Below are 288,358 nucleotides of genomic sequence, written 5' to 3'. Positions count from 1 at the left end.
TACTAATACTCCTACTTTTACTACTACTACTACTACTTTTAATACTACTACTGCTATTAATATTGCTACTACTAATACTACTACTTCTACTGCTGCTGCTACTACAACTACAAATTGTATTACTACTACTACTGTTGCTACTACTACTACTACATCAACTACTACTGTACTACTTTTACAAATACTACTGCTGCTGCTACTACTACTACCACCACTACTACTGTTGCTACTACTACTGCATCAACTACTTCTACTACTACTACTACTACTACTACTACTTATACTGCTATTACTGCTGCTACTACTACTACTGCCACCACTACTACTCCTACAGCAACTACTACTACTACTACTTTTACAACTACTACTGCTGCTGCTGCTACTACTACTACTACTACTACTAATACATCAACTTCTACTACTACTACTTTTACAACTACTACTACTGCTACTGCTACTACTACTGCCACCACTACTACTCCTACTAACTCCAGTCAGTCTACGCATCAGCCTACGCTTTGTGAAGATAAACGTTTCGATCGATCCAAAATAACTCTGACTTTTTAAGACTGTGATCTTATTAAGTAAACAGTCTCTGGGTTAAAAAAAAAGCTGTTCTAATTTTGCAGATGCGAAAAAAACGAGCTCGCAACAATTGTCTGTTAACCTTACTGGATCGTAGTGACTTCCATCCTGGCGAATATTTTCAGCTAGGGGAAAATTGAAAACATCGACTATTTACCTTTAGAGGTCCAAATTGAGACCGATTTACATGTCATGCATTGCCATGCAGTGCAATATTGCCATGACCATGTCATTTATAGAAATCAAATAAGTCCACCTCTTTGATGCGCTGACGCTATTACGAAGGCACAAGACCAGCAGCATACGATAGAAAGAATTATGTAATCATAGCGTGTAACTGCATTTATGTCATATTTCAACAGAAAATTGGGTGTTTGGAATGAAAATATGAACAGGTTTTCCAACCACAAGAGCTGCGCGTCCAGACCAAGAAGTCAGACTGAGGAGAAATAATTGATGCGATTCATATCGATCCGATATATCATCTATTAAAAGATCACTCGGATCTGTTGCGCAAACGTGTGTTTTTTTCTTAAAACACTAACTCTTTACATCAGTACAAAAAAGTTTAAACATTTATTTAAATTCTCATGTCTACAACCAACACGGTCGTGATCTCCGAATTACCTAAGACATAAACATGCCTAAACGATTGTCTAGGTTTTAAATCAATACGCCCTTCGTATACTACTTTTTCTCCGTACTAACAATATCGCCTGTCTCCTTTATCAACAATACCGCTTGAAATACACTTTATTGAACAACAGTACACACGCTGGTAGTGGTGGGCCTGCGTTTGGAACAGCCCTCAATTCGGATAACCGCCAGTCATATGCGAGCTCCACCAGAGATTTAGCCCTACCTCCGCCTATCTTCCAGCCTTCTAGTCTCTTGTCAGATCGATGTGAGCGGTGATGTTCGGAGCTCGACTCGTACTTACACTAGATTGATACAACTTTTCTACCTGTGTAATCTCCTTGCCACGACATGGATATATTTCTTCCTATCAGTTTGACCTAACGGGTCCTTATTTCAACACGTATTATTTTTGATAATAAATGATATTCGGGATGGCAACGCTGGGATGGGAGAGAGAAACTTGTGAAGGATAAGCAGCTGTGTCTAAGTCGGCGGTTGATAGGTGTTTCACCGTTGTGTCAACATTCAAAGGGATTTCACCATCGTGGGTGGTAAGTACATCTCTTTTAACAATCTCCTCATCATTTGGAAATTATAAATGTATCAATTTTTGCCACACAAATGTCAGAGTATATGGATAATACACAATGCCCTACACACACCTGGAAATTGGTTTGACTTCCCGTCATATACCTACATGTCTTTAGTGATGTGACGAGCCTCAATACGGTTTATCGAGGTCATCTTCGTTATCAAAACTATTATTATATCAACGGTTGTAGTCGTGGGGATGTTATCAACTTGTTATATACCTGTTATCTGCTACGTCCCCTCTATGTTGGCTCCATGTGTCGGCTCTGTGTGTCGGCTCTAAGTGTCGGCTGTGTATATCTATGTAGCGACTCTTTTTCTCCCGATTCACCATGCATAATTATATATGATTATTAAACGTTTTAGCGACATTAATCGGGAACGCGCTATGTGATCTACTATTGTCCATCTTTGTATATAGTCAAGTGTAGCCATGGCGCGCATTAACATTTAACAGATATATACTGGTATCATATTAATGATATCAGCTATGCGGCTATTAAAAACAAAATGACTATTTGTGTTTGAGTCGACTATATCATATAAGACATCAGTATCGTTTTACTTAACAATTTTCTAAATTATCATGATCGAAAACTAACGCCGAGAACAGGTAAAATGAAACTGCTTCCTTTATAAAAGCGCCTTTGTTCTTGCCATAATTAATAGAAACGACAATACATGTAAAAGCAGCCGCTGTGATTATTTCCCTGTATGTGCTCTTTGTCAATCTGTGAGACACAGAGCTGTTTCTCGCTGTCAATACTACTCCTATTGCTTCGTGTACCTGAATTGTCTCAGGTGTCACAGCTGTTTAGAAGCGTCATATACAATACAAGGACGTGAGCAAAGACGACATCGTGCATTGCGTGCACTGACATGTGCAGGCCCCAGCTTCTGTAAGTGATTCGTGCACCTGTACATCTCTGCCTCACGTGTGTCGTGAAGAAACGAGCAATGGATCCTGGAACACGTACGATGACACAATACCGGCCTTTAAATTGTTTATTTAAATCATATTCGTGCAGGACGCGAGAATACATTGTTTGTGTTACCGGTCTTTGACGACTTTCTTGTATTTCTGACGAATACCTTTGTATTTTGAAGACATGTATATGTTTTTTTTAAAATTGTTGTTGGGCGAAAGAACACCTGCGTTTATCGAGTACCGGTAAAGGATGGTATTACACATTCGTTTTTTGAGTAAGTTTAAATGTTGTTATATTGGAAACCAAACTCCTACGATCTCGTTCACATATATAACACCAAATGCATTTATACCGCAACCCTATAACGGTATTACTTATATGTATATGTCAAAATGCTTTGTACGATTAACATATATATTTGTAGTCATATTTCTCTTAAACGTCAAAATGATTGTATAACAATTACAAGTACCGCAGTAAACTTGTATTGTACAACGTATGTACGTACAGTATTATGGTATTGACAAAAAGCAGGAATAACTGAACATTGAATTTAAGTCCAGGTATACATGTTTGCACGGAAACCCGGAAACCCTATACAAGGTCCACAAGTACAGTATTCGCCGAAATAATTGTACGAGTACAACGCATACATGTACAATATTAGTTTCTGCATACCGCCGGAATACTTGTGCAACGAATACAAATACAATATGTATGTAGGCAGTATGCCTGAATAATTGTACAACGCAAACAGGTACTGTATTCATGTTTCAACGTACAGCAAATGTACAACGTCTACAAGTACAGAATTCAGGTACGACAGAACACCTGTACACATGTACAGACACAGTGAAAGTGCCTCCATGTTTGCACAACGCCAGAATACCTTTACCTTGAATGTACAGCTCGTTATCTGATGAATAAATAATATCCGTCAGTTAACGGCCAGTAGAGATTGCCGTAACTTGAGACGCTATCCATCTTGGGGCTAACTTCTCGAAGCTTCTATAACATTTGATTAAGAAATCTGATGAGGCTATAACCTAGTTTCTATAGTATTTATATGGCATACGAATCCCAAATATACAACTTTGCAGCTGACTTTCCAGCATGAATCACGTATGTTTCCATTAAGCTGTGAAAATATCATCAGCAAAATCTTTTTCATCTAAGAGGGTGCATGTTTGGGTAATTAATCTTACTATAAAATACAACGGCTTCTGCTACACGCATGTGATTAAGCATGAATGGTTATGGAACTAAAGAATTGTGGTTTGTGTGGAAACGTGTGACTGTTTGTTCTGTAATGTTTGGAGTAAACAGCGTCCTACAATATAATTGATTTATCCGACAGCTGGGCCAGTTAAATCACTGTCCAGTGTGTCGATGTGGACTTGGTTCAGAGCTTGCCTGGCACCAGCTCGGGAGACAATTGTCATCAATGGGGTAGAGGTAGACCTGCTTGCGGTCATTCACAGATTATCGCCAAGCGGGTCTTGATATTGGCCATTGTTGGAGATTTGTCATCGTAAGACGTATTTGATAACTGTTTGAAAAGACGATGGTTCAGAGACTGTTGTGCACGTGAAACAAAACAAACATGCAACTCCTGAAGGTGTTGTGGTGTGTGGAGGATGTGAGGTATGGTGTAATGGTGTGGTGTGGATTTTGTGTGGCGTTGTGTGTGGTGTTTGTTGTGTGGTGTAGTGTGTTGTGTGTTGTGGTGTTGTGTGGCGTTGTGTGGCGTTGTGTGTTGTGTTGTGTTGTGGTGTGGTTTGGTGTAATGTTTTGTGTGTTGTGGTGTTGTGTGGTGTTTTGTTGTGTGGTGTAGTGTGTTGTGTGTTGTGATGTTGTGTGGCGTTGTGTGTTGTGTTGTGGTTAGGTGTGGTGTGATGTTTTGTGTGTTGTGTTGTGTGTTGTGGTGTTGTGTGGCGTTGTGTTGTGTTGTAGAGTGGGGTTGTAGGGTGGTGTGGTTAGGTGTGGTGGCATACATATATACATATTGATTCAAACACAAAAGAGTGAGTGAGTCGGGCCCAACGTCGCCTCTAACATTATTCCAGTTATATCACGGCGTGTCAGCTTAATATGGGAGGAAAGCCCGAAGTGATGCAGGTCTCAGACGTTTACCACTTCGGTGGAACCCACGAGCATGGGTATGGTGCTGACAAACCTAGAAACATAATCGGGGCTAACCGGGACTCGAACCCACAATCATAGGTTTCTGGCGTGCCAAAGGGACGCAACTCTGCACAGCGAATCGCGGCGCCTTAGACGACTGGGCCACCGTGACCCCAAATACAAAAGAGCATACATACACGTACATAAACACATACCCATCCCGACACAATTGTACACAGACGCATACATACACACATCCATACACACACATATACACACATACATGTATACTCAAATATACAGACACGTCATCATTCATGTACACAGACACACAAATACACAGACAGACAGATAGACACAGAGACACAGGGGAATGCACATATATACATGGAGACAATGCATACAAACATATGCATGGAGACACAGAGAGACAGACAAATGAGGCAATTTTGCATCATATAACAAGGACAACGACAAAGACCAGTGAAGCCCCTTCCAGCTTGCTTAAGAAGCTTAACCACTCACTCCTTATTGACCTGGAACTGCCGCTCTATAAATATTTTATTTAAAACAGAATTTAAACACCTTCATTTGAGACGCAGAAACAAGTTAGGATTCTTTTCTATTTGTGTCAGTTCCTGACTCCCACTTAATAAAATGTTTCTATAATCACACGGCGTTGTGAACTCTCCCCCAGAACCTGTGAGTAACCTCTGTTAATTGCTTTCATGACAGACTCCTAATCAAGTTTACTCCGAGTCAAAGGTTCTCACTATTTAATAAGTTATTTCTTCCTAATCGTATTGCATGTAACATTCTTAAGCATCACTACTATCATCTCTGACCTTTCGTTGTAATCTAATCTACGTTGGCTTAACGTAGAGTTGATGACGTAGAGGCAATGTTTCAGCGGTTTCAAAAAATTACTTCTGTGTAACCTTACGTCCAATTTACTGACTAAAAAAACCTACAAAAAACAAAACAAAACAAAAAACTAAAGTTAACCGGAAGCAGCCAACACAGGATTACTTATGTTTATGTTGATATATACTCACCACCTAGACTAACATCTAGTCTCTGAAATGAACATATCGTACAGAAGAAAAACAGTTGTTAAATCATCTTAATAACATATTATAAAAAGGAGCCCAGAGACTCTCTTCAGTTTCTGATACTGCAGTAATCTAGACTTGTCAAACATTATAGACTTGCATGGGATTGTTTTGATATATTTGTATCAGGGTCTGTAAGACAAACTATAGAAACATGGATAAGTATGTAAATTAAGAAATGCTTCCAAAGTGTATTAATTAATGACAAAAATAAATATAGGTCAAATGTTACCACAAAATGTCTTTTCTCTTATCACTATATGTTGCACGTGATTTCCAAACTTTACACGTAAATCCTGCACGAGACAAATGGTGCATCTCGTGTCATGGTTTTATGACGTCACATGTGACGCGTTCATGAGCGTCGGTTCACACTATATACCAGTATGTTCGTTTGCGCATCGAACCAATCTAATATCTCTTGAATATAAGAAATTCTTCATTTATCAACCAGCATGTATAACATTCGCGATTCTTTTGTCCGTGAGTATATATATTGCCACATACAGCGCTGATAAAACAGGATAGTGTGAACCAGGTCTTGTTGTAAAGTCCTGCTTGATGCTTCGGCTGTTCATAATACACGTGATTATATAATGAGAATAAGGGATGTCCTGTCAATCATTGATGGTCAAACAGTAAAGTTCGTGCTCTGTCAATCATTGATGTTCATGCCCTGTCAAACAGTAAAGTTCATGCTCTGTCAAACAGTGAAGTTCATGCTCTGTCAAACAGTAAAGTTCATGCTCTGTCAAACAGTGAAGTTCATGCTCTGACAAACAGTAAAGTTCATGCCTGGCATTCATTGATGTTCATTCCCTGTCAAACAGTGAAGTTCATGCTCTGTCAAACAGTGAAGTTCATGCCTGGCATTCATTGATGTTCATTCCCTGTCAAACAGTAAAGTTCATGCCTAGCTTTCATTGATGTTCATTCCCTGTCAAACAGTAAAGTTCATGCTCAGTCAAACAGTGAAGTTCATGCTCTGGCAAACAGTAAAGTTCATGCCTGGCATTCATTGATGGTCATTCCCTGTCAAACAGTAAAGTTCATGCTCTGTCAAACAGTGAAGTTCATGCTCTGTTAAACAGTGAAGGTTATGCCTGGCATTCATTGATGTTCATGCCCTGTCAAACAGTAAAGTTCATGCTCTGTCAAACAGTAAAGTTCATGCTCTGTCAAACAGTGAAGTTCATGCTCTGTCAAACAGTGAAGTTCATGCTCTGACAAACAGTAAAGTTCCTGCCTGGCATTCCCTGATGGTCATGCCCTGTCAAACAGTGAAGTTCATGCCCTGTCAAACAGTGAAGTTCATGCCTGGCATTCACTGATGTTCATGCCCTGTCAAACAATAAAGTTCATGCCTGGCATTCCCTGATGGTCTTGCCCTGTCAAACAGTGAAGTTCATGCCTGGCATTCATTGATGGTCATGCCCTGTCAAACAGTAAAGTTCATGTCTAGCTTTCATTGATGTTCATTCCCTGTCAAACAGTAAAGTTCATGCTCAGTCAAACAGTGAAGTTCATGCTCTGGCAAACAGTAAAGTTCATGCCTGGCATTCATTGATGGTCATTCCCTGTCAAACAGTAAAGTTCATGCTCTGTCAAACAGTGAAGTTCATGCTCTGTTAAACAGTGAAGGTTATGCCTGGCATTCATTGATGTTCATGCCCTGTCAAACAGTAAAGTTCATGCTCTGTCAAACAGTAAAGTTCATGCTCTGTCAAACAGTGAAGTTCATGCTCTGTCAAACAGTGAAGTTCATGCTCTGACAAACAGTAAAGTTCCTGCCTGGCATTCCCTGATGGTCATGCCCTGTCAAACAGTGAAGTTCATGCCCTGTCAAACAGTAAAGTTCATGCCTGGCATTCATTGATGGTCATTCCCTGTCAAACAGTAAAGTTCATGCTCTGTCAAACAGTGAAGTTCATGCTCTGTTAAACAGTGAAGGTTATGCCTGGCATTCATTGATGTTCATGCCCTGTCAAACAGTAAAGTTCATGCTCTGTCAAACAGTAAAGTTCATGCTCTGTCAAACAGTGAAGTTCATGCTCTGTCAAACAGTGAAGTTCATGCTCTGACAAACAGTAAAGTTCCTGCCTGGCATTCCCTGATGGTCATGCCCTGTCAAACAGTGAAGTTCATGCCCTGTCAAACAGTGAAGTTCATGCCTGGCATTCACTGATGTTCATGCCCTGTCAAACAATAAAGTTCATGCCTGGCATTCCCTGATGGTCTTGCCCTGTCAAACAGTGAAGTTCATGCCTGGCATTCATTGATGGTCATGCCCTGTCAAACAATGAAGTTCATGCCTGGCATTCCCTGATGGTCATGCCCCGTCAAACAGTGAAGTTCATGCCCTGTCAAACAGTGAAGTTTATGCCTGTCTATCATTGATGTTCATGTCCTGTGAAGGACCTTAATTCTGATGTTCGCACTCAAACATTTCCCATACACATGTCTGTAATAAGCCTCTCAACTGAAGTATCTAACCAGACTAACTATGGAGCGGGAACCGTTTGATTCTATTTTGAACACTCCGCGTGCTGAAGTGTCAAAATAAGCATTTATTCGTGGGTAGGCCACAAGAGGCTAGCTTGGTCGATCGGAATGAGGTTAGGTGTATGTTAACGGAAAAGAATGAGAAAGAGATTAAAAACTTTCAAATTAGAAGCATAACACTAAAATATGCACTTGCTTGGAAGAGTACTTCACACAGGGTAACTTCGTTCATATGGATTAAAAACCATTACAGTGTGTCGGAAGAATTCATTGATTATAAAATTACAGCTTTTAAGTTTCCGGAAATAATGGAAGTCTGAGTTGTTTTAGCAGCATCAACATTCCTCTGATGTTTAGCTGCAATGTCTAGTTTAACAACCTGTACCTGTGTCTTGGTTGTATTGAATGTCAGTTAACAGAACTGCTCAGTCGGCTCCTCACGGTGAAAGTAGTGACTTGGTCTCACCCGTCCACCTTCAAATATGTATCTCGTCTTCCTAACCTAACTGACGTAATGTCAACGCGATCAAAACGATTTTAATCACCCTAACTACCCAATTCAACTATTTTCTCACCATCCTCTACTTCCACATAAACGATATTTTTCCCCACCCAAACTCCCAAACTCAACGATATTCTCACAACCCTCACCTCTCGGCCCAACGATATTCTCCCCAACTACCAGGTAGTATCTTCCCGCCAACCTGACCCTAAATACCAGGAAAATTCTCCCTCAAACCCTCAACCTGAATACCAAGTAATGTTCCCCTCCTACCTTCACACTGAATACCAAGCAATGTATACCTCCCACCTTGACACTGAATACCAAGCAATGTCTCCCTCCAACCTTCACACTCAATACCAAGTAATGTCTCCCTCCCACCTTCACCCTGAATACCAAGTAATGTCTCCCTCCCACCTTCACCCTGAATACCAAGCAATGTCTCCCTCCCACCTTCACACTCAATACCAAGTAATGTCTCCCTCCCACCTTCACACTCAATACCAAGCAATGTCTCCCTCCCACCTTCACACTGAATACCAAGTAATGTCTCCCTCCCACCTTCACACTCAATACCAAGCAATGTCTCCCTCCCACCTTGACACTGAATACCAAGCAATGTCTCTCTCCCACCTCCACACTGAATACCAAGCAATGTCTCCCTCCCATCTTGACACTGAATACCAAGCAATGTCTCCCTCCCACCTTGACACTGAATACCAAGTAATGTCTCCCTCCCATCTTGACACTGAATACCAAGCAATGTCTCCCTCCCATCTTGACACTGAATACCAAGCAATGTCTCCCTCCCACCTTCACACTCAATACCAAGCAATGTCTCCCTCCCACCTTGACACTGAATACCAAGCAATGTCTCCCTCCGATCTTGACACTGAATACCAAGCAATGTCTCCCTCCCATCTTGACACTGAATACCAAGTAATGTCTCCCACCCACCTTCACACTGAATACCAAGCAATGTCTCCCTCCCACCTTCACACTGAATACCAAGTAATGTCTCCCTCCCACCTTGACACTGAATACCAAGTAATGTCTCCCTCCCATCTTGACACTGAATACCAAGTAATGTCTCCCTCCCACCTTCACACTGAATACCAAGCAATGTCTCCCTCCAAACTTGACACTGAATACCAAGTAATGTCTCCCTCAACCCTCAACCTGAATACCAAGTAATGTCTCCCTCCCACCTTGACACTGAATACCAAGTAATGTCTCCCTCCCATCTTGACACTGAATACCAAGCAATGTCTCCCTCCCACCTTGACACTGAATACCAAGTAATGTCTCCCTCCCACCTTGACACTGAATACCAAGCAATGTCTCCCTCCCACCTTGACACTGAATACCAAGCAATGTCTCCCTCCAACCTTGACACTGAATACCAAGCAATGTCTCCCTCCCACCTTGACACTGAATACCAAGCAATGTCTCCCTCCCATCTTGACACTGAATACCAAGTAATGTCTCCCTCCAACCTTCACCCTGAACACCAAGTAATGTCTCCCTCCCACCTTCACACTGAATACCAAGTAATGTCTCCCTCCCACCTTGACACTGAATACCAAGTAATGTCTCCCTCCCACCTTCACACTGAATACCAAGCAATGTCTCCCTCCCATCTTGACACTGAATACCAAGTAATGTCTCCCTCCCACCTTGACACTGAATACCAAGTAATGTCTCCCTCCAACCTTGACACTGAATACCAAGCAATGTCTCCCTCCCACCTTCACCCTGAATACCAAGCAATGTCTCCCTCCCACCTTGACACTCAATACCAAGCAATGTCTCCCTCCCACCTTGACACTGAATACCAAGCAATGTCTCCCTCCCACCTTGACACTGAATACCAAGTAATGTCTCCCTCCAACCTTGACACTGAATACCAAGTAATGTCTCCCTCCCACCTTGACACTGAATACCAAGCAATGTCTCCCTCCCACCTTCACACTCAATACCAAGCAATGTCTCCCTCCCACCTTGACACTGAATACCAAGCAATGACTCTCTCCCACCTTCACACTGAATACCAAGCAATGTCTCTCTCCCACCTTCACACTGAATACCAAGCAATGTCTCCCTCCCACCTTCACACTGAATACCAGGCAATGTCTCCCTCCAAACTTGACACTGAATACCAAGTAATGTCTCCCTCAACCCTCAACCTGAATACCAAGTAATGTCTCCCTCCCACCTTGACACTGAATACCAAGTAATGTCTCCCTCCCATCTTGACACTGAATACCAAGCAATGTCTCCCTCCCACCTTGACACTGAATACCAAGTAATGTCTCCCTCCCACCTTGACACTGAATACCAAGCAATGTCTCCCTCCCACCTTGACACTGAATACCAAGCAATGTCTCCCTCCAACCTTGACACTGAATACCAAGCAATGTCTCCCTCCCACCTTGACACTGAATACCAAGCAGTGTCTCCCTCCCATCTTGACACTGAATACCAAGTAATGTCTCCCTCCAACCTTCACCCTGAACACCAAGTAATGTCTCCCTCCCACCTTCACACTGAATACCAAGTAATGTCTCCCTCCCACCTTGACACTGAATACCAAGTAATGTCTCCCTCCCACCTTCACACTGAATACCAAGCAATGTCTCCCTCCAACATTGACACTGAATACCAAGCAATGTCTCCCTCCCATCTTGACACTGAATACCAAGTAATGTCTCCCTCCCACCTTGACACTGAATACCAAGTAATGTCTCCCTCCAACCTTGACACTGAATACCAAGCAATGTCTCCCTCCCACCTTCACCCTGAATACCAAGCAATGTCTCCCTCCCACCTTGACACTGAATACCAAGCAATGTCTCCCTCCCACCTTGACACTGAATACCAAGCAATGTCTCCCTCCCACCTTGACACTGAATACCAAGTAATGTCTCCCTCCAACCTTGACACTGAATACCAAGTAATGTCTCCCTCCCACCTTGACACTGAATACCAAGCAATGTCTCCCTCCCACCTTCACACTCAATACCAAGCAATGTCTCCCTCCCACCTTGACACTGAATACCAAGCAATGACTCTCTCCCACCTTCACACTGAATACCAAGCAATGTCTCTCTCCCACCTTCACACTGAATACCAAGCAATGTCTCCCTCCCACCTTCACACTGAATACCAGGCAATGTCTCTCTCCCACCTTCACACTGAATACAAAGCATTGTCTCCCTCCTACCTTCACACTGAATACCAGGCAATGTCTTCCTCCCGTCTTCACACTGATTACCCAGTCTTGTCTAACGTGTCTAATGTTAACTGTGCTCTTCGTGTGTGTGTGGCAGATTTATTTCTGGATGTTGGTGTTACGGCTTGTTGGCAAACGCTAGTGCGTACGAACGACCATTCAGTTTTCTCAATACTAGGGGACTGGTAATATTGATGGTTACATGAGTTACTAGCGGGGTGTTCGGGAGAGCGCTAGTGACACAGGAGCACACGACTCACACGTTAAGATATGAGACAAGCACGCTGGGTCAAGATATGAGGTGAACACGTTGGTCAGCACGTTGAGTCGGGGTATGCGACAAGCACGATATGTTAAGATATGAGTTAAGGACGTCAGGTCGGAATATGAGAAAAGAACGTGAGATGAAAATACGAGAAAAATTGAGATACGACTGTCACATCCGGATATGAGATATGGATTTGAGATAAGGACGTCGGGTCAGAATATGACCTCAGGACGTTATATGAGGACATTATCTGGGACGATGGCAGAGATAAATTGTTTGTTTGTTGTGTAACGCCGCACTCAGCAATATTCCAGCTATATGAAGGTGGTCTGTAATTAATCGTGTCTGGACCAGACAATACAGTGATCGACATTATGAGCATCGACCCACGCAACTGGGATACGATGACATGCATCAACCAAGTCAGCGAGCCTCAACTCCCGATCCCGTTAGTCGCCTCTTACGACAAGCATGGATTGCTGAAGACCTATTCTACCCCGGATCTTTGTGGGTCGTCTTAATGTTAATCTCATCTGGAAAGGTTAATCGTTTATTTTATTTTCGAGACACATATTTAAATAAGTCATTATGACTACTAGAAAATAGTACTAATGGCCATTTCCTGCAACGTCTAATGGATACGAACGTTATTTGAGCTAACAGCCACAGGTAATGTTTTATATATGAAGTATACATATTCTAAAATATTAATGATCATGACACTGTCGCATATTTCGATAACGACTTTTCCAGTCCTAAACATTTTTTTAAGTCTGGCCATGAAGTGATAAGTTCAATAGTTCGCATCATACTGCGTAGATCAGGAAAATAGAGTACAACCCTTGACGATGACCTTGACACATAACGGTTCTTGCTGCAAGATCTTCCATTTCAGGAAAACATGATGTCGTGTATGTTGTTGTTTGTTTGTTGTTTAACGCCGTACTCATCAATAATCGAGCTGTGTGGCGGCGGTCTGTTACAAATCGAGACAACCCAGTGGTTGACATCATGAGCATCGATCTACGCAATTGGGTATTTGAAGTGTGTCAGGCACCAGGATGACTTCTCAGTTTAAATATATACAGATATGACCATCTGTGATATGTTGGCGTTACAACTAATAACCCTGCCTGATGTATATTAATCTTGATCTCGATGATACAACCTATTTCAAATTACCCCACCTCACCAACCAAGAACCCCCCCCACACACCCCACCCCCCACCGCCCACCCCGAAATTTATCTATCCTCAGAGCGTCGTTAACCCCTCCCGCCAAAATAGGGAATAAGTAATCAACATGTATGAATATTTTTAAAAACATCTACAGTAAAGTACGTTTATAACGAACACGCTTATAACGAACTGACGGATGTAACGTTTTTCTTTTTGTCCCGACTATTTGCTATAGTTATGCTGTATACATTTTTATAACGAACTTCGGTTATAGCAAATTAAAGTTAGTGGTCCCTTTGAGTTTGTTATAACCGTAGTTTACTATATATACGTCTAATAATGAATCATTACATCTCCGGACATACTGATGTGTCTGAGTGACATACATGTTTAAAACATCGACCACTTTGAATTAAGTCGGACAGGTTTAAAGTTGTTGGAAAAAAGGGCGGATTCTGTGCAACTTCGGACTTTCTGATTGGTCAGTCTTTCTGCTTGATTGACAGGTAGCGAGAGCTTAATTCATGTAGCGTCCGTCGTAATATAATTTATGTCCTTCCTGGGTCACAATAACACCAGCGTGATCATCAATTCTGATTCCATGTCATTAGATATGGAAGGCACATTCAGTATATTCGTATATTAGATAAAGTATTCAACAACAATGATAGGATGTCCACGGTAGCGACGACGTTACGTCTGATTGATAGACGCGCGGACCGTTATACAAAAAGGGAGGTAACTGATGATAACTGATGACAAAGTAAAGTGGCGTGTATTCCTCCTTAAGATATAACAGACGCTGTAGTCTAATTATCACATAGTCATGTGTTCTGATATAGTGACGAGTTGTGTACTTATTGAGGCTCCGTCAACAAGTTATGATTGCCCATTGTTATGATAAAAAATGGTGGGTGAGTTGGGTTTAACACCGCTCTGATAATATTCCAGTCATATCACGGCGTGTCAGCTTGAATTTGGAGGAAAGCCCGAAGTAATGCAGGTCTCAGACGTTTACCAGTTTGGTGAAACCCCGAAACACGGGTATGGTGCTGAAAAACCTAGAAACATGATCAGGGCGAACCGGGATTCGAACCGAGGATCATTTGTTTCTCGAAAATTGCGGCGCCTTAGACGACCGGGCCACCCGTAGCCCATTTTGCCTGTAGGGTCCTGTTACAATTAATGTACCCTCAAATCATCATTTCGCCATTGTTCTTCCTAAAACATAAGCAAAATGTTTTATCATGATAAATATCCTTTTAGATAACCTGTATGTCAAAGTGTTTGCTCGCCACCTCGAAAACACGAGTTTGATTCCAAAACGGCTACAGTAGCTGATGCCCCCTCTTGATTAAAGCGAATTACAGCCACATCCATAAAATGATTTCCGCAATGATGCTTTTTTAAGGATAATCTGAACGCAGACTCTGCTTCGAAAGAAACGAAGTACATTTTATATGTTCCGATGGTAAATATGTCCAATGTAATATTTTAACGCATTTGAAAAATTGTGACATAATATTTGTCATCATAATGCTATTGATTTGTGGCTATGTGACACGTTAAGATCCTTGTATTACAAAATTGAAAGGGTATTTCAACGACACAACTTTGAAGTACAAACATTCTTTAGCACATGCCGCATGTCGACAGCTGGACAAACTAAAACAGCATTGAAGCTTCTTCAAAATCTCAGCACGTTCCAATGTCAAACGGATGCCGCCAAAAGGTGGTGTTTAACGCGAGATCCTCCCTCAGCTTCAAATTAAAGCCATGAACGGAAGGAACAGCATTCTGATCCTGTAGGAGGATAAAAGCGCCCATTGATATCACTGAGTGCACTCAAAAGGTACTCGGGTGGCTTGGAATTACGACCTGTGTGCGAATTCGTCTCAAATATAAAGAAATAACACAAATCGTGGAAAATATGTGATTATTGGGATTTACAAAATGAAACTCATCATACACAAACGTTTTTACATGATAAAAACACCATGGAACTCGATGCCTATTTTGAAGAAATATTTATGAATTTTGTCTTCTGGGGTAAATGGGATTCTGGGTCGAATTGTTAAAATTGAATTTAATTACTTATACAGGAGTGTGTTGTTGGTGTTGGTCATGTGACACTGTGGTAACTCTATCCAAACGTTTTCTCCGCGTTCCCGTAGTATCATTAACAATATTGACGAAAGAAAGCACTCCTTGTAAACGCCGCTCATCGTATTACAACAGGTACTTGATAGCAACTGCCTAGATCTGTTGAGATATCAGATTTCTGTTGAGATACAGTTTCATTGTCAGAGATGTCGTTAAATCTTCTTGCCATTGTTGATGACCTAGCATTAGCATCTGTACGAAAACATCGATTTGACTCTCACGCCAGTGATGAAATGCAACATTTGCTACATCTGGTGATGTGTTCTTCTCTGAGCCTGTACCAATTTGTACCATTCCCAACAAACTGCTATAATACGAAACAAGCGACCTAGTACTGCACATGGGCATCCTAGCCACTGGAGTCAGTGCATATTCATCCGGGCAGCGCATCTTCATCCGGGCAGTGCATCTTCATCCGGGCAGTGCATCTTCATCCAGGCAGTGCATCTTCATCCGGGCAGTGCATCTTCATCCGGGCAGTGCATCTTCATCCAGGCAGTGCATCTTCATCCAGGCAGTGCATCTTCATCCGGGCAGTGCATCTTCATCCGGGCAGTGCATCTTCATCCAGGCAGTGCATCTTCATCCAGGCAGTGCATCTTCATCCGGGCAGTGCATCTTCATCCGGGCAGTGCATCTTCATCCGGGCAGTGCATCTTCATCCGCGCAGCAAGTGCAGAGACATGAGGTCCCCGCACCCTATTAGCCAGCCCAGGATTTAGAGTCCAGCTCAAGCTAAGTCCGCCTACCAAACACTGGTGACTCGTCGGCTGATGACATGGACTTCCAGCGTGCATTACAGAAAGGAGTACACGGCGAATATGGCTGATGGTTGACTACAGTTTGGTTTGTCTCTTGTTCAACGTCGCACTCGGCAATATTCAAGCTATATGAAGGCGGCCTCAATAATTTGAGCCAGACAATCCTGTGATTGGCATCATGAGCATCATCTTCAGAGCATGTCGGCTAATGATAAAAGGAAAATGAAGAAGATCGCTTCCATATACAGATGCAGTTAAACCTACGATCGTGGGTATTCCGCTGACAAACCAAAATTTCAAATCAGGGCGAATCTGGAACTTTGCAACCACGTGCCCTAACAAATTGTGCTGAAAAATGCAAATTTCTTGATTTTCGAAGACAAAAAATGATAAAAAGGTTTTAAATCAAAATATATTTTAAAATATTCAGGCATGTAGAAGTGTTCTTTTTAGTGTTCACTAATCGCCAGTACAGTTATTTTTGTTAATATAATATTTGAAAAGCAAACATATGATAAAATCAACTGAAAAGTATAGTTTCTTCTGCCCCTAAGTTCATCTCAGTAAACCGCACCTGTTGGGCAATCATCCCACTGATTTCATCATGCAAGAATATGAAGATACGCCATGCCAATGACCAAACCCTGTTTAGTTTAATCTGTAAGATTAACAATTTCCATTCAACTCACTGTGTGCAACATTCGTGATCTCGGGGAATGTCCGGGGAGCCCAAATGTGCTATCTTATTGCTTGCCTGAAAATATCTCCCGAGCACACGCGAGACAAGACGAGGCGTCGCACGACAGATTCCGTTGGATTCAGAATGTCCGATACGTCCGATGTCTTCAATATCTTTGTCGTGAGGAAATAATTTTATCTTACAGACGCAAACTTGAGTACATCTGATTCCGGGATGAAGAGAAATCGTTATTCCATGGGAAATATACGAGTCGGGCTGGCAATATACACGTTTCTATTGATCTTGAATTGAAGACCGGGGACACTGAGCCCAATTTCGTCGCGTATTTATCTCTCATTAGAGAGTGTTATGAGTGAATACATATTTTATTTAGGAGAAAATATAATTCCAATTCATGACTGCATGCCGTCATTTTTGCTGTGGTACATCTATGCAGGTTTGACAATGAGTACACTCTGTTCCTTATTGGGCTTGATTATTGACAGATCAATCTCTGTTTTCTTAAAGCTACACTCAGCATCATTCGAGCTGCATGTGGTGGCCTGTACGTCATCGAGTCTGGACCAGACAAACGAATGATTGACACGATGAACATGCAATTGGGTTACGATGATTTATCATCCAAAACTGGCTCCCACAGGAGATATCATAAACACATGCTCATGATATAGACGGAATCATACAGTCAACTCTGCTTTATGCAGATATTTCTGTTGGATATGGAAAGGGTTTTGTCGCTTTATTTAGCGTTTAACATGTAGTCACATGTACATGCACATATGCTGAGAATTAACAACGCCATTTTGAGAACGCCTTTTCGGTGAAGATTACTGATCGATGATCAGCTTTTTCGTAAATATGGCTGATATATTGGTTCGATTAGAAAGTCGCCCTGTTGCAGACATTGCAAATACCCCTGTTCAAATACACAGCGCTTTCTGTTTCCCGAGCGACACTCTGGCAGAATCATCATTGACAAAGGCCTAACAACGTTACTACTTCTTCCTCGTATACGTCCACGACTCACACACTTAAACTCCATAATTCCTTCATTTATTGATTTTTTCATTTAATTCAAATATTCAATAGGATTCTTGAATTTCTTACTCGAAAGGTGACACATTACGTCATGGCTACACACACACTTTCTAATTGCTGTCAAAATGGACTTACATCCTCCGAGAATGAACATCAGGTTAACTGGTCAAGCTAATTGGGCCATCGTGTCGGGCAGAACCACAGCTCTTACCTACTACCACTGCTTCCCACTGAAATCTAATTTCTTTATTAGATCAATCTATTAAATAAGGCATTATTAAGTAATGTCGGCCTACATCAATGCCTTACGCACGGTCTGTATCTATGATAATGCCTTAAGAATCTCCACGTTGGAGTCGCAAATATATTAATAAACTATCCCTGATTAGACCTAATGTATATTTATCCTTACTTTCTAAAATAACACGTCGAAGCTTTTTCCATTTTAATCAGGATCTGGAATAGGTCTACAATTACATCCACGTCGTTTTTATGAAACCACTCAGTCAGAAATTAGAACCACAATGAGATTTGTCGGATCTCGTTTCACTAAAATTGAGATTCATTCTTTTGGTAGACAGCCTTGTCTCAGTTTGAGCCGGGTGTTATTTACCTGAAGTGGAGGCATTTCACGGCGTCGTCTTTCGAGATGAGTCTCCTTCAAATTTACAATTATTTTTTTGAATTAAATTCGTTTTGAAAATTGTTATAAATTGTGGATAAAATCAGACGTATATCGACGCAGGTCAAATAAGTGGTAATTTTCCAGATTTTGGGTTCTTGATTATTTTGGTAATTATTTGACTATTTAACGTGCTTTTTATAGAACACCAATTTTACTAAAACATGGAGCATGAGGTGTAATCTTGAGTGTGTCAATCAAGGAATTAGCTCTGCCCTGCTCCACTACATCGTCAACACTCAGAATACCGGGCCCGAGGCAAGTTAACTGTCTAAAAAAAGTCCAGTTTCCACCCTTGCCGAACTAGGCTGGTATTATGGAGTTACATTTTGGCTGGACTAACGAGTCTATGCATAGTCCAATCAAAATCGTGCATCGAAATCGAAATCCGGTTCGTAAAGTGTCATGCAGATTTCGGTCGATTGCAGGTTTTGCAAAGCATGTGCACCGCTAACTCGTTGTCAACAAATATTTTCCAAATCTTTTCATGTTTTTAATCAAGGTGCTCGCGCATTGCGCGATGTAAGACCCGTTTTATCAAAACATAAACCTTGATTATCGATCAGATCGTCTTGCCTGGGCGCCACTGTTTTGTTTCAAGCAAATGCAAGTGATACGAGAGGTGGAATCTGATTGGTCTAAAGGAGAGGCTCAGAAGGGACATAACTCGTAATAGCCACTGGTGGCGCTACGATAGAGCCTAGGAATTCCAGCCTAGTTCGGCAAGGGTGGAAACTTGACTTTTAAGGGGTAAGAAATTCCGCAGTGATGCCGATCTTCGACGGTCATGGCCGTTTGTCATGGTGACCAGGGGCGGTCGGGTAGCCTAGTGGTTAAAGCGTTCGCTCGTCACGCCGAAGACCCGGGTTCGATTCCCGACATGGGTACAATGTGTGAAGCCCATTTCTGGTGTCCTCCGCCGTGATATTGCTGGAATATTGCTAAAAGCGGCGTAAAACCATACTCACTCACTGTTATGGTAACCATTTGGCCATGCTGTCTACCATTGGCTTAGCTGGCCCCGACACGATCAGTAACACGACGATCCGATATTGTGAAATTACGTTGTCTTTGCCATAAAACAACATTCACTATCTATGACGGCCGTAGGCGATGGGGTAGCCTACTGGTTATAGCGTTAGCTCGTCACGCCGAAAGATCGGGTTCGATTCCCCATGTGAAGCCCATTTCTGGCGACCCTGCTGGAATATTTGTAAACGCGGCGTAAAACAATCCCCCCCTCCCCCCTCCCCCCCCTCCCCACCTACGGTACTGCTGCTCGCCGAGACTGTTGGTACCAAGCGTCCAGTAAAATTCACTTAAATTACAATCCATGTCTAACTAGTCGAAGGTTATTAAATCACCACGAAGCTTAAGGCCGTGACACATGTTATTAGTTGCTTGACAAAACATAGATGATATACTACCTCTATTAAGATGTATAGCTGTTGAGAATATATGGGACAAATTTACCTCGAATCTATATAGACCAGGGCGGGTCTAAACATTTCTTAGAAAGAGTTCACGTCACAGAAACATCACATTGGACCGCCTTCGTGGTCTAGCGGTGGAGCGTCCGCCCGGAGAGCGGAAGGTCCGGGGTTCGATCCCCGGTCGCGTCATACCAAAAGACGTTAAAAGATGGTACTTGTTGTTACCCCTGTCTGGCGCTCGGCATTAAGGGGCTAAAACAAGGGATGCTCAGCTCGGAGTCAGTATACTGTGTCTGACTGGGGTATTCATGTTAAACTGCGGCTAATATCTCAGTGAGCTAGCACTATAAATCGGCATCAGTCCGGACTAGTACAAGCAGCCACACAAACACACGTACATGCACGTCGCTATATAAGTGCAATAATCTTGGACGCGACGTTAAACCTCATTTCACCTCACCTCACCTGAATTCATTAAAACAAACATGCAAGTACCACCCAGATGAGCCGACGCCATTTTGGTCCTCAGAGGCGCCCCCTAGTGAGCACGTGTTTCCCAAAACATCCAGGTTATCGGTCGACAGGAGTAGCGTGACTCCCGGACAACCACACAGTTAGCCGTCAAAAACACACCAATACGAGAGGAAACATCCGGTATAGGGCAGTGAGGACTGGAAGGGGGTGGAGGGTGTGAACGCAGATTCCAGCTGGGAGAGAAGCTTGTGTCATCTATCACCTCGAATACTCAGATAAACCAGTACTCATTATGGAGGACTGTGCGTTCAGCGACCACCTGTGTCCTGTCGGCTTCAGAATTATGTCACATAAATCATTCTCCTTCCCGGCCGAGTAACAAGGGAATTTTGATGTGCACGTATATGGCCGTTAACCGTTATTTTCCCCAGGGTACTGTTCGTTCGAAATGTTTTAATCCATGGCTAAGGGGCATCCAGAGAGGTGGCAGGGCGGGGTCCCCTCCCCCTTTTGAAAACCAATTGCAGTTGCTGTAGCCACACCCACCCCCACCTCCACCCCACCCCCATCCCCACCTCCTCCCTCCAAACACACTCTGAAAGAGGGACCCCTACCTTTTAAAATGGTTCTAAAGGGAGAACAGTAAATATATGTGACCTGACGGGGGAAAGGAAAGTATACATTTGACCAACACATTACAACCGTTGTCAAAACGCCACAGTTGCCGAAACACCGCAAACTAAATGGCTAAACACTACTGCGATACCTGTATTAAATACATCACCATCATATAACTATTTTTTGTTTGTTTCATTAAAACCACTATGGGTGTGAACATTCTTTTCCCGGAAGTTTATTTTAACATATACTGTCGAATACTTTAATATTCAATTTAAACCCAGACTTGTCAATCTTTAAAAACTTTACTATTCACGGGAACAAAGTCTTTGTCCTGTGGGGAAATGAGGGTAAGTTTTTGTCATTGATACAAGCGCCAGACAAATGCAATGATTCCGCGAAGCAATTTGCGTTCAGTTGACGTATTACTTGCTCAGAACACCCCCACGCTGTAAGGGAGTCCGTGTTAGTTCCAAATGTCGCAAGAGTGAGAACTATTTTTATTGTCTCAAAGGTCAGAAATATTTTGAATGTCGCAAGGGTCACAACTATTTTTATTGTCGCAAGGGTCAGAACTATCTTTCTTGTCGCAAGGGTCAGAACTATTTTTATTGTCGCAAGGGTAAAAGATATTTTGGGTGTCGCAAGGGTCAGAACTATTTTTATTGTCGCAAGGGTCAGAACTATTCTTATTGTCGCAAGGGTTAGAACTATTCTTATTGTCGCAAGGGCCAGAACTATTTTTATTGTCGCAAGGGTCAGAACTATTTGTATTGTCGCAATGGTCAGAACTCTTTTTATTGTCACAAGGGTGAGACCTATTTGTATTGTCGAAAGGGCCAGAACTATTTTTATTGTCGAAAGGGTCAGAACTTTTTTTATTGTCGCAAGGGTCAGAACCATTTCAGCTGTGGGTTGGACACTCCACGTCCTGTGTGTGTTGCGGGTACTGGGCAGTGTCCTACGAGAGTATCCCCGCCACGAGGCCACGTTTTCATACAGCCATTCACTTTGAATGTTGGCTCCACGACTCCCAGGAATGGGAATCAAAAACAGTACGAGATTGCCCCATCGTTCCATTGGGACTTTATGAACGCTGTTAGAAAACTATTCCTATTTTATATTCAATCTAAAACCGACGAAGAGTTTTTAATTCTACATTTGAAACGTCTGGTATTCATAAATTTTAACCTTCATATATTCAGAATCAATATTCTAGACATTTCCTATAATTAGCCGTGCATCAAGTGATGTATTTCATGCTACCAACCACACACGGCTGCAGCAAGCATCTGTCTCGTCGAGTCTGACTCACTGAGCCAAGCTCCTCCCAATAACTTCCCCCTTTCCTCCCTTCTTCCTCGTTCCTTTACGTCCCCTCATTTCATATCTTCTCATCATTTCCTCTTCCCCCCCCCCCCCCCCGTTCCTTCTCCTCCCAAACCTTCTTCATCCCCCACCGTGCCATCTCCAAATACCAACGTTTCTTTTCTCCTTTCTCCTTCCTTGCTTCCTCCGCTTGTCTGCCACTCTCCCTCGTGTCTTCCTTCCGTCCTGGTATTAGGTCACACACACACACACACACACACACACACACACACACACACACACACACACACACACACACACACACCATACTGTATTTCCTTCATATTGAACTCCATCCATTTATCCACCCTCTCCTTCTTCCTCCGTCTCCTCCTATTGTGGAGGGGGCACGGGTGGCCCAGTCGTCTAAGGCGCCGCGATTCGCTGTGCAGAGTTGCGTCCCTTGGGCACGCCAGAAACCTATGATTGTGGGTTCGAATCCCGGTTCGCCCCGATTATGTTTCTAGGTTTGTCAGCACCATACCCGTGCTCGTGGGTTTCACCGAAGTGGTAAACGTCAGAGACCTGCATCACCTCGGGCTTTCCTCCCACATTAAGCTGACACGCCGTGATATAACTGGAATACTGTTAAAAGCGGCGTTAAGCCCAACTCACTCACTCACTCACTCCTATTGTGGAAACTTACTTCTCCTAATATGACACGACCACCACCCCACCCCGGACACTTCTCTACCTCCCCCTCCACCCGCCTTCTTCCTCCCACCTGGTCACTACTCTACCTACCCCTCCCCCCCCCCCCCCCCGCCTTCTTCCCCCCACCCGGACACTTCTCCACCTCCGTCCACCCTCCTCGACTCTTCGCAACCTCTGCCCCCTCCTCCCAAAAGATAGCTCCTCCTTCACCTAACCTTCTTCAATCCCCCCCCCCCCCCCCCCCCCCCCCCTCGTCCCGTGTCACGGAACGTATGTCCTAAATACAAACGGAAAGAGTGAGTGAGTTGGGTTTAACCCTGCTCTTAACAGTATTCCAGATATATCACGGCGTGTCACCTTAATAGGGGAGGAAAGCCGAAAGTGATGCAGGTCAAACATCAGAGTCCCTTGGGCATGCCAGAAACCTATGATTGTGGGTTCGAATCCCCGTCCTCCCCGAATATGTTTCTTTGTTTATCAGCACCATACCCGTGCTCGTGGGTTTCACCGAAGTGGTAAACGTCTGAGACCTGCATCACTTCGGACTTTCCTACCACATTAAGCTGACACGCCCCGATATAACTGGAATACTGTTTAAAGCGGCGTTAAACCCAACTCACTCACTCACTCACTCTTTCCTCCCATATCACACTGTGAAGAAACTGGAATGCCTTTCAAAGCGGCGTTTAACCCAACTAACTCACTTATTCACATGACAACGGTTAAACAACAACAGTTAAGCCACTACACATGGAAGGGTATCTGTACAAAAATACATTAAACTACATGCTGTTTCATAACACAATATTGCATTTTTCCTGATGCGAAAAACCGTTATGCAATATTACATATTTCATTTCCCATCATGAGAAAAGCATCCGTTTTCTTGACAAATTCGGTTATGTCTCGTGCAAAATGACATTACTGTTATTCTTGCTGAAACTCTACTTCAATTCTAGTATGAATAATGCAAAATATTTTTTCGTACTCTTGTATGCGCCATACTGCCATACAGTCCTTCTGATGTATTAATAATTAAACATTCACTTCGTCTACATGCGTGTTTATCACGGAAGAGAAGTACATGTAAAACCGAATTATGAAAGTTCTACAGATCTGCTTGTTGCCACAAGGATGGCGAGGGAAGAAATCTACTTGTCCAACGGAAGATAAATGCGAGTGATATAATATTGTGAACCATTGTAATAAGTCTGTCTCTTAATGAACATTACATTAACGTCACATTAGGCCCTCCATGTTGTGTATGTGTTTCTCATCTCCAGTCTCAACCAGGGAGGGCAAAATATCTAGAAATAAAATAAATTGAAATATTTTTGTTTTTCACAAATCATGCAACTCTTTTAGGATATTTTTTATTGTTTAGAACTCTTTGTAACCGCTCTTAAATCGATCGCACTTTACTTTGGAAACGAAGTTTTAATAAATTTAGCCCAGGAAAGATCAACCTGACCTGGGTTTCTTATGTGCAACTGTTGGAGTATATTTTTTATCACACCTCGGCCCTTAGGACGACTTTCGTCACCCATGCGACACAACCATCCCCCCCCCCCTCCCCCCCCTCACCATAACATCCCCCCCCCAATGCCTTAACCACCGAAACTTGACACAATTACAACGTAGCTTGTGAGTGAGTTTGGTTTAACGCCGATTTGAACAGTGTGCTAGGTACATAACAATGGGTCAGCTTTATGTGATATGTGATGCAGGTCTTAGACGTTAATCACTTACGGTATGGTGATGGTAAGCCAAGAAACACAATCAGGGCAAACGTGACGAAGTGTGAATATGTTATGTGGTAGAGTCACATACCACAGTCTCCTCACCGTAAGGTAGTTCCTGATTATTATGTAAACCACTCGCAGATGTTGCTTGGCATTTGTGGTAGCTGATACACTGTGGGAAATAGAGGAGGGTTAAAACAGGATGAATAGGAAAACTCTGTATTACGCCTAGCAACGAGAAACCAGGGGTTGATACTATGAACAACGGCCCATGCTATCTGGGTACTACGTCACTCTTAGGATCTCTGGCTGTTAGTAATCGAATATGGATAGACAGACCAGTGATTGATAGCATGAACAACGTCCCACGATAATCGGGAATTATGACACACTGTTGATCGATTAGTTAATAAACGATTATGGCTAGTCAAACCAGTGATTGATAGCATGAACAACGACCGATGCTACCTGGGTACTATGTCACTATGTTGAACTATGGCTGTTTATAATCGAGTATGACCAGACAAACCAGTGATTGATAGCATGAACAACGATCCGAGCTCTCTAGTTTCTATGACACTCTATTGAACTGTGTTAAAAATCGAGTATGGATAGACAATCCAGTGATTGATAGCATGAACAACGATCCACGCTCTCTAGTTGCTATGACTCTGTAAAACTATGACAGTTAGTAATCGATATGGATAGACAAACCAGGGGTTGATAGGATGAACAACGACCCATGCTATCTGGATACTATGTCACTCTGTAGAACTATGTCAGTGAATAGTTGAGTATAGCCAGAAAAAACAGTGATTGATACCATGAACAACGATCAACGCTCTGTAGATACTATGTCACTCTGTTGAACTGTGGCTGTTAGTAATCGATATGGATAGACAAACCAGTGATTGGTACCATGAACAACGATCAACGCTCTGTAGATACTATGACACTATGTAGATCTATTCCTGTTATAATCGAGTATTGCCAGACAAACCAGTGACTGATAGCATGAACAAAGATCCGGTCTCTCTGGTTACTTTGACACTCACTAGAAATGTGGCTGTTAGTAATCTAGTGTAGCTAGACGAACCAGGGGCTGATAGCATGAACAACGACCCATGCTGTCTTGGCACTATGTCACTCTGTAGAACTATGTCAGTTAATAGTCGAGTATGGCCCGAAAAACCAGTGACTGATACCATGAACAAACATTCGCTCTCTCTGGTTACTTTGACACTCGGTTGAACTGTGTCTGTTAGTAATCGAGTCAAGCTAGAGTAACTAGTGGCTGATAGCATGAACAACGATCAACGCTCTGTAGATACTATGACACTGTGAAGATCTATTGCTGTTTATAATCGAGTATGGCCAGACAAACCAGTGATTAATAGAATGAACAGAAATCCGCGCTCCCTAGTTACTATGACTCTCTCTTGATTTGTGGCTGTTAGTAATCGAGTCTAGCTGGACAAACTAGTGGCTGATAGCATGAACACCGACCCACCCTATACTGGTACAATGTCACCGTGTAGAACTGTTGCTGTTAATAATCGAGTATGGATGGACAAACCAGTGATTGATAAAATGATCACCATTCCGCGTCCTCCAGGTACGATGCCACACAAGCAGCCCGCTCCTACGCGCACTGTGACCTCCCGATCTCCAGTAATCTGTTCTTACAAACATAAGGTACCGTGGACTTATTCTGGTACTTATCCCACGGATGCAGAACCGTTTCAAGGGGAAGAAACATCAGCTTTACCCACCGCACTCTCCGTAATCTCCATCTTCATCGCTGCTGCTGAATCATCTATGACGTCATTCGTCCGTGACCTTTATTATTGTCGTGGTTTGTTATATTTACCTGACATTTTACAGGTGATATATGTAAAACACTGTCTGTGATTGTAGCCGGCGTGTCTGCCGATACTAACGTAAATGGTATTTGTACGGAGAGACTGGTTGTTTATTAAGAAAACCAAGAATAGCTCAGATATGTTGATTTCAACTTCTTGTAACCGATGCTTTATATAATCCCATCTCTTTCAAGAGATGCTGTACGTTAGTATCATCACCAAACAAGAGCTTTTAACAGATACTGGAACTATAATTAGTACTGTTAATCATTTTGTACCTTGAATATACTACGTATATCGCCCTCCTTAAAGGTTATACTAACACCACGTGGGCCACGAACGTGATTCGATGCAAACCCGAGTCTCGAAAATAAATAAATAAATAAATAAATAAATAAATAAATAAACAAATAAATAAATGATGATGATAATAATAATAACAACAACATCAACAACAACAATAATGATGATGATGATGATGATGATGATGATGATAATACTAATGATGATGATGATGATAATAATAATAATAATGATAATAATAATAATAATAATAATAATAATAATAATAATAATAATAATAATAATAATAATAATAATAATAAAGCAATGGACATATCGCACCTTATAGGTAAAAAAATGAAGACAAAGTTCCCTCTCCACATTTATCGGATTATTTCTGTACCAAGTCGTAGTTAATTCTCTTTTATTACCCACGTGCTTCTCGCTTATACTTACGAATATAGTGTTTCAGCCCTCTATAACGGATGTACGTGTTTCACGCAGCAAAACTTCTATTTTTTCAATTTACCCGATTTCATTTAAGACTTACAGAACAAAGGTCTACATCACTTTAAAACAAGTTTGATTCAAATCAGAGCATAGTACAAAACAAGTCCTTTGCTTGAATACACCGAAGCATTCAGAAAAAAACGTTATTACTTTTTTTAATTTATTTATGTTATGAGGAGTAGGGCACACTTCCTGCAGTATCACGGGGGGTGGGGGTGAGGGGGTGCGGGTGACACCAGGAATGCGAACCCGAATCTCCGCCGTGGCGAGCGTCGACGCCTTATAATTAACCACTAGCTGTCCTCTAGCTATCTTAGGGCCGTTTATTATGGCCAACATACCCCAGTCTCTATTCTAGTCTTGGAAAATCAATGTAGCGTCCCTCAGTCTGAATGAAATACGATTCGGTCGATCAAATACAACTTTTGCATCTGGTAAAAAATCCCCATGCACCGACTTTCATCAACGTGGAAGAACAGATATTTAATCTAAACGCGATGTTTCGTCAAGCCTACATCGCAATGAACATCGAGGATGGACCCCGCTTGTCTATTTTCATTGCATGGGGAATTCTAAGATCTCTAGCTATGCACGGGAAGCAGCGGGTTTCCAAATAAAATCGAATGTTTGGAAGATTGAGATCGGCATTCGTTCATCTCATGTACAATATATATTTTTGTAATATTCATGTTATATATAATTTATGTTGAAATTAACAATGACATGAACATTTGTATTTACAAAGTGGAAATTAGGTCACATTTATTCACAATGATAATGTTTTCACATGTTGTGTTTTAATTAATTTGATATGTTTACAAATATGTAGGTTTATCTTCTAATCCGACTTCTTATTGCAAAGCTTAACCTATTATTTGCTTTTTAGCACAGGAAATTAAAGGTCTTTGTAAACCGACTCTCGAAATCTCACCCTTAAACCTAGGATTTGACGATTACCACAGAGTGCGAGATAGTTCAAAATAAACATTCATCACTGACGAAAACATCACAATAATTACTTCAGAATCTTCATCTTTTGATAACTCATCTGTTCATGATTTTGCAGTAATCAAGGTATTTCTGTTTTGTCTGTGAATATAAGTCCTGCTTGGTATTGATGGAACGCTCGGCTCAGCAATAATACCCGTATAATCTATTAATAGCCGGGATGCTATATTCATTAACGCATTACAATAAATATATGGATTACGAAGCACGACTTCAAAATACCACAATACTTGAACTGTGTAAATGCATCTTAATTTGCTCATCGCAGGGGCGGGGTGGGGAGGGGGGGGGGGGGGGGGTGTAACGGGTGGCCCGGTCGTTTAAGGCGCTGCGATTCGCTGTGTAGAGTTGCGTCCCTTGGGCATGACGGAAAGTTATGATTGTGGGTTCGGATCCCGGTTCGCCGTTTCTAGGTTTGTCAGCACCGTGTTTTTCAGTAAAGATCGCCTCCGTGGCCTAGTGGTAGAGCGTCGGGGTTCGTTGCCCGGCAGCGTCATACCAAAAGATGATACTTGTTGTTACCTTGTCTGGCGCTCGGCATTAAGGGGCTAAAACAAGGACTGGTCGCTATATATAAACGTGCAATAATCTTGGACACGTTAAGCCCCATTAACGTGTTTAACCTTCTTCAGTGAAACAGCATACTTAGTGATTTGGTTCTTTGAAGCCAAGGTCTAAGCAGGCCGCGGATTTACATGTGCTTGTAGTATGACGTGTGTATGAAGTAATAATGCTAGCAATAATTGGTATAAGCAAATTCAGCAATAATAATGATGAAGATGGTGATGATGGAGATGGTGACAAAGATGATGTTGATGATGAAGATGTGATGAAGGCGATGATGATGATGATGATGATGATGAAGATGGTTATGATGGCGATGATGACAAAGATGATGATGATGTGATGGCAATGATGATGATGATGTGATGGTGACGATGATGACGATGATGATGACGACGACGACGATGATATCCTTGGTAAAAAAACAAACAAACAACAAATTAATGCAAAAATCAAAACTGGTTGATTTATGAAAAAATGACTTCTGGCCCTTCGGAGGCGCTGGTAGATAATCGATTATCTGTTGACATAATTTCTTTTTAAGACGTACACATGTCATACTTCTAGGGAAACAGTGTACCGATGACATACAAGCAGAGTCTATGAAAACCATTAATACCGAGTATTTAAAATAGTCGCGTACAGTTGCTCTATATAAGTAAAGTGAGTATGTTTGAGTACGAATGCTGTGTTTGTAAAGGACACGACGTATATGTGCCAGGATGTTGTCAAGTGGTCAGTCTCGAAGACAGAATCACGTATGTCGTTAATGTCGGTAACTTGAGCATTATTAGAACAGTTCCCGAATGAACGTCTAGACTGTCCACGACTCATTTACACGAAAGTCCCAATTTGGAAGACCATTGTTCCTCGATTTCTGCCATGTTGTATATCTTGTTGTATGTCTTAAGCCTAAAGTGGCCTACGTCAATCCAATCATTCATGTGGGGCAGTGTTAGGTGAGGTGAGATGGTGTTTAACGTCGCGTCCAAGATCATAGCTCTTACATAGCAGTGTGCGTGTGTGTGTGCATGCGTGCGTGCGTGTGTGTGTGTGTGTGTGTGTGTGCGTGCGTGCGTGCGTGCGTGCGTGTGTGTGTGTGTGTGTGTGGCTGCTTGTACTAGTCCGGACTGATGCCGGTTTTATAGTGCTGGCTCACTGAGATACCATGCCGCAGTTTAACATGAACACCCAACTCAGACACAGTATACTGACTCGCGCCGACCAGTCCTTGTTTTAGGTCCTCAATGCCTTGCGCCATGCAGGGTAACAACGAGTACCATCTTTTAACGTTTTTGGTATCCTTTTCATTGATTCGTTCATTTAATTACTATCACTATTTAGCCTTGTTCTCCCAGTGGAATCTGTTTCGGAAGATTATCGATTATATTAATTTCCAGCATTGACGTTTTGCATTGTTATAAATAAACACGGTAAATATACCTAATTATGATTCCTATCAACTATAAAAAGATGTTTTCCCAACATCTACCATCATGGGGTACGAACTACAAATGGAGAAATCGATCGATATGCGGTTTACAGTGAAATACAATACTACGTCATTGCTGCCCGAGTTATAATGTAGGTTACGGAATTAGCCGAGTTGTTCCGAATGAAACTTACAGATAATTTAAACAGTGATACCTTTGACACAGACCTACCAAGAACGGATAATTGAATTCAATCTCACAATGCCTGAAGTGTTATATATTTAAATTACCAACAAAAATGCAAATATATGTATTTTAAATAACACCAGCGATTACGTAATACAGAGCTTGATGCTAGATCTGGTTCTGGAGACAGTCATACTGGACTACGTCTCGCTCTCAACACCTGAGCTTTGCCACTGTTATGAACATTTTATCGATGAGTTTGTCGCTCTCCGTTTTTGTCTTCGTGTGTGTTTTATAAGACAAGACATGCGATTATCAATATTACAAATGCGTTGGCGTTTAAATACCAGTTTACAAACATTTCCCGGCGGCTTTCATTTACTCTGTGGTGGATCTTAAAGCAATCAAGATAATAAGTCCCGTTAGACCTACAGTGAGTTGTTTTCAACAAAAGTTTTTTGACTTTGTGTTTGAGATAAGAAGAACATATTGTATGAACCACGACGTTGGACACACATCCACAAACAAACAAACAAAATCGTTAATTATTGCATTCACTATCGGGGTACGATTGTTTTCTTTTCCCTTATTTTGACATCAATTACTGTCTTTCAACACCAGTCTATTGCATTTCAAAGGATTCTATTCCTATCATCGAAGATAGAGTTGAGTAGGATTTCTACATCTTTATTGTTTCAATGCGATCGGTAAAACTCTGGTACCGTTAGAAAGCAAGTAATAACATTGCATCTGTCATCTGTCATCAATCTTCTCGGCTGCTGACCGCCTCCGTGGTCTAATGGTAGAGCGTCCGCCCGGAGAGCGGAAGGCCCTGGGTTCGATCCCCGGCCGCGAAACCAAAAGACGTTAAAAGATGGTATTTGCTGTTACCCTGTCTGGTGCTCGGCATTAAGGGGCTAAAACAAAGACTGGTCGGCTCGGAGTCAGTATACTGTGTCTGAGTTGGGTATTCATGTTAAACTGCGGCATGGTGTCTCAGTGAGCTGGTACTATAAATCGGCATCAGCCCGGACTAGTACAAGCAGCCACACACACAAACACACGTACATGCACGTCGCTATATAAGTGCAATAATCTTTGGGGGTCTTTAACCCCACTTGACTTCACCTCATCTCTTCTGCTTACCCTATTTATATTACGGAATTGAAAGCAATTTCACAACATTTACATAATATGTCTCTCTTTCCGTAACCTTGTCAAACAACGCGCACCTGTCCATGACGTTAAGGTGGTACGTAGATATCCTTTTCGTTTTACTTGTTTTAAAACAAATGTGGCTTCATATTTGTCAGTGGAAAGGGTGCACAGGAGTAAGCAGTCTTCCTGACTGGATTTACTGTTAAGACGCGGCAAAAAATCGTGTGATGGGAGATGTTAGTTTTCAAAATGTATTTTTCATTTTATCCGTTCCGTGATTGTGTAGTATTTCACTCCTTTGGGTAGCAACATAGCTTGTATGTTTATATCGTTTGGGAAGTAAGTCTGTGAATTAATTCTATTTGCAGCAGCCATTTAAATACGCGTTAACGTCTTGTTTGCAACGGAGCTTTTCAACAGAGACGTATATACCGCCAGTCGAGTGATATAATGTCCAGATTACTGGCCTTAGCGTAATCAATATCAGTCTGGGCCAAAATATATGTAGGTATAGGCAGAATATTGGCTGTGTAATTTGGCTCAGGGTCATGATGAAGGTGAAACAGCACGTAGAGGGCGAGTGACGTTTTCTATCATTCATCCATGAAGTCATCTTGTTGAAGAAATACTTATAGGACCGGCCAGTGAGCAATGTGTCCAGAACACTCTGACACGTATATACAGTTATCTTTTTATCCAACACACAAGCACGTCTCAAGCACATACCATTCATCCTATCCTTAAGCACATTTCATGTATACATACCATTCATCCCACACATAAGCACATCTCATGTGTACATGCAGTTCATCTTTAGGATAACAAGCACATACCATCTGTTCATACCATTCATCCATGTATACATACCATTCATTCCTCGTACCTCAAACGTAAGTCCACGTCATTCACAGTATATTTATTACTGCCACGTTTTTAATCGCAGAATATATGTTCTTTTAATACGGCTAAATTGACAATAATCGCCAACCACTGAAGGGATGGTGTAAATCCTGCTGGGGTCCATGCAGGTAGCAAAAGTACTGAAGGTCCCCAATGACCCTAGCGTGGTGATCTACCTTCAGTTGTTGGCGATCTCTAGACTGTTTTTATATTGTGTTGCAAAATGAAATAATATTTTTACATGCTCTCTAACTAGTTTTATGTAATTCTGTGATGTTCTAGTTATTATACTGCCCTTCGTCGGCAGAATTTTATACAGTTTAAAATATATTGTTGATGTCAATTTTTGTTTCGTCACGATATGGCTGAAGTATTGCCGATGGGACGTTAAACTTTAACTCACTCACTCACTCACTCACTCACTCGTACCACAAACACATCTCATATGTACATACCATTCATCCTACGTAAGGCGAGGTATTACGTCGCGTTCATGATTATTGCACTAATATAGCAACGTGCATGCACGTGTGTGTGTGTGTGTGTGTGAGAGAGTGAGTGAGTGTGTGTGTGTGTGTGTGTGTGTGTGTGTGTGTGTGTGTGTGTGTGTGTGTGTGTGCTTGTACTAGTCGTACTAATGCCGGTTTATAGTGCTAGCCCACTAAGATACCATATTGCAGTTTAACATAAATACCTCACTCAGGCACAGTATACTAACTCCGAGCCGTCCAATCTTTGTTTTAGCCCCTTAATGCCGAGCGCCAGACAGGGTAACAACAAGTACCATCTTTTAACGTCTTTTCTTATGACGCGGCCGGGGATCGAACTCTCGACCGTCCGCTCTCCGGGCGGACGCTCTACCTCTAGACTCGTTGTCTTATACTACGTACGACAAGCACATCGCATGTGTACATACTATTTATCTTTGGTACGAAGTGACTGATGGTTCAGGACAATGGTCCGATGTGGAACATTTCTAGTCACTCTGCGTGTCCAGTCTCCCACTATGTTTACCGTAAAGGGCGACTATGCTTGTCGTAAAAGGCGACTATGCTTGTCGTAAAAGGCGACTATGCTTGTCGTAAATGGCGATTATGCTTGCCGTAAAAGTCGACTATGCTTGCCGTAAAAGGCGACTATGCTTGTCGTAAGAGGCGACTAGCGGGATCGGGTGGTCAGGCTCTCTGACTTGGTTGATGCATGTCATTGTATCCCAATTGCGTGGATCGATGCTCATGATGTCACGCACTGGATTGTCTGGTCCAGACTCCATTATTTACAGACCGCCGTCGCATAGCTGGAATATTGCTGAGTGCGGCGTTAAACAGCAAACAAACTTGTACTCATACTAACTCCGATCTCTGGTTCAGATAATCATTCCATTCACTTAATCATTCACACATCATTTGTGCTAAATATGTAACAAAATGCACATGTTTATCTGATCAGTTACTAATCAGCTGGTGTAGTCCCACTCTCCCAGATGGATGCATGGTTCATGCATGCTGATATAGGGGGAACGGGTGGCCCAGTCGTCTAAGGCGCCGCAATTCGCTGTGCAGAAAAGTTGTCCTTGTACCAACTGTGCATAGTTGTGTCCCTTTGGCTCGCCAGAAACCTATGATTGTGGGTTCGAATTCCGGATCGCCCCGATTATGTTTCTAGGTTTGTCAGCACCATACCCGTGCTCGTGGGTTTCACGGAAGTGGTAAACGTCTGAGACCTGCATCACTTCGGGCTTTCCTCTCACATTAAGCTGACACGCCGTGATATGACTGGAATACTGTTAAAAGCGGCGTTAAACCAAACTGACTCACTCACCCATGCTGATATAGAGCAGTTCAACTATAACTAAACACTCACTTCACGTCCATAATGCCTGAATGTACCAATCAGTTACGTCCCAGTACATTAATCATCATGACTTCATGGTGTAGAAACTCTCGCCTATGCCCCAACGCTCGGAATAAGAAGAAACTAGATATTCATTGCAAATTATGAGGTCGAGCTGGATATCGACTAGTCAGCTGATAACCTTTTAGGTTTCATGAAATACAAACTAATCCACTACATCCTGGCATTAGAAGCCCTGTCAAGCTACAAAACAAATCGGTTTGTCTTTTGTCAACTTTTATCAAGTACTACGTCTAAATGAAGTTCTCGACACATGGAACTAAGGTCTATTTCAGCTATACGTGTTCGGGGTAAAGGATTTGGTGGTGCTTGTAACACACGCATTGAGACAGAACCATCAATTGAACACGCTTATTTGGGCTTACTTAAGCAATGTCCGCGAGGTTCTAAGAGCGATAATACTTTTTCCTTCATTCAACATTACCCTGCCCACAACTACTGGTGCATATGACACAATATAAACACAATATAAACACAATATAAACACAGTATAAACACAATATAAACACAATATAAACACAATTTAAACACTCAACACAGACTGATTACATATACATAAGCGCATAGCTGCATTATGTATACATCAACGACCTATTTATTATTTTATTAAACTTTTATGTATTAGAAGTAGTAAGTACGTAATTGATTTCTTTGTTACTGGTTTAAATGTTTTATATGCTCAGTCGAGCATGTGTTATTTTTTTGTAATCCTTTCAAGTTACAATTGTTTTCAAAGTATAAATCATATATATGTACAGTATCATGAAATGCATCCGTACTTGGAAAATGATCTTTGTTTCAAACCTTTACAAACGTTATTTATAGCAATAATAGTATATATTACACTGTTTCCAAATTTCTAATTTTCATAAACTGAGACCCCCTCCGTGGTCTAGAGGTAGAGCGTCCGCCCGGAGAGTGGAAGGTCCGGGGTTCGATCCCCGGCCGCGTCATACCAAAAGACGTTAAAAGATGGTACTTGTTGTTATCCTGTCTGGCGCTCGGCATAAAGGGGCTAACACAAGGACTGGTCGTCTCGGAGTCAGTATGAAGTTAGACAAGTTCTATGAATGAACAACTTCTTTAATTACAAGTATACTGTGTCTGAGTGGGGTATTCATGTTAAACTGCGGCATGGTATCTCAGTGGGCTAGCACTATAAATCGGCATCAGTCCGGACTAGTACAAAGAGCCACACACACGTGCATGTACGTCGCTAAAAAGTGCTACATAAGTGCAATGATCTTGGATCCCATTTCACATCAACACCACAATAAACTGCCGGACAAAAGAAAGCATACATCTGAAAATGGAATGTGACCAACAGATGACAAACGTGTTGAAAACATTACAAGAGTGAAGAGAGTCGCTGAAACACTGCAAACTTAAGGTCCAAAACACAACTATGATACCTGTACCAAATACATCTCCATCAATTAACCATTTCTTTCTGTTACATTTTAGCCACAATCAAATATGGGCGTATACTTCCGTTTGCCCGGAAGTTAAGTACAATATCCCCAGCAAGCCAGAGCAGTCCACATCTTGAAATGTTCTAAGAAAACGTAGAAAGAACTTATTCGGCTCGTGGATTATTTCAAACTCGTAACGCTCCACATTAAAAGTTTGGATTGAACGTTCATTCCATGTTTTATTCAAGCTAGGAAAAAGAGTTTATGAGAACGTTTTTATATTTAACTATAATTATATTTTTACATTACGAATCTCAAATATTTGTCAATATCACCGTATTGAACCACTTCAATTTTTTTATCAAGAGTAATTTTTTCAAAAGTCTTAACTTTGCTATCCTACTTTGTTTCCTCCTTCCTTATCTCGGCATCTCCTACTGAATTAGTAATTAAAATGAATGTATACGAGCACGTCAATTCGAAAATAGAAGTTGGAGTATTGATCAGTTGCTAATAGATTTATTCACGTTCTTGCATCACGTTATTCAGTAATTGACAGCTTCATCACAGCGGAAGAATTTAATGCCAGCGATACCCTTGGGTGGTAAACCAAATATTCTTTTGTTTTAACACTTCATAGAATACAGCACAACAGTGCAATAAACGTATGATTTAATATCCCAAATGCACTCCTTCAACAGATGAAGAATCTTTAAGATTAGCGCATTGTGTCATTTTGATCGACACGATCTCTCGTTATTGTTTCATATGGGGATAGGGTGCACGGACACAGTCGTCTAAGAGCGTCAGAGTTACGTCCCTTGGGCCTGCCAGGAGCCTATGGTCGTGGGTTCGAATCCCGGTCCGCCTCGATTATGTTTATGGGTTTGGCAGGACCATACCCGTGCTCGTAGGTTTCACCGAAGTGGTAAACACATGAGACCTGCATCACTTCGGGTTTTCCTCCCACATTAAGCTGACACTTCATGATAAAACTGGGATACTGTTTAAAGCGGCATTAAACCAAATTGACCAAATATTAAACATTAATTTAGGAGCTGTGCCCTCATATAATCTGTAGTTGTTCAATATCTGTTACTTTTGACATATTTTCATTATGTTTTATTCTTTTCTTTTGGTGAGTGAGAGAGTAAGTGAGTGAGTATGGTTTAACGCCGCTTTTAGCAATATTCCAGCAATATCACGGCGGGGGACACCAGAAATGGGCTTCACACATTGTACCCATGTCGGGAATCGAACCCGGGTCTTCGGCGTGACGAGCGAACGCTTTAACCACTAGGCTACCCGACCGCTCCGTTCCCCGTGTAGGTTGTAGATGCAAGGGAAATCGATGTGGAATGTTATGTCTTATGAGTTAAATTAACTCCATTTCTGTTAGGTTTGGTAGTCTGTTATTTAACGCCGCACTCAGCACAATTACGTGAAATGCGTGTCATCGTATCCCAATTGCGTGGATCGATGCTCATAATGTCAATCACTGGATTGTCTAGTCCAGACTCGTGTTTCGTGTTAACGCCGTACACAGCAATCTCTTCCAGCTGTATGACACCGGCTTGTAAATAATGTAGACAAGAAAAACCAGTGGGTGATATCATGAGCAACGATCAACACCGTCGGGTCACGATGCCATGTAAACAACCGAGTCATGGAGCCCGACCTCCCGATTCATTTAGTCAACTCTTACGTCCAGCATAGGTTGCTCTGGACCTATTGTAACCCTGCATCCTCGGCATCTGGGCATGGGAGATGTCATCCGAACACATGGCAGCAATCACGCCGGATTTGTCAGCACCATCTCCGTACTTATGGGTTTCAGCAAAATGGTAAACATCTGAGGCCTGCACACTTTTGGGCTTATACATATGTGTGTGTGTGTGTGTGTGTGTGTGTGTGTGTGTGTGTGTGTGTGTGTGTGTGTGTGTGTGTGTGTGTGTATGCATATATATATATATATATATATATATATATATATATATATATATATATATATATAGTGAAAACTAGTAAAATTGTTACGGAACAATGCGATAACGCGACATTGTGGCCATTTGTCGCATTGTCACGCTTTGACTAATCCTATTTTACAAAATGGAGACAATGCGACAAAGCGACATTTTTAAGGTCTAAATATGTCGCGTTGTCGCATTGTCGCCCCATCAAAATGTGTTAAAAAAGGCGTAATAAATGCGCGTCAACGCAGCATTGTCGCATTGTCGGACTGTCACGCTTTGGTTACTTTTGACACTTGTTTTTGTGACGGCGACACCGCGACAATGTCCCTTCCAGGATTCCATAATTTTGTTCCTGGAAGGGTGCAGACCCATGGATAATTTGGCATGTGCCATTTTCCGTTTTGTTCACTGGTATGGGTTGATGCAGGGATATCCGTGAACGGGCACGCAAGTTAAACTCTCGGATGTATGTTTAAAAGCTATAGTTCAAGATAAAAGGGTCTAAATGATCAGAATCAACGCTTCTGTACTTATTCGTGCTTCGGAATTGCTACGAAATTCTCCCAGAAATGTGGAAGTAGTCCGTCAGTGTTTATGTCATTTCACGAATAGTCCCGTGAAAAACGTATGAACGTAAAAATGTGTCGTTCATACACTCACGAACTACAGTTTCGCGGTCATATGACCGACCTCTCGTCCAACACAAAAGTCGTATATCGTAGTAAACTTCACATTAAAAATCCATACAGGTTTATCTTCAGTCACAGGAAAGGAGAAGAAGAAGTAGAAGAAGACAAAGAAAGAAAAGAAAAAGAAGAAGACAAAGAAGAAAGAGAAAAACACGAAGAAGAAAGAGAAGATAAAGAAGGGGAAGAAGCAGTAGAAGAAGGTAAAGAAGACGAAGGAGACGAACAAAAAAGTAGACGTCGAAGAAGGAGAAGTCAAGAAGGAGAAGCAGTAGGAGAAGAAAGTGAAGAAGGATGAGGAGGAGACGAAAATCAAAAACAAAAGAAGTCGAAGAAGAAAAAGGAGGCGAAGGAGGAGGAGAACAAGGAGAAGAAAGAAAAGGAGAAGAAGACGAATGATGAGAAGAAGAAGACAAAGAAGAAGGAAAAGAAGAAGAAACTATCAATCTTAACATTTAAAGATCACGGACTGGTCGCGGGATTAAACATTTTCGAAATCAATGTATATTCCAATTGAATTTGTATAGCATTGGGATTCTTTTCTCACTCCCATACCCCTCACTCCCTAGCTCAGCCAACCCATCCACCCATCCATACCCTCACTCCCTAGCTCAGCCAACCCATCCACCCATCCATACCCTCACTCCCTAGCTCAGCCAACCCATCCACCCATCCATACCCTCACTCCCTAGCTCAGCCAACCCATCCACCCATCCATACCCTCACTCCCTAGCTCAGCCAACCCATCCACCCATCCATACCCTCAATCCCTAGCTCAGCCAACCCATCCAGCCATCCATACCCTCACTCCCTAGCTCAGCCAACCCATCCACCCATCCATACCCTCACTCCCTAGCTCAGCCAACCCATCCACCCATCCATACCCTCACTCCCTAGCTCAGCCAACCCATCCACCCATCCATACCCTCACTCCCTAGCTCAGCCAACCCATCCACCCATCCATCCCCTCACTCCCTAGCTCAGCCAACCCATCCAGCCATCCATACCCTCACTCCCTAGCTCAGCCAACCCATCCACTCATCCATACCCTCACTCCCTAGCTCAGCCAACCCATCCACCCATCCATCCCCTCACTCCCTGGCTCAGCCAACCCATCCACCCATCCATACCCTCACTCCCTGACTCAGCCAACCCCTCCACCCATCCATACCCTCACTCCCTGGCTCAGCCATCCCCTCCACCCATCCATACCCTCACTCCCTGGCTCAGCCATCCCATCCACCCATTCATCCCCTCACTCCCTAGCTCAGCCAACCCATCCACCCATCCATACCCTCACTCCCTGGCTCAGCCAACCCATCCACCCATCCATACCCTCACTCCCTGGCTCAGCCAACCCATCCACCCATCCATACCCTCACTCCCTGGCTCAGCCATCCCATCCACCCATTCATCCCCTCACTCCCTGGCTCAGCCATCCCATCCACCCATCCATACCCTCACTCCCTGGCTCAGCCATCCCATCCACCCATTCATCCCCTCACTCCCTGGCTCAGCCATCCCATCCACCCATCCATACCCTCACTCCCTAGCTCAGCCATCCCATCCACCCATCCATACCCTCACTCCCTGGCTCAGCCAACCCATCCACCCATCCATACCCTCACTCCCTGGCTCAGCCAACCCATCCACCCATCCATACCCTCACTCCCTGGCTCAGCCAACCCATCCATACCCTCACTCCCTGGCTCAGCCATCCCCTCCACCCATCCATACCCTCACTCCCTGGCTCAGCCAACCCCTCCACCCATCCATACCCTCACTCCCTGGCTCAGCCATCCCCTCCACCCATCCATACCCTCACTCCCTAGCTTAGCCAACCCATCCACCCATCCATACCCTCACTCCCTGGCTCAGCCATCCCATCCACCCATCCATACCCTCACTCCCTGGCTCAGCCATCCCCTCCACCCATCCATACCCTCACTCCCTGGCTCAGCCATCCCATCCACCCATTCATCCCCTCACTCCCTAGCTCAGCCAACCCATCCACCCATCCATACCCTCACTCCCTGGCTCAGCCAACCCATCCACCCATCCATACCCTCACTCCCTGGCTCAGCCAACCCATCCACCCATCCATACCCTCACTCCCTGGCTCAGCCATCCCCTCCACCCATCCATACCCTCACTCCCTAGCTCAGCCAACTCATCCACCCATCCATACCCTCACTCCCTGGCTCAGCCAACCCATCCACCCATCCATACCCTTGTTCACTCACTCACCCTAACGCAACTACCCACTCACTCACCAAAACCCCACTCACCCAACCACCTACACACCCAAACCCACTTCTCCCCACCAACTCAGACACACATGATGTTCTGTCGCTGAATAACTCAAACGTTCGATGAAGGAAATCATCAACTGTATGACCCTATGCTCAGACTTCTCATAGAATAAGGCGCTGTACGTAATGAGAGTACAGTATATTGAATACTTCCTTCTCGAAGCAGCTACACCGACATGGAAACATGTATATGCCTCTCTTTACCCTCGCGGACGCCTACATCGCCAAATTACTGCCACAGTATAGTGAGATGCAGCACGAGATGACCACGAGATGCAGCAAAGATGTCAGTTCCGAAACTCCCTTTATCAAGTTGTATTTTTACTGATCATTTCGACGGAAAGAAGGAGACGCGGACAACGATTAAGCCATGTAATTTCTGAGATTCAAACGCTTGGCGCGGCAGGAGAACGCTGCTTAAAGCATCAAATTTCAATATTAGCTGTTTGAATGGCGAAACTGCAGTCAGCCAAGTGGAATTGTCCCTGGAGAGGTTGAGACGTCCCGTGAAGTGGGAAGCAGTCAATGGCGACCAGAAACCGTCAGCTTCTGCAATCAGAGGAATCGGAAGCCCACGCGACGCGGGACAACACCGACAACCATGTTGTTACCGCTAGTTTTGTTCAGAACTTGCATTCGTTTTTTCTGACCATTCACGGGAGAATTAATCCTTTTTAATCACGGCTGAAAATGGATTTAGTTTTTCTGTACTTTCCTTGAATTTTAGTGTTTATTTAAGCGTATCAATTTATTTGAAGGGGTCTTGCTTGGGGTGTTATGTTCCTCGTTTCAAACCACGAATCTGCTTTTCCTGCGTCATTGAAATGGATCCTGATTTTTATTGAGGGTTTAAGATTTAAATGTCTCAGCTTTGTAACGGGAAATCTTTCGACGTTTCGAGAGACATCAATGTTACACAACCAACATATCATTGCTAACCCAGGTCCCGGCACATGTGTGGCTGTTCCAAATTCAACCAAATTCATTGCCAATGCTTTGAGAACCATGTTTTTTTCGAAACTTGGAGAACTTCCATTTATTAATCAGGCGTTTTATCGGTTAAAGAATATGTTTTCGGTCACTGTTACAAGATATGCATTTGTTTCTCTGCAAGGAAACACTGAACCCGCATTTTGAATAAGTCCAGTCTTGCGTGCATTTGTTTCTTAAAATACTTTACATGTACTTTCTGGGAAAAATTATACGGATTTAAAAAATACCCCATTACTAAAAGTGACCATTGTCCAAGGTTTTATCTTACTTGATTTAAATATTTTTTTTCAAAATGTGCACCTATTAGCATAGGGATCATAGTTAGGTTCTGAGAACCAAGTACAGTGAAATCCCATTTATCTCGACTGTCCGGATTAACAAATTGTCTTGATTAACATATTGCCCGATTAACGAATAGCGGGTATGGAGGAATGTAACTTTGTGAATATGTATATAGAAGCGTCGGTAGTCTGAAAAGTTGCGGTTCACACATTACCCTTCTTACATCCCTTTCTTATCCTGATGCTGAGTGAGTGAGTGAGTGAGTGAGTGAGTGAGTGAGTGGGGTTTAAATCATACAAAACAATAGGGGCCTAAATCTACTCAGATAACGACTTCCAAGTACCTACCGATACAAGCGTGATGTTCTGGGAACATTCGGTTCCTATTTTACGCGCTCAGTCGTTCAAATATCGTGTAAGGGTTATGACATCGTATTAAGCTCTCTATGATTTTGTTCTAAAACATATTCAACATCAATCGAATAATATTACTCGATCTGTTAGAAATTGGAAATTAATCGTTCAACATTCAAATGCAATGTAGTCCGTCATCATTTGTAATTTTCTTCTCTGCAACCGGTTGTCTAATGGAAAATCGCAGACTGGCTTATAGACAGCAAATATAATGTTAGCAGAACTGCTCTTCCTAAAGCTACACAGAATGATATATTCAACCATGTCAAGCCAGAGTAATATAAATGCAAACTGTTATCATTGTCTCCATCAAATGCCATTTTGTTCGAAATAATTCATTCAGTTACAAATATTTATTTAGCAAATGAGTCTACCAAGTAAAGAGCACCAGCAAAATGCTCCTGTGCACGTTTCTTACAACATATGCTCAAGTGCTCTTCTAGCCAGTTTTGTCTGTCTTCCTATTCTAACCACCATATTGATACAGTGTACTTTACTAATGTACTTGTCCAAACCTGGGATGGAATCCCTCCATCGTCGTCGGCAAACGTGTCTCAATGTGGAAGGGGGTTATGTCGAAAAATACATAATTTTATTGTCATGAGGTCAAGTCCTTCTATGTCAGGTTCAAAACTCATATATCAACCCTCGTATATTTATGGACCCGTGAAGATCTGTATAGAGAACAGATCTTCAGGAACCTATGGTTGTCGTAAGAGGCGTCTAATGGGATCGTGTGGTCAGACTCTTTGACTTGGTTGATGCATGTCACCGTATCATAAATGCGTAGATCGATGCTCATGAAGTCAATCACTGGACATATAGCTGGAATATTGCTGAGTGCGGCGTTAAACAACAAACAAATTGTTTATTCAAATACTTAAATCGACACACACACACACACACACACACACACACACACACACATACACACATATATGATGATATAACACTAGCACCTGAATGAGCCGAACGTTATAAGCAGTTATACCATCAACAGATCCCGGAAATAGACCGTATAGAACCATACGTATGTGTCTGCGATGTGTCGATCAATGATCCTTTGGAAATATAACTAGTGAGGCCTTTGTCCATACATTCTACTTTCCAAAGTAAACACATTGTAATAAATAACAACCCCTGTATCATATAGATGCTTAAGTCGCTGTCAAGCAAGGGAAACGGTATAGGGATCGTTACCGAAACGTCGCTATCATAGGTAAGGTGCTGACCATTTTATATTCTGGGAGGGGTAGGTGGGGACTGGAATTTTATCGAAAAAATATATTGTCTCAGAAAATTCTTGACAAAAATAATTATGCCTCATATTGTTGGAGGAAAAAGAAAATGAAATGTTGAAATGTTCTTTTTATCTGGTTTTGTATCTGCAGCTAAAACAATATCTGGTCTCAATACAGAATCACAGGTATTCCCACAGAACATCAAATGACTGGTCCCTTATAAAGAAGTAGTTGTTATCCATACACTGTTGTCGACTTGGACATGTGTTAACTTCAAAGAAATGCCCATTAAACCAAACACCCCAATGGGTTTAATATGCGGAGTTGATCGTGACACTCGTATGTCTGACATGATGAACTATCACGAACGTTGGTACATGTATGTCAAGGTGGAAGCAAGCAACCTATTCTGAGATCAGCTTCTCTCATCCCGACCAAAAAGTAGGATGAGACGTTCTCATGAAATGTAGTGTAGGTTTAAAGAAGAAATCAATCAGCCCTCCGAAATGACTTAAAAAACCTATGACATTAAGCGTAGGGTTACATAAGTAGGTAGTTTATACTGGCTGAAGTCATCGATTTGTGCAAAAGGACATTTTGCTAAAATGATCAGTAGATCTTCCAGAAGACATCACATTGACACGATTGTATCAGCTTCACGTGGCGTCCATCGTTTCTCATTTCCCATTTGACAGTATGTAAATGTGATGAAATACACACAGAAGGCACAATTAGACAAATGAGTCACTATATCTAGAGGCAAGTATATGTTCTCATGGAATATATGACAGTGAACGTTATGAATCTAGACAAGCAATTGTCCAGAGGTTACTGGACCTCACACAACCTAAACTCTCCCTCTGTCTGTTTAACCAGATATCCCTTACCCTTAACCCTAACCCTGACCCTGACTCTAACCCTAACCCTAACCCTTACCTTCACCCAACCCTCAACCTCAACCTTGCCTTGAGACCAGCTTACATGTCACACTACATAAACTCTCGTTCTTTCTGACTGTTTAATCTGATATCCCCTTTTCTAACCTTCGCCCTAACCCTAACCATAACCCTGAAACCAACCTAAAAGTCAAACTATATGAGAATCTTTTCTCACAGAATGTTAAATCCCGTTCCCTACCCTTAACCCTAACACTAACACTAACACTTACCTCACCTCACCTCACCTCACCTCACCTCACCTCACCTCACCTCACCTCACCTAGACCTGACCTGACCTGACCTGACCTGACCTGACCTGACCTGACCTGACCTGACCAACCCTTCCAAGCCCAGGATTTACAGCTGTTTGAGCATCACTATTACATATTCTGCCAAGATGACCTACAGGTTATTGCCAAGTGCAGTAGTGGCATGTGTGGTGTATTGCAATGCATCTGTGTGTCTTGTGTGGTTGTAATGATGTTAGCACACAACCGGGGTGAATGATGAACCTTTATCACTTTATCCACCATCACAATATCACATCAGACTGGTGTTTATTAATATTAATTACGTTCTGCAGTGGGTTGTGTGACAGGCGTGTTTACAAATGGCCTTTGAACAGAGGTAAAGATACGAGTCTCTGTCAAAGCTAACATTGTTGTTTATACAAACTGTCAATTACCTTCCCCAACATTAAGATAAAGTATGCATCTACATAACATATTTGTCAGTGACTTTACCCCTCTCTAGACCACGGTGTCCATGGACGTGACACATATTGCAACATATAGGCATACATGCTTGGCATTTTCACAAATGACGTCAATTATTACTTGATGTTGTCTTGATGAAATGATAAACAATTAAGTAATTGAAGGTTAACATGCTTTGTCAGTTGCATGATTATCACTTGAATGCACTTTGATATTTGGTTTCCGCAGTGAGTGAGCACAAGCTTCATAGATATTGACAAGAACGCTTGCTAATGGACGAACCAAAACGGACAAAATGGATAAGATTGTTACACAGATGTCCTCGTTGTACACTGAGCAGCATTGAAGGCCTCAGTAAAGCTTTGAAAACGTTTTGTGGCAGACATCTGGAGGACATATCCAAAGTGACCATACTCATATCCGATGCAATTCCCAAATGTGACATGTGGTAATTCATGGGAAGCACTTGATTTGCCTTTGCGTGTGTTTGCGATGAATGCCAGTATCTTCACCTTTGACGCTTATGTACGATAATAACATTTATAAGGTCATAAGAAAACCTTGAAGTGATTCAGGTTTTTGTCAACATTACTAGTATTCGAAAGACAGTTTTTATCTATTGACCCATTGTTGAACATCCTTCCTAAAGGAGTTGACATATCATCAGATAGGGTGTGCTATCACGCGTTCATGCGTACTGAAATATCACATGGGCAATACCACACGTTCTAGTTTTCAGAAATAAGCTTTCACTGTTGTTTTAAATTAGCCTACATTGGAACCATCTTTGTGTGTTCTGTCCTTACATCGATAGAGTATTTCGTTGATTGATTTCAATACGTATCCGTAAAGACATGGTTCAATTTATCTCCTATTTAAGATAATACTCTGCTTTCTTAAGAAATGTGTTTGTTTGTTGTTTAACGCCGCACTCAACAATATTACAGCTATATGACGACGGTCTGTAAATAATCGAGTCTTGACCAGACAATCCAGTGATTGATATCATGAGCATCGATCCACGCAATTTGGATCGATGACGTGCTTCAAACAAGTCAGCGAGCCTGACCACCCGATCCCGTTAGTCGCCTCTCACGACAAGCATAGTCGCCTTTTGCGGCAAGCATGGGTTGCTGAAGACCTATTCTACGCCGAATCTCCACGGGTCTTCTTAAGACGTAGAGGGGCTGTCGGGTAGCCTAGTGGTTAAAGCATTCGCTCGTCACGCCGAAGACCCGGGTTCGATTCCCGACATTGGTACAATGTGTGAAGCCCATTTCTGGTGTCCCACGCCGTGATATTGCTGGAATATTGCTAAAAGCGGCGTAAAACCATACTCACTCACTCACTTAAGGCGTAGACTCTAACAATGCCATGTAGTAGTTCAGATCCTTCAGTTTGTTTGTTTATTTGTTGTTTAACGCCGTACTATGCGCAGTATGAAGGCGATCTTTAAATAATCGAATCTGGACCAGGCAATCCAGTGATTGATATTGTGAGCAACGATCCACACCGTCGGGATAAGATGACTTTGACCAAGCATTCGAGCTTGACCACCCTTACCATTTGGCCCCCTCTTACGACCAGCATACGTCGCCGGGGATCTATTCTCACCCGAAATACCAAAGGGGTAGTTCCTTTTGAATTTTCAGTACCTAATACCGTAGTATGTCAGCTGAATAGTGATGGACTGCCCAAAATGACGGTTACCACTTTGTTGCAATCCGGGTGCATTCAATTTAGCATGGGGCAAACAACCAAGAATAACAACCATGGTGATTCTGAGATCCGTACCGCCTCCCTGATCTTGTGGTAGAGCGTCAGCCCGGAGAGCGGAAGGTCCAGGGTTCGATCCCCGGCCGCGTCATACCAAAAGACGTTAATAGATAGTACATTTTTGTTACCCTGTCTGGCGCTCGGCATTACGGGGCTAAAACAAGGACTGGTCGGCTCGGATTCAGTATACTGTGTCTGAGTGGGATATTCATGTTAAACTGCAGCATGGTATCTCAGTGAGCTAGCACTATAAATCTGCATCAGTCCGGACTAGTACAAGCAGCCACACACACACGTGCATGCACGTCGCTATATAAGTGCAATAATCTTGGACGCGACATTAAACCCAATTTCAACTCACTTGAGATTCGTACATGTATACTTGTTACTTAAAGGGGTCCTTCCGGGTGGAAAAACCGAAGTAGAATTGATCAACCTTTTGGCCGTCCAAATATAGCTGGAGACACAACCGATAATAAAATTGAAATATTTTTTCTACAAACATATTTAAAACACACACTTGTACATATATTATTTAATTTAATATTTCTATGTACAACGTAAAAGTCAGGTTTATGTGTGTCATTATACATGACGTTGTCTCAGTCTGCTACTCAAAGACCTTCTTTAACAGTAAATCGTAAACCTGTCATAACATCTGTGCAAATGAATATCGATTGACATTCAAACCCAGTTTAGTGATATGGTTGTAGTTGTAGTAGCGTGTGTGTTGAAAAACACTTCTGATTGCTGTTAAATTACACGCATTGTTTAATCGCTCGGATGCTGTTAATGGTGGAGGATGAGGATTGCCTTCCCATGTGCTCTGAAGGATGATTCACTATCAAATAATTTACCCAATGCTTGGCACCACACAGAGAATGTGAGTAGCAAAATACAGCCTACTTTTATTAGGAGAGCAAATTGGATTTGCCCTCGATCTATAGCAATACTTATGTTAGTAACGGTATCGAATACATTTTTATGGTAATTTATTATACATCAGAGGTCGTTCAGATGTTTCGTTTCAGCTAAGCAAGTACAGGGTAATTATATAGTACACTTGGGTGTTAGCGTAAATTCTATAGCAAAAGAAAGTATGCATCCATTCTTGATGGTGGATAAAAATGATGTTAACAAGAAATTGTTGTTAGATGGTGATGTATTTGACGGGTGTCATGGTTGTATTTTGCACCTTATATTTGCAGTATTTCGGCGACTGTCTTCAACAATGTAATGTTTCAATAACGTTTGTAATAAATTAATTTTTTATCACATTCAGTTTTCAAATGTATACCTACCTCTACCCGGCAAGATATTAATACTATAAATAACGTTTGTAAAGGTTTAATACAAAGTTTATTTTAAAAATACCAATGCATTTCATGATACTTTACGTCATATATATATAGTTGTAACTTGAAAGTTTGCAATGTTTTTGCAAATGATTTCAGCCTATTAAATTTTTAATAACGTTTATATTTTTCAATTTTCAAGTGTATGCTTTTCTATTATCCAGCAGTTTGTGAGAATCGGAATTTGTTTACTTTGTAATAAATGTTATTTATTTCTAATTACGTTTTTAAAGGTTTGTTCCTATCTGTAACATTAAGTTCAGTAAATGTCACGGCGACAGGCAGGATTGCACTGTATGCTAACCTCACAAGGAACGTTTATGGGTATGACATGTGGCAACATTAGGACCGAATGTTCATTAAAAAATGCAGGCATAAAATAGTCAATTGCTTCCCGGTCGATATCGAAGGGACATCTGTTTTGAACAGTAACGTAACTGGTGTAGTGATCGTGATTACCGTGCACAATCATCATTTTCTGGTTCACTGATTTAAAGTATGATCCTTATGGTTCTGGAGTCAAGAGCATGCAATAGACCATGCTACCTGCGTCACTAACGGTACATCTTTTAGGTGGTATTTGGGTACTCGAACTCGAACCTAACCTGAACGGTACTTTACACCTCCAAACAGTTTATCTGATCAGCCTGGCTTCCTGAAAATGCCGTTAAACAGCCATAGAATGATTCTTTACCAGATGGGATCTCGCATGGTTTACAGAACAATATTACTTATGAGGACATCCGCATTCTTTTGTATTCTGACAAGACTCAAATGAACAATGTCATCTTACACTTTGCAAGTTTTAGCCATTTTTATGAAGGTTTAGGGAAAAAATCCTTTTGGCAGATGCTTATGTCCAGCGAAAATTGTGTTTACAGAAACTACGGTTATAACGAACACCCTTATAACGAACTGGCGGATATAACGAACTTACATTTTAGTCCCGACTATTTGCTTTAGTTATGCTGTATATATGCTTATAACGAACTACGGTTATAACGAACTGAAAATAGTAGTCCCTTTGAGTTCGTTATAACCGTAGTTTGCTGTATTAGTAGGCACATTATGTTTTAATAGACAACAAGAAGCGTTCCACAAGGATATTACATGTCGATTCCTTGACACCTCTTTGTGGACCATGCACATACCATTAAAGACTAGTACTCTACCGTAATCTTTGTTATTAACTGGGATTGTGACAGGCCATGATCTCACTTCAATACTGTCCAAAGAGGAATACCGTCACGAACGAAGTATTATATTGCTCTAATAAACATAACAAAACAATTACAACGTTTACAATGTCGGTCTTACTATTGTCTTGCCATACTGAATATAACATTATCGTTGCCTAGTTTACAATGTCTCTCTTACGGTTATATTGCTCCAACGAAAATAACACTATAATTGCCACGTCGGTCTTACTATTATTTTGACTTTTTGAAAATAACGACCGCCTCCGTGGTCTAGTGGTAGAGCGTCCGCCCGGAGAGCGGAAGGTCTGGGGTTCGATCCCCGGCCGCGTCATACCAAAATACGTTAATAGATAGTACTTGTTGTTACCCTGTCTGGCGCTTGGCATTAGGGGGATAAAACAAGGACTGGTCGGCTCGGAGTCAGTATACTGTGTCTGAGTGGGATATTCATGTTAAACTGCGGCATGGTATCTCAGTGAGCTAGCACTGCCACACAAACACACACACGTACATGCACGTCGCTATATAAGTGCAATAATCTTAGACGCGACGTCAAACCCCATTTCACCTCACCTCACCTTTGAAAATGACATTATTATTGCCACGTGTACAATGTCGGTCTTACTATTATTTTGACCTTTTGAAAACAACATTATTATTGCCACATTTACAATGTCGGTCCATTCTATTAGATTGCCGTACTGGAAATAACACTTAGGTCATTACCACCATCATCACCACATTGATGATGTCAATCGGTCTGATATCTATTGCCCTACTGAAAAGATCACTATCATTGCCACCTTAACATGTTGATCGGTCCTACTGTTAAATTGCCCTCTGGAACATTATATAAAATTGACTAAACCAGCAGCATCTGTTGAGGGGGGCACTGGTAGCCCAGTCGCCTATGACGCCGCGATTCGCTGTGCAGAGTTGCGTCCCTTGGACACGCCAGAAATATATGATTGTGGGTTCGAATCCCGGTTCGCCCCGATTATGTTTCTCGTTTTTTGTCAGCACCATGCCCGTGATCGTGGGTTTCACCGAAGTGGTAAACGTCTGAGACCTGCATCATTTTGGGCTTTCCTCACATTAAGCTGACACGCAGTGATATAACTGGAATACCGTAAAAAAACGGCGTTAACCTACTCACCCACTCAGTCTGCTGACATTTGCGTCCATTGTACTTCCGACTATTTATCACGAGCATGTGTTCATGAACAACCGCTGTAGAACAGTGATATTGATGATACCAGGTGTCATCGGACATCATTTGGTCAAATTTGGAATGTCCTCCGCATGTCTACCATGACCCTATTTGAAAACTTTAGTTCATTTGTTTGTTTGTTGTTTAACGCCGCACTCAGCAATATTCCAGCTATATGACGGCGGTGTGTAAATAATCGAGTAAGGACCAGACAATTCAGTGTTTGACATCATGAACATCGCTCCACGCAATTGGGATACGATGACATGCATCAACCAAGTCAGCGAGCCTGACCACTCGATTCCGTTAGTCGCCTCTTGTCATACAGTCACACAGTCTTGTGGATGGTCTTCTTGTGACTCTGAATCTTTGTGAACAGATCTAAATATGAAACAGATAATGCGGTCTCACCGGTCACTTACATTTCTGGTTGGGGTGGTTAAAACAGTGGAAGGGAATTGGTTATTTGACCATCATTTAGCGATATCAGACCACGACACGCCTGGAGCCTATTTTTTTTTGTGCCAAATTCCCTTGTTTTGACATTGCAAATCCGAGAAGAAAATCCGATTCATGTGCATACATACACAGGTCAAAGAGGCCGGTACTGTGAGTTCTCATGGGGATGCTTACTTCTTGCCTCAGGGGCGGTCGGGTAGCCTAGTGCTTAAAGCGTTCGCTCGTCACGCCGAAGACCCGGGTTCGATTCCCGACATTGGTACAATGTGTGAAGCCCATTTCTGGTGTCCCCCGCAGTGATATTGCTGGGATATTGCTAAAAGCGGCGTTAAGCCATACTCACTCACTCCTTCTTGCCTCAATGTCCCAGTCACAAAATAACATATAAGTTATCTATGAGGAAACGCAGCATTGCGGGTATTGTTTTTTTTAAAAACTTCAGGTGACATTTGCTTTCTTTAAGTACAAATTGCCCTGTACCTTTGAAGATGGAGATGTAAGTTCGATGTTCTGTGACGTCATGCCACGTGTGATACAGTCTTGTGGATGGTGTTTTTCACTCTGAATCTTTATGTGCAGATCTAAACACAGATGACGCGGGTTGTACCCACGTTGACAATGTCGTTCCTTATTATCATACTGCCGTACTTGATGTAACCTTATCATAACGAACACGCTTGCAATATCAGCCCTTATTGCCATATTTTCGTACAACGGCCATGTCTACAGTGTCAGGTATTGCTGATCCCCCTCCGTGGTCTAGTGGTAGAGCGTCCAACCGGAGAGCGGAAGGTCCGGAGTTCTATCCCCAAAAGACGTCATACCAAAAGACGTTAAAATGTGTTACTTGTTGTTACCCTGTCTGGAACCCGGCATTTAGAGCGTCCAACCGGAGAGCGGAAGGTCCGGGGTTCGATCCCCGGCCGCGTCATACCAAAAGACGTTAAAATGTGGTACTTGTTGTTACCCTGTCTGGCACCCGGCAAGGCGCTAAAACAAGGACTGGTCGGCTCGGAGTCAGTATACTGTGTCTGAGTGGGGTATTCATGTTAAACTGCGCATGGTATCTCAGTGAGCTAGCACTATAAATCGGCATTAGTCCGGACTAGTACAAGCAGCCACACCCACACATACACACATGTGCATGCACTTAGCTATATAAGTGCATGCGACGTTTAACCCCATTTCACATCTCCTATTATATTTCTGTACCTGCATTAACCTCATCACAACGCACAGGTTTCAAATGGAAACCGTTAGAATCACAGTACCTCAAGCACCAGAGTCATTCATACCGATGCCACAACATATTATTGCTTGTTCTTCAGATGAACTCTTTGGACGATGATTTGAAATGAAATCCACTCCATCTGACGACCTCTTGACAGTACACACGATATGCACAAAATGTTTGAATGACAATGATTAGACGTCAAGGATCAACAAGATTCCTTAAAGGGAGACTGGGTTCTCATGAACTGGCGGCCCACGCAATGTTGGTTCAGTTTGTTGCATCATGTGTTTAAGATGTAGTTCAATCCAGCAGTGACCAGTATCTCATGCAACAGGGCTCCTCATTATGTTTGTTTGTTTGTTTGTTTGTTTGTTGTTGTTTAACGCCGCACAATATTCCAGCTATATGGCTGTGGTCTGTGAATAATCGAGTATGGACCAGACAATCCAGTGATTGACATCATGAACAGAGATCCACGAAATTGGGATCCGATGTCATGCATTAACCAAGTCAACGAGCCTGTTCAACCGTTAGTCGTGTCTTACGACAAGCATAGTCGCCTTTTACGGCAAGCATGGGTTGCTGAAGACCTCTTCTACCCCGGATCTTCACGGGTCAGCCCCCCCATTTAGGCAGGGTCACTTCTTTATACAGCGAGTGTAGAAAAGTAAAATTTAATATATTCCTGACAGTAGAAATAGTAGTATGTTTTACAAGAACCACTGTAAAAATGAAACTTAAAAATTAAGCGCTTTAATTTGTAAAACAAAGAATTTAGCTGAACGAAAGAAGTCTCTTGATGCGACAATACATTTCCTCCTGGGTATCCACACTTGGGAGGTATTCAGTCTTCGTGTGGATGGAGCGATGTTGACATGAATATACAGGTCGTTAAGCTGTGGTTCATACATTTCTTTGATTTGTTGTTTAACGCCGCACTCACCAATATCCTATGTATATTACAGCGGTCTGTAAATAATCAAACCTGGATCGGACAATCCAGTGATTGATTGACGTCGTAAACATCGATCGACACAATTGGGATACGATGACACGCAGTTAACCAGGTCGCCGAGCCTGACAGGTCCATGTAGTCGCCTCTTGCGACAAGCAGAGACTGTCGGGGAGCTACATTCTTACCGGTTTTACTCCCACCCTAAGCTGCAACGCCAAGATATGACTGGAATATTGTTCAAAGCGGCGTTGACACTAACCAACCTACTCACTCACTCCTCCCGGAATCTCCACGGGTGATGGGTAGATAAAAGAGCAGAGAGATGAGAGCAGTTTGTTGGGGAGGGTGGATGTGAAAACGCTTGTGGATTTTCTATCCTGGACAAAAAAATTCAAAACAACCTAACGGTGGTTAAGTTAACTACAAATTGACCTTTAAGCAAAGATCTGACTATTTTTGATTGGCTGTGGTCGTCGAGAAACACAATTAGACACTGCCTGTTTCTTCCCTACACAAGTCAACGCGATGAGACGACGTTGAGAAATGATGGTTGTACTTGCTTAATGGACACCTTAATGAAGATGTACACAGTCTAATAGTCGTTCTGGCTTAAAGAAACATTTTCTTTGTCCTGTCATGTGTCAGTCAACGGATGTCTAGTAGGTCAGCTTTTATGTTACCATAATAAGCAATACCGTTGAGTCAATTTGTGTTTATCAAAAACAAAGAACATATTAACTTCTTTATAACTGTAATAGCGACATCAGTTAAGGAGCTATACAGAAACGCAATCACAGTAATATAAAAGTGTCATTATGTCAATTTTGTCCTTCCACCTTCTCAGAAATGCCTACAATCAATATATTCTCACCATCCAGAGCTTATACTTTCTCAGTGACACTAAGTGTCCATAAATGCCACGGATGTTGCTTTTCAGTGATCCATTCATATATTTATCACCACTTTGTTTGCCTTCATGTTGGCATTCTCTTTCGAATGGATAATCGAGACTGTTTGTTTTCTTGTGTTGACGTTTTAAGTTTATTATCTGTACACCCTTGTTAAAAATGTATACAATCTTACAGTCTCTTTGGTTTAAAAAATATTTAACTATTGTCAGGAAAGAGGTCAGTTATTAGCAGGAGCAGGCACAATAACAATTTGAGATTATGAAAAAACAAAGACGTTTTGGATGTAATAACGACACAATATTGTCCCAATCCATATCTTATAGATTCTCCATGGCAGTAATTTGGTGCCTAAAAGCCACCACTGCGATGTCGCCTGTACAAGCATATTGAACAAGATCAAGCGTGTTCGCAACTGCAAATAAACGGTTGTTCACACATTACTTCCTATTTTGAACTCGGATAAACGTAATGCTGTGTCACTTCAAGCATTGACGGCCTGGAGTCAGCGGAGACGAGGCCACCATCACTGCCACAGTTGATGCTTGATCGATGTCACCAACGGGGAATCCACTGAAATAGCAGGGAGGGACTCGCAATGTGTGATAGGCCTTGTAATGGGAATATGTGGGTAGTGTTTGGGGACCTGATATGGGGACAGGGGTTGGTTACAGAAGGTGTTAATGGACAAGAAAAGACTGGCTACTTTTAGGTCTGGAGTATCTCTTTGAGGAGCATCTGTTTCAGGAGTGTGAGGCGGAATTTGGGAATTGGAGCGTGGCTTTTTGGGTTAGGTTGAGAAGTGAGAGTCGAGCACAGTGGAGGTGTTTAATTGTCTTCGGTTGGAGTGAGAGAGAGTTGGGATTAACGCCCCCTTGAGCAGTATATGAGTGAGTGAGTGATTTGTGTTGAACGTCGCTTTTAACAGTATTCCAGTTATATCACGGCGTGTCAACTTAATTTGGGAGGAAAGCCCGAAGGGATGCAGGTCTTAGACGTTTACCACTTGAAACCCAAGAGTACGGGTATGGTGCTGACAAACCTAGAAACATAATCGGGGCGAACCGGGAATCGAACCCACAATCATAGGTTTCTGGCGTGCCTAAGGGAATTGCGGCGCCTTAGACTGGGTCACCCGTGCCCCCAGCAGTATATGACGTCTCGTAGAACATAGACCTGTGAGTGATGCAGGTACTAGGATCGCAGGATCCTGGCATGGCTATGAGTGTGAGTATGGTGTTACGCCGCTTTTAGTAATATTCCAGTAATATCACGGCGGGGGACACCAGAAATGGGCTTCACACATGTGGGGTATCGAACCCGGGTATTCGACGTGACGAGGGAACGCTTTAACCACCAGCTAGGCTACCCCCATCGCCCTGGCAATACTGTGAATGGCGATGCTTTAGTCTACTTGGCCTGCAATGCATGACCTTATGGGAGAGGACTTGGAGCGAGTAAGTGAGTGAATGAGTGAGGTTTTACGTCGCTTTTAGCAATATTCCAGCAATATCACGGCGGAGGACACCAGAAATGGGCTTCACACATTGTACCAATGTCGGGAATCGAACCCGGGTCTTCGGCGTGACGAGCACTAGGCTACCCGACCGCCCCGAGAGGACTTAGATAATGTATTGACACATACTTGATGATGGTGTCAGGCTGCATTAACGATAACCATTAGCAGCTGGTGAAATTGGGCTCAATTGTGTGTGTGTGTGTGTGTGTGTGTGTGTGTGTGTGTGTGTGTGTGTGTGTGTGTGTGTGTGTGTCTGCTTGAATTAATCAGGACTAATGCCGGTTTTATAGCGCTAGCCCACTGAGATACCATGTCGCAGTTTAACAAAGATACCCCACTCAGACACAGAATTCTGTCTCCGATCCGACCAGTCCTTGTTTTATCCCCCTTATGTTGGGCGCCAGACAGAGTAACAACAAGTACCATCTCTCCACGTCTAATGGTATGACTCGGCCGGGGATCGAACCCCCTACCTTCCACTTTCACGGCAGACGATCTACCCCTAGACCAGGGAGGCGGTAATACATTCTCAGATTATCACTAGGATCATAAAGGCGCCGCAATTCGCTGTGCAGAGTTATGTCCCTTGGGCACGCCAGAAACCTATGATTGTGGGTTCGAATCCTGGTTCGCCCCGATTATGTTTCTTGTTTTGTCAGCACCATACCCGTGCTCGTGTAGTAAACGTCTGAGACCTGCATCACTTCGGGCTTTCCTCCCACATTAAGCTGACGCGCCGCGATATAACTGGGATACTGTTAAACCCAACTCACTCATAACATATCGGTTTCTTAACCACAGAAATAACATTTCAAACACATCTATTGATGAAGTCAAAACAAAGACTGAATTTAACAGCGGCCGTCTTTCAAGAAGATGTATCTGTAGGGAAATCTATTATTGGATAATTTACTACTAGAAAATGGGAAATATAAGTCAATCATGTGTCAATCTGTCTTGTTAAGATCAATCAGAGCCACGATGTTCGCCTTCAGTTTCCTCAAACATCGACTCAAAATGTAAAATATATTTTATATTTTCGATACTGAATGGCTAGACTGCAATTCTAGATTGATATATGGTGCGTTTGATTATATGCTGAATATACTCTTAGTTTTGCTGCACATATAAATGTAAAACACAAATATGATAAATCTTTACACAAATATTATAAATCTTTACATTTTACAGTACCATATTTAGTGACATGGATGCTTGGTGTGTGAGTGGGTGATCGAGTGAATGGGTAGGTTTCTTTTGTTTGATTGTTTTTGTGTGTTTTGATTTGTTTTGTTTTGTTGTTGTTTGTTTGTTTGTTTTTGTCACTAATACCACGTCTTCATTGTAGTCATGACTGTTTGAACGTGTGAGTGAATACGAGTTAGGCCGCTTTGAACAGTCAATAGTGAGGTTTTAATTTGGATTTCGCGACGATCCAATTCCCTCCATAGTAGACGAATAGAAATAACAAATACGAAATAAAACCTCAAAGCATAATTCTCTCATATCAAAAAGTACAAAAAAAGAATTGCTGAAGTTAGTATTGATTGACGCTGCTGCTGTTCGCAATATTCCAGCTACATGACATGTTGTACCCATGTGGGAAATCGAACCCGGGCTCTCAGCGTGACGAGCGAACACTTTAACCATTAGGCTAACCCGCCGCCTCGAAATAGCCACCAATACCAGTATGTGTTTCCACGTGTGTGTGTTTAGCTGCTTGTACTATGCCGGTTTTATAGTGCTATCCCACTGAGATACATGTACCATGCCGCAGTTCATCATAGATACACCACTCAGACACACTATGCTGACTCCGCGCCGAGTAGTCCCTGTTTAGCCCCTTAATAGCGAGCGCCAGGCAGGGTAACAACAAGCACCATCTTTTATCGTCTTGACATCGAACTACCGACCATCCGGGCAGAATCTGTATCCACCAGAAACACGTGCTGACTTAACAATATCTCAACAAACACCTTAACAATGTTTTATGCACCATAAACCGGATTTCATAATCGTTCCCTTGTTGAAAACCCGGGAACCGCTTCACAAAGCGACCGACGGGTAACTCCATACTTTAACATAGACGAAAGACAGTCTTACTCTGGCCTAGCCATATATAAACACAGTGGTATCATTTGCCACCTAGTCAATGTATCGTTTGTTCCTTACATACATCTGCTAATCGATATATCGTTCGTCCCTCTATACAGCTACTAATCGATATATCGTTCGTTTGTTTTTCTATACTTGGGCTAATCGATACAGCGTGTGTTTTTCTATACGGCTACTAGTCGATATTTGAGCCAGTATTTGTATGGCACGTGCCACTTTAATCCTTGACAATTGCTGCTCTAAATGGTCAATTATCAGTCAATTGATGGGGCTCCTAATATGTGACAAATTATCCCTCAATTTGGGTAGCTAGTAGCTCACTTGTACTGCTTACGCTTGTGATCAGCGTTGTGTATTAGCGGGGGATTAGCATTATACTGATAGAAAGATACAGCCTCGATCTCACATCCCCACAGTATTGCCGCATCCTTTGTTATTTTTGATGCAAGTCCCAAAGAAAAGGTCATCCATCTCATATTTTTATATTTCTTAGAGACAGATGTAAGTTAATTTTAACCTTTGTCATTGGTCAGCATAAGATTTCCAGAAATTGCAAATATTGATCGAAAGAATTGCGTACGTGTTGAAATTGAGTTGAATTTGAAATTCAGGAAAATAATAGAAGTAGCACCATGATCAATTGTTTTTGATATTTTAAATTCAAAGGCTATTATATCTTTCTGCCATGCTTTTGAAGAATATTCAATTCTGATTGCTCAAAGGTTTGAAAACGGAATTACCTAATTTGAAAAACACTCTCATTCTTATCAGCATATCTTCGTTGGGCGCATTGACTGTTGGGTGGCCGAGTAGTTAAGGCGTTCACCCGTCACGCCGAAGTCCTAGATTCGAGTTGTGGGTACTGATGGTGTTGACTGTTGCTCATGTGTTCAGATACTGGATATCCTTACACGTGCAGGGAGTTGTGACCTAGTTATCTTATTGGCGTAAGCGACAACACCCTTTCCACAATCATAATAGAGTGAGTGAGTGAGTGAGTTTGGTTTCACGCCGCTTTTAACAGTATTCCAGTTATATCACGGCGTGTCAGCTTAATGTGGGAGGAAAGCCCGAAGGGATGCAGGTCTCAGACGTTTACCACTTCGGTGAAACCCACGAGCACGGGTATGGTGCTGACAAACCTAGAAACATAATCAGGGCGAACCGGGACTCGAACCCACAATCATAGGTTTCTGGCGTGCCCAAGGGACGCAACTCTGCACAGCGAATCTCGGCGCCTTAGACGACTGGGCCACCCCAATCATAATATAAATTTCCACGCCAGGGAATATCCAGTCTCTATTTCCATTGAAACAAATTCACTTTGGCCACTGTATGATTCCGACATATAATTTACCTATATTTATGGATTTCTATCAATACAAGTGGCACCAATCACAAACACATGCAAAGCCAGGTCAAGTGTTCACTTAAACAGACGAGGGAACATATGGTACAAGTCAAAAATGGGAACTGCATTACGCCGCGTTTAGCAATATGCCAGCAATATCACGGCGGGGGACACCAGAAATGGGCTTCACACATTGTACCCATATCGGGAATCGAACCCGGGACTTCGGCGTGACGAGCGAACGCTTTAACCACTAGGCTACCCGACCGCCTCCTTCCATAAACATAACATATTGATGATACCAAGTGTTAAGTGTCCCAGCATGCACCACTGGTGGTACCCATCATAAACACATGCAAAGGGAAATCTGGCGTCACCCATGAAAAACCACGGTGACAAATGGTACAAGTCAAAATTGAGAATTGCATGGGATATGATTTTGGTCACTTTTGCATCAAATTCAGAAATGTTCTCCACGTCTTCCTTAAACCATTTTGAAACTTTACTGGTTCCTTGAATGTTGTAACCTTAATAAAACAATTTTTGTGCAAGGGTCGTATGATGCTCTTTGAAGACTTCGTGGTAAAGAGCATGCTCGATTTTATCCAAAAAAGTGTGAAATTTAGACACCGGATCTGCTGGAATATTGTTCGAAAGCAACGTTGGCTATTGGAAAGTTTAAGTCATCCCCCTTCCCATACAGTTTTGTGATTGCTTTTAGCCAATTTGAATATTTATGAATAGATCAAAATACGAAACAGTTGAGGCGGTTTCACTGGTCTCTTTTATTTCTAGTTCTGGTGGGTGGCCCAGTCGTCTAAGGCGCCGCGATTCGCTGTGCAGAGTTACGGCTCACCAGAAACCTAGGATTGTGGGTTCGAATCCCGGTTCGCCCTGATTATGTTTCTAGGTTTGTCAGCACCATACCCGTGCTCGTGGGTTTCACCGAAGTGGTAAACGTCTGAGACCTGCATCACTTCGGACTTTCCTCCCACATTAAGCTGACACGCCGCGATATAACTGGAATACCGTTAAAAGCGGCGTTAAAACCAACTCACTCAATCACCAGTTCTGGAGGGTAAATCAGTGGATGGGCTATTTGACCATTATTTAACGATCTCGATATAAGCGATGCTGAAGTTAACCTTCTTGGTCAAATTCCCTTATTTCAATTTTGACAATGCGAGCAGAAATTCAACAGGATTAGTAACCCACACACATGTGGAGTGAAAGTTGAATACTACAGAACGCGACGCTTATCGCAAACACAGTCGTGATTTACCGCTATGCCACATACCAAGGCTAACATACCCGTTGTTAGGTTGAGTACTTCCGGCAGCGGAAACGCCTAACACCTCAGATATGAGGGTCATACTGAGGAGTGCAGGTCAGTACACCCAACCGCTCGCGTTGCGTCATTCTGTTCCGGCGTTGAGACTAGCTACCACCTTTGTATGTTTTCAAACGACGCTAAATGGCATGCGTGGATGGTAGAGAAGTTTGCAGCCTCGTGGTTAAAGCGGTCGCTCTTCACGTTACAGACCCGGGTTCGATATCTTCACATGTGTACAATGTGTGAAGACCATATCTGGTGCCCCCGCCGTGTTATTCAGGGAATATTGCTAAAAGCGGCATAAAACTATACTCACTCCCTCAATAGTGGGAAAGTACGTTTTTACGAAGTGATATTAAAAAACGATTTCAGTTCAAGAAGCTATAATATGAAACACTGCATTGTGTCAGTCATGTTTGGCAAGTGTTATCATACACTACCTTGCAAATAAAAGTATACACTTCAAATCTGGAGGGGGCACGGTTAGCCTAGTCGTCTAAGGCGCTGCAATTCGCTGTGCAGAGTTGCGTCCCTTGGGCACGCCAGAAATCTATGATTGTGGGTTCGAATCCCGGTTCACCCCAATTATGTTTCTAGGTTTGTCAGCACCATACCCGTGCTCGTGGGTTTCACTGAAGTGGTAAATGCTGAGCCTTGCATCACATCGGGCTTTGCTCCCACATAAAGCTGACACGCCGCGATATAACTGGAATACTGTTAAAAGCGGCGTTAAACACAACTCACTCACTCACTCAAACTTGGACTTGACCAAAAGGATTCAAACGTTATCGAAACGTTTCTAGTCTGGGAACAATCGCCGAAACACTATTAAAAGTAAAAAAACACAGCTAAGACACCCGTATCAATTCACCACCATGGAATAACCATTTCTTCGTTTCATTTCAGCCATCACAAATCATGGCGTTTACTTTCTTTTGCCCAGTGACTTCATCAAATTCACAATCACTGGCATATTCGGCATTAAAAATTGTATTCTGATTAAAAAAAGACAGATTTATGTATTTTTTTAACATTCAGTGAATAGATGAGCCTTACACAGTTCCGGCGAAGGCGTCACGACGTTGTGATGCCAACACCTTAATGCAGAGTAATCCTTGGTTTCCGCTTTCGTAGGAGGACTAAATCTCTACTACTTCCCTGATTGTCTTAATGCAAACAGAATTTGTGGCGAAGTGATCCTATAAGTACACTGCTGAGATCCAATAAATCACGATTTATCAACAATCTTGGAACCATAAAACAAGCACTAGACCATTTAATGTGTTTCAAGGAAATTAGTTTTAATGGTTTTTAAAATGAATATTTTTATAATTCATGAAGTCATCGAAGGAAATAAAAGATTTACGTATGTAACGAGATTTAGCAAAGACATACATTCGTACGCTGTCAGATGCGTCGAGGAAAGGCATATACTGAACACTTTTAAAACCGCAACATTTACCATAGCACTCCTATTGTATATAGCTACTTTTTTTTCACACATTGAAGTAGATTAAATATACACATTGTTAAACCCCGAGGTAGTCTTCCAAAAAGATCATCCGAATTAAAAGTTTAACCGATTTAAATGATTAACTTATCATGTTGTTCTTGGTGGTGGTTTGTTGTTTAACACCGCACTCAGAAATATCCCAGCTAATTGACGGCGGTCTGTAAATAATCGAGTCTGGACCAGACAATCTAGTGATTGAACATCGATCCACGCAATTGGGATCGATGACATGTATCAACCAAGTCAGCGAGCCTGACCACTCGATCCCTTTAGTCGCCTCTTACAAGCATAGTCGCCTTTACGGCAAGCATGGGTTGCTGAAGACAACTAATTTTGATCACGGAGAGATGCCCATTTATATTTACAGTGAAACCTCGTTAGACTGGACACCGTTGATCCAGAAAGCCCTCCTTCAAGACAACCTTTCCCTGAAAGGAATATATATTTATAAAGGGACATTACTCTAAACAGTGATGAATAGATCCGTAAATTTGATTATCGGTCCGGAGTAACGGGATTTTACAATAATCGCTATGAGCCACCCACTCATCACTGAAGCAAACATCGTCTATTCCGTTGAGAGTTCTACACTGGATGTACTGAAACATCTCTTATAAACAATGACCGACGTCAAAGAGGAGAAAATATTAAGCATCACTGAATCAAAACCCTGTCACTATAGAAACTATATAAACTGAAGTGCAAAAGAAAGCATACGCTTGAAAATTAGATTTGACCAAATAATTACAAACGTTCTCAAAACATTACTAAGACCTGTGAAGATCCGGGGAAGAATAGGTCTTCAGCTACCCATGCTTGCCTTAAAAGGCTACTATGCTTGTCGTAAGAGGCGACGAACGGGATCGGTTGGTCAGGCTCGCTGACTTGGTTGATGCTTGTCATCGTATCCCAATTGCGTGAATCGATGTTCGTGATGTCAATCCCAGGATTTGTCTGGTCCAGACTCGATTATTTACAGACCGTCGTCAAATAGCTGGGATATTGTGCGGCGTTAAACAACAGACAAACAAACAAAACTGGCAGAAAACAGTCACCGAAACACCGCAAACATAAGGGGCGTGGGGGGGATACGATTGAGGTGAAATGGGGTTAACGTCGCGTCCAAGATTATTGCACTTATATAGCGACGTGCATGATGTGTGTGTGTGTGTGTGTCTGCTTGTACTAGACCGGAATAATGCCGATTTATAGTGCTAACTAACTGAGATACCATGCCACAGTTCAACATGAATACACCACTCAGACACAGTATACTGACTCAGAGACGACCAGTCCTTGTTTTAGCCCCTTAATGCCGAGCGCCAGACAGGGTAACAACAAGTACAATCTTTTAACGTCTTTTGGTATGACGCGGCCGGGGATCGAACCCCAGACCTTTGCTCTCCAGGCGGACGCTCTACCATTAGACCACGGAGGCTGTCCTTTGATTGTTGACATATAGAGGGCATTTCCAAATTTGACGCATTAGTGAAAATGATGCCCGATGCAATTCCCTATTTGACTTGTACCATATGTTCCCGTGTGGTTTCAGGTGAACAATTGACTTGCCTTTGCATGTGTTTGTATGATGATTTCGTCAGAAAATATGTATGATAACACTTTACGTTTTTACTGATCGACGGAGTTAGTGATACCTGTGCATATTCTCGGATAATCTGAATCAAGTTTCTCAAGACAAACGTCTTCCTACACAATTCGACTCAATGTTCTGAAACTTAATCCTCTGTTTGAGAGTGCGCTTTCTCTATGTTGACATTTATGTATCTGGAGGAATACCAATGACGTTGAAAAGGCATGGATATTATTTCATCTACGTCATTGCACTTGAAGAAAGCAATCACAAAAACGTATTTTTGTGTTATGTACTATATATAACGAGACATTAAAAAATATTGTTGCGTAAATATTTCACAATTCCTCGAGTCACGTTGTGACTTGACTTGCCAGGGAATTGCATGGCGGTACAACCGACGTGGTTATCCATAGGGAAACACTAGACGACTTTGTTTGTTTGTTTGTTCAACGCCGCACTGAGTAATATCTCAGCTATCTGACGAAGGTCTGTAAATACTCGAGCCTTGATCAGACAATCCAGTGATTGGCATCATGAGCATCGTTTTCACGCAGTTGGGAACGATGACATGTATCAACCAAGTCAGCGAGTCTGTCTACCCGATCCCGTTAGTCGCCCCTTATGACACCAAATGTCTTCAGCTGTCATTTGATCTGTTCTGTTACAGTGTGACCACATGAACACTGCATGATGCATTGCAATAAATCTACAGTGACGGAGTATACGTGATACTAGAGAGACGATCCATATTTACACCTACGCAAATTCACAGCCGTTGTGACAACGGGGATGAATCATAAGTTGGTTGATTGGTTTGTTGTTTAACGCCGCACTCAGCAATATTCCAGCTATATGACGGCGGTCTGTAAATAATCGAGTCAGGACCAGACAGTTCAGTGATTGACATCATGAGCATCGATCCGCGCAAATGGGATCGTTGACATGCATCAACCAAGTCAGCGAGCCTGACCACCCGATCCCGTTAGTCGCCTCTTACGACAAGCACAGTCACATTTTACGGCAGTTATTAAACTGCGTTTAAAAAAAACAGTCATCAGGCGATGTATATGCATCTTAATCATCAAATGAATTTATACAGACAACTCAAATTGTAACATTTATAACTGAAAGTATGCCTGCTGTTGAAAACAAATCTATAGTTATCCAATATAAAATTATTCAACTTTCTCCGATAGTGTGAAGGACGACTTGAATGCAATAGTGGTTGTGAGTGATTATAGTTTTACGCCGCTTTTAGCAATATTCCCCCAATGTCACGGCGGGGGACACCAGAATTTTGGCTTCACACATTGTGGGGAATCGAACCCTGGTGTTCGACGTGACAAGCGAACGCTTTAACCACTGGGCTTCTACAGCCCAAATCACTGCGCAGTATGTACTGCGTGACCACGGTGATGTCACGTACAAATCACGTGCTATGTGACACTGTCAATCACGCCCAGTAAGGTATTGATGAAAAGTCACAGATGGGTGTAACGGATATTTAAACTACTAACATCGACGTCACAAGGCATGTATGAGTCGGACAGTGGGTCCCTGGAGTGTTCTGTCTTCGTGCAATCCCTGCTTGAAACAGATATATATGTCAAATTACATTAATTTGTAATTCAACATTGATTGCCTCCGTGGCCTAGTGGATAGAGGGTATGTCATGAGAGCAGAAAGTCCCTGGCTCATACTAAAATATGTTAATAGATGGTACTTGTGCTTACTCTGCTGGCGTTCGGCATTGGGGCGATAAAATACGTACTGGTCGGCTCGGAGTCAGTATACTGTGTGTGTGTGTGGGGCGGTCGGGTAGCCTAGTGGTTAAAGCGTTCGCTCGTCACGCCGAAGTCCCGGGTTCGATTCCCGACATGGGTACAATGTGTGAAGTCCATTTCTGGTGTCCCCCGCCGTGATATTGCTGGAATATTGCTTAAAGCGGTGTAAAACCATACTCACTCACTCACTCAGTATACTGTGTAGTAGGCTTGCACAATAAGACCGGACTAGTTCAAGAAGACACATACACACACGCACGCACACGCACGCACGCACGCACGCACGCACACACACACGCACACACACACGCACACGCACGCACGCACGCACGCACACACACACATACACAATTGCATGACGTGAAACAGGTGAGGGGAGATATTGATGCGCAGGTATGCCGACATGTGTTGCTATGGACATACATGTCACAGCTGCGACTATCCTGTCTGTAACATTTACCTCATCAGGAGCGGACGTAAAACCCATAAATGACTGAATGTCACTATCTGTTTGTTTTTGTCTTTCGGTGGTTCTTCGTCTGTCAATCTTTTAGTCCACGTATCATCTATGCTCGATTATTTACTTCAATGTTTGTTATATGCTATGTATGAGCCATAGCTATAAGTATGTCGCCTTTTACCACCTTCGTTTTGTTCATATTTCTGTTTGTCTCTCACTCACCGCCTCTCTCTCTCTTTCTCTCCCTCTTTCTCTCTCTCGCTGTCTTTTTCTCTCTCTCTCTTTCTCTCCTCTCTCCCTCGCTCTTTCTCTCTCTTCTTCTCTCGCTCTCTCTCTTTCTCTCTCTCTCTCTCTCTCTCTCTCTCTCTCTCTCTCTCTCTCTCTCTCTTCCCCCTATTGGGGGCACGGGTGGCCCAGTCGTCTAAGGCGCCGCGATTCGCTGTGCAGAGTTGCGTCCCCTGGACACGCCAGAAACCTATGATTGTGGGTTCGAATCCCGGTTCGCCCTAATTATGTTTCTAGGTTTGTCAACACCATACCCGTGCTCGTGGGTTTCACCGAAGTGGTAACAGTCTGAGACCTGCATCACTTCGGGCTTTCCTCCCACATTAAGCTGACACGGCGTGATATAACTGGAATACTGTTAAAAGCGGCGTTAAACCCAACTCACTCACTCACTCACTTCCCCCTATTGAACTCAATTTCTTTCTTCTTGTCTTCAGCCCCCGTTTCCCATCTGGACCCTTAACATCACCTTTCTTCTCCTAATTTAAACCATCTTCCCTACCCCAAACTTCCCCAACCTTCTTCTTCTATTCCATCCTCCACCCAGAGTCCCCTTCCTCTCCATCTTCCGTGTACATGTACCTCTTCACAAACCCAACTTGCCATGTATCTAACCATATATTAAATTCACTTACTCTCCACATGCTGTCAAGGCGGTGGGGTAGCTTAGTGGTTAAAGCGTTCGCTCATCACGCCGAGGCCCATGTCTGGTGTGCCCCGCCGTGATTTTGCTGGGATATTCCTTGAAGCGATGTAAAACCATACTCACTCACTCACTTCAAATGTTATACCCATCCAAACACGTCCCAACGCCACAGACCGCCTCCGTGGTCTTGTTGTAGAGCGTCCGCCCGGAGAGCGGAAGGTCCGGAGTTCGATCCCCAGCCGTGTCATGCCAAAAGACGTTAAAAGATGGTACTTGTTGTTACCCTGTCTGCGCTCGGCATTAAGGGGCTAAAACAAGGATTGGTCGGCTCGGAGTCAGTATACTGTGTCTGAGTGGGGTATTCATGTTAACTGCGGCATGGTATCTCAGTGGGCTAGCACTTCAAATCGGCATCGGTCCGGACTAGTACAAGCAGCCACACACACAGACATACACGTGCATGCACGTCGCTATATAAGTGCAATAATCTTGGACGCGACGTTAAACCCAATTTCACCTCACCTAACCCCAATGCCACAGACCTCCATCCATATGACCCACCAGCCCGTCCGAGCTCTTTAATTAGTTCTCTTAAACTACTCAATGGTAAGATTAGATCATGATCTCTTCACACCCAATCATTTGTCTATCATCTATCCATCTATCTTTCTATCCATCCAGCTCTAGTCATCAACCCGCGACATGAACAACGCGTATTAGCAGGTGCAAGAAAGGCATGCGGTAGATAAATCCAAAATTGATTTAAATCCCTACAAATAAAACTCATCGTTGTCAAGACCTCTTGACTGTTTGTGGAGCTGTTTGTATATTTGTCAGAAGTAATCAAAGCTAAGTGGGTCATATATCAGCGACAACCCCTTGACCCAGAGCGCGGTACTGAAGGGGGGTCACAAAACAATCCTACACTGTCAGGAGTTCCCAAGTCCGCTGTAAGGAGAATGCAGATACGCAGGGTGAGTTACGCTTCGTCTTGTCATCAAACCGATCAAACCCTGAGATCGAATTAGTGTTAATTCTGGCACTAGATAAACACTCACTCGTGTTGTCAGATCGAACTCAAGATCGATTTCAAGTTGCCACAGTTGGCTTTCGTCAATTGTGGACGCGGTCAAAATTGGAAACGATTGTCCATGTCCAGTCCCGCCTGACTGGGCAACCATACAACATGTCCAAGACACATACTCGATGTCCGGCATGCGTTTGATTGCCAATACCTTGACCACTCGTGTCCTCATTCCAGTCTACGGCCACCACAACAGGGAACTTCATTCTTATTCAGCCGGACGGTATTGTGATGAACTTTCATTGTTGGAACGAGTACTTTCTTGTTTATGTCTACACATTACCGCTAAGGGGTTCTATGTGTATTCAAGGAGAAACGTTTTGAGTCAATTGTTAAATCGTATATATAGCCACCCCATTCAAAATCGACCGTCTATTTTCATGATTGATTAATTTGAACTTGTCCACACATGTGAATATGAGCTATCAGTTAACAGATCTTAATAGTCATATTAAATTGCATAACCATCAATATTGACGAATTGTCGATTTAACAATATTAATAATTTATAATAAGTGTAATGAATTTAGATGCTTATCTTCAGGTCGCATAAGGATTTGGACAAAGTCGTTCTTTTCCGCGCTGTTTATCGTGACAGGGATATGCTCGGGGCTACTGCTTTTCAAAGTCAATCGGGTTCTTGTCGATCGATGGCACAGTAATATTAATTTCGTTTCATCATATGCCACCTATTTTGGTATATAATTCAATAATTGTGTGATATATGTACGTGTATATGACACAAGTATAAGGTCAGTTGCCTGATTATGCAAATACCCACAAGAAGTCAACAATATAAGGTTAAAACGTTTGACCTTAAACATCCCTGCCAACTTAAAATCGAGCTTATGCAGAACATAACGTCTTTGCATTCGTGATCATTTTCTCATTTCCAGAAACCTTGTTATTACCATCGATTACTTTGAGCTCCATCGTCTACTGAATGCTAAACTGGAAAGAAGGACAAGCACAACCTAAAAGATATATATTATTACATTTTGTTACAGACAATTTCGTCTGAAAACATTACCCATCCTAATGTAATTGTCTCAAAGTGTTTCCGCGGTGTGGGCGTTAATACTTTACAGAAGAAAGGAAACGTGATACAGTTTAATATGATTCCGCCCAAACATTTAGAAGTTGAAACAAGCACGATCCCGAATGCAAATTTACTGCTGAGTGAGTCAAACTCGTCGTATCTTATTTTCAGCTGAATGGAAATTATGTTCTTGAAGAGAAAAATAGACGCCAGTCAAATCACTTACTGATAATGCTTTCATGATAGATCACAAATTAGTACACTCGTGCCTAAATAATTGATTTAGTTTGATTGTCGCTACATATATACTTTGATGAAACATTAACTAATACACTCTTCAAAAAAAGAAACGCACCGGTAGATTTTAGTAAATTTATTGTACCTAATAAAGTCGATATATTTAATTTGATATGATCATAGATACAAATATGAAATTTTGGAGCTCGATAGTCACATGTTGTCGTTATACAAAGGCATTGAAAACTGTTCATTGTCATGTCACATAAGGCCACAAGGTTGCGCTGAACTCAGTATCTCGTGTGACTGCCCCAGGCAGCAATCACGGCTCTGCATCTCCTCGGCACTGACTGGATAAGTGTACGAAGTCTGTCCTGCGGAATTCTGCGCCATTCTGCTTGTAACGCGTTGGCCAGTTGTGTGAGTGTCTGCGGCTTGTTCTGACGTTGACGTACACGTCGATCGATTTCATCTAAAAGATGTTTGATTGTGTTGCGATCTGGAGATCTCGATGGCCAGGGCATGACGTTGATGTCGGCATTATGCAGGTAGTCTACCAAGACACGAGCTGTGTGCGGTGGAGCGTTGACATCTCCCTCTGGCGGTCAATGATTGGAAGAAGGTGAGAGTGACGAAGTTGATTCATGTAGCGATTTGCTGTCAAATATCCCTGAACCACAACCAAGTCAGATCTCGTGGTGTAGGATATGGCCCCGCACACCATGACACTACCGACACCGAAATTGTCGAATTCACGTCCACAATATGGGGCAAAACGCTCATTCAACGACGCTTTGTCTTACATCTCGCCGGTAAAGAAGATATCATGATTCATCGCTACACAACACTCGTTTCCAGTTTCTCAAATTCCAAGGCTGTAAGGTATGGCACCAACGCAACCGTCGCTGTCGATGGATCTGTTGCAAAACAGGGACGATAACTTGTCTTCTGGGTCGGTGACAGTGGTCCGAAATCCTCTTCAAACCAGGGATGCATCCTACCGTCTCTGTAGCTGTGGCATTGCGATGACGTCGATGGAACAGTCGAATGTAGCGATCCTCTTGGTCGGCCGGTTCTCGAAAGGTCTGCAGTAGAACTGAACCGTGTGCATCGGTCACAAAGGCGGCAAATGGTGCTGTGGTGGACGTTGAAGTGGCGTGCAACAGAAGACTTATGCTTGCCTTTTTATAGACACTAACACGAGTTACGAATGCCATAACTTGCACGTGCATTTTTCTTTACATTTTTCCTCCATGACATTTTTTAACAAGTGTGAAAACAATGGCGTTTAAGACGCACCGTTTGTCGAATATCACCAACATTTTCCAATAACATATATCCAAATTATATACCGGATTTTTTGTGTAGTCAGGTTCAATGAACTACATACTACCTGTGCGTTTCTTTTTTTGAAGAGTGTATGTGTGTATGGATGCAATGAGGAGTAATAATGACAAATGCTGATAAAAAGAAATGGGTGGCCCAGTCGTATAAGGCGCCGCGATTCGCTTTGCAGAGTTGCGTCCCTTGGGCACGCCAGAAATCTATGATTGTGGGTTCGAATCCCGGTTCGCCCCGATTATGTTTCTAGGTTTGTCAGCACCATACCTGTGCTCGTGGGTTTCACCGAAGTTGTAAACGTCCGAGGCCTACAACACTTCGGGCTTTTCTCCCACATTAAGCTAACTGGAATACTGTTAAAGCGGCGTTAAACCCAACTCATTCTCTCACTCACTCACTCACTCATTCATAATCATGAAGGTATTTCGTTGACAAATCTAAATTATAGCCGTATACTGTGTTAATGTAAGCTTGCAGCCTGCCAAACCCCACTTAAGTACATTGTGTGTCTGGTAATTTTTATTGATATCTCTGTCCTCCTCTGTATTAATAAAATAAAAATAAATATACTTCATATATTTGTAAGTAAAAACGTTTAAGACATTAACGCTCACTGAAGCTGCGTGTCAGTATGTGTCAATTATTTTTACTATATAACGATCCCACGTCACGTGACTGTGGGATGCCAACGTGCAGGTCCGTGGAGATTTTAAGGCTGCATCGTTGGGATTGGCTAACGTCTGTGCCTGCTCGCCGTCGCTGCTCGTGTCCTTTATTCCGTCGTGCAGACAACGTTACAAGCTTCGTGTTGTCACATCTATCACAAAATGAGTTAACGTGCCATGTTTTTTAACGTTTTTTTTCTTGTTACAAAGTCATGTTGAACATTCTGGGATCTAATCATGCTTGTCTTCATAGGTCCAATCTGATTAAATCCGTCTCCGTGGTCTTGTGGGGCGGTCGGGTAGCCTAGTGGTTAAAGCGTTCGCTCGTCACGCCGAACACCCGGGTTCGAATCCCGACATGGGTACAATGTTTGAACCCTTTTTCTGGTGTCCACCGCCGTGATATTACTGGAATATTGCTAAAAGCGGCGTAAAACCAAACTCACTCACTCAGTCACCGTGGTCTAGTGGATTTAGCGTCTGCCCGGAGAGCGGAAGGTCGCGGTTCGATCCCCGGACATGTTATACCAAACATCATACGTTAAAATGTGTTTCCCTGCCTGGCGATCGGCACTAAGTGGATAATAAAACATGAACTGGGCGGCCAGGAGTCAGAGAACTGTGTCTGAGTGGGTATCTATGTTGAACAACGTCATTGTATCTTTATGTGCCATAGTACAAGCACACGCACGTGCACGTTCATGTATGCTGCATGTAGGCCGCTGCATGAATACAATAAGTACAATATGATAAATACCATAAGTGATCCGGGGTAGAATAGGTCTTCAGCAACTTCAGGCGACTATGCTTGTCGTTAGAGGCGACGAACAGGATCAGTTAGTCAGGCTCGCTGACTTGGTTGAAGCATGTCATCGTATCTCCAACTGCGTGGATCGATGCTCATGATGTCAATCACTGGATTGTCTGGTGCAGACTTGATTATTTACAGACCGCCGTCATATAGCTTCAATATTGCTGGGAGCTTCGTTTAGCAACAAACAAACAAAGCATAACGTCACATCGTGCCGCGATTTTACAAGACGTGTCAGAAATGAAAATGAAAACCTGCATTCCAGTGAAAACCTGCAATTTAACTCACTGGTAGTTTACAATGCGAATGTCCATTTCATGGACGTGGGTGAAAGCGAGTGAGTGAGTAGTGTTTAACGCCGCTTTTAACAGTGTTCCAGTTATATCACAGCGTGTCAGCTTAATGTGGGAGGAAAGCCCGAAGCGATGCAGGTCTCAGACGTTTACCACTTCGGTGAAACCCACGAGTATGGTGCTGACAAACCTAGAAACATAATCAGGGCGAACCGGGATTCGAACCCACAAACATAGGTTTCTGGTTCGCCCAAGGGACGCAACTCTGCACACTGAATCGCGGCGCCTTAGATGACTGGGCCACCCGTGCCCCCTGGAGGCCAGTGAGGAGTACGTGTATTGGACATGTAGCTGTAATTAAAAGGCGAGCAAAATCAAATATACATCCATGTTTTACCCTGGCTAAAATGAGCCATACAAAAAATGGGTATTCGATGGTGATCTATTTGATACGTGTGTGATGGGCGATATTACAATATTTATCGTATCATTTAATATCTTACCTTTGTAATTTTTTAATTAAATCCAACTTGGATCAACTTGGTTCTTTCTTTTGTCCGGCAGTGTATTTTCCCGTACTATCGCGAACCCATCGCTAAGACATGCGTCAAGTTAATTACAGATTATAAATTGATTACAATTATAACGAGATTGAATTTCACAACAGTTTTACGACGTTCCTTTCAGTTCTTCTATCCTTGCCTTCAATGCAATATCGGACATACCTCTATCTTCTCCAGATACGAAACACTTTAGCATTACAAAGATCAAATACCCCCAAGATTAGCGGGTTAACACATCAGAGGCTCTCGGCTGTCATACAGTCATAAACGCGTATGATCAAATCTAATTGTAGTCCCTGTGAGCTGTGAGCTGGTGTGAGATCAATACTCCACCTGTCTCAGCCACTCGGGGGTATATCACTGTGTGGCGGCTGGAACAGGCATTTTAACTTCATCTTTATATCATGCCTTCATATACATCATGCTGCATATATATCATACCTTCAGATGTATCATGCTGCATATATACCATGCCTAAATATATATCATGCCTTCATATATATAATGCTGCATATATATCATGCTACATATATATCATGCCTTCATATACATCATGCTGCATATATATCATGCCTTCAGATGTATCATGCTGCATATATATCATGCTACATATATATCATGCCTTCATATATATAATGCAGCATATATATCATGCTACATATATACTAGTATCATGCTGCTATGCCTACAAATATATCATGCTGCATATATATCATGCCTTCATATATATCATTATGCATATATATCATGCTGCTTATATATCATGCCTTCACATATATCATGCTTTCATATATATCATGCTGCATATATATCATGCCTTCACATATATCATGCTGCATATATACTAGTATCATACCTTCATATATATCATTCTGCATATATATCATGCCTTCACATATATAATGCCTTCATATATATCATGCCTTCATGCATATCATGCTGCATATAAATCATGCCTTCATATATATCATGCTGCATATATACTAGTATCATGCCTTCATATATATCATGCTGCATATATATCATGCCTTCATACATATCATTCTGCATATATACCATGCCTTCATATATATATCATGCTGCATATATATCATGCCTTCATATATATATCATGCTGCATATATATCATGCTGCATATATATCATGCTGCATATATATCATGCCTTCATGTACATCATGCTGCATATATATCATGTCATATATATCATGCTGCATATATATAATGCTTCTTCTATATCATGCCTTCATATATATCGTGTTGCATATTATCATGCCTTAATATATACCATGCTGCATATATATCATGCCTTCACATATATCATGCCTTCATATATATCATGCTGCATATATATCACACGCCGTATGCCTTCATATATATCATGCAGCATATATATCACACGCCTCATGCCTTCATAACAAGCGGGTGCACACCATTGTGAAGGAGACCCGCCGACATCTCATCTGATATATCTGTCCTGCATTCCTTGGGCGGTCGTTCAGCTCGCAAACATAGCGCTGTATATCCCTGTCTGAAGCCCCATCAAACATTTCAGCATCATATATGTCATGTGTCGTGCATTCCTTGGGCGGTCGTTTAGCCCCGACACAGGTAGGTGTATACTACTGTATGACCGCCCAACCAACCTCACACCTAATAGCTCGGTGACCTGGTTGATGCATGACATCGTATCCCACTGTGTTGATCGATGCTCATGATATCAATAGCTGGATTGTCTGGTCCAGATTCGTTAATTTATAGACCGCCGTTGACCACCTCCGTGGTCCAGTGGATAGAGCGTCTGCCAGGTAGGGTGGAAGGTCGGTAGTTCGATACCCGACTGCGTCACCAAAATACGTTAAAAGATGGTACTTGTTGTTTCCATTCCTGGTGCAAGATAAAACCTTAAAACCCTATTTCATCACAGCTTACCTGGTTCAAACTGACAATGACAAAGACGACCCGATATGGAGAGGATGTCGTTGCTGTTGCTGTTGCTGTTGCTGTCGCTGTATGTCTCGGTTACATCTCAATTACAGCTTCACGTGTGATAATGACATAATTAAATAATTCCTCGGCGATATGTTATCAGACCTTGCTTTTGTATTTGCTGCGGTGACGCTGTATCGTGTTCCCCAGTTCCATTAAAATAGTAATTTATGTTCAGACCATTTATGACAATTCATGATAATCAGGAGAACACGATCTCTATGTGTCAAGGAATTATGTTCCTTTAATCAATCACGTAATCGTATCAGACACAAATCTGATCTGTTTGTAGAGCATTAACCTTACGCTACATTAAAGATAGTCATCAACTCATACTAACAGGCTGGAAGACCTAATGTAACACGTGGCCTATACTCCCCACAGCGAAATTCTACATATTGATTAAACTATTAGTAAGAAACAAATCGCTCGTCACGCCGAAGATCCGGGCTCGATTTTCCACATGGGAACAATGTGGGAAACGCATTTTCGGTGTCCCCCGCCGGGATAATTGCTGGAATATTGCTAAAAGCGGCGTAAAACCATACTCACTCACTTGTTACACAAGACGACGCTTGTCGTCCGTTTGTGAAATGTATTTATGCTGGAGGAAAGCCCGAGGTGATGCAGGTCTCAGACGTTTACCACTTCGGTGAAACCCACGAGAGCACGGGTATGGTGCTGATAAACCTAGGAATATAATCGGGGCGAACCTGGATTCGAACCCCCAATCATAGGTTTCTGGCGTGCCCAAGGGACGCAACTCTGCAAAGCGAATCGCGGCGCCTTAGACGACAGGACTACCTGTGCCCCCTTGCAATATGATCAAGTCTTGGATCATAGCTTATTGTGTATGATAAATTCAGTACAAATTAATTGTTTTTTTACTCATTGTTGCATGTTATAGAATGATTATTCCAGAAGATCGAAACAGGTATTTTGAAAACGAAAAACGTTAGTTATCAAGTATAGGAACGTGTCTGATAAGTAGTTTAGTGGTTACCGTTTGAATTTTACAGTGGCCAAAAAATAGAAACACTACAGCATATTGTCACGTGCACCTATGTTCTGTTACTTACGTATTCAATCAACTATCGTTGTGTCGAATTTGAAGGGACCTACGTAAATACTTCGAGTTATCCGAGGTTCGGCACAACCGACTATGATGAAGAAAGAACGAATCCGCTGGGATCAAAATTTTACTTGGAAACAACCGTAAGTTCGACACAAAGGTGTTCGACTTATATACTGGTAGTTCCAGTTTGTGGTAACTCTCTGATCTGTGTCACAAAACCACAGAGATCGCCAGTGATATTTATAAGTGAAAAGTCAGGGATTCACATGATGCAGAATCCTGCATCCTATAATTATTATGTATAAAAATTGAAAATGGCCGCAAAAGAAATACAGAGCGCATCCTCTGGGACACAGGAACTCCGTTTAGGGAAACATGTTTATGGTTGAATGCTGCAATTTCATAATTTGCTGCCACTTGATAAACATTCCGTACGTAATTATTTAAAAAATAAACAAATGCTTTGTCTAAACGCTTCACTTGTTTCAGCTGGGAAATTACGTACCTGTGTGTAACTAACGGCCTATGGACACACCGGTATGTCCCGTGCGACAGAGTACTGTCTCCGTATTGATTGGAGTGAAATGTGTGCTTTAAAGAATGGCAAAACAACAAGATTTGCGAATATTTTTCAGCGTAGAAAGTTCCAGTGCGCCTTAACGTGGACACAGAGATGACTAAAAACTATAGAATATTATATATTAAATAAGATAGCGTATTCGACGTAATAAGCGCCCCGCTCTAATAATTATAAGCGCCCACGGCGATATTTACTAATATATTGGCAAGTGAACAATCCCAATTAGCACCCCTTCCGATTGATCAATGTACACAAGACTTATTTATTCGTGTATAATACGCACTCGTGTGTTATATTCACCCTTAATTATGGGCAATTAAATTCTGAAAAATATATCTGTCGTATATAAACAGTTCAAACCGTCAGCATAAACCACGAAATTTATCTTTCAACTGTTTTTTCCACCAAAATAATATTCTAACAAAAGCCCCCTATTTCTAATTTTGAGAGCGCCCTGGGCGCTTATTACGTCGAATACGGTAATACCCAAAAAAGGAAATTTAACTTTATTTGAATACACATTATGTTCAATAAATGACGTTTCTCTGGGAGCCACATTTTAAAACCTGGGGCTCATATCATAAACAGTTGTGAGTCCCCTGAACACCCAAAATTAATAACCCAGGTGAATCCCAAGATACGCATTGTGGTAAGATGCGTTAAACCAGTTCCTTCACTCATTACATCAAGGGCAATGTGACTTCACAGTCCGCCACGACTAACTAATTACACATGCATCAAAATCTCCGATCAAGTTAATATTTCATTGTTTCGAATTTTGTAACATAGAAGCAAGCTAAATTATATCTACTTCACTGACCAGATAGAAATCTCTCTTTTAAGACTTTTAAGAAGAAAACCTCCAAAAATTCCATAAAACTGCATCGTCTTAAACCCGATCTCGAGTTAATGCGTTTCTAGTGTTTGAAGTGTTACTGTAATATTATATCAGCGCCTATTTCCATACTTTCTTCAGTAGCATCTACCATCAAAATCGCCATACAGGGATGCGATTTCATGGATTGCTTTTTAAATGTAGCATTCACAAAAGGCATGACTCATAGACGTGTTAGAACTAAACTAAACTACCGGACAAAAGAACGTTTACACCGTGTTGGATGTAAGGTAAAAATCAAACAACAAAAAATGGTTATTCGATGCTGATGTATTTGATACGGTTATCATAGTTTTCTTTCGACCTTGAGTTTGCAGTGTTTCGGCGGCTGTTTTCGGCCTTTTTTGGCCACATGTTTTATAAGTGTATATTTTCTTTTGCCCAGCAGTTTAGCTGTACCGTCTTAAATGGCTAGCGTCAGCTGTACACAACATTTATTGTCGAGACCTATTCTAAGAGCAGCTGGTTTGATTGTTCCTATGAGATATACACCGGTTTAGAAATATCGACTTTCTCTCATTCTTGCATATATTAAATTAAAATCTCTTAATGACGCGTTATTAAAAATCGATAGACATTGTAGTTTGCGACGTGCTGGCGGCAGTACTTTTTACGCTGTGGGTGAAAGCATTTTTTATGAAAGAGGGAAAGCATTGTGAAACCGTTTAAGCAAATTAATTACTCAGCTAAAAAACTCAATGAAAGAAATCCTAGAAAAAAAGTTGGAAGGCAGATTAAAAGTTATCCATTTTATTCCCGAATGATTGTAAATGATTGATACATTCATGAATATGGTTGAAATATGCTCGTGCTCTGATATGCAAAGACATGTATGCATGTATGATATGGTAAATTATTATAAACAGCGTTTTCTTCAAAAACCCTAAATATTTAATTAATTTTAAGAAATTGATTTTTTAAAACATTTTTTCACTTGGGAGTAAGGGCTGGTCGATGGTGAGCAATTAATTGTGTGCAGAGTTGTGTCCCTTAGCTGTTTCTCCTTATCTTGACCCCAACACCCCCATCCCCCAACACCCCCCCCCCCCCCCCCAACCCTCCCTCACGCTGAATGGCTGTATCATAATCGCAAGTGTTATGTAACTGTTGATGTAGATCTTTATGTTAACCATTTTGATGAAACGAACGAACATAGATATAGAGCTGACAAACCTAGAAACATAATTAGGCTGAACTGGGATTCGAACCCCCTCTCATAGGTTTGTGCCACGCATAAGGGACGCAACTCTGCCCAGCAACTGGGCCCTCTCATACCTTTATAGAAGAAAATAATAACTATTGGCATATGTTTGCGCACGGCATGTGTGTAATATTGACAGTTGGAATACAATAACGGTCTGAGGCTAGAGAAAGTGTGACCCCTGAGTTATTTCAACCCTCGGAATTAATATTTCAAGCATGATCTTATGGCCTAATCTTGAAAAAAATATAATTTCATCATCATCAATGGAGGAATGACTCGGTGGCGGTGCTATTCCCGAAGACCGGCATCTATTAGATAAAGTGATCCATTACTTTAATGGGATTCTCCGAGTGAACTTTTCACCATGCTTGTACGTCAGCAGGAGAGCGTGTTGCAATACCACAGACACTCTCCTTGTACAATACGACATTATTACTTTGCCCAGTGCCACTTGTACATGATAGTTATAGGGCCTATTTGGTAAAGGGTTTGCTCGACAAGACCGGGTTCGATTCCTCTCATGGTTGCAATGTTTGCCAAGTGTTCCCTACAAACATGATTTCCTGTCATAGTTGAGTAGCCTAGTTGCTAAAGGGTTTGCTCGACAAGACCGGGTTCGATTCCTCTCATGGTTGCTATGTTTGCCAAGTGTTCCCTACAAACATGATTTCCTGTCATAGTTGAGTAGCCCAGATGGTTAACCGTTGGCTCGACAAGACCGGGTTCTATTCCTCTCATGGCTGCAATGTTTGCCAAGTTTTTCCCAAATACATGATTTCCTGTCATAGTTGAGTAGCCTAGTTGGTTAAGCGTTTGCTCGACAAGACCGGGTTCGATTCCTCTCATGGCTGCAATGTTTGCCAAGTGTTTCCCAAATACATGATTTCCTGTCATAGTTGAGTAGCCTAGTTGGGAAAGCATTGGCTCGACAAGACCGTGTTCGATTCCTCTCATGGTTGCAATGTTTTCTCAGTGTTTCCCAAATACATGATTTCCTGTCATAGTGGAGTAGCCTAGTTGGGAAACCGTTGGCTCAACGAGACCGGGTTCTATTCCTCTCATGGTTGCAATGTTTGCCAAGTGTTTCCCAAATACATGATTTCCTGTCATAGTTGACTAGCCTAGTTGGTTAAGCGTTGGCTCAACAAGACCGTGTTCGATTCCTCTCATGGTTGCAATGTTTTCTTAGTGTTTCCCTACAAACATGATTTCCTGTCATAGTTGAGTAGCCTAGTTGGGAAACCGTTGGCTCAACGAGACCGGGTTCTATTCCTCTCATGGTTGCAATGTTTGCCAAGTGTTTCCAACATACATGATTTCCTGTCATAGTTGAGTAGCCCAGATGGTTAAGCGTTCGCTCGACAAGACCGGGTTCGATTCTCATGCCTACAACATAATGTTCTTGGTGTTCCTGAAAAGAAACTGTGTCTAGTTTGATGGCTTAATGGAGAACTTAATAGTAATCACTTGGTTACAATGTTAAACCAGAATTCCTTGAGTACATAATTTGAGTATAATATAACGGATAGCCTAGTTGGTAAAGGGTTCGCCCGATACGCCAAGGGTTTGATTCCCCACATCCTCACAATATGTGTCCAGTATTCTTTAACTGCATAGTTTCCTCTTAAGATTGTGATTTCACAAAGGTGTAGCTTCTATATCCGATATTTCTGTTGAGTAGCCCTGTGGGTAAAGCGACTTTCGTTTCGCTGAAATCCCGGGTTCGATTCTATACAAGAGTGTGTATTTCACGTTTTCCTAACTTCATAATTTCATCGTTGATGTCACTATGTGATTGCCCAGAGAGTAAAGCGCTCGATCATCATGTTGATGACCTTGGTTCGATTCCCCATATGTGGAGTGAGTGAGTGAGTATGGTTTTACGCAGCTTTTAGCAATATTCCAGCAATACCACGGCGGGGGACACCAGAAATGGGCTTCACACATTGTACCCATGTCGGGAATCGAACCCGGGTCTTAGGCGTGACGAGCTAACGCTTTAACCACTAGGCTACCCTACCGACCCCCCCCCCCCCCCCCCCCTCCACACACACACACACATACACACCCACCCCACCCCCCACACCCCACCCACCCCTATATGTGGATACAACAGGGATGGCAGCGTCCACGTCATGGTTATATTCATAAAGTTATAATATATAATAATAATATAATACATTATTTTTTATCGTTTTCATGAATGTGCTCAAATGCCTCCTTAAGATACATTCATTATCATCATCAGCATCATCATAATAATCCGTCATTAGCCGTATCAATTAGTCCCAAAGTAGGGTTTTACTCCTCGTTTAGCAATAATTAAAAAAAAAAACCATGTGAGTTACACGAACAAAGGGCTTAATATATCTGTAGACGTTCAGAATCGAACCCGGAACTTTGGCGTGACGAGCACACGCTCTAATGCTACTATCATTGAAACATGCCACTTATCATTGAAACATGCCACTTTTTCCGTCATAAATTCCTAGTTATGGAACATATGTTTTGTGTTATTAGCTCTAATTTGCCCTCTCGTCCCAGCTCCAGTATCTGCAATCGATGATAGCGTGTCAGCATCCGCTAGAAGCACGTACCGTTATTGTACGTGTGGTACGCTTTATTAACCAACGCCGATACTACAAGCCTGTACAATCAGCCCCCTGCTGGGCTCGCGACGCTAGTTGACTGTATAACGTTGTTAGAAGCTGCGTCGACACCGAGGGAGCTTGTGTCGTCCATTGCAGCCCCATCCAGTACCCTTGATAGCACATATATTTGTATTTCCGGATGGGTTGCGTCTTGAACATTTCCTTTACATTACATTGACATCGGTACAGTCGACAGCAGGGTCACTTAGATTCCAGTGTGATCGTACTGGAAGGATCGTCTAGTGGTTAGTGGGCGGGGGATTGTGTTGGGAATGGGAGTTGGGGTGTGGCAATATTATTCAAGTGGGTGGGAGTTGGTTAACGAGAGAGGCGGTGTGGAAAGGCGGTTTTGAAGACGGCCTGCGATTTTCTTTCTTTAAGTTAACTAATATCAACTTCATCCTTTTCTCCCTTAAAGGGACCGCCTCCGTGGTCTAGTGGTAGAGCGTCCGCCCGGAGAGCTGGAGGTCCGGAGTTCGATCACCGGCCGCGTCATACCAAAATACGTTAAAGATGGTACTTGTTGTTACCCTGTCTGGCGCTCGGCATTAAGAGGCTAAAAAAAGGACTGGTCGGCTCGGAGTCAGTATACTGTGTCTGAGTGGGGTATACATGTTAAAGTGCATGCACGTTGTTATATAAGTGCAATAATCTTGGACGCGATGTTAAACCCCATTTCACCTCACCTCACCTCTTCCTTAATGAGGGCGGAAGCTCATCACGCTGTAAGCCCGGGTTTCGATTCCCCCAAATGTGTACCACGTATGAAGCCTATTTCTGATGTCCCCCGTCGTGATATTGCTGGGAAAAACTAGACTCAATCACAATCAAAATCTTCCTAAATGGCATTGCCGATGTGACGTTAAATCACTCGCTCACTCACTCACTCACTCACTCACTCACTCACTCTTCCTTCATGGGGTGCCGGCGATAAATATCCTTTTCATATTTACTACTCACACCCGATTTTTGTATATGGCTATTTACTGTCATGGCCGTTGGGTATTGCAACACGCAACCTTCCAACTATGGGTGTGCTTTAACTTATTTTGAGTAGTATAGTTTGGGTAGATGCTCTGTTGGATGTTGGAATGAAACGATACCTGCTGTTAGGATGGCTGAGGCCGGATTGGTTTTTAAGGTGTGCGGCTTTTTGGCCCTAAACTTCAGGTCGGTAAGTGGAAAAAACAAAAATAAGAACTAAAGATGGTTTTAATACCTCAAAAAGTTAAGTAGGTAGGAAAAAAGTAGGATGTGAGGAATATGGATTCGTCATATTCAGTTTTGTTTTGAACTTATTAAGATAGTTTTTTTACAGGTTTTTATTACAGCGTTTTATAACATCGTTATTGATAGCGACAGTGAGTGGGGTTTTGTTTAATATTTTGCTATATTTCTGTCAACAAAATGGAAAAAAACACAGTTTTAGTTGTTGTTTTTATTTTTAAAATATCAGGAGTAGGCGGATTTGTTAACCAAGATTAAAAATAGTCTGGCTAAACTTTTATGTATACTTTCCGTCACATGCTGTCTGTGACATACCCTCGCTCTGTCATAAAGGCTGTCACATACAATCTGTCACATTCGTTTTATCAGGAACCCATCACTACATTTGCCTCATCGCCCACGCCTCATCACAAGTGGTAGAGCGTACAAGCAGCCACACATACACGTGCATGAACGTCGCTGTATTAGACTAACATCTAGTCTCTGAAATGAACATATCGTACAGAAAAAAACAGTTGTTGAGTTATCTTAATAAAAATATAGTCAAAAAGAGCCCAGTGACTCTCTTCTTTTTCAGATACTGCAGTGATCTAGACTTGCCAAACATTATAGACTTGCATGGGCTGTATTTGCTATATATTTGTATCAGGGTCTGTAAGACAGACTAGTCGCTATATAAGTGCAATAATCTTGGACGCGACGTTAAACCCAATTTCACCTCACCTCACCTTCATCACAAACGCTCCAGCATGTACACTCCGTCACACGCGCACCGACACAATCACTCCCACGAATGGGCTTCATGTTTATTTATGTCACGCACGCCGTTTCTCATGCGCTGCAACATACGCTGTGTCACATGAGCACCGTACCAATGACCCTATAGCTATATCACACATACCACAGTTCATTCACAGTCCGCCATCTTCGGTCACTCTAACCGTATTATACGAAAACCACACATTATCGAACTTACTGAAAAGAGTTTACTATTTCACACAACAAATATTTGCTCGGAATGGAAGTGCGTGTATCTATTTTCTCGACAGTTGTGCCAACAGTGAAAGGTGGGATTGATCCAAGAGACGGGGTTTCAAGCTTGTCAGATACACGGCATCGATCCTAGAACCAACAGGGGACTGGATCTACTGGCCGTCTTGATTGTAAAAAATAGGGTTGTGCTTACTAATTCCATCAGTGAAACCCTAGAGACATGTAATTAATAATCAGGTATTTTCTTTGCAGGCTATTGATTTGTGTGTGACTTACACGTAGTTGTGAGTAATTGTCAAGCTAAATATGATAGCCATTGACAATATTTGCTTTTGACGATGAAGACAGTTGGTTAAACAAAGACTTTATCGGGCCTCTCTGTGGTTCTTAACGCACTCTAATTAGATTACGTGGAGGACAAGATAGGTGGTGGATTGACATATGGTTAAATGTATATCTCGGTCAGTAGGTAAAACGGTTTAAATACCTCGATGGGATTATATGCGTGTATGGATGTATGGATAAGCAGATAGATGGATGATGACATACAGTTTAAACAACTGGATGGATTTATGGATAAGTAAGAATGGGTAGATGGATGGACGAATAAAGAGGTAGGAATGTAAGCAATTTGAACCACTGGAGCAATAGAGGAGATTGGATGAGGGAGGAGCTAATAGAAGTGTGGATGAGGGAGGAGCTTGAACATGGAGGGTTTGGGGAGGAACTTGTAGATGGATAGATGAGGGAGGAGCTTGAAGACGGATGGTTAAGGGAGGAGCTTGTAGATTGGTGGATGAGGCTGGGGTTTGTGCATGTGTTGATGAGGGAGGAGCTTGTAGATGGATGGATGAGGGGGAAGCTGGTAGATGGATGGATGAGGGAGGAGTTTGTAGATGGATGGATGAGGCTGGGGTTTGTGCATGTGTTGATGATGGAGGAGCTTGTAGATGGATGGATGAGGGGGAAGCTTGTAAATGGATGGATTAGGGATGAGCTTGAAGATGGATGGTTAAGGGAGGAGCTTGTAGATTGGTTGATGAGGGAGGAGCTTGTAGATGGGTGGATGAGGGAGGAGCTTGTAGATTTGTGGATAAGGGAGGAGCTTGTAGATTGTGGATGAGGGAGGAGCTTGAAGATGGATGAGGGAGGAGCTTGTAGATGGGTGGATGAGGGAGGAGCTTGTAGATGGGCGAAAGAGGAGATTGTAGATGGGTGGATGAGGGAGGAGCTTGTATATGTGTGGATGAGGGAGGAGCTTGTAGATGGGTGGATAAGGGAGGAGCTTGTAGATGTGTGGATGAGGGAGGAGCTTGTAGATGTGTGGATGAGGGAGGAGCTTGTAGATGTGTGGATAAGGGAGGAGCTTGTTGATGGGTGGATGAGGGAGGAGCTTGTAGATGTGTGGATGAGGGAGGAGCTTGTAAATGTGTGGATTAGGGAGGAGTCTGTAGATGGATGGATGAGGGAGGAGTCTGTAAAAGAGGGGGATGATGGAGGAGCTTGTAGATGGGTGGATGAGGGAGGAGCCTGTAGATGGGTGGATGAGGGAGGAGCTTGTAGATGGGTGGATGAGGGAGGAGTCTGTAGATGGGTGGATGAGGGATGAGCTTGTAGATGGGTGGATGAGGGATGAGCTTGTAGATGGGTGGATGAGGGAGGAGTCTGTAGATGGGTGGATGAGGGATGAGCATGTAGATGGGTGGATGAGGGAGGAGCCTGTAGATGGGTGGATGAGGGATGAGCTTGTAGATGGGTGGATGAGGGATGAGCTTGTAGATGGGTGGATGAGGGAGGAGCCTGTAGATGGGTGGATGAGGGAGGAGCCTGTAGATGGGTGGATGAGGAATGAGTTTGAAGATGTGTGGGTGAGGGAGGAGCTTGTAGATGGATGGATGAGGGATGAGCCTGTAGATGTGTGGATGAGGGATGAGCTTGTAGATGTGTGGATGAGGGAGGAGCCTGGAAGCGGATTAGCCTTTTGGAAGATGTTCGATTCGCCATATTTGATGTCAATTTCTTATAGCACATAATCTGCTGAAATATTGCAGTGTAAAACCATACCCTCTTCATGTACACCTCAATCTGTGAAGCCGGATCCGGAGTGTGAACCACTCTCCTCTCAGTCCACAATTGATTTAAAGACGTAGATTGTTTTTGCTATTTTGAGGAAATGCTAGATATCTTTAAATCGAGCACCAGAAATAACTGGCGATTACTCTCGATATGGGTGCGAATGCAACCCATCAGCTGACACTCGGGCTGGCATGTCTGAATGAAAGTCAGGCAATCACAGCTCAATAATAACCAATCTGTTTCCCTCCCTGCACTCGACCAGATAAAACAGTTTGGCCTCTTTGTCAGTGTGAATGGCTGGAGAATGCGGTGTAATGGCGTCTAAGCGATGGAACTATATCCTTTGGATGTTTGTGCCTATGATGGTCTATAGATCTGTGGTGAGCTTGTCTTCTTTATGGCGGACACACAGAAATCATGGCTCCCCTCGAATCTCTCCTTGTTAAGTGGTAAAGCAAACTAATTGACGTCCCCCGTCTAGCGGCCCACCATGTGTGTGCTTCAATTAAACTGGTTTTACCATGATGTTGCTCTTGGTCTAACGCGTGTTACCAATTTACAGGGAAAACAAATAGGTTTCATGTCCAGAACTTTTGATATTCCTGTTCTAGAGGGCTGGTAAATCCACACACAAAGCTGTGGGTTGGACTGCTAGATGTCCTTAAACAAATTATAGCACTTTTTCTGCTTCTTTTCAAATAGAAAGGGGCAAGGGGGTCGAGTTGTCTAACACGCCACAATTCTGGCACACCAGAAACCTTTGATCGTGGGTTCGAATCCCGGGTCTTTTGTTTCTAGTTGTGTGTTGCAATACCCATCAGCCATGAGATATTTACTCAGTTCAAGGGGCCACGGGTGGCCCAGTCGTCTAAGGTGCCGCGATTCGCTGTGCAGAGTTGCGTCCCTTGGACACGCCAGAAACCTATGATTGTGGGTTCGAATCCCGGTTCGCCCCGATTATGTTTCTAGGTTTGTCAGCACCATACCCGTGCTCGTGGGTTTCACTGTAGTGGTAAACGTCTGAGACCTGGATCACTTCGGGCTTTCTTCCCACATTAAGCTGACACGCCGTGATATAACTGGAATACTGTTAAAAGCGGCGTTCAACCCAACTCACTCACTCCAATGTCAACATGTAATGTAGGTCATCGGCCCATAATTTCAATAATGGTTCCACTTGAGGAGTAAGAATAATAAATGTACATCGACAAGTTCTGTACATTAATAAAACGTTAGTGAGACCTACATCTGGATCGAGATAAGGAAAATCCAAACTTGATAATTGTTATACTACTTAAATATAATTCACGTCCAAATGAGGTTTACATAATGAATGTCAGTTTGTTTTGAACCTTTCATACGAAAAAATGTTTAGTAATTATTATATAAAAGAAACCAGGTGAGTATTTATGTGTGTGTGTGCGTGCGTGCGTGCGTGCGTGCGTGCGTGCGTGCGTGCGTGCGTGCGTGCGTGTGTGTGAGATGTTCTTGCAGCCATGTAACCTGTGCGTTATTGTCTAAATATAGTCTTGGTAAGCCCTTTTAAGATGACAAGTCAAAACAATCGCGGCGCCTTAGATGGTGTGTGTGTGTGCGTGCGTGCGTGCGTGCGTGCGTGCGTGCGTGCGTGCGTGCGTGTCTGTGTGAGGTGTTCTTGCAGCCATTAACCTGTGCGTTATTGTCTAAATATAGTCTTGGTAAGCCCTTTTAAGATGACATGTCAAATCAACCGCGGCGCCTTAGATGACTGGGCCACCCGCGTCCCCTTGAATTGAGTGAATCTGTCATGGCTGATGCGTTGCAATACACAACTTTATGATTGTGGGTGTTCTTTAACTTTTTTTGAGTCGCATATCTGAATGTGCACTTTAGATAATTGGTTGGGACACTGGTAGCACCAAGAAAAGAACGCATTCTGTTGCTAAAAACTCCAATGTCCCCGACACCCCGGACAACCTCGGTCCCTCAGTGCTACATATTCGTTAGCCCCGTCTAGTCTTTTTTCGTTATGTTTGCCTCATTGAGAAGTTAATTCTAAAAATAGAATGACAGACTTGCTCGCAGGGAAGCATTCAATGACGGAGAAAGTAACGAACACATTGACCTGGGGGCTTGTCGACATGTCGTCTTTTAAACTGCCTGGCAAAGGAAAGTATACACTTGAAAATTGATTGGACCAAACAATTACAGGGGTTATCTAAACGTTACCAAGCCTAAAAGACCGGGGTAGAATAGGTCTTCAGCAACCCATGCTTGCCGTAAAAGGCGACTAACGGGATCGGGTGGTCAGGCTCGTTGATTTGGTTGATGCATGTCATCATATCCCAATTGCGTGGATCGATGCTCATGATGTCAATCACTGGATTGTCTGGTCCAGATTCGATTATTTACAGACCGCTGATAAGGTGCAAAACACAACTATGATACCCGAATCAAATACATCACCATCGAGTAACCATTTCTTGTTTCGTTTCATTTTAGCCACCATCAAACGTGGATGTATACTTTTGCCCGGCTGTATATTTGTTTGTTTGGTCTTCCATCATTTAGAAGTTAATTGTAAACATAGAATGACAGAATTGCTCCCAGGGAAGCCATCACAGAGGAGAAAGTAACGAACACGTTTACTAGAGAGCGTTTCTACATGTCGTTAATTAGAAGCCGTGTTCACAGTTGGTGGTTAAATCCTTCGCTCGTCACGCCGAAGACCCGGGTTTTCAGCATGGTTTGAAGCCGATTGCTGGCGTTCCTCGCCGTGATATTGCCGAAATATAGCCAAATCCGTCGCCAAACCCAACCCACCCACCCACCCAAAGACTGCAGATAATCAAACTGACGTTTCGACACACTATAATGAAAATGGGCCCATTCGTCTTAGACATTTCCAAACATGAGTGGTTTGCTCCCTGTTCAAATTATAGAGCATGTATTTGATACCTCGCCGTAATGCGCAATCCTTCCCAGTAAACACCACGTAATACAAAGACAGGCGTAGCTAATTGCCTCAATATTGATTCGCGGCATCAATTAATCGCATGAAAGCGATCTCCAAACAATCAAATTAACACTCCAAACGAATCATAAAATCCAGATGAAACTGCACAGCACGTATTAATTATTATATGGAAATGCTATCAGCGGGAAGGAAGCCGACAAACACGACCGCTGTATTGGTCTGCTATTCGCGGTACCTCAACAGAAGACACTTTATCATTCTGCCTACGCTGTCGTGCGATACAGACCGCCATAAATGGCCTCGGGGTGTTGATTCTAATATCATCGGCTGGCAGACTCAAGTACCAAGCCATATTTTATGAGAGTTGGCCAGCCCCTTTGACCACCGCTCAAATCTTACAACCATTCATATCATTTTATGACCTTTAATTGTCAATTACAACAAGACGTCGTCACATTGGTTGTAAGGCTCGCGGCGCCTCACGCCGACAACAGCACATAAAGTATTGATGAAGCATGTGAGTACTGTCTGAAGCAAAAAAAAAAGACCCAACAGTCCGACTTGCTACTCGTGGAATGCCGAATTCAGTGACACCTTGTGACCTCAAAGTCATTTGGTTCATCGGGTTATCCTCAGTTCGAGAGTAGTTGAGTGTTTATATTTGATCATCGAACCGATAGGAATTCAAATACGACTAAAAGCGCAATACAAATGGATTATTATTATTATTATTATTAGTAGTAGTAGTAGTAGTAGTAGTAGTAGTAGTAGTATTTATTATTAATATTATTACTATCGCAAACACCTGGTGTCAACACTAATTTTCAACGATCAATTCAAATAATTGTCACCCCTATTTTGCCGTTTACGCCCAATACAATCTGTTTTGGAGGATCATCGAGACTGGTTAACCTCTGGCTTTGACGCTCAACAATTAAAGAAGGCATCGGGAGATGCCCAAAGGCTGGAAGTTCTAAAGTAACACGTGACCTAAATATATCACAATGAAACTTTTTCACACTATACTAGCGTTATAAGTACCACAACAACATCTCGAATCAACGGTTCTTTCAAACAAAGGAATTATGAGTTGAATAAACCCATGATGCTGATAATAGTACAATAATGTAAGCCTCGTTTGGGAATTAAGCAGCGCTTGGCACTAACACTCGATGTCTACCTTTAAGTATCGAGTTAAGGACTGGTTACTGTACTTGAGGCGAATGACACACGCCGTCAATGTGAGGTACAAGAATTGCTTTCATTACTAGCATTGGTAAACGGTAAAACCCTAGTTTTCATAATCAAAAGAAATATCTGCTAAAAGCAGAGTAAATTGTACGTTTCCGGCCATATCATAAGCATGTGGTTATGAATCGCCATCAAATGATACCAGGTTCTCACGAGAAGGCGATTGCCAATCACAAACACATGCGAAGTCAAGTCAATTGTTCGCTTAAAAAGAACACGGGAACATATGGTACAAGTCGAAATAGTAATATCCATCAGACATCATTTTTGTCACTAATGCTTCATATTTCATCCTCCATATTTCTACCATTATACTTTTCAAAGGCATTACTTAAGCTTTGAGGGGGCACGGATGGCCCAGTCATCTAAGGCGCCGCGATTCGCTGAACAGAGATGCGTCCCTTGGACACGCCAGAAACCTATGATTGTGGGTTCGAATCCCAGTTCGCCCCGATCATGTTTCTAGGTTTGTCAGCACCATACCCGTGCTCGTATGTTTCGCCGAAGTGGTAAACGTCTGAGACCTGCATCACTTCGGGCTTTCCTCCCACATTAAGCTGACACGCCGCGATATAACTGGAATACTGTTAAAAGCGGCGTTAAACCCAACTCACTCACTCACTTAAGCTTGGAACAAATGAAATATACATTTTTTTATATGTTGCCATATAGTGGCTTGTAGGCCTTTAATATGTACTGTATTATGTTGACGTAATAGCTGCAAAAGCAAAATCATATTATAAAGAAACATATTATAATTAATTAAAGCGAACATTTGTCAGATGAAGTCATATCGATGTTTTCTTCATAACGCAACAGTTGCTCTACTGAAGTTTAAAATACTAACGGGATCGGGTGGCCGAGTCACTTATGCAAAGTCGCATCCCTTGTGTACCAGGTTCTTATGATCCCATGAACATTGGTTCGATTCAAAGATTCGCTCTGATTATATTTCCGTAGTTTGTTTCCCACTTTTGTGGGTTGAACAGGACATGCTTACCCTTTTCGCGAACACCTGGTGTCATAACTGATTTTTAGTGATCCATTCATATACAGTAAACAACGGTTATAACGAACTCAAGTGACCACTAATTTTAGTTCGTTATAACCATAGTTTGTTATAAGCATATATACAGCATAACTACAGCAAATAGTCGGGACAAAAAAGTAAGTTCGTTATATCCGTCAGTTCGTTTTAAGCGTGTTCGTTATGAACGTAGTCTACTGTACCTTGAACCCCCTAGGGTATTTTACGTATTGTATTTTACGCTCAATGGACTCGGATAATCGAGACTGACTATTCTCTGGCGTTGACGTGATATATGTCCACAAAATCGTAAATGTCTGAAACCTGTTTCACATGAACCAGTCAGGACGGCACACAACAGAAATAGTGTCTAGAGCGACGCTAATCTCAACTCTCAAACAAGTTGGTTATTTTCGCATTTTCGGAGCAATTTACTCTAACATTCACAAACAAATACAGAATAAAAGTTGAAAGAAAAATACTCCACGATTTGAAATATTGCACTGTCGTAAATGTTAATGCGCAATGTAATTACATTGTCACGTTCCGAATAAATCAAGCGGTGTTCAAAGAGTACCGCTTGCGTTGATTACCTGAGCTTGCATCGTACGTGGATGAACCCACGCCCTTGATATATGCATACATGTCACAATACCTTTGATCGGATGGTGATACTGAAACAGAAAAAACCTCATGCAGCATCTCGCCACATACGTTAGCCCGCGGACCAATTTACAAGAACGTGCTAGGGTCGAGGACGCTGCCTCGTTGTGACGCGACATCCAATCAAAGAGGTAGTTTTTAGTCAATTACCGAGAGGTATTTTTTGAGTGTAATCAGTCATAGAGACATCACCAGCACCTGTAGTTAGGCATCTCTATCATCCGACGTTGCCTCGGGGTAGTGACGTCACAGATCACGTGGTCAGTGACTATCCAGATGTACGCGATAGACAAGGGCGTGTAGCACAAAGAAGACACGTTATCTGTGAACCTATCGAACAATGGTGATAATTTGAGTAACTTTGAACATTAGCTTCAAATCTCGTAAGACATCATCTAAGCTCATGGAACACGCATGTTATCTACAAGAATTTACAAATTCTACTTATGGCGAAGAGGTTTTCCAATCTTATGAATTCCGTGATAATTACATCTTCCTGAGGCAAGGGCGTTAACTGACTATAAATTACCAGTTTCCACCCTTGGCGAACTAGAGGGGCGGTGGGGTAGCCTAGTGGTTAAAGCGTTGGCTCGTCACGCCAAAGACCCGCGTTCGATTCCCAACATGGTTACAATGTGTGAAGCCTTTTTTCCGGTGTCCCCCGCCGTGATATTGCTGAAATATTGCTAAAAGCGGCCTTAAACCATACTCACTCGCTCACTTACCGAAATAGGCCAGATTTTGGCAGGACGAACGAGTCTATGCATAGTGCAATCCAAATCGCATAACGAACAGCATAGATTTCAATATGCAGATTTCGGTCGACTGCAGGATTTGCAAAACATGTGTACCGTACACTGGGCGTAGACAGCAAATCTTTTCAATTTTTTAACCAAAGTGAACAAGTGATTTTATGCCATTTTGTGGGTTAAGACCCGTTTTATCACAATGTAGATCTTGATTATCGACCAGATCGGCTTGACTGGGCGCCGTCATTTTGTTTGAATTAAATGCAAGTGATATGAGAGAGTGAATCTGATTGGTCAATAGTGGCGGCATAGAAGGGACATAACTCGTAATGGCGACTAGTAACGCTACGATCGAGCCTGGGAATTCCAGCCTAGCTCGGCAAGGGTGGAAACTGGACTTTTGTATCCAGTTAACGCCCTTGCCTCGGGAAGATGTGTTAATTATAACGTCTGTGAGTTAATATTATTTGATGTGCTTTAGTCAGCAATATTAGAGCTGTATCATCGCCGCCAGGATATAATCAAACTTGAGTGAGTGAGTGAGTTGGGTTTAACGCCGCTTTGAACAGTATTCTAGTTATATCACGGCGTGTCAGCTTAATGTGGGAAGAAAACCCGAAGTGATGCAGGTCTAAGACGTTTACCACTTCGGCGAAACCCACGAGCAGGGGTATGGTGCTGACAAACCTAGAAACATAATCGGGGCGAACCGGGATTCGAGCCCACGACCATAGGTTTCTGGCGTGCCCAAGGGACGCAAAGCGAACTCTGCACATACAAGAACCTCGAGCTCTGACCTTTTGGAAGACCCGGTTTAGAACTGGTTACAACACATGCTTTCCGTAAGAGGCGACTAACAGGAACCTGATTTAATTTATGCAACAAAAATCAAATATGCCCCTGCTTTTTGAGAACGGAACGTTCCACGTTATCAGGACCACTGACACAAAGCTGATCAGATGTCGTGATTCGGTGTGGATACAATATTCATTGTGCCTTTAGGATTGTCTACAAAACGTTTGACGGATCAATAAACGAGTGAGTTTGTGTGAGTATGGTTTTACGCCGCTTTTAGCAATATTTCAGCAATATCACGGCGGGGGACACCAGAAATGGGCTTCGCACATTGTACCCATGTCGAGAATCGAGCCCGTGTCTTTGGCGTGAAGAGCGAATGCTTTAACCACTAGGCTACCCGACCGCCCCTCAATAAATGAAGTCGCCCCTCATGTGGCAGATTTTTCTTTAATGCCCAACAATCCATATATAGGTATAGCTGCGGTGCTACATAACGCCATATTGTGAGATGTATCGGGGGCAGAGGTAGACCTGCAGTTCACTTTGCAGAGCTGTGCCCCTTGGCTGCCAGGATTCGGTGATTGTGGGTTTCAATCCTAGAATAGCCCCTATATTGATCCTAGTAATGTCAAAGCCATATCATCCATGCGGGTTTGATCAGGGGACAACATTCAAAGCCTTAGTGAATTTTTTTAAAAGTTTTATGGCAGATATCGAGCAAAAGCAAAAGTTTCAAAGACAAATAGAAACACGTGACACTAACACGTCACAGTGGAAAATGGCTTGAGTCAGGCTACAAACATATCAGAAGTTTAATATGTAAAGGAAGCCATTGAGCGATACCCTTAGGCTGGAAGATCTGAATTAGCATGTGACCTAAGAACGCCAGAGCGTAGGTCCTTTCCGCACAAGACACCAGTGTTATAACTATCAGGTATATGTAAAATCCAGTGAAGCTTAAATAGGTGATAACACAAGCCTCTTTTTAAGCAGATTAAGCAGCGCTTGGAATGACCGTTCGATGACTACCTCTATCTTGTTATAGAGTAATATAGTAATATTACCATTATTCAAACCGCTGGGATCAATAACAGTCTGTGTGCACACAGCTGTGTAGAGCTGTAAGTTAATACCGCGGTATCATACCAGCACACGCAATGACCTTTGTAGAAACACACATGTAACCCTAAATTTACCACAAGCAAACACTGTCAAGTACTTGTCTCATATGAATCAAAGTATAAACTCTCCTAATTTGACAATGAAGGAAGTGGTAATTGATGTAAGCTTTTTTATCCACCGGAGTATATTTGTATAGTGTGTTTGAACCTTCAAAAAAATAATAAATGCATGTATGCATACATCGAACCTTGTACCTGTTTGACTTTATAACGACCTGTCTCAAATCTATATGCCATATGTGTTGTCCATTTCCCCACAGCAATCCCACCCAAATACAGAACCCAGCCTCTCACAGCCTGTCTGGTGGGACTTATTTGTAGGCAGGCGATGTTCCACCGTCCACTCGTCAACTATCCCCACCCAGAGTCAACACCCCTTTAATGCTGTAGGCGATAAACAAGGCCGCACGTGATGTAATCCTCCCGACGTCTTGCGCCAGTAAATCCAGGTCTTCATAACGGCAGAAATGGCATTATCAGATGCTCATGATGAGGATCCTTCGAGCTTTGACCGTATAATACACGCCGATATTCATTAATGGAATAAAAATGATTTTTATTCTGCAAGCTTGATCAATGGCCGCTTCATTACGCACACATAACGTGCGCTGAATGTGACTAGCGCGAGGCTAAGTAAGAGGGCCAATTGGCCATCCCAAGGGGCAATGAGGGGGATTGTCATCACTCAGAATGGGTTTAACAGGAGCGCAGCATCTTACTCCCAACTCCGGCTGATTAATAATTTCTGTCATAAACATATACCACCACTTGTAAAACATTGCACGCAAAGGATATGGGATTTGAACCCGTTCTCGCGATGCGCTGGAGGTCAAGCACTACAGGGGCCTGTCCCCTTAGACTGTCACTTCAAAGACTCTTCGCAATCATGAACCGCTGGAATAGGCTTACATCTCTTAGACGCTTTTGTAACTTTAGATTTCTTTTGAAAATTGAATTTACCCCTGATGCAATGAACTGCTGTCATACGTATTAATCTTATTGAATAACGTGTAGCCTTCTAACGAACTGAGATGGACATCGAAAGCCTGTCTTTTTACGTCAGGTTCTGATTAGATTAATATTCTCTCTCCCTTAATATTCGTATTATGGCGTGTAGTTTTATATGTACATGTAGTGTACGTATATGAAGCATGGAACCAAAGAATACAATATCTTCTAAGACTTAAGTTTTTGTAAACTTTGACAGTCGTCGCATTACACCTGAATCATTAAACAAATCTCTCAAAAACAGGTAGGGATCATCCGATTCTGGCAATATGAGACAATCGGATGATCCTTAAATTCTTTTGAGTAGCACATATATATATGTATATATAGAGAGTATTCTCTCTCTCTCTCTCTCTCTCTCTCTCTCTCTCTCTCTCTCTCTCTCTCTCCCTATAATATATATATATATGTGCTACTCAAAAGAATTTAAGGAGAGAAAGAGAGAGAGAGAGAGAGAGAGAGAGAGAGAATACTCTCTATATATACATATATATATGTGCTACTCAAAAGAATTTAAGGATCATCCGATTGTCTCATATTGCCAGAATCGGATGATCCCTACCTGTTTTTGAGTAGTATAAATATATGATTCGTCATCAATTGATATAAGCTCTTTTATTGATGCTGCATTTCGACGTATGAAATACAATTTATGAAAGATGAGTTTATATTGCTCATAAACGTCACAGTTTGTCATTTCATTATTCATATGAAATCCTAGTACGTGAAACATTTTTTCACCGTTTAAAACAATTACCTATTAATACATTCCTATTATCTAGTGGACGTATATATTCTGGCGATATTCTGCATGATCATCTATGAGTGTACTGTTGGACATATCCGAAGTATCAGCTTCAGTGTGAGGAGCGGTTGCCAATAATAGATTACAGCCAACTGCTAGTGACACTTCTACGTATGTGGAAAGTGACATGTTAAACTAGACATGCTAGATATATCGACCCACTGTTGTTAAATCTCCGTTCAAGAACATAGGACTTTGAGAAATACAAGCTCATTTAGTGCACCCTCTGTGCGAGTACTCACGGTCCAGTGGTAGAGCGTCCGCCCGGAGAGCGGAAGGTCCGGGGTTCCATCCCCGGCTGCGTCATACCAAAGACGTTCAAAGATGGTACTTGTTGTTACCCTGTCTGGCGCTCGGCATTAAGGGGCTAAAACAAGGACTGGTCGGCTCGCACACACACACACACACACACGCACACGCACACGCACACGCACACGCACGCACGTCGTGTAACAATCGTGAACGCGACGTTAAAGTCCATTTCAAATCATCTCACCCGTACAAGAATGCGCGTATATAGAAATATATCTAGTGTTATTTACACCTCTCTACAGGAACACATGTAGATATCACAAATACAGCCCTCGGGCTAACGGAAACATTGCATTACACCCCGTGTATGGGCGATCACCTTCATTAATAACAGGATGCGTTGTGAGGGAACACCGCCCGACCGCTACATTGCTGTGTTCATGAAAACAGTAAGTACGTACTTTAGAAGTATCGATATTTCTTTATTTAGTTTGGGAGGGAGTGGTGTGTGTGATTGTGTGTGTGTGCGTGCGTGCGTGCGTGCGTGCGTGCGTGCGTGTGGAGGTGTGTGTGTGGAGGTGTGGAGGTGTGGAGGTGTGTGTGTGTGTGGAGGTGTGTGTTTGTGGAGTGTGGAGGTGTGTGTGTGTGTGTGTGTGTGTGTGTGTGTGTGTGTGTGTGTGTGTGTGTGTGTGTGTGTGTGTGTGTGTGTGGAGGTGTGTGTGGAGGTGTGTGTGGAGGTGTGTGTGGAGGTGTGTGCGTGTGTGCGGCGGTGAGTGTGTGAAGTGTGTGTGTGGGGGGGGGGGGGGCGGAGGAGGGTCGATGAGCTGTGGATTAGCAAGACATTCAAGACATCAAATTACGTTGTCTCAAAGGAGGATACAAACATTTTTAAGGTAACCAGTGATCAGTTGTAGTGTTTTTGTAAATTAACCAACTCGATCTACCATAGATGATTGCATTGTTTTTCTTCTGGTCAGACGTAGATAATGAAGCAAGGATGGCCTACTTGATAAGCACAGGTGTACAATTACCGCTTGTATCTAACGTATGTTCTACAACTTTTCATCTTATATTTTCTTATGAATATTTTTATAACCTTATGTTCACAAATCGATAACGATAGATAAGTCTACTAGAAGTGTGTGTGTGTGTGTGTGTGTGTGTGTGTGTGTGTGTGTGTGTGTGTGTGTGTGTGTGTGTGTGTGTGTGTGTGTGTGTGTGTGTGTGTGTGTGTGTGTGTGTGTGTGTGTGTGTATATACTACCCACAAAAGATAAGGAAACTGATGGAATGATATTGAAAGTGTAATGACGCTATAATAATTTCGGGCGTGTAGATCAATATCATGAAAGAAACCCCGGCCGCGTCATACCAATAGACGTTAAAGATGGTACTTGTTGTTACCCTGTCTGCGCTCGGCATTAAGAGGCTAAAACAGGGACTGGTCGGCTCGGAAACAATATACTGTGTCTGAGTTGGGTATTCATGTCAAACTGCGGTATGGTATCTCAGTGGACGAGCACTATAAATCGGCATCAGTCCGGACTAGTACAAGCAGACACATAAACACACACACGTACATGCACGTCGCTATTTAGTTGCAATAATCTTGGACGCGACGTTAAACCCAATTTCACCTCACCGCCTAATAAAAGAAACACATTCAACACAAATGGAAGCCAAAACAAAAAGACCGTGTATGTTCTCATGGCTAACGTCTGAGCACAAACTAACTGTTTGATGTCAGGTAATTTTTAAGGTAGCATATGCGGCTTATTAACAGGGGATTCCACTTGGCTTAATCAGATGCTAAAACAATTACATTCACACCTCACTGAAGAAATAGACACGTACCTCCTAAATTGTTAATCAATGGATTCTCACCTTGACGTTTTTGTTCGCATTTCTCAGCTGGACAACATTATGGAGAATAAATCATGCATTTGAATCTAGAATATTATCCAGATATTCTCTCTGCTCAAATGAGCTGAAGTGTCATAACACCTTAGCGTATGTGAGAGAAATGATAGAATGAATATTTATATTTTCTTGCACTCTTATGGCTTAGAAACCCACTTGAAATAACTGGTTTCAAACATATGTGTGAAATCAAAATCCGGGTCAATGATTGGCTGCTTCATGGTGATGACCTAAGGTCAGATTAGGATGGACTACTTTCCTGAGTGTCATTGATAAGTAGTCGTGCTACAGTCGGATTCACCTACGTCTGTGTCGAAACGCCATGGTTTTATAGTGTAAATAAATGTTCTTTGACCTTGTCTCGTTCGCAGTATCAACATCGCCTTCTTAATCCAGAGATATGATGGAAACTATTTATGGAAGGTCACACTAGGTATGTGTCGTAAGCAGTAAGCCGGATGACGTCACTCATGACTGTTGAATTATACATTAATGCGCCACTGCGATCATGAGAATAGAAAAATGTATTGATTCGATGCTAAATTCGATTGATTTTAGGGTGTGTAAGGAACAGATTACTGCACTCGCTTGTCACATACCATTTACCTCAAACCTGGTTGTTTCATAACGACATACTCGTTAATCCGACACAATCATGTGCAACCAACGATGTCGGATTAACGAGATTGACTGTATCTAACTCACTTTCACTCGTCAGGGACGTTTTGATACGACTCATATTACAATAAATGGTATCTGAAAGCCACTCGTGTATTAATCCCGAGGCATGATGCTCCAATAGCAGAAAACACTCGTTACCTGGGATCTTCAGTAAAGAACGTTTATAACGAACACGCTTATAACAAACACGCTTATAACGAACTGACGGATATAACGAACTCATTTGTGTCACGACTATTTGCTATAGTTATGCTGTATATATGTTTATAACGAACTACGGTTATAACAAACTAAAATTAGTGGTCCCTTTGAGTTCGTTATAACCGTAGTTTACTGTACTATTATAAACAGAGTTGATCTTCTGTTTATTACATTTTGTTTACGATATTACATGTAAAGAAGTGTTTTCATATTTAGAATTTACATTTAAATACTGCAATGTCGAATTACCTTGAAGTTTAGAAGCATTTTGTAGTAAGTTACTATGACGATAATATGTATACATACTGCACTGGCATAAATTCAGAGAGTAGGGGAGAGAGACTTCAGTGCAATCGACATGGTTCTTATGGTGTGAGTGAGTTTGGTGTAACGCCGCTTTTAACAGTATTCTAGTTATATCGCAGCGTGTCAGCTTAACGTGGAAGGAAAGCCCGAAGTGATGCAGGTCTCGGACGTTTACCACTTCGGGGAAACCCATGAGCACGGGTATGGTGCTGACAAACCGAGAAACATAATCGGGGCGAACCGGGATTCGAACCCACAATCATAGGTTTCTGGCGTGCCCAAGGGACGCAACTATGCATAGCGTATCGCCACCCGTGCCCCCTCTTATGATGTAGATAGGCTCCTTCCCGTGTATATTCAGGTGAACAATTGACTTGTCATTGCATGTGTTTTGACGCGCGCCACTGGTGGGGCAGGATACGCTAAACTTTTCGCAATAACTTGGTGTCATCGCTATTTGATAGTGATTCATAAACACATACTTATGATACAGTGGGAATCGTACAATGGTTTTTAGCAGATATTTCTTCTGATTATGGAAACAGTTTTGTCGCTTGTATTAATATGCACAATGTCAAATCGCGGTAGTCAGTTCATAGAACTCTACAACCTGTATCCTCTACGAGACGTAATGTAGGTCGTATCCAGGCAATAATGTAGTCGTATTGAACCACAAACAGCGGATCCTGGCTGCAAAGGGACATAATCCTGGACATCGATGTCTTTTGGTTTAAAGCACTTTGACTGGGCCATATATACTCATGTCATGTAGAAACTAACACAAATGCCATAGACACGCGGAATCGCTTCGCTGCGTCGGAACCAGTCCGATAAAAAGGTCGCGTACAAATACAAATGCCAATGCACACTGCAGTGACAGAGGCGATTTTACTCGACTTGAGCGGTTTTACCGGCGGGCAGAAGGGCATCGAAGAAAAACAATATCCACGTACGGCTTGAGTGCATTATCGTGACGCTTGACATTTATACTAAAACAATTACATTTCTTCTTCCCTCAAGATTAAAAAAACTTGCTCGTACACTGTATGTACCTGTTGCTTCGTGAGAACCATATTGGTTCTACTACACCAAATCAGTACCAGCCTTCAGTACAGGTCGAGAGATATCTGCAGGCTGTGATTGGAGGATATTCTGTAAGATTTTTATGTCTTTCAAATATACATCCATCCAGTTAGTAAAACTGACCATGTTTTTCTATATTTAGTACTGTCTTTTTCAACATGATGACTTATGCTGAATGTGACCACAGCTATTTTCAAGTAGGTGACATTTGGTGCGAAACTGGGGGTGTTGTGTTTAGCTTCCGGTACTCGGAAAAAGAGCTGACTAAGCTAGTCATTTTTTATTTTTTTATTGCTGCTCTAAGGCCAAACTGTGCACACACGTACAGGTAATAGCTGTTGAATGCTTAGTTATTTTTAAAAAAAAATATAACGTTACTATAGAAGTCTATGGGAAAACATTTGGTTGTGTGTAACCTGTAGGAAGATGGGTGTATCTGATAATCCTGAATGATCGTAATACTATCATTATCAACATGTATTCTAAGTCAAGTATTCTGCATTTATTTCCACGATCATCTATGAGTGTACTGTTTGACATATCCGATGTATCAGCTTCAGTGTGAGGTACGGTTGCCAATAATAGATTACAGCCAACTGCTAGTGACACTTCTACGTATGTGGAAAAGTGACATGTTAAACTAGACATGCTAGATATATCGACCCACTGTTGTTAAATCTCCGTTCAAGAACATAGGACTTTGAGAAATACAAGCTCATTTAGTGCACCCTCTGTGCGAGTACACACGGTCCAGTGGTAGAGCGTCCGCCCGGAGAGCGGAAGGTCCGGAGTTCCATCCCCGGCTGCGTCATACCAAAAGACGTTCAAAGATGGTACTGGTTGTTACCCTGTCTGGCGCTCGGCATTAAGGGGCTAAAACAAGGACTGGTCGGCTCGGTGTCTGTATACTGTGTCTGAGTGGGGTATTCATGTTAAACTGCGACATGGTATCTCAGTGGGCTAGCGCTGTAAATCGGCATCAGTCCGGACTAGTACAAGCAGCCACACACACGCACGTGCATGCACGTCGCTATATAAGTGCACTAATTTTGGAAGCGACGTTAAACCCCATTTCACCCCCAACTCACCTAAATCATGCACATGTACTATGGGGCTGTCTGCAGTGTATTGAACGTTTGTAATTTTTTAGTGAATTGAAATCTTCAAGTGAATACTTTACTCTTTTCGTAACAGTTTTTTTCAGCATTGTTATCTCCATGCTCGTTGAAATACTTAATAATATTTCCTCAATATCATTTTATCGTTGATTCGTTTGAAAATGTTTAAATATAACTATGTCAATACTGCGACCGACTGATATTTAAAAAGACAGAATCATGCCATCAAATCATGTTTTGGACTATCGATAACACACTTTAATCAGTTTCAACATAAAATCTCAAACATGCCATATGATACTATAATCTATGTTTTCACTATACATTATTATATATTTATGTATTTGTATCACTTAATAGCATTGTTGCCTTCGAAATAATTAAATATACAAGATAGAACGCTAAGTGTGTCACAGCGTGTAGAACAAACGATTGGAATATCTTAACCGTGTTTTTATCACTCAATAGCTTTGGTTCCACGGACGGGATGAAGTACCAGACAGGTGAGACTGTTTTGTTCCGATACCATCTCCAGTGTGTGCCTTTCCGTTGTTCTCCTCATCAGCGAGAACCACGTGCACGTAGTTTACAGATGGAACGAGAACAGCGAGCTCGAGATCTCACAACGAGATTTCACCAGGAAACGATCTGTAATGTCTTCCTTACGCCTACCTTCAGCATGTATGAAAATATCGACTTATAAACGATTTGAAATTAATTGTGCTTTATCAAAAGAAATAAGACTAAAGCATTATAAGTTTTTAATCTATATTAAGATATTAATATTCGGAATAGCTGATTATGATTATGAATATGGAACTGTTGATGACCCTCATTCACAATGAATGTACGTGCGGTGGGCCCAGTTGTGTGAGTGTTCATTCTACAAACGAATATGGTAATATGTTATTATTTATGCATCGTATTTCATATAGCGCGTGATTGAGTATCGCCCGATCATTGAACGTTGACTCACTTAGCGAGTAGTTTTCAAAATCAGCGGAAATCAGTAATGTTCCGGCTATATCGTGGCGTCCTGTAAATAATGGTGCCTGAAACTCAACGGAAACAGGCATTATAGGTACTGTGAACATATTCTGTCCCGGAATCCCTACGGAAACAAGCATTAGGTGCTGTGGACATATTCTGTCCCGGAATCCCCAAGGAAACAAGCATTAGGTGCTGGAGACATATTCCGCCCCGGAATCCCCACGGAAACAAGCATTAGGTGCTATGGACATATTCTGCCCCGGGATCCTAACGGAAACAAGCATTAAGTACTGGAGACATATTCTGTCCCGGGTTCCTCACGGAAACAAGCACTAGCTATAGGTACTGTGGACAAATTCCGCCCCTGAATTGCCACGGAAACAAGCATTAGGTGCTGTGGACATATTCTGTCCCGGAATCCCCACGGAAACAAGCAGTAGTTGCTAGAGACATATTGTGTCCCGGAATCACCAAGGAAACAAGCGTTAGGTGCTGTGGACATATTCCGCCCCGGAATCCCCACGGAAACAAGCATTAGTTGCTGGAGACATATTCCGCCCCGGAATCCCCACGGAAACAAGCATTAGTTGCTGGAGACATATTCCGCCCCGGAATCCCCACGGAAACAAGCATTAGTTGCTGGAGACATATTCCGCCCCGGAATCCCCACGGAAACAAGCATTAGTTGCTGGAGACATATTCTGTCCCGGAATCCCCAAGGAAACAAGCATTAGGTGCTGTGGACATATTCTGTCCCGGAATCCCCACGGAAACAAGCATTAGTTGCTGTGGACATATTCCGCCCCGGAATCCCCACGGAAACAAGCAGTAGTTGCTGGAGACATATTCTGTCCCGGAATCCCCAAGGAAACAAGCATTAGTTGTTGGAGACATATTCCGCCCCGGAATCCCCACGGAAACAAGCATTAGTTGCTGGAGACATATTCTGTCCCGGAATCCCCAAGGAAACAAGCATTAGTTGCTGGAGACATATTCCGCCCCGGAATCCCCATGGAAACAAGCATTAGTTGCTGGAGACATATTCCGCCCAGGAATCCTCAAGGAAACAAGCATTAGGTGCTGTGGACATATTGTGTCCCGGAATCCCCACGGAAACAAGCATTAGTTGCTGGAGACAAATTCCGCCCCGGAATCCCCAAGGAAACAAGCATTAAGTACTGGAGACAGATTGTGTCCCGGAATCCCCACGGAAAAAAAAGCAATAGGTACTGGAGACATATTCTGTCCCTGAAATTCTCACGGAAACAAGCCTTAGGTACTGGAGACATATTTTGTCCCGGAATCTCCACGGAAACAAGCATTAGGTGCTGTGGTCATATTCCGCTCCGGAATCCTAACGGAAACAAGCATTAGGTGCTGTGGACATATTCTGTCCCGGGATCCTCACGGAAACAAGCATTAAGTACTGGAGATATATTCTGTCCCGGGTTCCTCACGGAAACAAGCACTAGCTATAGGTACTGTGGACAAATTCCGCCCCGGAATCGCCACGGAAACAAGCATTAGGTGCTGTGGACATATTCTGTCCCGGAATCCCCACGGAAACAAGCAGTAGTTGCTGTGGACATATTCTGTCCCGGAATCCCCAAGGAAACAAGCATTAGTTGCTGGAGACATATTCCGCCCCGGAATCCCCACGGAAACAAGCATTAGTTGCTGGAGACATATTCTGTCCCGGAATCCCCAAGGAAACAAGCATTAAGTACTGGAGACATATTGTGTCCCCACGGAAAAAAAAGCAGTAGGTACTGGAGACATATTCTGTCCCTGAAATTCTCACGGAAACAAGCCTTAGGTACTGGAGACATATTTTGTCCCGGAATCTCCACGGAAACAAGCATTAGGTGCTGTGGTCATATTCCGCCCCGGAATCCCTACGGAAACAAGCATTAAGTGCTGTGGACATATTCCCCCCCGGAATCCCCAAGGAAACAAGCATTAGGTACTGGAGACATATTCTGTCCCGGAATCCCCACGAAAAAAGGATAAGGTACTGGGGACATATTCTGTCCCAGAATCCCCACGGAAACAATCAGTAAATACCGGGGACATATTCTGCCACGGAATGCTAACTGGGTGACACGGGATGGTTCAACCCTCCTCCCACACCGTCCATGTAAACTTTAACCCTACAGGCAAATGAGGTAGCACCTGTCTGACTGGTCGCATATTACCATGTTTACTGTTCGCTGTCGGAGTATATTTTCGTCTGCCTTTGTGTATGCATATTGTAAATATATCAATGCAAGACTGTTTACGTTTCGTAGTAGTACTTCATTATTGTTTCTCAAGTAAGATAAACAACATGGTCTTTCCCGCCCCGGAAAGTAATGATTTTAAGGAATCAACATTTTATGTGTTTTAACGCCAAATAAACTAACACGGCTGAGGAGGCAACGATGACGGATGCGAAAGACTCGTAACGCTCGTCAGATGTGGCAGCCTCCCACGCGCTCACAGCAATGTCAGCAACGTCACGAACTTTGTCGGTAACAATGACACAAGAGTATACATGCTTCGATTCAGTCAGTCTCGAAAATCCGAGGTACGTGCGTGCCTTGGCAAGATCAGATTGAATAAAAGCGTACAACCGTTTAAAGCAAGTGATTAGCTTAGGATATTTTCGCGCTTATATAGTTATGCCATAATTAGTTTTAAAAAACTATGGAAGCGTGGAAGGGACATTGTCGCATTGTCGCGCTGTGGTTAATTTTGACAATTTCTGCTTGTCTTTGTATGGGCGACAAAGCTACAATGCGACAACGCGACAATGTCCCGTCTAAGATTCCTTAAAAAATAGTTACTCCATTTTTTTTATTAACCGAATGGCGATGTCTTCCAGTTCGCGTCGTACTTGAATGTCGCGTTGGTGATGATGCACTGACATGATTTTCTGCATTGCGATTGTATGAATCAGATCCTAGTCTGGGGTTATAATATAACCTCCATTGTTCAGCTTTACATATATACCGGAACTGTAAGCCGACATTCCCCCCACCCCTCCCGTGTTTACGTAGAAGGCCGTGTTCCGATTAATGTCATATCACTGATGCCGGAAAGAGAACCTGACAGCAAAATTAAACACACAATTTAATTATTAATGTTATTCTGAGTAATTTAACTTTATACCCTATATCTAATGTATACCTTTCACTGTAGACAGGATCCAATGCATTGAAATAATTAAAATTAAAAAAAAAATATTGCACGCGATGTAGGGAATATATTTACAGCGAAACCTTATTAATAACAAAAAATCCGGTGAGCTCGATATTATTAACATATTTCAGGATCCACGAATCAGGGGTGTAGTTTTGTTTATTTAAATATATATATATATATATATATATATATATATATATATATATATATATATATATATATATATATATATATATATATATATATATATATATATATATGTATATATATATATATATATATATATTATTTATATATATATATATATAGAGAGAGAGAGAGAGAGAGAGAGCGAGAGAGAGAGAGAGAGAATGAGGGGACGAGAGAGAGAAAGCGGGAGAGAGAGAAATAAGGAGAGAAAAAAAAGAGCAAAAGAGAGAGTAAGAGGGAGAGAAAGAGAGAGAGCGAGGAAGAGAGAGAGAAAGAGGAGCAGAGAGAGAGAGAGAGAGAGAGAGAGAGAGAGAGAGAGAGAGGTACATATAACGTATTGTCCGTCATGCGGGTGTTCTGTTTAACGAAGTCTGGAGTGACGGGTTTTAACTGATGTACGCATTCCCCAATGTACGTACGTTGGCATGGCATTCATGCGATTGTCGTCGGTTATGACTGCTCGGGGCTGCTCTCGAACTCACTTGTATAGCGATTCATGTTTAATCCTTATAATGCAACCAACGCCTACACCTAATGCGCATGTACATATCTGTCGCTTGGGTCACGTAGTGATTTGTACTGCACACACGCTCTTATAGGTTCTCTCTGTTGGTTTACGGGTTTTTGGCCCAAAAGTTTAGGTCGGTAGGTCGAAAAAAAGGAATAGTTTCATATTAAATATTTTCATCAAAATGTTAGGAAGGTAAGATATTAAAAATAGAGATTTGTCACAATTAGTTGTGTTAAAGATTCCTACATGTTTTAATCATAGTATTTTAAATCATTTATTTTTATTGACAGCGAGAGTAAATAATTATTTAATAAAAATAATATATGTATTTTTGTTCACATTCAATTTGTTAGAGTCGGCCGATTCGTGAAAGAAGTATTTAAAAATTCCGGCTTTATGCGCGAAATGCCCAGTAAACAGATATAGTTTCAATACATTATGATTATGGTTGAAAAGTACAAAGAAATTTTAGAAATTACGTAATACATCCACATACTACTATCATCATTAAGAACGAAATTAAAATGAATGAATGAATGAATGAATGAACAAATGAATGAATGAATGAATGAATGAATATGTATACTGTTAAAAAGAGAAAACAATATTCTGTTCTCTAGATATAAAGATCATTGACTATTTGAACGTGATATCTTATGCTTCTTAATAAATAAAAACAGTTTGTGCTATGTATTTCCTTCAAGTTGAACTCAAGTTGATATACATTGATTTTTGGCGTTGTCTAAATCACCCCAGACGTGCCCAGAATTACAAATTCCCCGACCCAGAACCAGACCAACCGGCTCTACTTGAACACTGGTTGATCACGTACACTATTACCGTTTTTCACATTAATCAAATTCCCTTATTGAAAAAGTCAAAACAAGAAACTGAGCTGAATTCCAACCGCAAACTCTAAACATCTATTTCGGGACGACGTTCGTGCTACTGTGCAAGCGACTGTTCCCACGTGTTTCACCTGAGATTACAGGTAATTCCAGTATATACGTACCTGCAGATAACATCTATCTATGTGTTACATAGAGGCATAGCTCGTTAAACGTGGTAGAAGTGTTCTGTGTTGTAAACTAGTACTGCTAGATATTACGTATGAATGTCTTAATACGAATATTCCAATGCAGTATTTCAAGACTACGGATATTTGTACTCACAGAGTGTTTATTCCAAAAATGTGTTTTGTTTGTTTGTTGTTTAACGCCACACTCAGCAAAATTACAGCTTTTTGACAGCGGTTTGTAACTAGTAGTGTTTGGACCAGATAATCCAGTGATTGATTTCATGGGAAACGATCTACGCAATTGGGATACGATGGCATGCATCGGCCACTTCAGCGAGCCTGACAACCCGATGCCATTAATCGCCTCTTAGACTAATTCTAACCCGGATCTTCACAGGATTTTCTCAGGACGTTCTCTTCTCAAGTGGGAATAATATACGATAAGCATTATTGCTGGAATGTGTTAGGACTCTGTGTAGCCGTGATTTATGATGACAGACATGTTATGCCATATACTCCTACATATTTCGAAAGAAGAGAGCTGAAAGAAACGGTAAACATGATTGCAGGGATTGCGACATAGAGGTACAATGTCATGTATGTTTGTCGATTGTGAAACTTCACAGCATCACAATTTACTTCAGCTTTCCTGCACCGGGCATATTGAGTGAGTGAGTGAGTTGGGTTTAACGCCGCTTTTAACAGTATTCCAGTTATATCGCGGCGTGTCAGCTTAATGTGGGAGGAAAGCCCGAAGTGATGCTGGTCTTAGACGTTTACCACTTCGTTGAAACCCACGAGCACGGGTATGGTGCTGACAAACCTAGAAACATAATCGGGGCGAACCGGGATTCGAACCCACAATCATAGGTTTCTGGCGTGCCCAAGGGACGCAACTCTGCACAGCGAATCGCGGCGCCCTAGACGACTGGGCCACCCGTGCCCCCCGGGCATATTGAGACCACAGAGCAGGAGAGATTATTCCTTTTCTGTATAAACACAATGATTTTTATGCGATATATTCACAGGATGACTGATTGTTATTAAATTCGATTTTTTAATATTTTTTTTAATCTCCAATGCCTTTTAAGATGTGTGGGTGTGTGAATGTAATATATTTCATGGTTGGAATATTAATAAACAATATTGATATTTGCAGATGGTTGATGATTCAACATAATTAAAATTAATGATTTGGCTATTTGGCTTAGATGTTTTTTACACTTTGGATCCCTTTTAATATTAATTTATATATTTACATTTCATAAGAAACTTTAGATATTGTTATGATGAAAGCATATCCTTTTGAGATTTAAATGGTTTTTTTAGAATATCAGATACTGGTGTCAGTTTCTGTGTTATTCAAATATCTCCAAATGTGACGGATATCTTCATTTATTTTGGATGGGTGCATATCTGTGAACTACGCACACAATTATGTATAGAGAATGTCACTCGTTTCAAATATGTGATATAATAAGACACGATAAGATTCTATATATCCCTTTCCTAACCTTCTCAGTTTGTAAAGAGTAATACCCAGTGTCTTTACTGTAAAGAGTGAAGCTTACCAGCGTCAGTGGCAGAGAGATTAGGACTGTCATTCAGTTGTGACGCCATAGAAACCGATGACGTCACAATGGCCTGCAAGGCATTGTGATGCATTTTCATTGAAGCATGTCTCCTTGGAGACATGGCTTGATCTCACCCAAGCGATATGTCCAATGGATAGCTTGGGCTGACAAGCGATATTATATGGATATTTGTAAAAGAATTTCGGATAAATAATTGAGACATTTTCGAATATTCTTTATTAATGATGTATACGCATCCTTCATACCAAACATTTATGCCAAATTCGTCATTCCTTGCGTACGACCAAACACATTAAGTCCACATGTCACAAGATGCCATTTCTTCTGAGGGCATCTTGGAATCCATCACATCTTCGAAGCTGACAATGAACATAAGAACAATAACACAATAGAATTTGTCCCAAATGATAAATAAATTTTTTTAAATTCACTAATTCAAATGCAATTTATCATGAAATATCGATATTTTGTCGACTGAATTTATTAAACGATGATTTTTAACTGCTTTATCAATGTTAAAACCACTTGGGGAATGACACAGATGGCATTTTTGAAACTCGATATGCCATCCGCATTTATTGTTTCACGAGTGGTATTATTATTTATAGTCAAACTTCCAAGAACAGCTCCACCGATAACCGCAAACATATTTGTCTTAAAGTTATTCCACAATTTGTATATATTTCATCAAATTGATATCATGTACCACGTGATGTTAGGGATTGAGAGAAAATGACTCGTTGCATATATCTGATGTAATTATGTAGGAATGTATAAATCTTTTGAACTATGCCATGCTTTGTTTGTTGTTTAACGCCGCACTCAGCAATATTCCAGCTATATGACGGCGGTGTGTAAATAATCGAGTCTGGACCAGACAATCCAGTGACTGACATCATGAGCAATTGAGATCGATGACATGCATCAACCAAGTCAGCGAGCCTGACCACCCGATCCCGTTAGTCGCATTTTACGACAAGCATAGTCGCCTTTTTAAGGCAAGCATGGGTTGCTGAAGAAGTATTCTACATCTGCCTTACTACGCTCTGACATTCACTATGTAGGTACAATCCATCCCTTCTCTTATAAGCGTAGTTCTGTTTCAGAATCTCAGGGTCTTCAGAAAGCTCTCTATCCGGGACTACCTACATCTTCATCATGGGCCGCATGTGTATATTCAACTCAGGTGGTTGTAGCAACGTCGTGGACGATGCGGTATCCACCTTCATCAACATCATCGACCTCGCTGTGCATTAACACGCCCCCTACTCAACACTGGTGAAGTTAAACATTCACAATGTTGTCAAGAAAACTTACATCACGTGAGAGATTGCGCCCCGTGGGAAAGTTTTAACAATTAGTTGTTCTAGTCAAGCAGACCGGGCCAATTGGCAGGGAGATTGCGCTGCGATAGCGGATTATACAAAAGCTCTATACGCCAGTACAGCATGTAGCGGACACACTCAGTAGTAAGGTAGGTGCTCGATTTGATTTTATATTTTCGTCTATGTTTTTTCTCTCGTTTTTCTTTCTTTTACAGTTTCTTGTATTATCACCTTGTAAACGAAATATATGGCTCCATGGCTCCATGGCTCCATGACATGACAATGGAGTAAAAATACGTGTTGCTGGAGTAGGGATTCGATACATTTTGCCACTGATGTTTTTGTCAATCAAGTTTAAATATTTATATATACGATTTCAATATTCTTTTTAAGTCCTCCTGGTGTTTATGACTGGCTTTCACTCAGGTTATTATTAGCTGGCTTTTATAACTGTGAGTGTCTAATTATTCTTCCTCATGTCCGATGTCCTCACAGTGCGTATATCTTTAGGGCATGATGTTGGGTACACACTGTAACCAGTCCCTGATATACAGAATTCTCAGTCAGTAAATTACTCGGAAGGAGAATATGGTGTCCGTTAACCTTCCAGCGCATCACGAATTGCTTTGGTTGTATACTTCCCAGGGAGCAGAGAATGAAACGCGAGTGCACACTGACGGGTGTAAAAAACTACGGTCTATCAAGCTTTGAACATATTTGATCAGTTATGAGTTGGAAATGGGCTATATAAATAAATAAATAACTAAATAAATAAATAAATAAATAAATAAAACAATATGGTGATGATGATGATGATGATGATGATGATGATGATGATGATGATACCTTCCTCAGACTATACCCTACTCTGGGTTCGAATCCCAGATTCAGCCCGATTATGATCCGCGGTATGTCATCTCCTACTGAGTTACCGTTTGGGAAGCACCTGGTGTCATCACTGATTTATCCATTCATATCACTGTCATCGTTATTTTGCTCTGTAAGCCCTATGGTATATGTTTCGGCATATATTCGAGATATTCGACGTAGCTTTATCCTAACTCATTCATTCATCCAAACTTGATATAATCGTTTATATCACTCTGTAACATCAAAGAACAATATCTTATATGACTTGTAAAACTGGTAACAAAATATACTACACAGAAGAAGTTAAATAACACCCGATTTTTTCATATGCCTATAGTTAATCTGCCATGTCATTTGAAAAAATCGAGTATGCTTTAACTTTTTTTGAGTAGTATATATGCATAGAAGAACAAGACTTAATCCATCAGACGTAATTCGACGACTTTGCGAGAAGATACTGTAATATTTTTATCACATGGCCATTGAGTAGTATACTCACTTTAATGTTGTAGAACATTTAAAGGGGTGCTCGGCTTGAATAATTCCCAGTCCCAGCAAATTGGATTCAAGCTATTTAAACCTACATTTCGTTTCACTCAACTGTATAACGTATATCAATTTAGCACGTGTGATTAACATAATAACAGAGGGACAATGTGACGTCACAGTTGCGCACAGGACACTGATTACGTCATTAAGTAAAGTCTCTCCCTAATGTAGAAACAGGCTCACAAAACACGAGCAGATACCTTTAATCAGAATTCCTCTACCCATAGCGTTAACAAAATCATACCAGTAGAGTTCCCGCTATGTATTTTAAAACATTATTTTGTAAAACTTGTATTACGATTTTTTAATACGAATCCAAAATATTGAAATTTGAAAAAAAAATGAAAAACTTCTTTTTCTTTGCCAACCAGAAATAAGTAAAATGGAAAAGGAACAACCTCATTTACTGTCGCTATCAATTTAAATGAATATTTTAAAATACCATAATTAAAATCTGTTAAAATGTATCTTAACACTAAAAACTTATATTGAAATTGGATGTGTAAATATTTTTTCGACCTACCTGCCTGTATACTAGTACTTGGGCCACAAATTTGTAAACCAAAAAAATAGATAAGTAAAGTCTGGCTTGACAAGAACAATTTGACACAAACCGCCCACTCTTGAGAGGAGCGCCGTGGGTAATTCGTCATCGCCCCAGTGCGCAGGGAACACTCATTGTAGGACACGTGTTGACTATTGAATTAAACACAGGTTGCTTTATTGTTAATAAGGGGCGGTAATGAAACAACTTGTGATAATTACTGTTACCTCCTGGGACAGCCTGACCGACACAATTACACCGGCGCCGGCACCTCAGTCGATGTTGAGTCTCCTTGCAATGTAACGCCAGTAGCGTCAGAGGCCAGGGAGTTACAATATACAGAGAACCATGCAGGGATAATCCGACAGATTGTCTTGAAGGGATACAATGTTTAGAAGTCACTGCAGGAATAATACAATAGATTATGTTTCGCGGAAAGCGTACACGGAGCACACTGCAGGGATAATACAATAGATTGTCTTGATGGAATACAATACTTAGAGAACACTGCAGGGATAATACAATAGATTATCTTTAGGGGAAACCTTACAAGGAGCACACTGCAGGTTTAATACAATAGATTATTTATCGGGGAAACCATACACGGAGCACACTGCAGAGATAATACAATAGATTATCTATCGGGGAAACCATACACGGAGCACACTGCAGGGATAATACAGTAGATTATCTATCGGGGAAACCATACACGGAGCACACTGCGGGGATAATACAATAGATTGTCTTGATGGAATACAATACTTAGAGTACACTGCAAGGATAATACAATAGATTATCTTTAGGGGAACCCATAGACGGAGCACACTGCAGGGATAATACAATAGATTATCTTTAGGGGAAACCATAGACGGAGCACACTGCAGGGTTAATACAGTAGATTATCTATCGGGGAAACCATAGACGGAGCACACTGCAGGGTTAATACAATAGATTGTCTATCGGGGAAACCATACACGGAGCACACTGCAGGGATAATACAATAGATTGACTTGATGGAATACAATACTTAGAGTACACTGCAGGGATAATACAATAGATTATCTTTAGGGGAAACCTTACAAGGAGCACACTGCAGGGATAATACAATAGATTATCTATCGGGGAAACCATACACGGAGCACACTGCAGGGATAATACAGTAGATTATCTATCGGGGAAACCATACAAGGAGCACACTGCAGAGATAATACAATAGATTATCTTTCGGGGAAACCATACACGGAGCACACTGCAGGGATAATACAATAGATTATCTATCGGGGAAACCATAGACGGGGCACACTGCAGGGGATAATACAATAGATTGTCTTGATGGAATACAATACTTAGAGAACACTGCAGGGATAATACAATAGATTATCTTTAGGGGAAACCATAGACGGAGCACACTGCAGGGTTAATACAATAGATTATCTATCGTGGAAACCATAGACGGTGCACACTGCAGGGACAATACAATGGATTATCTATCGGGGAAACCATAGACGGAGCACACTGCAGGGATAATACAATAGATTGTCTTGATGGAATACAATATTTAGAGTGCACTGCAGGGATAATACAATAGATTATCTTTAGAGGAAACCTTACACGGAGCACACTGCAGGGATAATACAATAGATTATCTTTCGTGGAAACCAAACATGGATCACACTGCAGGGATAATACAATAGATTATCTTTCGTGGAAAGCAAACATGGATCACACTGCAGGGATAATACAGTAGATTATCTTTCGGGGAAACCATACACGGAGCACACTGCAGAGATAATACAATGGATTATCTATCGGGGAAACCATACAAGGAGCACAATGCAGGGATAATACAATAGATTATCTACCGGGGAAACCATAGACAGAGCACACTGCTAGGATAATACAGTAGATTATCTATCGGGGAAACCATAGACGGAGCACACTGCAGGGATAATACAATAGATTGTCTTGATGGAATACAATACTTAGAGTACACTGAAGGGATAATACAATAGATTATCTATCGGGGAAACCTTACAAGGAGCACACTGCAGGTTTAATACAATAGATTATCTATCGGGGAAACCATACACGGAGCACACTGCAGGAATAATACAGTAGATTATCTTTAGGGGAAACCATAGACGGATCACACTGCAGGGTTAATACAATAGATTATCTATCGGGGAAACCATAGACGGTGCACACTGCAGGGCTAATACAATAGATTATCTATCGGGGAAACCATAGACGGAGCACACTGCAGGGATAATACAATCGATTGTCTTGTTGGAATACAATACTTAGAATACACTGCAGGGATAATACAATAGATTATCTTTAGAGGAAACCTTACAAGGAGCACACTGCAGGGATAATACAATAGATTATCTATCGGGGAAACCATACACGGAGCACACTGCAGAGATAATACAATAGATTATCTATCGGGGAAACCATACACGGAGCACACTGCAGGGATAATACAATAGATTATCTATCGGGGAAACCATAGACGGAGCACACTGCAGGGATAATACAATAGATTATCTATCGGGGAAACCATAAACGGAGCACACTGCTAGGATAATACAGTAGATTATCTATCGGGGAAACCATAGACGGAGCACACTGCAGGGATAATACAATAGATTATCTATCGGGGAAACCATACACGGAGCACACTGCAGGGATAATACAATAGATTATCTATCGGGGAAACCATAGACGGAGCACACTGCAGGGACAATACAGTAGATTATCTATCGGGGAAACCATAGACGGTGCACACTGCTAGGATAATACAATAGATTATCTATCGGGGAAACCATAGACGGAGCACACTGCAGGGATAATACAATAGATTATCTATAGGGGAAACCATACACGGAGCACACTGCAGGGATAATACAATAGATTATCTATCGGGGAAACCATAGACGGAGCACACTGCAGGGGATAATACAGTAGATTATCTATCGGGGAAACCATAGACGGAGCACACTGCAGGGATAATGCAGTAGATTATCTATCGGGGAAACCATAGACGGAGCACACTGCAGGGATAATACAATAGATTATCTATCGGGGAAACCATAGACGGAGCACACTGCAGGGATAATACAGTAGATTATCTATCGGGGAAACCATAGACGGAGCACACTGCAGGGATAATACAATAGATTATCTATCGGGGAAACCATAGACGGAGCACTCTGCTAGGATAATACAGTAGATTATCTATCGGGGAAACCATAGACGGAGCACACTGCAGGGCTAATACAATAGATTATCTATCGGGGAAACCATAGACGGAGCACACTGCAGGGGATAATACAATAGATTATCTATCGGGGAAACCATAGACGGAGCACACTGCAGGGATAATACAATAGATTATATTTCGGGGAAGCCAAACACGGAGCACACTGCAGGGATAATACAATAGATTATCTATCGGGGAAACCATACACGGAGCACACTGCAGGGATAATACAATCCAGGAATACAATACTTAGAAGACACTACAGGGATAATACGATGATTGTCTTGCAAGAATACAATACTTAAAGAACTCTGCAGGGATAATACAAAAGATTGTCCTCCAGGAATACAATACTTAGAAAACTCTTCAGGGATAATACAAAGATTGTCCTCCAGGAATGCAATACTTAGAGAACTCTGCATTCAATACTTGTTGGTATATTGGTATGACGGAACTTGGGATCGAACCACCGACCTCCCGCCCTCCAGGCAGACGCTCCTGGACAATGAAGGCTGTCATGACAGGGGAAGCTACACCAAGCTTAATATAATGGATGGGGCATTATTGACCTGATCATCACATCATGCGACTCTAGTTATGTTGGATACTGATCTCTGACTATCACTGCTATCACTACCAGCAGCTAAATAAGTAATTGTACTTGTCCCGTGGGTTATAAATATACCATGGAACGCACTGGCGTGAATGTCCGAGTACGGCCAAACATGCTCAGCTGATCATTCTGATACAAGACCTCATTTGATTTGTTGGTTTGGTAAGCTGACTGATTTGGTTGGTTGATTAGCCAATGTGCCTGTTATGATGTCTGGTTAGCTTAATTGCCTGTTATGATGTCTGGTTAGCTAATTTGCCTGTTATGAACGATTAGATAGCTAATGTGGCGGTTTTGATTGGTTGGTTTCAATTTCGGCTGTTTTCATTGGTTGATTTAATAGTAAGATGACGTTCAGAATGGACAGTTATATTTAATATGTGTGTGTGTGTATATCTATACTCGTTAACAAAGCCATAAGCTTTGGTATTTCAGCTATAATTTTGAGGGGCAGCGGGTAAGCTGCCGGGCCGGGTTTGTTTCCCTACATGGTACAATATGCCTATTTCTGGTGCCTGGTATGATATTGCTGGAACATTGCTTAACGGGGAACCCAGTTCTCTCACTCAATAATTTTGAAGGATTTGCTATTTTGAATTATTCTTAATTGTGGAATTACGACATGATACGCGTGCGATTTGCAATGAAACTATCATAAAACTATCATGAAACTCTCATGAAACTATTATCGAAGAAAACCGCTCTGATATTTTTTTTTGTTTTTGTTGAATTCACAATTTTGACGTGTACCAAATGTTCCCTTCTTTTTGTAGGTGAACATGAACAATTGACTTGCCTTTGCATGTGTTTGTGAGGTGTGCCATCGTTCGGGCAGGGTACGCTCACCTTTCCGCGAACACTAACTAATACCATCACTATATATTTGATAGTGATTCCTAAACACATGCTCATGGTATAGTTGGAATCGTACAGACGACTGTGCTTTTAGCAGATATTTCTGAGGCAAGAAACATACACTTACTTTTATGCAAATTGTGTGAGTGGCGGGTGCTACCGGAAGAGCAGGACATGTTTATTCTTTTCGCGAACACCTGGTGTCATCACTGATTTTCAAAGAACTATTCCTATCATTTTTATCACAATTTTGCCTTTTATCCACAATGGAATCTGTTTCGGCAGTCAATTGAGGATGGTTATTTTCTGGCGTTGTCGTTTTATATCTATGATTATGGAAAGAATTTGTCGCTATTATTATCATGCACACCTTGTAGGACAAATCAGTTCTAATGGTGTAGGCGTTGTTATTCCTTCAGCCTTTGTTAACGTTAAAGTTAGGTTTTACTAAATTCAATTAAGTTAAGTGCACATGCTATTTGTAATAAAGCAGATGGCTCGTAACATCATCTTCTAAACCGTATGGCTGTGGCAAGAAGAATGAAAAAATAGAAATCGTTCGAATCACATTATTGTTCCCAGACCTTTATACCTATGACAAAAAATAATTGTAAGCTCCTAAAATTTTGTCCCTTCTTCCAAAACGACGTGATGTTTGAACAAGAGGAAGGCGAAAGGGTATTATTACATAGCTCTGAAGGTCGTCTCATGAACACTGAAGAACTCCCTTCTTCTAGAAAGACTTTTGTATTCATACGAATCCCAGATAATCATAGAGAGTGCTTAGTCACTGTTATTATAAGCTGTCGGCTGAATGTTTGTATACACCCATGTTTGATGGTGGCTATAATGTAACAAACAAGAAATGGTTATTCGATGGGGATGTATTTGATACGGATGTCATGGTTGTGTTTCGGACCTTGTGTTTGCTGTGTTTCGTAGGCTGTGTTCAGACTGGTAACGTTTTGATAAAGTTTATCTTTTTGTGATCAAATCCATTTTTTCAGTTTCGTTATGTCCGGCAGTTTTGTTCATTTGTTCAAATAAAACGGAAGCAACACATTCAACAAACTGCACTGACGAATCGCTGTGATACTTACGCCATGACGCCCGGACGCCATGACGCCATGACGCCCGGACGCCTGGTACTCGTGTCAACGATGATCAGTTCCATGTGGAATTATTTCCATACAGAACAGATATTGCAAATGTAAATATATCTTGAAAACGTTGTCCTGGTACGAACTGTGCATTGTTGTGTCCCTTTGGCACGCAAGAAACCTATGATTGTGGGTTCGAAACCCGGTTCGCCCCAATTATGTTTCTAGGTTTGTCAGCACCATACCCGTGCTCGTGGGTTTCATCGAACTGGTAAACGTCTGAGACCTGCATCACTTCGGGCTTTCCTCCCACATTAAGCTGACACGCCGTGATGTAACTGGAATACTGTTAAAAGTGGCGTTAAACCCAACTCACTCATTCCATGGGCATAATCACCCTCGAGACAATAGGACAAAGGAACATTTTCACCACAAGAACAGATACACTTTAACATTTGCAGGCCATGCCCCGACCTGACCTTAAGGTCAAGGTCACACTAACCGCTAGTTTATTGCGACTTGAGTGAGCATGTGAATGTTGTTTAACGCCGCAGTCAGCAGTATTCCTGTATTGCCACGTGGGCCTGTATATTATCAAACCTGGGCCGGAGAGACGAGCAGGAGCAACGATCCACGCCATCAAGGCATCTGCAGGGATATTTAAAAGTGATATTGGACAGTACAGAATACTTTAAACAACAAACCAACCAAAATCTCATCATAGAAGGGGTAGCCTTGTTGTTCACCATTCACTCGCCACGCAGATGACCGTGTTTCGATTCCCAACATGGGCGTATTGTGAGATATCCATTTCTGGTGTCCCCCGTCGTGGTGTTGCTGGAATATTGCTAAAAGAGGCACAAAACCATACTCACTGCCTCACTCACATGACAAGTATTTTATGCTGAAACAAAATAACTACTAAACTAATTGATACTCGACGAGGATTAGGTAACTCGTTAACAAGGAGAATATGTTATTTACGGGACGACTGCAATAGTAGCGAGTGTAAATTGGGTTTAAGGTCACGTCCAAGATCATTGCACTTTTATAGCAATAGTAGTTTGTTGGTTGTTTGTTTGTTGTTTAACGTCGCACTCAGCAATATTCCAGCTATATGACGGCGGTCTGTAAATAATCGTGTCTGGACCAGACAATCCAGTGATTGACATCATGAGCATCGATCTACGCAATTTGGATACGATGCATGCATCAACCAAGTCAGCGAGCCTGACCACCCAGTCTCGTTAGTCGCCTCTTACGACAAGCACAGTCGCCTTTAACAAGCATGGGTTGCTGAAGACCTATTCTACCTCTCATCTTCAGCAATAGTAGTACGAGAATGGCACTTATATAGCAACGGGCTCAAATTCGCTGCCTCGATGACGTTATTATACATTTACTCACAGGCTTAAACAAAGATGCCAGTTGATACATGATCAGCAGGTAGTGTTTCGATACCAGGCAATACAGTGAACACTTGAGTCTGTATGTTACAAAGTAAAGATGCCGGTCACGAACCGTCTCTGTGTTTACCTTCTTCTTTCGACCAGCTTACCAATCAATACAACGAAAAGTCAAATTAATGTTTCACTGTCTATTCCTGGCAGAGACATTAACTGGCAAATGCTGATTATTCTCAGGACAGAACTGTAATCCAATCATGGTTACAAGCAGATCCTTCGGGAGAAAGGCAGACACACCTCCCTTCTCGCTTGTCAGTAATGAAATGTGTGTCATCGTCGATGAAGGTGTTGACAGTTCCGTGCGATGCAGCCATCACAACCGCAGCGTTAATATTTCAGTGTTGAGGGATTACGTGTATGAGTCCAGATCTCAGTCTCACTGCGCGCGCGACTTCCGCCGGAAGCGGAACTCGACACTTCATTCATTCTCCGGAAATCAGGTGGGGTTAATAAATTACATGGTTGATAATTAACGTGAAACATTTATCAGAGTTTAAGTAAAATTGTGCAATTTCTTTTATGGAGCTATGAGTGTTTGTCAGGGTAAGCACATGTTGACATGTTTTCGAGCATCATTGTGAAATAGTCAGGAAAGCCTGTTTACTTACTTTTTAAATATTAGTGACTTGGACCTTATGACATATGAAGAAGGTTACAAATATCTGGCGCTTGTCACAAGATGGCAGCTGATTTAGTAGAAGTAGTATTAATGGTCGTAGTAGTAGTTGTAGTAGAAGTAGAAGTAGTCGTAGTAGTAGCAGTGGTAGTAGTGGCAGTAGTAGTAGCATTAGTGGTATAAACAGTAGCATTAGTGGTATTAACAATAGCAGTAGCAGTAGTAACAGTTTTAACAGTTGTTGTAGTAACAATGGTGGTAGTAACAGTAGTGGTGGTAGTAGCAGCAGTAGTAGTAACAATTGTAGTTACAGTAGTAGTAATAGTAGTAGCCGTATCAGTTGTAGTAGTAGTAGAAGTAGTAGCAGCAGCAGTGTCCGTGTCGGTAACAGTACTATTAGTAGTTGTTGTAGTAGCAGTAGTAGAAGTAATAGCAGCAGTAGTAGTAGTATTTGTAGTAGTAGCAGTTGTAATAGAAGTAGTCGTAGTTGTAGTTGTAGTAGCTGTAGCAGCAGCAGTAGCAGTTGCTGTAATTGTGGTCGTAGTTGTAGTAGTAGCAGTAGCAGTAGTTTATGTAACTCCATTTTGAACAGTATTTCAAGTAGGAGGATAGCCAAAAATAATACAGGTCTTCGACATTTACAAAAACCCACAAGTACAGGTTGATGCTGACAAACAAAAGTTCATAAAGAGAACATACGTGAATTGAACCCACGATCAAAAGCATCACTAAGGGACGCAACTCTGCACATGGAATTACGGCCACCCATGTCTCCATAAAGTCTTTTCACACGGATATCGGGACGTGCACTGTCATTTAAATTCGAATACCAGAAACCACAAGCGGAAAGGGTGGCGTAAGACAGAACCCAGTTTGAAATACTTCGACCTACATTCACAAACCTAATTTGAGCCTATTACTCCTTCAGTGGAAGGTGTGGAAGCAATAAATAACTTGAAGATGAAGGATTGAGAAAATGTAAGTTTAGTTCACGAGAGTGAACAACAGACAGTTGTCGGCTGCACCTGTGATAGGGGCCTGTGGTAGTACTACCGAGGTAATCACGTTCCAGCCACCGCTATAGATCTCCCCAACGCCGACACATCTTTTGTTTGTCACTTCTGGGTATTAGCCTGTCAGTGAGAGCACATTTCTCTTAGTTTTAAGTCTAAAGGAACCTACATCTTTAAAGCAAGAGAAATAAATCAGAGAGGGAAATAAACGTTGGTAGTTTCTGCAGAGTTGGTAAACAGAGGCCATCGAAGCGTGTGAAGGAGTATTTCATTAATATTGCAGCGCGTGTGGACTCAAGGTAATTAGCCCTGGCTGTATCGTGTGTGTGTGTGTGTATGTGTTTCTGACCGATCACTGCCAGTTTCACGTGCAACGGAACAAGTCAATACTGACTGCATGACGAAGCCATTATAAGGTCAAGGCGTCAAGTCCATCAGCCCTACATCGGAGTCATTTTTCTCGGATGGGTGTGGGTGTGGGTGTGGGGATGGGGGTGGGGGTGGGGGGAGGGGGGGGGGGGGGGGGGGGGCCTAGTGGTTAAAGCGTTCACGCCGAAGACCCGGGTTTGATTCCTGACATTGGTACAATATGTGAAGCCCATTTCTGGTGTCCCCCGCCGTGATACCATACTGACTCACTCACTCATTTTTTCTTGGAGCATGACCTCTTCAATCATAGAGAGGTTTATATGTACTCCAAACACTCTATGTGTAATACCATGCGTCCTATCGTTATAATGGCTCTGGGGGAAGTTAGATACGAAGGTACTATAATTCTAGTATTTACAAATATTTACAGTAAGTTATTATTTCCCTTCTGCAATAAGATAAAGAGGGTCTACTGTAAACCTGAACATTCCCTTCCAAAAAGAGATAAAGGATGTCTGTTGTACCCTCCACGGATTCCAATCTAAAATAAGTAGATGTGTAGATGGATGTCTATTGTATAGCCCAAAAGATGTCTAGTGTGTACCCCAAATATGTGTTAGTACAATTAGATAAGGGCGTCTACTGTAAACCTAAACATTAAATTCCAAAGAGAGATAAAGGGTACCTTCCAAATATTCCCTTCTACAATGAGATAAAGAATGTCTAGTGTGTAATACAAATATTCCCTTCAACAATGAGATAAAGAATGTCTAGTGTCTACCCCAAATATTCCCTTCTAAAATGAGATAACGAATGTCTAGTGTGTAATACAAATATTCCCTTCTACAATGAGATAAAGGATGTCTAGAGTGTACCCCACATATTCCCTACAATGAGATAAAGAATGTCTAGTGTGTACCCGAAATATTTCCTTCTACAATGAGATAAAGAATGTCTAGTGTGTAATACAAATATTCCCTTCTACAATGAGATAAAAGATGTCTAGTGTGTAATACAAATATTCCCTTCTACAATGAGATAAAGAATGTCTAGTGTGTAATACAAATATTTCCTTCTACAATGAGATAAAGGATGTCTAGTGTGTACAACAAATATTCCCTTCTAAAATGAGATAAAGAATGTCTAGTGTGTAATACAAATATTCCCTTCTACAATGAGATAAAGGATGTCTAGAGTGTACCCCAAATATTCCCTTCTACAATGAGATAAAAGATGTCTAGAGTGTACCCCAAATATTCCCTTCTACAATGAGATAAAGGATGTCTAGTGTGTAGCCCAAATATTCCCTTCTACAATGAGATAAAGGATGTATAATGTGTACAACAAATATCCCCTTCTGTAATGAGCTAAAGGATGTCTAGTGTGTAGCCCAAATATTCCCTTCTACAATGAGCTAAAGGATGTATAATGTGTACAACAAATGTTCCCTTCTAAAATAAAATAAAGGATGCCTAGCGTGTAATACAAATATTCCCTTCTACAATGAGATAAAGGATGTCTAGAGTGTACCCCAAATATTCCCTTCTACAATGAGATAAAGGATGTCTAGTGTGTACAACAAATATTACCTTCTAAAATGAGATAAAGGATGCCTAGTGTGTACAACAAATATTCCCTTCTACAATGAGATAAAGAATGTCTAGTGTGTACAAGAAATATACCCTTCTACAATGAGATAAAGAATGTTTAGTGTGTACAAGAAATATTCCCTTCTACAATGAGATAAAGAATGTCTAGTGTGTAATACAAATATTCCCTTCTACAATGAGATAAAGAATGTCTAATGTGTAATACAAATATTCCCTTCTACAATGAGATAAAGGATGTCTAGAGTGTACCCCAAATATTCCCTACAATGAGATAAAGGATGCCTAGTGTGTACCCCAAATATTCCCTTCTACAATGAGATAAAGAATGTCTAGTGTGTAATACAAATATTTCCTTCTACAATGAGATAAAGGATGTCTAGAGTGTACCCCAAATATTCCCTTCTACAATGAGATAAAGGATGCCTAGTGTGTACCCCACATATTCCCTTCTACAATGAGATAAAGAAAGTCTAGTGTGTACAACAAATATTCCCTTCTACAATGAGATAAAGGATGCCTAGTGTGTACCCCACATATTCCCTTCTACAATGAGATAAAGAAAGTCTAGTGTGTACAACAAATATTCCCTTCTACAATGAGATAAAGGATGTCTAGTGTGTACCCCAAATATTCCCCTCTACAATTAGATAAAGAATGCCTAGTGTGTACCCCAAATATTCCCTTCTACAATGAGATAAAGAATGCCTAGTGTGTACCCAAATATTCCCTTCTACAATGAGATAAAGAAAGTCTAGTGTGTACAACAAATATTCCCTTCTTCAATGAGATAAAGGATGTCTAGTGTGTAGCCCAAATATTCCCTTCTACAATGAGATAAAGGATGTATAATGTGTACAACAAATATCCCCTTCTGTAATGAGCTAAAGGATGTCTAGTGTGTAGCACAAATTTTCCCTTCTACAATGAGCTAAAGGATGTATAATGTGTACAACAAATGTTCCCTTCTAAAATAAAATAAAGGATGCCTAGTGTGTAATACAAATATTCCCTTCTACAATGAGATAAAGGATGTCTAGAGTGTACCCCAAATATTCCCTTCTACAATGAGATAAAGGATGTCTAGTGTGTACAACAAATATTACCTTCTAAAATGAGATAAAGGATGCCTAGTGTGTACAACAAATATTCCCTTCTACAATGAGATAAAGAATGTCTAGTGTGTACAAGAAATATACCCTTCTACAATGAGATAAAGAATGTTTAGTGTGTACAAGAAATATTCCCTTCTACAATGAGATAAAGAATGTCTAGTGTGTAATACAAATATTCCCTTCTACAATGAGATAAAGAATGTCTAATGTGTAATACAAATATTCCCTTCTACAATGAGATAAAGGATGTCTAGAGTGTACCCCAAATATTCCCTACAATGAGATAAAGGATGCCTAGTGTGTACCCCAAATATTCCCTTCTACAATGAGATAAAGAATGTCTAGTGTGTAATACAAATATTTCCTTCTACAATGAGATAAAGGATGTCTAGAGTGTACCCCAAATATTCCCTTCTACAATGAGATAAAGGATGCCTAGTGTGTACCCCACATATTCCCTTCTACAATGAGATAAAGAAAGTCTAGTGTGTACAACAAATATTCCCTTCTACAATGAGATAAAGGATGCCTAGTGTGTACCCCACATATTCCCTTCTACAATGAGATAAAGAAAGTCTAGTGTGTACAACAAATATTCCCTTCTACAATGAGATAAAGGATGCCTAGTGTGTACCCCACATATTCCCTTCTACAATGAGATAAAGAAAGTCTAGTGTGTACAACAAATATTCCCTTCTACAATTAGATAAAGAATGCCTAGTGTGTACCCCAAATATTCCCTTCTACAATGAGATAAAGAATGCCTAGTGTGTACCCAAATATTCCCTTCTACAATGAGATAAAGAAAGTCTAGTGTGTACAACAAATATTCCCTTCTTCAATGAGATAAAGAATGCCTAGTGTGTACCCCAAATATTCCCTTCTACAATGAGATAAAGAATGTCTAATGTGTACAACAAATATTCCCTTCTTCAATGAGATAAAGAATGCCTAGTGTGTACCCAAATATTCCCTTCTACAATGAGATAAAGAAAGTCTAGTGTGTACAAGAAATATACCCTTCTACAATGAGATAAAGAATGTCTAGTGTGTACAAAAAATATTCCCTTCTACAATGAGATAAAGGATGCCTAATGTGTACAAGAAATATTCCCTTCCACAATGAGATAAAGAATGTCTAGTGTGTACAACAAATATTCCCTTCTACAATGAGATAAAGAATGTCTGATGTGCAATACAAATATTCCCTTCTACAATGAGATAAAGGATGTCAAGAGTGTACCCCAAATATTCCCTTCTACAATGAGATAAAGGATGCCTAGTGTGTACAAGAAATATTCCCTTCCACAATGAGATAAAGAATGTCTAGTGTGTACAACAAATATTCCCTTCTACAATGAGATAAAGAATGTCTGATGTGTAATACAAATATTCCCTTCTACAATGAGATAAAGGATGTCTAGAGTGTACCCCAAATATTCCCTACAATGAGATAAAGGATGCCTAGTGTGTACCCAAAATATTCCCTTCTACAATGAGATAAAGAATGTCTAGTGTGTAATACAAATATTTCCTTCTACAATGAGATAAAGGATGTCTAGTGTGTACCCCACATATTCCCTTCTACAATGAGATAAAGAAAGTCTAGTGTGTACAACAAATATTCCCTTCTACAATGAGATAAAGGATGCCTAGTGTGTACCCCAAATATTCCCTTCCACAATGAGATAAAGAATGTCTAGTGTGTACAAGAAATATTCCCTTCTACAATGAGATAAAGGATGCCTAGTGTGTACCCCACATATTCCCTTCTACAATGAGATAAAGAAAGCCTAGTGTGTACAACAAATATTCCCTTCTACAATGAGATAAAGGATGCCTAGTGTGTACCCCAAATATTCCCTTCCACAATGAGATAAAGAATGTCTAGTGTGTACAACAAATATTCCCTTCTACAATGAGATAAAGGATGTATAATGTGTACAACAAATATTCCCTTCTTCAATGAGATAAAGAATGTCTAGTGTGTACAACAAATATTCCCTTCTACAATGACATAAAGGATGTCTAGTGTGTACAACAAATATTCCCTTCTACAATGAGATAAAGGATGTCTAGTGTTGACAACAAATATTCCCTTCTACAATGAGATAAAGAATGTCTAATGTGTACAACAAATATTCCCTTCTACAATGAGATAAAGAATGTCTAGTGTGTACAAGAAATATTCCCTTCTACAATGAGATAAAGGATGTCTAGAGTGTACCCCAAATATTCCCTTCTACAATGAGATAAAGGATGTCTAGTGTGTACCCGAAATATTCCCTTCTACAATGAGATAAAGAATGTCTAGTGTGTACAACAAATATTCCCTTCTACAATGAGATAAAGGATGTCTAGTGTGTACCCTAAATATTCCCTTCTACAGTGAGATAAGGGTGTCTACTCTATACCCCAAGAATTTCTTGCCCATTGTGTAAGGTTTATATTGTATACTTCATTCGCTTCAACTGCGACATAAATTGTATCTCTTTAACCTAAAAGATTTTCTTCCTCTATGAGATGACAGGGTTACCTTGTGCACCCAAAATGCTTTCTAATATGAATTATCGAGAGTCTATGATAAACCAAACCCTAACCTTCTTATTATAATACATATTGATTGAATTTGAATACCTCTTGAAGTACAACAATATATCAATAGCACAGCCTTCGCATTGTGTGTAGTTCCAGGGACTATCGCATTGGCAGTAATGGAATATAATTCACAGATAATTCAATCAAGGGTTTTTTTTTTCATTTCGTTTGCAGCACAAGGTACCACACTTTATTGTGTTCATAAAAACGTCACTCCCTTTTTCTCTGATCAGGTTGATTCCTTCTCCTGCAGCCAAATAGAATGCAGGGAATTAATTGTTCCTTTCAACAGGCTATATACTCGAGGAATTTACAACTCTTCTCCATCCTCCGTTTCACTCACTGTTCCATCCGCAGATGAGATAAGATTCACTACGACAGCCTGTTAGGGCCATAATGTGTCATCAAAGTACTTCGAGCCGGCAGCAATGTGACAGAACGACGTCCCATACACTGTCATAAAACTCCGGGACTACCATCTAGGGATTGTGCTCTGTTTTCTGACAATGCGGTTCTAAAAAGTCTAGCTCATGTTATAGAGTGTTCTATTTTACAGCCGTAGAATTGCGTGAAACATTTTACAGTAATTGTAACTGAAAAAAGGTCTTCAAATAAGTTGGAAAAGAATTCATGAAATGTAAAAGCTCCTTGAGACAGAACTTCTCACCAGGATCAGAATACAATGGGTTCAAGCCAACTGAACTTCCTATTTCGGGCGTGTCTAAGACGTGATTTTCTTTCTGATACAAGCTCTGTTATTACACATCATTGCCGTTTATCAATAAACTTAATCCACACCCTTTGATGTTTATTGAAGGTTCCGAAACACAAGCGGAGAAACGTTCAGCTTCAAGTTGGGCAAAATGCATCCGCTTTTGGGCGACGATTTCCATTTTCCCTGAACCGACGAATACGACGACCCTCGTAGGGGTTCTGGCTTTGACGTGGTACCCAGCAATCCATACTTGTCGCCATTCAACTATGGTTATAACGAACTAGAAAGGGACCACCAATTTTATTTCGTTATAACCGTACTTCGTTACAGCACATATACAGCCTATATACAGCAAATAGACGGGACCCGAAAACAGTTTGTTATATCCGTCAGTTCGGTATAAGCGTGTTCATTATAAACGTAGTTTACTGTAATGTGGGCTGCAGATAGTCTGGTCAGAAAAAGTCTGCCAATATGCGCTATTGGATTTACATCTTACTTCCGCTTCTCACTTTTAAAACACTTTCCAACTGACTGCAAAACATAATTTCTGAATCAACGTACCAATCTCCTCTTCAATCACTTTCCTCTCCATACGTATACTTTATTTCTTCGGATGTGAACGCTGAATAAGACTTCCAGATCAAAATCATAACACGCTAATGTTTTCGTGTGGGCCGCCATCATGTTTACAAAAACCCGGCCATTTCTCGATCTGGAATCCTTATTCAGAGTTCTCTTCGAAGAAATAAAGCACACGTTGACTCCAGTAGAAAAAATGATTTGAATGGATGAGGGTTACCATCACCACAGTAGACACGGAGTGTTCACGACAAACCATCTCTCGCAGACAAGATCTATACTCACAACGTTGAGTGGACGAGTGCTGATGGTAGACGGGATGAGGACGATGGCTTTCTCCCATTGTCATCATTTTCCCATCAGAAATCCAGAATTCGTATGCTTACTCTTGTGCACTAGTATATTCTGAAGAATAGATAGATTTGTGTTTCAATTGAAGCCGCAAATCAATTTGACATGCCGGGGCATGTAATTCCAGCGTCCCACTTAACACCTATAGGATTGTACGAGTCTCCGTTCAGCGCATTCATCGCAGTGATCGAGTCATGCTGAATGTAATATCTGACGAGGACGTTCTCGATCGCAAGGATAAACATACTTTAATGGACATTGAAGAAAATTAATTATGGAAAGATACTACTTTGATCAACTTCAGCCTGGCCGAGAGACCGGTTGGTTTGATCACTTCGATGTTCCCACGTTTGTTAATAATCCAGAATTGCCCCTGTCAAATAACAGTGACACATGTAAAGTCTACATGGTGACAGTATGTACATTGATCGCATCCGTCACAGCAAGAGAGGATATTCTGCATCCTACCGTTTAGAGTTATTCTGTCCATTTTGATGACAGCTTTCTTCTTTCCCGAGAGGACGCTGGTGGTTGCATGGTTGAAGGTCCTGGGAATCGGCGTACCAGGATCCGATGATCCACGGTTTGTCAGCACCATACCTGCGCTCGTGGTTTCACCAGAGTTGTATACATCTGAGACCTGCATCACTTCGGGCTTTCCTCCCACATCAAGCTGACACGCCAGAGGAGGCGTTAAACCCAACTCACTCACTCACATCTTTACATTGATCATAATAATAATCCACCCGTGAACATCCAGGGTAGAATAGGTCTTCAGCAACCCATACTTGCCGTAAAAGGCGACTATGTTTGTCGTATGAGGCGACTAACGGGATCGGGTGGTCAGGCTCGCTGAATTGGTTGATGCATGTCATCGATGCCAATTGCGTGGATCGATGTTCATGATGTAAATCACTGGATTGTCTAGTCCAGACTCGATTATTTACAGACCGCCGTAATATAGCTGGAATATTGCTGAGTGCGGCGTAAAACAACAAACCAAACCAAACCATAATGATAATCAATGACGACATAGACCAGAATGCTCGTTATCGATCAGTTTTGATGCAATAATCACAAACGTAAATAGTTCAACGGAACCCGAGACAAGAGACAAGCGGACTCTCTGATAACATGTATGTTTCAGTGACGACCAATGGGGCTGATTGAATGTAAACATTACGGGCCGTTTGATGTCTAGTAGACAGGAAATCGCAGTTTGATACTACCAGCTGTCTATTACAGGACTAGACAATTAATAGGCAATTATTCGTACCCACAAATCAAATGTCAGATATATATGTATATCGCATAAACACAAGCTAAATAAATAAGAAGTCTATTAATATGAAACTATTTCGGTCGGACTTGAATAATTTCAGTCTTGTGGTACGGCCAATTGGATGCGCAACGTCGATGGACACTGGTCATAGCATCCCGGGACATTTTATTTTAGCACATGGGACATGTCGTTATTCGTGTACACACATTCCATTGATCATCATAAACATATCGTGGATATTAGTGTGCGTGAGTATGGTTTTACACCGCGTTAAGCAATATTCCAGCAATATCACGGCGGGGGACACCAGAAATGGGCTTCACACTTTGTACCCATGTCGGGAATCGAACCCGGGTCTTCGGCGTGACGAGCGAACGCTTAAACCACTGGGCTACCCGACCGCCCCTCGTGGATATTAGGTGTCTAGCTGAAGTTTTATTTCATTATCAGTTTGGTGATGTATTTGACGTACCGTTAATAGCATGCAGGGAACGGACTTTAAACCCCATAATTAATTATATAATAGTAAGTGGCAATATTTAGGCTCAAAGCATATAGAAATCGTGCCAAAGAATGAGTGAGTGAGTTGGGTTTTATACCTGAAACATAGAATCACAAATTGTAATATACTACTCCATTTTAGATAGGGACATTTGTATCTTTCCATGATACACAAAGTTGATTCTCATAATATGTATACTAATAAATAAATATGAATAGAATGGCATTTTCATTATCCCTATGAAAAGTTGAGTAGTATATTTTCCGTGAAAGCGACAAAGAGACTCAGTGTGTGTGTGTCTGTGTGTTAGGGGAGGGGGGGGGGGTTATTACGGATGAATACGTTTGGTGTCAGCAGTATTTTTTGTCAAGGAGCATATATGCATAATTATCCGAATATAAACATTTCCATAATCTAGCATGTGAATATGTATCACAAACAAATAGTGATGTTACAAGGTGTTCGCGGAACGGTGAGCGTATCCCGTCACAAACACATGCAAAGGCAAGTCAAATTTACATTAAATCGAAATTTATGAAAGATTGGGGAGATTCGAAAGAGTAAGTACTATGTGTGTTGCCTGACCAATAGAGGCTTAATGTATCCTACGTAACGATTTCTTTTAAATCTCTGGGGTTCGTGTTTGACACAGATGAAGCAATTCATTCAAGGCATGAACCTTTCGTCTTGAATAACAGTTTCTTTATTGTTCGTATGTATGTATGTATGTATGTATGTATGTATGTATGTATGTATGTATGTATGTATGTATGTATGTATGTATGTATGTATGTATGTATGTATGCATGCACGCATGCATCTATCTATCTATCTATCTATCTATCTATCTATCTATGTAACAAACAAACAATTCGCTTTGAAGATTTGCGTTTCTTTTTTAGCGATAGTCACTCGTTCGAATCCATTGTACTTTCCAGTTATAATTTGTGTTCAGGTGTGGTCAACGAGCAAACGACTACGACTTGCATCATTTTAGGCCTTCCTCGCACACTGAAACACATCGAAACCGGACAAGTCGAACTATTAACTGATCTGGTCTTAAGAAGTACTGGAACTCGACCGTGCTGTTCTAAGCCACGGTAAACGCAATACACGGATGTTTAACTTTATGAAATGTCTTAATGACCTAGTGTGAGTTTTAACCCCATTACACACATCGTAACCCACTAATCCGCAATTAAATTCCAATTTACGAGATGTATATATATCACAACTGGGGCTGACCCGGACTCCAACAAGCAGATCCGAGTCTGACCTGAAAACACCATCGGGACACCAGCTTCTATTGTCGATGTGCACTCTCGTGTTTGCGTAAGCCAGTTTCAAGTATGAAGGCATAGAACAGGGTCGATATGTCTAAGAGAACATATTATACATGAAACCTCCCTTTGTCCTCTTCAGCTACGGGTCACTTGCACTCATTGTTGGCTTGCCTTCTCTCGAGACAACCTTTCGCGGGCGTAACGTGCTCGTCCAACGCTGTCCGCACCGTCAAGAGGCCCGTGACGTCATCAAAGCTTTTATCATGTGTGGTTTAGCAAGTGTTGAGAATAGAGGTGTGTTTATCGGCATATAATAGCCGGCGCCTTCAATACAAGCAGTCATGTCGTGCACGACGTCCCAGGCAACGTCGCCCCACACCGCCGCAATCAATTAGCTTCATTCCATAATCGGTTCTTTTCGCGTTTGTACAACCACGACAATTATTAATTTCCATTACTCCTAAATTTCTTCAGCAAATATTTGCAACTGTAGCAGGTAAACTGCCACCACAAAGCCAACGCAGAGGGCTCTGATTCTCCCTTAGTTCCCATGATGATTGATTTTACCCACACGCCACGACCACGGCCAAAACGTCGTCGTGCCATGCAACGACCACCGCTACGTTCATGATCTCCCGGTTCTATTTTGAATTTTGATAGAGGGTCTGTCATGCATTCCGAATTTTCAACATTCTAATAAAATCTTTCTGTGCCTTTTTGCTGTACCCCTGGGACGTCGTTTCTGTTGGAAACGTTCAATTAACGTCGTGAATTCTCCACCTGCTGAACACCGCTACAATGTATAATATATTGACACTCCTAGCACGCGGTGGTCTTTTCTTCATTTTCAGAGGTCCATTGGGCTTTCTGTTTCGTGTAGGAATTTCCCCAGGACCATGTTTTTCGTAGACGTTAAACAGCAAGTCCCATCCTAAGTATGACGGCCAAGACGTAAGCGTTAAGCGTCTCGTTCTCCGGTTTACCTATTTAGCGCTGACTGTATGCAGATGTGGGAACTAACTTAAGTTATAGACTAATTATATTTGAAACGTGTTTCAAAAACATCATCGATTTGTAGGTTAAAAAACGTGTTTTAAAAACATGAACAAAAAGTGACACGCCTTCCATTCTGGCACACGTGGTGTTTACGTCTGAATGTTTTAAACGGGGGACAAATGCGATTCAACGATGTTTTGCACGTTTTGCACGATCAGTTTCACTTTGATTTCAACAGGAGACGCGTCCGTGACAATGTTGTTGTTGTTGTTGTTGTTTCACTCAACCGTAACTTGCCTCTGTGTCATATCTGAGAAACATGTGTCATTTCCATTTTATTTTCATACTGTTTTATTTGTTTCCACTTACATACACCATATACAAATATATAGCAGTATGTGGTGGGTAATAGTGCATCCTCGGAGAATGCCAAGATACAGCGTGTATTCAAAAGTTATATCACACACACACACATACACATACAGAGAGAGAGAGAGAGAGAGAGAGAGAGAGAGACAGACAGACAGACACAGACACACACACACACACATACACACAAACACACACACACAAACACACAGAGAGAGACACAGACACACATACAGACAGACACACACAGACACACACACCATAGACAGACACAGACACAGAAACACACACGGAGACACACATACACCGCACAGACAGACACACACACACACACTATTTCTGCAATAATCATATTTTTTTTTTCCAAGATTTTTCAGGGACAATTTATTTTTTTCGATACAACCCAATAAACTATTACGAACTGTAACTGTCCGGTACAATACTCTCTGTTGACAACATATACGTGATTGGACATCACAATCAGTGACAAAGATGTTGTTTATCAACAGGGGCGGTCGGGTAGCCTCGTGGTTAAAGCGTCCGCTCGTCACGACGAAGGCCTGGGTTCGATTCCCCACATGAATACAATGTGTGAAGCCCATTTCTGGTGTTCCCCGCCGTGATATTGCTGGAATATTGCTAAAAGCGGCGTAAAACCATACTCACTCACTGTTTAACAACAGTGCATATTACCATGCTATTGTGTAGGTATGATCCAAGTTCTACTCAAGTCATGACTCATTCTCTCCTTGTACGAGTACTAAAATATACGAAAAATGGTGAACATTTTGTCTTATGCTTGATCATATAAGCATTTGCTATAAACTGTTCCACTTTATATGGATATCTTAACATTTGGAGAATCATTCAATTGGCCATCCTGTCCTTAATTTTACATATAAGGATGCATCTGTAACAAGCTGGAATTGAGTGGTTAAGTAGTGGATTACCGGGGTCGTATCCAAATGCTACTGACTATTTTGTTAAACATATTGAAAATGACGTGATTCTTTAGGATGTTCCGGGTCACTCCACATATTTGATCGATATATTCTTTTGTTCCTCTTCATAGAATGTACATTTTCATTATCAACTAATTGCAGTTTAAGCAATTCATTTTTTTGTGCAAACTATTTCATATAAGAACCTAAACTGGAAGACTAGTAGCTTTTCATCTTTAGTACTTGTTCTTTATTGAGTGAACCTCCTTCTATAAGAAGACTTCCCTGTCCAACATTGCTGAACGTGTCTTTCATAACAAACAAATGGCGGTTTACTGATAAAATAAGTTAACAAATAATATTCATCCAAATCATGTTCTGGATCCTTTTGTCGGCTTCAACTACTTTGGAATGTTAAGAATTATTTTTTTAACTGTGTATAGTCCTTTTTTATGTTATATTTATTCCTGAGGTTCTTAGGTATCGTGTATGGTATAAGTGGTCCTTTTTGCTAATTTAATGATAAATAGTGAGTTTTTAAATTAGTGATTTAACTATAGGAGTTGCAATAAAATCGCAACAATATTGTCCAAGTTGTCTCACATGTCTTTAACGTATCTTTCCAGTAAGGGTTATGTACATCGTAAACTTTGTCCATGTTAGCCCCTAGTCTACCTATATCTCTTATTTCTATGTTTGAAGGTTTATTGTATTGGGGCCTTATACCCATAACTCTTTAAACCTTGCATTCTAAATAATATATTTAATACATTTATAGCAGTTTTCTTCTGTTTCGTAAAAGAATAGCTCCTTATCGTCTGCACAATGTCCAAGCTTGTATTTGGCATCATGTAGATAAATTACCTTAATGCTACTATTTTTCCTAATAACGCAACCAAGGATATCAGCTGCTATAAGAAACATATATGGCAATAGGGGATATCCTTGTCTACAACCTCGTTCATTATTAAAGAATGAAGTAAGTGATCGTTTTGGTGTACGCGGGAAGTGGTATTTTGTGTTAACATACATATCCATTTAATCTCATTTGGCCCGAAGCCATGCGTGTACAGAACTTTAAAATAAACAGTAATAAAATCTTTAGACACGGAGTCAAATTTCTTCTTCATAGGTACTTCAGGTATATTTCTCATGATATCGTACACTAATCTTGTATGCGAATCTAGTCTTTCACTGGTACTTCCTCTTGGGATAAACCCGGATTGATATTCATGAATGGGGTGGGGGTGGTGGTGGGGGTGGTTATGGGTGTGGGGGGTGTCTAAAGGTAAAAGCGTAGGTTCGTCACGCCGAAGACCCGGGTTCGATTCCCCACATCGGTACAATGTGTGAGGCCCATTTTCCGGTGTCCCTCGCCGCGATATTGCTGAAATATTGCTAAAAGCGGCGTAAAACCATACTCACTCACTCACTCACTTTGACTATCCAAAGTCATTTTAACCCGGTTAGCTGTACAAGTACTGCTTATTTTGTACAAAGTATTTTATAAACAGATTGGTCTCCATTTTATAGGCATCTTCTATCTCTTTTATGATTTGCTGAATATGTAATTAATCCTCTTGACATTGATAATGTCATGTCATTTTTTGTGAATATTACCTTGGTTGTCATTTCAGTATAACTTTATCCCCAGAAGTATGGCCTGATGTTAAGATGGCAATGTATTGATCTTCGATCACATGACAAAAAAACCCGGAACGACGTATATTGATTCCAAGACGCAGTTCAATGTTGTATTCATAGCTCTAGGATTCCCGTGGAGAGTCACCCGCCTTGTAATCTTAATCGTTCACCTTGAGTACAACAGACAGGATCTAGACATGAACTATAATGGCAGCCATTGAACATCTTCGCAGCAAATCCTTACTCGTTTCCGGAATCCGCGTTCCACTTTTATATCTCAAGATGGCGTCCAAGCGCTACAATAATGACATTAACATGGTGATATATCGGCGCAGCAAGCGTTTGGAACTCTAAACAAGTTGTAACCGCTAATCGCTGGCAAAATGAGTTTTCTTTTGAGAGTCTCCCTGATCCTTTTCGTTGATATGTTTACCTAAAGACCGAATTTTCAGATTAATTTGGATACAATGCTAATCACCAACACTTGTATTTCTTCACGCAGAGTCTAGGTGTGCCATGGGAATGACTTGTTTGACTGTTTGACTTGTATTGAACATTCCAATCACGTCTTCTCTGAATGATCATCCCCCTGTCTCCACCATTGACTTAGCGGAGAACGATTATGTTGAAGCATACATCAGTGGTAACTTTCTCCTTTATAGCACCTCCTTATCCGCTTGTTTGGCCGGTTCAAGTTTTAACGCTCTCCCCTCTTATCACATCTTTTATCCGTAATTGAAACGTGTTCGGATTAAAGAAGGAAATATGGTTTTGTAAAGTTATCCGCGTACAAATACAACCACCACGCTGACAAAACATGTATTTAAAAAGATTTATAATCGAAGATTTGTTCACGTAAAGATGTTATCGAGAGGAATTCGTTAAGTGGAAACAGGTTCAGACAGTTTAATTTAGAGTCAGATTTATCGGAAAAGGTGGTTTCATTCCCTGTTCCCGTGAAAGAGACATTCCATTGACAATACATGCCATCTTGAGTGACACATTAACAATTTTTGTGACTATTTAGTTTTTTTATCTCTTAAGTTGATGACAAAATAATTACCGGTAGTGGTCTCAAGTAAATTATGTGATAAGTGCCCAGCGTACTTCCGAGACCTTGGATCGCCTCCTTTTAAACGGCACCAGAAACGTATCCATAGAACGACTGGCGGACTCTATGAATGGACCGGTTCAGAGAGTGTTTATGTGAAAGGGGGCATATTAACCACGTCGAGGTATGTATAATAAATACCTGAGCTAACGACCCAACCTTCAAAAACGTGTTTCTCTCCTCTGTACAATGACTTGACGAGAGGTGAAATGAAATTGGGTTTAACGTCGCGTCCAAGATTATTTCACTGATGCAGCTACGTGCTTGCACGTATGCGTGAGGCTGTTGGTATTATTTCGGACTTCGGTTTCGTAGTTCTAGCCCACTGAATTACAATACAATGTTTGTCATTGTAAACCCCTTCAGACACAGAAAATGACTCCGAGATAACAAGTCCTTCTTTTATCCCCTTAATGCCGAGAGCCAGGCAGGGTAACAACAAGTACCATCTTCAATGCGGTCGCTTTGAATAGTCGTGATGGAATGTTGTCTTTGCGTATTGAAATTATTCCTCGTTTATTCATTTTTTATTATGCCGTATTTAACAGTATTCCTCTTTTTTGACAGCGGCTGTAAATAATCAAATCAGGGCAAGTCAACCCAGTGGTCGATGTCATGAGCAACAAACGATGAAAAGTGTTGCAGCGCTGAAATGAAATATTCTCCCTCAAACAATATCCACCGCTCCTAATACACAAGGCTAATTCTTTTGTCCCCGAAGGGTGATTGTCAAGGCTTAATTGTCCTGTTGTAGATCTCCTACCTACCTTTGCTGCCATGAGTATTGTTGATTGAGTTTTTTCATACATTAACCTCTGACTTCCGGCCCGTGAATAGGAGTGAATTACACGCTAATCACTTTGATGTGGAGATGGAAATCTACCCCACAGATGAGTAATTTCATTTCACATGCATACCAAACACGACAAGTATGTTGCTGCATAATTGAGGCCGAGCATCCAGCATGGCAAGAGAAGCATTGCCGTTTCAATTAGCGAAGGCCTAATTTAGCCGACCGAAGCTCATTGGTACATTGTTCTCCCTATTGTCGAAAAGTTGCTGTTCAATCCTGTCTGCCCCGCAAGTGTTTTATTGGAAACTCACTGCACAGTCTGGCTGTTACGTTATGAAGCCAAGCTTTGTCCAAGTTTCTTCTCGCTGACAATGTAGCGTTCTTTATATGGGATCAATCTTCACTTGTCTAGCGTTTTCCTTCGCCACTCCTTCCCTCTCACCGTGACTTGTTAGATCGGGGCTCTTTGTTGAAGACATCGTACGTTCTCTGGCAGTAAAGACAAAACTCCCAAGGGCATATTTAGCTCGTGCACTTAAAGAATTCGGCAAAATCACTATCCGGATCTGCCAACTGTTTTATGTTAGGGGTCACCAATAAACAGTATTTTACTTTTCTACCGTGCACAAAACAGCTCTTCCCTATTTGCTCAAAGCCTGTTTTTAGTCCTCTGTCTCAATGCAATGATTCTCGGGTCTCGTTGCGGGAACCCGAGATGAGCTTCACCGACCGGCGATATTGAATGAACAGAGAAAATGCAGTTTATTAGAAACGTTTTCAATGTCTCCGTGCCCTTTTGACAAGCGGAAACGCGTGTCGAGTTATTTAGAGGCCGTAACTTGTATATAATTCGCGCATTTACTCCCTTTAATTCACCAGAGCTACGGAAATAGAACGGAAGTGCCGTTGTTAAAATTGCCGCTATGCATACAGAGAACAAAGCGTATATCGCTCCGTTTTTTAACATCCTCGTTCACGGGAACATTCCTTGTGTTATAAGGTCTGCAATACAACGAATACACCTGTACACTGCAGTATAGTTCTGCGTCAGTGGAGTGAGTGAATTAAGTTTTAAGCCGTTTAGTGATATTCTTACCACGTAATATTTGGCCGACACAGAAAATAGGTTTTAAATGTGCTAAGGTTTGTTTCACAGGAAAAAGGACCTGCACCTGAGCCTGCGCAGTATGCGTTGGTTTGTTATTCATTGCCGCACACAATATTCCAGCTATACGAAGGATATAAAATATCGAGCCTGGACCAGTCAATCCAGTGATTGACATTATGAGGTTGAATGTACAATTGGGATACGATGACACGCAATCAACCAAGTCACCAAGCCTGACCACCCGATCTATCTAATGGCCTCTTGCATGCATTCTTACCCGAAAACCCATGGGTTGTAATGGGATCAATCCACATGTGAATATATAAGATATATCATTTTGTGTTTTCATACGGACATCACTTCGAACTACACAAATGGTTCGAGTGCGCCATATTTGAACTTTACCATCAATTGAGACATGCTCCGTTTTGGAAGATGGACTATGGCTCCACGCGTCAACTATTTATTTGTTTGTTGTTTAACGCCGCGCTCAGCACTATTCCAGCTATATTACGACGGCCTGTAAGTAATCGAGTCTGGACCAGATAATCCAGTGATTGACAACATGAGCATCGATCCACGCAATAGGGATCGATGACATGCATCAACGAAGTCAGCGAGCCTGACCACCCGATCCCGTTAATCGCCTCTTACGATAAGCGTAGTCACCTTTTACGGCAAGCATGGGTTGCTGAAGACCAATTTTACACCGGATCATACTGGTCAGTATTAGTATTAATAGTAGTTGTGGTGGTAGTCGTAGTGCAGATAGTAGTAGTAGTAGTAGTAGTAGTAGTAGTAGTAGTAGTAGTAGTTGCACTGGTTGTCCACAGGTTCGTTTCTTCATCCGTTGTTGAAATATATCGACTGCAGCATATGCAACCAGTCACACACGGAATGAACTTCCATAAGTCCTTATCTACTTGTTGATCACTGACTGTTTCGAGGTTTTCAGGCAGTTATGATGTATGGTATTGATAACGCTGTTTGCGCAATGAGTTTGCACACTTTACACATTAGTTTGGCAAACCTGATTGAGTGTCATGAACAAGCCTATATGGACATAGGGCATACTGATTGCAGGCAGATATTGGACGATATTATTACTCTAGTCAAACACAAATACAGGACTAATACATCACAGTCTTGGGAACAGCCGTAGCTCCGCGCTTACGTTGCTGTGCCAGAAGGTTCAATCGGTTTGACAAACTTGTTTCTAAAATGTTGAGAAACAGAGGGATGTCAAAGACGAAGACCTGATCACTGGAGACGTGACTTTTTAAGTGAGCACTGTGTCATTACTATTCGACCACTGTATAACCACTGTGTGATAACGGGCGACCACTAAGTGACCAACGTGTGACCACTGAATGACCACTGTATGACCACTGTATGACAACTGAGGAACAACTGCGGTCACTATATGACCACTGAATGACCACTGTATGACCACTGTATGACCGCTGTGTGATAACTGACCACTGTATGACCACTGTGTGATAACTGGCGACCAGTAAGTGACCATTTTGGGACCAATGAATGACCACTGTATGACCACTGTATGACCACTGTATGACCGCTGTGTGATAACTGGCGACCAGTAACTGACCACTGTGGGACCACTGAATGACCACTGTATGACCACTGTATGACCGCTGTTTGATAACTGACCACTGTATGACCACTGTGTGATAACTGGCGACCAGTAAGTGACCATTTTGGGACCAGTGAATGACCACTATATGACCACTGTATGACCGCTCTGTGATAACTGGCAACCACTAAGTGACCACTGTGGGACCACTGAATGACAACTGCATGACCACTGTATGACCGCTGTGTGATAACTGACCACTGTATGACCACTGTGTGATAACTGGCGACCAGTAAATGACCACTGTGGGACCACTGAATGACCACTGTATGACCACTGTGTGATAACTGGCGACCACTAAGTGACCACTGTGGGACCACTGAATGACTACTGTATGATCACTGTATGAAAACTGAGGAACAACTGCGGTCACTGTATGACCACTGAATGACCACTGTATGACCACTGTATGACCACTGTGTGATAACTGGCGACCACTAAGTGACCACTGTGGGACCACTGAATGACTACTGTATGACCACTGTATGACAACTGTGTGATAACTGGCGACCAGTAAGTGACCTCTGTGGGACCAATGAATGACCACTGTATGACCACGGTATGACCACTGTGTGATAACTGGCGACGAGTAAGTGACCACTGAATGACCACTGAATGACCTCTGTATGACCGCTGTGTGATAACTGGCGACCACTAAGTGACCACTGTGGGACAACTGAATGACTACTGTATGACCACTGTATGACAACTGAGGAACAACTGCGGTCACTGTATGACCACTGAATGACCACTGTATGACCGCTGTGTGATAACTGGCGACCACTAAGTGACCACTGTGGGACAACTGAATGACTACTGTATGACCACTGTATGACAACTGAGGAACAACTGCAGTCACTGTATGACCACTGAATGACCACTGTATGACCACTGTATGGCCGCTGTATGATAACTGGCGACCAGTAAGTGACCTCTGTAGGACCAATGAATGACCACTGTATGACCATTGTATGACCACTGTGTGATAACTGGCGACGAGTAAGTGACCACTGTGGGACCACTGAATGACCACTGTATGACCGCTGTGTGATAACTGGCGACCACTAAGTGACTACTGTATGACCACTGTATGACAACTGAGGAACAACTGCGGTCACTGTATGACCACTGTATGAACGCTGTGTGATAACTGGCGACCACTAATTATAAGTGACCACTGTGGGACCACTGAATGACTACTGTATGACCACTGTATGACAACTGAGGAACAACTGCAGTCACTGTATGACCACTGAATGACCACTGAATGACCACTGTGTGATAACTGGCGACCACTAAGTGACCACTGTGGGACCACTGAATCACAACTGTATGACCACTGTATGACAACTGAGGAACAACTGCAGTCACTGTATGACCACTGAATGTCCACTGTATGACCGCTGTGGGATAACTGGCGACAGCTAAGTGACCACTGTGGGACAACTAAATGACTACTGTATGACCACTGTATGACAACTGAGGAACAACTTCGGTCACTGTATGACCACTGAATGACCACTGTATGACCGCTGTGTGATAACTGGCGACCACTAAGTGACCACTGTATGACCACTGTATGACCGATGAATGACCACTGTACGACCACTGTATGACCGCTGTATGACCATTGTATGACCATAGTATGAACACTGTATGATCACTATATGACAACTCTATGACCACTCTATGACAACTGTTTGACCATTATGTGACCACTGTATGATCACTATATGACCACTCTATGACCACTTTATGACCACTGTGTAACCACTGTATGACCATTATGTGATCACTGTATGATCACTCTATGACCACCCTATGACCACTGTATGATCACTATATGACCCCTCTATGATCACTGTATGATCACTGTATGACCACTGTATGATCACTGTATGACAACTGAGGAACAACTGCGGTCACTGTATGACCACTGAATGACCACTGAATGACCACTGTGTGATAACTGGCGACCACTAAATGACCACTGTGGGACCACTGAATCACAACTGTATGACCACTGTATGACAACTGAGGAACAACTGCAGTCACTGTATGACCGCTGAATGTCCACTGTATGACTAAGTGACCACTGTATGACCGATGAATGACCACTGTACGACCACTGTATGACCGCTGTATGACCATTGTATGACCATATTATGAACACTGTATGATCACTATATGACAACTCTATGACCACTCTATGACCACTGTATGACCACTGTGTAACCACTGTATGACCATTATGTGATCACTGTATGATCACTCTATGACCCCTCTATGATCACTGTATGATCACCATTTGACCACTGTGTGACCACTGTATGATATGACCACTGTATGATCACCATTTGACCACTGTGTGACCACTGTATGACCACTGTATGATCACTATACGATCACTCTATGACCAATGTATGACTTCTGTATGACCACTCTACGATCACTATATGACCACTGTATGACCACTGTATGACCACTATGTGACGATTGTATGACCACTGTATGACCATTATGTGACCACTGTATGACTTTTGTATGAAGATGTATGACCATTATATGACCACCATATGACCATTATAAGACCACTGTATGACCACTGTATGACAACTTTGTGACAACTATAAGAACACTTATGACCACAGTATGACCATTATATGATCACTGTATGATCATTATTTGACACCTGTGGGACCATTATACCACCACTGTGTGACCATTATGTGACCCTATGTGGCTAATAAATTATGTGCCCCCCATGTGAGCACTGTGGCATTACTATTCGACCACTGTATGACCACTGTGTGTCCACTGAATGACCACTGAATGACCACTGTGGGACCACTGAATGACCACTGAATGACCACTGTATGACAACTGAGGAACAACTGCGGTCACTGTATGACCACTGAATGATCACTGTACGACCAATGTATGACTATTATATATCCACTCTATGACTGTATGACCACTGTGTGACCGCTGTATGACCATTGTATGACAACTGTATGATCACAATATGACCACTCTATGACCATTGTATGATCATTGTATGACCACTGTATGATCACCATATGACCACTGTGTGACCACTGTATGACCATTATGTGACCACTCTATGATCACTCTATGACCACTCTATGACCACTCTATGATCACTCTATGATCACTCTATGACCACTGTATGATCACTGTATGACCACTGTGTGACCACTGTATGACCATTGTATGACCACTGCATGATCACTATATGAACACTGTGGGACCACTGTAGGAGCACTGTAAGAGCACTGTAGGAACACTGTAGGACCATTGTAGGACCACTTTAGGAGCACTGTGTGACTAAATATAAAAGTATGGCTCAAATCTGTGAACACGCCAGGCAGCACTTTTCTTCTTTTTGAACATGAACATGACCCAAGTATCCTTGGAGATAAAGATAATAACAGTAAACAGTACTGATTTTCTTAGAGAAAAATCGTCTTTTTCATTCATTTCAACCATACTTATATCATTCAAGAAATCCCAACTTGGGAGTGTGAAAAAGCAAAATATCAGTTTTCAGTTATCTGAACATGTGTGATGATTTTTCATAACTTTCAAATTTGACATTACCATTGGACCGAACAAGAGCCTTCATACACTTCCTCGCCTTGTTTATAAGATCATAATCCACGTCAGTCCACATTGTGTCGACGACCGCCTCCGTGATCTAGTGGTAGAGCGTCCGCCCGGAGAGCGGAAGGTCCGGGGTTCGATCCCCGGCCACGTCATACCAAAAGACGTTAAAAGATGGTACTTGTTGTTACCCTGTCTGGCGCTCGGCATTGAGGGGCTAAAACAAGGACTGGTCGGCTCGGAGTCAGTATACTGTGTCTGAGTGGGGTATTCATGTTAAACTGCGGCATGGCATCTCAGTGAGCTAGCACTATAAATCGGCATCAGTCCGGACTAGTACAAGCAGCCACACAAACACACACACGTACATGCACGTCGCTATAAAAGTGCAATAATCTTGGACGCGACGTTAAACCCCTTTCACCTCACCTCACATTGTGTCGACGCTAAAGTTTATAGTAAGCAGCGTCCCATGTTACAAACTACAACATCGGGATTACTTGGGAAGATTTACACGGAGTGTTGGCAGCGCGAGACAGTGCCAAGACATACTCATCGTGTGCCAGGCTCTCGTCATTATGTAAATGAATCATCCCTCTGATGACTCCACTGACTGATTTCCCACAGGAATCTAGATCAGTCGAGATTGTCTCACAGGCTTTCCCCGTTCCTGATCCATTCAATACAAGACATAATGTGCCAGGCCAGTTGTAGAAACTCAACCTTCCTATTTTTTGGTCACAGGCCACGTGGAGTTGTCTTGTAATTGGCTGTCCCATCCGATATAATCCTACAGTCTCATTTCCGTTCTGATCCCGTAAATAGCACTTGACCGCTTTGTTGGATCAGATGATAAAAGTCATTATCGAGTACTTATCATATAAAAACAGTTTTCTTGAATTTGATTAAATAACGTTTATGCGAACAGAGGCCCATTCTGCTCAACCATAGTCATGAACGTTACCAAACATTACCGTTTACACACACGCACGCACGCACGCACGCACGCACGCACGCACACTCACACACACATACATACATACATTCATACATACATACATACATACATACATACATACATACATACATACATACGTTGCAATACTTAATAATCGTTAGCAATGAGATAGAAGTGATATTCAGCTCCTATAAAGGCAGTGTACAAATGCGACATAACCTCTCATTTCTAAATTCTCCAATATGCTGCCAGTCTCATCTGACCTACAGGTAACAGATCACCCAGATGCATTATAGTGAATATATCCTTTACATAATCGTAAGAAATATCCGAATAAAGCAGATTCGATTGTTCGATTCTGTCTGTGTGATGGGCATGTGTTTATGAATCACTATCAAATAGTGGTGATACCAGTATTTGCGACACGGTGAACGTATCCTGCACCACCGGTGGCATTCGTCACAAACACACGCAGAGCCAAGGCAATTGTTTACCTGAAAAAAACCATAACATTTTATATACTCAGAATATTAAACATGGGTGATGAGCCTTAGACAGAAACTGAAAGCCCCTGGGTACGGTATCTCAAACGAACTTACACAGAAACAAAGAGAAATTATATAGAAACTGGAAGTGAAAATATAACTATAAGAACGGCAAGCTTATCGTCAAGACGATATATGTCGTAAACCTTTGCCACTTTTATGAACCTATGAACACGGAATGGTTCTGGGGAATCAAAGATCATAATCGTGGCAAATCCTGGATTCGAACCCAAACTCAGCGCCTCCTTACATAAAAGGGACACTACCCCGCAAAGTGAAATATGCTACCCTTGGCAATTACATAACACGGTCCTGATAATCTTAACATTGGGGTAGCCTAGTGGCTAAAGCGTCCGCCCGCCACGCCGAAGGCTTGGTTCGACGCCCCATATGGATACATCGTGTGAATCCAATTTCTGGTGTCCCTCACCGTGCCACTACTGGAATATTGCTAAATGCGGCGGAAACCCATACTCACTCACTGAACATTATTGGAACACGTACGGTACGTATCGTGGGGGGTATAAACCAAGCGTCTCATCTTTCTGAACATCCTCATCAGGACGATTACTTGCCTAAATTAACGGTTCTGTGAAGTAATCACACAATTTCTGTATCATCTCCGGCGCCTTGATTCCCAGATTCTGATCTCTCCGGTGTATTGCATTGCTTTCTAGATTTGAAAGAAACGTAATATTATGACGAATTACCATCTGTTCGACGAGAACCAACTGTGTGTGTTCAATAGCAGACAGAACGATAGACAGGCAAACACTCATTATATCAATAAACAACATGAACCACAAGCATATCAGCTCTGTCGACCACGAATATGATATGTTGGATATAGTGATAATCGCGGAAATACATTAAGGCTCCCACGTAAGCCAGCTTTCCAAATGATGGTGCCATATCAACCCTGGTCCTAACAACAATAAATTCTTTGTTTAAATATAAGTCGGCTGGTTAGTAGGAAGCGTTTACCTTTCAGCACGTTCGGGCTTAATTGAGTTTTTAATTGACCATAATGTTGTCATCAGAGTAGGAATTTGCCTATGAAGGCAGGATGTGTACCCGATCACTACCGCGTGAGTATGTAGACTCGATGGGACAGTCATTCAGGTAGCTCTTATGTCCTTCTTTAACGTATTATGTGTGTATAGGCTTATGCTTAAGATCGTTGATAGTAATGGTGTATTGTTGAGTCAATGTTTATTAAAACCCTATATAAATCTACCTCTTATGCTATCGTTATGACGAGTTATGTCCCACAGTTGTCAAAATCAAAGAGTTGGGTATAAATCCAATATTACCATGAATTTGGAAAAAAATCGATTCTGATTGGTCAATCACAGGTTTCAAATTACAATAAACATCCCTGATTGAAACAGCAGAAATTATAAGACCGCACACCGCGGTAGCTGATATTTGTTGAAAGGAACTCAAATTATGATGTGTTCATTTATAGGTTACAAAATGCGGAGTATTGATTACTTCACTATTTGAAGTATGTGTGAGAAAATATGTTGGAAAGAAGACACGATATGAATGACTGAGAAAGTGTATTGAAAAGGCATTATTGTTATATTATTTACATATTCCAAGAAATAAATGCAGCAGTGTTTGGGTGATCCTGGCACAGTCAGGCTGGTTAGGCTCATCATCAGTTCATGGCCCTTGCCCCCTCTACACGCAGCCCAGACAGAGAATGGGACTTCTCCTAGGTACGCTGCCAAGTCAAACCCACCCTGAACTTTTCGGTGATTATGAAGAATCCCCAACACAGCCTTCTGCATTACCCAGATTGTCAGAAGGGCTGTATTCCTGGCAGCAAACCTGGGTACTCTCCCAATGTCAGTCAACAGATTGGGAGGTACCAAACCTAAGGCACTGAGAACAATTGGTAGTCGGACAACATGGTACTCGGGATGCAAACATGATATTTCTAAAGCGAGGTCCGCATATTTGCCAGGTTTTTTCCTCAATCTTATCAATCACAAAAGGGACAGGAAATTCAATGATATAAATAATTTCATTGGATTTAAAAGGACAAGATCAGAAGCTGCATTCGGACCTATTCCAAAGAATTTTGTATTTATCATTTTCCATGACGCCCTGGACATATTCTGGACCGTACTTTGGATAGACCTTCGTGTCAAAACCACAATTTGGCGAAGACGGTTATAAAATGATCGAGCCACTCCATCCTGTCGCTTAAGAGACTGTGTTTGTGCCAAAGCTGGACATCCACGGACAATGTGTCATAAAATTCATTGCATATTCTACATTTCATATTTACATTTTAATGCAAAATAACACATTGGCGGTTTCGAGTGGGAAGTGACTGGTCCTGAGCAGCAAGCAGAAAGCCTTCTGTTTGACTTTTCAGTCCAGCTGACTTCATCCAAGCAAAGGACTCTGCAGGATTGCTCATCTTCTCAACACACTTCGCGTCAACGCGATGCAGTGGTCGTTCAGATAGCCTCTCCTTGAAAAACTGAGTCTGGGCCGATTTGATATGCCACTTCGCATGGTTGACACTCATTTCAGCAGTAGAGAACCATCAACAAAAACAACACTGACGCTGATTGTATGTCCCATGTCCCGATTAAGAAAACTGGGGAATACCTCGTTTTCATCATGAATCTTGACATGCTTCACAAGACGATCATCAGACAAAAAATGTGTGCAAAACTGCATAAAACATTTCTATCACAAAGAGCCTCCACGTTAAGCAAACCACACCCTCCGATTATAATTGCTAAATATAAATTGTTTGATAGGCATTACTCAGAAGTTGACGGATGACAAGACAGACACAATTTTATGGATAACAACTTTTTTAATATTACTGTGAAAAGCGACGTTTCGGTATAGATCCTTATACTGTTGCTTGTCTTGCTTACTAGATATAAGCTATTGAGGAATGGGCGAAGGTGGTGGGATCTATTGTCTAACATGATTCTTCGTGTTAGGGTGTCAATACTTTGATTTTCTTGTTTCGTTCAATCAACAACACCAACGGAGTATGAAAGGACGGGTACATCATAAGTATTTGTGGCTTTGACTTTATTGCGAGCATTCAGCTCTGAACTGAATTTCTTAAGTCTACATTTGTACTCTGCCCGAAGTTTTTCCTTAATATGGACATTCTGGAGTTTGTCTCTAACCTGCATCCCTAAGTATGTATAGGTCTGACCTTCCACGAGATGGTCAATAACTCCTACCCCACGTAAACTGACTGATCCCCCCTCTTCTTACATTCAGATGAAGAATGTTGCATTTGTCGAGTCCAAAGGACTTGCTGATACCATTAGAAAAGGAATCTGCTTTTTAGAGTGGATCCCCCATTAGCAATAACTTCAAGGACATCCATGTAAAGGAGGTGAGTAAGGGGAGTTGGAGATCTGTGCTGAGGACATCCAGGATGATAACCTTTCTCTTTGCTGAGCAAAAGGTTTCAAGGATTTAGTGACAAACAGAAAAGGAAAGGACTAAAAGAATCGCCCTGAAATATTCCTCTTCTAGTGTGTGAGTGAGGTGAGGTGAGGTGAAATGAAATGGGGTTTAACGTCGCGTCCAAGATTATTGCACTTATATAGCGACGTGCAGTGTGTGTGTGTGTGTGTGTGTGTGGCTGCTTGTACTAGTCCGGACTGATGCCGATTTATAGTGCTAGCTCACTGAGATACCATGCCGCAGTTTAACATGAATACCCCCCTCAGACACAGTATACTGACTCCGAGCCGAACACTCCTTGTTTTAGCCCTTAATGCCGAGCGCCAGGCAGGGTAACAACAAGTACCATCTTTTAACGTCTTTTGGTTTGACACAGCCGGGAATCGAACCCCGAACCTTCCGCTCTCCGGGCGGACGCTACTACCACTAGACCACGGAGGCGGTCTAGTGAGTGAGTAAGTGAGTGAGTTGGTTTTAACGCTGTTTTTAACAGTATTCCAGTTATATCGCGGCATGTCAGCTTAATGTGGGAGGAAAGTGATGCAGGGCTCAGACGTTTACCACCTCGGTGAAACCACGAGCACGGGTATGCTGCTGACAAACCTAGAAACATAATCGGGGCGAACCGGGATTCGAACCCACAATCATAGGTTTCTGGTGTGCCAAAGGGACGCAACTCTGCACAGCGAATCGCGGCGCCTTAGACGACTTGGCCACCTGTGCCCCCTATTCCTCTTCTAATAATAAATGGGTTCCGAAGTCACCACCTGCTCATGCGAGTTCATCTCAAGTTGAGTTGACCAGCAATTCATTAAAGGCTTGAGTAAAACAAGAAGTCGCTCGGGGAGGTTCAAACATTCCAGTGACTTCAAAGTTCATTCGTGAGGTACAGAATCATAAGCTTTTCTGTTATTATATCCTGTTGTAAGATGATAATGATGATGATGATGAATATATGATGATGATGATGATGATGATGATTATTATTATTATTATTATAACTAGCATTTACTAGTCAAGTGCGTAGAAACCATCTACAGGTTGTATTAGCCTAGATTTACAGAGGAGCCGTATGGCCTAATAGAGCAAGCTGCAGCAACACTCTCCCATGTGTTAGAATGGACCCATTACCAGTAGGAAATATCACAAGACTCGATAAAAAAAGATCCGATGAAAAAATGATTTCTAAACTTACCTGTATTGAGGATATAATTAAAAGCTATGGTCCCGTAGTCAAAGAATACGACTGCGCAATCACGACAAGCCAGCCTGATACGTTTCTCTGTGTCATATCAATAACGTACAATGAATGATATTGAATGTGTTACCACCAACTGCATGTGTTCAAAACCTGAACCTTCTACAGTTCGAACATGTCTTTCTTTCAACCCCAGAGGAATACCCAAACTACAACTTCATCCAATCTGGGTAATATTTCACAAATCAATGGCTGCGAGGAGATACGATATCCTACTGTTTACACGCATTTCCTCGTAAAGCTTACCATGAGGTGCCAGTTTCCTCACAACTGTTTGAGTTAAAGTCAGTGACGTGCGTTCTTTAGTCGATTAACAACTCTCATAACACGATAAATATTGCCAAATAATTGTTTTATTACCATGCATTATTAATATCTCAGTAAACTAAACCTTATGTTGCTACAGTGTGGTGTTTTCTGTTGAAACGGCGTGTTGCAGAAGCACGCCTGACGTACCTTTGTTAAGGGTTACAATACTGGTAATAACGATTGACGGATGTTTGCCGACGGCAAGTGTGTAACTCTGGTGTTTCAAATGAAGTGAAGGTTTGAAGGAAACTCAAAGCAGCCGCCTTTTCATAATCAAGTTTCCTATTAATTAAGGCTTGATGTACAAATGTAACGATGTGTGGTACAGTCGACTAATACCCACGGTCACACTAGTGCTGGACATGTCCTGAATACAGCGGAGCCGTGAAGATTCCGGAGTAGAATAGGTCTTCAGCAACCCATGCTTGTCTCCGTGAAGATCTGGGGTAGAATAGGTCTTCAGCAACCCATGCTTGCCTTAAAAGGTAACTATGCTTGTCGTGAAAGGCGACTAACGGGATCGGGTGGTCAGGCTCGCTGACTTGGTTGATGCATGTCATCGATCCCAATTGCGTGGATCGATGCTCATGATATTAATCACTGGATTGTCGGGTCTAGACTCGATTATTTACAGGGCGCCGTCATATAGCTGGAATATTGCTGAGTGCGGCGTTAAACAACCAACTGAATGCAGCTTGCAGCTTCACTAAGTGACTCCAGGATTCAGGGCGTTTACCTCTGTGTGATATTCTCTGTATTCCCCTGCATTATATTCACCGCAGTATCTAATGTCTATACCCCAGGATTCCAGTTGTTTTCCTCTATTTTTATCTTCTGTATTATCTAATGTCCTCACGCAAGGATTCCAGTTGTTTTCCTCAAGATTATATTGATTTCTCTGAAGCATCAAATGTCCACACGCCAGGATTACAGTCATATTCCTCCATTTAAATCTTCTGTATTATCCAATGTCCTCACGCCAGGATTCCAGCTGCTTTCCTCTATATTATATTCTCTGAAGCATCAAATGTCCCCACGCCAGTATTACAGTTATATTTCTCCATTTATTTCTTCTGTATTATCTAATGTCCACATGCAAGGATTCCAGCTGTTTTCCTCTATGTTATATTCTCTGAAGCATCAAATGTTCACACGTCAGGATTCCAGTTATATTTCTCTGAAGCATCAAATGTTCACACGTCAGGATTCCAGTTATATTTCTCTGTTTATATCTTCTGTATTATCCAATGTCCTCATGCAAGGATTCCAGTTGTTTTCCTCTATATTATACTCTCTGAAGCATCAAATGTTCACACGCCAGGATTACAGTTATATTTCTCTATCTATTTCTTCAGTATATCTAATGTTTATACTCCAGGACTCCAGTTGTATTACTCAAAATCATATGTTCTGTAGTATCTAATAATCAAACGCCAGGATTCCAGTTGTTTTCGTCTATTGATATTCTCTGGAGCATCATGTTCACACTTCAAGATGAACCAGTATTCCTATGGTATCAGACGAAGGGAAGACAATCGTCTAGAACAGTTCATTGTTAAACAGATCAAGGTATACAGAATATTCATAATGTTTTTCGATTTGCTGAAATGTTGTTCAAGTAACACATGATTTAGAATATGTATTACTCAAATTATATTATATATTTCTGTACTGCTTAACGTCACACTCAATAATAGTACATCTAAACTGAGGAGCAAAATAATAATCCACCGAGTTTGATTTTTTATGTAATAGAGAATTGAAAGAACTGTTGTTAAATTTAATCATGTCTATTGAACCATCACTTATTTCAGCAAAGAGTTTTTAAAGCAATCTGTGCCTGGGTAATTTTGATACTAAATCGGTTCAATGAAGCCTGGGATAAGAAATGAATTATTCACTGTTATTCCTCTAACGAAAATAAATCAGCACGTAATTTCCTTAAAAAATGTGAACCTTTGGGAGTTGTCGACCGCAGGCATCGTCACCGCTCGTGCCTTTCCGTATACTTTCGTCTTGTTCCGGGATAACACGAGCAAACACGAATGAATAAGTCATCACAACCAGTCCATCATAATCTGAGCTCACAATGCTGTAAGCTTGATAAATGAAACAGCCAATCCGCAAGGCTGTTACGGTAATCTTGATTGGAATAGCTGCATTAGTGTTGGTATCATACACTTTTATTAGACATTGACAGACAGCTTTGGACCTGCCTTCGAGCATATGTAGCTCCCAGCCTGTGTAATAATATCAACCACAGCATCAATCTCCGAGCGAATGACATCCGCATATAAGACATGTGATATACCGTTATCTACTCATCTGAGCGCTGTTCATCTCTCATTATCTTTCCTAATCTATTCTGTTCAGTCTGGGCACCCTCTTGTCGTTGGGAATAATCCTTCTGAATCAGCCCCTAACGCCAAACCTCCATCACCCACTTGGTCTTCACCTGCATGGATCTCTGTTCAGTTGCCTTCATAAACATCGGTGTCCACCCCACTGAAACTTCCTGCCTTCGTTCCTCCAACCTTCCTCCAGCCCGTACAATACCACCCTCCTTCTTAACCGAAACATTCTCCTCTCGCTTCATCCAATCTTCTCCCAACCGTACAATCCCGCCCGCCTTCACCGACACATTCTCTTCATGCTTCGCCCATCCTTATCCCAACCGTACAATCCCACCCGCCTTCACCGACACATTATCTTCATGCTTCGCCCATCCTTCTCCCAACCGTACAATCCCGCCCTCCTTCACCGAAACATTCTCTTCATGCTTCGCCCATCCATCTCCCAACCGTACAATCCCGCCCTCCTTCACCGAAACATTCTCTTCATGCTTCGCCCATCCTTCTCCCAACTGTACAATCCCGCCCTCCTTCACCGAAACATTGTCTTCATGCTTCGTCCATCCTTTTCCTACCCGTACCATCCAACCCTCCTTCAACGAAACATTCTCCCCTCGCTTCCTCCACTCTTCTTCCACCCCGTACCATCCCACTCTCCTTCATCTAAACATTCTCCCCTCGCTTCCTCCACCATTTCCCCAACCGTACCATCTCTACCTCTTTCACCGAAACATTCTCCTCGCGCTTCCTCCATCCTTCTCCCCTGTCCGGACCACCCCACCCTCCTTCACTGAAACATTCTTCTCTCGCTTTCCTCCATCCTTCTCTCACCCCGTACCATCCTACCTCCTTCACTGAAAGATTCCCTTCTTGCTTCCTCCACTCTTCTCCCACCCCGTACCACCCAACCCTCCTTCACTGAAACATTTCCCTTTCGTTTCCTCAATTAATCCTTCTCCCATCCCGTACCATCCGACCCTCCTTTAACGGAACATTCTCCCCATCGCTATCTCCATCCTTCTCCCATCCCGTACAATCCCACCCCCTTCACCGAAACATTCTCCTCTCGCTTTCTCCACCCTTCTCCCATCCCGTTCCATACCACCCTACTTCAACGAAACATTCTCCCCATCGCTTTCTCCATCCTTCTCCCATCCCGTACCATCCCACCCTCCTTCAATGAAACATTCTCCCCTCTCGCTTTTTCCACCCTTCTCCCATCCCGTACCATCCCACCTTCCTTCAATAAACATTCTCCCCATCGCTATCTCCATCCTTCTCCCATCCCGTACCATCCCACCTCCTTCACCGAAACATTCCCCTCTCGCTTCCTCCACTCTTCTCCCACCCCGTACCACCCAACCCTCCTTCACTGAAACATTTCCCTTTCGTTTCCTCAATTAATCCTTCTCCCATCCCGTACCATCCGACCCTCCTTTAACGGAACATTCTCCCCATCGCTATCTCCATCCTTCTCCCATCCCGTACAATCCCACCCCCTTCACCGAAACATTCTCCTCTCGCTTTCTCCACCCTTCTCCCATCCCGTTCCATACCACCCTACTTCAACGAAACGTTCTCCCCATCGCTTTCTCCATCCTTCACCCATCCCGTACCATCCCACCCTTCTTTATCGAGGCATTCTCCTCTCGCTTCCTCTACCCTTCTACCACCCCGTACCCTCCAACCCTCCTTCACTGAAACATTCTCCTCACTCTTCCTCCACTCTTCTCTCACCTCGTACCATCCCACCCTCCTTCAACGAAACATTCCCTTCTCGCTTTCTCCATCCTTCTCCCACCTCGTACCATCCCACCTCCTTCACCGAAACATTCTCCTCTCGCCTCTTCCACCCTTTTCCCACCCCATACCATCCCCTCAACCTTCACCAAAACATTCTCCTCTCGTTTCCTCCACTCTTTTACCACCCCGTACCATCCTACCCTCCTTTAGAGAAACATTCTTCTCTCGCTACCTCCACCCTTCTCCCACCCTGCACCATTCAACCATCCTTCCCCGAATAAACCTCATATCATCCCTCCCTCCTTCTGCCTGTTAAACCCCTACCACTTTTCCCTCCCACCCAAACCCACTTAACGGCTCATCCTCATCCCTGCCTACATCCTACCCCACCCTCCTCACTACCCATCCATCCCCTCTCCAACCGACCTCCATCTCTCACTGCTCGTTCGTCCACATCATCTGTCTATACCGGAGAGTCCGAAGGATCAATGGCGATGCTTAACTCCCTTTATTGTTCTGCTATCAACTCGTATCGATCCCCGGCGACTAATTGAATGATAGCCGGCAGATAAAGTATGGTAGTGGCTAGCATGCGTCCTCGCAGGTTGGTGCCTCGGCTTCAAGGGGCGGCACAGAGGGACGTCACAAGGACTGCGGCCGGCCGTCTCGGGACAGTAGACATAATACCCCTGCATCCTCCAGTCGCGCCAAACTTAGTGCATAGCTTGTAGTTCGCAAGACCATTCATACAGTCAACAGATCCTTCTTGCTGAAATGGATTCCTGATGTGCTTCTTGTAAACTTTATGTCTTACCTGTGAGTCCAGTTATACACTGTCCAGAAGAGCTATAGCCCCAAGTCGTGCCGCCATGGATATATCTACACAAGCGTCTCGAGACTGTGTTAACCAAAGGAACAATTACTTTTAAAGTAAGTACTACTAAACCAGATCAAGCGTACAAAAGAAACTTCCTAAATTGAGTTTTACTTCATTGAATTTTTTCTCCTTCTGAGCAGCGAACTGGAGTGTTTTTTTCACAGCATTAACTGATTAAATTATTGAATTAGTTTTTGTAGCAGTAGCACTGGCACCGTATCACATAGTTTGACGTCCAGATCCATGACTGTGGACAGGCGGTTTTAGGATGGAGAAATTTGTTTGCGAACTAACAATTATATCTTTACAAGAAAACACTCCACTTGACCACTGTCCACCACTTGTCCAGCAATGAGGTTTACGGACATGAAGTTCCTACACTGTCATATATTTTATATAATATTATAATCTTTTGCGTATATAAGGCGAAAAGTTATTTTCACAAACGACAAACAGGTTCATCATTGGAGCTTTTCCTCAGGAAGTTTCTAGTTACAAAGAACAGATCTGATTTATGTTTTCTAAATACAAAACGTATATACGCACATCGCCAAAATAATTAAGTGCGTTTACCTTCCTGTGTTGTGAGAGAGGTCTGTAGGCTTCGCCAAACAATGCCTATCTTTCATCGAGGGGTTTTCAGCTCTGTTGATGACGTCACAATATTAACGAGAGCGTGTTTCCTATTTGTGTTTTGGCTTTTTCGTATCGTACGTGTGAGGGAATACAGATATGGGAAACAAGATGTGGGGAAATTGACCATGGTGTAACCCTGCTTAAATACTGTAAAAATATCGTTTTTACTTCTAAGAACTTTGCGTTTTGTAACAGCAAATCTGAGATTCGTATAGGAATCCCGATGTGGTCGCAATAAATCAATTTATTTAAAGATGCTAGTTGAAACTATCAGCTATCAACAGATAATTATCTGTGTTACGTAGAATAAGTTTGATGGCGTGTTAAGGCTTTTGCTCAAACGTTGTTTGATCAGGGTTTCAACATTGAAGGGCTTTCAGAACGTTTAATGATAGATATGTGGAGGACATTTCAAAATTCGAGGGATCAGTGACAAACCCATGTCTGATATAATTCCCTATGTAGACTTGTACTTAATGTTCCCGTGATTTTTGGGTGACGAATTGACTTGCCTTTGCATGTGTTTGTAACAGATGCCACTTATTCGAGAAAACCTGATGTCATCACTATTGATAGTGATGCAGAAATACATACTCACAAGGTCCGAATCATAAAACTTGGTATTTAGCAGAGAATCCTTATGATCATGGAAAGGGTTTCGTCGCTTTTATCAATTAATATCACAACATTGAGGTGTAACTGGAGGAAAGCCAGTTTAAAAATATTTTAATCTAATTTACTATACATAGTCCGTTTTAGGTGTTTAATCTAATCTAGATTGCGATATATGGAGTTGAAGCGAAATAAGCATCCATCTGAAGGAGAGCCCCTGTATAACGGAACCAAACAACTTTCTAGAATACAAACCCCGTTAATCCGACATTTTTTCCCAAAAAAGATCGACTGATCGTTAGAAGATGTATATGTTCCTAACAGTACTCTTAAAAACGAAATTTTACCGTTAACGGTTTGATGACTACGTGATACTTATCATCGACCAATTCTCATCAACACGTTCTTCCGCATCAGTACCGCTCCCACTCACTTGAACCAGGCCACCATGTTCCAATACGGGCTTCATAATTTACTCAAAACGGATGTAATTTTTTTTAATATAAAAAAAGACCTTCAATATTAATGTATTTCAACGGGCTGAGGTACTACTTTTCATCAAAATACAACGCCTGCTATTTTGATCAAGTTGTACTACTTTCCCTACGACTGAAGACGTTTTTTAATCTAATTCATAAAAACATTTCTTGCTTTGTGTAAAACATGTAAGTCGTCTTATAGTGCGTCTTTTTCAGGGTAAACATAAATATTTATATAAGCATGATAGAGCTCATACAAATGGAGGTTTACAGTTACACAAAAAATAGAACAAACTTCCATATTCACCAAGAAACCGCATTAAGGGCAATAATGGAAGCATTAACCCCATTACATGTTGGTATAGTATTCCCCTACTACATATGTTCATAAAAAGTGAATGAAAATATATCGGGGCTTTTAGTGTATTTTTAAATCTAAACAGTTAACCTTCCCATTGACTTTACAGTGGGTCACAGGGGTGGGGTTGAGCCGCGACGGCCAACAAAGGTGCTGTCTTGGTACAGTGCTAATTGGTAGCAATCACAAATTGGGGCCTCAGTTGACTGAAGTCGCGCAGACCTCGCAGGAGAATTCACAAGAGGACAATTTCTGAGATAAAGTCAGACGTTTCTTCCCATCGGAGACACCAGATGCCGCTTTCTGGCCACACAGACAGAGAGGGTCAGATGGCGCCAACCGGATACCGGAAACAGACATAAAGAATCAAAATTTGTTTTGATTTTTGAATGAAATATTTGATGGATTCCTTAGGGAGGTGGGCAGTTATGTTACATACACATGTCTGTGATGTTCAATTGAGAAAACCGCTTTAGGTAACCACTTCCAACGCACTTGTTACAATTTATCAAAGTGTACAATATAGACAAGGCTTTGGATAGTACTCAGACGTACCGACTCCGAGCGCATCAAAGTGACGTAATATTTTCTGGCAGAGAACCGATGGCAATGGCCCGCTAAGCTGGCATGGTAATTGCTCCCATGCTATAATAACCACTTCCGAAAACCACAGATCATTATCGCCTCATTATATCAATTGAAGTCATTAGCTATTCAAAACAATGTAGTATGGATTTCACTATCAAGTATTATGAAACATGCTTTTCATCTAAAGGTAGTGGGGGCGGCCGGGTAGCCTAGTGGTTAAAGCGTTAGCTCGTCACGTTAAAGACCCAGGCTTGATTCCCAACATGGGTACAGTGTGTGAAGCCCTTTTATGGTTTCCCCCGTCGTGATACTGCTGGAATAGTGCTTAAAGTGGGGTTAAACAATACTCACTCACTCTACAGGTAGTCGCCTATGTCCATAAGCGAAGGAAGGTTCATTCACAATACACCCACTCACTCACTCACTCACTCACTCACTCACTCACTCACTCACTCACCAACCCACCCACTCACTCACTCACTCACTGCATCCCATTTGCTAGTTGTGACATACAAGTCAATAGTTTCATAACACACACAAGCAAATTATCAGGCAGTTAGTGGCCAAAGGCTCATGTCACCGGTTATTCACCGCCAGGTCAACTATTATCGCTCGCTGCTTCTGCCAGGTAACGCTACCTTTATTATTCACACCTTTAACTATGTAAAACTCACACAGGTAGACCCTCAAGACTGTAACAGCTCTCCACCACACTGACAAGATCAATGATCTGAGTGGGACTGACTGTTGTCGTGCCACAGCGCCCAACAGCGATGACGCTCAAATCCGGATACGTTTGTAGAGTCTACATAGATACGTTCTTTGCGAAGACACTCGGGTAAGTCCTACAGAGTTTAAGGACTCTCGTGGCTACCCAGGGTCTTCAGTGTAGGGGAATTAAGTAGACAGCATCCACAGGAGAGTCATGGATGCTGAATGGAATAGGGATGAGGAGTTGTGTCACCAGTTGGAAAGGATATCCTGTACGGGTTTTGATTGACTCTCAAGGCTGGATATCCTGGGGCATGTGTCATTAAACATGGTACATGTACGAGGTTTGATTGACTCTCCAGCCGAGATATCCTGGGGCCTGTATCATTAAACATGGTACATATTCGAGATTTGATTGACGCTCCAACCCAGATATCCTTGGGGCATGTGCGATTAAACATAGCATATGTACGAAATTTGATTGACTCTCCAACCCAGATATCCTTGGGGCATGTGTCATTAAACATGGTACATGTACGAGATTTGATTGACTCTCCAACCCAGATATCCTTGGGGCTTGTATCATTAAACATGGTACATGTACGAGATTTGATTGACTCTCCAACCCAGATATCCTTGGGGGCATGTGTCATTAAACATGGTACATGTACGAGATTTGATTGACTCTCCAACCCAGATATCCTTGGGGGCATGTGTCATTAAACATGGTACATGTACGAGATTTGATTGACTCTCCAACCCAGATATCCTGGGACTTGTGTCATTAAACATGGTATATCTACGAGATTTGATTGACTCTCCAACCCAGATATCCTTGGGGCTTGTGTCATTAAACATGGTACATGTACGAGATTTGATTGACTCTCCAACCCAGATATCCTTGGGGCATGTGTCATTAAACATTGTACATGTACGAGATTTGATTGACTCTCCAACCCAGATATCCTTGGGGCATGTGTCATTAAACATGGTACATGTACGAGATTTGATTGACTCTCCAACCCAGATATCCTTGGGGCATGTGTCATTAAACATGGTACATGTACGAGATTTGATTGACTCTCCAACCCAGATATCCTTGGGGCATGTGTCATTAAACATGGTACTTGTACGAGATTTGATTGACTCTCCAACCCAGATATCCTTGGGGGCATGTGTCATTAAACATGGTACATGTACGAGATTTGATTGACTCTCCAACCCAGATATCCTTGGGGCTTGTATCATTAAACATGGTACATGTACGAGATTTGATTGACTCTCCAACCCAGATATCCTTGGGGGCATGTGTCATTAAACATGGTACATGTACGAGATTTGATTGACTCTCCAACCCAGATATCCTTGGGGGCATGTGTCATTAAACATGGTACATGTACGAGATTTGATTGACTCTCCAACCCAGATATCCTGGGACTTGTGTCATTAAACATGGTATATCTACGAGATTTGATTGACTCTCCAACCCAGATATCCTTGGGGCATGTGTCATTAAACATGGTACATGTACGAGATTTGATTGACTCTCCAACCCAGATATCCTTGGGGCATGTGTCATTAAACATTGTACATGTACGAGATTTGATTGACTCTCCAACCCAGATATCCTTGGGGCATGTGTCATTAAACATGGTACATGTACGAGATTTGATTGACTCTCCAACCCAGATATCCTTGGGGCATGTGTCATTAAACATGGTACATGTACGAGATTTGATTGACTCTCCAACCCAGATATCCTTGGGGCATGTGTCATTAAACATGGTACTTGTACGAGATTTGATTGACTCTCCAACCCAGATATCCTTGGGGGCATGTGTCATTAAACATGGTACATGTACGAGATTTGATTGACACTCAAACCCATATATCCTTGGGGCATCGTAAAACCTCACTCACTCACTCACTCACTCACTCACTCATTCACTCACTCACTCACCCACCCACCCACCCACCATATCACCAACTCACCAACTCACTCACTCACTCACTCACTCACTCAGCTGGATAAGGGAATACAATCCAGCAACGTCAAAACTAACTGACCTCAACTAACTCGAATCCACAAACTCTATAATTCAATATTTCACTACTCCCACGCAACATATTGTGCCTCACGTAGCTCAATAAAGTTATCACAACATAGTCATGTGTTTATGTTATCGAATCCTCCCATTTGAAATGTGTATACCAGGAAATAATTACGTCTGTAATTGGGCCTCCCTGATCTATTAATATCCCAGCCACGCCCAGGTAGCGTCTGTGTCGTCGCTGCTCCTTCCTCCCACAGCATCCTGGCGGGATGCTGGGTTGCAGCACATGAAACAAATGCACGATCCCGGCATCACCCTCCCAGGCATCACTTTCCCTACGTTTTTCGTCTCCTACTCCCTTTAAGTCGTTCACTCCCCAATCTTAAATGAAACACATGCCCTCCCCATTTATACCTGCCTCCCCCATCCCCATCTAGTCTACCACACGCCCAACACTCAATCACACTCTACGAACCCACTGTGTTCCCTGATTCACCGATCCGCAACTCACGCTAACAAAGTGACAATTAACTTTAAAAAGACCTGTCTCTTCAAGGGAGCCTTTGACGAGATTAATCATGGTCTTAGCGTATTTGTGCAGCTAATTGGAAAATGTGCTATACAAATTATTAATTTAATTTGATTAAACACCCGACCCCAAACCATCCTGATTTTTGATACCGTCATATTGTGTCACACTATAGAGAGGCAGCACACACACACCACACCACACACACAGGGGCACTTTGCAGCACAGATGGATATAAGGACATTCTTGATACCGTCATATTGTGTCACACTGTAGAGAGGCAGGTACACACACAAACATACACACATAAAAAGACATACACACTTATAAGCACACACACACACCTAGACACACCTAGACACACCACACACACACACACACAGAGGCACACATACCACACACAAACTCCACACACAGAGGCAAAGACACCACTACGACACACACAGGCACACATACAGAAACGCACAAAGAGGCACACACTACACACAGAGGCACACACACTGCACACACACGGGGACCTACACACACCACACACACATAGTCACACACACTATACACACGCACACACAGAGGCACACATACCACACACAAACTCCACACACAAAGGCAAAGACACCACTACGACACACACAGGCACACACTACACACAGAGGCACACACACACCGCACACAGACACACCAGACACACACACAGAGGCACACACACTGCACACACACGGGGACCTACACACACCACACACACAGGCACCCACACAATCACACACACTATACACACACAGGCACAAACAGACAAACATATACACACGCAACAAAGACACGCACACAGAGACACACACTACACACACTACACACACAAACAACACGCACACCACACACACACCCTACCGTAACACGTACACTAATACCACACACACACCTTACACACTCAAGCCAGAGTTACCCTCCCCACGTCAACACACCAGCCCGCCCGACGCCGCCACTATATCCTCACGCCGTTACACAACCCTCTAAGATTGCTACCATGTGATCCTACGGGCTGTCGTCGTGTTCAGTAACAAGACGGCACGGCAACATGAAAGACTGTGGTATCCTCAGCGGTATAGGTTTTACGACCGCTGCTAATTTCCCCATGGTTCTCATGTTGTGTTTGCGAGATACGGTCAGGCAAGTGTGCAATCAAACTGGCCCTCTCCAGTTTCGCGGCAACTTGATTATTTTCTAAGTCAGAATAATTTTATGAGATTGTTGTCAGATATTTGGATTAAGGAAAAGGACTCTCGACAGATGGCTATAGGATATTAGCAAGATTAGCTGTGTCCCTGACACCAGTGAAGTAGCGTGGCCGGCAATAATTACGACAAACAACGTTGATTCGCCCGAGTTACACACACATCAAACTTTTTGCTAGACTGCAAATCTAATATTCAAAGGTTACTGGAATTGGACATTGTTACACACCAGAAATAAACGAAATCTGTTTGAATGAAGAATTACAACGTTTTTAGTTGTTATTATAGGATGTGAGGTGGGGTGAAATGGGGTTTAACGTCGCGTTCAAGATTTTTGCACTTATATAGCGATGTGTGTGTGTGTGTGTGTGTGTGTGTGTGGCTGCTTGTACTAGTTCGGACTGATGCCGGTTTCTAGTGCTAGCTCACTGAGATACCATGCCGCAGCTTAATATGAATGCCCCACTCAGACACAGTATACTGACTCCGAGCCGACCAGTCCTTGGTTTAGCCCCTTAATGCCCTGCGCTAGACAGGGTAACAACAAGTACCATCTTTTAATTTCATTTGGTATGACGCGGCCGGGGATAGATCTCCGAACCCCGAACCTTTCGCTCTCCAAGCGGACGCTCTACCACTAGACCACGGAGGCGGTCTGTTATTTTCGGGAATATTAGGGACATAACGGTTGTTGCAACTATCTATGCACTACATTTGGTCATTTCCAGATGACAATTAGATTAATGACAAGTCCACATGTAACATCGGCTGGCATCACCAGATCGCCAGTAGTGTCGGAAGGTGAAATAAAATAACATAATACTTATCAATAAACAGTAAATTAGAAATCTCCATTGTACGAGTCCGACTATGTCATGAGCATGTGTCATGAGCATGTCCCAACAGTGGGCAGGATACACTCATCAGTCGCTACCAACCAGTGATACCAGGTGTTAATGAAAAGCTCCTTCGTGGTATTGCTGAAGTGTTGCTAAGAGCGGCATAAAACCATACTCACTCACTTGCCATTGTGATAAACTTGTTGCAGTTATGTCACAATAGTGGTTTAACTACAGCTATTGGAACAATGTCATTCTTTGACCCATGGGCATGTGTTGCTAAACGTCAAAACCATAGACATATTTACCTATCTGTGTCATGTCATGTCATGTCAAATGTTCATGTCAATTTGTGACCAATGGAAACGAATGTCATGTGAAGTTTACTGAGGAAAAAAAATGCGATATGCTAAATTTTACACAGATAATATCTGTATGTAACTGATATTAGTACTTGTGTCAGGTCTAGGTCGTAGTTATATGTATAATGTACCTGAACATGTTTTGTTTGTTTGTTTGTTGTTTAACGCCGCACTCAGCTATATTCCAGCTATATGACGGCGGTCTGTAAAATAATCGAATCTGGACCAGACAATCCAGTGATTGACAGCATGACACTGGGGTGGCCCAGTCGTCTAAGGCGCAGCGATTCGCTGTGCAGTGCTGCGTCCCTTGGGTACGCCAGAAACCTATGATTGCGGATTCGAATCCCGGTTCGCCCCGATTATGTTTCTAGGTTTGTCAGCACCATACCCGTGCTTGTGGGTTTCACCGAAGTGGTAAACATCTGAGACCTGCATCACTTCGGGCTTTCCCCCCATATTGAGCTGACGCGCCGCGATATAACTTGAATACTGTTAAAAGCGGCATTCTCACTCACTCACTCACTCAGGCTGAACCAATGATGCAATAATCAGAAGAAATCGATACCGTTCGATTATCGTCATACTGCTACTAGAAGTTCATGATTGATCGATATATCGATGCATTGAAACATCCTTGGTCATATGCCATCACATCGATGTCAAGTTACGTTATCAATAGTTAGCATGTTTGTCACGCTTCTCTGTGCTTATTACGATGGAGGTAAATAATATTTCCATCGACGTTAGAGAATAACCAGTATCGATTTTCTGACGAAATATATTCCATTGGGCGTAGAAGGCAAAATACAGGCAGCGGTGGGAAAAAATGAATGGATCGCTAAAAATCAGTGATGACACCAGGTGTTCGCGAAAGGGTACACGAGAACAAATACTGATAATCGTTGCTTTAGCATTCGGGTTTTTTTAATGAAAAAGACATTATTTGAAGACGCATGTTGTATCCAATTAAGACGTTCACTCTCAAGAGTTTAGACAATATTGAGAGATGCGTCCCTTAACTCCCTAACAATGTCCCTTGCGATCTAAAGTGGAAATGAAGAATTATTTAAGGAAATCTTCGATATACTGTGTTTGTTTTTTAACGCCCCATTCAGCAATATTCCACCTATACGACGGCGACCTTCACATAGTCGCACCCTTGGAGACTCGGGGTAAGAATATAGGTCCACAGCAACCCACGCTTGCCGTAAAAGGAGTGAGTGAGTGAGTTGGGCGTAACGCCGCTTTTAACAGTATTCCAGTTATAACGGGGCGTGTCAGCTTAATGTGGGAGGAAAGCCCGAAGTGATGCAGGTCTCAGTCGTTTACCACCTCGGTTAAACCCAGAAACACGGGTATGGTGCTGACAAACCTAGAGACATAATCGGGGCGAACCGGGATTCGAACCCACAATCATAGGTTTCTGGCGTGCTAAAGGGACGCAATGCCGAAAAGCGATCAGAGAATCAGGTGTCTTGGTTGATTTCATGTCATCGTATCTCATTTGCGTGGATCGATGCTTATGGTGTCAGTATGATAATTACAATGGAAAATTACTGTGTGCGGTGGTAATCAACAAATAAATGTAAATAATCGAGTCTGGACGGGACAATCTAGTGATTGAACGATGACAAACAATCAACCAAAAGTCGCCAAAACTAACAATCCAATCCATTAAGACGACAAACAGGTTGCTGGGGATCTAAACTACCAGGGGACTGGACAATTTTAATAATTATAGTCAAAATGTCCCTGATATTCCCCGTGAAGATCCGGGGTAGAATAGGTCTTCAGCAACCCATGCTTGCTGTAAAAGGCGACTATGCTTGTCGTAAGCGGCGACTAACGGGATCGGGTGGTCAGGTTCGCTGACTTGGTTGATGCATGTCATCGCTCCCAATTGCGTGGATGGATGCTCATGATGTCAATCACTGGATTGTCTGGTCCAGACTCGATTATTTACAGACCGCCGTCATATAGCTGGAATATTGCTGAGTGCGGCGTAAAACAACAAACCAGCCAACCAACCAACCCTAAATTCTAAAACCAATCTCGTAAACTATGTTAGTGACAAAACCGACAAGCCATGTGTCATCAGCATCACTGTGTACCAGCCAAACTCTGTCCACCGAGTTCACTCTCCGCTCCAAGGCAAACATCCAAATGGAACACCATCGGTTGACAAGATGGTTGACATTTTCGGACGATGATGAATCTTTCTGATTTCTCTGATCTATCACTTATGACTTGCAGTCATACTTCATCTTGAATAACGAAAAGTAAGAGTAACAGTTTGAGTTGAGAGAGTACCCTGAACTTCACAATACCACGAGTTGTTGAGTACAGAGGCTATCGTTTAATCACATTAATTGTCAAAATTACATGGTTCGAAACCGGTCACGTCATGGCTTCATTCCTGCACTGAATAGCCTAACTCTGCGTTCACTTGTGATATTGACGCCGCCGTTATCCGTCAATAATGCCTCTGTGAGGAGATAGATACTCTCAACAACATCAAAAGGTACACGGATATTGAATTTGAACATTTCATTTAAACCTCGATGTAAATGTCCAGGGGAGTACTTCAATGTGTCTCACGCGTTTACGATAGTGCTACCTCTATTGGGATTGCGAATGGAATGGATTAATTGAACTAAGCTTTACATCAATTAAATGATCTGGTCGGAAATACCGATGTATGGTAATACATTAGAGACAATCACACACACACACACTCACACATGTTAGGCCACTGGGTTGAATTAGGTCTTCTGGAGTAGAGTCGTATTGTGATACCAGAGGAAGGCATTGAGTCTATGGAAATATTATTTTGTCAAGGGACGTTTCTATTAAAGTGACCAGTGATTATGGGTTCAAGCCGGTAAATGGGGGCGGTATGGTCACGGTTTGTCTGGAGTGTTGCGGAGGTGGGGAGATGATGTATAGGCGTGTGATAGCGTACATCAAATGCTAAGCAAGATGGGGATTGAAAGGTACAAGTGTCTTGCACTTGTTGACCACACTACATCAATTATCTAAAAGAAATATAATTTCGATAAACATTGTCTATATAGAGAGAGGTTGTTGAAAGCTAAAAAGGCTTTAAGATTTCATTGTTTGATCAGTTTATTTAGAGTTGTTTTGTTTGTTATTTAACGCTGCACTTTATGACGGCGGCCTGTAAATAAACGATTCTGTGCCAGATCAGCGAGTGATTGATATTATTAACAACGTACGATGACCCGAGATTACCCAAGTCACCGAGCCTGGCCATTCGTTCCGCGAAGTCGCATTTTACGGCCATCATTGGTTGCTGGGATCAATTATAGGTTTGTAGGTTCTATGCTTATATATAAGGATGGTTGATAGTGTATTGAAAACGCCCACATCAGAGAAAAAAATCAGTCTCGAAGACAGATTCTTTGGGGCGTAAAAGGCAAAAACGTTATGAAAATTATGTCAATGGATCACTGAAATTCGGCGATGACACCAAGATGGTGTTAAGCATGTCCTGCTCAGAATTGTTTGATGGGCATTTCTTAGAAGTTGACGGATGGCAAAGTAGACACAATTTATGGATAACAACTTCTTTATTTTACGGTAAAGGCGACGTTTCGGTATAGATCATTACATCGTTGCCAAGCAAGGTATAAGAAAATACACCGAAACGTCGCCTTTACAGTATAACATAGAAGTTGTTATCCATAAACTGTGTCTACCATGTGCTGCTCTATCAGCAACACACGCCACCTTTTCTTTTTTAATCAGAAATAATAGACCCGTGAAGATTCCGGTGTAGTATAGGTCTTCAGCAACCCACACTTGCCGTAAAAGGCGACTATGCTTGTCGTAAGCGGCGACTAACGGGATCGGGTGGTCAGGCTTGCTGACTTGGTTGATACATGTCAACGATCCCAATTGCGAGGATCGATGCTCATGCTGTCAATCACTGGATTGTCTGGTCCAGACTCGATTATTTTACAGACCGGCGTCATATAGCTGGAATATTGCTGAGTGCGGCGTTAAACAACAAACAAACAAACAAAACTAATCAGGTTCATGTCTTCAAGCACTGTAGCAGTTAAGCTACAAGTGACGCAGTGGCCCCTTCAGGATGATTCTGTCCAAAAGTCTGTAATTCGAATCCAGAAAAGTTGTGTTACAAAAGCATTGTTAATCTCCAGACTGTTCATATGGACGCCCAATATCCATACGACGTTTTTGCTCTTTTCTAGTCAGGTATTACGAAACCACCTCACAAGACAATATTCATAAAACACTTTATCACAATCACACAACGAATTATGACTAATAATAAAACATACACATCAAAATAGCCTCTATCGGATTAGGCGATAATTAATAGTGGCATAATGGCCTAAACAGATGTCTCTCGCTTATTCTAATATATCACCTAGATTTGTGGCATCAGGTATGCGCACATGCTTTATGCCCATGGCAGTGGATGAGTGGTAAGCCTGGTCTCCCAGCCTTGGTCTGTATGCAGTGCCCGCCGTGTAAGTCTGACAAACGAGAGCTTAATTGAGTGGGTAAAGTGGTTTGGAGACTCGGGGCTACACACAAGGGCAATGCGGGGCCATTTTCAACAAGACCCGCTGATAACCCTCAACACGTGCTGCATTTCTCATTTCTCATTTTCATTTTCTATTTTAACAGAGCGTTATGATTACTGAATGCTGACAGTTATTGATTTATGCATTTGGTACATTTAACATTATATATTGAAAACCCATTGTTTCCTTGGAGTAATTTTTGTAGACGTTTGAGTAAATAATACTTCAACGTTATGATCGCAGGCTAATCCTTATTGGTGAAATGGTATAAGATGGCAATTCCGTTTGTCTCGAATTATATATATATATATATACTGTAAACTACGGTTATAACGAACGCAAAGGGGCCCCTTATTTTACAAAAAAAAGTCATCATATCCGTCAGTTCGTTATAGGCGTGTTCGTTATAACCGTACTTTACTGTATATATATATATATATATATGTATATGTGTGTGTGTGTGTATATATATATATATATATATATATATATATATATATATATATATATATATATATATAAAATATGAGACAAATAAAATTGCGATCTTATACTTTTCACCAATCATAACATTGAAGGAGCTTTTTAAAACGTCTGGAAAAATTACTCCATATATATCCGATGACTTCAAGGACTTCGCTATAACTCTAAGGTAGTTGCGTTCTTTATTCACAATACGTCATTATGTTTTGAGTTAAAGAAATAAGTGTAATGCTTTGTCAATGTAAGAGTTACTTTGTATTTACGTATTTGATACAGCATATTTTCACTGTCTAGATCGTTGTAGAAGGTAATCTGAAACCTCTTATGGAAATGTCTTCAGGTGCACTGGAATTGGTTACACGGCATTGTAGTATAATGCTCCAGACATCATCTACGTTAAGTAGTTTTTCAACTTGGTTATAATTTGCGCTTTCACAGACACGTGGAGGTTTTGTTTTCCCCATAAAGGATTCGATATTATTTTTGAGAACATAAGGATTCACAAAATCATTATTATGATATAGTCGGAATCGCACAATGCATCGAAACATCATTGCCTCCTCCTCGGAATGAAAATGAAAAGGGTTTTGTCGCTTTGATTATTCGACCAAAACACTCACTCACTCACTCACTCACTCACTCACTCACTCACTCACTCATCTCACTCGCTCACGCATGTTTGCACTCACTCACTCACCCACCAACCCACCCACCCACCCACTCACACACACACTCACTCCCTCACTCCCTCAAAACCACACACTCACCCATCCATCCACTCACTCACTCACTCACTCACTCACTCACTCACTCACTCACTCACTCACTCACTCACACACTCACTCACTCACTCACTCACCCACCCACCCAGGCTTTACAGACATTTACAGATTTACAAACATTTACAGCATGTTCCAACAGATCCACCATAGCCCTGATGAGCCGTAAGATCTCTATGCAATACGCTTCTATCATAATATCCTTCATTAACCAAAGCGAATGGGAGTTTATATTTCGAGATCAGAATGCCTCAATAGTGTTCCATTCACCAAAGCCAAGCTACACTGTACAGTGTGCCCCCGTATATACGGACACCGTGAAGAGTGTTCGGTACAGCTCAATATGGAATAGTTTTCAAATAGGTCCACAGCAACCTCTGCTTGTCGTAAGAGGTGACTCTAATCGATCGGGTGTTCTGGCCAGCTGACTTGGTTGATGCATGTCCTCGTATCCTAACTGCGTAGATCGATGCTCATGATGAAAATCACCAGATTGTCTGGCCCAGATTCGATTATTTACACACCGCCGTGAGTGTGGCGTTAAACTAACAAACAACAAACAAAATACACAGCCTAGCTCTTGATACGACCGTACCATAAGGTGTGTAGCAACGAACACCTCTACTGCCGTCCCGGGGTCCAACTGAAAAAAGCATCCGTAAAAAAACCGACGTTGAAGTGGTCGGTCTATCTGATAGTGTTAACCAGCTAAATGACACTTTCATTGCTCAGGGTTGGCGCGAAGTATGAAAGAACATTAATCATTATCTGTCGCAGACTGGGCTGCATGGCGGAATTAGCTCGTCACCAGCCAGCCGCATCAGGGATGAATTCATCATAATAAGCGTTCATGCTCTCATGCCCACTACGGTAAACATGAGCTCCACAAAGCGATCTTAGAGTTAAAACCATAATTTGACATAGGCTTAAGGCAGTCGTAAAGCTAAGATCGCTCTGATATGAATTAAGGAGCCTAGGCGGTTTTAACCCACTTGTAGTCCCATTTCAACCATATGATGGCCTTCACAAATTGTATACCATGTAGGGAGTCGAACCTGGTTTTTCGGCGTGACAAGCTAACACTTTTACCACTCGGTTACCGTATGTGAATTTACCTAAGGGGCTAAAACAGACTGGTCTCCTCGAAGTCAGTATCCTGTGTCTGGGGATATCCTTATTAAACTGCGCTTGGTATTTCAGTAGGCCAGCACTACAAAACAGGCATAGGTCCGGGCTAATACAAGCAGCCACACAAACACACACGTCACTATGTGAGTGCAATGACCTTGAACCCGACGTTAAACTCCACCTCACCTCACCTCTAGTGCTGTACTTGGGGAACCACTCACTCTTCTTGCGCACAACGAAATATTTGTTTAAGGGGGTTCAATGAGTGGAAAATAATCTATTAGAAATTAATGGACACGAACAACAACAATATAACAATGGCATTATTATACCTCGTTTTCAAATGACTTCAACGTAAAAACATTTCAACATAATTAATTTCATTAACCTACGGCTCAGTTCCAGATATCAGGCCGACATGGTGCCATTTGTTGACCTTCTTTGCAACTTATTTACTCATTTGGTAATTAGCCAATCAGAGGATGGTGGATGATGTGAGAGTGGATGACTCCTGCAGCGGACGTTATCATACCAATATGACTGAAAAACTACCGTTACCTCGCGCTTGCGTATCTCAATACATTCAAATTTCATAACTATCTTACGCCATGATGTCCTTATCGGCACTTTTCTTTGGAATGCTCAATACGTATTCAAGGCTCTTCGAGTGAGTGAGTGAATGAGTATGGTTTTACGCCGCTTTTAGCAATATTCAAGAAATATCACGGTGGGGGACACCAAAAATGGGCTTCACACATGTCGGGAATCGAACCCGTGTCTTCGGCGTGACGAGCAAACGCTTTAACCACTCGGCTTCCCGCCGACCCCGAGGCTCTTCGATGACCGCAATGACATTAAGATTGCAAAGGTTAACTATGTATTATTATTCCCTTTATTATTTAACAACCTATGCCTGTTATAAGAGGTGATTTACGGGATCGAGTGGCCAGACTGATGCATTTCTTCGTATCCCAACATTTCTGCGTAGATCGATGTTCATGATGTTAATCACTGGATTGTCTGGCCCAGACTCGATTATTTACAGACCGACGTCACATAGCTGGAATATGTCTGAGTGCGGCGTAAAACAAGAAACAAACACACAAACAAAGCATATGGTGGAGATTCCGGAGTAGAATAGGTCCCTAGCAACTGCGGGGATAGTTGCTCACAATCTGGACATACCACAGTCACACTAATGGAATATTGTTGGGTGTGGTGATAAGTAGCACACACACACACACACACACACACACACACACACACACACACACACACACACACACACACACCACACCACACCACACCACACCACACCACACCACACCACACACAACCACAAGCAAAGAAACAATATCATCCCTTATAGCCCAGAGGAGATCGAGTACAAAAACGATCGTTAAACAATAAACAAATTCAGGATATTAAGGTATACACTCGTATTGGACCGTGTATCTTCCAACCCTAAGTTCCCCACACGCACAGCAGCATTTACCGGATCAATGATACTATTATTTACACCCATAACACTTCAAAACACACGCCTTCAACATGCCAAGCATGTACAATGCAGGAAAGCAGTGTACGATGTCAACACAAATGTCCACCCTGGTATGGCACTCCTATAATTGAAGTCCTCGATTCCAACCTAACATATAAATACTGGGGAGGAGATCGGATATTTTCGAACAACAATTTGTTCCAGAAAATAATTATAACAAATAATTGTGACTCATATTTTGTTAAGAAATAAAACTTTTTTCCGTTAACATGCTGGGTGTGCTGAAGTGTTAATAATAAACAAGCTTATTTATCGGATACTCCTTTCAGAGAAGTAGGGGCATAGGTGGCCCAGTCATTGAAGGCTCCGCAATTAGCTGTACAGAGTTGCTTCCCTTTCGCACACCAGCAACCTATGATTGTGGGTTCGAATCCCGGTTCGCCCTGATCGTGGTTCTAAGTTTGTCAGCACAATGCCCGTGCTCATCAAAGTGTTAAACGTCTAAGACCAGCATCACTACATTCGGCTGACAAGCCGTGATGTTATTGGACTACTGTTCAAAGGGGCTAAAACAAGGACTATTCGGCTCGGAGTCAGTATACTGTGTCTGAGTTGGGTATTCATGTTAAACAGCGGCATGGCATCTCAGTGTGCTAGCACTATAAACCGGCATCAATCCGGACTAGTACAAGCAGCCACACACACACACACGTGCATGCACGTCGCTATATGAGTGCAATAATCTTGGACGCGACGTTAAACCCAATTTCACCTCACCCTGTGACCTTAAACATTGCGATATTGCCAGAATATTGCTAAAAGCGACGTGAAACTATACTCACTCACTTACTATATAAACCTTAACAAGCATAACACATTAAATATTATACGTTCCTGTTTTTTAGCAACAGCACGTATTTTCCATTTATTGTCTCATTAGTGCAGACATTTATGACTACTCTCCCAAACAATATTGTTTTCTTAAAGAAATTACCTCAGTTAAACAAATACTACGCATTATATAAAAAAAATATTCTTTCAACTGTTAATGAGTCAAATGACCTCATCACGCTAGACTTACCTCCCTTGTTGACACAATGCGGAGGGTGTCTCTTTGTGTCCTTGCTTTGAGTATTATCAAATATTTAATTTTAATTTTCCGTGAATTACTACAGTTATTGACGGAATTGGCTTACTGTTGTGGTGATTAGCGTAATGCTATGTTCAAATGTTTCATGGATGATCCCTCGTGTATCACGTTAATGCATTGCTATGTGTGGGAGTGGTGCAAGTTTGTGAGAACGGACCGTTCACAGAACAGTACAATGCCATCCATCGATCGTTTGTTACTAGTACATATACATACACATGTGTATATATATCTTTCACGGCTACCAAATCAAACAATTTGTATTTAGTTTCGTGCGTTTTGCCAATTAATTTTGCCGAAGACGCATCATTTATATTAATTGTAGCATACTCCACGCGAACACGGTGTCATGTCGGTGTTAGTATGTAGAGTGTGTAGAGGGGGCGGTCGGGTAGCCTAGTGGTTAAAGCGTTCGCTCGTGACGCCGAAGACACGGGCTCGATTCCCAACATGGGTACAATGTGTGAAGCCCATTTCTGGTGTCCCCCACCGTGATATTGCTGGAATATTGCTAAAGGCTATGTAAAACCTAACTCACTCACTATTGTAAGTAAAGTAAGTGCGTTTGGTGCTGAGAGGAACACCCTTCTATCTTTCAGTCTTGCAAAGTGACAAGTGACAAGTATCACATAATCTAATCACCTCTGCCTATACTGGTGTATATCTAATCACATTTATTCAGTATCAGATTACCTCTGCCTTGGTGCTGATGTTTATCTAATCACGTGTAGTTAGTATCAGATCATCTCTGCCTTGTCACTGGTGTATATCTAATCACATGTTGTCAGTATCAGATCACCTCTGTCTTGTTACTGGTGTATATCTAATCACGTGTAGTCAGTATCAGATCATCTCTGCCTTGTTACTGGTGTATATCTAATCACATGTAGTCAGTATCCGATCACCTCTGCCTAGTTTCTGGTGAATATATAATCACATGTAGTCAGTATCAGATCACCTCTGTCTTGTTCCTGGTGTATATCTAATCACATTTAGTCAGTACCCGATCACTTCTGCCTTGTTACTGGTGTATATCTTATCACATGTAGTCAGTATCAGATCATCTCTGCCTTGATACTGGTGTATATCTTATCACAAGTAGTCAGTATCAGATCATCTCTGCCCTGTTACTGGTGTATATCTAATCACATGTAGTCAGTATCAGATCATCTCTGCCTTGTTACTGGTGTATATCTTATCACGTGTAGTCAGTATCAGATCATCTCTGCCTTGTTATTGGTGTATATCTTATCACATGTAGTCAGTATCAGATCATCTCTGCCTTGTTACAGCTGTATATCTAATCACGTGTAGTCAGTATCAGATCATCTCTGCCTTGTTACTGGTGTATATCTTATCACGTGTAGTCAGTATCAGATCATCTCTGCCTTGTTACTGGTGTATATCTTATCACATGTAGTCAGTATTAGATCATCTCTGCCTTGGTGCTGGTGTATATCTTATCACGTGTAGTCAGTATCAGATCATCTCTGCCTTGTTACTGGTGTATATCTTATCACATGTAGTCTGTATCAGATCATCTCTGCCTTGTTACTGGTGTATGTCTAATAACATGTAGTCAGTATCAGATCATCTCTGCCTTGGTGCTGGTGTATATCTTATCACGTGTAGTCAGTATTAGATCATCTCTGCCTTGTTACAGCTGTATATCTAATCACGTGTAGTCAGTATCAGATCATCTCTGCCCTGTTACTGGTGTATGTCTAATAACATGTAGTCAGTATCAGATCATCTCTGCCTTGGTGCTGTGTAGATCTAGTAGCATGTAGTCAGTATCAGATCATCTCTGCCTTGTTGCTGTGTAGATCTAGTAGCATGTAGTCTGTATCAGATCATCTCTGCCTTGTTGCTGTGTAGATCTAGTAGCATGTAGTCTGTATCAGATCATCCCTGCCTTGTTACTTTGTAGATCTAGTAGCATGTAGTCAGTATCAAATCATCTCTGCCTTGTTGCTGTGTAGATCTAGTAGCATGTAGTCAGTATCAGATCATCTCTGCCTTGTTGCTGTGTAGATCTAGTAGCATGTAGTCAGTATCAGATCATCTCTGCCTTGTTGCTGTGTAGATCTAGTAGCATGTAGTCTGTATCAGATCATCTCTGCCTTGTTGCTGTGTAGATCTAGTAGCATGTAGTCAGTATCAGATCATCTCTGCCTTGTTGCTGTGTAGATCTAGTAGCATGTAGTCAGTATCAGATCATCTCTGCCTTGTTGCTGTGTAGATCTAGTAGCATGTAGTCTGTATCAGATCATCTCTGCCTTGTTGATGTGTAGATCTAGTAGCATGTAGTCAGTATCAGATCATCTCTGCCTTGTTACTTTGTAGATCTAGTAGCATGTAGTCAGTATCAGATCATCTCTGCCTTGTTGCTGTGTAGATCTAGTAGCATGTAGTCTGTATCAGATCATCTCTGCCTTGTTGCTGTGTAGATCTAGTAGCATGTAGTCAGTATCAGATCATATCTGCCTTGGTGCTGTGTAGATCTAGTAGCATGTAGTCAGTATCAGATCATCTCTGCCTTGTTGCTGTGTAGATCTAGTAGCATGTAGTCAGTATCAGATCATCTCTGCCTTGTTGCTGTGTAGATCTAGTAGCATGTAGTCTGTATCAGATCATCTCTGCCTTGTTGATGTGTAGATCTAGTAGCATGTAGTCAGTATCAGATCATCTCTGCCTTGTTACTTTGTAGATCTAGTAGCATGTAGTCAGTATCAGATCATCTCTGCCTTGTTGCTGTGTAGATCTAGTAGCATGTAGTCAGTATCAGATCATCTCTGCCTTGTTGCTGTGTAGATCTAGTAGCATGTAGTCTGTATCAGATCATCTCTGCCTTGTTGATGTGTAGATCTAGTAGCATGTAGTCTGTATCAGATCATCTCTGCCTTGTTGCTGTGTAGATCTAGTAGCATGTAGTCAGTATCAGATCATCTCTGCCTTGGTGCTGTGTAGATCTAGTAGCATGTAGTCTGTATCAGATCATCTCTGCCTTGTTGCTGTGTAGATCTAGTAGCATGTAGTCTGTATCAGATCATCTCTGCCTTGTTACTTTGTAGATCTAGTAGCATGTAGTCAGTATCAGATCATCTCTGCCTTGTTGCTGTGTAGATCTAGTAGCATGTAGTCTGTATCAGATCATCTCTGCCTTGTTGCTGTGTAGATCTAGTAGCATGTAGTCTGTATCAGATCATCTCTGCCTTGTTGATGTGTAGATCTAGTAGCATGTAGTCTGTATCAGATCATCTCTGCCTTGTTGCTGTGTAGATCTAGTAGCATGTAGTCAGTATCAGATCATCTCTGCCTTGGTGCTGTGTAGATCTAGTAGCATGTAGTCTGTATCAGATCATCTCTGCCTTGTTGCTGTGTAGATCTAGTAGCATGTAGTCTGTATCAGATCATCTCTGCCTTGTTACTTTGTAGATCTAGTAGCATGTAGTCAGTATCAGATCATCTCTGCCTTGTTGCTGTGTAGATCTAGTAGCATGTAGTCTGTATCAGATCATCTCTGCCTTGTTGCTGTGCAGATCTAATCACATGTAGTCTGTATCAGATCATCTCTGCCTTGTTGCTGTGCAGATCTAATCACATGTAGTCTGTATCAGATCATATCTGCCTTGTTGCTGTGCAGATCTAATCACATGTAGTCTGTATCAAATCATCCCTGCCTTGTTGCTGTGCAGATCTAATCATATGTAGTCTGTATCAGATCATCTCTGCCTTGTTGCTGTGCAGATCTAATCACATGTAGTCTGTATCAGATCATCCCTGCCTTGTTACTTTGTAGATCTAGTAGCATGTAGTCTGTATCAAATCATCCCTGACATCCCCTCCGTTTTTGACACAGCAACGATTTACAAGTTTATCTCATCGCGATAAGAATCCGGTAAAGATGTTAAGATGTCCAAAATATGACCGTGACTGTGAAACGTGTCATTGTTTATCTTGTCATCACTAATATAATCATATTCTAAGTAAGGATAAGATATATGAATGAACAACTTCTTTGTTACAGTCAGAAGCGACGTTTCGGTGTAGGTTCACACCGAGGTCAAGCAAGTGATAACCAATTTAGTATTCCTTTTAAATGCCTTTCAAAGAAGACATAAATATATTCTGACTGTCACGTTTTGTTCAGTATATCAAGTCAACGTCAGGCCATGGCAGTGAAAACATATTTGCAACTAATATGGCCAAGCGGACACTACACGCATATTCTTCTTCAGTATCTATTCACCTCAATAGTGAGGCGGTCGGGTAGCCTAGTGGTTAAAGCGTTCGCTCGTCACGCCGAAGACCCGGGTACGAATCCCGACATGGGTACAATGTGTGAAGCCCATTCCTGGTGTCCCCCGCCGTGATATTGCTGGAATTTTGCTAAAAGCGGCGTAAAACCAAACTCACTCACTCACCTCGATAGTCCATGAATCGGGCTTTATACTTTAACCCACCGGTGAAGATTCGGTTTAGAACACGTCTTCAGCAGCCCATGCTTATCGTAAGAGGAGACTAACGGGATCGGGTAATCAGGATTGGTTGATGCATGTCATCGCATCCCAACTGCGTGTATCGATTCTCATGATACCAATCACTAGATTGTAAGGTCCGGACTCGATTATTTACAGACCGCCGTCATATAGCTGGAATATATAGTGCTGCATTAAACAACAAACAAACAATACTTTAACCTTATATGTTGTGTAAACATTACCTTGTATAAACATCAATTATCCACATTCATATATCCGTCCTACTTCACTTTTCTATATACATCACCTGCTTGATAACGGTGTTGGTGTCTACACCGAAACGTCGCAGTCATTATATAAGGTTGTATATCCTCAGAACTATCTCCTTTGTTTAGTCACATCTAGCCAGTACAGGGGCGGTTGGGTAGCCTAGTGGTTAAAGCGTTCGCTCGTCACCTCGAAGACCCGGGTTCGATTCCCGACATGGGTACAATGTGTGAAGCCCATTTCTGGTGTCCCCCGCCGTGATATTGCTGGAATTTTGCTAAAAGCGGCATTAAACCATACTCACTCACTCACTCACTCTAGACAGTACATGAATAACTGCTATAAGCTACTTTTCTGTACTGATTCTGTACGCTGGCTAAGTTTCAGACTATGTACATGTACGAAGCTGTATTAGTGATTTGAGGGGGAATGGGGGAGGGGGGTGCAAAGGGGGAGGGGGCTGTTCTAATTAAGCTGAAACTGATATCCTGTCTAGTGTTTCCCAAATGACCATCATGTCCATCCCTTGTCCGTCCTGTAATTAGGCTAATTACACACGCAGTAATTACAGGCAGTCTGGACATCTTTCATAATAGCCACAGCAATTTGCTTCAATATCGTAAGTAGCTAGCAAATAGTGAAATTATAGGGCGGTGGAATTTGATTTGTCTACCAATACGGTGGCACGTTAAAGTACACAGACAATCACAGGTAGGGTTTGTCCTGCTGGGCCATCGGGATAAAAACAGCGAGATTAAACGTTCAATAAATATGAACATGAAACAAAAACCAGGTCATAAACGCTTCGCGATATTTATGTAGTAAAGTATAATTTGTTCAACCAAGTCATCTTTTACGAACGTGTGAAGAATCATTTGTTTTTTACAGGTATTTTATTGACACAATCTGATTCAGAGCTCGTGCCTTCTGTTATTTTATACTCAGTACTTGACCAAACAATATAACTGCACCGAGTCACCTGGGAAGGGTGAGCGATGGGGGATATATACACTTATATCGGTTATAACAACATGCTGCCTAGGCTGTCAACTGCTGTCAAATATCATCCACGTTAATTCTCATGTCAGGTTTACGACAACCACGACATCACGACATCTAACCGGAAGTGCCCCGATACCACTTCCGGTGGGCAGTATATGCCAATTAGTGGAAATGGGTCTCCATCGTATGGCCTTGTCTCTCTGAAACTCCTCAAACTGTGTCTCTCCTCTTCCCTCAATGTTTATTGATTCCCCTAGTCCGGCTTCTCATACTATTGTCTACCTGGGAAGCGTTAGACTCAATATATGCCAGGCCAATACACAGCACAAAAGCTGCAAGGATGATCGGAGAAAGAAAAGCATCCATCTTAAGGATTGCCTCCAGGTAATAAGATCAGGAATCAATGGTACTTATGGGTGTATTTGTATTGGAAGATTCAGTACGCGTTTAAAGTATGAGGGTATCAGTACTCAGGTATTGTCAGACGGAACCATTCATTGGGTGAACCTGTCAAACGTGGTATAGATTTCTATAATTGTGAAGTACAGAGGGATCCTTAATTTATAATACAATTAATTCTACCATGAAAACTACGCCATTTTGATTGGTAATTCAGAGGTATCAAATCTCAATAACCTCCCTCTGATGGAAACAGCCGATTTGACGGCCGCATCACCAAGGAAGCTAATATTTTTTAGAATAGTACTTTTTTACACTTTTGGTTGGTAGGTATATTTAAATAAATATATGTACAGTTATAGACTACAAAATGAGGTTGCGGTCACGACAATTTTCAGGGATGTGTTGCAATACATTTCATAGCTCTACATTGAAAACACAGTATGTTTATCTCCTAATTTAATAAAGACGATCTAGGTTTAGGACATACGTTATATTTTGGTTTATGAATTTTATGCCTAAAATTGTATACCTGGTTGGTCGAAAAAATATGATGAAATTCATTTTACAGGCTTTTTAGAGAGACGTTGAAATTTAGTTGTGTCGGTAAAAATTAATATTACCTGGTCTCACTTGTCCTGGACCCTTAAATTAATAACTTGTATTTTAAACAATTTCTTTATTGGTTCTGTTTTTTACTATTAAAAATGCACCCAAGGCAGTGTTTCATTTCAGCCTTTCAGTCGATGTCAAATACCATGAGATTATTTGTATTATCGAAACGATATTTACTTTGGGCGGCATACAAAAACTAGCAAAAAAAATATTGATTTTAATTTTTCCCCATTCCGTAGAAAATGAAGCAGCAGCAATTTATCGATACTGCGGTATAATATCGATTCTGAGATTAACTTGATATTTACGATAGTCCCAAGGACTTTGAAGTCAGAGATATATGTTTTCCTGATAATGTTTATATATATATATATATATATACATATATATATATAATCAGGGGCGGTCGGGTAGCCTAGTGTTTAAAGCGTTCGCTCGTCACGCCGAAGACCCGGGTTTGATTCCCGACATGGGTACAATATGTGAAGCCCATTTCTGGTGTCCCCCGCCGTGATATTGCTGAAATATTGCTAAAATCGGCGTAAAAACATACTCACTCACTCACCTAAATCACAGGTTATGTTCGTATGTCATGCTTACTGAATTGGATGTCAGTCATCACAAGAGATTAACTGTATAAATACAAATTGTAGGTGACTCCATGGCATTTGATTGGCTAACCAAACAAATTGTGCTTGCGTTTCTGTTTCCATGAACCGAAAATAATAGACCACGCCCAATAGCGGTCTTCTGTTTCTTGATTGGCTGATAACAGATTGGGCGGGGCTTTGGTTGCATTATGGCGCTCAAAACTTTCACTGATTTCGTATTGTTGTCTACAGTGTTTTGTGTGAAGCTATAACTCATGATTTATTCATTTATAAGGATTGACTACAATATGTTTTTTTTCTGGCGTTTATAAACTTTAAAAAGTGTGTGCAGACTTACGCAGATTTACGGTGAGCACAGTGGTTTTTACGTTCAAGATTATTGCACTTATATAGAGACATGCATGCACGTGTGTGTGGCTGCTTGTACTTGTACGGGCTGTTGTTGATTTATAGTGCTAGCTCAGTGAGATACCATGCCGCAGTTTAACATGAATACCCCACTCAGACACAGTATACTGACTCCGAGCCGACCAGTCCTTGTTTTAGCCCCTTAATGCCGAGCACCAGGCAGGGTTACGACAAGTACTATCTGTTAACGCATTTTGGTATGACGCGGCCAGGGATCGAACCCCTACCTTCCGCTCTCCGAGCGGACGCTCTACCACTAGACCACGGAGGCGATCCTTACGCCATAGTAAGGAAGTGTTGACAAGCTGGAGTTTGGTATTGGTTCCATGATACGACCAGGAATCGCAAATTGGTCACGCTGTCGGTGGGCTCGCTCAGTGGTTAGAGCGTTCGCTGGTCTCGCCGAAGTCCGGGTTCGATGACCACTCACCAACATACCACGATTGGTAACGATGGACTTTAGAGGAGAGGTAGCTCCTTTGTTAGCGCACGTCAGTCTGCATAATACCAGGTTCGTTTCTTCTCGTGACGCCGACTTTTAGGACCTATTGGTGTAATATCGTTAAAGTATGTTGTTTGCTTGCTTGTTGTTTAACGGCGGTCTGTGAATAATTGAGTCTAGACCAGACAATCCAATGATTGACATCATGGGCATCGATCTACTAAATTGGGATACGATGACAGGCATCAACCAAATCAGCAAGCCTGACCACCCGATCCCGATAGTCGCCTCTTACGACAAGCATGGGCTGCTGAAGACCAATTCTAACCCGGAATCTTCACGGGTCGTTAAAGCCTGTTCCCACACTTATGTTGTTGCCAACGACATATCGTGGCCATATACAAATATACAAAACTTTTTTAACATTCAGACGTATAACTTGCCTTCACTGTTATGTGACTTCACATCTCGTGGTTCTTGTGAACACTTTATCTATTCATTGAGAGGCGTCAAATGTTTGTGAGTGAGTGATTAAGTTGGGTTGAACGCCGCTTTTAACAGTATTCCACTTATATCACGGCGTGTCAGCTTAATGTGGGAGGAAAGCCCGTCTCAGACGTTTACCACTTCGGTTAAACCCACGAGCACGGGTATTGTGCTGACAAACCTAGAAACATAATCGGGGCGAACCAGAATTTGAGCCCACAATCAAAGGTTTCTGGCATGTCCAAGGGACACAACTCTACACAGCGAATCGCGGCGCCCCAGACGACTGGGCCCCCCGTGCCCCCGCTGGAATGTTTGTGTCAGGCCTTGTTAATTTAAGCTGACTTATTCAGGCTGCTAACTTTAGGAGATGTAACTGTTGTAACCATCGTGAGTGAGTGAGTATGGTTTTACGCCGCTTTTAGCAATGTTCCAGCAATATCACGGCGGGGGGACACCAGAAATAGGCTTCACTCATTGTACCCATGTTGGGAATCGACCCGGGTCTTCGGCGTGACGAGCGAACGTTTAAACCACTAGGCTACCCGACCGCCCTTATAACCATGGAGTTTATATTTGTAACACGTAGAATCAACACCACGAATAACGCTATGATAGGAAGACTCGTGTATGTTATATGATCATGGTATTTCGTTACGTGCTTTGCCCTTTCTTGCCATAAACAGTCCAACACATTTTGTTTATTCTAATGATGTTTCTTATTTCTTACCATTAATCTTATTATAACTTGTTCTTTTCATTCCTGGGCGGTCGGGTAGCCTAGTGGTTAAAGCGTTAGCTCGTCACGCCGAAGACCCGGGTTCGAATCCAGACATGGGTACAATGTGTGAAGCCAATTTCTGGTGTCCCCCGCCGTGATATTGCTGGAATATTGCTAAAAGCGGCGTAAAAAACCATACTCACTCACTCACTGTTTATTCCTGCTATGAGTACGATGTTTTGATTGCTTCATGGCGATTTGAATTGTTTGGTTTGGGCTTTAAAAATCCATTTGCAAGGAAAGACAACTCGACAAAAAGAACATTTTGAGGAGTTATCTTTCCTTGCCTAAAGAACGTCATGGTTATTTACTGAGGAGACGACAAACCTGGTGTTCTGCGCATTTTAAAAGTAAGATGCTGCTGAGAAACATGTTTTTGTAGTCGTGGTGCAAAGACTACGCCAAATTTCGTTATCTCCACGAATTGTTTCGTCTTGACCTTGCACCTAAGGTTGTCAAACATTCATTAATAATGCATGTGTGTCATAGACCCTGATTAACTCCTTGTATCTCCTAATTGATTCCTCTCGCTCCGTGACATAGGTGTAAATCTGGTTAAACTTGTATGACTGCTCATTCCACGGCTCCGCGCACACTCACACGGGAACACAGGACGGCCTCATGGCTTGTTCCTCCAGGGTCTTGCCGTCCTCTTGGGTTAAACATTGGCCAAACACATGTCTAGTCGATGTGCCCGATTGTGCCCGATTGTACCCGATCTGTTGGGAGTCCCTCCAGTATTTTGTCCTGTAAACTCACGGGCAAAAGAAAGTTCACACTTGAAAATTTGATTTGACCAAAACATTACAAACATTTTGAAAACATTTCTCGGCTGAAGACACCCGCCTCCGTGGTCTAGTGGTAGAGCGTCCTCCGGAGAGTGGAAGGACCGGGGTTCGATCCCCGGCCGCGTCATACCAAGATGACGTTAAAAGATGGTACTTGTTGTTAACATCTGGTGCTTGGCATATAGTGGCTAAAACAAGGACTGGTCGGCACGGAGTCGGTATTTTTGTGCAGAGTTGCGTCCCCTGGGCACGCCAGAAACCTATGATTGTGGGTTCGAATCCCTGTTCGCCCCGATTATGTTTTTAGGTTTGTCAGCACCATACCCAGGCACGTGGGTTTCACCAAAGTTGTAAACGTCTGGGACCTACATCAGTTCGGGCTTTCCTCCCACATTAAGCTGACACGCCGTGATATAACTGGAAGACTGTCAAAAGCGGCGTTAAACCCAACTCACTCATTCACTCACTCACTTTTTGTGTTTACAATACATAACTTTTGAGGTACATTCAAACATGATCTTTCTACGAAGATTTCAAAGAGCGTCATGTGACTCTCCCGCGAGTTATAGTTTGAATACTCTAACTGACTCCCCCCCACTCAAGAAGACCCCAGGTAATCGATAACTGTAGCCCTACTTTTAATTTCGAGTTTAGAATTTTCTCATAATGACACGGGGCACGGGTGGCCCAGTCGTCTAAGGCGCCGCGATTCGCTGTGCAGAGTTGTGTCCCTTGGGCACGCCAGAAACCTATGATTGTGGGTTCGAATCCCTGTTCGCCCCGATTATGTTTCTAGGTTTGTCAGCATCATACCCGTGCTCGTGGGTTTCACCGAAGTGGTAAACGTCTAAGACCTGCATCACTTCGGGCTTTCCTCCCACATTAAGCTGACACGCCGCGATATGACTGGAATACTGTTAAAAGCGGCGTTAAACCCAACTCACTCACTCACTCACTCACTCACTCACTCACTCATAATGACACTACACCAATTGCAAACACATAGGCCATGTGCATTTCCCATACATTTCAACCGAATGCCGTACGTAACACGCCTCATGCTCAAAGGTTTGATCAGGGTAACAACATTCAAGGCCTTAGTAATGTATTAATTTTACATTTTTACGGTGGACATGTGGATGACCAAAATGATGTCCGATGCAATTCCGTATTTTGACGTGTACCGTATGTAACCATGTTTTTCAGCTGAACCATTAACTTGCCTTTGCATGTGTTTGAGCAAACAATAAAACGACCAATAAGAGGTACGTATACCATATGGGATTAAATTGGGTATGAGTGTACAATATGTTTGTACGAGGCGAGTAACGGGATCGGGTGGTCAGGATCTCTGACTTGGCTGATGCGTGTCATCGTTTCCCAATTGCGTAGATCGATGCTCATGATGTCAATCACTGGTCCAGACTCGAATGTTTTACAGACTGCCGTCATATACCTGGAATATTGCTGAGTGCGGCGTAAGACAACAAACAAACAAACAAACAAGGCATATGGTGCGCACCCGTGGGGATTCCGGGGTAGAATAGGTCCCTAGCAACTGCGTGGCTAGTTGCTCACAATATCGACCACTGGATTGTCTGGACAGACTCTATTATTTACAGACCACAGTCATATTACTAGAATATTGTTGGGCGCTGAGTGCTGAGTTAAACATTAAACATACAAACAAACAAAACCATCACTTATGGGTCAGAGGAGATGAAGTACAAGAACGCTCGTTCCAGTAACAGAACTTCCTTGCAAGGAGTGTAGGCGTTGCGGTTGCTTTGGAACTCATGATGCGCTGTTTGTAAAGCTACTGTGATTTGTTTGTTTTCGCTTCTGACAATCTCTGTGAGGATGTCACTTCTTCCAATCTATGTTTAGGGGAGGGGCACTTAAAGAATAATAGGGGCGATGGGATAGCCTAGTGGTAAAGGCGTTCGCTCATCACGCCCAAGAACCGGGTTCGATTCTCCATAATGCACAATGTGTGAAGCCCATATCTGGTGTCCCCCACCGTGATATTGCTGGAATATTGTGTAAGAGGCGTCAAACCATACTCACTCACTCACTCACTAAAGAATATTTTTTATCCGACATCGCAATATTGAACGTTTCGAAAATAATTCAATTTAAAATACGTCCAATGCATTTTCCTTCAAGTGCGTCATCACGTTATCAGAACAATCTCAAAATACTACTTGTTGAATGAAATGTTGTTCCGTAATGTACGTAAACATGATTAAATCTCGGTAACAGAAATCAATCCTCAGCCTTTGAGAGAGGTCATACTGCTACATCCGGGTAGTAACAAGGACGCGTGTCAAACTTCCTTTTTGTCAAGTGCGCAACTATTATTATCGCAGTGATTAAGTAGTAATAAGTCAACTGAACCACTCATTTAGTGACCTTCACATATTTGCATATCTGGGAGGTCGTGACAGCTAACGTATCACAGCACATCAACACCACCAGATAGCCTTTAATAGGCTTGTTTTTCGATTTGATACTAAGGATTTTGATTACACACGCACAAGTTTCAGCCTTGCAATTTAGCAGATTAAACATCTCGTCTTTGTATTGACCATAATCTAATAATGCAACACTAAGTGTCCATGATTGATCGAACTATTGGGTTAAATAACATCGAACTGCAGTGAGTAAATTCATCAAATATTCATACAACGTCGATATAGTTATTGGAATTAGAGCTGATACATGTGGTATATTGACATCTGATTGGCTGAAGCTCTTAGGGTGCTCGGATCGGTGGGAACGGTGACACACGCGGGTTGACATTGTCTCGCGGAGGGTTATTCTTGGGTCTATTTTAATGGGAGAAATAAATACAATAGCAAAAGACAACATGCTGAGTGTGCACAGCAGGGTAGGGGCGTGACGTATGAATGTCACTGAGTAAAGAAACTCCGCGTTAAGATATAGTGCGTGGATGTACGAAGCAAACGCTTAATGAGTAGGCCCTGTTAAGTCAGAAGCCGATCTCAACTCCGACACAGGAAACGCTGTAATACTTATGAAAAACCTACTCAGACAGAATGTATTGTTTACGTGAGTTGCAGCTGAGGTAGGTCTGTTATGTTCTCGCTAATGTTCTTAAAGAATGTATACAGTATAATGTATTTTATGAATAATAATACTGATAACTATAATACAAAATGTATTTGTACCGTGCTAAATTTCAAATCCTTTCCTTATGTTCTAAAAGGATGTATTAAAAAAATTAAAATGAAAATATAACATAATAATACAGGAGAATTATGGCAAATATGCAGACCTCGCTTTCGAAATGTCACGCTGGCATCCCAAGAACCAAGTTGTCTGACTCCCCGTTGTTCTCGGTGCCTTAGGTTTGGTACCTCCGAATCTGTTGACTGACGTTGGGAGAGTACCCGGGTTTGTTGCCAGGAGTACAGCCCTTCTGACAATCTGGGTAATGCAGAAGGCTGCAGTGTTGGGGAATCTTCACCTTCTCCGAAAAGTTCTGGGTGGGTTTGACTAGGCAGCGCTTCCTAGGAGAAGTCCCATTCGCTGTCTGGGTTACGTGTAGAGGGGGCAAGGGCCCTGAGCTGATGATGAGCCTAACCAGCCTGACTGTGCCAGGATCACCCAAACCCTCTTTGCTACATTTTTTATTTAAATCTGTACATAATAATAATATTCCACACACTATGTGTATGCTGAAAGTACTACAATATACATAGATATGTACATATATACACATAAAGCTGTTGCAAATAGATTGCAGACAGTATTTCCAGAACAGAAAGGTCTTCAGGTAGCACTTGAAAGAGTCCAGGGAAGTTGAGTCTCAGGTTGACAGGTAAACTCTTTCAAAGAACTGCAGCTCCATTGCTAAGGGGTCTTTGAGTAAAAGATGAAGTGGTAGAGGTTTGATAGTGTTGTTGATTTGATCCAAGCTACAAGCGACACAACTAATGATAGGTCCTAGATAGAGAAGAGTTATTATTAACAGGGGTGTAGCAGTGGTAAAGATGTGTGTCTCTTGCCGCCAATATTTCAGCCTTTAGTAAAACAAGAATGAGCTTCACAATTTGTACCAATTGAGAATGGAACTGGGGTCTTTGAGGACCAAACGCTTAAGCCACAGTGACTACTTTAGTTATTGATTTACAGCGATCCAGTTTATCACTATTTGACCATTTACGCCCAAGGGAATGTTTTTCTGCATATTTTTAGACTGATTATTCTCATTGAGTTTTATATTTACATTCATTGCAGATAGATGGGATATGATATCATCTTGTATGCTCTTACATTAAAACAAATATCAAAAATATTTGTTAGATTATGCGATATTTTTGTTTTAAAATGAAATGTATTCATCTTGTACTTGCCAGGATTACAACTATCATTACAAATACGATGTGATGTCTAACACGGTGATGTGCTGATATAGTAATTTGGCTTCCGTCTCCTCTTCCTACTTTTGTATATACCATACATTGATTAACCTTGACCTTTCGAGAGGCGGATGGTGCTGTAGAGCCCCTAGCCGTAAACATTCTGTCGCTTATCCATGTTAATTTAATAAATAATGGCCTAGTTTTCTCTTGGCCCAAGTTATACAGAGCTACTTGATGCTGACTGCAATGCTATATGAACTGCAACAAATGTCCGGGTACCACATCATCAACACAAGTACAGCTGCCACGTGCACTACCACTGCTACAACCATCATCACAATTACACTTCCATGAGTACCTCCACTGCTACAACCACCATCACAATTACACTTCCATGAGTACCTCCACTGCTACAACCACCATCACAATTACACCTTCACGTGTACCTCCACTGCTACAACCACCATCACAATTACACCTCTACTGCTACAACCATCACACCTCCACTGCTACAACCACCATCACAATTACACTTCCATGAGTACCTCCACTGCTACAACCACCATCACAATTACACCTCCACGTGTACCTCAACTGCTACAACCACCATCACAATTACACCTCTACTGCTACAACCACCATCACAATTACACCTCCACGTGTGCCTCCACTGCTACAACCACCATCACAATTACACCTCCACGTGTACCTCCACTGCTACAACCACCATCACAATTACACTTCCACGTGTACCTCCACTGCTACAACCACCATCACAATTACACCTCCACGTGTACCTCCACTGCTACAACCACCATCACAATTACACCTCCACGTGTACCTCCACTGCTACAACCACCATCACAATTACACCTCTACTGCTACAACCACCATCACAATTACACCTCCACTGCTACAACCACCATCACAATTACACCTCTACTGCTACAACCATCATCACAATTACATCTTCCCGTCTACCTCCATTGCTACAACCATCATCACAATTAGACTTCCATGAGTACCTCCACTGCTACAACCACCATCACAATTACACCTCCACGTGTACCTCCACTGCTACAACCACCATCACAATTACACCTCCACGTGTACCTCCACTGCTACAACCACCATCACAATTACACTTTCACGTGTACCTCCACTGCTACAACTATGCTTGTCGTTAGAGGCGGTTTACGGGATGGGGTGGTCAGGCTCACAGACTTGGTTGATGCTTGTCGTTAGAGGCGGTTCACGGGATGGGGTGATCAGGCTCACAGACTTGGTTTATGCACGTCACGCTATCCCAATTCCGTAGATCGATGCTCATGATGTCAATCACAGGATTGTCTGGTCAAGACCATCGTCAAATAGCTGGAATATTGCTGAGTGCGGCGTTAAACAACTGACAAACAAACTACTGCTACAACCATAACCACTACAACATTAACACAGTTACATCTGCCAAGTGCACATCTACAGTAGAGAATAAATTAAAACGAATCCAACTCAAGTCTGAAAAGAGTTGTCAAGTCCAGATTGCTTCAGGTCTAGGAAATTAATCCCTGTCTGAGCTCCAGTTGGATTTTATTATATACTTTGAAAATATACATTTTTTATTTAAGATAACTTTATTTCGTACACTAAACGTTTGTCGTCCTCTACATATACAATCAACACCAGTAAACTAACATCACAATAATAGCTGTCAAGCGCATCTCCACTAAACCACCGACTGAACCGCAGCTGTCGCGTGTTCATAACATCCGATTTTTATCACTACATCTAAAACTGATGTGACTACTTCAGCAGAATTACGTCTGTAACACAACACAGAATTCTCTAGTTTAATATGGGGCCACGGGTGCACCAGTCGCCAGCGAGTCGCTGCGCATAGTTGCGTCCCTTGGGCACACCAGAAACCGTTGATTGTGGGTTCGAGTCCCGGTTCGCCCCGATTATGTTTCTAGCTTTGTCAGCACCATACTCGTGCTCGTGGGTTTCACCGAAGTGGTAAACGTCTGAGACCTGCATCACTTCGGGCTTTCCTCCCACAATAAGCTAACACGCCGTGATATAACTAAATGGATTGGAATTAAGCGTACAAGGAATGCCTATGGCTCCCATCTTGATTCTTTAACGCCGTGATATATATAACTGCAAAACTGTCAAAGCAACGTCAAATTTCTACTCGCTTTGACTGCTTTGTGACAATTATCATAAATGTCGAGGCATGGGTGGCCCAGTCCCCAATACAGAAGCGTGTCGGGCGGACCAGAATCCTATGATCGTTGGCTCGAATCCCCATTGTGTCTTAACAAAGTAACACCACGTACGACTGTAGTATATCCACGTGGCAATGTGAAGAGTTATGTCCCTGCCGTGAATAGAGTTCAACTGGTGTCATGTGCTGGTTCATTGGTCGATCAGAACCAAACCCGCGCCCCTGGGTTTCCCCATAGTGGTCAATGTCAGAGACCTGCATCCTTTCTGTCTTCCCTCCACATGAAGCTGACAAAAGTGGCACAACTAGGCTGATATACTGTTCAACTCACTCACTCATTTAATTCATTGACATTCTAGATAAGCAAAATGATTTATTTGTTTTTTGTTCGTCGTTTACCGCCGCACTCAGCAATATTGCAGCTATGTGATACAGTCAGTAAATAATCGTGTCCAGACCAGACCAGACAATCCAGTGGTTGACATCGATCCACACAATTGGGATACGATGACATGCATCAACAAGTCAGAGAGCCTGACCACACGATCGTGAGCCACTTACGACAAGCATAGTCGCCGTTTACGGCAAGCATTGGTTGCTGAAGACCTATTCTACCCCGGATCTTCACGGCAAGCATGGGTTGCTGAAGACCTATTCTACCCCGGATCTTCACGGCAAGCATGGGTTGCTGAAGACCTATTCTACCCCGGATCTTCACGGCAAGCATGGGTTGCTGAAGACCTATTCTACCCCGGATCTTCACGGCAAGCATGGGTTGCTGAAGACCTATTCTACCCCGGATCTTCACGGCAAGCATGGGTTGCTGAAGACTTATTCTACCCCGAATCCTCACGGATGATAAGCAAAACGAAGGCACTGTAACCGATGTCCTTTCATCAGTTACAATGGCTACTTCTGCTTGTTTCCTCTAACTAGAATGGTCATGATTCTAGCTGTACACCGGAGATAGAACAGTGACACCACGTCCAGCTCGCGACAGTCCAGTAACGTCATGCCCTATGATGTCTGGGGAGGTCATCGATGGGATGTGTATCAGTAGAAGGATGTTGGAGAAGATTTATGAGGAACTCACCGCCTGTCGCATGTAACTCCAGGACACCAGAGGATGGATCTATAGAATAGTGTTTAAACTGTATACTGCTACTTCAGTATTCGGTGTTGCTGTTCAGTGTCACAGAGTGACAAAAACCCGCGTCTGTCTTAGGCAAGATGATGTTTTACATCCAGTATGCACATACCCGCATCCCAGTTCTATTGTTTTGAACCATCCTAGGGCGACTATGTGTCACGATGAACTTCCTAATTTAACCGCGATTTTCATCACTTCGAAAATATTTTTATTATTAACTTACTTGAGAAAGAATTATGTCCTTATTCACAAGGGTCAGCCTGTTTAATCGCAGTTGCTTTACCAATATATGAGCATGAATTATCTCTGTAGGGATAAATGTCCTGCTGACCTTCCGTAACAGTACACTATACACGATGACTGGATTGTATTAATGTGAGCGTGTGTTTGTGTTTTTGTATGTTTTGTGTGTGTTTGTATGTATGTGTATGTGTTTGTGTTTTTGTGTGTGTATGTGTGTATGTGTTTGTGTTTGTCTGCGTGTGTGTGTGTGTGTGTCTCAGATCAGCATCACTTTGAGTTGTTCTACTACATATACCAATACGTCATCAATAAACTTAAATTTTATTCAAATTTATTTAAATGTACGAGATCTGTCGTGATATCAGTGAGTGAGTGAGTGAGTGAGTGAGTGAGTGAGTGAGTATGGTTTTACGCCGCTTTTAGCAATATTCCAGCAATATCACGGCGGGGGACACCAGAAATGGGCTTCACACATTGTACCCATGTCGGGAATCGAACCCGTGTCTTCGGCGTGACGAGCGAACGCTTAAACCACTAGGCTACCCGACCGCCCCTCGTGATATCAAACACTGCATGTATGAGATCGGATATCATATGAATGATAGAGAACGTCATACGTTTTATATGATTAAACAACCTACATATGTATGCCATAGAACACTATATAAATCATATGTAACTACGAGTACTGTGACAACACTTAGAGCCTTAACAACCTTTGTCAAATGACCTGACCTGTCTCATTTCAATATGTCGTATAGGTCATTTTCTTCTTGTCACTAAATGAAGGTCAGGCCACAGGTCAAGCGGGAACGGTCAAGTATGCGACACACGTTAACTCAAGGGCTCGCGCATTGATTTCCGGAAGCATTAATTTCAGGGGTTTGTACTGACATTAATTTGTTGACGCATTATTTTCATAATTTCAGTGTATCTATATCCTGTCATTTCTAGCCAGTAAGTACTGTAATGCGTGTTAGTAGTGCATGAATGAGTACGCGACAGCAATACAGTCTTGCCGAGAGTTAGACACGGGAACACCCAACATCGGAAATTCTCATTTTTGATACTTAAAACATTGACAAATTACTTTTATTTACGCAAGTGTCCATTTTCCACACTTAACCATTTCCCGAACACGACACTATTTTGATAAATGCTTGGTTTTAGACTGGTATTATCGTCTAATGACGCCCTGTTCGGTCGCCTAGGTTCAAGAACTGCAGCGTATATGTTCAAGACACCACATCGATATTGTTTTAGTTTTAAAAATCAATCAGGTATTGATTGATTCATGTATAGTGATGAACTACCGTTGCCATCGTGTGATTGACGCGAACTGAATCATATTCAACAATTACATAAATAGCAGAGACGAGGAGAGTCGGATGACACTTACAGTAAGTGTAGTATATTTCATTTCCTCTTAACGATGTTTTGATTCCTATTGGCTATGTTACATATATATGTATAATTACACTTTATCGGGGTATTTAATAACCTAATTTGATGGCCCATATACAGTGACTGTTCACACAGTACCAAAAGGCATAGTCAAAGGTAGGACATGACTGTCTAACACGTTTACTTTCATAAACATACCATCATGAATATTTTGAAGCGATTTTCCGTGTCTCCCATGATAAATGCTTTTACGGTTTTCAGATGATTCGATAATAGGCGGGGCGGTAGGGTAGCCTAGTGGTTAAAGCGTCCGCTCGTCACGCCGAAGACCCGGGTTCGATTCCCGACATGGGTACACTGTGTGAAGCCCATTTCTCGTGTATCCCGCCGTGATATTGCTGGAATATTGCGAAAACCATACCCACTCACTCAATAACAGGCATTAGGCGGCGAAGAACTAAATGGATATAGTCCCAGGTACGATACAATTGTTTAAAGCCCAAAGTATGTGATATGGGTTGATTACATCGCTGAAACTGACGTTAATCCATACTCACTGCTCCACTCAATAATTACTTTGCCATAAATACCCCGAGCAATGGATGATTGAAGCCCTGTTTTTTATGACCAGTTTAGAATTTACTCATAGTGACACTACACGCTATAGTTCGATACAGTTGTTTAAAGCCCAATATATGTGATACGGCTTGAATACATCGCTGGCCCTGCCTTTAACCTTACGCACTCAATAATACACATTTTCAAGAATACCCCATGTAATGTGTGATTTAGACTAACACGTAGTCAATGAAAACAGGACTTAATTTTTTTTTCTTCGAAAGAACCTTTCCTCTTCTGCTGTTTTCATATGGAATGTGGAATCAAGAAAACTAGACTTGGTTAGTTTGATCTAGACTTGTCTAGGCTTTTGGTAAAAATAAATGCCTAAAAAAATATAAATTCCAGTCATGGTGCAGAAATATAAAAATATTTAAAATATTTAAAAAAAATAAAATTATTTTCTTCGAATGAACCTTTCCTCTTCTGCTGTTTTCATATTAAATGTGGAATCAAGAAAACTAGATTTGATTAGTTTGATTTAGACTTGTCTAGGCTTTTAGTAAAAATAAATGCCTAAAAAAATATAAATTCCACAGTCTTGGTGCAGAAATATAAAAATATTAAAAATATTTTTAAAAAATAAAATTTCTTTTCTTCGAATGAACCTTTCCTCTTCTGCTGTTATCCTATGGAATGTGGAATCAAGCAAACTAGACTTGGTTAGTTTCATCTAGACTTGCCTTAGCTTTTAGTAAAAATAAAAGCCTAAACATATACATTCCAGTCATGGTGCAGGAATATGGTTGATTGCCACCTTGCTTCTTATGACGAGTTTAGAATTTACTCATAATGACACCATACCAATACCTTCAAGCCATGTGTATTTCCCCATACACTACAGCCGGATGCCGTGGGTTATGCATACGTTCACTGGAGAAGTCGCTTGCCCATATTTTTCACGGAATCACTCTGAATGGAGATTGACAAATTGATGCAAACTCCTGTTATGTTCGACCAATAAACATATTCAGACTTACCTGCCATTTACTGCGGTCATTGTGAATAACATTGATGAGTGAGTGAGTGAGTTGGGTTTAACGCCGCTTTTAACAGTATTCCAGTTATATCACGGCGTGTCAGCTTAATGTGGGAGGAAAGCCCGAAGTGATGCAGGTCTCAGACGTTTACCACATCGGTGAAACCCACGAGCACGGGTATGGTGCTGACAAACCTCGAAACCTAATCGGGGCGAACCGGGATTCGAACCCACAATCATAGGTCTCTGGCGTGCCCAAGGAACGCAACTCTGCACAGCGAATTGCGGCGCCTTAGACGACTGGGCCACCCGTGCCCCCTACATTGATGAAGAGCGGTGGGGTAGCCTAGTGGTTAAAGCGTTCGCTCGTCACGCCGAAGACCCGGGTTCGATTCCCCACATGGGTACAATGTGTGAAGCCTATTCTGGTGTCCCCCGCTGTTGTAGTGCTGGATTATTGCTAAAAGCGGCGTAAAACCCAATTCACCCACTCACATCGAAGAAGAATTTCCTTCTTTCTCGAGGTCGTTTCAGAGGAGGCGATATGCTGAGATTGTTCGTTGATATCTCCATGTGTTTAATAAGAAGATAAACCTGTTGTGTAGTCCACCTTTCAATTCTGATTGAAATCGAACGAGTTGGCCTGAATGAAATGAATTATTATTGATCGAAATCATTCCAACAGTAAGGAAATATATATGCAGATCCCAGGAATACGTGTCTCCCGGTCGGCCCCTTCTTTAAACCCAATCGACAGCGGAATGAATAATTTGCATATTAGGATATATCTTTTTTTTTTTTTTTTTTTGTTTGACGCCGCACTTAGAAATATTCAAGCTATATCAGCGAGACTGACCACCCGATACCGTTAGTCGCCTCTTACAAGCATGGGTTGCTGAAGAGCAATTCTAACTCCGTGTAACAGCGGTCTATAAATAATCAAGTCGGGACCAGACAATCCAGTGATTGATGTATAATTGTGTGTGAGCGGTGATGTTTTATATACGTACAATATGAAGGCACCGTAAATTTCAAAAACAAAGATACATTAAAATGGACATTAAAGTTGGAGGACATTTATCATTCGAACGAACTCATATCCTTGCAATACATCTTCATATGGCACAAACAATTGCAAAACCTGTCCTGTTCTGAATCTGAATTCAAATAAGACTAAAACATAGTGCATAAAACCTTTTGAAAACCTGCCACGTGAAACTAATAACGTCATGTATGTTATTGAAAGTACATAATGTTTGTGGATTGATTTATGTTGGCGAAATTATCGACACGAGTTAGCAATATCAACAGAAATGTTTCCAGTCGTGTCGACCAACATTTCAATTCTGAAAATTACTCCATCCTCTGCAGGAAAGTTAGGATATTAGAGGAAATATATCATCCACCCAAAAGTCAAAAATGCTGTAAAGCTTTGTAAAGATATGTGGAGGACATTTCCAAATTTAACGTGGGCATGCTAATGTCCGATGCAATTCCTTGTTATGACCTGTGAGTGAGTTGGGGTTTACGCCGCTTTTAGCAATACTACGACGGGGAACACCAGAAATAGGTCTCATACATCGTACCTATAGGGGAATCGAACCCAGGTTTTAGGCGTGACGAGTGACCGCTTTGACCATTAGGCCACCCGACGGCCCCTTTTCTGATTTGTAGCATATGTTCATGCGTTCTTTCAGATGCACAATTGACTTGCCTTTGCATGTGTTTGTGACGCGGCAAGTCGGAAGGGCATGATAAGCTGACCTTTTCGCGAACACCTGGTATCATAACTATTTGATAGTGATGCATAAACACATGGATATTTACAGTCGTAATCGTACAAGGGGCAATAGAGATTTCTTATGATTATGGAACGACTTTTGTCACTTTTATCACATGATTTTAATCAACAATATCACCGTTTGAAACACTAGACGTACAGGTGTAGTGTTGTGTTGTGATAATATCTCGCCATGTAATGGATACTGGGTAACTGATACAGTGAGACATCACATTTAATTTCCATGTAAGATCGATCCCCAGGGGAGACGTAAGCTCGGGTAACACATCACAACAACACTCAACATACAGCTGAATTGTTATTCCATTTGGACTTGGCGAATCGGTATAATTTGATATGAGATATCCATGCAAGCAGTCGTATTTTGTATGAGACCTAAGTATAACAGTACATGCTCCTTCCTGTGTGAGTGAGTGGGTGGGTCCTTGAGTGAGTGAGGGAGTGATGGATAAATTGAGTAATTGAGTAGTGGAATGAGGGAGGGAGTGATGGAGTTAGTAATTGAGTGAGTCAGGGAGGAAGGGAGGGAGTGATGGAGTTAGTAATTGAGTGAGTCAGGGAGGAAGGGAGGGAGTGAGGGAGTTAGTAATTGAGTGAGTCAGGGAGGAAGGGAGGGAGTGGTGGAGTGAGTGATGGAGTTAGTAATTGAGTGAGTCAGGGAGGAAGGGAGGGAGTGGTGGAGTGAGTAATTCAGTGAGTCAGGGAGGAAGGGAGGGAGTGATGGAGTTAGTAATTGAGTGAGTCAGGGAGGAAGGGAGGGAGTGGTGGAGGGAGTGAGGGAGTTAGTAATTGAGTGAGTCAGGGAGGAAGGGAGGGAGTGGTGGAGTGAGTGAGGGAGTTAGTAATTGAGTGAGTCAGGGAGGAAGGGAGGGAGTGGTGGAGGGAGTGATGGAGTTAGTAATTGAGTGAGTCAGGGAGGAAGGGAGGGAGTGGTGGAGTGAGTGATGGAGTTAGTAATTGAGTGAGTCAGGGAGGAAGGGAGGGAGTGGTGGAGTGAGTGATGGAGTTAGTAATTGAGTGAGTCAGGGAGGAAGGGAGGGAGTGGTGGAGTGAGTGATGGAGTTAGTAATTGAGTGAGTCAGGGAGGAAGGGAGGGAGTGGTGGAGTGAGTCAGGGAGTTAGTAATTGAGTGAGTCAGGGAGGAAGGGAGGGAGTGGTGGGGGGAGTGAGGGAGTTAGTAATTGAGTGAGTCAGGGAGGAAGGGAGGGAGTGGTGGAGTGAGTGGTGGAGTGAGTGATGGGGTGGGGAAGGGAGTGGTGGAGTGATGAAGTAAGTAATTGAGTGAGTCAGGGAGGAAGGTAGTGTTGGTGTGAGTGAGGGAGGGAGTGTTGGAGTGAGTGGTGGAGTAAGTAATTGAGTGAGTCAGGGAGAGAGTGGTGGAGTGAGTGAGGGAGGGAGTGGTGGGGTGAGGAAAGGAGGGAGTGGTGGAGTAAGTAATTGAGTGAGTCAGGGAGAGAGTGGTGGAGTGAGTAATTCAGTGAGTCAGGGAGGAAGGGAGGGAGTGATGGAGTTAGTAATTGAGTGAGTCAGGGAGGAAGGGAGGGAGTGGTGGAGGGAGTGAGGGAGTTAGTAATTGAGTGAGTCAGGGAGGAAGGGAGGGAGTGGTGGAGGGAGTGAGGGAGTTAGTAATTGAGTGAGTCAGGGAGGAAGGGAGGGAGTGGTGGAGGGAGTAATTCAGTGAGTCAGGGAGGAAGGGAGGGAGTGATGGAGTTAGTAATTGAGTGAGTCAGGGAGGAAGGGAGGGAGTGGTGGAGGGAGTGAGGGAGTTAGTAATTGAGTGAGTCAGGGAGGAAGGGAGGGAGTGGTGGAGTGAGTGAGGGAGTTAGTAATTGAGTGAGTGAGGGAGGAAGGGAGGGAGTGGTGGAGGGAGTGAGGGAGTTAGTAATTGAGTGAGTCAGGGAGGAAGGGAGGGAGTGGTGGAGTGAGTGGTGGAGTGAGTGATGGGGTGGGGAAGGGAGTGGTGGAGTGATGAAGTAAGTAATTGAGTGAGTCAGGGAGGAAGGTAGTGTTGGTGTGAGTGAGGGAGGGAGTGTTGGAGTGAGTGGTGTAGTAAGTAATTGAGTGAGTCAGGGAGAGAGTGGTGGAGTGAGTAATTCAGTGAGTCAGGGAGGAAGGGAGGGAGTGATGGAGTTAGTAATTGAGTGAGTCAGGGAGGAAGGGAGGGAGTGGTGGAGGGAGTGAGGGAGTTAGTAATTGAGTGAGTCAGGGAGGAAGGGAGGGAGTGGTGGAGGGAGTGAGGGAGTTAGTAATTGAGTGAGTCAGGGAGGAAGGGAGGGAGTGGTGGAGGGAGTGAGGGAGTTAGTAATTCAGTGAGTCAGGGAGGAAGGGAGGGAGTGGTGGAGGGAGTGATGGAGTTAGTAATTCAGTGAGTCAGGGAGGAAGGGAGGGAGTGGTGGAGGGAGTGAGGGAGTTAGTAATTCAGTGAGTCAGGGAGGAAGGGAGGGAGTGGTGGAGGGAGTGAGGGAGTTAGTAATTCAGTGAGTCAGGGAGGAAGGGAGGGAGTGGTGGAGGGAGTGAGGGAGTTAGTAATTCAGTGAGTCAGGGAGGAAGGGAGGGAGTGGTGGAGGGAGTGATGGAGTTAGTAATTCAGTGAGTCAGGGAGGAAGGGAGGGAGTGGTGGAGGGAGTGAGGGAGTTAGTAATTCAGTGAGTCAGGGAGGAAGGGAGGGAGTGGTGGAGGGAGTGAGGGAGTTAGTAATTCAGTGAGTCAGGGAGGAAGGGAGTGGTGGAGGGAGTGAGGGAGTTAGTAATTCAGTGAGTCAGGGAGGAAGGGAGGGAGTGGTGGAGGGAGTGAGGGAGTTAGTAATTCAGTGAGTCAGGGAGGAAGGGAGGGAGTGGTGGAGTGAGTGGTGGAGTGAATGATGGGGTGGGGAAGGGAGTGGTGGGGTGATGAAGTAAGTAATTGAGTGAGTCAGGGAGGAAGGGAGTGAGTCAGGGAGGGGGTGATGGGGTAGGGAAGGGAGTGGTGGAGTGAGTGAGGGAGTGAGGGAGTAAGTAATTGAGTGAGTCGTGGAGTGAGGGAGGGAGTGGTAGATTGAGTGAGGAGGGAGGGAGTAAGTAATTCAGTGAGTCAGGGAGGAAGGGGTGCGTTAAACTGACCCAACTAAATGGAGAAATAATAAAATAAACGATGACAAAGTTACATTCGGAGAAATCACTCAACTGTAACTCCCCACTTCGCTACTTCGAGGCTCGTTGATTCTACGTCCGGCATCAAGACATTTGAGTGACTTCTACATTTATATGCTTGTCGTAAAAGGCGACTGTGCTTGTCGTTAGAGGCGACTAACGGGATCGGGTGGTCAGGCTCGCTGACTTGGTTGATGCATGGCATCGATCGCAATTGCGTGAATCGATGATCATGATATTAATCACTGGATTGTCAGGTCCAGACTCAATTACTTACAGACCGCCTTCATATAGCTGGAATATTGCTGAGTGCGGCGTTTAACAACAAACCAACAATACGTATTTAAAGGTTTGTCCGGAAAATAGATAGTTAGGTTGAATTTACATGCATTTACTGGTCATATTGACAGGGTTTTATTGTACGATAATTTTATTCATATTGTGTTATTGATTATACACAAAGTGTATTCAAGGTGTGTGTTTTTTTCTGTGCAGGTGCGTACTTGTTAATAGGGTGGCACGTGGTCCAATGCACAGTGCGCAGGTCACAAATCAGGTGAAGTTAAGTAACGTCGGTTGCGGAGAGTAGTTGGATGGGTGACCCCGTTAAGCAGATTGATCCCTGAGTTTCTAGGGCTTCGGTCCTGCCCTACACTGAAGCACATGTAACACATGTGGCGTCTCCGAAAGCAAGTGACTGAGTTCAAAATAGCCCCTGTTCACCAAGCAGTCAAACTGGGTACCCAACAGGATAAGTCGGTATTGTGTCCGTTAGCCTTCAAGCGCATGGCAATGCAGCTTCGTTTGTATATTCCCCAGGGAGCTGAGAATGCTAATCGAGTGCAACTGACACTGACCGGGGTAATAATGGTAGCACTTTGAATTTGCACCTTGTATATGGAGTTCAGCGCAATATTATTATTATTATTATTGTTGTTGTTGTTGTTGTTGTTGTTGTTGATGTTGTTGTTTTTGTTGTTGTTGTTTTTGTTGATGTTGTGTACTTTTAGCTCCCCCACAAAAGTTTCGGCTCAATTTCCAGTTGCTTTATTTATTGCACATATTAATCATATTTGGTCTTGTCAAAGTGTGCTGAAACCGCAATATTCCTTGTAAGGCACGTGAGCCCCAGGTACACGATCGGGTTTAATATCATACATATAATATGCCAGTCTGTGCGGCACATGGCGCTATGATATATATATAGTGGTGGTTAGGTGCCTGGAAATTTATCGTGTTTGAAATATTGTATTGACAGAGTTATCATTCAAAGTTAGGGACGGGTCATTTGGTATTGGAGGGGAGGGTGCCTTTCCTAAACAAAATTGTCCCAGAATGGAACACATTCATTTGGTAGGTTGTACCAAAGAAGCAACTATACCTCCCTGTAAAAACTGATTTTTGTTGTTGTTGTGAATCCCCCACCCACACCACACCCACCACAATGCCATTCCCCATCCCCACGCATGTCAACATTTCACTGGGTGTAAAAGGCAAAATAGTGGTGAAAATTATATGATTTTATCAGGTGTTCGCGAAAGGGGTAAACATGTCCTGCCCTACCTCACAGAAGGGACACAAGGCCATTCTGTCTCATCAATATACCCCCTCACCCCTCTCCCACAATCCCACAATCCTTACAGCGCTATGTGTTGTGCGCCATGTTGCAGAATGATTCATTAAGTGTCATGCACGGGAAATTAAACACGCACATGTCATACGATATACTCAAAGTCGCACCTCGTAAAATCACGCGACCTTGAATGCATCAGAAAAAAAGCAGACAACACATGGCCAAGATTGAAATTCGCTTCTGCATTGTCCGGGGTATAAACATGTACTCAAAACAGCTCCTTCTGAGTATCCCGATGAAGGAACAGCTCATTCGTCACCTCTCGCCCCTTTCCGTAACCCGCAAGAAGTCATTCGTCACCACTCGCCCCTTTCCGTAACCTGCAAGAAGTCATTCGTCACCTCTCGCCCCTTTCCGTAACCTGCAAGAAGTTGTTCGTCACCACTCGCCCCTCTCTGAACCTGCAAGAAATCATTCGTCACCTTTCGCCCCTTTCCGTAACCTGCAAGAAGTCATTCATCACCTCTCGTCCCTTTCCGTAACCTGCAAGAAGACTCGTACCCCTGTCGATGAATGTTATGTTTGCAAAAATTAGACAAACCAATCAGAATGCGCGTATGACTTTAAGTACTTTTGTCAAAGAATACCTCAGGAATAATCTTCGTTTTTTTCTTATGTCTTGCATCTTGACAAATACCCTCAAGTTAAATGTGTTCGATCATACTGTATAAATACCGTATGTGTTTAAATAACATCTGGATGATACATGACATGGGGGAAATGAACGTGAATCATTAAGCTAAGAGTTGACAGTTCTTTTGACTATGCCCGTTTGCGCTTAGACGGAACCCAGACGCAAAAATGGCCACGAGAAGGGCACGAGTCGCTTTTCGGCTTGTCCCGGAATAACACGAGTCTTGCTTGACAACGGTATAAGGATCTATACCGAAACGTCACTTTTTGCAGTATTAATGAAGTTGTTAGTCATCAATTGTGTCTACTTTGTCATCCGTCAACATTTTAGTAATACCTATCAAACACGAGGACACAATAGGAACAAGTATTTGTCACAAAGTGACGAAATGTCCCCCGCCTGTATATACACCATAGTACCAAATATGAAGACAATCCAGCGATTAGTTCTTGAGATATCGCGGCAACACCGTTTTCCAACTCCAAAAGCAGATTTGCCTGCTGTGACCTTGAAAATGGGGTCAAGGTCACCAAAACCGACTGGTGTCTACGGAGTCTGTATATACACCATAGTTCCAAATATGAAAACAATCCAGTTTTTAGGTCTTGAGATATCGCGGCAACACCGTTTTCCAACTCCAAAAGCAGATTTGCCTGCTGTGACCTTGAAAATGGGGTCAAGGTCACCAAAACCGACTGGTGTCTACGGAGTCTGTATATACACCATAGTTCCAAATATGAAAACAATCCAGTTTTTAGGTCTTGAGATATCGCGGCAACACCGTTTTCCAACTCCAAAAGCAGATTTGCCTGCTGTGACCTTGAAAATGGGGTCAAGGTCACCAAAACCGTTTGGTGTCTGCGGAGTCTGTATATACACCATAGTTCCAAATATGAAAACAACCCAGTTTTTAGGTCTTGAGATATCGCGGCAACACCGTTTTCCAACTCCAAAAGCAGATTTGCCTGCTGTGACCTTGAAAATGGGGTCAAGGTCACCAAAACCGACTGGTGTCCGCGGTGTCTGTATATACACCATAGTTCCAAATATGAAGACAATCCTGCGATTAGTTCTTGAGATATCGCGGCAACACCGTTTTCCAACTCCAAAAGCGGATTTGCTGTGACCTTGCGTGTCACCCGTAGGGCTCGACTACCCCGTTTCATCTACATTATGATCGGGTGGTTCCAGTTTATTTCCTGGTTGGATTTTGCTACAGTAACATGACATGGAGCGTTGCTCATGCTGTCAACCATTGTTTCAAACCCGATTATTTGCAACAAAAGCAAATTAAACTAAAAGTTTAAAACAAAGAAAGACAACAATTAACAAAAATGAATGGACATAATTTGAGAATCAATTTGGGTTTGTTTACCAAAGGTAATTCAGCTAATTTGTTGAAAACATATCACAAATGATCCACTTATGTTGCAAGGTGATGTAACGTGGTGTTGTTTGAATATTGCTGACTGCGGCATTAATATTCTTAAAGGTGGCACGGGTGGCCCAGTCGTCTAAGGCGCCGCGATTCGCTGTGCAGAGTTGCGTCCCTTGGGCACGCCAGAAACCTATGATTGTGGGTTCAAATCCCGGTTCACCCCGATTATGTTTCTAGGTTTGTCAGCACCATACCCGTGCTCGTGGGTTTCACCGAAGTGGTAAACGTCTGAGATTAGCATCACTTCAGGCTTCCCTCCCACATTAAGCTGACACGCCGTGATATAACTGGAATACTGTTAAAAGCGGCGTTATAAACACAACTTTCTCACTCACTGATATTCTTAAAATATAACACGTCAACGCCAGTCTCGATTTCGAAATATATCTCGTTCAGGGTAAACGTAAAAATAGAGTTGAATATTTAATGAAATGATCACAGAAAATCAGTGATGACACAAGGTGTTCGCGAAAAGGGAACTCGTGTTTCAAGTTGTTTCCATTTAATAAGATAGAACGCTTGAATGATATTTACTGAACATTAATAATTGTAACGGAATTGGTTATAAACAGTCACTCACCTACTATACAAGAAATGAACCATCCATATTGCCAAAATGGATTTCATTTACTCCAAGCTTTTTAGTTGCAAACCGTGAAATGTGAACTTTGCATTAACTATATATCATAATATAAAATTATTTCGAATATGCTTATATATGAAAGCGGGAAATTATTGAAATTCATTTATATTAACATCTATGGTTAATGAATTATGCAAGCAATTTAAAGGTTGTTTTGACCTTGTTTTTTCACAAATGCGTGTGCATTTGTTTTCAGCCACATTGATTTATTGACTTATTTACAAACAATGTACATAACACAAAGGCTGAGACACACCCTCTCCCCACCCCACCCCACCCCACCCCACCCTAACCCATTTACAGATGACCCTTGACGATCCGGTCTTCAGCAACCCATGCTTGCCGTAAAAGGTGACTGTGCTTGTCGTAAGAGGCGACTAACGGGATCGGGATTGTCTGATCCAGACTGGATTATTTACAGACTGCCGTCATATAGCTGGAATAGCGCTGAGTGCGGTGTTAAACAACAAACAAACAGAGAAATGAATATATCATTCTTTGGTCGAAAAGACATATTGTCCATATACCAGCGCCTTCGTAACCGACAGGGGTGAAGGATGCTCTGGTTAACAACTCGTGTCACTCTGGAAAAAGCTGAATAGCGACCGATGCCCATCCCGTGGCCATTTTATCTTTAACTCGTTTCTGACTTTGCGAAAACGAGCACAGCGAAAAAAACAAGTTTTACCACATCCGTAAAACGATATTCTCTAAATCTACCACGGTTACTATTTTTATAGCCCCTTTTTATCTAGAGGCACTGGGGTAGCCTAGTGGTCAAAGCGTTCGCTCGTCACGCTGAAGACCAAGGTTCGATTCTCCACATGGCCCATTTCAGGTGTACCCCGCCGAGAAATTCCAGCTATATGAAGGCAGTCTGTAAATAGTCGAGGCTTGACCAGCAAGCCACTGACTGACACCACTGACTGACATCATGAGCATCAATATACGCAGTTGGGATACGATGAGATGCTTCAACCCAGCATGACCACCCGATCCCGTTAGTTGCCTCTTTCGACAAGCATGGGTTGCTGAAGGTTAATTCTAATCCGGATTTTCAGGGGTGTCTAAATTAGTAGTACTACACACTTATTTTTGTGTAGAACTGTGATTAGAATATTCTAGTACTGCACATTTATTATAGTATTGAGCTGTTTCGAATTTTGTATAGAACTGTGTTTAGAATTTGGTAGTACTACACATTGAATAGGGCACCAAACGGCCAAAGAGGCGAAGCATGCTACGTTAGGTAATATAGTACAGCCATACACCCACCAACGCAGATAACTACGGAACTGTACCATATGAGCCAACGGCACCACAGTCTTGCCAAACCTTCGTCTTTTCTGACATTTGCATATGGCAAGTTTACAGTTTCGTGATTTGACAAGTTGTCATTCGCTTATTATTGATATCTGATCTCTTCTTACGAGCAAACTGACATTTCTCGAGATTGACGAAAAAAAGTGTCTTCACTTAAGTAGGCGAAATAATAAACAACTGATGAGAAAGATGATCGTTTTAATTCTATTGTTGAGGTGCTGTGAATGTCTTATCCTTTTCACAGAGCAACACTTTGAGGATTGCCCGCCCTACATTTGCACGACTAGGTATGAGGTTAAATTTAATTACGTTTAGATGAAGCTGAAATCATTTTATATAATGGCTTTTTGTTGCGTAAGTTTCACGTTGCCAGTGAAATGTCAGACTTGAAGTGTATAAGGTAGATAAATTGTGAGAGACGCCAAACCTGAATCCTGTCCTCACTGATGTTGTGAGTCTTCATCGACTGGTATGTAACATAATGCCATACTGCATATTCTGAACAATGTTTTAATCGAATGTCTATTGTTTCAGAGGGAGATGCGGGCATCATAATCTAAGAAGTCGAAACCGATTATTTTCGAAACGGACGGACGCCTATGTAAGAAGTTTTCATTTGTTGTGTTCATAATCAGTGGTCATCATGCCGGGCAATACTGACCCACAGCCAAATACGATCCGGGTGAAACTTATCAAACAGAAACATGGCGGCCTTGGCTTTCTTGTCAAGCAACGGACTAGTAAACCATACGTGGTGGTGGCAGACCTCGTGTCAGGTGGTATAGCCGAGGAGAGCGGATTGGTTCAGGTGGGTGACGTCATACTTCGGATAAATGATATCAACCTGACGGAGATGAGTTACGAGAGCGCAGTCGAGATACTGAAAGCCGTGCCGACAGATGCTCCCGTGGTACTGCTGCTGCGAGGACCTGAAGGATATTCCACCCACCTAGAAACCACCTTCCAGGAAAATGGTATGCCAAAGACCATACGTGTCACTAAGCCTGTAGATAACACCTTTGTTGGCAGAATTAAGAGGACATTTGCCACAACCCCTTCACCGCTTACGTCACCGGTACGGAGCTTTAGAAAATTGTGTAACGGCGACGAAGCGAGTCCTAAAGTAGGCAGAAAGGGCAGTTCAAAATCCAAAGTGGAGAAGGAGAAGGGTTGCTCTATGGAAGAAGGGAGCCTAGAGGAAATAGATTCTAAGCTTCGCGATGCAATAACGCAAACCGCCACAGACCAGCACGTGCCCAACGGTGAGGTTCCTCGCTCTAAGACAACACCAGATAGGTTTGACGAGACCATCTTAGATACAGGAGCCCACGGTTCACCCAAAATTATTCTGAGTAGTCCCAAGTTCCAGACAAATGGACCAGATAGTGTTGTGAAAATGAACAAGATGAATTCTGAAGGTGCAGTAAGTGAGATTAAGGTTCGAGCCATCTCCAGCCCTGCTCGGAAGAGTATCGAGATATTTCAGGACAATGATGAGATCACGGTGGTGGTCAAGGGGGATGTGAAGATTCAGAGTGATAACGACAACGCGCCCGGTAACTGTGTTCACAACAAGACGCCCCAAAAGTCGGAACAGAAGTCTGATAAGAGAAAGAACAGTCTTACAAGTCCGGATAAGAATGGGCACACGTCGGAAGAGGAGGTAGTCAAGAAGCCCGAACGACGAAAGAGTGCAACCATGACAAGCCCAAACATGTCGAGAAGGAACGACAGAAGAGCCTCCTCCGCAACTCCGAGTCCCAAGAAGTACACGAAGTTGAAGAATCTGATTGATGACAAAACCACCATGGACATTCTCCATCAGAAACACATTGAGGTGAGTACACAAATTAGGTACTTGACGGAGACCTGGCTCAATACCGTGCCAACTGAGACATTGAAATTGGGCCATTGTCTCTGTTCAATTAGAGCGATCATTAACTGTTAAACTGATATTCATTACATGTGAGTTAACAGACAATCAGGGGTGGTAAGAATGATTTGCGTCCAATTTTCGGGGACTAGAAATTGGTCCCAGACTAGAACCTCTTCATGTAATCATGTTTGGTTGGTCATTAGCTGTCCGTGGCTGTTAACTGTCCGACTTACATGTCCGAGTAATTGGTCCACGGGATACAGGGAAATTACTACTTACGTCATCATGACGTCACAACAACGCAAGGACATAATTTTGCCCCGTTTTCACCCAATTCCTGCGCCATAATCTAGTCCCATATTTAGAACCGTATGTGTTCGCGTAAATAAATAAATAAATAAATGATGTGGACTCAATTTTGTTTGAACTCATCTGTGCTTGAGCTTTTCATCAGTGTTGTTTGGTAAGTTGCTATTTAAGGGAATGTAATGAGACATACATGTTATTGCATCAGAAACAAATGATTAAATTTTGGACAGCTAGCTTCAGGCTTCTTTTGGAACCGCGTTTGCTCACTGTTTATAACTGTCATTTTTCCAGTCATTATTCAAACTAATCGATAAAGTCTTAGTGAACAAATTTTACAACTAGTCAGACGGATTGACAACATACATCACAGTTTGTATAATCAGCCAGGCTGTTGGAAAAGATCTTAGTGGACGATTCGTATAATTAGTCATTCTGGTGGATAACTGTCTTTGTGGATACAGTCTCATAATAATTGATAATTATTAAAGTGACAGACCTTTTGTAATTTTGGTTGATGATGACTTGTAGATGGTTTCTTTAGTCTTAATGTCCGATTGATGGATTACATTACTTTTATTAAGTGGAGGCCTCGAGAAATACCTCCCTGACATACCTGGAATATGGCTGACTGTTTCATCAGAACTAACTCATACTTATTGCAAGGTGACAGCCACCCCTAGAAGGTTGTTCATAACGAAGGGTGGTCTCGTGTGAAGGAGTGCCTCGAGCTCATCTGTTTCTAATCCTTACCTTCGGGATGACCTTGCCCGTAAACCATAGTCATCACACATGACATACCTCGTGTTATTTGACAGCGTTAGGCGTTAGTATCAGAAACAGTTAACAAGCTCCAAGTAAAACGCACATTCCATCTGTGTGTCTCCCTTAATGTAATTTGCTAAAGGTAACATGATATGGATGCATTACAAGCGTCACAGCTTGTAGCGGTGGCAGTGCGTTCACGAAGTACGTCTCGACTCAGGCGTTAGTGGTGAACAAATATTGACGATCTTTCAGCTCAAACATAGGATTTCAAAATCTCACCATTGAAATATCATATGTAATCAGTTGATGTTTGCATACATAAATGATTATTAACTGAGAATATTTTATGGAAGTATGTGTTATCAATATGCACATATGTTTATTGTGTGGGTCAATTTAACAAATGACTGTTCTTCTGGTATAAGATTCCGGGGTAGAATAGGTCTTCAGCAACCCATGCTTGCCGTAAAAGGTGTCTATGCTTGTCGTAAGAGGCGACTAACGGGATCGGATGGTTAGGCTCGCTGACTTGTTTGATGCATGTCATCGATCCCAGTTGCGTGGATAGATGCTCATGATATCAATCACTGGATTGTCTGGTCCAGACTCGATTTTTTATACAGACCGCCGTCATATAGCTGGAATATAGCTGAGTGCGACGTTAAATAACAAACCAAACCAATCTGGTATTGATAGTACTCTCATTGCTGTCCGTTAGTTTGACTGCTAACACTGCAAAGAGAGTCCATCCGGTATTGGTAGTACTTACATAAGTGATATTTGTTTTATTTATAATACTTGGGTTTACATAATTACTTTAGTATCCATTGGCAGTATTTAGATGGATTCTTTTGGTTTTATGATCCCTGTATAAGTTGAACCTCGATGAAAGGTACACGTATGAGTGTCTATTGGCATTGATAGTGCAATTAAAATCGATGTTCAACAAGTTCTTCCACGCTTAGATTGATCGACACAGCAATAATACAGCAGTTGTAGATGTGTATCTACTGGTATTGACCGTACGAATAGAAGTGTGTCTACCTTTATTAACAGGACGTATTGATGTGTGCCTAATTGTATTGACAATACGTATAAATTTGTGCCTGCTTGTATTGGCAGCACGTATACTTGTGAATCTTCTTGTATTGACCATACGTATAGAGGTGTGTCTACTCGTAATGACCGTACGTAGATATGTGTATCTACTGGTATTGACCGTACGAATAGAAGTGTGTCTACTTGTATTGACAGTACGTATAGAGGTGTGTCTACTCGTACTGACCGTACGTATAGAGGTGCGTCTACTCGTATTGACCGTACGTAGAGATGTGTATCTACTGATATTGACCGTACGTAAAGATGTGTATCTACTGGTATTGACCGTACGAATAGAAGTGTGTCTACTTGTATTGGCAGTACGTAGAGATATATGTCTATTTTTATTGACAGGACGTTTTGATGTGTGCCTACTTATATTGACAATAAGTATAAAGTTGTGCCTGCTTGTATTGGCAGCACGTATATTTGTGTGTCTTCTTGTATTGACAGTACGTATAGAGGTGTGTCTACTCGTATTGACCGTACGTAGAGATGTGTATCTACTGGTATTGACCGTACGAATAGAGGTGTGTATACTTGTATTGACAGTACGTATAGAGGTGTGTCTACTCGTATTGACCGTACGTATAGAGGTGCGTCTACTCGTATTGACCGTACGTAGATATGTGTATCTACAGGTATTGACCGTACGAATAGAAGTGTGTCTACTTGTATTGACAGTACGTATAGAGGTGTGTCTACTCGTATTGACCGTACGTATAGAGGTGTGTCTACTCGTATTGACCGTACGTAGAGATGTGTATCTACAGGTATTGACCGTACGAATAGAAGTGTGTCTACTTGTATTGACAGTACGTATAGAGGTGTGTCTACTCGTATTGACCGTACGTATAGAGGTGTGTCTACTTGGATTGATAATATGTATAAATGTGTATCTACTTGTATTGATAGTACATGAAGATAAGTATCAACTGATATTAACAGTACCTATAGAGGTTTATCTTCTGATATTGACAGTATATATATATATGTGTCAACTGATATTTATAGTAGCATAAAGGTGTCTACCGATATTGATAGTACGTATATACTGTTTGTCTACTGATATTGATAGTACGTATATAATGTTTGTCTACTGATATTGATAGTACGTTAAACTGTTTGTCTACTGATATTGATAGTACGTATATACTGTTTGTCTACTGATATTGATAGTACGTATATACTGTTTGTCTACTGATATTGATAGTACGTATATACTGTTTGTCTACTGATATTGATATTACGTGTATACTGTTTGTCTGCTGATATTGATAGTACGTATAGATGTGTATCTACCAAATGCCGATAACTCTAACACTTGTTGTCATCAGGTTTCGAAAATGAATGATCTTGTGTCCACCTGATATTGATAGCTCTGAGACAGGTGTCCATTTGGTTTTGAAAATACCTGGCGTCATCACTGACTCACCATTTCATCTTTTACGCCCTAGGAATGTGTTTTTTGTAGATATTCGACACTGAATATTCTCTGGCGTTTTGAATTTCCTTTAAAAGGGGGGTTTCTTGTGTATACACAATACTCTAAGTTTATGGCTGCTCATTTGGGTCGAATGAGATGACCTGGTTTCATTAAAATGTATATATGGTCCAAGAAAAAAACATCCTTTTTAAACATTTGTGACATTATGAATAGAAGCTACACATGCCACGGATAAATTGGTGTATAGCATTTATATATCTACACTAAATCTGATGTTCCCCATTCAACATATTCTCCCAACCCTCTCTGTATATAGATTTTTCACATTAGCACTGATGTCCCATTTAAGCATATACCATGCACCTAACATCTCTGTACATAGATTTCCACATTAACCCTGATGTCCCATTTAAGTATATACCATGCACCTAACATCTCTGTACATAGATTTCCACATTAACCCTGATGTCCCATTTAAGTATATACCATGCACCTAACATCTCTGTACATAGATTTCCGAATTAACCCTGATGTCCCATTTAAGCATATACCATGCACCTAACATCTCTGGATATAGATGTTCTTCAGCAACCCATGCTTGTCGTGAAAGGCGACTATGCTTGTCGTAAGAGGCGACTAACGGGATCGGGTGGTCAGGCTCGCAGAATTGGTTGATGTATGGCATCGTATCCCAATTGCGTGGATCGATGTTCATGATGTCAAGCACTGGAATGTCTAGTCAAGACTCGATTATTTACAGACGCCGTCATATAACTGGAATATTGCTGACTGCGGCGTTAAAAAAACAACAACAAAGTAACAAACAAAACTATACCCTGAGCCTCACATCACTGTCACATATTTTCACATTTACCCCGACCCCCATTTCAGCCCGTGCCCTGCACCCCCGAGCGATGTATGGGATCTATCATGGCGGAGGCGAGCAAGCGGCCCCCTGGAGTCCCCCGTCCGAGGGAGGAGTTGCTGCTTCACGCCAAGGATTTCATTGATCAGTACTACACGTCGATCAAAAGGTAGGTAGCCAAAACATCCCCCTGTCCTCCACAACAATCCGCTTTCCGTAGAACACTAGACATGTTTCTGTTGTTATGATTCAATTTGTAAGATTACTCCAAATGTCGACGTGTCTAACGACAACCGTGACAAAGGGGAAAACCATGCTGGAGCTTTACTTCATCCCTTGTCTGGCGCTGCCGGCGGGGACTGGGGATGGCTGGGGGGGGGAGGGGTTGGTGGCTCGGGGGTGTCATCTATGCAAATATTGACTGGTGATAGAATATTGTCGATCAATGAGTTGGTATGTCATTATGTATTAGAGACAAATACAATAGACATACAGTAAACTACGGTTATAGCGAACACGCTTATAACGAACTGACAGATATAACGAACTTACTTTTTTGGTCCCGACTATTTTCTGTAGTTATGCTGTATATATGCTTATAACGAACTATGGTTATAACGAACTAAAATTAGTAGTCCCTTTGAGTTCGTTATAACCGTACTTTACTGTACAAGTTTAATACGTTGTGAAATGCATATTTCACGGAAGGATATATATGTAGACCTGTGATAAAGACTAGTGCAAAGTAAGGCCTCGGTTCGAACCAATCCAAGATTTGAATGTCGATGCGTCAGTTTGTTACATAAATATAACCAATAAATTATTTCCAATTTAGCGATCGATGTTTCGACTTTTCAGATGATTGATTTTTTTTCCGTGGAACCTGCACTGCCCTTTAGAAAAACCCGCTTGATTTGACGAAACCAATTTTTCAGACTACAGAACATGTTCTGCACTAAACCAGTGCCCACTGACGAGTATCAGTCATTCCAACATGTTCTCATCTTCCCGAGGCAAGGGTCCTAACTGACTGTAAAAGTCCAGTTTCCACCTTGGAGAAGTAGCCTGGAATTATCGAGTTATATTTTGGCTGCACTAACGAGTCTATGCATAGTCCAATCAAAATCGCGTAACAAAATCGGGATCGGGTTCGCAAACTGTCGTACATATTTCGGTCGATTGCAGGATTTGCAAAGTATGTGTACCGCCAATTCGCCAAAATCCTTTTTACGATTTAAATGAAGGTGCTCACGTGATTTGATGCCCTTCGCGAAGTAAGACCCGTTATATCGCAATATAGATCCTGATTATCGATGTTTGTTTGATGCAAGCGATATAAGAGGTGAAATCTGATTGGTCAATAGGAGGGACATAGAAGGGACATAACTCGTAATAACAACTGGTAGCGCTACAATCAAGCCCAGAATTTTCAGCCAAGTTCGGCAATTGTGGAAACAGGACGTTTATATAGTCAGTTAACGCCTTTGCCTCGGGAAGATGACATGATCTACCCAGAGCAATTACCCGATTTTAAGGAGCGTCACACAACAGAACATGTTCTTCGAATACTTGATGATATCGAGTACGAGTAGCTAAAGATTTATCTGATATTAAGGTTGGTTGGTTGGTTTGTTGTTTAATGTCTCACTCTGCAATATTCCAGCTACATGAAGGCGATTTGTAAATAGTCGTGTCCAGACAATCCAGTGATCGATATCATAAGCATCGATCCACGCAATTGGGATCGATGACATGCATCAACCAAGTCAGCAAGCCTGACCACCCGATCCCGTTAGTCGCCTCTTACGACAAGCACAGTCACCTTTTACGGCAAGCACGGGTTGCTGAAGGCCTATTCTACCCCGTGTCTTCACGGGCCTTTAAGGAGTATGCCAAGACAGAACATATTCAGTGCTGAGTAAATGTTTGCTGTAGCCAGTCAGTAATCAGAACCGCTTGATGTAAACGATTATCAGTAGGACAGAACTTACACAACCTTCATCTGTCCGTGAAGATCCGGGGTAGAATAGGTCTTCAACAACCCATGCTTGCCGTAAAAGGCGACCATGCTTGTCGTAAGAGGCAACTAACGGGATCGGGTGCACAGGCTCGCGGACTTGGTTGATGCATGTCATCAACCCCAATTGCGTGGATCGGTGTTCATGATATTAATCACTGGATTGTCTGGTCCAGACCTGATTATTTACAGACCGCCGTCATATAGCTAGAATATTGCTGAGTTCGGCGTTAAACAACAAACAAGCAAACAAACAAACAAAACCAGACCCTCGCGTTCTGCCAAGATATGTACATTATCGACCACACTGAACTAATCTATGACACTCCGTGCGACTTTGGGTTAGAATATGTCCACAGGACCTATAGTGGTCGTTAGAGGCGACTAAATCCATCGAGTGGCCAGGCCCGGGAAACGTACCCTAAAGCGTGAGTCGTTGCACTCATGATATCAATCACAGGATTGTCTTGTCCAGACTCGATTCGTTTGTTATAGGTCGCTGTCATGTGCGGCATCCAATGTGTACAGTCGTATTATGTATCATTTGATAACATGAACAAATTTAATGGTAGCAATAAGAAAACAAACGCATTTTATATACTGTATACAGTAAACTACGGTTATAACGAACTCGCTTATAACGAACTAACGGATATAACGAACTAACATTTTAGTCCCGACTATATGCTGTTGATATCCTGTATATCTGCTTATAACGAATTACGGTTATAACAAACTAAAATTAGTAGTCCCTTTGAGTTCGTTATAACCGTAGTTTACTGTAATAACAAGCATGTCGATCAAGGCAATCATCAAAGTCCTCCATGTGTCCGAGTGAGTGAGTGAGTGAGTATGCTTTTACGCCGCTTTGATCAACATTCCAGCAATATCACGGCAGGGGACACCAGAAATGGGCTTCACGCATTGTACCCATGTCGGGAATCGAACCCGGGTCTTCGGCGTGACGAGCGAAGGGTTTAAACACTAGGTTACCCGACCGCCCCTCTACGTGTCCGAAATGTTATTATATCAATATTGAGTAATGCTAGTGAATACAGACGTACTCTGGTATGTACAATCACCTGACTGATTGGATCACCATGTGATAATAAACACAGACCGAGTAAAATGTCCTATTCAGACCTTTTGTGCATGAATTTGGATTTCAGCCTAAACACAAACAACTTAAGAGCGACTAAAGATTGATACTTTATTGGAAACGGTTCGTCGATGATGGGGATTGTTGTGTTCCCCATAGAAACCCATTTTTTAATCCATGTTTTTGTGACTATTCAATATGTGAGTACGGATAAAGACATCCTCACATATTGACATACTCTTGAACAGAAGAATCCTATGAAACTTAGAACAACTGGTCTTTATCTAAAACACAAATGTTTTCCCCTGTGTCTCAGATCGAATATCATATGTCAATATATATTTTTAAAGAAACGTTTCATCTTAGGATTCTTCGAGAAAAATATAAATGCTTTTACTGAGAGCTTTCTAATCCATTTGCTGCTTTGAAAAAACAAGTTGCTTGCGAAATGAGTTTGCCGATTAAACAATTCTTGAAGTGAAATATGATAAAAGCTGTACTTACGTGTATCGACATTACGTTGGAACATACGATATAACCCCTCTTCAACTTATTTCTCGTTGGTGATGAAGGCGCTCAACTGCCACTATATTGTGAAACATGTCTGCATGAGAACCATTTGTACTTTCATTTTAATCAGAAAATATTACAAACACTGGTTGTTGTATTGTAACAGAACGGCTAAAGTATCTAATTCTCGAATTTCCTTCTCATCATGAGCAGGACTGATACCATTACAGCCTATAGCAAAGGAAAATATGATTGATATCAAAATTAGATTTATAATAATAATAATAATAATAATAAAGGCTCTTCACGATAGAATTGTTTTGTGCACTTTTGCACACATTTATTTGTCTGATGATCCTCTTGTGAAGCATGTCAAGACTCATGATGAAAACAAGGCATTCCACGGTTTTCTAAAACGAGCAAAGGATGTGGGACATAATCTCAATGTCGGTGATGATTTTGTTGATGGTCCTGTACTGCTGGACGGTACAGAAATGAGTGTCAACCAAGCGAAGTGCTATATCAAATCGGCCCAATTTTTTCAAGGAGAGGCTTTCTGAACGACCACTGCATCGGGTTTATGTGCAGTGTGTTGAGAAGATCAGCAATCCTGCAGAGTCCTTCGCTTGGTCTGGCCTGAAAAGTTAAACAGAAGGCTTTCTGTTTGCTGCTCAGGACCAGTCACTTCTAACTCGAAACCGTCAACGTGTGATTTTGCATCAAAATGTAAATATGAAATGTAGATTATGTAATGAATGTAATGAGACTGCCCAACACATTGATGCCCAGCTTTGGCACAGACACAGTATCTTAAGCGACATGATGGGGTGGCTCGATCATTGTATTACCGCCTTCGCAATGCTTGTGGTTTTGACACAGAGGTCCATCCATGGTACGACCCGGAATATGTAGAGGACGTCATGGAAAATGATAAATACCAAATCCTTTGGAATAGGCCCGTATACAGCCTCAGACGTATCCAGGCTAACAAACTTGATCTTGTCCTTTTTGATATATCCAATGAAATCATTTATATTATTGAATAGTCTGTCCCCTTTGACACTGATGTGATTGAAAAGATTGAGGAAAAACATGGCAAATATGCGGACCTCGCTTTCGAAATGTCACGCTTGCATCCCAAGTACCAAGTTGTCCGACTCCCCATTGTTCTCGGTGCCTTAGGTTTGGTACCTCCCAATCTGTTGACTGACATTGGGAGAGTCCCCGGGTTTGCTACCAGGAATACAGCTTTTCTGACAATCTGGGTAATGCAGAAGGCTGCAGTGTTGGGGAGTCTTCACATTGTCCGAAGAGTTCTGGGTGGGTTTGACTAGGCAGCGCTTCCTGGGAGAAGTCCCATTCTCTGTCTGGGCTGCGTGTAGAGGGGGCAAGGCCCCTGAGCTGATGATGAGCCTAACCAGCCTGACTGTGCCAGTATCACCCAAACCCTCTTTGCTGCATTTTCTTTATTTCAGTCTGTAAATAATATTAATAACCCATTCATAATGCGTCAGCTTCCGAAACGAATGCTTTTGTAAACCCCATGGGCACTGGTAATGATGACGACCTACCAAGGTTCAGTATCAGAGCTACCCTGGGATTCGAACCCGCTTTCATTGGATCCTGGTTCGCCTAAGGAACGCGACTCACACAGAATTGCGGTTCATGTGACCACGAGCCATCAGTGCTTCCTTATTTAAACGAAGTTTCTAAATAACCACTTTCTGAAAGGCAAGCTTCCGACTACAACTGTTGTGCTCTAATAATGTTGTTTGACTGAATATAGGTCCAACACGGCATCCCACCAGAAGCGGTGGGCGGAGGTTGTCGCCAGTGTGGAAAAGTCAGGAACATATGATCTGACCTTCGCTGAGTTGACCTTCGGTGCCAAGACGGCGTGGAGAAATGCCCCAAGATGTATCGGCAGAATACAGTGGTCAAAGCTACAGGTAGGTAGACAGAAATGGGTGTTGTATAGAAAGGACAAACAATTTCCTTCTGTGAGTGAGTGAGTGAGGATTTACGCTGCCTTTAGCAATACTCCAACAATATCACGGAGGGGGACACCAGAAATGGGCTTCACATATTGTACCCATGTCAAACCCGGGCCTTTAGGGTGACGAGCGAACGCTTTAACCACTAGGCCACCCGACTGTCCCATTATAGTCAACTGTTTGTTTTAACCAGCTCCGTTATATCCAGACTTCATATCAGTTTCGACACCGGCTCTTTTATGTAATAGAGAAATCATTGGAATCCACGTATTCGTTGATATATTATTTCTATATAATTCTAGGGCGGTCGGGTAGCCTAGTGGTTAAAGCGTTCGCTCGTCACGCCGAAGACCCGGGTTCGATTCCCGACATGGGTACAATGTGTGAAGCCCATTTCTGGTGTCCCCCGCCGTGATATTGCTGGAATATTGCTAAAAGCGGCGTAAACCCATACTCACTCACTTAATATATAATTCTGCATAATCAGCTCTCGTTACATCAGTTGTTCTTGCACAAAATGCACGTTCAGAATGGCCAATGAATTCCTGGCTCAGAATCAAAGGCAACGACTATTACGGGACGTCAACATGACGTCATCAGTTCAATTCGTCACACGTGTTACTCGCTTCTATTGCTTGGTCTCTCTGTGTTAAGTTCCCCTCTCTGCACAGCTCGCTGATTAAAACTACTTTTGTTAATAATCCCTCAAACATAGTAACAATCTTGTAAAAAGTAAAATATACTGTCTGGAAAAACTTGTTAAAACGTAAAAGCTCTCAATCCTATGAAATATTTTTTCACGCAGAAGAAGGGCAGGACATGCGCACCATTGTCAAAAACACCTGTTGTCATCTTTGGTTTTCAGTGATCCATTAAAATAATGTTCATGATATACTGCCTTTTTTCACAACGTGTCTGTTTCGGTTGATATTCGAAATTGATTATTCTCTAGTGTTGAAGTTTTATTTGTTCGTATTGATAGAAAAGAACTGGAATACCCCAGATACATGCTTCCTGTTTTAACCGTCCGCTCATCCTTCCATTCTCTGGCGATGACGTTTTATATTTGTGTACAGAAAATATAGTTCCAGTTATGAGCATCTTCCCAAGGCAAGAAAGTTAACTGGCTTTAAAAGTCCAGTTTCCACCCTTGCCGAACTAGGCTGGTATTATGGAGTTACATTTTGGCTGGACTAACGAGTCTATGCATAGTCCAATCAAAATCGCGCACCGAAATCGAAATCCGGTTCGTAAACTGTCGTGCAGATTTCGGTCGATTGCAGGATTTGCAAGGCATGCACACCGCCCACTCGTTGGATATTTTCCAAACCTTTTCATGTTTTTAATCAAGGTGCTAACGTGATTTGATGCACTTCGCAATGTAAGACCCGTTTTATCACAATATAGATCTTGATTATCTATCAGATCGTCTTGACTGGGCACCGCCATTTTGTTTGAAACGAATGCAAGTGATGGATTCGGTTTGATCCATATGACAGGCTCAGAAGGGACATAACTCATAATAACCATTGGTGGCACTACGATCGAGCCCAGGAATTCCAGCCTAGTTCGGCAAGGGAAAAACTCAGTCAGTTAACTCTCTTGCATCGGGAAGATGAGTTATGAACGGAATATAAATGAAGTTGAAACCAAATATACCAGTCTTATGACTGTGACAAGCGTGCGGAATATGCACATAACGACAACACGACAGCGACATATATCACCAAAGCTATCAGATCGCACAAAGGCCCATCTGATCCGCCGCTGCGCTATCTGGCCAGTTTAATCACAGATACTGTCGGCTGTCATGTGTAATCCTGTGTGATGAATCTACCCGACTATCACCCAGCTTCATCATTGGCCGGTCCATCCATCAGGGATGACACGTCTGTAGGCGCGTCACAGATCACAGATTAACATCGACTACAACAGGAGCCAACACCGTAATAACTCTTTCATCTGCCCAGGTTAATTAGTGTATTACCTGGCCGGTCGTTTAGCGCTGACTATTACAATTTATTGCTGGTTAAGTCAGTTTTATACGGTATTTACAATATGATGAATTAATAGTAAATCAATGTGCAAATGGTTCCTTGGCATTTGAGTGGCTTCCAGGTCGCACTAATCATCATCATCATCATCATCATCATCATCATCATCATCATCATCATTATTAATGCGTTATTGTGCTGAATGATTATACAAACACTCTGTTGGGTTAATATTGTTGTAATATTTAACTAACTTCAACATTTATTGCGTAACGGATTTACGTGAATATCGTACTGTACGTTTATACCTCCTTAAACGATAAAATATCGATGTTAATTATGAAGTAATTGATGTCCATTCTGTTCGGGTCTTTGTTTAAATCAGAATGTGTAGTTTCCTGATCTGCTTCTGACAATGACAGTGTATTCAGGCATCATCCGCAGAGAGGCACTGGTCAGTGAAGTCCCCTCTTGAAATCTCAACATCCGGGCGATTACCTTAGGGAACGCCCATCTATTTAAAGGGGCATTACTCGTTCACCCGGGAATTCGTTAATCCGAACGAATTCGCTTTGAATGTCACCGTCCGGATTAAAGACATTTCACTAAATAGGTGGATGGATGGATGGATGTGTGGGTGGATGGGTGGATGGTTGTTTTGATGGATCGATGGAAGGATGGATTTATGGATGGTTTGATAGATGGATGGATGGATCCATACATGTGAGATTAAATGTATGTCACATTCTGTACAAGAAATATCACCCGTGAAGATCCGGGTTAGAATAGGTCTTCGGGCAACCCATGCTTGTCTGTAGAAGGCGACTATGCTTGTCGTAAGAGGCGACTAAAGGGATCGGCAGGTCAGGCTCGCTGACCTGGTTGATGCATGTCAGCGATCTCATGGATCGATGCGTGGATCGATGCTCATGATGTCAATCACTAGAATGCTTAGTCCAGACACGGTTATTTACAGACCGCCATCCAAAAGCTGGAATATATTCGATTCTGCTTGTTTGTTTGTTTGTTGTTTAACGCCGCACTCAGCAATATTCCAGCTATATGACGGCGGTCTGTGAATAATTGTAATCCTGGCATGACATATATATATGGATATATATATATATATATATATATATATATATATATATATATATATATATATATATATATATATATATATATATATATATATATATGTGGATATATATATATATATATATATATGTGTGTGTGTGGATATATATATATATATATATATATATATATATTTATATATATATCGATTTTTCCGTAATTCGAGAAAAACGAAGTGTCTCTGTGTATATATATATATATATATATATATATATATATATATATATATATATATATATATATATATATATGGATGGTTGTTTTGATGGATCGATGGAAGGATGGATTTATTATATTATATGTTAGGATGGAAGAATGAGTAGAAAAGGTGCAGCTGTTTTGTAATTTCAGTCCACTATCGTGTGATCAACACAGGAATAGAAATAACATGTTAGGACTTCTCACATCTAATGTTCTTTTCCTGTCCAGGTGTTTGACGCCCGGCACATCACCACAGCCCGAGGCATGTTTGAGGCCCTGTGTAACCACATCAAATACGGCACCAACAAAGGAAATATCAGGTGGAAATAACTCTTGGCCATGTTTTACTTCAATCAGCTCGACTCAGTTCAATACGTAATCTCGGCAGGCACCGGAAGGAATCCATATTGGAACATGTGTTCTTCACGTGACTATCACGTGACATAATCTGTCTGCATTCGGCCCTGATGTAAAAATGTTATGTTAATAACTTTACTATGGTTTAAGCTCCCGAAGAGTTGCGTCCCTTGGCTGGGCCAATGTTTCCTTGGATCATAGTGAGTGAGTGAGTATGGTTTTACGCCGCTTTTAGCAATATTCCAGCAATATCACGGCGAGGGACACCAGAAATGGGATTCACACATTGTACCTATGTCGGGAATCGAACCCGGGTCTTCGGCGTGACGAGCGAACGCTTTAACCACTAGGCTACCCGACCGCCCCCCTTGGATCATAGGCATTGTCAACTCTTCATTTTCAAAGTGTTCATCGTCTACGACCTTCATTTCTACTGGTTTTCTTCCTACGTGAAGGAACCACCTCCGTGGTCTAGTGGATAGAGTGTTTGCCCGGAGAGCGGAAGGTCGGTGGATCGATCCCACGCCGCGTCATATCAAAAGACGTTAAAAGATGGTACTTGTTGTTACCCTGTCTGGCGCTCGGCTTTAAGGGGATAAAACAAGGACTGTTCGGCTCGGTGTCCGAGTGAGGATATCCATGTTAAACTCGCATGGTATCTCAGTGGGCTAGAACAATAAAGCCGGCATTAGTGTCCAGACCATCACTCTTTCCTGCCATAGTTTGTAAAAAGTACTCTGTGGCTGGGTAATATTGTGTAAAACTAAATAGGTTCAAAGAGGTCTGGGATAAGAAATAATTATTTTTTTGGTTATAACATCGCTGTATCATATGATACAATCAACTTAAAGGTATAGTTTTTATTTTTACTCAGTTATAAAGTGATTACAGTTTGTACAATGAGCCCCTCTGTTGTATTTGCCATTTAGATCTGCTATCACGATCTTCCCACACCGTACTGACGGCAGACATGATTTCAAGGTATGGAACTTCCAGCTGATCCGCTACGCTGGGTACCGTCAGGCCGACGGCAGCTTCATTGGTGACCCTGCTAACGTGGAATTCACAGAGGTGAGAACACAACGCTCCATCTGGGTACAGTGAGTGAGTGAGTGAGTGAATGAGTAGTGTTTTACGCCGCTTTTAGCAATATTCCAGCAATATCACGGCGGGGGACACCAGAAATGGGCTTCACACATTGTACGCATGTCGGGAATCAAACCCTCGTCTTCGGCGTGACGAGCGAACGCTTTTACCACTAGGCTACCCGACCGCCCCTCTCTGGGTACAGATGAATGGGGATCGGTGGTAATAAAGGGGTGCTCATAGTATCAATCACTGGCTTACATGGTCAAGGTGATAGAATAGGTCTTACAGAAACCCATGCTTCCCGTAAAAGGCGACTATGCTTGTCGCAAGAGGCGACTAACGGGATCGGGTGGTCAGGATCGCTGTGTTTGTTAATGCATGTCATCGTATTCCAATTGCGTGGATCGATGCCGTCATGCAGCTGGAATAGTGCTGAGTTCGGCGCAAAGTGTACAACAACATTCATTCACTCTATCCATGACCTTGACTTTATTGTTGAAGTTGAATCATTAAAATTGATGAAACATTATTATAGTGATCACCTGAATCTATATTTAGCGTAGCTGTCGAAATGTTGGTAGCTGTAGAAGTAAATGTAAAATACTATTAACCGGCAACTGCTTTAGTGGTTGTGGTAGGGGCAGTACTCGCAGTAGCAGCGCCATCGCCATCAGCGGTAGTGTTAGCAACACCAGCAGCAGCAGTAGAACTAGTAGTAGTAGCAGCAACGCCACCACCACAGTCAGCAGTAGTACTAGCAGCAGCAGTAGTAGTAGTAGTAATAGCAGAAGTAGTAGAAGCAGCAGCAGCAGCAGACTGAGAAGTAATAACAGCAGTAACTGTAAAAGTAGCAGCAGCAGTATTTGTAGTAACAGTAGTTGTAGTATCAGTAGTAGCTGTAGCAGCAGCAGTATAAGCAGTAATAACAGCAGTAGTAATAGCAGCAGCAGTAGTAGTAGTAGTAGTAGTAGTAGTAGTAGTAGTAACAGTAGTAGTAGTAGCAGTAGTAGCAGCAGTGGTAGTACATGTAGTAGTAGTAGTAGTAGTAGTTGTGGTAGCAGTAGTAGTAATAGTAGTAGCAGCCGTAATAGTAGCAGAAGTAGGAGCAGCAACAACAGTAGTAGAAGTAGTATGATGAGGAGTAGCAGTAGTAGAAGCAGTAGCAGCAGTAGTAGTAGTAGCAGTAGTCGTAGTAGTAGTAGTAGTAGCAGTAGTAGTGGTAGTAGTGGTGGTGGTGAAATATTGAACTTCGGCTAAACGTGGCAAAAAAAGGCTTATTTGCGTCAACAAGTGTACTCCATGTTTATCGTCCTTGACCTTCAGGTATGCGAGAAGCTGGGGTGGAAGGGCAAAGGAAGTAACTTTGATGTCCTGCCGCTTGTCCTGTCCGCTGGAGGTCACGACCCGGAAGTGTTTGAGATTCCACCGGAACTTATTCTTGAAGTTCAGATGAAACATCCAAAGTAAGTATGAAACGTATTCCTACTTTGGAGTGAGTGAGTGAGTGAGTGAGTGAGTTGGGTTTAACGCCGCTTTTAACAGTATACCAGTTATATCACGGCGTGTCAGCTTAATGTCTGAGGAAAGCCCGAAGTGATGCAGGTCTCAGACGTTTACCACTTCAGTGAAACCCACGAGCAGGGGTATGGTGCTAGAAACATAATCGGGGCGAACCGGGATTCGAACCCACAGTGATAGGTTTCTGGCGTGCCCAAGGGACGCAACTCTGCACAGCAAATCGCGGCGCCTTAGACGACTTGGCTACCCGTGCCCCCTACTTTGGAAGTAATAGAACAACATATGTATTGAATATAAACATAAACACACGACACGTCGAAACGAAAGTGTGTTTGTTTTTCGAAGTTCTCCTAAAATACATTGTTGTTCCAGATGAACAAAGCATCATGCATACTGACATACTTACGGGGCGAGTGTTTCTTTTCGCGAACACCTAGTGTCATAAACGATTTTCAGCGATCCTTTCAATGGAAGCTGAATCGACGGATAAACAAATAACTAATTTTTCTCTTACGTTGACGTTGATGTTCAAAATGATAAAAAAAACGACAACAAATGGAATACACCAGATACATGCTTCCTGTTAAAGCCGTCTTCTTATTCGTCACATTTTTCAAAATATTGATAATGTGACGATTAATAATTCAGCATATCCAAACCCTAAAGCATGCTCAAACCGCTATATTGTCACACCGAAAACCTGGTCAACTGTCGCTGCTGCTACTGTTACTGTGGATCAGTGAGCACGTGAATTCCATTCTCAGCTCCCTAGGGAGTAGGGAGTGAATGAGTGTTGTTTAACGCCGATTTTAGCAAAAGTCCATCAATATCACGGCGGGGGGACACCAGAAATGGGCTTCACACATTGTACCCATGTCGGGAATCGTACCGGGTCTTCGGCGTGACGAGCGAATGCTTTAACCACTAGCTTACCCGACCGCCCCTTCCCTAAGGAGTAGACAACCCATGTGCATCTGAGGCGCTAGACGGTTAAGAGTCGCATTACCATCTCATTCTACCGGGTACCCATAAACTGCTAGGGACCTGGAGGCACATTCCGAACAAAATCACATTCCTAACGAGACACCACCTGTAACAATATTCCATTCCGAGTTTGAGTGTTAATAGAAATAAACACGTACAATATGCGACAAGTACTTATTACCAGTTTTATGCTTTTCTAGATACCGACCGATTTGATGCAATCCACTGTAAAATATGTTGATATATATCTGGAAATGCATGTATCATAAACATTCATCGCGTCTGCTGCAGCTATCTGTAATATTGCAAATTGGTAACCTTAGAAGTGTACACGTGGGTATCCGTCAACAGCTGGCTATTACTGATTAGGGAGAACATAGATGCCGATAAATCGCTATAAATAAAATACAGGAAAAACTATGTCTTCATGGCAGACAGTATACTAAACATCTCTCAAATTAAAATGATAAATGGCAAACATTGTCCTACATGAATGAACAATATAAAATAGCAAATGTCATATTTATCTTATTATATTACTACATATGCATATATGTTGATGCCGTTGCATAGCTTTCTATTAGGGACACGAGTGACCAAGTTGCCTATGGCATCGCAGTACACTGTGCAGAGTTGCGTCCCTTAGTCGTGCCAGAGTGAGTGAGTGAGTTGGGTTTAACGCCGCTTTTAACATTATTCCAGTTATATCACGGCGTGTCAGCTTAATGTGGGAGGAAAGCCCAAAGTGATGCAGGTCTCAGACGTTTACCACTTCGGTGAAACCCACGAGCACGGGTATGGTGCTGACAAACCTATCGGGCCGAACCGGGATTCGAACCCACAATCATAGGTTTCTGGCGTGTCCAGGGACGCAACTCTGCACAGCGAATCGCTCCGCCTTAGACGACTGGGCCACCCGTGCCCCCTAGTCGTGCCAGAGAGCTATGGCTGTGGGTTCGAATACCATATTCGTTCTAGTTATGTGTCTAAGTTTGTCACCACCATATTCGTGTTCGCGAAATTCACCAAGGTGGTAAACGTCGATTTCGAACTTATAAGTCGTCATAAAACTGAAATATTATTCAAAGTGACGTCACTCACTCACTCACTCTACGTCAGCATGTACATAAACATGAAATTACTCACGTTAAATATTTCACAGACGATGAATCATTTCAATATGTATTTCAAAATTATTTCGAGTCATCAATACATCTAAATGTGTTGCAAGTATTTTGTTAAAACGTGTAGTGTTCACATATCATTGTTTCACATAAAAAGTATTTATCGATTCCTATTCACCACATTTCCATTCTAAGCTTCCGTAATTACTTATTTTTAACAAGTCGAATGTGTTCCATATTGCTATCCCGTTGTGAGGTAACATATTTCAGATTTTTCAATATATGAATGTTTTTGTTTAAATTGATTAAATTGCCGAAGGAAAAACAGTAGTGAAAATTAAATGAATGCATCCTTGGAAATCAGTGACGACACAAGGTGTTCCCAGGCAGCCTGTATTTACCGCTAATTTAATGGTATTCAACCATAAAGTGAGTGAGTGAGTGTGGTTTTACGCCGCGTTTAGCAATATTCCAGCATTGACGGCGGGGGACACCAGAAATGGGCTTCACACATTGTACAAATGTCGGGAGTCGCTATATTGCTGAAATAATGCCGATGCGACGTTAAGTTTTAACTCACTCAAATGTCGGGAATCGAACCGGGTCTTCAGCGTGACGAGCGAACGCTTTAACCACTAGGCTACCCGACCGCCCCTGTACCATAAAGAGTGTATGGTTCGGTCCCAAACGTTGAACATACATGTATATTGCAGCTATATGGTGTGGCTGTTTATGTTAAAATATGTGAATATACCTCGAGAAATCTATTTAGGAATACATATGCGACATAATCTGTTCTGTTTTAAGAAATATATGGATGCACAGTGAGATGAGTGAGTATGTTTTTACGCCGCTTTTAGCAATATTCCAGTTATATCACGGTGGGGGGACACCAGAAATGGGCTTCACACATTGTACCCATGTGGGGAATCAAACCCGGGTCTTCGGCGTGACGGGCGAAAGCTTTAGCTACTAGGCTACCCGACCGCCCCCACAGTAAGATGTAAATGATCAGTGTTAAATTGAAATTGAAAATAAATCTTTTGTCCGTCGAAGTGACACCTCAGACGGGAGTAGCATATCCGGGTCGGGTGAGGATAAGGACCGGTTGCATCCCTATATTTCAAGTTATCAACTCATCTAAGCGTGTTGCAAAATAATCGGTAAAACGTGTGGTGTTTATAATTAAGTGATATAGTGCTAATAATCAAAACACGTTATGTTTATCAGAAAAAAATAGTAACGATTTTAATTCACCTCATTTCCATTAACGTTTGTGCAATTACTTGTTTTGAATACGTCCTGTGTGTTCTATATTGCTGTCCTGCTGTGAGGTAATCACGTCACAATAGTACAATATTCTTTGTCCTGAGCGTGCAGCTGCTGTGAGTAATGTATAAGGCCATTATTCTTCACATCCGTTACCTGCAGTATAAGTCCGTTATTCTACAGACGCCTTCGTGGTCTAGTGGTAGAGCGTCCGCCCAGAGAGCGGAAGGTCCGGGGTTCGATCCCCGGTCGCGTCTTACAAAAATACTTTAGAAGACGGTAATTGTTGTTACCCTGTCTGGCGCTCGGCATTAAGGATCTAAAACAAGGACTGGTCGGCTCGGAGTCAGTATACTGTGTCTGAGTGGGGTATTCATGTTAAACTGCAGCATGGTATCTCAGTGGGCTAGCACAATAATATCAGCATCAGTCCGGACTAGTACAAGCATCCACGTCGCTATATAGGTGCAATAATCTTGGATGCGACGTTAAACCCTATTTCACCCACAATCCCACAAACCCACAATCATAGGTTTCCGGCGTACCCAAGGGACACAACTCTGCACAGCGAATCGCTCCGCCTTAGACGACTGGGCCACCCGTGCCCCCACTTCTCGAATCATTAAGCATGCCATGAGCGTCTGACAGGACTGTATCACACCACACCTGACAAAACTGTATCACATCACACCTGACAGGACTACATCACACCTGACACGACTACACCATATCACACCTGACACGACTACATCACATCACACCTGACACGACTACATCACATCACACCTGACACGACTACATCATCACAAGGAGTAACAGCGGATGTCCTTCATCTACACAGTTCCCATATCCCCTTTGCTGTTTGTACAAGTACGTGTTATTCTATATCTATCTATACAGAGAACAACGTTATTAATTTAGCTGTAACGTTATTAATCTAAAACTAGATCTATTCATTTTTCAATCAACGTCAAGTATTTATAAATGACGAATGCATGCGTACAACGAAAACAGCAATCTAGCGATATCTGACGATCTTGAAAATTCAATATTTCCACTTAAAAGTCTACTGATTGAATTTCCATATCTAAATTCTGAAATTGTGCGACAGAAAGACATTGATGAATATCAAAATGCACATGGGGGGGTGGGGGGTGGGGGGTGGAAAGGGGGAGCAGATTGAGATCAGGGCATCAAGAAAAGACAGCGTAGCTTCATTTCCTCATTCAGCATCCCCATAACACTACAATCCCCATGGTTTCCCCTTGATTGTTGCGACCAATATCACAACATCTAAATCCAGGTCACATCCGGATATAGAAAACTTTAAATTAGTGGTAACCTTGACACTGAATATAAACCAAGAAATGGTTCCAATATTGGTAAGCTGATAGAGGATTAAGAAGCGGTGATATGGATTGGACTGACCCAGGATGTTCTGGAGGTGTCGAGTGTGTTAGCCGCTAGATCAGCTGGCGATACTTGCGTCAAACTAGGCCGTGTTTTAATCAGAGTAATGAGATGGTCAGTGGTCAGTTCATATAAGACAACGATATTTGTCTGTCTCGCGTACAGAAGGTTTGATAACAGGTTGCAAGTTTCAGTTAAAAACACATCCCTATGATACAAGTTCAATAGAAAATAAAGGCCAATACTCGTAAATGAGTCATCCTTTTTTCTTTCTTTGACACGTTTTAGATTTTTTTTAATATCTTTTAATTTGCTATAAACAAACATAAATAACGTCAACGTCAAAAAATAATTAGTCTCGATTATCTGCCAAACAAAATAGTAGTGAAAAGTATTAAATAGATCACTGAAGATCAGTGACGACACTAGGTGTTCACAAAAAAGGTACGCGAGTAACTCATGCTGCAATCAACGGCATTGTCTACCCATTAAGAGAAAATGGTATGGTCTCAAACGGTGCATAGTATCTCTGTTCGCCCCGATTATGTTTCTAGGTTTGTCAGCACCATACCCGTGCTCGTGGTTTCACCAAAGTGGTAAGCGTCTGAGACCTGCATCACTCGGGCGTCCCTCCCACATAAAGGTGACATGTCGTTATATAACTGGAATACTGTTCAAAGCGGCGTTAAACCCAGTTCACTCACTCACTCGTGAAGACCCGGGGTAGAACAGGTCTTCAGCAACCCATGCTTGCCGTAAAAGGCGACTATACTTGTCGTAAGAGGCGACTAACGGGATCGGGTGGTCAGGCTCGCTGACTTGGTTGATGCATGTCATCCATCCCAATTGAGTGGATCGATGTTCATGATATTAATCACTGGATTGTCTGGTCCAGACTCTATTATTTACAGACCGCCGTCATATAGCTGGAATATTGCTAAGTGCAGCGTTAAACAACTAACCAACCAACCAACCAACCAATCACTCACATCCTTTGAGATAACGTTAACCGAAGCATTGATCGTCTCTATCTCACTGTTACATGTTCCTTCTTGTCAACAGGTACCCCTGGTTTGCCGAATTGGGTCTGCGGTGGTACGGTCTCCCCGCCGTGTCGGCTATCTTGTTTGACTGTGGGGGTCTAGAGTTCACCGCGGCCCCCTTCAATGGCTGGTATATGGGGACAGAGATCGGGGCGAGAGATTTTTGTGACGTGTCCCGCTACAACATCACCGAGGTAGAACAACCACGTTAGATGTGCTTACATACCGCTGTTACTTATATGTGCTTAAATTGATTACATGACGTTGAATGGGATTACATTGCTTGTACGTAGCTAGATGAGGTTACATTGCTTGTACTTAGCTAGATGTTGTTACATTGCTCGTACGAAGCTAGATGTGTTTACATTGCTTGTACGGTGTTAGATATGGTTACATTGCTTTACAGCGGTAGATGTTGTTACATGCTTGTACGAAGCTAGATGTGGTTACATTGCTTGTACGAAGCTAGACGAGGTTACATGGCTTGTACGTCGTTACATATGGTTACATTGCTTTACAGCGGTAGATGTAATTACATTGCTTGTACGAAGCTAGATGTAGTTGCATTGCTATTTCGAAGCTAGGTGTTGGTACATTGCTTGGACAAAGCTAGATGTGGTTACGATGCTTGTACGAAGCTAGATGTGACTACAATGCTTGTACGAAGCTAGATGACATTGCATTTCCTGTACGGTGGTAGATATGGTTACATTGCTTTATGAGCGGTAGATGTAGTCACAATGCTTGTACGAAGCTAGATTACATGGCTTGTACGAAGATTGATTTAGTTACATGGCTTGTACGAAGCTAGATAAGGTTGCATTGCTTGTACGGTGATAGGTATGGTTACATATCATGTACGGTGCTTAAATACCCTCCCTCCCACCCAGATAGTGTTTACGTTGCGCAATATACTTCAAGTTGGCATATAACATACCTGTTCGTGTTTTGTTACAGTTACAAACGCAACGGAAAAGATTAACGTCATAGTATAGTGTTATCTCACCAGACAAATATGAGTCATTATAAGTTGAGTGAGAGGACTTAGCACCGCATATCATATAACATGTTTCATATGATTTGGTTTTGTACGAAACGTGGAAAAACACGACTGAAGATATAAAAGTTATTGTATTCAAGGCGATATGACCCATATTACATGAAAATAAATAAATGTAGATTCGCGAGGTTACATTTCACTGCAACTGTACCCATTTTGTAAGGTTGGCTGTTTTTTAAGTAACAAATCACGAAATTTATCTCTCACATTTATCTCTCTTTATATTCATACAAAAGGCAGTTGTATATGATAAGATTCTCGTCTTCAAGAACATTACATTACAAATATACGATTCTGAAGTTTATATCCCTATTTTATATAGTTTTAACACATGCGCTATCGTGTCAATGGATTGTCGGCTCCATCACTTGATTTTCTGGCCAAGACTTGTTAACATCGTATGACAGGTGTCAGAACTTAATAACAGCGATCCATATGATTCATATTCGCCATTTACGCCCAATGGAATCTGTCCGCTGATAATCCAGACAGATTGTTCTCTGGCAGTGACGATCTTGTCAATATCGGGATCAATCATGAATTGTATTTTTTAATTATCACTCATGTATTAAATTCAGCTTAATGTGGAAGGAAAGCCCGAAGTGATGCAGGTCTCAGACGTTTACCACTTCGGTGAAACCCACGAGCACGGGTATGGTGCTGACAAACCTAGAAACATAATCGCGGCGAATCGGGATTCGAACCCACAATCATAGGTTTCTGGCGTGCCCAAGGGACGCATCTCTTCACAGCGAATCGCGGCGCCTGAGACGACTGGGCCACCCCTGCCCCCGAAACACATTCTAAAAAGTACAGTACTTTATAGCATTGCAATATAATGAGGTGACTATCTCACAAACACTCTTCTCCCGCTGGTGGAGATTCCGGCTCAGAATAGATCCCCAGTACCTTGTGCTTGTCGTTAAAGCCGATTGAACAGTGATAGCTTGCATCATGCTATCAGCCACCCGTTTACAAGGTCGAAGTTCTTTAATGGCAGATGCGACGTTACAAGTAACGTCATATATTTTCACTACTCGATTATTGAACTCACACTTTCCCTGACTACCAAGACCGCGGCACCATAATTTACAAGCCCTGGAAAGTTGGAATATTGCTGAATCAGCTTTATTTCACTTATAAACTCGATGACGCCTAATCCAAAGAAACAACGACGTTTATTTTTTTCCCTATTGTCAATCTCATTAAAACTGACGGGTTCTGACGTGCCCCGTAATGGGATATCCTCAGATCTTTGTTCAGCGGTAGCGAGAACTAAAATCTGAATTTAATGAGATTGTGTCCTAATCTACTCTTCACTGCAACTGGCGATCGTTTCGTCCCCAGGGGCGATAACTCTTTATGAAATTATATAAGCGACGGCCCAACCTGTCGTTTCTTAAGCTTGTTCCAGGACGATAAACAACAAACTACAAACACTTTTTGGAAACGTAATCAAATTGATGTTCCTGACAACTTGTTTGAAACACATACTGCTTGTTCTTGAGACTAACTAAATAAAAGCATCAATATTATCAAATATCATAGCGGATAAAGTAGACACTCTATTGTCTATTGACTTTAAAACCATCGCGAATTAGAACCGATATAAAATGTTTCTCTCACAAGTTTCATCTGTATGGCACCCAATGTACGAGGTAATGAAACTAAGGCGCCATATTGGTCCCATATGTCCCGAAGGCTAATACTCACGTAGGGACCGACAACATGTTATAATCTCGCTTACAACGAGATTTGACTCAGATGTCATGTGTATCGAGGCTTATCGCATTAACAGATACATAATAATGACTCCATAAAAGAATATTGAGCCATCTCATAATTCATATGTTTGCCACACAGTCCAAATTAACCGCGTGTTATTGTCATGGTCCGCTTGTTCATCGTTTGATGGTGTTTACGCACTCGCCAAGATTGGATGCCTGTTTGCGCATGCTCTTAATGCAAATGTTATCTACAACTGAGATAGCTATCACACAGGAAGGTTTAATTTGTCATTATAAATTTTTATTTACGTCGTTGTTTTAGTATCTCGGGTTGTTTTACCCTATCACATCAATGAGTACCGACCCGACAAACTATAACACTTCACGACTTGCCGTAAATCAATACTTCAGCAGTGCCGACATACGGTAGGGATTATGAAAGATTTGATTGGTCCTCGTTTGTATCCGCGCCATCTGTCGGTAGGTTATGCACTCATAGACAATTATATGGGGTTGTCTCTTGCTTCGATAAGCATTATGCATAGAAGAACCTACGACATTTGCCCGAGATTCAGATGACGCGACGGTCATACATACGAAGTAGATGAGGTCGTTAATGAAGCAGATGTTGCAGAATAGAGCCGACTGTAGCCGACGATAAGCCTCTTCATACCTTCGCCATAACTCACGAATAAATTTATGGATAACCTACGTCAACTTACTGCAAAAGTAGTGTGACTTTAATGTCCTATACTACTCGGACCACCTCCGTGGTCTAATGTTAGAGCGTCCGCCCGGAGAGCGGAAGGTCCGGGGTTCGATCTCCAGCCGCGTCATACCAAAAGACGTTAAAAGATGGTACTTGTTGTTACCCTGTCTGGCGCTCGGCATTAAGGGGCTAAAACAAGGACTGGTCGGCTCTGAATCAGTATACTGTGTCTGACTTGGGTATTCATGTTAAACTGCGGCATGGTATCTCAGTGTGCTAGCACTATAAATCGGCATCAGTCCGAACTAGTACAAGCAGCCACACACACACACACATACACGTGCATGCACGTCGCTATATAGGTGAAATAATCTTGGACGCGACTTTAAACCCCATTTCACCCCACCTTTACTATCTGTATTTTGACTTGTACCATATGTTTCCGTGTTCAGGTAAAAATATTGACTTGCACCTGCATGTATTTGTGATGGTTGATACCGGTGGAGCAGGATACGCTAACCTGGTCACTATTTGAAGGTGTTTCATAAATGTATGTTAATGATATGATAGGAATGGTACAATGGACTCTTCTTTTAGCAGATATGACATGATTTTGTCGCGTATATTTAGCCCATGGGCGTTGGTCGACTGGGCGACCCATGGACGTAATTGCCCCCCGCGTGTCTATCACTAAACGTTTTGAAAGCTTTACTATGGCCTTGAATGTTGTAACCTTGATCAAACAGTGTGGGTATGATTCGTATGACTCTCTTTGAAATCTTCGTACAAGGAAGAGCTCGATTGTACCTCAAAAGTTGTGCAAATTAAACAAAGGCTGGAGCTGCTGGAATATTTCTCGATTTGGAGGGCAACTTGACCACTGAAAAGTTGAAGTCATCCCTCTTGTCATACAATGTTGTAGATCCTTTCTTGTCATTTTTATGAATCGATCTAAAACTGAAACAGATGATGCGGTTTTCTCAATTAATTTCAGATGACTTTTCTTTTCATTTGTGACAAAGTGTCCTGAATATTTCAAGATACAGATGTCACGATAAATATGGTCACAACGTTCAGTGGCAAGTGCCTTAAGCGCCCAGAAACCAAAGCCTTTAGCTGTGTTCTAGATATGCTCACATAACGCTGTTATCAGAGAGATCATCGTTTCCTCAATGAACTCCAACATGTATAAGGAAGTCCTGTCAGGTACTTGTACCTGTTTGAGGTACAACCAAGTTTACCCAGTTGAGGTTTATAAATTACGAATGAGAGGATTAAAACGTGGCTGTTAAATCACGTGGGTTCAGGATGATCAGTGGTATAGGCTGCCGTTATTAGAGGTGGTCAGTTAGATTTGGCAACGCTTTGAGTGAGTGAGTTGGGTTTAACGCCGCTTTTAACAGTATTCCAGTTACATCACGGCGTGTCTGCTAAATGTGGGAGGAAAGCCCGAAGTGATGCACGTCTCAGACGTTTACCACTTCGGTGAAACCCACGAGCACGGGTATGGTGCTGGGTCCAAACTGGCACAGGTCCTAGACGTTTACGACTTTCGCGCGAAACCATTGAGCGCATGAATGGTGCTAAGAAATCGGGCCACATCTGGGACTCGAACCGACGATCATAGTGGTTTCTTAGTCGACTTAGTCGACAGTCTTCATGTTATTAAAAGCAACAAGACCCTTTTCATATTCATAAGTAATCTCTGCCGAAAGCAGAGTCAATTGCACGATTCCGATTAAATCATGAGTATGTGTGTATGCATCACTATCAAATAGTGATGATACCAGGGGTTCTCGAAACAGTGATCGGATCCTGCTCATGGTAGACACGTGGAGGGCATTTCCAAATTTGACGCATCAGTGACGAACACCCATGGGACTAAATATATGCGACAAAATCATAAAACATATCTGCTAAAAGAAGTGTCCATTGTACCATTTCGACCATATCATGAACATGTATTGATGAATCACTTTCAATTAGTGATAAAACCAGGTGAGCGTATCCTGCCCCACCGGTGGCACCCGTCACAAACACATGCAAATGCGAGTCAAGTATTCACCTGAAAAAACATATGGTACAAGTCGAAATAGGGAAATTGCATTGGACATGATTCTCGTGCGTCAAATTTGAAAATGTTCTCCACATGGCTACCATAAAACCCTACATGCTTTCCTCCCACATCAAACTGGCAGGCCGTGATATAACTGGAATACTATTCAAAATAATATTAATAATAATAATAATAATAATAATAATAATAATAATAATAATAATAAAGTCCATTTCTTCAGCGCCATTTCCGTCTACGCAGTCGCTCATAGCGCCTCACACAGGGTCATAGACACATCTAAAGAGATAAGTCTTTAGTTTTGTCTTGAAAGTGTCCAGAGCTGGAGATTGCCTAATTTCCACTGGATGGGAGTTCCAGAGCACAGATGCAGTGTGAGCAAAAGTTCTGTTGCTGAATGCTTTGAGTGAGACCATAGGGACACTAGACTGGAGTTTATGTGCTGATCTGAGATCTCGTGCTGGCTGGTGTAGGGTAAGAAGTTCACTCAGATAGGAAGGTGCTGTACTATAGTAGCACTGGTATGCAATGCACACGACTTTGTATTCAATCCTAGATCTTATTGGAAGCCAGTGTAATGATTTTAATAAAGGAGTGACATGTGCACGCTTATTTCGTCTACGTATCAATCTGGCAGCATCATTCTGCACACGTTGCAATTTGTTACATAGATCCTGTTTGATATTAATAAGCAGACTGTTAGCATAGTCCAACCTGGATAGGATAAGTGATCTCACGAGCTGATGTACTATTCAAAACGTAAAACCCGACTCACTCATAGCATGTTTTACATGTTCCACGTTTCACGTCGTTTAGCATTGTTTGTTTAACACGGCGCTCAGCAATATTCCAGCTATATGACGGGGTTGTAAACAATCAAGTCTGGACCAGACAATCCAGTTATTGACATCATGAGCAACTTGGTAACGATGACATGCATCAGCCAAATCAGCGAGCCTGACCACCCGATCCCGTTAGTCGCCTTTAAGCACTGGACTGAATTATGAAAACAAGCCATGGTTCTAAAGTCAAGTTCAATACCTTTGTTTTGAAATAATTATGTCCCAAGGTCAGAATTTCCAAGACATACTTATTACTTTTATTAAACTAAACCATAAACCGTAGATTGAACGAAAACACTTTCTTATTATAAGATGAATATTTCATGAGCATCGTAGGCTTAGACAATGGAAAGCAAACTTGTAAGCATGCATTTACTACGTACAAAGAAATCACGTTTAATCATCCAGTGAAAACGCTGTCGTGCCCTGATGTAAAATGTATGAAAGACGACGCACGCCACAATGACGAAACTTCGACCGCAAGTATGCCGTTATTGTATGCAGAAAGTAAAAAGGATTAAAGCTTGCAAATGTAGGTTTTGTTTTTACTCAAAGTCATCTTGGTTCTCTGATCTCGCTTCTGAAAAGAAGTGACACTTTTTGTCAAATTTTTGTCGACATGTAATGGGTTTTTTCTCAGCCCTTATTCGTTCTTTCCATTTTTTAAGTTTCACCAAATATTTCATTTGTCATTTGTCTATCGTTGTAAAACATTTAAATAAGAAGTTAATTTATATAGATTTCACAGCTGCCTGGAAATTGTATAGATCTGATTTGTCTTTCTTTTTAATCAGAAAATTGATATTTTGAAAATATATAGCTTCTTCGTGTACGCATTTCAAAGTGAAATTGGACCTTGTAGTTTGATTGCGTAATAGAACAGAACAGTGAAATGCGTTAACCTTTTCGTTGTGTGTGTAGGCAGTAAGTGAATGATCAATTCGACATTTTGTACTTCGCTATTTCGTTTTGTTTGACATATACTAGTGCTTTACAAGTATTCAACAACAAGCGACGTTTTGTAAATTAATGCGATTTCTTTTCGCTATTGTTCTGCAGTAATCTCCTGTTCTTGAGTTCGAATCCAGATCGTCGTGATTATGGTCCATGTCCATGTCTAGGGTTTCTCATCAAACTGACACGTCGTTATAATCTGAGGAACAAAAGAAACTTTACCTTTGAGATAATTTTATCATATGTTTGCGTTAAATTAGCGATATTATATTCCCACAATAACTGCACTGTGCTTAGTCAGCACTAAAAGAATACTTCTACATGGTATTATATTTATAATATAATTTGTTTTGAAACTTTTAAATATTAAAAAAAAATAGTTTTGAAAATCAATAAAGTTGCCCTTTTCGGCACAAACTTACAACATTACAAACACAAATGAGTGATGGTAAAATAGACATAATTTAACTTGAACAGTTTTTTTTTTCAATTTTCAATTACATAAAAAGATCGGTATACTTTTTTATTTCCCCTCAGTTTATAACTGAAATACTGTTCAAAGTGGCGTTTAGCTAAACCAATTCACTCCACTGTGTTAGCCGAGGGGTGAAACAACTGGACGATAATTACACGCGCAAATATCTTGATGAGTCTTTGATAGGAATTCAGAAGCTGGGAGAACATGCAGACACGAAACATTTATAGATACCATCCTCTTTTTTGTATGTAATGACGTTTGAGGGCTACATATGCCCCCTCGTCAGGTGAAATTAAGAAAGTGTATTAGGTTATACATAATATATAGATACATAGGTGCTTATATGAATACACAAGGTAGAATTGATATACATATATAACAATATAGCGAGGAAGCCAATGGGATTAACGTGAGAGAAGCCAAGTAAGTACAATGAAGGTCAGTGATGGGTCTGGGTGTCATGGCAAGGAGCTGACTATGGTCACAACATAACTATAAGACAATCAATATGTCCTTTGCGGGTAATAATGGGGTCAAGGCACAGTAGAGAACACGCCGTGGTTTTTGTTAACAGATGGCTCCCTTCATTGGATTTCTATACTTTCTTAAAGTATCGTCTTTATCCGGACACACACACACACAAACACACACAAACATACACACACACACACACACACACACACACACACACACACACACACACACACACACACACACACTTTGTTGTTTAACGCCGCAATATTCCAGCTATATGACGGCGGTCTGTAAATAATCGAATCTGGACCAAACAATCCAGTGATTGATATCGTGTACATCGATCCGCGCAATTGGGATACGATGATATGCGTCAACCAAGTCAGTGAGCCTGACCACATGATCCCTTTAGTCGCCTCTTACGACAAGCATATTCGCCTTTTACGGCAAGCCAGTAAATATATATATATATATATATATATATATATATATATATATATATATATATATATATATATATATATATATATATATATATATACTAAGGAGCAAAACATACCATAAATGTATGTATGAATGAATGAAGTAATGAAGGAAGGAAGGAAGGAAGGAAGGAATGTATGTGTGTGCGCGCGCGTGTGTGTTTATATAGATCATATATACTTAGGACCAAAACCTACCATAAATATATAGATATGTGTATGTGTCTGTGTGTGTCAGAAGTAGGCAATACAAAAGTTATCCAGAACATGTCCCGTCTTCCTATCGGGTGGAGCTTATCTGACGTTCATCATGGTCTGACCAAAATAGCGTCCTATGATGTGTCGGAATGAATTTTAATCAACACTCCCACTTTAAATCATTAAGGCCCACTCATTCTTACGTGGATGTCGACTCTTGTGGCTCGATGTCAGAGCTGATCTTGTTTAGTTGTAAACTGGTATTGTGTGTGACGGTGGGTACTTCGCTGAAATATCAGACGCTACTGCTGACATACAGAAAACGATTTTGCTTTTATCGATTTGCGTACATGGCATTTGGGGAAATGCTGTAATCTTAAAATTCTCCTTTTTATTTTATTTTTCTTAAAGATGTACAATGTAATAAGTAGTAGGAAAAATCTATGTGAGTCTATTTCAGCAACAATAACGACCATATTTCGTACGACCAAGTTATTTATTTGCCAATAAAACTACATTTATTTCTGTTCGTGTTATTCGCCCCCATTGTCGTAATATTGTTGCGACATCAAGAAATGAATCAGGAGGTCAGAAAGTGGAGATATGTCAGGATTCAAACTAAATGTTTCCTCCCGAAATAACTGCCCGCACCCCGCAGGTGCCTGCTTTACAAAGGAATACAGTAAGTAAGAGCAACGGATTTTACGCCGCTTAGAATGTATTCCAGTTATATCACGGCGTGTCAGCTTAATGTGGGAGGAAAGCCTGAAGTGATGCAGGTGTTAGACGTTTACCACATTGGTAAACCCACGAGCACGGGTGGGGTGCTGACAAACCTAGAAACATAAGCAAGAATCGGGATTCGAACCCACAATCATAGGTTTCTGGAGTGCCAAAGGGACGCAACTCCTCACAGTGATGCATTCCGTTGCTGTCTTCTACTTTGGTGAAAGACGGTATACACTCTACCACAGCGGGTTATAGGTTAGGGGTAAAAGTTATCATTGTATATGTAACATAAATGATTGTAGTAACATCCCTGTATGTTTACATCTACAAGTAGTGATTCTGTGTTTCAGCAAGTTGCAGTGAAGATGGGCTTGGACGTCCGTAAGAGCTCCTCACTGTGGCGTGACCGAGCCCTAGTGGAGGTGAACGTTGCAGTCTTACACAGCTTCCAGGTAGGAACTCTGCTTTGAGCTTAACGACTCAGAAACCACACAGGACACATTTAAGCTGATATACATAAGTTTCAGGAGTATTATTCCTGGTAGCTGTATTGCACCACACTATCTGTATACATATACCTTTAGCGTTGGCTTCGGCACAATATATGATGCTACGACATATATTCGACGTAAATACATAAAGAATGTCTCCAAAAGCCGTACAAAAGTCACATGACTATATTATCTGATGAAGGATACATGGAAAACCTTTCAACTTATTTTCCAAACCATGGTTTCCAACCAAAAGCACAACACCAGACAAACACCAAGTGTTGGGAACATGTTCAAACATATACTGCCGTAAAACAAAAGTATATACCGTATTCGACGTAATAAGCGCCCCGCTCTAATAAGCGCAAACGGCAATATTTGCTAATATATTGGCTAGTGAAAAATCCCAATTAGCACTCCTTCCGAATGATCAATGTACACAAGACTTATTTATTCGCGTATAATACGCACTCGTGTGTTATATGCAGTCTTAATTATGGGCAATTAAATTTTTGAAAAATGTATCTGTCGCATATAAACATTTCAGTGTGTCGGCATAAACCACGAAATTTATCTTTCAACTGTCTTTTTCCACCAAAATATTATTCTAATAAGAGCCCCCTATTTCTAATTTTGAGAGCACCCTGGGCGCTTAGTAAGTCGAATACGGTACACATGTTTGACGGTGGCTCAAGATGAAACAAACAATAAATGGTTACTCGATGGTTGTGTTTCATCCAGGTATCATAGTTGTGTTTTGGAACTTAACTTTGCAATGTTTAGGCGACTGTTTACAGTGCAGTAACGTTTTTATAATGTGTATAATGTTTTGGTCAATCCAGTGTTCAAGTGTGTAGTTTCTTTGGCCTAGCAGTTTACATAATACAAACAATCCAAGGCGTCACAGCCAAAGACAATCAAAACAGTCCTCTTACAGACAATCCAGTCTTCACTCGACTCGACCACATGTGGAATATTCCTGGAAATTAAATCGGATTTTGGAAACTTGGATATTACATGGATATTTCGGCCTGTGACTTTTTCAAATTTAGAAAGAGAGCTTTTTGTCGAGTGTGATGTTAGTACAGACTCATCGAAACGTCACACATGCTTTGGCATATTATTCGTCCCATGAGTTTTCCATATTTGGAAAGAGAGCTTTTCGTCAAGTGTTATGTCAGTGTGAAAGTATCGGCTTCACGTCACCTCTTCGGAAATGACTGAAACCTTGAAACATTTTCGAGGATCGAGCCCATTTCTGGTGATATTGCGGGAAGTTTGGTAAGAGCGGCGAAAGAATTACTCACTCACTTACTCGAGGATCGATCCCGCATGTTATATTAAGTTACGAGATAAAAGCATACACCGCTCGACTATGTTATTAATACGTACCGTCGCATACCCTTCCGTGGTAGTTATTTAACCGCATTTCGTTCCAGTCCTCAGGCGTGACCATCACTGACCACCACGCGGCGTCCGAGTCGTTCATCAAACACCTGGAGAACGAACAGCGTCTCCGGGGTGGGTGTCCGGCAGACTGGGTGTGGGTAGTACCACCCATGAGTGGGAGCATGACACAAGTGTTCCACCAAGAAATGCTTCTGTATAAACTCAAACCATCATATGAGTATCAGGTTTGTATAGTATATGGATTTCAAGCAACACTACCCTTCATTCGTCACCACTCGCCCCTTTCCGTCACCTGCAAGAAGACTCGTCTTCCTATCGATGAATGTTATGTGCGAAAATACGACAGACCAATCAGAATGCGCTTATGATTTCAAGTTCTTCGTCAAAGAATCCCTCAGAAATTGATTTTACATATGTCTTGCACCTAAAAATACACCCAAGACACAGTTAAATGTGTTCAATCATACTGTGTAATTCCGCATGTCCCGATGTGCTGTAAATTGCATCTGAAATATGGGGAAATACATATGAACCCTTATGCAACGAGTTGACAATTGTTTTAGGTATGCCCTTTTGAGCTAAGACGGAACCCGGTCGCAAAAATGGCCATGAGATGGGCATGAGTCGCTATTCGGCTTGTCCGGGAATAACACGAGTTGGTCACGAATGCACTACCCTTGTGAAGATCCGGGTTAGAATTGGCCTTCGGCAACCCAGGCTTGTCCTTAGAGGCGACTGACGGGATCGGGTGGTCAGACTCTCTGACGTTGATGCATGTCATCGTATCCCAGTGGCGTAGGTCGATGTTGACAAATGCTGAGTGAGGCGTCAAATAACAAAGACACAATTAATAAAAACACTTTTCTGTTTTAATAAACTTTCAGACATTTTTTTCTTGTACATATGACGTTGGTGAAAATATTGTTTTGTCATAATAACCGACGAAAGTGTTTGGAAAGATCAGTTTCCTTGTACACTCAAGTGGTTCAAACCTAGCTCTGCGCTATCTTTTCAGGAAGACCCCTGGAAATCCCACATTTGGAAGAAGGATCGTGGCGACAAGGCCAAGTCTTTAGACCGACCAAAGCGGAAGTTTGGTTTCAGGGAACTGGCCAGGTATGTGGTTGAGGGGAGATAACTCGCTAACTGATAGTAATTAATTATTTAAAATTGGCGCAAATAATAACTTTCATTGAGATCCATGGCGCTCGTAGAGGTGTCCTAGGCTCTGGTCAATTGGCTTTCACATTTGTGTTGTTTCGCTACATCAGCTGTGATAATTTATTTAAAATATTCAGGTGTTGAGACCAATGTCAGACTTAAACTTGAAATGGGTACTTGAACGTGGTTCATGGATACATGAACGTTTCAACGCTTTATCAAATTCACATCCTTGTCTCATTTCAAAAACGTCACTTTCAGCAGAAACGGTTTGCGTAATTGATGCAAATTTGTTAAATATAATTACTGACTTTTAGAAAACGTTTATGTGTTAACTGTCCCCAGGGCTGTGAAGTTTTCGGCCAAGTTGATGGGTAAGGCTCTGGCGCGAAGAGTGAAATGTATCATTCTGTACGCCACGGAGACAGGCAAGTCCGAGAGGTTCGCCAGGACTCTCTGTGAGATCTTCAAACACGGCTTCGATGCTAAGGTAAATGTCGCTCTGTTTGTTTATTGTAAAACGCCGCACTCAGCAATATTCAAGCTATGACGGCGGCAAAAAAAAAGTCGATTCTGAACCAGATAATCCAGCAATTGACCATAAGCATCGATCCACGCAACTGGTATACGATGACATGCATCAACCAGGTCAGCGGGCCTGACCACCCGATCCCGTCAGTCGCCTCTTACAACAAGCATGGGTTGCTGAAGACCAATTCTAACCCGGATTTTCACGGGTACGCTCTGTACAATGGCCGTCCCGAAAATACCTTCAAGATCTGTGTGTACTTGATAGGAAGGTTCCCGTTGAATTTCTGAGAGGAATACGTTCCCACTACTTGTCCCTCAGAGGGGGGTTGGGGTAGTCTAGCGGTTAAGGCGTTAGCTTGTCGCGCCGAAGGCCCGGGGTCAATTCTTCACGGGGTACAATGCGTGAAGCCCGTTTCTGGTGTCCCCCGCCGTGATACTCCTGGAAGAGGCGTAAAATTATACTCATCCGTGTCCCTTAGTAGGGATTTCCTGGGAAACTGAACTCCAGTGCACCATCTTTCTCGTCATGCCTGACGTGGTTGATCATGGTTTACTGACCCCTCTCAGGTGAATCTTTGCTCATGATATCAGCCCCTGGTTTGTCTTGCTCAAACTCGATTATTTACAGCCCTCATGGTAAGGCTGGATTAGTCCTGAATGCAGTTTGAAACAATAGTCAGTCACTGCCTAAATAGCCCCTTGATGTTGTAAATAACCCTTTAAATATGAAAAATAACTCTTTGAAGTGGTAAATAACCTTTTGACAAATTAATATGTATGAATATACATTGGGGTGTATAAAACTTCACGTGGACGTCTAATTCCCCATCCTCCTACAGGTGCTGTGTATGGAGGAGTACGACATCATCGACCTCGAACACGAAGCCCTCGTCCTCATCGTTACCAGCACCTTCGGCAACGGCGATCCTCCAGAGAACGGCGAGGTAAAAGCAATGTTACAGACAAACTGAGGGGCAAAAGAAATTACACCGGGTTTTTTGGGTTTTTTTGTAATTGAAGATTGAAAAAAATGTTTTAAATTTGATTATGTCTGTTTAACCACTACTCATTCCTGCGATAGTTTATCTATAGTAGTCTGTTGTGGGTAGTTTTGTGTAAAAAAAAAATAGTTCATGTTCTATGAATACTGGGGTAAAATCAATTTCTAAAAATATATTGGTTCATGATTTATAAATACTGGGGTAAAAATCAGTTTCTACAAATATATTGGTTCATGATCTATGAATACTGGGCTAAAAATCAATTTCTAAAAATATATATTATATCATGTTCTATTAAAACTGGGGTAAAAATCAATTTCTAAAAATATATTGGTTCATGATCTATAAATACTGGGGTAAAAATCAATTTCTAAAAATATATTGGTTACCCAACTTTATTGATTTTCAAAGATATGATGTTTTGGATACCTATCAGCAGTTGTGTATTTTTCATTTTTAAAAATGTTTTATATCAAATTATATTTTAAACAATAAAACCGTGGAAAAATTCTTTGAGTGCTGCCTAAGCGTCGGTACGGTTCTATCTCTCATGTTCGATTTCCACTCCAAAAGTCTCCGAGATAGACCGCTGTTAACATTAAGTCTTTGAATGGCATTTAGAATTGAGACACATAAGGGAGAGAATTCATGTATATCAACTTCTTTAGTGTAAGGAAACACAACGTTTCGGAGTATGTGCTTACTCCTTCATCATATGAATGAATGCCATGAGGCACAGAGAGAGCATATATATGTACATTTAAGGTCAACAAAAGTAATAATATTACAAACGGTGGAAACTAGCAATGGAGGCCAACAGATATTAGCCGCTGATGGGTGAATAGGAAAAGACAATGGAAGCCAACCCTTTAGAGTAATTGGCGTTGCTTCTCAAGTTGGCAACCACTTTTCACTCAAAATGCTATATCCACCATCGATCGTATTGCATCCTAATCACATTATTTTTGTTACATCTGTTTTAGGCGTTTGCGAAGAGTCTGTTTGAAATGAAACACCCGGAAGGAAGTAACAAGTAAGTACGGGTGACACTGCGACCTCCCCCGTGAAGATCCGGGTGAGAGTACATGTAGGTCTTCCGCAACTCATGCTTGTCGTAGGAGGCGACTAACGGGATCGGGTGGTCAGCCTCGCTGCCTAGGTTAATACATCGTATCAAATTTGAGTTGATCGATGCTCATGATGTCAATCACTGGATTTTCTGGTCCAGATTAGATTATATACAGACCGCTGTGATATAGCTTGAATATTATTGAGTCCATGTTCAAGAACAAACAAACAAAACCGACCCGTCCTCATAAATGGATGAAGTGTCGTAAAATATCTTTTTAGCGCAGTTTCAGAGTATTTCCTGACGCAATGTCTTTGCGAGGAATGTAGCTTGATTGCTTGAATTCCCTTGGTGTGTGAAACATAAGATGCAGTCATGTGTATCGTGGATATCATATCTGAATGATATCATTGACAATATCATTCAACTGCAGCATGATCAAATTGAAGATATCTTTCATCTTTAGCACTCAAATTGAAGATGGTGTCTCCTGCCGTGATATTGCTGGAATATTGCTAAAAGCGGCGTAAAACCAAACTCACTCACTCACTCAAATTGAAGATATCTTTCATCTTTAGCACTCAAATTGAAGATATCTTTCATCTTTAGCACACAAATTGAAGATATCTTTCATCTTTTGCATCCAAATTGAAGATATCTTTCATCTCTTGCATTCAATTTGAAGATATCTTTCATCTTTTGCATCCAAATTGAAGATACCTTTCATCTTTTGCACCAAATTGAAGATATGTTTCATCTTTTGCACCAAATTGAAGATATCTTTCATCTTTTGCATCCAAATTGAAAATATCATTCATCTCTAGCATCCAAATCAAAAATACCATTAGTCTTTCGCATTCAAATTGAAGATATCTTTCATCTTCAGCATTCAAATTAAAAATATCATTAGTCTTACACATTCAAATATCTTTCATCTGTGGTATTTCTATTGCCAGTATCATGTATATATTTCACGTTTCACTCCAGCGGGGACCTGAAGTCGTCCATGTACCGCATGAGCTCGTCGAGTGACAAAGATATCCGCCCCAGTAACGACAACGCCTTGAACGGCGACAACGATGACGACAACCTCAAGATGGAGACGGGTCCTCTTGGGAACATCAGGTATTCCTTCCTCGACATCTCCACTGCTGTGCCCGACAACGTATCAGCTTGTTTCATAAAATGTAGTCAGCACCATTAAAGCTACTTCACACATCATTATTACAGCTACACTCACTCTACTACTACTACATCATTGCAGCTGTAGGCATACATATTACATCTACATCAATGTATTGCCATTAATATGGACCGCCTCCGTGGTCTAATGGTAGAGCGTCTGCCCGGAGAGTGGAAGATCCGGGGTTCGATTCCCGGTGTCATACCAAAAGACGTTAAAGATGGTACTTGTTGTTACCTGCCTGGTGCTCGGCATTAAGGGGTTAAAACAAGGAGTGGTCGGCTCGGTGTCAGTATACTGGGGTATTCATGTTAAACTGCGGCATGGTATGTCAGTGGGCACGGTCCGGACTGGTACAAGCAGCCACACACACACATATACACAAACACGTGCATCCACGTTGCTATATAAGTGCAATAACCTTGGACGCGACGTTAAACCCCATTTTATCTTACCTCACCTTTAATTGGTTTCATGTGGGGCTGACATAAGAATGAGGAATACGAACCCCCAAAACGTTGGGATCATACACAGGGACAATTGATTCTAAAATCCGACTAGCGGATCCTGGATCTGCCATCTTCCCGATCCAAGGGAGGTAACTGACTGTAAAGTTTCCAGTTTCCCTCTTTAGAGTCAGTTTACTCCCTCGCCTCGGGAAGATGGGATCTGCTGATGGGTGCAACTCTGCATAACGATTATTGGTGGCTTAGTTAAGCCGCTAGTTTGAAAGATATCCTGCGACATATGTTACCGTCAACGCCTGGTGTTGCAGATTTTCAGTGTTCGGGCTGGGGTCACGGGCCTACCCAAGCTTCTGTGCCTTCGGCCACTATGTGGACACTGTGCTGCGGGAGCTCGGGGGAGAGAAGATTTATGACATCGGGGAGGGAGACGAGCTGTGTGGACAGGAAGAGTCCTTCCGAAACTGGGCGCAAGGGGTCTTTAAGGTGAGTCGGGCACACCCATAGACCGGGCATGTGGTCTTAAATGTGTGTAAGATACAGCAAAGGACTGGGCATAGAGTCTATAATGTGAGTCAGATACACCCTTGGTTCGGGCATGTGGTCTTTAATGTGAGTCAGATACACTCTTGGACCAGGCATGTGGTCTTTAATGTGAGTCAGATACAGCAAGGGACTGGGCATGTGGTCTTTAATGTGAGTCAGATACACCCTTGGTTTGGGCATGTGGTCTTTAATGTGAGTCAGATACACCCTTGGTTTGGGCATGTGGTCTTTAATGTGAGTCAGATACACCCTTGGTTTGGGCATGTGGTCTTTAATGTGAGTCAGATACACCCTTGGTTTGGGTATGTGATCTTTAATGTGAGTCAGATACACCCTTGGTTTGGACATGTGGACTTGAATGTGAATCAGGCACACACTTGGACTAGTTATATGGTCTTAAATGTGAGTCAGATACAGCAAGGGAATGGACATGGGGCCTTCAATGTGAGTCAGACGAATAGGGTATTTAATGTGACTTTGCTGTTTATGTGTCATTGTACCCGACGGCATAGTCGTTGTTCCTAATATCAACCACTGATTGTCTCGTCAAGCATTTATCATTTACATACAGGGGAATATTGCTTAGTGTTATACATGCTTATACATGATGCTGCCAGGGAACGGATCATGTATTGCAACAATAAACAAGAACAATATATACAGTCAAACACTGTTGTGTCGAAGTTGATGCTTCGAGTTATCCGATGTTCGACACAACCGAATACGATAAATAAATAAGGAATATTTAGGGACCAAGGTTTTACTTCGAGACAACCATAAGTTCGACACATCAAAGTTCGACACACCAATGTTCGACACAACAGTATTTTTTTGCTCAGCTATTCTAACCCCGGTACGGACTAATCTACCTCTATTTCACTACAGGCCGCCTGTGATACCTTCTGTCTCGGCGACGACATCAACATGTCGGAGGTCCAAGGGGCGTTGTCCAGTGCGGACAACACTTGGACCCCGGGCAAGTTCCGTATCACGCCCATGGACCACGAGAAGGAGCAGGACATTTGTGAAGGTAGGTGGAGTGAGTGAGTGAGTGAGTTGGGACTTACGCCATTTTCAACAGCATTTCACTCATATCACGGCGTCTCAGCTTGATGTGGGCGGAAAGTGAAGTGATGCAGGTTTCAGACCTTTACCAATTTGGTGAGACCAACAAACATGGTGCTGACAGACCGGGGAAAATAAAGTAAACTGGACGAAGCGGAAGTCGCACGCACGACCCTAGTTCCTGGAACGCCTAAGGGACGCAACCCTGGCATAAATCGGCAGCATTGGTAATTAACCTGTGACTCGACCGGCGTTAACCACATCTCCATCAAGCGTAACACAAGTCAGCCACGCAAGGGTTCTTTTTAATAGTATGTAGGAACAAGGCATATGGCATTTCGGGAAATGTGGGAGTTTGATGTCTAACGACATGAATGGAATTTTCCCAATAGTGTGTGCAATAGACTAGTGGTTGTAACGTTCGCTCGACGTATGTATTGACGTTGTCTTGGTACGTCTGTCACGGGAATCTAGCTTGATGTAATCTTGAAGGTATGTGTTGATATATGTGAACGTCTTGTCCCCAGCTCTCGCTAAGCTACACAGTAAAGCCGTGATGCCGTGTAAGGTGATAGAGAGGACGCAGCTGCAGACTCCAGAGTCACCGTGAGTACCTGCATCCCTCATATATCCCCCCCCCCCAACACACACACACACACCTGCCTCCCTCGACTTCCTGTGACTCACACAGCACGCACCGCACACCGCCGCACCGAAATTACCATACCAAAACACAACACAACGCAACGCAACGCAACGCAACGCAACGCAACGCAACGCACTGCACCGCACACCACTGCACCGCACACCACCGCACCGCACACCACCGCACCGGACCAAGTCCTGCACGACAACTAACACCAATCCACACCGCAACGCATCGCACATCCCCTGTCCTCACATTCTAAGGCACAGAGAATGCATCACACCTCACACCACAGCGCACCGCACCACAGCACACCGCACCACACCGCAACGCAACGCAACGCAACGCAACGCAACGCATAGCAACGCAACGCAACACCCCAAACCACCACGTACGCCTAAGCCATTCTTTGGACAAATTAGCTGCTCGTGATTTATATTTCAAATACCTGAACAACACGTGAACGTGATGATTCAATGTTTATCATATAGGTCGTGACAGGTCGTGATCGCGGTTTATTGCAGGAAAGGAATCACTGTTCACATCTGCTGACTAACTTTACCTTCTCATGTTTTCCAGCCGACAGACAATTTTGGTTCGCCTTGATACACAGGGAGCCATCGAAATGTTATATCATCCTGGAGACCACATCGGAATCTACCCTGCAAACTCACCAGAACTCGTGGAGGCCATCTTGGCTCGCTTGCACAATGCGCCCCCTCCCGACCAAGTCGTGAAGACAGAGATCCTTCAGGAGAAGGCAACTCCTCTCGGTATGAACATCAGACTTGAATGACTTTTATCTAGTTTCCTTCTGCAAAACTAGTGTCTTGTGTGTGTAGCTGCTTGTACTAGTCCGAGCTATTGCCGGTTTGATAGTGGTAGCCCACAGTATAACACGGACTCCCCACTCAGACACTGAGTGCTAGGTTATGGTTATATATTTTTTTAAGGACAACCGAAAAAGATATAAATGATTAAATTATTAAGATGGCGCACAGATAGTATTTTAAGGTTATTTGTCTTCTTAAATCTTCATATGTGACAGAAATATATAATAATAACCTCGTCAATAATAACTTTCCACTCAATTGCCATTCTTCATGATACTTTTAACATTTTTTATTATAGTTATACCAAGATTCCGTCCGTCCGAAAACTTTGTCCGCGTGATTTCTCTTAAACTATTCAGGGGATTCATCTCAAACTTAGTACATATAATCTGTGTCATATTGAGGGGTGCAGTCAAAAGAAAAAAAATGTTTTTATTAATTTTCCATTTTATTATGAATTTTTCTAACCTTAAAGGCTAACCCTAAAGGCTAACCCTATCCTAGATATTTAATTTGTAACTACTGACACACTAGGCGGGTCGGGGGTATTAGTGAGCCACGCTCACTTTTGCACTTGTTGTATTTAGAAATGTAACAAGCACGATTCGCGTATGACAGAACCTCTTCGGATATCAATGAATATACCCGAACTAGTAACGATGAGGATGCTATTCAAATCCTTATTTACATTGTCTTCTTTTGACTCGTGCGTGGATATCTTTCAAGAATTGGGTTAAAACCATTTAGAAGTCCTCACGTATTTAATTGGATGACGTAGTTATTTTGACATCTTAATCTTGATAAGGGTCTGTAAAGAACTGGATGAAGTTCGAGAAGATGCCACAGTGTTCACTGCGTACGGCGTTCATGAGGTACTTGGATGTAACCACGCCCCCCTCTCAGGCCCTGCTCAAGCTATTGGCTACTCAAGCAACACGGGACGAGGACAAGGAAAGGCTGGAGCTTTTGTCGAGCGTGAGTAGCCATGGAGCGAAATCAGCTATTGCTGGAAGCGCTCGTAAGATTTGTCATATAAAAAGTTGGCCAAACTCATGGTGAGGGGGCACGGGTGGCTCAGTCGTCGTAGGCGCCGCCATTCGCTGTGCAGAGTTGCGTCCCTTGGGCACCCAAGAAACCTAGGATTGTGGGGTCGAATCCCGGTTCGCCCCAATTATGTTTCTAGGTTTGTCAGCACCATACCCGTGCTCGTGGGTTTCGCCGAAGTGGTAAACGTCTAAAACCTGCATCACTTCGGCCTTTCCTCCCACATTAAGCTAACACGCCGTGATATAACTGGAATAATGTTAAAAGCGGCGTTAAACCCAACTCACTCACTCACTCATGGTGTAACTTATGTCAAATCTTGGATTTGTTCTTCAACAGATGGGTTATGTATTACTGTATCATGTGTTTGTCATGCATATTTATTGGTAGTCATAAACAAATCTATTATCACAAAGATATAAAAGAAAAGGTATTCCTTCGTATGCAAGAGCACGTGTTTCCCAGTGACGGCTCTGCGTGTGTCTGAATCCAATATTAGATCCGAATATGAACCTTGGTTTTGTCAGCATCACACCCATTCTTGTTAATTTTCTCAAAATAGTACACATCCCCATCTGCATCACTTTGGATTTCCTTCTTCAACATCATGTTATTTTCGATATGCGGTTAAACACTCACCCATGATTACACATTTTAAAACTTTGTTTTCTCCCGACTCCAAAAATGTGAAAAATAATAAAAAGCAGCGTATATTTCATAATCTCCCCACCAGAAGTAAGTAAATTGTGACAATAAACCATCATTTTCTGTCCCTATCAGTATAAATAAATTAAAATTCTATAATTAAAACGTTCAAAAAACGTCATAACACAACGAATTATTGCGATCCCCTATTCCCCCGCCCCCACCTGTTTTTTCTACCTACTTACATTTAGAGATTCACTTCAAGAAAAAAAAATTGAAATTTGAATTTAATTTTTCGATCTACCGAATTGAAGTTTGGGACACAAAATCCGTAAATCCTCAAACAGAGTCTGTCCTTCATGTGCAGGAATCCCACGCCTACGAGGACTGGAAGTACGACAACATGCCTACACTGGTGGAGGTGCTGGACGAGTTCCCCTCCCTCAAGGTCCCGCCGTCACTGCTGATGACGCAGCTCCCCCTCCTTCAGCAGCGTTACTACAGCATCAGCTCCTCCCCCTACTCCTACCCCGGGGAGGTGCACGCCACCATCGCCGTCGTCAAATACAGGACCCAAGGTAGCCAGATAGAACATCAACTTGTAAATAAATAAGGGCGCGGATTCTAACTGATCATTCAACATGACGTAATATTATGTATGTATCTAAAGATGTATTATTTGTAATGTGGTGAATCAACAGATATTAATCAGTTTGTGTTTTTTAATACGAATAATTAAAACTCGTTTTTTTCTAATGATCTATGAACAGACGTTTCCATATTAATTTTGGTTATATTAGGAAATTTGAAAAGAAAATCTTTTTTTGTTGAAACTTTTGATTTGGATTTTGTCAGAGTGTTTTAACATTGCATTCAATTCAATTACTTTTTTTTTCTTTGTTGTTTAACGCCGAACTCAGCAATATTCCAGCTAAATGACGGCGTTCTGTAAATGATTGACATTATGAGCATCGATCCACGCAATTGGGATACGATGACATGCATCAACCAAGGCGGCGATCCTGAGCACTCGATCCCGTTTTAAGCCTCATACGACAAGCATAGTCTCCAGTTACGACTTTCTATAACTCAAACCAAAGCAAATATGCATAATCTGGCCCTGTTACCGGTAAAATGCAAATCACTTTAACTAAGCCATAACATCAGTTTAATATTATGAATTGGGAATTCGTAAATGCCAATTTGGAAATGTTTACAAACTTCTGTTGCAAATTAGTACTTTGGGCTGAATATCGGCCCCTGAGCAAGTTTAGATTCATCTCTGATGTATTTAACACCAAAACATGCACATTTTGAGCAAACCATAAACGCTGAGTTGAAGCCTGTAGTTGATGTCGTGGTGTTGTAGGTGGTGCTGGCCCAGTTCACGAGGGCGTGTGTTCCTGTTGGCTCAATAGGTGTGACACCGGCGAGGTCGTTCCCTGTGTCATCAGAGCGTGAGTAGTCTTTTGCATGATTATAACATTCTATGTATGGAATCCTCCAAGGGACATTGTCGCTTTTCCTCATTGTCGCTTTTTAGCCCGTACAAAAAGGTGTCAATGTGAACCGTCGATGATTCCACACATATGCATCTTAAAAGCAGACGTCATAAGGTTCGCAAACAACTGTAACCAAACAACGATATGCGCATGTCGGGAATTCAGGAAGTAACCTGGAGATGCGCACGCTGCTGCAGGAAGCTGTCTCTAAAAGACCGCCTCCGTGGTCTAGTGGTAGAGCGTCCGCCCGGAGAGCGGAAGGTCCGGGGTTCGATCCCCAGCCGCGTCATACCAAAAGACGTTAAAAGATGGTACTTGTTGTTACCCTGTCTGGCGCTCCGCATTAAGGGACTAAAACAAGGACTGGTCGGCTCGGAGTTAGTATACTGTGTCTGAGTGAGTATTCAGGTTTAACGTCGCGTCCAAGATTATTGCACTTATATAGCGACGTGCATGCACACGCGTGTGTGTGTGGCTGCTTGCACTAGTCCGGACTGATGCCGATTTATTGTGCTAGCACACTGAGATACCATGCCGCAGTTTAACCTGAATACCCCACTCAGACACAGTAAACTGACTCCGAGACGACCAGTCCTTGTTTTAGCCCCTTAATGCCGAGCGCCAGATAGGGCACTGAAAATCAGTGATGACATGTGATCACGAAAAATGCACGTTCCGAGCTTCAGGCGTTATGTGTATGAATTATCTTTTTTGATATGGGTTTGACAATAATATCGCAAGGATTGAGATAGCTGTAAAGTTGGTTGATCGGTTGATGAAACTGCACGTTGTAAAGTAAATTACGTTTATAACGAACACGCTTATAACGAACTACGGTTATAACGAACTAAAATTAATGGCCCCATTGAGTTCGTTATAACCGTAGTTTACTGTAATTGAGTCTGTATTGTCATGGATGCTGACAAACACACATGCATGGGTCATAGGTTTAATTTGTTTAATATAATGAGTGGAGACCTTTACTCACTGCAACATCCCGTTACTGTCCAAACCGATAGTGAGAGTTGGAGATGCTTCGAGCATAGTTGATTTCGCACTCGATGGCTACAGCACTGAGCCATTGGCTTTATGGTGTTTACTGTCGAGGCAATCATGTAGGAGTCAGATAATATGGTCGACATTTTTCGCCAACAGTGCCCCCAACTTCCGGCTCCCCGAGGACAGCACGTTGCCGATGGTGATGGTTGGTCCGGGTACCGGCATCGCACCCTTCCGGAGCTTCTGGCAACAACGTAAGGTGGACCGAGACATGCACCCGGTTCCCACACGTGAGTACGATATAACCTCGGGTACACCCCAGATTATTCATATGATCATATCTCCATTCCGTTTCGATACTCTGCAGCCTATTCACGAAGCTGAGCTTAAACAAATCTCAGCAAATTAAGACAAAAAATCGACTGGTATAAGAGCTATTCTTGAACCTATCGCAACGTTATAATACTTATGACATTAATCTTAGCTAAGACAGAGAACTCTTTTGTGACGGCGGTAAAATAACCTGTGGGTTTCCGAATGTTTTCATGGATTACAAAAAAATGTGTTGTTCGAAAATTCCCAATACTCAAATTCATATATGCACTTTTATAATTATTTAAACATACATGCATATATATATTTAATCATTTAAAAAAGCCTGTATATATAATTTTAATTATTCAAACATGCATGTATATATATTCTAATTATTTAAACACGCATACATATATGTTTTTGAAGAAGAACAAGTAAACCGTAGTTGAAGATAAATATTGATGTCATTATACATATTAGTGTCTACTCCTTTTCCCCAAAGGGCTGTTTTACTCATTGATGTGTACACTGAAGACTTGATGATTGTTATGATTATTAATTTATATAAGATAATTATTTATTTGTTTTACACCATCGTCCATACCGTGCATCAATGAGGCTAAGCTGTTTGTGCATGATATAAAGTTAATGTCAGATACGTAGAAACTTGAATTAAGTTGAAGTTAAGTTTCGACAACAAACTACCAAAACTTAAAGTCATGCCGTCAGCTAATTACAAAACCTTTTCTCAGTACGGTAACGAAGGAAACTACTCTACTTCAAACAGAATGGATATGTACGATTGGTTTGCAATCTACAAAAACAATATGGTTTCTGTCCAAGTACTATATACCCTGAGAAAATATACTTGATTTTTTTCTTTATCATCCATAATGAAAAGGTGACTATAACTGCAAAAACACGCTGGCAAGTGGGAGCCACTCGGGTTAGTAGGCTTTCCTCCCACATTAAGCTGACACGCCGTGATAAAACTTGAATACTGTTCAAAGCAGCCTTTAACCAAACTCACTTGCTCGCTCATTCACTGCTCTCACTGACACCTGCCAATGTGTATCAAGTTCTCGTATCTCATGTACAACTTTTGACTGTTTCCAGACGGCGAGAAGCGGGGCTGGGGAGGGATGTACATGTATTTCGGCTGCCGGATGTCGACGGAGGACAACATCTATGAGCAGGAGTTGAAGCTCTTGAAGGAGGAAGGGGTCATGTCCAACTATTACGTCGCCCTCTCACGAGAGCCGGGCAAGTCAAAGGTACCTGTGAGGGGCCATTCGTGACAACTTGTGTTATTCCGAGACAAACCCAAACGACTCGTGACCCCCTCGTGGCCATTTTGCGACTGGGTTCCGTCTAAGCGCAAATGGGCATAGCTGAAAGACTTGTCAACTCGTTGAGTAATGATTCACGTGTATTTCTCCCATATATCATATATATTCCAGATGCTATTGAAAACACATCGGGAGTTTCAGTATAATAAAGACTGATTGAACACATTAACTATACCTTGGGTATATTTTTAAATGCAAAACGTGTAAAATAAAAAAATATTCCGGAAGGATTCTTTGACGGAAGTACTTGAAGTCATACACGCATTCTGATTGGTTTCACGTGTTTCCGCTCATAACATTCATAAATAGGGGGACGAGTCTTATTATATGTTACGGAAAGGGGCGAGTGGTGACGAATGTTAAGGGGCGGGCCGCCACCTAATCACCAAATAGTTTATTATGGCAATCTCATTTTAATCAGATCATTTGCTCCGATACGTTCCATCTCTGCGTGTAAATCAGACCACATATCCATAGGAGCTTGCTTTAACCACAAATTATAACTGAAGAATGCGTGTGTTCTTGAACTAATTAGAGGCTAGCTTTCTAAATGGTTTTTTTTTCGGCTTCGTTTCTGTACCACCTCGACTCGAAAATATTAATTTTAGGAAACGGAGAGAAAATAAATATTCCTTTGATAGAACCACCTCTTTGTGTGAATGTCATGACCCTCACAAATGGGTCCTGCTTCTCGTGACACTGTTGTGTGTTTCTTCAGGTGTACGTGCAAGATATACTTCATACGAACGCCAAGGATGTTTGTCATGCTATTATGAAATGTGGCGGACATTTCTACGTGTGCGGTGACGTATCCATGGCTGATGACGTCACGCGAACCCTGGAGCGGATCCTCTGTGAGGAAGGGGGATTAACGCCAGACACTGCCAGAGCCTTCGTCCTCAAACTGAGGGTAAGCTGACAAGAGAGGTGAAAGGTGAAATTGGGCTTAACGTCACGTCCAAGATTATTGCACTTATCTAGCGACTAATGCCGATTTTATAGTGCTAGCCCACTGAGATGCCATGTCGCCAGACAGGGTAACAACAAGTACCATCTTTTAACGTCTTTGGTATGACGCGGTCGGGGATCGAACCCCAGACCTTCCGCTCTACCACTAGACCACGGAGGTGGTCAAGCTGTCAGTAACACTAAGGTTTTTTAAATGGCACGTGACAACTTCCTGAAATTGTTATGGTGCTCCATGAAGCCAGGGTTATATTAGAATAAGTCTTCAGCAACCTATGCTTGCGGTAAAAGGCGACTATGCTTATTGTATGAGGCGACTAACTAGATACGGTGGTCAGGCTCGCCGACTTTTTTGATGCATGTCATCATATCCCAATTGTGTGGATCGATGCTCATGATGTCAATCACTGGATTGTCTGGTCCAGAATCGATGCATGTCACCGTATTCCAATTGCAGTGATTGATTTTTATTATGTCAGTCACTGGATTGTCTGGTCCAGACTTGATTATTTACAGCCCGCCTCATATAGCTGGAATATTGCTGAGTGCGGCGTTAAACAACAAAACACACACACAAATCATTTGGAAAAGAGTAGCGTCCCCTTGAACAGATGTCATGTTCATGATAGTAGTTGGGCAGATTTAATGGGATTTCATTACAAATTATAATCAACCTCACCATTTTCCAGGATGCAAACCGATTCCACGAAGACATCTTCGGCGTTAGCATTCAGAAGAGTTCAGAGGTCACCGACAGGTCACGTGACCCAAGCAAACGTGCGCTGAAGTACATCAATTCCACTGACAAACCGGCCAAGCCCGACGCTGTGAAGGAAGTGGCCACACCCATTCCCGCCTCTGTGAGTAGAACCTTTAGTATTTATTTTCTTAGCTTGAACAGCCTGTGACTAGCTAACGTTTCATACTTTAGATCTACTAGATTGGGCTCAGGTGAACTCTACAACTTGCTAATGTAAGAGAGAGGTAAGCTGAAATTGAGATTTAACGTCGCGTTCAAAATTATTACACCTATATAAGGAGCTACATGTATGTATGAATGCGTGCCTGGCTTGGTGTACTATTCGGGGCGGTCGGGTAGCCTAGTGGTTAAAGCATTCGCTAGTCACGCCGAAGACCCGGGTTCGATTCCCGACATGGGTACAATGTGTGAAGCCTATTTCTAGCGTCCCCCGTCGTGATATTGCTGGAATATGGCTAAAAGCGGCGTAAAACCATATTTGCTCACTCACTCACGTGTTGTACTATTCACAGCTGATGCCGGTTCGATAGTACCAGCCCAGTGAGATAGTATGCCCCATTTTAACATGGATACCCCGCACAGACACAGTAAACTGACTCCGAGCCGACCAGTCCTTGTTTTAGACCCTTAATGCGAGCACCAGGCAGGACAACAACAAGACTCATATATTAACACATCGAACCACCTACCTTCAGCTCTCTTCAGTCTCATCAGTGAGACTTACGTAATCTAGTTATTTCACTCACCGTTGTCGACAGATTTTATACAGTCTAAATGTATAAAAATTATAATGTAAAAGAGACCGGTCATATATGATAAAGGGTGGGGGTTTGGGGTGGAGGGAGATCAGATGCATTCGGGGAGGGTCCCCCAAAAAGAAATTCGGGAGGGTTATAAAATCAAATATACATATAACGTGGGCCATGAGACCACATTTTATAATATAACAAAGTGAGTTAGTGTCTTTAAAATAATGTACAAGGACATTAAAAAATGTGACAGGTATAGGGGGAAGGGGGGGGGATTGTTTTCAGTATATTACCCCGCTGAACTAAATGACCGGTCCCTAGTTCTAATAGTTACTATCCAGCCCAGATATACCCATGAAGATCCAAGTTAGAATAAGTCTTCAGCAACCCATGCTTGTCGTAAAAGGCGACTATGCTTGTCGTAAGAGGCGACTAACGGGATCGGGTGGTCAGGCTCGCTGACTTGGTTGATGCATGTCATCGTATCCCAATTACGTAGATCGATGCTCATGGTGTCAATCACTGGATTTTCTGATCCAGACTCGATTAGTTACAGACCGCCGTCACATAGCTCGAGTATAGCTGAGTGCGGCGTTAAACAACAAAGAAACAAAGAAACAAACGGCCTAAATATTGCCGATGTGACTTTTAACACAAATGCACGTCTTGTTGCAGGACCGGAAGGCTCTTCCAGGTAAGCCGAAGGTCCCCACCAAGAATATCTTCATGAAGCAGAGGATAGAACCGGAAGGAGGAGTCGACCGACCGGAAGTGCCAACTGAACACTGAAGTCGACACTAAAAAAGTTGTCACTAAAAAAATATAAATTTTCTTTCTCTAAAATCATCTCGTAGTTGTAGAAAATGCGTGTTTTCATTGCCGACATTTGAACTACAATTGTAGTTGTTGCTTAGAGGGGAGATAACTCTGAATATATGTGAACAACTGCTGTTATTGTTGCAATCTTTACATTATGATAATGTTGGTTCTACCAGAGACACTATGTCATGGGTCACTGCACACGTTGGGGGTGACCAAGTGTTCCTGTTTTGTCTTGGAGGCCTTGGTGCCATTGACATGTTGATGTTATTTTATGTACATACTACATTGTTGAGCCATATTTCTACAACTCTTTTCTATTTTGTGGGACCCCACAGCAATATACTGTAGTAGAAAGGCAAGGCAAATGTGTTGCTTGTTGTGTTTAACATAATTTATAAATAACACTGTTTGATGTCAGCTTTTGTTACATATCGTTTGCTTTCTAGTAACGAGCAGTGCTCGAATGGTAGAATTATTAGGTATGGTGTGACGAGATCTCACCCTTGTCCTCTTTATGCGAAGGTACGTCAATCTGACAAATTACAGTCAACCTCGGATGTAATGAAGTCGGTTAAGAAACTAGTCGTTTATGATGAAATCAGATGTAAAACCCTATGTGTTGACATTAACTTAACTGTTCAGCGGCAGAAAGAATTTCGGATGTAAGGAACTGATTGTGATGAGAGTCTCTTGGAGTTCGTATTTTTGACTGCGCGAGTTGTGTCACGTGATATAATGTCATCTGATTGGCGAAAACTGTAAGCATTCGAAAACGTCCATTTTGCTCCATAAACATGTTAACAGGGTGGAGTTAATCGTAGTGCCCAATTATAACAGTCATTAATTATAAGCAAACATACACCCCAACACTCTGTTTCCCACCTACCGTGAAGTACCACATCTAAAGCAACCCCCCCCCCCCCCATCCCCGCCACCCCCACCCCCACACCCCCCACACACACACATCAGCCCCACCCCCAAAGACACACACACGGCCTACATGCCCGGCTGTCCCCATCCTTACACACCTGAATATTCGTTCATACCACCCGGCCCATACTGCCTCCACCCCGCCTGCTACTACTACTACTACTACTACAACCCATATTTCTTGGTTTACCATCCACTCCATGACACCGGTCCACCAACCCGTCCCCGGGGGTCAAACCCCTGTCCCCTGTATGGTCCTATTAACTGCCTTGTTCGAGGGTTGTGATCACATCCTTCCTGTCTGTTTTCCATAACCTTTAGACTCAAACACATTTCTCACACAGGACAAAAAGTTTACTTTCCAAAATTCCCAAACAGACCCACACTTGCAATCAACATATTTGCAAACAAATTTACCATGTTTTCAAATGTGTTATACAATCTAACAAAACTCTAAAGCAATCTGAAATTTTGGAAATGGTGGTCACGCCACGATACGGAATGAGTGTTCATTCTATGGTCGTTCTTTCTGTCAATGAAAAATTAGTTTTTTCGTCCAGTGTTAAACTCAAACTGAACTTGGCAGGAGCTGTTTCTGACACAACAAAGTCAATTGTATCTTTTCGTCCATTTAAAGACCAATCTATTGTGCACGTACTATTTGATTGTGTCTTCATGACAGAAAAATGAAACTTGCATCTCTATGATCTGAGATTGCTAACTAAATAAAGGGATGACAAGCGGTATGTCCGTTCACTCCTCGTTAGGTTTTTCCACTGTGGGTCATCCCAACTTAAGTTTTATGTCCGATAATTTGTGACTTGGGTATACAATACAGGATACGGAGTAAACTTCCACAATTCGTTAATTTGCATATGCATATCAAGTATATGTTTCAGCATATACATATCAAGTATATGTTTCAGCATATACATATGAAGAATATGTTTCAGCATATTCATATCAAGTATATGTTTCAGCAGATGCATATCAAGGTCTGGATATGTTTCCGCATATTCATACCAAGGATATGTTTCAGGCTTGTATGGATATTGTATTAGGCATACTCAAATCATTGTTGACTATATTATGTCAAAATTATGCATAATGAACTTATACGTAGATTTAATGTTGCCAAGCAGTGTTAGTTTCTGATAGAGAGGTAGGAGACTATTCACGTATATACTGGTGTCCTAAAGGAGTTGATTGACCATATTTTTCAGCGTCTGTGAAATATATTTTCGGAACAAAATTGCTCTGTCACTTAAATCACATGTATAACATATCAGTGCTATTTATTTATTTTGATAAATTTACATTCAACTGTCCTGCTGAAAATTATTTTCGTGAGCACATTTTTTTTTTCGTTTGTTAAATCATGATTAGGTTTTAGGACCAATATGTTGTACAATACTTCCACATCATTTCGAAGGCATTTGTGTTTGTAACGCCATCTGTTGCCAATGGAACAACAATAAGGGTGTTCTTTTTCCAAATGGTCTGAGCATTTATGATGGTGGGGTGGAAACGAGTTTCCAGTGGGAACATTTTCAATACGTCCACTCCAGAGTTGCACCCTCTATACGCCTCGATAATGGTCAACGTCATACCCGTGCTCTGTTAACAATGTAGTTAAGCGTCTACTTTGTGTATTTTTCTACATTCATGACACTGACCTTTTTCCAAAGTCCCACCCTCTCTAGTTAAAAAAATAGGAAGCGGTATGGAGTTTACTAAATGTATTAACCTGTTCCCAATGTTTTCATTGGAATGTCGATTTGACACAGTTTGAATTTGAAATTTTGAATGAACTAAAATTGAGTACTTATATATGAACATAGACACAACACCGTTGAAGGGACCTGACACAGTTTGAATTTGAAATTTTGAATGAACTAAAATTGAGTTCTTATATATGAACATAGACACAACACCGTTGAAGGGACCTACGTAAACAGTACGAGTTATCCGAGGTTCGACACAACCGAAAAATGCGCTACAGCGCCTATGCAAGATCGACTAATCAGAGTACAATTGTGCTGGAAGTGTTTGGGACTGGAAACTGACTTGGAGACAAACGTAACTTTGACACATCAGAGGTTAAGTGAATAAATGTGGACTACGCAGGGACCAAGCTATAACTTCTATACAACCGTCAGTTCGACACATCAAAGTTCGACACAGCGGTGTTGACTGTATGTTCCCACTTAATCATTGTAGTGTTTGTATATGACAAAGACGCATTTGGTTGCCTAGCAATTGCTTTAGTGATCCACAATAGTCAACAAAGGAGGGTTGTCAGGTTGGCGTTGGCGTTGCGTGTACGTTGTTACTGTAGCTTTCCAAGATGAGTTGAGTGCAGTTCAACACTAGTTGTAGGAAACCAGGTTTCTAACACATGTAGTATTCTTGTTACGGGCTCGGCTGATGTTCTGGCTGGTCCGGGTGGGAAGTTTTGGTTATGTTGTAGTCGTATGAACTATGCGTAATTGATGTACATACTATTTTTCATTGTTGGCCTTTTACATTGTTCACAATACGTATTATTCTTATATGAACTTATGCACTGGTAGGTGTTTATGATATATTGGTTATTATTGTTACACTCGATATGATTTATGTTACAAATATGCATTTTATTTGAAGGTTCTGTAGATACAACCAAAGGTATTGTTATCTATTTATAGATTCTGTTTTCCTTCAGAGTTGGTCGGTTTCGAGAAAGATGATATGCGTAGGACACGTTTATCCGGTATGAGAATACTATCATGACAAGGTGTTTTATGAACCACCGACGGTTAAGATCGCTTTGATAATAAACATTATCCACGGGATTTTTATATGACTAAAGCAAAATTTGATTTAACGATAAGGCGTCGTTACAAGTAGGATTTTAAGATTCATAAAATTTAGAAGAACCTAAACCAGTTTTTATCACTTATCGATCCAAAGCAAACTGTAAAATGATTGAATAAATCATGTCCCATCTGTTTTTAGAATTCGGATATTAAGCGCCAACTTATGACAGTCTCTGGCAAGTTTTAGTGCTTGTCCTCAGAGAACCTACAGTAAAGTACGGTTATAACGAACTCAAAGGAACTACTTATTTTAGTTCGTTATAACCGTAGTTCGTTATACGCATATAAACAGCATAACTACAGCAAATAGTCGGGACCAAAAAAGTAAGTTCGTTATAAGCGTGTTCGTTATAACCGTAGTTTACTGTATTACCGTAAGACTTCATACACCCCTCCATATAAGACGACGTTACATTACGATCCCTTCGCAGTCCTCACCAGCACTAAGAAATCGGGCTCACATTTTTAAATAAAAAATATCTGGTTTTGTAGCTGTAGCTGAGAAAATATATAATATCGGGAACAAAATCTCTACACCATGTGTGTATTAGGAGTGCAATATAGGACCCCACGCTTGTAGTAAACCATGGTTGTATAACGAGTGCAAGACAGGACTCCACGCTTGTTGTAAACCATGGTTGTATAACGAGTGCAAGACAGGACTCCACGCTTGTTGTAAACCATGGTTGTATAACGAGTGCAAGACAGGACTCCACGCTTGTTGTAAACCATGGTTGTATAACGAGTGCAAGACAGGACTCCACACTTGTAGTAAACCATGGTTGTCTAACGAGTGCAAGACAGGACTCCACGCTTATAGTAAACCATGGTTGTATAACGAGTGCAAGACAGGACTCCACGCTTGTTGGAAACCATGGTTGTATAACGAGTGCAAGACAGGACTCCACGCTTGTAATATACCATGGTTGTATAACGAGTGCAAGACAGGACTCCACGCTTGTAGTAAACCATGGTTGTATAACGAGTGCAATATAGGACCCCACGCTTGTAGTAAACCATGGTTGTATAACGAGTGCAAGACAGGACTCCACTCTTGTTAATATACCATGTGTGTATTAGGAGTGCAAGACAGGACTCCACGCTTGTAATATATCATGTGTGTATAACGAGTGCAAGACAGGACTCCACGCGTGTAATATACCATGGTTGTATAACGAGTGCAAGACAGGACTCCATGCTTGTAGTAAACCATGGTTGTATAACGAGTGCAAGACAGGACTCCACGGTTGTAATATGCCATGGTTGTATAACGAGTGCAAGACAGGACTCCACGCTTGTAATATACCATGGTTGTATAACGAGTGCAAGACAGGACTCCACGCTTGTAGTAAACCATGGTTGTATAACGAGTGCAAGACAGGACTCCACGGTTGTAATATGCCATGGTTGTATAACGAGTTCAAGACAGGAAGGAACTGTTTGTGACGGGACTTTACGGATGTTGCCGACCAATGTGGCGTAGAGGCTGCTTAAGGTTTCAGAATAATGTATCCATCACAGCGATTTACAACTGCTTGACATGAGTTCATATGATCTTAAGGTAAAACTAACTGCTTATCCACATTGTTTTAAATGCTTGGTATGTGGCGAGAGCATCGGCTTCCATCATTGAGCAAAGATATAGGTGAAAAAAATGCGGTGAAGGTATTTAGTGTTGAACTTAAGATCGAAAATGGGATTACGTCAAAAAGCACTGTTAAGGGTTTTTTTCATAATTGTTGTTTATGTATAGTTGCATTTGTTGTTACAAGTTGTTATACCACAGGTTGATTCGGGATTTTTCTTGGTCTGGATCAAAGGTATAGGTTGTACAGTGGGATACGTGTTCGCTCAGTCAACGTGTACGTCCAACGGGCATGCAGTGGGCAGGGTACATTGTGGAGTCTTTCAGTAAACTGAGTGTCAGCTGTGAGGTTCACGCACCATGTGCTGTTGTGACGGACCTTCTGTACTGTGTGGGATGTGGTGTGTCGTCACGTACGTATGGTCGTGCAGTTATATCTGAACTGTATTGAGGGCAAGTTGTGTTGTGAACTTGCAGTTGTCACGATGTTGGTGGGCAGCCGTTTCAAGTGTACAGTTGCCACGTGGTTGGTGGACAACCGTTTCAAGTGTACAGTTGTCACGAGGTTGGTGGGCAACCGTTTCAAGTGTACAGTTGTCACGAGGTTGTTGGGCAGCCGTTTGAAGTGTAGAACGCCACGTGGTTTGTGGGCAACTGTTTCAAGTGTACAGTTGCCACGTGGTTTGTGGGCAACCGTTTCAAGTTTACAGTTGTCACGAGGTTTGTGGGCTACCGTTTCAAGTGTACAGTTGCCACGTGGTTTGTGGGCATCTGTTTCAAGTGTACAGTTGTCACGAGGTTGGTGGGCGACTATTTCAAATGTACCCTTGTCTAAATGTGGACGGGCAACCTTTTCAAGTGTACAGGCGCCACAGTGTTGGTGGGCAACTATTTCAACTGTACACTTGTCTCAATGTTTGTGGTCCACCGTTTCAAGTGTACAGTTGCCACGTGGTTTGTGGGCAACCGTTTCAAGTGTACAGTTTGCACGGGGTTCGTGGGCACTGGTTTCAAGTGTACAGCTGTCACGAGGTTGATGGGCAACTGTTTCAAGTGTACAGTTGTCACGATGTTGGTGGGCAACCGTTTCAAGTGTACAGGTGTCACGAGGTTGATGGGCAACTGTTTCAAGTGTACAGCTGTCACGAGGTTGATGGGCAACTGTTTCAAGTGTACAGTTTTCACGGGGTTGTTGGGCAACCGTTTCAAGTGTACAGTTATCACGATGTTGTTGGACAACCGTTTCAAGTGTACAGGTGTCACGGGGTTGTTGGACAACCGTTTCAAGTGTACAGTTGTCACGAGGTTGATGGGCAACTGTTTCAAGTGTACAGGTTTCACGGGGTTGTTGGACAATCGTTTCAAGTGTACAGTTGTCACGAGGTTGTTGGACAATCGTTTCAAGTGTACAGTTGTCACAATGTTGTTGGACAATCGTTTCAAGTGTACAGTTGTCACGAGGTTGGTGGGCAACCGTTTCAAGTGTACAGTTGTCACAATGTTGGTTACTGTTGGTGCACAACTGTTTCAACTGTAGTTGGTCACTATGTTGGTCTGCAACTGTTTCATCTGTACAGTCGGTTACTATTGAACTGAACAGTTGACCACATCGATGCTGCACAACTGTTTAAACGCTATAACTGTGGTATTTGAGATTTACACACTGTATGTACGGTGCAGTTGGAAGGACAACAATTCTAACTGTAAAGTTGGAGTGCCAACGGATTGAATTGTACAGTTGGAATGGCAACTGTTTTGAATTGTACAGTTGATACAACTGATGCAGTAACACTGAATGGTAATTCATCCACTTTCATTTTGATTGTAAATGTTTCCCCATAAGACGATGTATTTTATCATTATAATCTTATTTTAACCATTTCTTTACAATTAAAATTTTCCTTATGCAAACAACAGTGTATGTTATGTTTATGGACGATGCTGAGTCAGGCACATGAGAACAGGAGCATGCGTCGGGTCAAGGCCTCGTGTAGCTGAACAGGGGAGATAACTCACATCTTAGTATGTATGTTTAACGGATGGAAGAGAAATGACAGCGTCTTGAGGCTTTGGACTCGGATGATGCTCAGAAAAGACAAAGTGTCATATTGCCATAGAAAACGGGTACTCGAGACAAGGATGCTCGAGCCCACTTTGTTCTAAAAGGACTATTTCCCGAGGCAAGGGATTTAACTGACTGTAAAAGTCCTGTTTCAACCCTTGCCGAACTAGACTGGAATTTCTGGGCTCGTTCGTAGCGCAACCAGTGTTTTTTTTATTACGAGTTATGTCCCTTCTATGTCCCTCCTATTGACCAATCAGATTCCACCTCTCATATCACTTGCATTTGTTTCACACAAAATGGCGGCGCCCAGTGAAGACGATCTGATCGAAAATCAAAATCTATATTGTGATGAAACGGATCTTACCCCGAGAAGTGTAGCACCTTGATTAAACACTTGAAAAGATTTGGAAAATATATGTTGACGCCGAGTTGGAGGTACACATGCTTGGCAAATCCTGCAATGGACCTATTTTGGCTGGACTAATGAGTCTATGCACAGTCCAATCAAAATCGTGTAACGAAATCGACATCCGGTTCGCAAAGTGGCGTGCAAATTTCGGCCAATTAATACACTGTCGTTGGAATCAACAATGAGTGAATGTTGTTTTACGCAGGCATGATGAATAACCCAGCACCATCACGGTACATCCCAGCCGATAAACTCTGGAGCAGGCAGACCAACCGTCTAGATCCGATGCCACAATAAGCACCTGGATTACACGACGTTGCCATCCGATCCCCTTTAAAGGTTGACCCCAAGTATAAGATCCCGCGACACGGGTTCGAACCCAAAATCACAACGGGAGAACGTTAACGGGTAGAGATAGAACTTAGTTGGGGGACTGAAATACCAGTATCAATGTAATAATTTACCTGTCTGCCGTGTGTTTCCTTACCTTGCAGTTTGGGTAGTTATGCGCACGCTAAACCTCTGGTTTTTCAGTTATCAATAAACCAATTGCCAGCTTTACAAAGGTGGCTCGGAATGGTGTTTAAAGCGACGTTACACCTAACTCACTCACTCACTCTCTACTGATAACATCGCTGCATCGAATCACTGTGAACAGGTTCAATGGACGTACTAAAGTACTAATATCAATAGGGGCGGTCGGGTAGTCTGAGTGGTTAAAGCGTTCTCTCGTCACGCCGAAGACCCGAGGTCGATTCCCGACATGGGTACAATGTGTGAAGCCCATTTCTGGTGTCCCCCGCCGTGATATTGCTAGAATATTGCTAAAGGCGGCGTAAAACCATATTCACTCACTCACTCACTTATATCAATAAAATTTAATCAAAAAAATGTATGGTTCGTTTGAATGCAAAGTAATCCTTGTTTGAAGAAACACGTTAAAATCGAAGATCACAGTGAGATCAATGGTCAATTTGTTTATTACTGGTTTTACAGAAAAAGAAAACGCTTTCGTTGCTATAAATATACTCATCTTAAATATTTCAATTGTGCCGAAATGGCCCGTGAGGATCCGAGTTAGAATAGGTCTTCAGCAACCCATGCTTGTAAGAGACGACTAACGGGATCGGTAGATCAGGCTCGCTGACTTGGTTGATGCATGTCATCGATCCCAATTGCGTGGATCAATGCTCATGTTGTCAGTCACTGGATTGTCTGGTTCACTCGATTATTTACAGACCGCCGTCATATAGCTGGAATATTGCAGCGTTAAACAACGAACAAACAAACAAATTGTGCCGAAATATACGTAAACAACGATGTCTATCTATACATCTTGTCAAACCAGTCTTTATTTAGAAACATACATCACGGGATGCTTGGACATTTCTGAAAGCTCACGGCATTCAGGGTGTTTTTGGACATGATCCTGCTACAGATTTGATACTTGACGGCGCACTTCTCTCCATCAGCGGTAGTCTTGCAGGAACCTGCAACTTGCTGATATCCGCAGACGTACTTGACACGGATGAATACGGGACACCAGCATCTCTGGTGCATTAACTCAGTCATGGTACGACTACGGTATTTCAAACATGCACGACGGTCGTACGACATTGGGAACGAGTTATAACCTATTTGGCGCTTCCTTCTCCCAAGGACATTGGCCCTGAGGTCAGCCTTCGCGAGATCGGCGAGCGCACCCTCAACCTCCCGTTGGGCGTCGGCAGTCGCCTCAGCGGTCTTAAGCGAAGCCATACTACCGATGCTTGATGAATAGGCGGCAGCAGGGATGTCCGGTACAGGCATATCTGACGGTCCAGCAGAGTTGACCGCATCACTGAGAAGCTTGGCCATAGCACTGACGGTGTCAGCTTGTGTGTTGGCTATTTCAGCCGTTGATATTGCCACATCTGTGTGGGCTTCGGCAACATCTGTGCGGGCTTTGGCTATATCTTGCGCCGCATTCACCCGATTCTCAACCACATTGTTCATACCATTGGAATGATAGTCGATGTTCATCCCGTAACCTGGTCCATTCATAAGTCCCCATCGACCTTTGCAACGTGAACTCTCAAGGTCATCGCTGAAGTCTTTGATGCAGAAGCATGACGGCAGTCCAGATGTTCTGTGGCTGGTACATTCTTCGCACATCTTGAAGGTGAAACAGGACTCGTCCACTTCGTCCATGAGGGGAGCACAGGTGTTGGCACTGAAGACACGTCATAAAGGTATCAAACAAACGACAATGTCATATATAAAGAGTTACCAGCTTCTGTCCGAGGGTATGAATGGTAGGACTGATTGGTCATATGCCAGTAACTATAGCTTATTGTTTGCATTGACAGTTTAAAGAGAAAATACAAGAGCACGTGTGGACCTCTAAAGACTGCAGTCAACATATTGATCTGATGACGTCATAGTGTCCATCATTGACGTCACGATCACCAATGGTCGTTATAATTTAACAATCAGCTTTTTAAAATATACAAATTGAAACAATACTAACTAGCATTTTGAAAACGCAATTTTATGATTACACAATGCCCTTTAGAAAGTGTGAAAGTGTTGGTTCGAATCCCGGACGGGACTCAGCCCCCAAAAAGTACGAGAATCTGTACTTTACTAAGAAAGTGTTATCCCAAATATAACATTTGTTACAACGCAATTATATTTTATTCAATTTATTTCATCAGAGGGCCTGTTTTTTGTGCTCAAATGGTAATATTGTCGTAATAACACAATTCTGTTTTAAATGCTGGCTAGCATATACGAACGTTACATATGCGCAATGTTTTCTGGTGTTGACACGCGTCGTCAGTTAAAAATAGTCAATGTGTAGGAATAGTTTATTCTGCGACCCGTGAAGATCGGAGAATTGGTCTGAGCAACCCATGCTTAACGCAAGAGGCGACTAAGGGGATCGGCTGGTCAGGCTCGCTGACTTGATTGATGCATGTCATCGTATCCCAGTTGCCTAGAGCGAAGCTCCTGATGTCAATCACTGGATTGTGTGTTCCAGACTCGATTATTTACAGACTGTTGTCATGAAGATGGAATATTGCTGAGTGCAGCGTTAAACAACAAACCAAACAAAGTTTATCCTCCAACATTTTCTACTTACACGCAACTTTGATAGGGTGCGTTGCACGCAGGGCAGCAGGATAGGCCAAGTCCCCCGAGACCCGGGCCGCACCAGGAGCCATATGGCACGTCCCGCTTCGTCCTCACTAGGGGTGATGATGGTGTCTCGTGATCGACGGTCGACGTGCTTACTGTGAAAAGAAACGAAATGCTGACTGTGTGAAGGGTTTACGTACTATATCAGTATTTAATAAATATACTAACTTACATTCGGAAGAAATCCCGATGAGATGAAGGCTATAGATGAGACCAATAGTCAAAGGATCATAATCGGTGCGAACCCACAACCAGCGGATCCTGACGCGGCTTTGTGACGTAGATCAACACTATTTTGGCGTCCTTGACCACGAGGTCACAGGGAGAGATGGATCGGCTAACTCGGCCGAAAACGAGAATGATGCGAAGGCCATTGACGACTTGTACTGCCCCAGAACACCGAGGAAGGTGCCCGGAATGACATATACTGCCCCAGAACACCGAGGATGGTACGAGAAACGACCTGTACGTACCGTCAGAGCTGAACATGTTCTTAGGGATGTCGGCACAGCGACGGTACTGGAACTCGAGCGTCTTTTTAGCAGGGTGGAAGTTTTCTGCCATTTTCATGGTTCCTTCAAAATCATGCTCTTTTGCATTCTGGAAAAGAATGTAATAAGACATGAAATACATTATAATTCAAGAACCTTTTTCACTTTTATTTCAGTTACTTTGAACCTTTACATAACAAAGGTTAAAATGTTCGAACGTCTGACTTGCTTAAGTCGGTTCAAAAAAGTATTTTTTTTAATAGATTATTTCCTGATGAATTTCAGAAGCATTCTTCCTCAATGCAGACGCTGGGAGAATGAGTGAGTAAGCTGAGTTTTACGCCGATTTGAACATTGTTTCAGTTATATCGGACCCGTGAAGATCCGGGATAGAATAGATCTTCAGCAACCCATGCCTGCCGTAAAAGGCGACTATGCTTGTCGTAAAAGGAGACTGGCGGGATCAGGTGCTCAGCCTCGCTGACTTGGTTGATGCATGTCATCGTATTCCAATTGCGATGCCCATAATGTCTGTCACCGGATTGTCTAGTCCAGACTCGATTGTTTACAGACTGCCGTCAAATAGCTGAAATATTGCTGAGAGCGGCGTTAAACAGCAAACAACCAAATAGTTATATCGGGAAAGCCTGAAGTGATGCATTTCTTTGTCATTTACCATTTTTGTCAAATCCATTTGTACGCATGTGGTGAGGACAAACAAAGAATTATAATCAGGGCGAGTATGAGATTCGAACCTATGATAAATATGTTTTGCTTAGCCAATTATTCGAACTCGAACTGACATTGACGAATTGTGGTATGTATTTGTGTTCCTGAAACAATTACCATCAGATGAGCTTTCGGAATGTATTCTCCTTCCAGCGGAGCATCAGTACACATGACGATACTGCCCTCTGATGTTGAGTTGGTCAAAAACACCACTGCCATCTGCTGAGCCTGGAACACAAAGTTGGAGAAACTGAAGAACACGAAGTTGGAGAAACTGAACATAAAGTTGGAGAAACTGAAGAACACAAAATTGGAGAAACTGAAGAACACAAAGTTGGAGAAATTGAACATAAAGTTAGAGAAACTGAGGAACATAAGTTGGAGAAACTGAAGAACACAAAGTTGGAGAAATTGAACATAAAGTTGGAGAAACTGAGGAACAGAAAGTTGTAGAAACTGAAGAACATAGAGTTAGAGAAACTGAAGGACATAAAATTGGAGAAACTGAAGAACATTAAGTTGGAGAAACTGAAGTACATAAGATGGAGAAACTGAAGTACATAAGATGGAGAAACTGAAGAACATAAAATTGGAGAAACTGAAGAACATAAAGTTGGAGAAACTGAAGAACATAAAGTTGGAGAAACTGAAGAACATAAAATTGGAGAAACTGAAGAACATTAAGTTGTAGAAACTGAAGTACATAAGATGGAGAAACTGAAGAACATAAAGGTGGAGAAACTGAAGAACATAAAATTGGAGAAACTGGAGAACATAAAGTTGGAGAAACTGCTTTACCTCTGCAAACTTCTGTAGCACATAAACTTCCATCCTCTCGCCGGAAATGTGGAGAACCTGTTCTCGTTTTGTCTCGTCCGTGAAGACATTTTGCGTGACTTCCTTTGTCTTCCCGCCTTCAGTGTCGGTGAAGGTCATCTTCCCCTCGAGGTACCGGTCGGGCTCCGTGACGTCATGGGAGAACACCACTTGGTGTGGCAGCTGACGTAGACAATGAGTAAAGAGTGAGTGAGTGAGTGGGCCGGGTTTAACGCCACTTTAAACAGCATTTCAGGTTGGATTTCCCATATATTGGGCGGTTTATATATTTATAGTTCGCAGAGATGTTTTGATATCCATTTAGGAGTGAAGCGACTCTATGTTAAGGACACATGGGTATAGCGTAATGTTGTTGAAAGTTCATTAAAACCTAGTTAAAAATAGGATACGAAACTCGTTATTATTTCTCTAAAGCTCGGTATAAGTACATTTTAGTCGACATAAACTTGATATGAAAAGAGAAGCTGGTTACAAATCCGAATAAATATCAAACAAGTTCTGAACCACTAAATACATTCTGAAATATCTGTTACAAGCAGACTCGATTAACGAGCTTCAAAACTACTCAAAGTGGCGACTAACAGGATCGGGTCAGACTCGCTGACTTTGTGGATGCATGCCATCGTATTCCAACTGCGTGTATCGATACTCATGTCATCAATCACTGGATTGTCTGGTCCAGACTCGATTATTTACAGACCGCCGTTATATAGCTGGAATAGTACTGAGCGCGACGTTGAACAACAAATAGACAACAAACAGTTAGAGTGAATATGCTTTTACCCCGCTTTTAGCAATATCCCAGAAATCTCACACCGGAAAAGGGCTTCACACACCGTACCCATGTCTGGAATCGAAAACGGGTCTTCGGCGTGACATAAATCGATTAGAAAAATAACTAAAAAGTTATTGGTCAGAATTATAACCTGGTATCTCCTTAAGTGAGTGAATGCGTATAATTATACGCCGCTTCCATCAATATACCAGCAAGGGGTTTCGCACATTGTACACATGTTCGAATCATACCCGGGTCTAACCGCTAGGCTCCACTTTCCTTTAGCATCGAATATAATAGACTGTAGACTTGGAGCCTATTGTTGTTGTTGTTGTTGCTGCTGTTGTTGGTGGTGTTTAGCTTTAAGAACACCTGTTGACGCTGAGACTGCGTCTCCTATTTTCACAAAGCACTGAGTGGAATATGGTGTTATGGTTTTTCGCGCCCCAAAGATGTATTCCCCATTGCGTGTCTGATAACAATCCCAATATGTTTAAATAAAGTATTGCCTTTGAGAACATTTATTTCTGTTTAATGACCATTCCTTGTAAATATTATAGGACAATACTTCACCGAGGAGACGAGACGATCAGGCGCCATCTTGTTACCGTCACATGATTAAAATTACAGTCAGGTTAATATTAGATGCATCACATGATCAGTCACATGACATTCACACAAAAGTTTACAAACATCAGCGGATAAATACTCGTTACATACGATTGTTCCCATGCAAAATTATCATCAGATCAAATTTGATTAAAATGTGGATTAGTGAAAAGGTAAGTTTTGATGTATGTTTTCATTACTCATTCAATATCTTTTTTTTCTTCGAGTAGCTTCGCAACAGAAATTCAGCGGCATGTGGCACTCTTCGACGTCTTCAGTCGGCGTTTAAGAGTCTTTCTTGATTGCGTCATTAACCGCGTCTTTACATCTTGTAAGGGGTTCGAAAAAAGGTGAGGCTCGAAAACGTGTGACGGGGGGATATAAGATAGGCAACGATTCAAAAGCTCACCTGAACTCTCCTTATATGCTGAAGATAAACCAACACGGATCCTGCAAGGAGAGTAGCGCATACAACCAAGAAGATGAGGACTATCAGATATCCTGAGCATCCAAACTTCCAGACGCTGGGCTTCTTGGTTGCCTTCTCCATTGTGTCAGGTTTGACCATCACTGACCATGTCATCCCTTATATACCTATGCCAACTAACATATGTCCATTACGTAACACACAAAGTGAGGCAAAGCAGATGTGACGTAACGCCGTGCATCCATCGATGTCCTTGAGCCAAGGGCGTTCCAGGTGGCACGGAACAATGGCCGGGGGATCATTAGTTCTTTAGTATTGACAAGTGACGAATGGATTGCTGCAGTTATTCATGTCACTGTGCAAGGAGCGCATGAACATCGGGACTTGCTATCAATCATGTTAGATCAATAAATAATCGGTTACGATTGTAAACAGCAATGTTACGTAAGAGGATTGTACAGGCGTGACATCTCACCGCCGTTTGTCCCCATGTAACCTGTCCATGTTATTACAGTTCTCAGGTAAAAGTAAAATATGTGCATTTGAAAATGATTTTCTGTTCGTGTGAGTGTGTGTGTGTGTGAGTGTGTGAGAGAGAGAGAGAGAGAGAGAGAGAGAGAGAGAGAGAGAGAGAGAGAGAGCGACGAGACTCTGTGTGTGTGTTTTTGTGTGTGTTTTTGTGTGTGTGTGTTTTTGTGTGTGTGTGTTTTTGTGTGTGTGTTTTTTTTTTTGTGTGTGTGTGTGTGTGTGTGTGTGTGTGTGTGTGTGTGTGTGTGTGTGTGTGTGTGTGTGTGTGTGTGTGTGGCGGGGCGGGGGATGGGGGTATGCATGCGGCGAGAGGGGGATTGGGCTGGCAGTCTGTGTGTGGGTGAGCGGCGGGGGTGGGGGTTGGTGGTATATATGTGTGTGCGGCGAGAGAGAGAGAGCGACGAGACTCTGTGTGTGTGTTTTTGTGTGTGTTTTTGTGTGTGTGTGTTTTTTGAGTGTGTGTGTTTTTTTGTGTGTGTGTGTGTGTGTGTGTGTGTGTGTGTGTGTGTGTGTGTGTGTGTGTGTGTGTGTGTGTGTGGCGGGGCGGGGGATGGGGGTATGCATGCGGCGAGAGGGGGATTGGGCTGGCAGTCTGTGTGTGGGTGAGCGGCGGGGGTGGGGGTTGGTGGTATATATGTGTGTGCGGCGAGGGTAGGGGGGTGGGGGTCTCTCTGTGTGTGCGGCAGGGAGTAGGGGTGGGGATCTCTGTGTGTGTACGGCAGGGAGTAGGGGTGGGGATCTCTGTGTGTGTGCGGCAGGGTGTAGGGGTGGGGATCTCTCTGTGTGTACGGCGGGGGTAAGGGATGGGGATCTCTGTGTGTGTGGCAGGGAGTAGGGGTGGGGATCTCTGTGTGTGTGGCAGGGAGTAGGGGGTGGGGATCTCTCTGTGTGTGTACGGCAGGGAGTAGGGGTGGGGATCTCTCTGTGTGTGCGGCAGGGAGTAGGGGTGGGGATCTCTCTGTGTGTGCGGCAGGGAGTAGGGGGTGGGGATCTCTCTGTGTGTGCGGCAGGGAGTAGGGGTGGGGATCTCTCTGTGTGTGCGGCAGGGAGTAGGGTTGGGGATCTCTGTGTGTGTGCGGCAGGGAGTAGGGGTGGGGATCTCTGTGTGTGTAAGGCAGGGAGTAGGGGTGGGGATCTCTGTATGTGTACGGCAGGGAGTAGGGGTGGGGATCTCTGTGTGTGTACGGCGGGGGTAAGGGTTGGGGATCTCTGTGTGTGTGTCTGTGTGTGGCGGGGGTGGGCGTTGGGGGTCTCTCTGTGTGTGCTACCACTTTCGAGACAACGAACTTCCGCAGTATTCGTAATTTGTTATGGAAGCTCCTGTAAAAATATATGTATAGCGTTCCCTCGCAATCATATCTTGGCGCCCAACGAGGACACGACAACATGGTGAGTGTTATCTTTGTATTCGTGTTTCCTTTTTTATATATTCCTAAATTCAATAAAGGTGCAAACGGTCCTTGCAATTTAAAAACGTTAGTCTAATCTTTCGGCAACGACTTGTCACGAGAAGTGCAGAACATGCTGCCCCAAAACCTGGTGTCTTCTTTGGGTAGGTTTGCAGTGATATTGTTTGGGCAACTGTGTGACTGTGTGTCTGTTAATCATATTCACAACATAATGCAGGAGAAATCTTGAGTAAATCATACATGCAGTGATTATTTCGATTGTAAGTAGATATGTGGTCACTCCGATCGTTGATTGGTGTCTGCAACGCTGTTAATTTGATTTATGAATGTTTCATTAATTCAATATCAAATCACGTCAGAACACGTTGGTTACATGTTTCTGTTAGGGCAATATTGATATTTAAATTAATTCTTTCTTTTCATTCAGGCTGGTTTAACTGTTTCACTCAAGCTTGTTCTTGATGCAGGAAAACCCCTTCACGAAGATGTGAAAAAGCAGATTGATACCACGGAAAAAAAGGTTCCACAAAAAGATTCCATGATGGAATGCATATTATTTTGAAAAAGGGATACCAATCATTTCTGTCATTTATATAAGAGAAAGTTAAGGGTGAAACAATGAGATATCAAAACTTAAATATGCTTCTCAATCCTTGATAACGATGCTGAGAAAGGCGGAGGAACGCGATTCCAGATTATTTTAAAAGGAAATGAAGATGAATGTGTTACTTGCATGGCAATAAAAACGTCAAAGTACACTTCATATTCATAAGAAATATCTGCTAAAAGAAGAGTCGAGTGTACGATAGCATAAGAATGTGTTTATGAATCTCTATCAAATAGTGATAATAATAGCTGTTCGAGAAAGATGAGCGTATCCTGCCCCACCTGACACAAACACATGCCAAGGCAAGACAATGATTTATCTGCATGTTATTCATATGACACCATCTCCAAAGTCATATTCAATCATCACGTGGACACTCTTTATATCCTTACTGTTGTGCAGAATATTACAATCATTTGGCTTAAATCACTACCCGGGGCGGTGCGGTAGCCTAGTGGTTAAAGCGTTCGCTCGTCACGCTGATGACCCAGGTTCGATTCCCGACATGGGTACGATGTGTGAAGCCCATTTCTGGGGTCCCCCGCCGTGATATTGCTGGAATATTGCTAAAAGCGGCGCAAAACCGGACTCACTCACTCACTCACTTAAATCACTACCCACTAAATCCATTCGACCGTACATTAACTTACTGCTATCTTCGGTCCTGCCCTTTACGTCGTAATACAGGAGCTACTCTGATCAGCGTGTGTGCGTGAGCGCGTGTGTATGTGTGTGTGTGAGCGCGTGTGTATGTGCGTGTGTGAGCGCGTATGTGTGTTATAGAAATTAGCACCAAGAAACTGAATAAGATATGATCAAAGTTCTCGCACAATACAACTTTTACATACTCACCGACAAAAGAAACGCGAATACCATACATGTTGTTTAATATATGAAGAAGTATTCATATCCAGGAGATATTAGATTGGTTCGACGCACAAACGAACATACTGGTATATCGTGTAAACTGACGCTCATGAACGCCATGTGCTCTCCGATAACACATATGACAAAACTGCTATGTTTAACATGATTACACACAACTCACATCGCTTATCAGTAATCTACGGTTATAACGAACTCAAATGGACCACTACTATTAGTTCGTTATAACCGTAGTTCGTTATAAGCATATCTCCAACATCTATCTATACAGAAAATGGCCGGGACCAAAAATTAAGTTCGTAATATCCGTTAGTTCGTTATAACCGTAGTTTGTTATAAGCATATCTCCAACATCTATCTATACAGAATATGGCCGGGACCAAAAATTAAGTTCGTAATATCCGTTAGTTCTTTATAACCGTAGTTTGTTATAAGCATATCTCCAACATCTATCTATACAGAAAATGGCCGGGACCAAAAATTAAGTTCGTAATATCCGTTAGTTCGTTATAAGCGTGTTCGTTATAAATGTATTTTACTGGACATTGAGCTTTGTATTTAGGATTTTATCAGATTTGATAATCCAGAATAGTGTGAGAGGGCATATGCACCGTTTCCAAGATGAACAAGTGTTCAATTCTTGAAGACTTGAGTACTGCTTTTGGTTTGGTTTGGATTTTTTAGCGCCGCACTCAACGATATTCCAGCTTTATAGGGTAAATAATCGACTCTAGACCAGACAATCCAATGATCGACATCATGAGCATCGCTCTACGCAATTGGAATACGATGACATGCATCAACCAATTCAGCGAGCCTAACATAACAACTTTAAGCATGTTATACGTGTTTCGGTACAAAAGTGATCGTGTAGCGCATATTGAATGGACGAAAGAACTGGCGGCCCGATACGTCCTGTGAACTATACATGAGATGAGGTGGGGTGGCGTTGAATTTAACGTCGCGTGCACAGTTATTGCACGTGCCTGTCTGTCTGTCTGTCTGTCTGTACTAGTCCGGACTATTATGTCGTTTTATAGATTTGGCCCATATTTCAGTTTAAACGTAATACCCTACTCAAACACAGTGTCCTGTTCCCGAGCCCGGCCCGAGCCGACCAGTCCTTGTTCTACCCGCCTCGGCTCTCCATGCATACGCTTTATCTACAAGACCATGGAGCCGGTCACGACGAACAAATATTTGACAACTATAAAACCCAATTCTGGTGAAGATACTGTATCAGCTTAATGTGTGGGGAAAGCCCGAAGTGATGCAGGTCTCGGACGTTTACCACTCTGGTAAAACCCCAGCAGGCGTATGGCGCTGACAAACCTAGACCCAAATTGGGGCGAACCGGGATTCGAACCCATAATCATAGGTTTCTGGCGCGCCCAAGGGAGGCAACTCTACACAGCGGATTGCTGCGCCTTAATCGACTTGGCCACCCGTGCCCCTCCATTGAACAGAGCACACAACATGGTCATAATTGAAATACATTTAATAAGATCGGAAATTAGCAGCTCCACCAAGTTTCCTTGTTGATTCCTCACAGGTCATAAAACTCTCACACTTGAAATTGTTTCGGACCATGGTCTTTCCCCGGACACAGTATTCTGGTTTGGTCTGGCACTGACCGCGACTACAGCCCACCTGCTTGTAGCCACAGTGATAGGCCTCGTACATCTTAGTGACCAGTCGACCCCAGCACCGATGACCAGTCATGATGCCCTTGAGGTCACTGCGGTACAGGCGGCATTCTCTGTAGTTGTTGGGTGGACACCGGATGTGACTGAGGTCAGAGATGAGGTCCTTCAGGCAGTCGCAGTGAGGGAGGTCACGTGTGGGGGTGTCGTGCCAGCACTTTGTGCAGAAGGTGTAGTCCATGCATATCCGGTCGAGCTCGTCCAGCGGAGGGGTGCAGTTCAGGGCTCTGGAACACATGCATTGGGAGGGTCACGTTTAGGTCTGTTGATAGATTCATTGGATAGGTCAATTTTAGGTCTGTTGATAGATGATTGGATGGTTCGCGTTAAGGTCTGTTGATAGATTCATTAGATAGGTCACGTTTAGGTCTGTTGATAGATTCATTGGATAGGTCAATTTTAGGTCTGTTGATAGATTCATTGGATAGGTCACGTTTAGGTCTGTTGATAGATGATTGGATGGTTCGCATTAAGGTATGTTGATTGATTCATTAGATAGGTCACGTTTAGGTCTGTTGATAGATGATTGGATGGTTCGCGTTAAGGTCTGTTGATAGATTCATTAGATAGGTCACGTTTAGGTCTGTTGATAGATTCATTAGATTGGTCACGTTTAGGTCATTTGATAGATTCATTAGATAGGTCACGTTTAGGTCATTTGATAGATTCATTGGATAGGTCATGTTTAGGTCTGTTGATAGATTCATTAGATAAGTCACGTTTAGGTCTGTTGATAGATTCATTGCATAGGTCACGTTTAGGTCTGTTGATAGATGATTGGAAGGTTCACGTTTAGGTCTGTTGATAGATGATTGGATGGTTCGCGTTAAGGTTTGTTGATAGATTCATTAGATAGGTCACGTTTAGGTCTGTTGATAGATTCTTTGGATGGGATACGTTTACGTTTGTTGAATAGATTCGTTGGATGGGGACACGTTCAGGTCTGTTGAATAAATTTACTTGATGGGTCACGTTTAGGTCTGTTGATAGATTCATTGGATGGGTCACGTTTAGGTATGTTGATAGATTCATTGCATGGGTCACGTTTAGGTCTGTTGATAGATGCATTGGATGGATCGCGTTTAGGTCTGTTGATAGATTCATTGGATGGATCACGTTTAGGTCTGTTTATAGATTTATTGTATGGGTCACGTTTAGGTCTGTTGATAGATTTATTGTATGGGTCACGTTTAGGTCTGTTGATAGATGCATTGAAAGTGTGAAGCTTAGATACATGGCACGACCGATGTTAGCTAAGGCTGATGGAGACCTGAGGTGACGTTCAATATGCTGCAAGGACAGGCCGTGCCTCATCGTTATGTATAGCCACATCAACCTAACATAGGAGAACTTTTATCGAGATATGTGCTCATGTATAGCACCCGGTTGTTATGGAAAAAAAACCATACCCGGAACCCTGCCTAATGTTGCCATGGAAACTACATGCACATATAACCATTCATTTATAGTCGGTAAGTCTCTGGAAGTCAGATTACCATGGATACACGCATGGACGGTACTCACGTGCATCGTTCATAGTGATTACATCCCCAGCAACAAGGGCTGAAGAGGCTGCCCTTCCATCGACCACCCCAGTTGCCATAGCTACTAGCCTCCCGCCTCTCTCTCAGGAGAGCATCAAGAGCAGGAGAGGTAGATTCTGAAGAAAGGAGAATAACTTCAACATACAGACGTTATCTCGAGATATAATATCTCGAAGGTACCGATATATCGAACTTGACTACATAAATACATTTAATGTAATTCAGTGTGCGTCGGTTATGCATTTTAAAACCAAACTAAACGGACATGCAACTATATCGTTTGTCCTTATTAAGATCACATTCCGTGAAGATTCCGGGGTAGAATAGGTCTTCAGCAACCCATACTTGCCGTAAAAGGCGACTATGCTTGTCGTAAAAGGCGACTATGCTTGTCGTAAGAGGCGACTAACGGGATCCTGTGGTCAGGCTCGCTGACTTGGTTGATACATGTTATCGCTCCCAATTGCGTGCATCGATGCTCATGATGTCAATCACTGGATTGTCTGGTCCAGACTCGATTATTTTACAGACCGCCGTCATATAGCTTGAATATTGCTGAGTGTGGCGTTAAATAAACAAGTGGTAAACGTCTGAGACCTGCATCACTTCGGGCTTTCCTCCCACATTTAGCTGACACGCCGTGATATAACTGGAATACTGTTAAAAGAGGCGTTAAACCCAATTCACTCACTCACCCGACCCCCATGAAGACCGGGCTAGAAGTGGTCTTCAACAACCCAACCCATGCATGTTGTCATAGGCGACTAACGGGATCGGGTGGTCAGGCCGCTGAGATTTGGTTGATGCATGTCAGCGTATCCCAATTGCGTAGATAATGTCATGATATCAATCACTTGATTATCTGGTCCAGACTCCATTATTTACAGACCGTCGTCATACAACTGGAATATTTCTGAGTGCGGGGCTCAACAACAAACAAAACAACAACACATTGAGACTCTGCCAAGTAGCCCGAGGCGACCAACCTAAGGACCTCGTGACGAACACGCACCTGTCATAGGTGCTGTTCACAGCACAGATTTAAGGCTGTTTCTCAAGTGTATAAATTATCAGGCTTGTCTACATCAGGTTATTTATGAACACACAAAGCGTCTGACACCAACTTCATCGAAATCTCCAGACATGGCTTATGAGGTAATATTGATTGAATGACGGGTATATTTGTTGTCAATTTCATATTTTGATGTCGGTGGATACACTGGGTCATTTTTAATATTTTAGTGTTTTTTCCAGGTTTTTTAAAAAAGTATTTTACCTTCTTGCTGATAAAGTTCCTTTGGTATCAGGTCACATGACTTGTAAACAAGTTTAAGTGGCTTGCAGGTCCGCTCGAAAGAATTTTCAATCGTCACATCCGGGCTCTTTACCAGCACCCCTTCCTTGGGGAAGAAGAACGTGAAATAGGAGCATTAAACATGTGGCGAGGCTATTGTCCTGGAACAGCCAGACAGATAAGCTTGGTTTCGTCTCATTAATTGGTATAATAAGTATATATATATTATATAAACAACTTACATACAGGGGTGTGTTAGACGGCATGGGTGGTGGTCGATGGGGTGTTACGGTTTTGGGGAACGGATGGCGAATTCGCCTATATTACGGTTATTGATGGAGTTAATTACATGTAAGTATGTATGTATGTATGTATGTATGTATGTGTGTGTGTGTGTGTGTGTGTGTGTGTGTGTGTGTGTGTGTGTGTGTGTGTGTGTGTGTGTGTGTGTGTGTGTGTGTGTGTGTGTGTGTGTGTGTGTGTGTATGTATGTATGTATGTATGTTATGACGTCTCAGCATGTATGTATGTATGTATGTATGTATGTATGTATGTATGTATGTATGTATGTATGTATGTATGTATGTATGTATGTATGTATGTATGTATGTATGTATGTATGTATGTATGTATGTATGTTATGACGTCTCAGCATGTCTGGAGAGCGAGATATCCCTCCACTTACCACTAAGGACGACGACGGGACGAAGTCGGTGTCGGTCATGTTGGAGTCTTCACATTGGATGACGCGTCGAGGACGACCCTCCTCGGGCTTGGAGGTGATGAGCAACATTTCCCGGCCCTGGAGGAGACAAACACGTGACAGGTGACGTCATAGGTAACACGTGGTGACAAGGGGGCACGCTGTCATTGTTAATGTGGAGGGATCGTGTCTACTATTCGAGTCACGATGTTTCCTTTCTTAAGACGATGCAGCCCCGCGAGGATTCCGCAGAGGTCTCCATCTTCCCCTGTCGCGTCTCATCCGATGAAAGGGGATCGGATGGTCCGATTCGATTACTTCCGGGTCATCATGACCCGAAATAGTGAATCGTTATCAAAACAATGTCAATACAGTGAGTAAGTATGGTTTTACGCTGCTTCTAATAATATGCGAGCAATATCACGACGGGGGACACCAGAAATGGGCTTCACACATTTTACCATGTGGGGAATCGAACACGAGTCTTTGGCCAGACTGGCGAACGCTTATACCAATAGGCTACAGCACCGCCCCCAATGTCAATACTATTCTCAGCATTTTTGAGTAAATGTCGGTGTTACCTTTAGAGATTGAATACTCACGACCAAGAACACCTGGACATGATTTGGTTGGTTGGTTTGTTGTTTAACGCCGCACTCAGCAATATATTCCAGCTATATGACGGCGGTCTGGACCAGACAATCGAGTGATTAATATCATAAGAATCGATCCACGCAATTTGGATGGATGACATGCATCAACCAAGTCAGCGAGCCTGACCACCCGATCCCGTGGGTCGCCTCTTACGACAAGCATAGTCGCCTGTTATGGCAAGCATGGGTTGCTGAAGATCAATTCTACCCCGGATCTTCATGGGTCCCCTGTACATGGAAGAGTTTGACTGCTATGTATAGACTTAAAGGGCGGAAATTAGAGCAGAGTGAGTATTGTTACACCGCTTTTAGCTTCAAGCAATATCACGGCGGGGACATAAGAAATGGGCTTCACATATTGTACCCATGTCAATCGATCACGGGTCTTCGGCGTCACGAAGGAAAGAAATTATAGCTGACTGCAATCTCATTAAAATCAGACCTTAGTTCTCGCTAACGCTAAACAAAGATCTGAAGACATCCCATTAGGGGGTCATGTCAGAACGACCTTTCATCCGACCAATGAGAGCGTCGCTTACCAGATCATGAAAATGACAGTCGGAATGTGATTTCTAATCATACAACCTGGAAAACTTTAACACGGGGTATTCCGGACGATAGTTACAGGTTTAACGACTGAATTCATACAATCTAGACCATCGCTTAGCCATTCCAGAATGTTCTTTCGTCTAGGTTCCTACTGATTGGTCATGCTATTGGTTGGTCAAAGTTCGCGCAACGTCGGTCTGACGTGACCCGTAATGAGATGTCCTCAGATCCTTGTTTAGCGGTAGCGAGAATCAAGGTCTGATTTTAATGAGGTGAGGTGAAATTGGGTTTAACGTCGCGTCCAAGATTATTGCACTTATATAGCGACGTGCATGCACGTGTGTGTGTGTGTGTGTGTGTGGCTGTGTGTGTGTGTGGCTGCTTGTACTAGTCCGGACTGATGCCGATTTATAGTGCTAGCTCACTGAGATACCATGCCGCAGTTTAACATGAATGCCCCACTCAGACACCGTATACTGACTCCGAGCCGACCAGTCCTTGTTTTAGCCCCTTAATGTCGAACGCCAGACAGGGTAACAACAAGTACCATCTTTTAACGTCTTTTGGTATGACGCGGCCGGGCATCGAACCCCGGACCTTCCGCTCTCCGGGCGGACGCTCTACCACTAGACCACGGAGGCGGCGATTTTAATGAGATTGAGGTGACTGCGATATATAGTTCATTTAACTAAATCATTCTATTCTCGTCAGCATGTCTCCATAGTAGCAGTAGGTGTTTAAAAACACGGAAATCTATATCTTAATGTGACTGTAATGTGACAGACGCCAGAAACAGATCCATCCCCGTCACATCAAAGATACGTGCATCATATACTGTCACTACGATGGGGGCTCACTTCGATCCGAAAACGGGAAAGCCCTATGTATTATACAATAAGTGTACTTGCTGTCGACAAACAGTGACACTTCTGGTATCTTTATCTTGGTACCATTCGCTCAGTCTTAAGATTGTTATGTTAGTCTGGATGTGACAACGCTTTAATATCTGGGCTACCCATAGCAACACAATATAGAATGTCATAAAATAAGGGATATATTGTTTATACATACATACATACATACAATGAAACTTTTTGGCAATGACTTCACTACCATAGAGGCAATGTATTATTTTTTAAAGGCTATTTTTAAAGCACAAAAACAACTTCGTCAGTGATCGTGTTCCAAGCTAGTATGAATGTCCTTTATCAAAGGGAAGCTACTCTAATCTATGAGACGTCACGTTTGTTTAGGACCTACCCAGTCATATTACATAGTCATCATGTCACGAAATGCCGTCGTATATCCCACACAGTGACAACATGAACAAAGTAAAGTTTCGGGCGTGTGTCGGCCACATCCATCTAGTTGCAGTTCAGGAAAAGACCCTGAAGTCATTGAGGTCTACAAGCACAGGTATTGGAACTGGTATGCCTACCGTCCTCGCTAAGTTCCTTCGTTGATATCTCCAGTGTTGCCTGCACTTGTATAAGACATCAGTGGTGCCTCAACTAGACGCTCTTTTTCGGTATCTAAGACTTTTAATTTTATGATGATAACAATAATCCCGATCCTTTGTCTGGATTTGAAAGCCGACTGACAAAGGCGACGCCATGTTTGTAAACACTGAAAAGACATTGTCATACCTACCTGACCTTTTTATGTGCATATGTATCCGTAAATGACGCCCCCACCCCCACCCCACCCCACCCCACCCACCAACCAACCCCCCGAAGTTGTTTGTATCCGTGGTCTTTATTCTGCACCGAGAAGCCTACCCATTTTGTGATAAATCGATTTATCCATTGTCTTGGACAAGCAGAGTGCCGATACTAGACGATAGCGTCGAAAATCGTTCTGCCTGGACGCTACACAAATATCGCTTTAAAACCAATGACATTTTTTTATTATTAATTTGTTTCATTTTATTATAGTTTACTACATATATATATTTACCTTTGTTTGTATTTCTATTTTTCTTATTGAATTCCATTTTATCTCACTCTATTGCTGTGTGTCAACTTATTTCATTATTCACCTGTTTGTCTGTTTTATTATCATATGTTCCACACCGTCCCAAGCTCGATCAGGTTCAACCAAAGCCTGGACCGTTTCGCAATCACCAATATGCATCAGAATGAATTATGTTCTTTGAAAGTATAAAAAGGTTAACAAAAATCTATAGCCAACAAAATTGTTGAAGCTTCACACACACACACACACACACACACACACACACACACACACACACACACACACACACACACACACACACACACACAAACACACACACACACGCACGCACGCACGCACGCACGCACGCAAACACGCACGCGCACGCACGCACGCATTACCTCTTGGTATTTCTTGAGGACGAAAATGTCGTAATGAGGGTGTGCCACTTTTATCGTCTGTTCTTGTGTGACGTCATTGATATACAGGTCCTCATGCGCATGTCCATCAGCAGCCAGGAAGTCGAGTTTACCGACTGAAGCCTTGTCGGATGCGTCAAGTATGTCGTAACCGACGAAAGCATCTTCCTGTGAAAGACAATTCAGAACAGTATTACAAATTAATAGTGAGTGGGTTTAACGCCGCTTTTAACAGTATTCCAGTTATATCACGGCGTGTCAGCTTCATGTGGGACGAAAGCCCGAAGTGATGCAGGTCTCAGACGTTTACCACTTCGGTGAAACTCACGAGCACGGGTATGGTGCTGACAAACCTAGAAACATAACAAGGGCGGACCGGGATTCGAACCTACAATCATAGGTTTCTGGCGTGCCCTAACTCTGCACAGCGAATCGCGGCGCCTTAGATGACTTGGCTACCCGTGCCCCCTACAAATTAACAAATTTAAAAGTTGTGGCATTCTTTGACAAAGCCAAATCATGGTTCAAATTACTAAACCCTTTTTCAAGTTTTCAAGGAACTGGGTAACGTAAATCGTTATTCCTATCCTGCAAGAAGAACTTTTTCCAAACATTTACAGAAAAAAATGTTTGTACTCTTAACCTACTATTTTATCAACATGTGCATGAAAGAAAAGATATCAATAAAATATATTAATAATTAAATCAGTCAGTATGTACTGTAGGTATATAAGTTAACTAGGTCAGGGCCTGGGCCAAAGACTCGTTAGTGTTACATATGGTTTAATATAACCTCTTAAACAAATTCCAAACGAATTATGACGTTGTGACGCAGTATACTCACATTGGTGTAATCAATTTGCCTCGCAACAGCTGAGACCAAGGTGGCTTCTGTGTGGGAGGTTAAAGCGTTAGATCGTCACTCCGCAGATGTATGTTCGATTCCTCATATGAGACCAATGTGTGACGCCCATTGGCGCATTTATATGACTGGATTTTGATTGAACCCGCTTACAGCTTGCGTTGTCCACCGTCTCAAAATGTTAACAGAACCTTTCACTGAAGTGGTAAACGTCTGAGACCTGCATCACTTCGGGCTTTCCTCCCACATTAAGTTGACACGCCGTGATATAATTGGTATACTGTTAAAAGCGGCGCTAAGCCCAACGCACTCACTCACTTAATCACAAATATAAACAAGAAATTTTTTCGGTGGCAAACTCTTTACATGTACAATAAAATAACTTCCGCAAAATATTTAATCAACATTAATAGGTTTAAGCAATTTGATCAGTTTTGTTTCCTGTTTTACATCCTAAACCATGTTTTAGACTGCAATGCAAATTCCCCCCATACATACTAAATTTGATAAATGATATATTTCCACAGAATATGAGCGCAGTAGCTATATGGGCCAAAACTAGGCCAAACCGCATTCAGCTGTCTCCTTCTTATGAATGCGGTGAACTTTCAAATAAATGTCATGCATTTTACGGTTTAAATGGAAGTATAACTGACCAACTAACAACTTATCGAGACATTTCAGAACTAGTCGACCAAATACATGTATTTTATAAACAATTGTTTAAAAA

At 42.1% G+C, this 288,358-nt stretch overlaps 4 protein-coding genes across 7 annotated transcripts in view; 2 read left to right on the top strand and 2 right to left on the bottom strand.

Moving 5' to 3' along the window:
• The first annotated feature begins 111,271 nt into the window (after nt 1–111,271).
• Nucleotides 111,272–260,542, top strand: LOC139456213 (nitric oxide synthase 1-like). 4 transcript variants are annotated; one of them, XM_071237791.1, is made up of 27 exons: nt 111,272–111,453; nt 206,775–208,077; nt 212,627–212,769; nt 218,013–218,175; nt 221,781–221,872; nt 222,839–222,980; nt 224,322–224,461; nt 230,366–230,540; nt 240,424–240,525; nt 242,004–242,198; nt 242,990–243,090; nt 243,481–243,625; nt 244,506–244,610; nt 245,651–245,700; nt 246,724–246,861; nt 247,695–247,869; nt 248,815–248,959; nt 249,522–249,600; nt 250,220–250,413; nt 251,279–251,448; nt 252,530–252,740; nt 253,532–253,619; nt 254,820–254,953; nt 256,095–256,252; nt 257,046–257,237; nt 257,983–258,153; nt 259,478–260,542. In XM_071237791.1, exons 2-27 carry the CDS (start codon nt 206,884–206,886, stop codon nt 259,589–259,591), a joined length of 4,716 nt encoding a protein of 1,571 aa, XP_071093892.1. In that variant the 5' UTR covers nt 111,272–111,453; nt 206,775–206,883; the 3' UTR covers nt 259,592–260,542. The 4 variants fall into 4 exon arrangements, with proteins under 4 accessions (XP_071093892.1, XP_071093891.1, XP_071093893.1 ...); XM_071237790.1 differs by lacking the exon at nt 111,272–111,453 and adding an exon at nt 156,146–156,389; XM_071237792.1 differs by lacking the exon at nt 111,272–111,453 and adding an exon at nt 187,652–187,722.
• Nucleotides 260,543–265,832: 5,290 nt separating this feature from the next.
• LOC139454830 (uncharacterized) lies at nt 265,833–266,534 on the top strand. The gene has a single exon (XM_071236450.1). The coding sequence runs from the start codon at nt 265,833–265,835 to the stop codon at nt 266,532–266,534; it is 702 nt and encodes a 233-aa protein (XP_071092551.1).
• Nucleotides 266,535–268,839: 2,305 nt separating this feature from the next.
• LOC139455426 (uncharacterized) lies at nt 268,840–274,660 on the bottom strand. The gene is made up of 6 exons (XM_071236980.1): nt 274,502–274,660; nt 272,670–272,870; nt 271,989–272,099; nt 271,125–271,251; nt 270,596–270,746; nt 268,840–269,683 (listed from the first exon to the last, which is right to left on the bottom strand). Exons 1-6 carry the CDS (start codon nt 274,658–274,660, stop codon nt 268,840–268,842), a joined length of 1,593 nt encoding a protein of 530 aa, XP_071093081.1.
• A 4,785-nt stretch (nt 274,661–279,445) lies between these two features.
• LOC139455427 (uncharacterized) overlaps nt 279,446–288,358 on the bottom strand; it is a 12,206-nt gene continuing 3,293 nt past the window's right edge. Inside the window, exons 2-6 of the mRNA XM_071236981.1 lie at nt 286,749–286,934; nt 283,175–283,291; nt 282,472–282,595; nt 281,176–281,311; nt 279,446–279,878 (exon numbers count right to left, since the gene is read on the bottom strand). Coding sequence (XP_071093082.1) covers nt 279,446–279,878; nt 281,176–281,311; nt 282,472–282,595; nt 283,175–283,291; nt 286,749–286,934 — 996 coding nt within the window. The remainder of the gene's footprint in view (nt 279,879–281,175; nt 281,312–282,471; nt 282,596–283,174; nt 283,292–286,748; nt 286,935–288,358) is intronic.

The sequence above is a fragment of the Haliotis cracherodii genome, unplaced genomic scaffold (genome assembly GCF_022045235.1).
Source record: "Haliotis cracherodii isolate W230 unplaced genomic scaffold, xgHalCrac1.p SCAF_11, whole genome shotgun sequence".
In the NCBI taxonomy this organism is placed as follows: domain Eukaryota; kingdom Metazoa; phylum Mollusca; class Gastropoda; order Lepetellida; family Haliotidae; genus Haliotis; species Haliotis cracherodii.
The sequence above is the reverse complement of the archived record's forward strand: the minus strand, read 5'-3'. Positions and strand labels throughout refer to the sequence as shown.

What these genes read in the sequence shown, in the direction of transcription:
- LOC139456213 (XM_071237791.1), top strand. Translation starts at nt 206,884, where the DNA reads ATGCCGGGCAATACTGACCCACAGCCAAATACGATCCGGGTGAAACTT. An exon ending in AACCATCATATGAGTATCAG is followed by an intron (nt 242,199 to 242,989) that starts GTTTGTATAGTA and finishes CTATCTTTTCAG; the next exon opens with GAAGACCCCTGGAAATCCCA. An exon ending in AACACGGCTTCGATGCTAAG is followed by an intron (nt 243,626 to 244,505) that starts GTAAATGTCGCT and finishes ATCCTCCTACAG; the next exon opens with GTGCTGTGTATGGAGGAGTA.
- LOC139454830 (XM_071236450.1), top strand. Translation starts at nt 265,833, where the DNA reads ATGTGGACGGGCAACCTTTTCAAGTGTACAGGCGCCACAGTGTTGGTG.
- LOC139455426 (XM_071236980.1), bottom strand. Translation starts at nt 274,660, where the DNA reads ATGGTCAAACCTGACACAATGGAGAAGGCAACCAAGAAGCCCAGCGTC. An exon ending in AGCATATAAGGAGAGTTCAG is followed by an intron (nt 272,871 to 274,501) that starts GTGAGCTTTTGA and finishes TGTCTACGTCAG; the next exon opens with CTGCCACACCAAGTGGTGTT. An exon ending in GAACATGTTCAGCTCTGACG is followed by an intron (nt 270,747 to 271,124) that starts GTACGTACAGGT and finishes TTCTTTTCACAG; the next exon opens with TAAGCACGTCGACCGTCGAT.